We start from the raw sequence: 282,009 nt of genomic DNA on the forward strand, positions 1-282,009 counted from the left end.
TCCTAATGTGGTCCTGGGCAGCTCTAGAGGCCAGGCCCTGTGAGCACGGACTAAGGCTGGGGATTCTGAGCAGTAAGGGTCTGGCAGCATCTTATGGAAGTGCGAGCAATGGAGGAACGCTGGGAAGAGGACACACGACCCTTCAGCTCTCCGAGGGAGGTGGGCCTTGCCGAGGGAGGCGGCTGGGTTCACTGTCCCGGGAAGAGCCAGCTCAGTGCGGGCATCGTGCGAGTGCAGCCCATGTGCAGGGAGAGGGCGCGGGCACGGGTGCGAGCTCAGGGCGAGTGGGGACGCGGACCAGCGTGCCGGTGCCCCGGCGGCGAGGGCGCAGTGCGGGTGCGAGGGCGGCGGGTGCGGGGGGCGCGGGCGGCGCGTGCCGGGGCGGCGGGAGGGGCGGGCGGGCACGGCGGCGGTGACAGCGGCGCCCGCGCCTCTGCGCGCGTAGGTGTGCGGCGCGCTCCTGGCGGGGACCGAGCGAACAGATCTCGCGTGCGCTCGCCGCCTGGCGCCGCGAGCCGAGGTGTCTCCCGCGCCCGCGTCCGTGTCGCCGCCGTGCCCGCGAGCGGGAGCCGGAGCCGGAGCCGCCGCCGCCGCCGCCCGAGCGCAGCCGAGCGCACCCCGAGCCCGTCCGCCGCCGCCATGGCCACCACGGTGACCTGCACCCGCTTCACCGACGAGTACCAGCTCTACGAGGATATTGGCAAGTAAGAGCCTCGGCGCTCGCTCGCTCGCTGCCCGCAGACCCGGGAGAGCGGGGAGCCTGGGCGCCGCCGGCCACGCGCACTGCAGCCCCGCGCGCCCCCGGGCTCCTCCAGGCTCCGGGCCCAGCCGCACCGCCCCGGGCGGGCCCCGACCCCCCTCCCCACCGAGCTCCTCCGTGCCGGGCCCCGCTGCCCCTCCTCGGCGCGTGCGGCCCTGCCCAGCGCCGCGGCTCGGCCGGCACCGGGACTCCGGACGCGGCGCGGCGCGGCGCGGCGGGGGCGGCAGCAGGTGTCCCCCGAGCGTCGGGCAGACATGACGCATTTAGTGGCGGGGAGGTCGGAGAGGAGCGGCACGCGGGGGGCAGCAGCCGGACCTGAAGCTCCCGCAGAGCTCGGTCGTGGCCCCCCGGGGGTCGTTCCCGGTGCAGGCGAGCCGTCCCCAGCCCCCCACCCGAGCGACGGGCGGCGGCGGACCTGCTCCGCGCCCGCTCCTCGCGGGGCCCCATCTGCGCTGTGGGTGCCGGCGTGGGAGCCGTTTCTGCCTTACGTCCTCGGGAAATCTGGGTTCTGGAGGGTTCCCCCCTCCCAGATTCTTCTGGAAATTGGAGGGGGTGGACTAGGTCAGAGAAGCTTGGTGAGGGTGCGGAGTGAGGGGTGAGGCAAGAGCAGATTGGGCGTGTGGTTTCAGGGTCATCGAGGTAGAGGCTGTGTTCCGAGCCCCACGTCTGTGCTGGGAGGACTGGGGAGGGCTCTGAGGGCGGAGTTCAGTTCGGAGGGCCTCGTGGGGAACAGGTGCCTTGGCTCCGAGACTCAGCTCCGCCGCATAAGCAATGTGGGGGCGAAGCTTTGATTTGGAGCATACAGACACCTGGCTTTGTCCCTAGGGTCAGAGACAGCGAAGCCCTTCTTGTGCGGCCTGGGGTCCTCCCTCTGAATTAAGGTGGCCGCACCAGCAGCCTTTGGAGCTGGTGATCGAACTCCAGAGCCCGGTCCTGCCCCTCCCTCCCCCACCTCTCCTGTGTGGTGGGGGCGCTGGCGAGATTTCTTCTTACACATCCAGCAGCAAATCCTTTTTTTTTTTTTCCCTCTTCCTTTACTAAAAAAGCGTCTGAAAGCTTATGGTGGGCGAGGGACGTTGATCATTGATAATTGTGGAGTGCCCAGCTGGAGGAGTGTGGGGGCGTGTGCGTTCCCCACTTCTTCCTGCACGTGCGTGTGGAGAGGATTCGGGTCAGGCCTGTTGCGGGGGGAGGGTGCGAGGAGCCAAATGGAGTTCCTGGAGGAAGCCCGTGTTTGAAGGCAAGGCGTGGAGGCTGGATGGATCAGTAAAGCCACCTAACTGGAGGGGCCCGCACCCTCCCCCCCCCGTCCAGCGGTGTGCTCCTCCTTGAGTTCCTCATGCATACAGATATGAAAGACCTTTCCAGGAGCTGGTGATGAGGGGCATATGGAGGGTCTGTGCATAAGAGGGGACGGGTTGGAAGTCCCCAGGTAGGGATGAGGCCGCCCCCCATGTGAACTGGAGGTACAGGCTGGGGGAGGCTGGCTCTCCAGCTTGCAAACCGTGAGCTTTTATTGCCTGAGCAAGTGGCAGCACTGGTGCCAGGAAGACAGAAGCAGTGGGAAGTCTGTCCGTCTTAGGGAACCTTCTCTTTTGAGTGCAGGAGCCTGAATTCTCAGCCTGGGCTTCCTGGCCTCCCAGAAGCCCCTCGGGGCCGCTTCACTCCTCTACTTTGGTGAGCTGCCCCTGAACGGAGCAGCAGCAGGCAGGGGCCGCCAGCAGTCACTGGTTGCTGCATGGCTGCCCCCCCCACTGGGGAGAGGAGGCTGAGGGGTGACATTCGCAGTAGAGACAGGTTAGGACAGCCAGCTCTTCCTTAGGTAGGAAGAGAACGAACCCTCACCAGAAGGGAACATGCTGGGAGGCCACAGGATTGTGAGGGCGAGAACCAAAGCCCCGTGTTAAGTAAGGGGCCATTGTGACCTGGCACAAGAGAGGAGGCACCCTAGACAGGGCACTGAGCTCAGCGCGGAATACCTTTCTGAGACCACTGGGCTGCTCAGTGCCAGGCACTGGGGAAGGGAAGGGCACCCAAGGCGAAGCTGAGTGAATTCGGCAGTGGGAGTCTGCGGTGACCATGTCGGCTGGGCATTGCCAGTGCCCGCCCTGGGCACAGTCGCTCTTGCTTCCCAGCCTCAGGTGGGCCACAGCCAAGTTTATTTAAAGCCATAGCCCCTGGCACCCAGTCAGGAGAGGCTGAGTTCCCTGCTTGGCGGAATGGTTGTTCACAGCTGCTTCTGTGTGTGTGGCATAGCGCTGGCCTTTCCTCCCCCTTCTTGGCTATCTCTGGTCCAGATTTTCCCCCCAAGGCCTTGGTGGCAAGTGGGCTGGCCAAGAGGAATGGATCTCCGAGGCCTGTCCTTTCAGAGTGTTGGCATGTGCCCGTCTTTGCTCAGCCTGGTGGTACTCATGAGCGCCTGGCCGAAGGCCCTTGTACCAGAATGTAGAGCCACCTTGAGCCCAGGGTGCAGAAAGTAAGCACAGCGCAAAGCCAGGAGGCCCTCCATCCACAAGGACCAGCCTAAGTGCATTTTAAATTATTTTCTTTTTTAAATTTATTTTTATTTATTTGAGGGAGAGGTGGGGAATGGGTGTGCCAGGCCTTCAGCCACTGCATATGAACTCCAGACACATGAGCCTCCTTGTGCTTACGTGGGTCCTGAGGAATCAAACATGGGTCCTTTGGCTTTTCAGGCAAGCTCCTTAACCACTCAGCCATCCCTCCAGCCCCCATTTTACATTATTTTCTTATTAGATTTTAAAAATTCAGAAACCAAGCTAGGCATGGTGGTGCACGCCTTTAATCCCAGCACTCAGCAGGCAGAGGTAGGAGGATCGCCTTGAGTTCCAGGCCACCCTGAGACTACAGAGTTAATTCCAGGTCAGCCTGGACCGAGTGAGACCCTACCTCGGGGAAAAAAAAAAAAATCCAGAAACTTCCAGGATAATAAACCAAACATTGGTGTCTCTTCTACCCAAACTGAAAATTACTCAGTATTTTGGCCTTAAGTCCTGCCTTCAAATTATAAGAAGTAGTACAAAAGCATGTCAGGTAGCCCATTTTGCTGATTCCAGCCAGGCCTTTGCATTGTTTGCATACATGCATCCATCCACATGGATGTAAGCATCCATGCTAGTGTATGTGATTCTTTGGTGTGTTTTCTTTTAACTTCATGTGAAACTCCAGAATCTGCTTTCTCACTCAGCACTGGCTTGGCTGATGTCTGCACCCAGTGGTGTTTGTGACCGTGGCTGCCGCGCGAAGGCCCTGGTGTGAGCACTGACTCTTGTCTGCTCTGCCCCTTGTGTAAATCTCAGCTGCCTCTGGCTCCTTTTTTGCCTACCATGTGATCCAAACCATGTACATGGAACAGGGGTGACAGTTGCTTTGGGGTTTGTCCCTGGGGGCGAGCTTCCAGTAAGGCTGTGCCCTGCAGTACCCACCCCCACTGGCTGTGATCACAATGCCCCTGCACCTGATGCATCGTCATCTGGTGCCAGCAGATAGGAAATCATAACAGGTAAAAAGTGGTTGTATGTTCTGGATTTGGGCCTTTGACTTCTACTTTTAGAAAGTGGTGGCCTCTGTAAAATATGGATGATATTCCTGGACTAAAAGCAGTTTTCATGAGGTTTTAGATATAATTTCAGGGGTTCATGGACCCTTCTTATACTGGGGGAGAGGACAGTGGTAGCAAGGCCCATGCTGAGGCAGCGTCCAATGTGTACCATACATCAGCCATTCCAGTTTATTTGATTCAAACGCTCCACCAACCCTCGTTTCCTAAGCTGAGGAAGTGAGGAATGTCCCCCGACCTTAGCCTGGGGAATTCTCACCTTTCTTAGTCCACTCCTCCTCAAAAAAGGACCTTAATGTGTCCTTGCCTTCATCTGGTGGCCTCCAGTCAGCAGAGGGCAGGCTGAGTCTTGGGGTGTGTGTGTCCCCATGGGGTCTTCGCTGTCAGCTGTCGCTGCTGTGAAGCCAGCCATACCGGGAGACAGGAATCTTGTGTAGACTGTGGTGTTTCTTTTCTCCCTTCCTCTCTCTCTGGAGGGTGCCAGGCTCCTCCTGCCCCAGGGCCTTTAGCAGAGATGTCCTTCATTTTCTTGGGCCACCCCTGGCCATGTTCCCCCTTCTTCCTTCTAGTTCTCTCTTCCGCATTGCCTCACTCTCACTCTCTTGCGCTCTGGCCCTGGACAACTGACCCCAAAGCAGGGGTCGGGGATCCCTGCCTGGGACTGAGTCCATAGGGCCTGGCCGCAAGGGGTCACAACCTCCACCGGAGAGGAAGGGGCAAGGGGACCTCTGGCCTTTGCTTGCTGGCCTGGCTCCGAGGAGGCCACGATGAGCCCTGGTTTGATTCCCTAATATAGGGTAATTTTAAAACAAGTCGCACATGCTGAGGTTGCTGGCAAGATGCGCATTAAGGTGACGCTAGTTTAGTTACTATTTAATGGTATTTTTATACCATAACCTACTTTACTGAGAGCTAGGAATACATCTGCATGCTTGCTGCTGGACTCTGTTCTGGTGGCAGCAAGCACTTTGGTAGAGCTTATTACAGTAACGCAGTGGATCTGTACAGTATGCACTGTGGCCATTCCTAGTTTACAGAGAGGGCACTGAAGCCCAACCCCAGCCCCATTCCCTGGCACATGCCACACGGGGTTTCAGTCAAGGAGTTTGACTCTCGAATCGTGTCCTGTTCCCCTAGAGCAGCTGAACGCTGTCACTCTGCTGGCTGACCCTTTAGTCTCCTCTGACCCCAGGCCTATGAGGACCACACCTGTCCTCAGCCAGTGGCTTGCCACACTTTGTGGGTTGCTAAACCCAGGGCACTGCCCGCATTTCCTCTTGTGGAAACATCATTTCTGTTCATCACCTCTCCATGACAACCAACACTGACCCCATTTGAGAGTAGCAAGACTTAACATTTTTACTTTATTCATTAAACAAATTACTAGGGCAATGTAGTCTTATTATTAAAAAAATCAAGTAATGCAGAAATGAAGTGTGCTCAGTAGAATGTGACCTTTACCCTTAGATTCTGTTACTCTCCAGAGGAACCAGAACTGCTGTAGAACTATGTGTATGTGTGAGTGGCTCATGTGCAGCTCTTTGCTGATACACGTGTGTATCATGTATGGGACGTTAAAACACAGACATACTCACCATGCACGTGACCCTGCCATTCATTTGCCCCAACACTTATCCATGATGACCCTGCACATCAGGAAATCTTTCTGATGGGCTGGACTGACGCTCCCTCAGAAGAAAGATGGGTATATGCACATTAGCCATATTTTCAAATCCAAACTTTGAAATCCTCTAATGGGTGCTATAAAATGAGAAGACTCTGTATTTGAAGTCAGGGCTTCCAAGATTACTAAGAGGATGTGACTGTGGTAAAGGAAGTGCCACGTTCTCTGCAAAGAAGCAGCAGGGTCCGACCCTGCAAGTGAACTCATGGATACTTGCCAAGGTTAAGGTAATTGGTTCTGAGGGAGTCTCTGGTCTTCCTTGAAGGAACCAAAGGATATATTTTGGCTTTAAATTTTTTCTGTCTAGGACTTCCCAAGCAAAGAGGGGAGAGAGATGCAATGCCTTGTTTTTCTTTTACTTAAAAAAAAGTTCTGGGGCTGGAGGGATGACTTAGCAGTTAAGGCACTTGCCTGCAAAGCCAAAGAACCCAGGTTCAATTCTCCAGGACCCACTTAAGTCAGATATACAAGGTGGCACATGCTTCTGGAGTTCATTTGCAGTGACTGAAGGCCCTGGTGTGCCCATTCTCTCTCTCTCTCTAATAAATAAAATAAATAAATAAAGCTGGACGTAGTGGTGCACGCCTTTAATCCCAGCACTTGGAGGCAGAAGTAGGAGGATCACCATGAGTTCAAGGCCACCCTGAGACTACATAGTGAATTCCAGGCCAGCCTGAGCTAGAAGGAGGCCCTACCTCAAAAAACAAAACAACAACAACAACAAATAAATAAATGTTCTGGGTTGAGGAGATGGCTCAGCACTTAAGGACACTTGCTCACAAAACTTGCCAATCATGGTCCAGTCCCCAGCACCCATGTAAAGCCAGATGCGAAAAGTGGCATATGCATCTGGTGTTCAAATACAGCAGCAAGAAACCCCAGCACACATATATGCAAATAAATAAATATTTTAATAGAAATGGCTCTCTTTGTACCATTGACCTTCTAAAGATCAATGTTGAGCTAGAATCTAGCAAGAAGCTTAGTAGAAAAGACCAACTGAAAATCAAAATGCAATGTTTGTCCCTGGGAGAACCTCCTGGGGGTGTACCAAGCAAGGAATATGGTCTTTCTTGGAAATTTCAAATATATTTTCAAAACCATAATCCCTTTTCCCTATTACCTACAAAAAAGAACTTGGATTTGATTATTTGTAAAGCATCTTTTTTTGTTTGTTTGTTTTCAAGACAGGGTCTCATGTAGCCAAGGATTGCCTCAAGTTCATTGTGTAGCTGAGCCTGATTTTGAACTCCTGGTCTTCCTGCCTTTGCCTCCTGAGAGCTGGGATTGTAGTTGTGTACCACCGTGCCTGGCTTTGTAAAGCATCTTTTACAAGTCACCTTGTTATTGTGGAAAGATAAAAATGTATTATGCATTGACTTGGTTTTTAAAACATTATCATATGGGCCTAGTGCATATAAAGATATGTTTAATTCATACGAAAATCTGAATTTGTTTATAATAAAGACATCCTTTCATGTCAGAAGTGGTGCCGCTAGTGGCGTGAATTGGAGTGGCTTTTGTCTCCTGTGTTGGAGTCACAATGGACATGGTGCTTTATGTATGGTGATCATGACCTTAAAATAATGAAATTTTGATTCTCTGTTAAGCTGGAAAAATGATTTTGTTGAATTCTGGACAGTTTGGTGAGAGTAAGGCACTGATTTGAGATCTTTAAAAGCCTTTGTTTTGGGGTGTTATTGTTAGGTGCGCGTGTGAGTGTGGACGCACACATGTAGAGGTCAGAGGACGATTTTCCGACGTTAGACCTCATCTTGCCCCTCATTTGAGACAAGGTCTCTTGTTCACACCTGTGTTGGCCCAGCTAGTCTGTGAGCTTCTGGGATAGTATCCTGTCTCTGCTCCCAGCATGCGGAGACGACAGCCGCCTACCAGGGCTTCTGGCTTTTACTTGGGGTCTGGAGATCCAAACTCTAGTTCTCAGGTTTGAGCAGTGAGTATTTTATCCATTAAGCCATCTGTCCAACCCAATGGAGTTCACACTGTTGTGCAGGATGATCATTAGAGACCTTGTCTCCCAGCTTGGCGAGCAGCCCTTGAAGACTGGAGGGAGAGAGATGTGCTCTTCCGGGCCATGGAAGCCACGGTGCTGCGCTGCGCTGTCACGTATGTCCAGCTAGTGACTTTCTCATCGAGGAACCTCTGCATTCAAGTGCTTAGCACCATGCCTGGCATACAGTAGGTGCTCAGTAGTGGCTCAGTGATGGTTCAGTGATCACTGCTCCCCGGATGCCCAGCCTGAATGGTCTGCAGGTGTCGTCACTAGGAGAGGCACAGTCACGGGGCTGCCAGGCCTCATATGACTGCCTTGAGACCAGCCTCTCATGTTTGTAGCACCCACCCTTTTTGTAATGAAGGGCTCACATTATTTCTTGCATGTTGAGGTACAGTTTGATGTTCAAAATCCCCAGGTTTGTTATAGGTCATTTGTTAGGGATTTTTGTGGTCTACCAGGAATAGGACCTGATGAACAAGATGACTCGGGCAGTGGCTGAACGCTCTGCTTTCATTCACTGGCAGTGTTTAGGCCCAGCCCAGCCCAGTTCTTCTAATATGAGGGGGACCAGGAGGTTTAAGAAGCCCCCAATGACCTCACCTCCATCTGCATCCTGTTGGTTCCTTAGGAGCCTCACATAGTACTAACTGCATGTTTGAAATTTGCCTTAATTTTCTCCCCACTCACAATGACATGAAGCCCACCATACCAAAGTTGTCTAGCACAGCATTGTCTAGAAGAAAGGAAATGTGGCCATGAAGAGGATCCACATGTATGCTTTAAAACTTTCTAGTACTTAAAAAACAAAAAGCAAAAAAAAAACAAAGAGGGGCTAAAGAGATGACTCAGCAGTTCAAGGCACTTGCTTGCAAAGCCTGAGAGCCCAGTTTTGATTCTCCAGTACTCATGTAAAGCCAGCTGTACAAAGTGGTGCATGCATCTGGTGTGTGTTTGCAGTGTCAGAAGGCTCTGGCATGCACATACTCGCTCTCTTTGTGTCTGTCTGTCTGTCTGTCTGTCTCTCTCTCTCAAATAAAAATATAAAAAAAGAAAAGAAAAGAAGAGCTGGAGAAATGACTCAGTGGTTAAGGCTGCAAAGCCTGACAACCCAGGTTTGATTCCCTAGTACCCAAGTAAAGCCAGATTCACAATGTGTCGCATGCTTCTGGAGTTCATTTTCAGTGGCTGGAGGTCCGGACATACCCACTCTCTCTGTCTTTCTTCTACCTCCCTATGCTTGCAAATAAATAAATAGAAATATTTTTAAAAACAAAAGAAAATAATAATAAGAAAGCCAGGTATGATGGTGACTTTAATCCCAGCATTCAGGAGGCAAATGTAGGAAGATTGTTGTGAGTTTGAGGCCTGCCTAGGACTACAGAGTGAGTTCCATGTCAGCCTGGGCTAGAGTGAGACCCTACCTCGAATAAACAAAAAACAATAACTTCACACCCAACATTGGGCTGGAGAGATGGCTTAGCAGTTCAGGTGCTTGCCTATGAAGTCTCAGGACCCAGGTTCGATTCCCCAGTACCTATGTAAGCCAGATGCCCAAGGTGGAACATGCATCTGGAGTTAATTTGCAATGGTTGGAGGCCCTGGCATGCTGTATTCTCTTCTCTCTTCTCTCTCTCTCTCATTTACCTCAAATAAATAAATAAAAAGAAAATAGTAAAAATAACTTTAACAATGTATTTAACCTTATTCTGCAACATTATTTCAATATGAAATCAGTGCAAAGCTATTAAGCATTTTGCATCTCATCCCTTTTTCCCAGCATATATTTGCAACCTGCTATGTATTTTACACTTACAGTACAGATGGGCTTGGGCCGGCCATCATACGGGTTCTGGTGGTTATGTGATGGCAGTACTGTGATTGGATAACACAGGGCTAGAGATTATAGCCTGCCCCCCACTCTTTAATATATTTTTATTTTAGCTTCTTTCAGGTTGACAGTTACAGTCTGTTCCTGATTTCTTTTGCTTTTCTGCAGACTTACTCATTCATTGCAGAAGTCTGTTTGCTTGCCGCCTGCCAGGCATCTCCTGGCTTCTGGGCACCAGTGGTGAACAGAGCAGAACAGTCAAAGATACCTGCCTTGTGCTGCAGGTGGGGAGAGGCAGGAAAAGACCTAAAAGTGAAACATATCATATGCTAGGATAGTAGGCAATAAGCACATCTGGAAATCAGGCATAGAAAAGAGGAGGAAGGGTACAGATAAGAAAAGAGTGATCATGCCATTAAAAAAAAAAAAGAAGAAGAAGAAGACTCTATTTACAATGATCAGAAAGTTACTACCAACGCAATAGAAGTAAATGGGAATGTAAGGAAACAGTGGGAAGAAAAATTTGTATAATCTACGTGCAATGGACACATGCTTAACAAAACACAAACTACTGAAACTGACTCGAGAAGAAATAGAACTCAGAATAGACCTTTTAGTAGAGACTGAGTTATTTATAAATTATCCACAAGAAAAATTTCCAAAAGACCCAGAAAACTTCACTGGTAAATTCCACCAAACAGTTAAAGAAGAATGAATATCAGTTCTTCACAAACCTTCCCAAGAAACAAGAGAAGCAAATTCTTCCCAGTTCATGCTATGAAGTACTGTTACAAGGCGGATTAGAAGAAAACTACACGAGTGTCCTTTATGAGTGTAATGCAATATCCCAAGCAAAGTAATAACAAACTAATATAGCAATATTTGAAAAGGATTGCACACTATGAACAAATAGAATTTATCCCAGAAATAATAAAGGTTGATTTAATATACAGCAAAAAAATCTATGTAGTATATCATACTGATAGAATAAACAAACAATATGGTCATCCCAATATAGGCAAAAAAAAAAACCCAAACATTTTTATTAGTCAATTTTCTCATTGCTGGGACAAAATGCTTGACAGAAGCAACTTCAAGGAAGAAGTATTCATGTTGGCTCAGTTTCAGAGGACTTCAGTCCTCCATGATAGAGTGGCTCTGCGGTGGCTGTAATCCATGCTAGAACTCATGACGTCTTCACCAGACCAGGAGGCAGCGCTGTCCAGAACCATCCTTAGTGCCCCTCTTGCACCAACGAGGCTGCACCTCTTTGAGGTCCCGCTGTCTCCTCAAACAGCATCACAGGCTAAGGACCAAGCCTGTGGGAGGCATTCTGCATTCAAACCATAGCCTTATTTGACAAAATTTAATCCTCCTTCATGATTTAAAGAAGAAAAAAAAAACACTGCAAACTAGGAGTAGAAGAGAATTTCCTTACCTGGTAAGACATTTGTGAATAATCCACAATGTTGTCATATTTAACTGTGAAAAACTATATGTATTCTCTGTAGAATCAGAAACAAGGATATCTGTTCTGAAGATTTTTATTCAAACTGATATAAGAGGTTCTAGCCAGGGCTATTACGTAAGAAAACAAACAGACTGGGGAAAAATAGGTAAGACTGCCTTTGTAGCCTTGATGATCTTGTATGGACAAAATCGTAACAAGTCTACTAAACACTATTAAAACTAAAAAATTAATTCGGCAAAATTTCAGGTACAAAATTGAGACACAAAATCCACTTTTATTCAGTAGTAATATTTAATCTCAAAATAAAGTTAGAAAACTTCATTTTCAATAACATCTAAGAGAGTAAAATATTTAGTAATAAATTTTCCAAAAGAAGGGCTGGAGAGATGGCTTAGGGGTTAAGGAGCTTGCCTACAAAGCCAAAGGACCCAAGTTCAATTTCCCAGAACTCACATAAGCCAGATGCACAAGGTGGCACACATATCTGGAGTTCATTTGCAGCTGCTGAAGACCCTGGCATGCCCTCTCTCCCTCCCTCCCTTCCTCTTTCTTTCCTTCCTTCTCTCTCTCTCTCTCTCTCTCTCTCTCTTCCTTCCTTCCTTCCTTCCTTCCTTCCTTCCTTCCTTCCTTCCTTCCTTCCTTCCTTCCTTCCTTTCTTTCTTTCTTTCTTTCTTTCTTTCTTTCTTCCTCTCCCTTCCTCCTGACCTATTTTTTATTTCTCAAATAAATAAAGTAAAATAAAATATCTTAAAATTTTTTTACAAAAGAGGGGCTAAACAAGGAGTCAATAACAATGGGAGGTGGGGCCGGAAGAAGCAGAGCTCACAGGCCAGTTAGTCTTGTGTTCCTTTGCAGTCTGGCTGTTCATTGACAGTGGCAAGAGACCCTGTCTCAAAGTAGGGTGTGGTGGTTTGAATGTAACTGAATATCCCCCATAGCCTGAGGCATTTTTTAAAATTTAATTTAATTTTATTTTATTTTATTTGAGAGAAAGAAGGGCAGGGGAGAAAGAATGGACACACCAGAGCCTTCAGCTGCTACAAATGAGTTCCAGACATGTGCACCTTCTTGTGCATATGTGTGACATTGTGTCCCTGTGCATCTGGCTTATATGGGACTTGGAGATTCAAATATGAGTTCTTAGGCTTCACAGGCAAGTACCTTAGCCCCTAAGCCATCTCGCTAGCCCACCTAAGATAGTTTGAAAAATTTTTTTTTGTTCATTTTTATTATTTAGTTGAGAGCAACAGAGAGAGAAAGAGGCAGATAGAGAGAGAGAGAGAGAATGGGCACACCAGGGTCTCCAGCCACTGCAAACGAACACCAGATGCATACGCCCCCTTGTGCATCTGGCTAACGTGGGTCCTGGGGAACTGAACCTTGAACTGGGGTCGTTAGGCTTCACAGGCAAGTGCTTATCTGCTAAGCCATCTCCACCTGAGATATTTTTGATTAAGCTTTCCACTTAAGTCTCCAGCAGTTTGCTGGGGGTTGTGGGCAGATCTTAGGTGTGTTGAGAGCAGTTTAAGTTCTGGCTATTGGTGTTTGCTGGTGTTGGTTTATTTTATTTATTATTTTTTCTGTCTCTCCTGTGACTCTGTGGAAGTCAGCCAGCATCTTCCACCATTGATGACGTTTCCTTTGGCTTCTGTAAGCCTGAAGTAAACCCTTTCCTCCCAAATAAAATAAAATAAAATTTAAAAAAGAAGGGCTAACAAGATAGCTCAATGGTTGGACACTTGCCTATCATGCCCAAGGCCCTGGGTTCAATCCCAAACATACATACATACATACATACATACATACATACATACATACATACATAAATAAATGTATGTAAAAATACGTGACAAATGAAGAGGAGTTTTACAGTGAAAACTACAAACCACTGTGAAAGGATTTAAAGAAGACTCAAATAAATGGAAGAATACATGTCTCATGCTCATGGGTTACAAGACATTTTCCATCACTGCAACAGGATTCCTGGGAAAGGCAGTTTATTAGCGAGTAGACTTAATTTTGGTTCACTGTTCCAGAGGTCTCAGTCTATGGTCACTTGCCTCCGTTGTACTGCGTTGGTGCGTGGCAAGGCAGGACATCATGGTGGGAACATGTGGTGGAACAAAGAGGCTTCACCTCCTGGCAGGTGGAAGTCAGAGTGAGTAGAAGACCCTGAGGAAACATTCTGCAAGGACATGCTCAGTGATCTCCTTCCTGCTCCTAGGACTCACCTCACAACTTCCACCCCCCCACGATGCATTCAGTGTGTGTGTATGTGTGTGTGCGCGCACGTGTGTAGATGTGTGTGTACGTGTGCCCACATGTGTGGAGGCTAGAGGCTGACATCGAGTGTCTTCCTTGGTTGCGCACCTCGTAATTGCTGAGGCAGAGACTCTCTCTCGAGTCCTCAGCTTTCCCTTGGGCCAGTCTAGCTAAGAGCTTGCCTTGGGGCTTCCAAGCCCTGCGACTACTGATGTGTGCCACCACGGCCACCTTTCCGTGGATGCTTGCCATCTCCGCAGCCCCGACATTCAACTTTAACAAGTAGTTTTCTTTATTTAAGAGAGAGAGAATGGGAATGCTAGAGCCTCTTGACAGTGCAAGCAAACTCCAGGCCTGGGCCACTTTGAGGCTTTGAGTGGGTGCTGGAGAAATGAACCACAACTGGCAGGCTCTGCAAGCAAGTGTCTTTCACTGTTGAGCCATCTCTCTCCAGTCTGGGTTCAACTTTTGATTCCATCAATGTTTAATCCACTTGATGAGGTTAGAGCTTTTTGAGCCAGTCACTTTCCCAAAGCCTATCAGTTTTAACTAGGCCTTTCATAATGTGGGCCTATGGGGACCATTGCAGATTAAAACCATAACAAGCTGCCAGTATGCGTCAAATTGACCTGTAGTTTCAGTGTCACTGTAAAGAATATAGCTTCCTTCTTTTTGTAAAACCTGACAAGGTTATCCTAAAACTTACATGGAAATTTGAGGGATATGGAATGGCTAAAACAATCTTATAAAACAAACTTGGATGAGGCTGGAGAGATGGCTTAGTGATTAAAGCACTTGCCACCAAAGCCCAAGGACCCATGCTTGATTCCCCAGGACCCACATAAAGCCACATGCACAAGGTGGCACATGTGGCTGGAAGCCCTGGTGTACCCATATTCATTCACTCATTCTCTCTCCCTCTCTCTTTCTCTGTCTCTTCCTCTCTATCTCTGCCTCTTTCTCTCTCAGTAAATAAAATATTAAGGAAAAAGAAAATTGGAGGATCCTGATAACTTGATTTCAAAACTACCCAGCTATTGTAGTGAGGACAGTGTAGCATTGGCAGAAAATAAACACATAGTCCCAGTAACTAGAAATGGGAGTCTGGAATAAATCTATTTTATCTATGAAGGTGTTTTTGTTCCTTGAAATTGAACAAAAGGTCTCATATATGCTGGGCATGTACTCTCTCCTGGAGCTGGACCCTAGTCTATGGTTCACTGAAAATTTTATTTTTATTTGTGAAGCTGGGGCTCAAGCCCAGAGCCTTACATATGCTAGATAAACATTCTACCACTGAGCCACATCCCAGCTCATCACTTATTTTTGACAGCAAGAGGGCTGTGAATTCAAGGCTAGCCTGGACAACATAGCAAAACCCTATTTTAAAAAACAAGCTGGTAAGCCAGGTGTGGTGGTGCACGCCTTTAATCCCAGCACTCAGGAGGCAGAGGTAGGAGGATCACCATGAGTTCGAGGCCACCCTGAGACTACATAGTGAATTCCAAGTTAGCCTGGACTAGAGTGAAACCCTACCTCAAAAAAAAGTAAATAAATAAATAAATAATTTAAAACAAGCTGGGTATGGTGGTACACACCTTTAATCCCAGCACTCAGGAAGGAAAGGTAGGAGGATTGATGAGTTTGAGGTCACAGAGTGAATTCTGGTTCAGTCTGGCTAGCATGACGCTCACATGGATGGAAGAGGAGAAAAAAAGCCCACAAAACAAGACTATCAAACAAAGAAATCAACATAAAAAGGTACTTGGTGTCCAAATACAAAAGAATGAAGTTGAGGGGCTGAGGAGATGCCTCAGCGGTTAAAGGTGTTTGCTTGCAAAACCTGTAGGCTTGGGATTCAGTTCCCTAGTCACCAATGTAAAAACCAGAAGCAAAAGATGGTGCAAGCAATTTAGTGTTCCTTTGTAGTGGTAAGAGGCCCAGTTGTGCCCCTCCCTACCACCACATACGCATGCAAATAAATAAGTGTTTTTAAAAAAAGAATGAAGTTTAAACTTTTACACTGCATATAAAAAATATCTCAGGGCTGGAAAGATAGCTTAGTAGTTAAGGCACTTTCCCGCAAAGCCAAAGGACCCAGGCTCGATTCCTCAGTACCCACATAAAGCCAGATGCACAACCTGGCACATGCATCTGGAGTTCATTTGCAGTGGGTAAAGTCCCTGACGTGCCCTTTCTTTCTTTCTTTCTCTCTTTCTCTTTCTTCCTTTCTCTCTCTCTGTCTCTCAAGTAAATAAATAAATAAAATACGAAAAAAAATTGTAGGAGATAAAACCATAAAATGCTTAGATGGAAAGAGTCTTTGTGATCCTGACTTAGGAAATGGTTTTGTTGGGTGTAACCCCAAAATATAAACAACAGTAGAAAAAGATAGGTAAGTTGAATTTCATCATCTTAAAAACTCATACTTCAAAAGCACCATCGAGAAAGTGACAGGGCCGGGCGCGGCGGGCACACCTTGAACCCGTCCCTTAGGAGGCAGAGGTAGAGTGCACGGCCAGCCTGGCATTACAGAGTGAGCGAAAGGTCAGCGAGCTCCAGATCAGCCTGGATAGAGTGAGACCCCACCCCCCAAAAAAACAGTGAAAAAGCTATCCATAGGATGGAAGAAATGATTTGCAAATCGTGATTCCGGTATGGAATTTGTATGGGATTTTAAAATAATAAAATTACTTTAAGAACTCTTATTACCTACCAGTAAAATAAATTACTGAAGAAAAAAATAGGAGCAGGCCTAAAAATATATTTCTCCAAAGAAGATGACCAAATGGCCAACAACAGGTGGAAAGGTACTCAACACCTTACAAAGTCATTATGGAAATGCCAATCAAAACCACCTTCAGAGCTGGGCATGGTGGTGCATTCCTTTAATCCCAGAACTCAAGAGGCAGAGGCAGGAGGATCCCCCATGAGTTGGAGGCCACCCTGCGACTACATAGTGAATTCCAGGCCAGCCTGAGCTAGAGTGAGAACCTACCTCAAAAAAAAAAAAAAAAAAAAAAAACCCACCTTCAGATGCCACTTCACTCACACTTAGCTGGCTATTGTCACAGACACAGACAAGAGTGTAAGTGCTGCTGAGAGTGTGGAGGTGGAGGCGGAGGCCTCGTGTGTGCTGGCGTGGATGGGAAATGGCTCCCCTGCTCCACTGTCCACACAAAACTTATCTATGCACCCTATTAGAACCCCAAATAGAAACAACTCAAATGTCCGTTACCAGATGAATGGGTAAGGCAAATGTGTTGTATTCGTATATTGGAGTCCTTTCCAGGCATAAGGAATGAAGCGTTGATGCGCACAGCAGTGCACACCCGTAATCTCATGCATGCTAAACTCGAAGCCAGCTGAGCCACACAAGTAAGAAAGCGGGGGCTGAGGGAAGAGGATGGATGCACGTGGATCAACTTTTGAAACATACTCTGTGAAAGGAGCCAGTCGCAAAAGGCCATGTGTTGTATGGTTCCGTTACTATGAAATGTCCAGAACAGGTAAATCCTTAGGACAGAAGGGAGGGGCAGGGGCTGGTGGGAAGGGAGGATGAGAAGGGACTGCTAAGGGGCAGAGGCTTGGTTTTGGAGTAATGAAATCTGAAACCCAGACTGTGGTAACGGATGTGCACTTTTGTGAATACATTAAAAGTCATTAGATCATACATTATAAATGGATGAATTGATAGTTGAATCGTATCTCAAGGGGCCTGTGGTCTCCCTTAATCTGTAGTACCCTACCAAGGCTGAGCCAGCTCCTCTGATCCAGGTTCTACTGGGAAGCACCTTCATAAACGAGTCACAATGAAAAGCAGTCTTGTCATCAGAGCATCTGACAGGTGGTTTTGACTATGTCTCTAAACTTAGCCAGTACTTGGGCCTTAGCCTGATATGAGCTCAGACCAAGTTTAAGGCTGAGGCATGGCAGGGTCAGGTTCCCACTGGGTGAGAAGTGCCTGGGACCTGGGAGCCCCTCAGAGCAGGAGTAGGATCTGGACAAGCTCTGACCTGGACGGGGAAGTCCCATGCTGCCCCTGCCCTCTCCCCAGGGAGACAGGAGCCATGCCAGTGCATGCCCCGCCCGATGGGCTTCGCTTCCAGGACTGCTCTCCGAGGGCTCCTCTTCCAGGGACCAGCACGTCTCTTCTAGCTTAGCTTCCTCCTGTTTTGGACTTTGATTTTTCTTCTTTCATAGGTTGGCCTTTTCAGCATGTATCATCTGAGATTCTAGCCTGGATCTTTCTGTGCGACTCTGCATGAGGTGGGCCTTGGTATCCACATGGCCCCTTCAGTATCCTCTTCCCTTTTTTGGAGACGCTTGGCCCTCCTGTTGGCAGTACAACTTCCTCGGTGGGCTTCCAGGGCCCACAGTGGTTGCCCTGAAAGGTGGTTACTATATCAGGTGTCAGCCAGAACCCAGGAGCACTGGCTGTCACTTAGGACCCTGGCCAGGTGGTAGGATGGAATGAGGCCCTCCAGGGGCTGTGTGTTTGAGGCTCAGTGAGAAGGTGGGGTCATAAACTCGTAGGCTGGACATGCAGCTGGCTCAAAGGTCCCACAGCATCCCCAGAAACTAATGTGGCACATCCTGTGGCCTTCCTGCAGAGATAGGCCCCACCCTTTTTGTGCCCTGTGTCCTCTTCCCTGTTTCCCCATTCCTTTGTCATAACAGCTCCCAGAGACTGGCAGACTATCACTCTCTAAAAACTGTCAAAATCCATGGGTTTTAGTGCATTTTTATGATTCCTTTGCAAGCCTGAGTTCAGGTTCATTTTATCTTGTTTTTTTGTTTTTTTGTTTTTTTTTAATTATTGGGCTGGAGAGATGGCTTAGCAATTAAGGCATTTGCCTGCGAAGCCTAAGGACCCAGGTTTGATTCTCCAGTACCCATGTAAGCCAAATGCACAAGGTGGTGCATGTGTCTGGAGTTCGTTTGCAGTGGCTGGAGACCCTGGCATGCCCATTCTCTCCCTCCCCTTCCCCTTCTCTCTCTCAAATAAATAAAAATAGTTTAAATTAATTAATTAATTAATTTGAGAGAGAGAGGAAGAGGCAGATAGGGAGGGAGGGGGGAGAAAGAGAGAGTGAGAGAGAGATAAAGGAAGGAAGAAAGAAAGAAGAAGAGGAAGGAAGGAAAGAAGGAAGGAGGGGTGCCTGACTGGAGAGGGTCAGCGTCACTTGCCTCTGGGTCCCGTTTCAAGGGACACAGACATGTCAGGAGACAACAGCAACCATCCCAGCTGCCCACAGCTTTTAATTTATGATTTACTATCTGGAACCATTATGGATTTTCCCCCTCAACGTTTTCTATTTGTCACCAGATTTAGTTTTCATCATATTATAGGAACTCCTTTTAGAATAAAATTTTAAGAGTTGGGGGTGTAGGTTTAGTGGTCGAGCAGTTGCTTAGCATGTGTGAGGTCCTGGGTGCCATCCCTCACACCACAAAACCAAACATAATAAAACATTTTTAAAATTTATTTATTTATTTGAGAGAGAGGGAGAGAGAGAGAGAGAGAGAGGATATGAATGGGCATGCCAGGGCCTCTAGCTGCTGCGAATGAACTCCAGACACATGCACCAACTTGTATATTTGGCTTACATGGGTATGGTGGAATCAAACCCAGGTCCTTAGGCTCTGCAGCAAGCCACTTAACTGCTGAGTCATCTCTCCAGCCCAATAAAACATGTTAAAGTTAGCATTTCGTGTACCAGTTTCTTTCATTATTTCTTAAGGATTTTCTAGACATACAGCCAGATAGCACTTTTTCTTGTGGTGACATATACATACAAGTTAGCATCTTGCTCCTTTTCTGATGTATGGTTTAGTGGCATTAACAACATTCACATTGCTGTGTGACAAGCGCTACTGTTTCCAGAGCTTTTTCAACTTTCTCCACTTCTGTTCCCATAAACACCAACTCCCTGTTCCTCTTCCCGAGCCCTGGCAAGCCCCATTCTACCTGCCTCCGTCTCTGGCTCCTCTAAGTCCTTGTGGCATGTGTAGGAACACCCCTCGTGAATACATAGAATTATAAGTAGACACATTTCTTTTTATTTATTTGTTTGTTTGTTTATTTACTTGAGAGTGACAGACAGAGAGAGAAAGAGGCATACAGAGAAGAATGGGCGCGCCAGGGTGAAACCTCTTAGCCACTGTGAGTAATGTAGCTTTGGGTGTGGATGTACAAAGCCTTCCAACTTTTGCGTGTGCGCGGTCTGTGTGTGTGTGTGTGTGTGTGTGTGTGTGTGTGGTGTATGCCTGTGCGTGTGTCCTTGTGGTGCCCCATGAGCTTGCCTGTGGCAAGGCGCACTCACCTGTGGGGACCGGTGTGGGATGCCAGGTCAAGTGTCCTGCTCCATCGCTTTCCCACCTGTCCTTGCTGAGCCAGAGTCTCTTGCTAATCCGGGAGTTTGCCATCCCCTCCCCCCCACTGCATACACGCTCCAGTGGTTTCTAGGTCTCTGCTCTCCCGGGGGACTGAGGGTCCAGGCACAGGTAGCCACACACAGCTGTTTGTGTGGGCTTCGGAGGTTCAAACTCAGGCCTCCGGCTTGAGCAGAAGCGCCCTTAACCACTGAGCCATCTCTCTAGCCCTGCAAAGGCATGTTTAAAGGACACATGTTCCCTTCTGCTGGGCATGAGTTATCAGACAGTGATCAGCGTGGCCTGAGCCTGAGGCTTCGCTGCCCCACTTGTACCGAGTGAGGGTTCCCGTGACTTCCTGGCCCCTCCGGTCTCTGCTGCGTCTACGGCCCTTGACCCTGGCATTCGAGTCCTGCTCTGCAGCTTCCCTGCAGGATGGCCGGCGCTGCAAGTGACCTAAGGACAGTTCTGGTCTTGTTGTTACTTCTGCATTCCTTGAGAATAAAACAAGAGGGGGGGGGAATCTTGTCATCAGTGAGGGGACAGAGACCCAGTTTCATACATTCACCCGTAATAGCCTGAGGAGTCCCCTAAATAATTTAGAGACTTCAACTCAGGCAAACCCAGGATTTGTGGCTTCAGTGCAGAAAAGAATTTCAGGACAAGCCAGTGTGAAACAGAGTTGGAGATTTTATTAAATGTATTTTATATAGATTTTAGTAACTTTAAAAAAAATTTTATTTGAGGAGAGAGACAGAAAGAGAGAGAACTGGTGAACCAGGCCCTCGAACCACTGCAAACAATCTCCAGATACATGCGCTACCTTGTGCATCTCCCTTACGTGGGTGCTGGGTCCTTGGGCTTCACAGGCAAGCACTGTAACTGCTAAACCATAGCTCCAGCCCCGATATTTTATAGAGATTTTAAATAGAGTAATAAGTTATATAAGTTAAATATGAGGGTTACACATATAAGAGAAAGAGAGGTGCTCAGACAGAAAGTAAGCCATTCCCTGGAGAGTGGGTGTGGGCTTCTCTAGAGGACGGCTGAGGGAAGGTTAGGCATCCTCAGGCATGGGCGTGGGCTTCCACAAGGGAGAGTTGTAATTAAGTGTCTTAGCATTAGCCATTTTGGTGGATCTCAAGTTATGTCTTAAAAAGCTGCAAAGAAAGCCTCCTTTTCCTTCTTCTCTATCTCTCCCTTTTGATAAGTGAGGTTATAGGGTGGCTCCAGAGGGGCCTTGGGTGGATTTATAATCTGATAAAGCAAAACCAGGAGCCACCAGGGTTACCCAGGGGTTTAGAACACGTCTTGTAGTATAAGTGGGGGTTCTGGTAAGATTCCTGGGACATTGAAGGCTTACAGCTGGGAAGGGAGGCCTGAAGCAAATGCAATTGATTGTACTGGATGCTTTTTTTTTTCAAGGCAGGGTCTCACTCTAGCCCAGGCTGACCTGAAATTCACTATGTAGTCTCAAGGTGGCCTTGAACTCACAGCAATCCTCCTACCTGTGCCTCCTGGGTGCTGGGATTAAAGGCGTGCGCCACCATGCCCGGCTGGACTGGATTCTTGAATCCCAGCTGGTGAGATGTGACAACCAGACTTCTGGGTGAGGGGTCCTTTCCTTCTCACGTCCCTGTAATGTTCCATATCTGTGGATCCTGTCTCAATCCGATTGTTCTGAAGTATAACAGACCTAAAACTTGAATTGATACATGCTTTGCAAGGGAAGGGAACTAGAGGACACAAACATCCGAAATTGTGCCGCCTGGGAGCCTGCATACCAGGGGGCTAGCCACTGCCCAGGCTATGTCCAGAGTTCTTTGAGACATCCTCTCCAGCCTGAGCATGTCACATCTCCTCCCACTTGTCCTCCACGAGCCAACATGCCCTTGGCTGTCACTCTGTTCAAAGGTAATTTCAGACCCTCTGGGGTTTGATTCAAGTCTTGTCCCCGTATAGTGACTTCCCACTATCCCTTCCTGGGCAGAGTGACCACTGGCCTCTGCCAGGCAGGCTGTGGCACGCTGCCTTTAAAGGTGGTGGTATGGCTGGTGTCAGTGCCCGTCTGTGGGAAGTGCTGTGGCCGCTGCTTCTGTCCACTCACTGTTTGGGTCAGTTTCTTCCAGACTGACATGCTTGGATGCTTTCACACCCCGCAGATGTCAGGATGACACAGAGTGCTATTCTAGGCGACCCCTTCCTGCTGGCAAGCTGCAAGGCCACAGAGGGGAGACTGAAGTTGCTGTGCTGGCATTCTTTTGTAAGAAATATTTTTTATTGACAACCTCCATAATTATAGACAATAAACCATGGTTATTTCCCCCCCCACTTTCCCCTTTAAAACTCCACTCTCCATCATATCCCCTCCCCCTCTCAATGAGTCCCTCTTTTATTTCGATGTCATGATCTTTTCCTCCTATTATGATGGTCCTGTGTAGGTAGTGTCAGGCACTGTGAGGTCATGGATATCCAGGCCATTTTGTGTCTGGAGGAGCACATTGTAAGGAGTCCTACCCTTCCTTTGGCTCTTACATTCTTTCCACCACCTTGTCTGCAATGGACCCTGAGCCTTGGAAGGTGTGATAGAGATGTTTCAGTGCTGAGCACTCCTCTGTCACTTCTTTTCTGCACCACGGTGCCTTCTGAGTCATATCAAGGTTACTGCCATCTTAAAAGAGAAGCTTCTCTAACCAAAAGTGAGAGTAGCTTTAATATATGGACATGAACATTAAGAGAAGTGTTTACTGGGTAGTTTGATGAGCACAGTATATACATTTAGCCAGACAGCAGCAGATGTTACACCCCTAGGGCTCATGACTACCCCTGTTGTAGGTTTTTAGTATCTGGCATGTATTCCCTCCTGTGGATCAGGCCTGCAAGAAGTATTTTATTTGAGAGAGAGAAATAGAGAGATGGGGAGACAGGAAGGCATGCCAAGGGCTTCTGCTGCTGCAAACTACAGATACACGAGCCACTCTTGCACCTGGCTCTACCTGGGTACTAGAGGACTGGACCTGGGCCATTCGGCTTTGCAAGTAAGTGCCTTGAACCCCTGAACCACTTCTTCGGCCCGTGCTGGCACTCTTGTCCTGCGCCCTACCTGTGCTTTGGCTCTGGGGTCGCACACTGCTCTGAGGGCTCTCTTCACCCTGTGGTGGACGTAGGGTTTAGACATCTAGAGCAAGCCCCAAGGGGCAGCGTGGCTTTCCACCCCTGCCGGGGCGTGGAGCTCAGGTTCTGGGCTGACCTAAGAGCACCGCGGTCTCGATCCAAGAGCCCAGCCTCAGCGGGACAGCCTGCTCCGAGGACCCATCCTGGACACAGTGAGATGAGCCCCCTCCTCCTCCTGTATTTATTTACTTATTTTTTAATTCTCAAGAATTCTTGTTTCTTTTTTATTTTATTTATTTTATTTTATTTTGGTTTTTTGAGGTAGGGTCTCACTCTAGCCCAGGCTGACCTGGAATTAACTCTGTAGTCTCAGGGTGGCCTTGAACTCACGGTGATCTACCTCTGCCTCCCAAGTGCTGGGGTTAAAGGCGTGTGCCACCACGCCTGGCTTCCTCTTTTATTTTTTATTTTATTTTATTTTTTGTTTGTTTTTCAAGGTAGGGTCTCACTCTGGTCCAGGCCGACTTGGAATTCACTATGTAGTCTCAGAGTTGCCTCGAACTTACGGTGATCCTCCTACCTCTGCCTCCCGAGTGTTGGGATTAAAGGCATGCACCACCATGCCCGGCTGTCTCTTTTATTTTTTAAAATACATTTTATTTATTTATTTGAGAGAGAGAGAGAAAATGGGCATGCCAGGACCTCCAGCCAATGCAAACAAACTCCAGGTGCATGTGCACCTTGTGCATCTGTCTTACATAGGTCCTAGAGTTGAACTGGGATCCTTGGGCTTTGCAGGCAAATGCCTTAACTGCTAGGCAATCCCTCCAGCCCCCTCCTCCTCTTTTAAACCTGGCCTGGTGCCTGCTTGTTCCTCCAGGCCAGTTCCTGTCATCAAGGTGGCGCTTTGAGAAATATGGACTTGTGGTGGGCACCTGCCGCACAAGGCAGATAAAGCACCCTGGGCAGAGTGGTGCCCAATCAGAAAGGCAACAGGGGTTAGCCCAGCATGGATACATGCCTGGGTCCCTGGCTTCTAGGAGGAGCGTTGAGGACTGGCAGTGGGCTCCGTGTGTCCGACTGGTGCTGTGCCAGGGCTGTTCAGTAGGTCTCATATAATCTTGGTGTCAGTGGTCACCTCTGATTCCTGGGCAAGAGCAGGACTGGACCTTGTAACACAAGCTACATCTGGCTGTCTTTCATGGCCCTTTCTCCACAGTCTCTCTTCCATTTTCATCCTCCCAGATAGAATGTGGGGCTTTTGTTATGCCCCTAGACATTACTTTGGACCCAGCCCAGAGAGGGCAGCAGGAGGGTCCTGTAGATGGGCACTAGGGAAGATACCCAAGTATGTGGAGAATGTGGAGAAAGGCCAGCAGGCCATGCAGGAGGGGCAGGTGGTGAGGACTGGAGCTGTGAGGGGACGGAGACCTGGGCCACCACACATGGGAGTGGTGGAGGATTCAGCCCTCCTGTGCCTGGCCTGGTGGTACCTTTGGGTCCATTGGCTCCCTCTGCCTGGCAGCATGTCCTCTTGGAGACGGCTGGCCCCTGACATTTCTCAGGTAAGAGTCGTGATGGCACCTGCCCTGTGCCAGTGAAAGGCCAGTATTTCTTGACAAGCATAGCCTCTTGGACATCTGGACTTGAGACACAGACTGTCTTCACAGTGCCCATCTTCATGTGATGGGGACAGGAAAATGTGCCCACCTCCATTTTGCCAAAGCACTTTCCATGTCAGTGAGGCCGTGGCAGGTGCACATGGTATTGGAACTGCAGGTGGCAAAGAGGTGGCTTCCCCACATATGAAAAAGCACCTACAGGTTAATAAGAAAATGATCAGAACTCTTAATAGGTACATGGATAAGGCTGGCAGTTCACACGAGAGAAGCAAAGCTTTTGGCTTGTAAACCCAAGAACACAAATTGAACAGGAGTCAGCTTCCACTGTCTTCTGAGTTCCTCGTGTGGCCTGTGTGCTAATGAGGCCTGTGCCCTGGCACAAGCCCAGTTCTGTTGTGGGTGAGAACCGAAGCCCTGGGCTGCAGGCCCACAAGAGCTTTGTCTGGGGGACTGGTCAGCCTTCAATATGCCTAAGGGCCTCTTGATGTGGGCAGCAGAGGAATGTCAAAGATGTGGCTGAGCCTGAGGGGCCATCCCTAAGTGCCAAAAGGCCAGAGAGTGCCAACAATATGGGAGTTCCAACAGTGAACCCCTACCAGTCCTCCTCACCCTGCCCTTACCTTCCTTCCCCTGCCTGTTCCCTCATCCCCTGACCACACCTTCCTCCCGCACCCTTCTTCCCCGACTGATCCCCTTCTCCCCTGCCTACACACTCCTTCCCCTACCTCCTGGGAGGAGGATGCAGGCAGGGTGAGAGGGTGAAACAGGAGTACACATGGTGGGTGGTATAGTCAGGACGTTACCTGGGTGTTGACAGCGTAAGGAATACTTTGTGACACCATGCCTTCAAGGCTGTGGCTCTGCAGGCTCCGCAACATCTAATGCTGTGTGAGTGTTCTGTCACTCTCAAGTGTGTTTCCTGCACGGCCAGGGTATGAGTGCTTTCCTACAGCTGGTGATTCTCTGCCTTTGGCCTCTAAAATCCTTCCCTGTCTTAAATAAGTAAAGAAATGTTTTTGTTTCCTTTATCATGTTATGTTGAGGCAGGGTCTTGTTACTGTAGCTCAGGCTGGCCTAGACCTCACAGTTCTCCTGTATCCTCCTTTGAGTGTTGGGAGTGTAGGATTATACCACCGTGCCCAGCCAAGAATTCTTCAAAATATTTTTTAAAGTCAATGAATTTCATTTCAGAGCAGCTATGTTTACAGGAAAATTGGATAGAAAGCTATCTGGGGAGACAGCTCTGTCAGTTAAGTGCTTCCCTTACAAGCATGAGGCCCTGAGTTTGATCTCAGTACCCATGTTTATAAAAAGGCAGGGCATAGTAGCCTACACTTGTATCCCAACACTGGGTAAGAAGACAGGTAGATCCCCTAGCTCAAAAAAAAAAAAGGACATCATTCCTAAGAAATGACACCTGAGTTTGTCCTCTGATGTACACAACCACATGAATGTATGTATGTGTACACACAACACACACACACACACACACACACACACACACACACACACATATGAAAGCCAAGGTCCCATCTATCCCTTCTCTACCCCTGTATTAGTTACTTTTCTTTGTTTTTATTTTTATTTCTTTTTAGGCAAAGTCTCACTGTAGCTCAGGCTAACTTGGAACTCACTCTGCAGCCCTAGGCTGGCCTCTAACTCATAGCAGTCCTCCTACCTCAGCTTTTCAAGTGCTGGAATTAAAGGTATGCTTCACTGTTCCCAGCTGTTAGTTACTTTTTTTGTTGCTCTAACAAAAAAACCACTAAAGAGAAGGATATACTTTGGCTGTCAATTTAAGAAGGCATACAGCTTATCATCGCTGGGAATTCATGGCGGCAGAATTGTGAGGCTGGTCACATTGCATCTGTAATCAGGAAGCAGAAAGTGATAGGAAGTGAGTTGGGTTATAAAACCTGAAGTTCTTCCTCTGGTGACCTACATCCTCTAGTGAGGCTGCACCTGTTACAGGTTCCACAACCTTCCTGTGATAGTTTGATCAGGTGTCCCTTATAAACTTGGGTGTTCTAAATGCTAGTCTCCCCCACTGATGGCAATTGGAAACTAAAGCCTCCTGAAGGTAATGTGTTGTTGGTGTTCGGGGTGGGCTTATGGGTGTTATATCCAGTTACTCCATGCCAATGTTTGACACACTCTCCTGTTGAGGTTGTCCACCTTATGTCATCCAGGGGGTGATGTCCACCCTCTTCTCATGCCATCATTTCCTCCGATCATCATGGAGCTTCCCCTTGAGTCTGTAAGCCAAAATAAACCCTTTTTTCCCAAAAGCTGCTCTTGGACAGGTGATTTCTGCCAGCAATGCAAACCTGACTGCAACAGTAGAGTTAGAACCAAGAGTGGGGATTGCTGCTAGACGCCTGACTATGTAGCTTTAGCCTTTTGGAGCTGATTTTCAAGAGGAATGTGGAAAGATTTGAAACATTGGCTTAAGAGATGCCTTGCAGTGCTGGAAGTACAGTTTGATGGACTATTCTGGTCAGAGTTGAAAGACCTGAATGCAGTAAGAACTATGGACTGTGAGGTTTGGCTTGTGAAGGTGCGAAAGAGCTTTTCCTGGGCTGGGCTAGAAACAGTTTGTGTGAGAGGCTTGCTGTTATGCCCGTGTCCTGAGAATTTGTGCAGGGATGCATTGCATAGAAATGGACTGGTGTGAGCAGAGCGCTATGGCACAGAAAGAAATCTTGAGGCCCAAACTGCTGCCTGTTCAGCTGCAATTGAGAGATTACAACCATTGAGATTGGGCCAGCTGACCTGCATTGGGATAGCAGATTTTGAAAAAGGGCCTGTATGCTGAAGAAGTGACCTGTTCTTCAAAGTCTGCTTTATACCCCCTGGATAAACAAATTGGCACCCTACCTGGTATTATGTAGTATAGGAAATGCAAGAAAGAGAAAGTCATTGAATTTGCAGTGCAGTCTTGGAAATGGCCATGAGCAGTGTGCAGCAGGTTTGCTGGATGCCTGCATGGAAACCCAATGGAGCCATGGGTTGCAGTGGAGACCCAGTGGAGATGCCAGGACCATGAGATGGCTGCTAAGGAAAGCTGACAGCCCCAGAGTAAGTTTTCCAGGACTGTGAATAGTCTAGCTGGAGGAGCAGATTGGAACTCCAGAGACCTGTTGCTGGTTAGAATTATCAGACTTGGAGATTTGTCACTGACTAGAGTTGTTGGACTTGGGAGCTACAGAGTTTGATGTTTGCCCTATTTAAATCTTATATTGGTTGAATATTTCTTTGCTGTGGCCAATGCTATCTTTTGCAGTATGAGTGTTTATTCTGCGCCATTATGGGATTTGGGGGGGATATTTTTGGTGTCATGACTCAGTTAAAAGATCTTGGCCGGGCGTGGTGGCGCACGCCTTTAATCCCAGCACTCAGGAGGCAGAGGTAGGAGGATCACTGTGAGTTCAAGACCACCCTGAGACTCCATAGTGAATTCCAGGTCAGCCTGGGCCAGAGTGAGACTCTACCTCACAAAACAAAAGACCAAAACACAAAACAAAAGATCTTGGATTATGGGGATGTTTGAACATCATTAAGATTGATTAAAAACTATGGGACTTTTAAAGTTAAACTGAATGGCATTATTTTTTTAAATTTTATTCATTCATTTATTTGACAGAGAGAGAATGGGGCCTCCAGCCTCTGCAAACAAACTCCAGATGCGTGCGCCCCCTTATGCATCTGGCTAACGTGGGTCCTGGGGAATCAAGCCTGGGTCCTTTGGCTTTTCAGGCAAGCTCCTTAACAGCTAAGCCATCCCTCTAGCCCCTGCATTGTATTTTATATCATGTATGGATATTAGTTTATGGGGGCCAGTGGCAGAATGTGGTGGTTTGATTCAGGTGTCCGTCCCCTATAAAGCAGGTGTCCCCAGCTGATGGCAATTGGAAACTAAAGCTTCCTGAAGGCAGTGTGTTGTTGGGGGCACACTTATGGCTGTTATAGCCAGTTTCCCCATGCCAGTGTTTAGCATACTCTCCTGTTGCAGTTGTCCACCTTATGTTGGCCAGGGGGTGATATCTACCCTCTGCTCATGTTTTCCCCTGCCATCATGGAGCTTCCCCCTTGAGTCTGTAAGCCAAAATAAACCCTTTTTTCCCAAAAGCTGCTCTTGGTCAGGTGATTTCTACCAGCAATGTGAACCTGACTGCAACACTTCCAAAACAGTACTACCAGCTGGGAACCAAGTGGTCCAACAGATGAGTGTACGGGGGACATTTCACATTCAAACCACAGGGATAGATAAAGAGTGGTTGACTCAGCCAGCGCAATGTTAGCTACAAACAAATGACCTTTCACACAATGGAACGGTATCAAGGGACAAAAGAATTTAAGTAAAAGAATTCTACCAGAAAGACTTCCCACTCTATAGGTGTGGCTCTATGACATTCTGGGAAAGAATACAGAGACAGGAAAAAGACCAGAGGTTGCCAAGGGTTAAGTGGATGGAAGGATGAGTAAGCAGAGCTCAGAGGGTACTCAGGGCAGTGGAAATCCTCTGTACTATACTACAGTGGTGGATATGCATCCTTACATATTTGTCCAAACCTGAGGAATGTACACCACCAGGTGAATCCTCATGTAAACCATATTCTCTGGAGAGCCTGGATTTTATCTCCAGCACCACAAAATAACAAGAGTGTCTCAGTGTTAGTCTGTCAGCTGGTAGGATAACTAGAGAATCTTTGCACCCTTTTCTAGAATGTCATAGCATTGGAACCACCAGTGTGTAGTCTTTCAGATGGAATTATTTCACTTAGTGCCTTCTTAAGACTCCCCAGTGTTTTTCTGTGGCTTGAAAGCTTACTCTTTAAATATTTATTTATTCATTTGCAAAGAGAGAGAGAATGGGCACACCAGAGACTGATGCAAATGAACTCCAGATGCATCTGCCACTTTTGTGCATCTGGTTTTACATGGGTGCTGGGGAATCGAACCCAGGTTGTTAAGTTTTGCAGGCAAGTGCCTTAACCACTAAGCAATCTCTCCAGCCCCTGAAAGTTTTTCTTTTTATTATTTTATTTATTTATTTTTTTATTTTATTTTTTGGTCTTTCAAGGTAGGGTCTCACTCTGGTCCAGGCTGACCTGGAATTAACTGTGTAGTCACAGGGTGGCCTCGAACTCACAGGATTCTCCTACCTCTGCCTCCCGAGTGCTGGGATTAAAGGTGTGTGCCACCACTCCTGGCGAAAGTTTATTTATTTATCTTTTTGGCTAACATTCTATTGTCTAGATGAACTAGCATTTATTTATTTATTTCGAGGTAAGGTCTGATGTTGCTTTAGCTCAGGCTGACCTAGAATTCACTATGAAGTCGTAGGCTGGCCTTGAACTCACAACGATCCATCTAATCTTTGCCTCCCAAGTGCTGGGATTTAAGACGTGCACCACCATTTATTTATTCCCCTATGGAAGGATGTCTTGGTTGCTTCCAAATTTTTGCAACTCTGACTAAAGCTGCTGTAAATATTTGTGTTCAGGATTTTATGTGTACATAAGTTTTCAACTTATTTGAGCAGATACCAAGGAGTGTAACTGCTGGATCACATGGTACTTCAGCTTTGTAGGAAACCACCAAACTGTCTTCCAGAGTGGCCAGCTATTTTGCATGTCCTGAGAATTCCTGTTTCTCTACAGGCTCATAGCACCAGGTGTTATCAAGGTCCTGGACTTTGGCCATTCTAATAGGGATATAGTATTATCTCTTTGCTGTTTTGCCTTAAAGTTCCCTCATGACCAATGTTAAACATCTTTTCATACACTCATTAGCCATCTGCAAGATCTTCTTTGGTAAGGTATCTGTTCAGATCATTTGCCCATTTGAAGTTGAGGTCTTTTTACATTGTTGAGGTTTTTTTAAAAAGGTTTTGTTTATTTTTATTTATTTATTTGACAGTGACACAGAGAAAAAGAGACAGAGGCAGAGAGAATGGGCATGCCGGGGCCTCCAGCCACTGCAAACGAACTCCAGACGCATGTGTCCCCTTGTGCATCTGGCTAATGTGGGTCCTGGGGAACTGAGCCTCCAACTGGGGTCCTTAGGCTTCACAGGCAAGCGCTTAACCACTAAGCCATCTCTCCAGCCTCATTGTTGAGTTTTAAGGGTTCTTTGTAAAATTTGGAAATCAGTCCTTTATCTAATACATGTTTTGCAAATATCTCTCAGTTGTTAGTGGTTTGACTTCATTCTTTCTTCTTTTTATTTTTATTATTTATTTATTTATTTGAGAGCAACAGAGAGAAAGAGGGAGAGAGCGAGAGAGAGAATGGGCACGCCAGGGCCTCCAGCCACTGCAAATGAGCTTCAGATGAATGTGCCACCTTGTTCATCTGGCTAATGTAGGTCCTGGGGAATCGAGCCTCGAACTGGGGTCCTTAGGCTTCACAGGCAAGCACTTAACCGCTGAGTCATCTCTCCAGACTTTGACTTCATTCTTTAAACAGTATCTTTCATAGAACAAAACTTCTGAGTGTCAAGTCAACTTTCAGTGGCTTTTGGTGTTGTAACTAAGAGTCACCATCAACCCAGTGTCGCCTAGATTGTCTTTTATGTCATATTTTGGAATTTTATTGTTTTGAACTTTATGTTTAGAGCTACAATTAAGTTTACTTTTGAAATATTTGTAAGAAATATGTTTAGGTTCTTTGTCTTTCATCTGGATGTGCAGTTGTTCCAAGACCATGGTCGACAAGACTACACTTTCTTTATCTAGTCTGCAGAGATCTGTGACTTTTTCCTTTTCCTTTAATATTGTGCTGTTTATTCTGTAGTTTTTGCTTTCCCATATTAACTCTTTTTTTTTTTATGAGAGAGAGAATTGGTGCACCAGGGCTCCTAGCCACTGCATTCAAACTCCAGAGGCATATGCCACCTTGTGTGCATGAGTGACCTTTTGTGCCTGGCTTACATGGGTTCTAGGGAGTTGAACCTGGGTCCTTAGGCTTTGCAGATAAGTAAGCCATCTCTACAGCACTCCCATATTAATGAGAGATAATTGGTCTGTATCCACAAAATAACTTAATGGGCTTGTGTTTAATCTGTAGGTGAGGAGGTCATGTGTGCACAAAGTGGAAGGTCATTCTGCCCATGAGCATGTCCCGTCTCCTCGGTGGTTTGGCTCCTCTCTGACTTCTTTCATCAGAGTGTTGTAGGTTTTCTTATATAGATATTATACATATTTTTAAAAACCTTTTTGTATTTTATTTACTTATTTGAGGGAGAGAGAGAGGCTGATAGAGAGAATGGGTGTGCCAGGGCCTCTAGCAACTGCAAACAAACTCCAGACACATGCACCTTGTGCCTCTGGCTCACATGGGTTCTGAGGATTCAAACCTGAGTCCTTAGGCTTCGCAGGCAAGTGCCTTAACCGCTGAGCCATCTCTCCAGCCCTATTATACATATTTTGTCAGATTTGTGCCTACTTGTTTTACTTTTTGTTGAACTGACATAAATGCTATTATATTTTAAGTTTCTGATTGCTGGCATATATGGAAGCAGTTGAGCTTTAAATATTAACCCAACCTTGCCATATATCTTATTAGTTACAGGAGGCATCTGTTGTTGGTTTGAGGGGGAGTTTTCCACAGAGATGCATCATTTTCAAACAAAGACAGTTTTTTTTTTTTTTCCTTCCCTCTTGGTGTATATATTTTTCTCTTCGTTTCTTTCTTTCTTGTTGTTGTTTTTTTTTTTTTTTTCTAGGTAGGATCTCACTTGTAGCTCAGGCTGACCTAGAATTCACAATGTAGTCTCAGGCTGACCTCAAACTCACAGAGATCCTCCTACCTCTGTCTCCCAAGTGCTGGGATTAAAGACGTGTGCCACCACGCCCAGCAAATGTGTAGCCCAGGCTGGCCTCGAACTCCTGATCCTCCTGCCTCCACCTCTTCAGCAATATCCTACAGCGTGCACACCACAACCGGCATTTCCTTCTTTTCTTTGTCATACTGCGTCAACTAGGGCTTTCAGTATGCTGAATCCCGGGGGTGAAAGGCATTGTTCTTGATTTTGGTCATGGTGGAAAGGTTTCTAGTTTTCACTATTAAGTATGATGTAAACTGTAGGTCTTTGTAGGTTTAAAAAAAAAAAAAAAACTCTCCAGGCATGGTGGCGCACACCTTTAATCCCAGCACTCGGGAGGCAGAGGTAAGAGAATCACCATGAGTTGGAGGCCACCCTGAGACTACGTAGTGAATTCTAGGTCAGCCTGGGCTAGAGTGAGACCCTACCTCGAAAAAACAAAAAACAAACAAACAAACAAAAAAATACCCCTCAAGACCAGAATGCTCAGCACTGCAATATCTCTATTATACCTTCCAAAGCTCAGGGTCTAATGTGGAAGAGGTGGTGGAAAGAATGTAAGAGCCAAAGGAAGGGTAGGACTCCTTACAACATGCTCACCCCCAGACACAAAATGGCCTGGACATCCATGACCTCACAGTGCCTTACACTACCTACAGAAGACCATCGTAAGAGGAGGAAAAGATCATGACATCAAAATAAAGAGAGACTGATGGAGATGGGGAGGGGATATGATGGAGAATGGAATTTCAAAGGGGAAAGTGGGGGGGGAGGGAGGGTCTTACAATGGATATTTTTTATAATCATAGAAGTTATTAATAAAAAATTGAAAAAAAAACCCACTTCAAATTGAGGAAGTTTTACTATATTCTCAGTTTTTGTTTGTGTGTGTGGGGGTGTTTAGTATGTGTGGTGTATACATGTGCACGTGCTGATGTGGTGGCCCTTGGGCTTGCCTGCGGCGCCCGGGGGGGGGGGGCTCCCCTGTGGCTGGGAGAAGGATGTGGGTGTCCTGCTCTGCCACTCATCTGTCTGTTTTTCCTTGCAACACGGTTACTGGTTCCGGAGCTGGCTGTTTGTGAGCACCAGAGATGATCCCATCTCTGCTCACCCCACGACTGGGGACAGATACGTGTGGCTTTGCCGGGCTGTTTACGTGAGTCGTGGAGGTTCAAACTTGGGGGGGTCTCAGACCCTCTCAGGTTCTCTTGCACTTAACCTCTGAGCCTTCTCTCCACCTGGTGTGTACGAGTATTGGGCTTTGTTGAATGCTTTCTCTGCATCAATTTGATGTTCTTTTTTAATTTGTTCATGTCATTATTATATTAATTTACAACATAAATCAGCCTTGCATACCTGGAATAAATTCCATTTGGCCATAGTATATAACTTTATGTACATTGTTGGATTAAATTTGGAAATATTTTTGTAAGGACTTTTGCATATGGATTTATAAAAGATATTGATTTACAGATTTCTTTCTTTTTTTTCCACATGGGACACTGAGGTTGTGGCTAGGCAAGTGCTCTACCAACTGAGCCACATCCCCAGCCTCCTGTGTGCACTTTACATTTATATATTTTTATTTACTTATTTGCACCCAGGGCCTCCAGTTGCTGCAAATGACCTCCACACACATGCTCCACTTTGTACATCTGGCTTTACATGCATACTGGGGAATAGAACCTAGGTTATTAAGCTTTGCAGGCAAGTTGCCTTAACCTGAGCCATCTCTCCAGTCCCCTTCCCAGATTTCATTGTTATAATGCCTTTGTTTTGATATTATGGTGATATTGATCATACAGAAAGCATTAGGAAATATCCCCCTTGCTTCTGTTCTCTGGAAGAGAACTTAGAGAAATGGTAAAACTTCTTTCTTAAATGTTCACAAATGAACCCATCTGGGCCTGGTGCTTTCTGTTTTGGAAGGTTATTAATTATTCTTTGAGAGATCCAGACATAGTCAGATCATGTATTTCTTTCTGTATGTATTTTGGTCATTGTTTTGTTTTATTTTGTTCTTTGAGACATGGCCTTACTATGGAGCTTTGATCCAAAGCATTTTTAAAAAAATTTTTGATGGGGAGGTAATATGATGGAGAATGGAATTTCAAAGGGGAAAGTGGGGAGGGAGGGAGGGAGGGAATTACCATGGGATATTTTTTATAATCATGGAAAATGCTAATAAAAATTTTAAAAATTTTTTTGTTGATTTTTTAATTTATTTATTTGAGAGTGACAGACAGAGAGAGAAAGAGGCAGATAGCTAGAGAGAGAATGGGCATGCCAGGGCCTCCAGCCACTGCAAATGAACTCCAGACATGTGCCACCTTATGTACCTGGCTTATATGGGTCCTGGGGAATTGAGCCTCGAGCCAGGGTCCTTAGGCTTCACAGGCAAGTGCTTAACCTCTAAGCCATCTCTCCAGCCCCGATTCAAAGCATTTTTAAAATTTCAGTGTGACATTTGGGCAGGAGAGATGTTTCATCAGTTGAAAGCACTTGTTTGCAAAGCCTGCTGGCCTGGGTTCGATTCCCTAGTACCCACGTTAAGCCAGACGCACAAAGTGGCACATGCATACAGAGTTCACGTGGATCCACAAGAGGCCGTGGCTTGCCCATATACACATTCCTCTTCTCTTCTCTCCTCTCCTCTCCCCTCCCCTCCCCTAAATAAATAAGTACATAAATAAATAAATAAATAGTGACATTGTATTTGGGGGTTTTTAAATTGTGATTGATTCTAGTTTAATTCTGTTGCAGCCCAAGAGCATACTTTGATTTCTTTTAAGTTTATGGTGTGCCTGTGGCCCAAAATGTGGTCAGTCCTGGTGAATGTTCCTCGTGAGCTTGAGAGGGGTATGGATGGATTCTGCTTTGCTAGTTACTATCCAGATGTCTATTATGTCCAGTTGATTGATGGTGCTGTTAAGTCCTCTCCATCCTTCCTGATTTTCTGAATGCTGGATCTATACATTTCTGATACAAGGTGTTGATATTTCCAAGTTTGATGGTGGATCCATTTACTTCTCCTGGTTCCATCAGCTTTGGCCTCGTGTGTTTTGATGCTTTGCAGTTGTGTGTTCACGGTGAGGATTGCCCTATCTTCTTGGAAAATTAGCCCCATCACTGTCATCCCTCATAGTTTCCTTTGTTCTCAAATCTGTTCTGCCTGAAGCTAATTCAGCTACCCTAGCTTTATTTTAATGAGTGTTATGTATTTACGAGTGTTAATGCGTCTTTCCCCATCTACTTTTTAAATTGTGACAAAATGTACATAACATAATTTTTTTATTTTTAAATTTATTTTGTGTGTGCTTATGTGTGTGTGTGTGTGTGTGTATGTACATCTACGTGTGTATGTGTATCTACACGCATGTAGAGGTCAGACAACAACTTTGAGGCGTCTGTGCTCCACCTTCGAGACAGAGTTTCTTGCTGCTGCAAATGAACTATCAGAGTGCAAAGAAACATCAGATTATCTGTTCTCAATCCCAAGGTTAATATTCACCAGCTCCACTCCCTTTGAGATCACAGATGTATGCACCACTTTGCATCCAGCTTTATGAGGGTGCTGGTGCATTGAACGCAGGCAAGTGGCTTTACAAGCAAGCACCTTTAACCACTGAGCCATCGCTCTAGTCCTATTGTTTTAACCATTAAAAAAGCAACCAAGGGGCTGGAAAGATGGCTTAGTAGTTAAGTGCTTGCCTGTGAAGCCTGAGGACCCCGGTTCGAGGCTCGATTCTCCAGGGCCCACATAAGCCAGATGCACAAGAGGGCACATGTATCTGGAGTTCGTTTGCAGTGGCTAGAGGCCCTGGTACACCCACTCTCTCTCTATATATATATCTGTCTCTTTCTCTCTCTCTGTCTGTCACTCTCAAATAAATAAACAACAAACAAAAAAAACTTTTAAAGCAATCAAATCAGGCATGGTAGATCGCTGTGAGTATGAGGCCACGCTGAGACTACACAGTGAATTCCAGGTTAGCCTGGGCTAGAGAGTGAGACCCTACCTTGAAAAACAAAAACAAACAAACAAAAAAGAAATCCAATGGCTCAGTGGTTAAGATGCTTGCCTGTAAAGCCTAGTGACCTGGGTTTGATTCCCTGTTACCCATGTAAAGCCAGATGCTTAAGGTGGTGCATGCATCAGAGTTCATTTAGAGTGGCTAGAGACCCTGGCGTGCCCATTCTCTCTGTCTCCCTCTTTGCAAATAAATAAATAAATAAATATTTCTCTCTCTCTCTCTCTCTCTATCTCTTATGTGAGAGCAAAGAGAGAATTGGCATGCTGGGGCCTCCAGCCACTGAAGTCAAACTCCAAGCACATGAGCCACCTTGTGTGCTTGCATCACCTTGTGTGTCTGGCTTATGTAGGAGCTGGAGGATTGAACATGGGTCCTTAAGCTTCGCAGTGCCTTAACCACTAAGCAATCTCTCCAGCCTCTCTCTCTCTCTCTCTCTCTCTATCTATCTATATATATAAAATTAACTCTGTCATCTCAGGGTGGCCTTGAACTCATGGTGATCCTCCTACCTCAGCCTCCTGAGGGCTGGAATTAAAGGTGTGCACCACCACGCCCAGCTTAATAAAATTTTTTAAGATTTTATTTTTATTTATTTATTAGAGACTGAGAGAGGTAGAGAGAGAGAGAGGGAGGGAGAGAATGGGCGCACCAGGGCCTCTAGCTACTGCAAAGGAATTCCAGACTCATGCGCCACCATGTGCATCTGGCTTACGTGGGACCTGGAGAATCAAACTAGGGTCCTTAGGCTTTGCAGACATGTGCCTTAACCGCTAAGCCATCTCTCCAGCCCCCAATAAATATTTTTTAAAAAGCAATCAAGCTAACATTTGAGTGCTTATACTATGTTACACACCATTTTTTTACTTTTACAAAAGCTCTAAGCAGTACTATTTTTATTTCCATTTATAGATTTTTTTAAAGTCCTCAGAATTACATAATCAGGAAGAGCCAGAACCAAGAAATGGAGCAAGAATTGTCAGGCTGGCCTGGGGATGTAGCTCAGTATCAGAGCAGTTGCCTCGCATGCATAAGGCCATGGCTTCTATCACAGTACAGAAAAATAAATGATAAAAATCATCAAGTGCAAGTTATTGGCTCTACAAATGATTGTTTTCTCTAATTTACATAACAATTCACTTAATTATATTACCATATGGCTAACCAAAATTCTTCTGCATGTTTTTTTGTTGTTGTTTGTTTGTTTTGTTTTGTTTTGTTTTGTGTGGTTTTTTTCGAGGTGGGGTCTCACTCTGGCCCAGGCTGACCTGGAATTAACTGTGTAGTCTCAGGGTGGCCTTGAACTCACGACAATCCTCCTACCTCTGCCTCTCAAGTGCTGGGATTAAAGGCGTGCGCCACCACGCCCGGCTCTACTCTTCTGCATGTTTTAGTGTGTATCTATATATTATGAAATTTGCCATTCTAACTTGCAGAATTCAGTGGCATTAAGTGCACTTTCTTACACTGTTGTCCTGTCGTTACTGCTGTCAAGTAACTTCTCCCACAATTTAAATCCTATACCTATTTGACACTAACTCCCCATTTTCAACTTCTTCAGACCCTAGTAACTGCTATTTTACTTCCACTCTAAGAATTTACCTCTCTTAGGAACCTCATGTGAGAGGAATCATATAGTATATTATTTGTCCTCTGTGACTAGCTTATTATGCTTAGTGTTTTAGCTTTAAAGTTTATCAGTATTGAAGCATGTTTCAGGATCTCCTTCCTTTCCAAGGCTGAATACCGTTTCCTTGTATGTCTATGTCATGACTGTTTCTCCATTCTTCTGCCAGTGGACATGTACATTGTCATGTACATTGCCTCTACCTCTAAGGTATTTTAAAGAATGTGGCTCTGAATATTGGTATGAAGATATCTGCTTCATGACAGAGTGATGGCTCACATCTTTAGTCCACAGCACTTGGGAGGTTGAGGTAGGAGGATCACCATGAGTTTGAGGCTAGCCCAGGCTATAGAGCGAATTCTAGAATTCCTGGGCTGGAGTGAGACTCTGCTTAAAAAAAAAAAGCAAGAAAAAAAAAAATACCTGCTTTAATCCCTGCTTTCAATTCTTAGGCTCCACCTAGGAGTGGAACTGCTGGATCATATGGTAACCCTATGTTTAACTTCTTGAGGAACTGCCAGACTGTTTTTCACACCATTTTACATTTTCACCAGCAATGCACAGGGTTCCAATTCCTCTACCTCTGTGCTAACACTTGTGTTTTTTTTTTTTTACAGGAGTTCAGCTTTTTGTTGAGCATGTGACAAAATAGACTTAGTCAAAGAGACCAAATTCCATGTCATCACTCCTCAGATTCCGCTTTCTTCTCAGCGAAGGCAGCAGTGGGAGGGGGCACGGCCTCCCACAGGTGCAGTGCCAGCTGCTGGAGCACGCCCACCAACCCCTACAGTGCCAATGAGGCTGCCACTGTTGACATTGGCCAGGGCCTTTGCAAACAAGCCAGGTCAAAAAGGTTCAACACTCACACCAGCTGCTTTAATGAGGGCATTCATCTTGTCCTCCCTGATGGTCAGGCACGTCCCCGTCCACGGGATGAAGGCAGGGTAGACGCAGGAGAGCTCAGAGGTGGAGGCCATGGTGCAGATGGCTGCTGCTAATCAGCAGGTGAAGAGAGGGCTTCGCCCCAGTATGCCTTTCCAGCTTTCTTAGAGGAACCGAGCCCCTTGGCGGCAGCTGGAGAAAAGTTAAAAATTTTTTTTTTTTTTTTTACAGTAATAGCAGTGATCCTGTTGGATGGGAAGTGATACAGCATCGTAGTTTTCATTTGATTTCCCTCGTGGCTAAGTTATGTTCAATGTCTTTGTCATGTGCTTATTTGGTCATTTATATATCTTCTTTGGAGAAGTGTCTATTCAAGTTCTTTGCTTATTTTTATGATGGGAATTTTGGGTTGACTCAAAGAAGTCTACATTTATCTCTTATCAGATATATAAATCGCAAGCATTTTCTGGCATTCTGTGGGTGTCTTTTCACTGTCTTGGTGGCGTGTGTGCTGCTACTGACTGCACTCAGCACTTCATGCGTGCTAGATAAGTGCTTTACCACTGAGCTGCATATCCATTCCTGATATGGTCCTCTATGCACAACTTTTTTAAAACTTATTTTATTAGAGAGAGAATTGGCACACCAGGGCCTCAGCCATTGCAATCGAACTCCAGGCGCTTGCTCCACCTAGTGGGCATGTGCGACCTTGCACTTGCCTCGCCTTTGTGCATCTGGCTTACATGGGATCTGGAGAGAGATCAAACATGAGTCCTTAGGCTTTTCAGACAAGTGCTCTAACTGTTAAGCCATCTCTCCAGCCCACAAAAGTTTTATATTCTGCTAAAGTCCTATTTTTTTTTTCCAAGGTAGGGCTCACTGTAGCCCAGGCTGACCTGGAATTTACTCTCTATTCTCAGGGTGGCCTTGAACTCCTGGTGATCCTTCTACTTCTGCCTCCCAAGTGCTGGGATTAAAGGCGTGCACCACCATGCCTGGCTTTAAAGTCCTATTTTTTGTTGCTTACTCTTTAGGTGTCATATCTAAGAAATTACTGCTCAGTCTAATGTCATGAAGATTTTCACTTATATTCTATGTTTCATAATCTTATCTCTAAAATGTAGGACTTTGGTCCATTTTGAAGTAATTTTTTATTTTTTTTATTTTTTGAGAGAGAGAAAGAGAGAGAGAGAAAGAACGGGCACACATTGTGACATTGCACACTTGCATCACTGTGCCTCTGTTTATGTGGGATCTGGAGATTTGAACATGAGTTCTTAGGATTCACAAGCAAGCGCCTTAACCACTAAGCCAGCTCCCCAGTCCCATGTTGAGTTAATTTTTATTTACAGTTTAAAATAAGGTCCCAACTTCATTCTTTTAATATGGTTATTCTGTTTCCCATGCCATTTGTTGAAAAGGCTGTCTTTTCTACTTTGACTGGTTTTGGCACCCTTGTTGAACATTTTTACATCCTTATTGAAAACTGATTGACTTTATTTTATCCTCTTGGTTTCTTTATCAGTGCTGTGCTATTTTTGATACCTTGGTTTTATAGTAAATTATGAAATTGGGAAGCATAAGTCTTCTAACCTTATTCTTTATTCAAGATTCTTTTTGGCTGTTTGGTGTCCCTTGAAACTTTATATGAATTTAAGGATAGGTTTTTATTATTTTTGGAGAGAGAACTGTTGGAATTGTGATTGAGATGGTACTGAATCAGTAACATCCTTTAAACTGTAGCTGTGTTTTTAATCTTAATCTATTTATGTCTTAATGTTTAAAGTGGGGTTCTTGTAGACAACATGTAGTTGGGTATTGATTTATTCCAATCCTTTTAGTAGGTATAGTTAGATACAATTGATCTTGATGTAGTTGGATTATTAGCTATCATATTTGTTGCTATTTGTTTTTCTTTTTGTTTTTGTTTTTGTTTATCAAGGTAAGGTCTTGCTTTAGCCCAGGCTGACCTGGAATTTACTATGTAGTCTCAGGATGGTCTTGAACTCATGGCACTCCTCCTGCCTCTGCCTCCTGAGTGCTGGGATTAAAGATGTGTGCCACCACACTGGCCCTTTGTTACTATTTTCTAATTGCTTTCTTTTTATGTTTCTTTATGCTGTTTTTTCTACCTTCTGTGGCTTCTTTGAAAAGTTTTTTCAAATTTTTATTAACAACTTCCATGATTATAAAAAATAGCCCATGGCAATATTCTCCTTCCCCTAACATTCCCCTTTGAAACTCCATTCTCCTAATGATTCCGTTTTCCTCTTTTTGTCTCTCTTTCTCCTCTCCTAACATACCAATAAAGCTCTCCTTCATGCTTCTTGCAATTGTCTGAATGCTTATAATATGCATTTACAACTGGTCTAAGCCCACTCTAACGCTATACTGCTTCACAGGTGTGAGGAAGAACAAGCATTCTTAAGCCCATCCTCCTAGCCTTCGTGATGTTACTGACTCTCACCCATTTGCTATAATTGCCAAATGCATTGTTGTAGCTATTATTTTGAATAAACTGTTATCCTTTAGATTAATTAATAAGAAGAAACAATTTTTTTAACTTTGGAAATGACAATTTGCATACATATAGACAATAAACCATGATCAAAATCCCCTCCACCACCCTTTTTCCCTTCCCCAATCCTCCTTCCTCTGAATGCCTTCTTCTTTACAACTAGTCTCTAGTCTGTCTTGATGTAGAAAAAATATTTCATATCACCTTTACTTATTCCTTCTCTAACTTTCCCTGTGTAGATCCAAGTTTCTGAACTGTGCCATTTTTTTTTCTTTAAGAACTTATTAATGTTTCTTGAAAGGCAAGTTTACTGGTGACCAGTTCCCTCGGTTTTTGTTTGAGTACACTTTATTTCTCCTTTACTTTTTAAAAATTATTTATTTGAGAAGGAGCGAGAGAGAGGCAGAAAAAGAGAGAGAATGGGTGTGCCAGGTCCTCTAGCCACTGCAAATGAACTCCAGATGCATGCTCCACCTTGTGCATCTGGCTTACATGTGTACTGGGGAATCAAACCTGGGTCTTTAGGCTTAGCAGGCAAACACTTTAACCTCTAAGCTATCTCTCCAGCCCCTGTCCTTTACTTTTAGAATAAGTCTCAATACAGAATTCTAGGTTGGTGGTTCTTTCTCTCCATACTTTATGTATTTTATTTTGTTCTGTTCTTGTTTGCATGATTTCTTGTGTGTGTGTGTATGTGCCTACATGTGTTCATGTGTGTGCCTGCATGTGTAGGCCAGAAGACAGTCTCTGGTGTTATCCTCAGGAATGCCATCCACCTCCTTTGGGACAAGGGCCTTATAGGGCTGGGGTAGCTGGATGATGAGCTCTGGGGACCCCTCTGCTTCCACCTCCCCAGTTCTGGGATTAGAGGTACACATCACTATGCCCAACATTTTGTTTGTTTTATTTTTATTTATTTGACACTGACAGACAGAAAGAGAAAGAGGCAGAGAGAGAGAGAGAATGGGCTCACCAGGGCCTCCAGCCACTGCAAACGAACTCCAGACGTGTGCGCCCCCTTGTGCATCTGACTTACGTGGGTCCTGGGGAATTGAGCTTCAAACCAGGGTCCTTAGGCTTCACAGGCAAGGGCTTAACCGCTAAGCCATCTCTCCAGCCCTGCCCAACATTTTCTATGTACTGAAGATTAAATTCAGACCCTTATGCTGTGAGGCAAGTACTTCACTAGTGGAGCTATCTCCTCTGCCTGTGTTTGCATAGTTTCTCAGAAGCCCAATGTATGTCTTATCTTTTCTCTACACAAGTCAGTTTTGTTGTTGTTATTGTTTGGCTTGCTTGGTGGTTTTTTGTTTAAATTTTTCTTATTTAATATTTTATTTATTTATTTGAGTGAGAGAGGGGGAGAGAAAAAGGCAGAGATAGCAAGAGAGAGAATGGGCACTTCAGGGCCTTCAGCCACAGAAAATGAACTCCAGACACATGTGCCCCCATGTGCATCTGGCTTAGGTGGGTTCTGGAGAATTGAACCTGGGTTCTTAGGCTTCGCAGGCCAAGTGCCTTAACTGCTAAGCCATCTCTCCAGCCCTTTTTTTTTTTTTTTTAATGTTGATTGCTTTCAAGATCTTTTCCTCTTTCTCTTTCTGTAGTTGGAGCATGACAGCTTAGGTTAGCTTTGTGGGAATTAGTATTGCTTAGTATTTTTTCTAGCTTCTTGATTTGTGTGATTTGATTTGGTGTCTGTCTTTAATTTTGAAAAATTCTTGGTTCTTATTGAAATATTTTCTTCTTTTTCTCCTTCTGGATATATATATTTGTGATTTACCATAGGGTATTTTTTTGTCCTTTTCATTCTCTTTTTCTCTTTGCATTTCAGTGTTACAAGTTACCACTGATGTTTCTTCCAATTCATTTGTTCTTTCTTCAGCCATGGCATTCTTGCTAGTGTTTTTGACTTCCAACATTTCCTTTTAATTCTTTCTCAGAATTTCCTCCTCCCTGTCTACATTGCCCACCTGTTCCTGCACGTATCCCACTTTTCCCATCACGTGTCTTAACATGTTGATCACAGTTGTCTCAGATGCCTGGTCTTTGCTGGACTGGGGTCAGTGTGCTCTGTATCTTCTTTTCCTGTGCGTGATTTAAAGTTTTTTTGTGGAAAGAGGGACATTGTGTCCTGGCTACAACTCTGCTAAAGAGGCCTTTAGTGACGTGACAGTAGCTCAGAAGGGAAAGAACGTCCTTTGTCATCCTGTGGTCAGGTCTCAGTGTTCGTGCTGTGATCATCACAATTGAGTATCTCTCCCTTCCCCCTCATATGCAGAACAAGCAAGTTAGAAGGGGCCAGGATTTGATATCCTTCCTCCCCCCGCCACCATATGTTTGGGCTGTGGTTAACCAGCATCTTCTAAAGCAGGCTTTGTTAAGGACAGAGGTGGAAAGATGGCTTAGTGATTAAGGTGTTTCCCTGCATAGCCTAAGGACCCAGGTTCAATTCTCCAGGACCCACGTAAACCAGATGCACACGGGGGTGCATGTGTCTGGAGTTTGTTTGCAATGGCTAGAAGCCCTGGCATTTCTATTCTCTCTCTCTCTCTCTCTGTGCCTCCTCTCTCTCAGAATAAATAAAATATTTAATAAAAAAAGAACAGAAAGAGCCAGGTGTGGTGGCACACACCTTTAATCTCAGCACCCGGGAGGCAGAGCTAGGAGGATCACCGTGAGTTCAAGGCCACCCTGAGACTACATGGTTAATTTCAGGTCAGCCTGGGCCAAAGTGAAACCCTACCTCAAAAAACAAAAACAAAACCAAAAAAAAATATATATATATACTCTGGTGTACTTCAAAGTGATTGTTTTTCCCCCTCCCTGTGCCTCAAGCACTGGGAATTTTCCTGCAGTCTTCACTGTGAGAACCTGGCAGGGCGCCTGGGAGTAAAACTCACCTAAGAGTGCTTGTATGCTCTCAGAGCTGAAGCGCCTGGAGACTCCGCTCAGACCTATCCACATGGCTTCCAGCACACCGTCAGCTAGTTCCGACCCTAGCACCGGTGCTCTGCTTCCTTGTGGTTCTCGATGTCTACTGCCCTTGTCTGTCCAGCCGGGGGGCAGGACAGCGATTTGCCTGTGACCTCAGTTCTCTCATGGACCTAAGGAGTGTAGCTAGTCTTCAGCATGTTCAGCTGTTCGTCTGTGAGAATAGGCATGACAACTTCCAAGCTTCTCTTGCTGGACCTGAAAGTGATTTAAGCTTTGCTTTCCATATTTAGTTATTTTTACAAATCTGGGGGTTGGGAAGATGGCTCAGTGGCTAATGTGGTTAAAGTGGCAAAGTCTGCCAGCCCAGGTTCAATTCCCTGGCTACCCAAACACTAGTCACACACACACACACACACACACACACACACACACACACACACAGGCATTCCATATGTCTGGTGTTCTCTTGCAATGGTAAGAGAACCTGGTACACCCATACATACATGCATGTAAATAAATACATCTACTCAGGACTTATATTTTAGCATGATTTGAGGTCATCTCTTATTCTAATACATTAAGCCTGTGAGACATGTGTTATTAAGCCATTTTATAGATAGCTTCTAAGTTGCAAGTCCAGAGTTCACCCACATTCTCCTGACTCAAAGCCACTCTTCTTCCCACTGTCTCCTCAGTGTCTCTCACTCCAGACTTATACCATGTGCCCAGAAGTTGCCAGAAGCCTCCTGTGTGGGCCTGTAGAATTAGAAGAGTGCAAATCACATTCCTTAGAGAGGGGCTTGACTGTGCAGGATGCTGGAAATGAAGAGGGTGGAACAGCAGTCCTGGAGCACGAGGAGCCCTCAGGGACCTGTTAGACCTCCCCTGGCCAAGCTATCCATCTGGATCCATTGACCTTGCTACTTTGAGCCCAGGGTGACCAAATGGTTTAGGTGTGGCATGAGGATTTTGACCTGTGAGGTTGATCTCTTAACACAGAGTCATGGGCAAAGGGGATTGTCAGCACAGGAGAGAAAACCTTGCCATGACAGCTCCTGGACTGATGAATTGACTGACAAGGTTTCTGTGTGTTTACATGTGAGTGTTTACATGTGAGGCAACAGACTTGGTCACAGGAAGCCCCCCTTGCCATGGCTTTCCACTGCTCCTTGTCTCTCTGTCCGTGGAGAGAAGTAGGGACACTGGAAATATCTCCACCTGAGTTGGGCCCACAGTGGTTCGAAAGACCACAACTGTGGTTCTGGAGTGGGGCCAGGGATCTCCGCAGCTATGGGTGTATTCTATGGTCACGTGCTCATCCATAAGCAGCGTCTTCTGTGGGCTTCTGCAGGTCACACGGGCTTCCAAAAGGGGGTCAGTGTTGAGTCCCAAGAATGCCCAGTCCTCTAGACCCTTTAACTTTTTTATTTATTTGACAAGAGAGAGAGAAAATATGGATGCACCAGGACCTTCTACTGCTGCAAATAAACTACAGATGGATATGCCACTTTGTGCATTTTGGCTTTACATGGGTACTAAGGCATCAAACCCAGGCCATCAGGCTTTATGAACAAGCTCTCCAGCCCCTGAACCCTTTTCTTGAATGAAAATTTCTGTGGTCAAATAAGAAGGGTCCCTTTTGATTCCTGGACGTACACTATAGATGACTGTGATAAAGGCCCTGAGAAATTTTACAGTAAAAAAACAAAAATGAAGGAAAGAAATGCTGCTTCACTCCTGGCTTTGCCCACACCTCCCCCACGACCCATTCTGAACGTAATGTCTGTCAGCATCCGATGGAGGAGACATTTGAGTGTCACAACTTGGAGAACATTTGCCCATTATGCACACTGCCAGATTCCACAAGGCAGAACTGGAAGTCAGCATGTGTGATGGCTGAATTATGTCTCCACAAATGCATATATTGGAGTTGTTATCCTCAGAATGTGACCTTATTTAAAAATAGGGACCTTGCAGATGTCACTCGTCAGGTTAGGATGAGGTCATACTGGAGATATGACCGGCACCATCAGAGAAAGGGAGAGATTGGCTACACAGATACACCACGTGATCACATGGACAGAAATCGGGATGATGTCTCCATGTGCCAAGGACCAGACGCCCCAGTGCAGCGTGGGAGAGGGCTCCGGGGAGCCTGAAAAGGCCAGGGCTGGGGCTGCTGGCGGGGCATGGCTTCCACCGCTCTTGTTGTCAGTTGTCATGAAATCACCCAGCACTTGTGCCTTTGGAAATGAACTCTACAGAGATAACTGCACGGCAACTCAGTTATTCATGAGATGGCAAATTGGAACCATCCCCTCAGCTGCCAGTGACGAAGCACTGGGCTGTCACATGGGGCACGCTCTCCACTAGGACCCGCTCTTGTCAGAGTATGCGGCAGTATTAGTTGTGAAAGGCAAAAACCCAAGTAGGATCTCGCAGATAAAACAGTGCTTGGGAGTTGGTGTGTGCTCAGACCGAACTCCACGTTGCTCAGATGCTTGTCCCCAGCAGGGCCACCTGAAGCCCAGTGTTTCAAACCCAGGATGCCTAGGTGCTGGGAAGGGCTGGACAGCCAGCCTGTGAGCTAAGCTTGCCCTCTGGCCATCTGGGGGTGGTGATGGGCAGTACCCACCTCTTCGAGGGATGTTGCTCCTGCCCAGTGCTTCATGCACTCACCCAAAATGCTGCACTACCGGTTCCAACCCCAGGGCCTGGACGGCCACAAAGACGGTGACTCCAGGATATGCCCAGGGCATCTGCAGGGCAAAGCAGTACGCAGTGGTCACAACACGCTGTCTGAGCCTTGTGGAATGCTGGGGAGGGGGGGAGCAGAAAAATAGAGAAGTCACTTATGTGCTTAACAAAGCCCCCCCTGTGGTGCAGGGTTTTACCCCTGCACAGGTGGTGTCAGTGCTACGGAGAGGAAGGGACAGTGACTGAAGTGTGTTCAGTGACTGTCCACTCTGTGGCCAACATTGGAATCACAATATGTCAAAAACAGTCCGTGCGAATGGGGTTGGGTTCTGATTTTGTATTGTGAGAAGCAGAAAAATGCACAAAAGGAAAACCTCCCAGTAACATCACACTGAAAATATAAGCTGCTTTTTCTACCAGATTGCACAGATCAGTATTAAATGATGTCCCAGCTTCTCAGAAAGCTAAGGTGGAAGGATCACTTGAACCCATTGGGTCAAGGTCAGCCTGACAACGCAGAGACCCCCCGCCCATCTCAGACGGATAGATAAGCAGACAAGCAAATCAAATGCCTTCTTCTGCTTTGTTCCCAAGTGCTCATAAGCAAAGGTAATAAAGTTTTTGGATTTTCGAGGGTTTTTTTTTTTTTTTTTTTCAAGGCATGGTCTCACTCTAGCCCAGGCCAACCTGGAACTCACTCGCTAGCCCCTGGCTGGCCTCGAATTTATGGCAGTCCTCCTGCCTTAGCCTCCCAAGTGCTGGGATTAAAGGTATGTCCCACTATGCCTAGCTTAAAGGGTTTTATTTTTCTTTTTATTTTCTTATTTATGAGACAGAAAGAGAATGGGCATGCCGGAGCCTCTAGCCACTGCAAACAAACGCCAGATGCATGCACCACCTTGTGTGCATGTGCAGCCTTGCACACTTGCATCCACTTTGTGCGTCTGTCTTACGTGGGATGTGGAGAGTAGAACATGGGTCCTTAGACTTTGCAGGCAAGTGGGCCTTTGTTTTTTATTTTTAAACTTTTTGCTGTTTTTAAAGTCTGCACATAAATAGCAACTTAAGATTCTAACTAAATAAATATGCAGGCTCTCTGTGTAGTCATGACCTATACCTGCTGGTCTGTCCTCGGCCCTAGCCTATTCAGTTCAGCCCATTTGAAGCTAACCAGGCCAGGAGATTGGACATAATGGACTGGGTGGTTTTCAAAATAGCAAGAACTAAAACTGTCACTTGCCTAGCCTATTCTAAAAGGATCTGCTGGATCTTCTGAGGAAGGTCTGCTGGGAACATTCTGCTTGGGAGTCTGCTTAGGAATCTGTTCAGGGACCTAGGGGACTGGGCTGGGGGATCGGCTGGGGAAGGAAATCTGGTGGTCGCTGACCCATGTCAGGGTTCTGACTGTAATCAGGTTCACAAGGGCCAGCTGGAGCGCTCTTTTACCTAAGGCTTCTGGGCGTCACTCACCTACAAAATGTAGGAACCTATGGAATTGCCAGTGGTCTTTTAATGAACGCATCCGGTCCCTGACATGGTCCTGATCAGCTGTTGTGATTGGCTTCTGGGAGCATGTGACATGCACTGCATTTCGTTGTCAAGCAACCAAAGGTGTCCATGGAAGGGGACCAAAGTCCTGGTGGTAGGTTTAGTTCTGAAAATAGCTGCTGGAGCCTGAACGAGCTGGCAGAGGCCTGGGACAGAGGCAGGAAAGCCCAGAGGGGCAGGAGGAAGTGGTATGGTGTGAACACAGGGCAGAGGGAGAAACAGGGAAAATTTCCACCAGGGAGACAGAATTCAAATGTTGAGTGGGCAACCAAGAACATCCATTTGACTCAACTGTCCTGAGCACTGTCTTGCAGGATTCCACAGCCTGTTGTATGTGGGTGGGGGGCGTGGGCCTCCTTCCCTGTCTGCGCCACCCGGGGAGCAGAATCACGCAGTTAGCACTCTCTGGGTGCGGGGCAGTCCCTCGTAGTGGCATCTACATGGATCGCCTCATGTCACTGGAACACGGTCTAGGAAAGGTGGCACCTCACTGACTGATGTTCCCAGGGGGCTTCATCAGTACAGGGTCTCCTTACCAACGCCTCGTCCATCCTCTTAAGAACTGGAAGCCACACCCCACCCTTTCTTTGTCACAGTGGAATCTGGGCAGGTGAGGGGCTGTGACTAGCTGTCTGTATCCTGTGCTGCCTGCCTTCACCTGGGGAAGGCGTGAGTGATGAGGCAGGAGTGAGGGCAGCCAGCCTGGACTGAGAGAGGACCACGGCATGGCTAACACGGCCCAGCAGAAGGCAGAGAGGTCTATAACATGCTGTGGTGTGAACCGAGGGCAGCGGCCGAGGGGGCTCTGAGGAGGTCCACAGGAGTCACAAACACCAGTGGACAGCAGGTTCCTGGAGGTGGCTAGCCTGGGGGCTGTTTGATCCAGGGCCTCTTGGAAAACTCAGAGCCCCATGCCGCCTGCGAGGGACAGCAAGCCTGGGGACAGCAGCTGGGATAGGCCATCTGCCATAAGCCTAAAGGATCCGAGGGGCCTTGAGATGGTACAGGCAGATGGGGTTCCTGTAGACGTGTGCGCCTATGACTGCTCCTCTACATCCAACCTGACAGCCCCTACCAGGGCCATCCTCTGTTCTATGAGGCCCACGCATGGTAAGGAGACTGTACCCTGGAAATGGAGCAGGTGGCAGCGCACAGAGGCTCACTGGGAAGGGCCCCCAGTTCCAGGACGCTAACGCACAGAACTAATCCTTCCCCTTCTCTCAGAGGACCTCTTTTCCTGGTACTGTTGATCCTGTTGTAAGTGAGTCGGTGTTCTAAGCCTTCAGCAAGGCAAAGACTCAAAGGGTATTTTCTTGTTTTAATTAGCTTCATTTGATTTTAAGAGCCCCATAACGTGCTTGGTGCCTGGGGGCCTCATGATCTGAACACATTATTCAAATCACTTTCTACTAAGTTCTGAGGCAGGCGGCCCATGCCAAGCATCTTGCAGGTGACCTTGATAGTCAGTTGAGATTCACGGGAGTCTCTAGCAGAAATATTGACTTGGACCCTTCAATGCCAGCCCCTTCTGGACCTTGCTTCCACCACTTCTGCTCCTGATGCCAAGAGCAAGTATTCAAGCTAGGTACTTAGAGCATAGCCACTGTCTTGTGCCGCCCACCCATGCTTCTGGATAAGCCGAGGGAGCCTCCAGCCTATTCACCCGCCCCTCCTACCTGGCTCTGCTTGGTGAGTCTGACCATCTCCGTGTGGCCTCAGCCTCGGTGGGTTGCCTTTTCTGCTAGGCCATTTTAGCAGCATCTGCCTTCATGGGGGCTCAGGGAGCCCCCTCCTGGGGAGTCACTCTAGGCACTGCTCTTGCTAGTTCACTGTCACAGCTGTGCTCTCTGGCTTTTTCACCTTGAATTTTCGTGGCCACTCTTGTCACATACTGCTGGGCTGGATAAGCATGGAGGTCCAACCTCACACAGCGAACCTGTGCTGCTTTCAGCCTCCTCCCATGTCACAGGCTGCATGCTAAGCCTCGCACCTGTATTCAGGGTGCGCAGGAGGAAGACCTGCCATAGAGAGTGGCAGTGGAGAGGTCAGATGCAAAGTAATCATAACAGAGCCTGGCTTGGTGGCACAGACCTGTGATCCTCGCTACTCAAGAGGCAAAAGTAGGAAGATTGCAAGTTCAAGGCTTGCCGGTGCTTCATAGCGAGCTCCTCTCTCAAAAAAAAAAAAGCAGGGCTGGGGAGATGGCTGAGCGGGTAAGGCGCTTGCCTGCAAAGCCTGAGGATACGCTTTTCCAGGTCCCACGTAGCCAGACGCCCTGTGACGCAAGCTCGCAATGTGGCACATGCGCGCAAGGGAGCGCACACGTCTGGCCCTGGTATGCCCATTCTGTCTCAAAAATAAATAAGTAAATACAAATAAATAAAAAGTGAAAGGAGAAATAGAGGTGTTTCTTAGCGGTAGAGCGCATGCCTAGCATACATGGAGCCCTTGGTTCAATCCCAGGAGCTGAGAAAACAGAGCAAGGAGGAAATTGGCGCAGGACTCACGTAAAGGGCAGTGCTCCGCGAAGACTGAGTTGTTTGAATTGGGTCCTACAAGGTGCATAGAAATCGGCCTGAGGCGTTAGGAGCAGGCTCACAGCAGAGACCAGGATCTTTATTTGTGTTGTTTATCAATAATGATAAATTCTGGTGGGGGAGGACACTGGCCTCCCTGTTCTTGGAGATGTCCAGGGTATCAGGGCCCCCACCCCCCAGCATGGCCAGTACCGGTCATGCCAAATGTGTTTGTACCACTTCCTGGGAAAGTTCCTCTGATGGTGGCACCTGGTCAGTGGCAGAGCCACTGGGGAAGGACACAGTGCAGACGGTTCTGCAGTTCCATTGCCTGTCGTGCGCTGGAGGGTGGCTGTGATTGGGAGAAGCTCTTTCCAAGGGGCAGAGGATGGAAGAGGAGCTGAGGCACTAGGCACGGGCCATGGGAGCTGTCCTGGGGTGACCACCTAGAGCACCTTCTGCCATGTAGGCATCTGGGTTGCTGGAATAGGGGTCCTGTCTTTTTACCATCAGCCCTTCCCACTAAGGACCTGTTGGCTGCCCGGCCCTGCCCCCCACTCCTTCCCCCAGCCATGCATCTGCTTTTCTCTGGTAGCTGCGTGCTCCCGCGCAGCACACCATTCCTCACAGCTGGCTAGCCCACACCTTAGCTGACAGTGCAGGAGAAGCTCTAGAACCTTCTGTAGAGCCTGAGGATGGAAAGCCACTCAAGCAGTCCATGGACCATCTGCCTGCTGAGGGCCCTTGGTTTTGTGTGTGGACACCTTGTGCAGGGTTAGGCTACTCACTTGTTTTTCTGGGTCTGGTCAGTGGCTGGGCACCAGCTCCACTGATGGTGGCAGGGAGGGAGCACACAGGTCTCTCCCCTGCTTTGCAGATGGGCTCTCCAACTAGAGCACAGTGCCCGGCTTCTCCATGTGTCAAGATACATGGTTCAGCTGTGAACAACACTGAGGGGCGTCCCTCACACAGGGTTGGGATTCTGCCACAGGAGAGTGCAGACTTCTTGCTTCTCTCATGATCTGGCCTGGAGCTCGTAGGGAATGCTCACCAGGCCAGCTGCAGTCGCCGGGACCCTCTGAGCTCAGGTAGCAGAAGGGAAGGTGAGGACGAGCAGCAGATAAGGTTGGTTGGGGCAAAGGGCCTTCCAGTGGCCCCCTGAGGTCCTTATGCTCCATTATCCGGGTGCAGACCCAGGCCCAGAACGACAGTCCACTTGTGCAGCCAGAACCCAGGACAGGCAAGGATGAACCCAGACCGGACACTGTGCTGTTGTCTTTCCCTTTACCATTGTCTTTTCGCCGTGTGAAAAACAATCACCAGGCTTAGCGATGTAGCTCGGTGGCAGGGTGCTTGCCTGTGTGCACAGGCTAGCACAGTCAAAAGCAAAACACGAAAAGAAAAACAAAAATAATCCTTTCTTTACATCTTTCTTATAAAGGAACATGTTGAGAATGTAACTGATGCATGTAAGTGAAAAACATCAAATGGAACGAGAGGTTTCCAAAAGAGCTGGTGCCACTCCCTCCCCTCGCTGCCCCAAGCCGCCCTGACACCGTGCACATGTTGACTTTAAATGCGAAGATAATTAAAAGAAGCAGAAAGCTGGGTGTGGTGGGTGGTGGTACGTGCCTTTAGGATCCGTATATAGGAGCCTGAGATAGGAGTTCGAGGCCAGCCTGGGGCTACAGAATAAGTTTGTCTTCAGCCTGGGCTAGAGTGAGACTCTACCTCAAAAAGAAAGAAAGAGTGAGAGAGAGAGAAAGGAAGGAAGGAAGGAAGGAAGGAAGGAAGGAAGGAAGGAAGGAAGGAAGGAAAAATTTAAACAGCTATGTCATGATGGCACACATCTGTGACACCAGTTCTAGCACATGGGAGCCTGAGGCAGCAGGATGGCAAGTTGGGGACAAGCCTGGGTACAATCCTCGCTGGCCCCTCCCTTCAACGTGAAGTTACAGCTGCCTGAGCAGAGTCACTGATCATAACAAGTTGAGTCAGTAAGGACACATGCAGTGACATGAAGTGCAATTGTTTGTTTTTCTGAGAAAGCAGATGGCACATTAAAAAATTATTTATTTTTCAAGCAGAGAGAGATACTGACAAGAGCTACAGACAGAGCAGGCACACCAGGGCCTTCAGACACTGCAAAGAACACCAGATGCACGTGACACTTTGTGCATCTGGCTTTATGTGGGTACTAGGGGATTGCACCCAAGTTGTTAGGCTTTGCAGGCAAACACCTTAACCACTGAGCCATCTCTCCAGCTCCAAATGGCACATTTTTACAAAGATTTATTTCAGTGGGTTATGCCAACAAGAAATAATCATTGTGCTGGAGAGATGGCTCAGTGGTTAAGGTGCTTGCCTGCGAAGCCTCAGGACCTATGTTCTACTCTCCAGATCCCACAGGAGCCAGGTGCACAAAGGGGAGGCAAGTGCAAGGTCGCACATGCCCACTAGGTGGAGCAAGCATCTGGCGTTTGATTGCAGTGGCTGAGGCTGTGGTGTGCCAATTCTCTCTTCCATCTGTCTGTCTTGAAAGAAAGAAAGAGAGAGAAAGGGATAAAGAGAAAGAAACAAAGATAGAGTCATGCTCACTATATGAGATGCCTCTCTTGCCCAAGGCCTTGTGTATGGACACCCTTGTGTGTTTCTCACTGTTCGAACCACAGAGGTGCAAACGTGGTCCTCTAAGTCAGAGTTCTTTGGGGGTGCAGAGAGAGGCAAGAACAGTCATACCAAGGGGTGCCCAGCATGTGCCAGCTTCTTCCTCCTGGGCTCCAGGTCTTGATGGCCACTGTCACTTTAACCCATCTTCACAGGCTCCAGTTCTTTGTTGCAGCGACTAGGGTTGTTGGTATATAAATGTCACTTTGGCCTCCTGCTGCTGGCCTTAGGCAGCTGTTCTGACACAGACACAATGAGAACTCCCGCCTCCACTTCTATAGTTAATGAAATGACGTCTCACCCTTCCAGACAAACCTTCTGTCAGGTTCTGCGCCGGGCCGCACCAAATCTCAGCGCATGTGGCCTCTCGCCTTGCTCTGGGGAGAACGTGTAGAGTACCACAGTTCGGCGTAGAGCACGTCTATCAATTCCTGTGCTTTTTGTTGCGACAGAATGCCTGCCAAAGCAACTTAAGGAAGAAAGCATTTGTCTTGGCTCCAAGTTTAAGCACAGTCCGTCATGGTTGAGAAAGGCATGGTGGCAAGAGCTTCAGTTGGTCATGTTGCATCCATAGTTAGGAAGCAGAGAGGAATGAATGCTGGTGCCCAGTTAGCTTTCTCCTTTTTTTATTTTATTTGAGAGAGTCATAGAGAGAGACAGAGGGAGAAAGAGAGAATGGACACACCAGGGCCTCCAGCCACTGCAAACGAACTCCAGACACGTGCACCACCTTGTGCATCTGGCTTACATGGGTCCTGGGGAATCGAACCAGCGTCCTTTAGCTTTGCAGGCAAATGCCTTAACTGCTAAGCCATCCCTCAAGCCCCAGCTTTCTCCTTTATATATGGTGCAAGACTCCAGCCATGGAATGGTACTGTCCACTTTTAGGGTAGGTCTTCCCACATCATTTAACCTAATCTAGAAAATCCCTTACAGACATGCCCGGAAATATTGCTTCTGTAGTGATTCTAAATCTTGTCAAGTTGACAACCCAGAGTAACCATGACAGCAGCTAAGGGTGCACACTGGAAGGCTCCTGGGGTGACTGTCAGCCCAGCTGACCCACCAGGTTGCAGGGCTTGAGGTCACATAAGGCCTCTTCCCAATGGTGGGGCTGATCCTTGGGGACCCCAAGAAGGTTGGCCTGGCTCTTGTCCTGCTAGTGTCCAGTGGGATGGCCAGGAGCCGTGTGGGAGGGGCCCAGGCTTTCTTCAGTCATTGGCCATGTGCCTGTGGTCTGGCCAGTGGCTGGATTCTGAGTGTTTGTGGGACATTAATTGGCTTTCTTTCTCCCTGTTTCTGTCTCTTATCCTGCTTCCTCTCCAGGGGGGCTTTCTCTGTGGTCCGACGCTGTGTCAAGCTCTGCACCGGCCATGAGTATGCAGCCAAGATCATCAACACCAAGAAGCTGTCAGCCAGAGGTAGGGTTGTGGTGTCCCGCCTGGCCATGGTGGGGCTGGACAGGGGGTCTTTGAAGCTGGCTCATCCTGGCCCAGCCAGCAGCTCCACAGTATTGGAACAGGCTGTGGATTGGGGAGTGGAGGCTGTGGTGAAGAGGTCAGGGGTGCTGAGGACTCCCAAGAACCCTTGCTGAGTAGGTCAGGGGGCCTTGCCCTCAGACTTAACATGACTTTTACTCTCTGGTTTGAGTGTTCCTGGGGCTTCCATTTAGTCTCCCCTTCCCAAGTCTGTTGGGTCTCTGCCCCAGAGCTGAAGGAAATGTACTCATAGTGGCAAAGCACTGGGGTGCTATGTAATGTCTCCCCAAGAATTGTGACCAAAGAGAAGCCATAGGTGGGTAATAGCAGGATTGCTATAGGCATTGCCCTGCCCCATGCTAGAATCCTGGCCTCTGCTTCATTGGGTATGTTCTGAACAGTTTCTCGAGTCTGCTGAGCAGGAGAAAGTGCAGTGCCTGCCCTGGGGAGGTCTGTGCAGACTTGCAGTATGTGTGGAAGTGTCTTGCATGGTACTGGTCGGCCAGGTCACCTGAGCAGGCACATTCGGGACCTTCTAAGGACAGGGCATATCTCATCAGGCCTGCTGACTAGACACAAAGCCAGAAATCAGTTTTTAGCAAGTACCATGAGGAAGGGGCACAGAGTGAGTGGGATGGACACAGTGTCTTCATAAGGGTGAAGTCCACCACTGGGGTGGAATAAGGGACTGATGGGTGGGGAATGGGTGGCTACTAAAGCAGGATGGCATCGACGGCATCACCTGTCTCCTTCTACTCCATCCTCCCTCCCAGCCACACATCCAGAGCCGTTGCCAGCAGTCCTAATGAGCTTCCGGAGACAAATCTGAGCTAAGTGGGGCCAAGGAGCCCTGATCCCTCTAATTCTTCTGGGAGATGCTTTGGGGCTGAGCAGAGATAGGGCTTCATTCATTTGGCAACTTGACTTTATCTGGCAACCGTGGTTCATGTATGTGAGCCTACTCCTCTGAAATCCGTTCACCTCTGTGCAGGTATACTTGGACTCCAGCTATGTGCCAGACCCTCAGAACCCTGACACGCATTTCCCCTTTGGGGAACACTCTCTGGTCCCAAGCTGTAGGATCCTCGATGCTCTGGTGTTCCTGTCACAACTGTTGTTTTCCTCTCCATCACTGAGTAGTACCCAGGGCCAGTCAGTCCCCACCAAACCCAAAAGGACCAGAAATGGTGACATCCTGGTGGCACAAGTTCCTTCCCAGCCTCTAGATGGGGAGCTGCCTTTGATAATGGAAGCCTGAATGTCCCCTCTCCTAAAATTCTTCATGGCTAGATGAGGGCCACCTGCTGTCAGTGGTCCCTGCCTTGGTCCTGGGACATGATTCAGGATCTAGGGCTGTGAGCTTGGTTTTTCTCTGTGAAGGCATAGCCCTCAATGGTCGGGGTGAACCTGTGGTCAATGTGAGGCCAGTCCTCAAGCTTGCATCTCCAGGCAGCACCCTTGAGGCCTGGACACAGTGCTGGTGACAGGGCACCAAGGATCTGTGTAACATCAAGCACTTTAGATCATGTGTGCACCTGTGTGCGTGTGTGCACACTTGCTCTTGTATGTCTGTGCGTGCATGTGGGGGGGGGGCCTGTGTTCTTGTCTGTCTTCACATGGCTACATAGGTGTTTTCCCTCATCCAGCTTCCAGAGTGGAATAGTCTGGACCTTGGGCAGCTAGGCTGTGAGCACCCAGGCTGAGCAAGGACTGAGCAGACCTGCTACTTTCTAGTGTTTTATTTTGTCTTGAGACAGTCTTGCTATGTAGTCCTGGCTGGCCTGGAACTCACTATTTAGAGCAGGCTGGCTCCATGAACTCACCTGCTTCCCAAGTGCTGAGATTATAGGCATGAGCTCCCTGGCCTATCTACTCCGTACATCCCCAGTAGCCTAGAGTGAGAAGGGACAGGCTCCAAGGGGTAGCCTGGCCTGTGGAGCAGTGGGCAAAGGGCACACTCTGAGGGTCGGCTTTGATGGCATCTGAATGATGTCTCCATGTGTTGTTGTAAGTGGGACCAGTGCTAGCTGAGTACAGGAACAGTTGTCACCTGGAGCAGAGATCAGGAGCCATTGGCCGCCAAGAGGCCTGGCCCGGGTCCTGGGCTCTGTGGCTATGGTGCTGTGGAATGGGCTTTTGCATCTGGGATGCAGGATAGGAAGCAGGCTGTGCTGTCTGCTGACCCATTGCCTTGGAGAAATATAGATCAGTGTGGATGGACCATAGCTGACCAGGGGCTACCGCTGGGCTGCGCCCCTTGAGGCCACAGTTGAGGGCCTTACAGCCTGCTGTCCTCCCGGTCCCGCGGAGCCCCACGGCTGCCATGTTGCAGATCAGGTCTTTCCCATGAACAGTGCTCTGTCATTTTCTCTTTAATGAATTTCTTCCAAGTAGAGAGAAGGGGAGAGAGAGGAAAGGAGGGAGGGAGAGAAAAAAAAGAAAGGAAGAAAGCAAGCAAGCAGTCTGGGCATGGTGGCACACTTTCAATCCCAGCACTTGGGAGGCAGAGGTAGGAGGATTGCCATGAATTTGAGGCCACCCTGAGACTACAGAGTGATTTCCAGGTCAGTCTGGGCTAAAGTGAAATTCTACCTTGAAAAACAACCAAAAACAAAAACAAAGAGAGAAAGAAAGAAAGGATGAATGAATGCCAGGGCCTCCCACCACTGAAAACAAACTCCAGAAGTATGTGTCATGTGTACATCTAACTTTATATGGTACTGGGGATTTGAACCCAGGCGATTAGGCCTTGCAATCAGGTTTCCTAACTGCTGAGCCATCTCTCCAGCCCTGGTGTATTCTTTTCTATGGGCTGTGGATGACAGGTCCAGCCTGGCCTGGGAGGATGGGAGGCAGGATAGGAACCATCTACTTATACCAGTAGCTTTAAAGGAAGGACAAACTGCTAGCTACACCAAGGCCTCTGTCTTTGTATAAGGGGTTTGCCCAGCAGGTAGCTGTGGTGGTGAGGGTGTCTACTGCCATGACGTCCTGATGATGTGCCACACTTGAATGACTGCGGGGCTCCTAATTTGGGGTCCTGTGTGAAAGATATGTCCTGGGTGGACACCAGATGATCAGAGTGGTGACGTCTCATGTACCCTTCACCCAGCTGTGTCTCAGAACCCACATGGGCAGCCCTCGTCCTCACTCCCCTCATCAATTGTTGGGGTACACTTTCCCTCTGTCCCCCAAGCCCATGTGTGTGTTGCTTCAGCTCCATCTCCACTTCTGGGTTAAGAAAGCTGAGTGTCCAGTGGCCTCCCTAGACCCCAGGTCTGGTGCTGCTCAGTGCATCCTTGGGTCTAGAACTGAGGCCTTCAGGGCACCAGGTCTTGTTCCCTTACCATAGCCATGCTACTGGTGATGTCATTTGAGTTAACTTTCACAGAGAGCTTGCTGTGTGTGTGTTGTACTTACTTATTTATTTATTGACAGAGAAAGAGGGATAGAGAGAGAGAGAGAATGGGCATGCCAGGGCCTCCAGCCATTGCAAACGAACTCCAGACACATGCGCCCCTTGTGCATCTGGCTAACATGGATCCAGAAATCGAACCTGGGTCCTTTGGCTTTGCAGGCAAACGCCTTAACTGCTAAGCCATCCCTCCAGCCCCTGTGTGAGTTTTTAAAACTTTATCTTTTTCTTGACAACTTTCATAATTATAGACAATAACCCATGGTAATTCCCTCCCTCCCCCCACTTGCCCCTTTGCAACTTCCCCCCTCCCCCTCTCAATCAGTCTTTCTATTATTTTGATGTCATCACCTTTCCTCCTATTATGAGGGTCTTGTGTAGGTAGTGGCAAGCACAGAGAGCTTGCTGTGTGCATTTTGCCACACCCTTTGCTCCCTGACATCCAATGGTCATTACTGGTAGGCACACATGTTTGAAACATCTTTGGGAATCCTGAAAGCAGGAGACACATGTGCCTCAGGCAGGCAGGAGCCTCCAGGGAACCCTCTGTGGCCAGGCCCATCTCCCGGATGTTGTCACCATCCCACAATTTCTCCATCCTTTACCATATTGGTGTTGTCCAACCTTAGTCCAGCACTGCCAATGACCCTGCCTTGTGGGTTCCGTCTCACCGCTGTATGCTGTTCTGTTGAACAAAGGCTGCTCCTCTCCCAACTCTGTACTAGCTCCTGACCACACTGTCAGTCCCACCGGAGCCCTGCACAGTGAAACCTGCAAGTGAATTATATCTGGCAAACATGTTGCTTGCCAATCAATTTAATTGTCTAAAATCTCATCCAAAAGTATTGGCTTAGTCAACCAGAATCCATAATGCCTGGTGTCTCCTCCTGCCTCTGCATCTGCCTCTGAGAACAACAGCCACCCTCAACCCTCCTTGACCCTCACAAGCCGTGTCCACGCAGACCTTGGACTTGTCCCAAGGAAGTGCAGATACAAGGCTAGCGCCCTGCCTGGGATGTTGGATGTCCGCAGGCTATTGTGACCTCCAACATTTACTGGACACCTTGTCTGCAGATGGAGCCACCTGCGCCTTCCCTGCTTCCCAGGACACCACCCTTATGCCAGGGCCCAGCACTGCTCCAGGTCACCTCATCCCTGCCAGTTCTTCCTACCCTCCTTACACATTCGGTTATACCAGGGGGCTTGTGTGAGAGACCCATGTGCCCAGACAGACTCTCATTGATCCAGATTTGTACTGGACACATTTTGCATGCTGGGTAGAAGTTGGGGATGGGGTCCTGGGAAGTTGGAGCAGGCATCCCAGAAGCTGCATTGGCTGGGTCTTGTCGAATAAGTAGGAGTGTGTCAGACTCAGACAGAAAACCATCTGGCTGTTTTTCCATGGAATTTGGCAGCTCCTCAGAATCAATCAATGCTCCCCCCCCCCCCACCTATATCCTTAAAATGCTCCACACACTGGGAGGCATGAGGGGAGTGGAAAGCTGAACCCTCAGGCACGGTCTACTCTTTCCCCTCCCCTCTCCCGGCCCCATGTGCACACAGCTGACCTGCCCGTGTTTCTCCATGCCCAGAATGCCCAGGACTCTATGCCTAGCTGCAGTTCCCACTGGGTGCAAACTGAGCTGGATGGTGGGAGGCAGGACGGTAGCCAGACTGGACTGGAATCCCACATAGCTGCAGGTCATCCTCCCCACTGCCTTCTTCCCACAGGGCCCCCTCCAGCCAGGGACGTTCTGCCGTGGGCTGTGTCAGGAGCGCAGGCTGAGCGTGGTGACCTGGCTGCTTTGTCTCCCACCTAAGGTCCCCTGCTGCCCTGGCCTGGCCTTTCCTTGGGCATTTTTCCCCCATTAAACTTAAAAAAAAACAATTATTTAGCTATTTATTTATTTCTTAAGAGAAAGAGGGAGAGAGAGAATAGGCATGCCAGGGCCTCTAGCCATTGCAAATAAACTGCAGACTCACGCACCACCTTCTGCATCTGGCTTTATGTGGGTACTGGGGAATCGAACCCAGATTCTTAGGCATTGCAGGCAAGTGCCTCAACCGTTGAGCCATTTCTCCGGCCCCCTGTTAAACATTTTACTGTAGAAATTTCAAATATAGAAACAAAGACATGGAGAGAGATGGCTTAGCATTTAAGGCGCTTATCTGCACAGCCAAAGTACCCAAGTTTGATTCCACAGTACCAATGTAAGCCAGATGCACAAGGTGGCATATGCATCTGAAGTTCATTTGCAATGGCTGGAGGCCCTGACATGCCCATTCTCTCTCTCTCTCTGTCTGTCTCTCTCTCTCTCTCAGATAAATTAAAAAAAATTTTAAAGAAACAAAGACAGAATGAACCTCAACTGTTTTCAGCTCGGCTGGGTTGTCCATGTGTACCCCGGGCTGCTCACCGTGCTGTGTGAAGGTCTTCACGCATCCGAGCAGGCGAGGATCGTGAACACAGGGCTGCGCAGGCATTGCCACCCTTGAAACACAGCGGTGCTCTCCCACGTCGTCAAAACAGTGTTATTTCTGTTTCCACCAAAAGTCCTGTTTCACAGAATTGCAGCAGGACTACCTAGTTGGGTCATCTGTCCTCTGCATTTAACCCCACTCCAGGTGGTGGCCCGAGCGGCTGCCTTGTCACATCTGGTGGCCCCAATCAGGCACATTGCCATGGAACATGGCGCAGCCCCAGAATCTTGGCTACAGGGAGCCCTGCAAGGTAGCTGCTGATTCCCAGGCCCTGGCTCCCGTTGGGGTCAAATACCCCAGAGCTGGTCTTGCCCAGACTGCTGTGGGCTTTGGCTCCATTTCCTTCTGCACCCCCAGGCTGCCTCACAAGGGGCTGGAGGTGACAGTGCTGGCCTCAGCCACTACACTAAGGGAAGCGCATTTTGAAGCTTCCTTCTGGGCCTTTGTTGAACCCAGGCCTGCGTTTATCACCACCGTGGGTGGTCGGAAGCTCTCTGCTCAGTGTCCTTTGCAGCCCCAGCTGCCTGCCCTTAGGGACCAGAGTCTCCTTAATCTCCTCTGGGACCCTTGAGGGGGGGAGGGAGAGGTGATCAGGGCTTCAAGGGTGCCTGCCTGGTGCCAGCCCGGTTGTATGACCTCACAGGTTTCTTAACCTCTCTGCATTTCAGTTGCTCCAGATTAAAATGGGGATGAAGCTGTCTAACTCAAAGGGATGTGACAGCTGCCTGAGTGTGGCTGTGCCCCACAGCCACCCCACTACTGCCCCCTTTCCTAGCCAGACAAATAATGGCACTGTGTTTCTGAGGACGCTGTGCTTTGTGGTGTCATGTGCACACTCCAAGGTCCCTTCAGGTCTCCAGGCCCCAGGGCAGCAGGCTCACCTAGTGGCCTCCCCAGCTCCCAGCTTTGAGCAGGGACTGTGCCTTCCTCCTCATGTCTAACTAGCCCCAGTCTCTGCCTGCCTGGCTCAGATGCCTCTTTCATCAATGCCGAGTTTGGGTGTCTCTGAAATGTCCTTGTCCACATTATTCTTGGAAGTGTGGGGTATGGAGAGAGGGACCCAGAAAACAATCTGGGGGAGGGAGTTAGAGAAGCCTGCCCACCACTTTCATTTGCACACCTTGTTTGATCTCAGTACGAGAGTGGGGACCTGACTCTTTCTTAGGAGTCACCAAGAATGTGTGGGCCAGGCGTGGTAGTGCAGCTGGGGGAGAAGGATCGCTGTGAGTTCGAGGCCAGCCTGAGACTCCATAGTGAGTTCCAGGTCAGCCTGGGCCAGAGTGAGACCCTACCAAGAAAAAAAAAATGTGTGGAGTGCTGTGTCCCCACGTCTGCTGCACCCGGAGCATCCCTGTCATGGGGGAGATGGGGACACAGCCTTGGGTCCCTCAAGCTGGCTGCAGGGAGAAAGAAGCTGGCACTGGTCACCCAATAAGTGACAGTCCTCAGATTCACACTCCCTGTGCCAAAGGCTGCAGCACTCAGATTTCAAAATGTGATACTTAATTAAATAGAGGATTGTAAGACATTCAGGCTGCGAATGTACTGAATAATTAGCGATTATTAAACTACTGTTAACAAAAGCAGTTGGGGAAATGAATTGACTAGGGGTAAAGAGATCATTGGGCACATGAGTCTTAGAAACATTCTTGTTGCCAGGAGTGGTGGCGCACGCCTTTAATCCCAGCACTAGGGAGGCAGAGGCAGGAGGATCGCCATGAGTTCAAGGTCACCCTGAGACTACATAGTGAATTCCAGGTCAGCCTGGGCTAGAGTGAGACCCTACCTCAAAAAACCAAAAGAAAGGAAAGGAAAGGAAAGGAAGGGAAAGGAAGGGAAAGGGGAAGGAAAGGGGAAGGAAAGGAAAGGAAAGGAAAGGAAAGGAAAGGAAAGGAAAGGAAAGGAAAGGAAAGGAAAGGAAAGGAAAGGAAAGGAAAGGAAAAAGATCTTGTTATTATCCCCCCCCACACCCCGCGCCGTCACTTTAAATGGCTGCTGGGGTGGTTGTTTTGCTTTGTCTTTGTGCAACACCCAGTGCACTGGCTACTGGTTGCTCATGGGGGAGAGACTGTGTGGGTGGGGACCCTGCCCTGGACCACCCTCTCAGCTCTGCAACAGGGCCTTGTATGCTCCTTCATCATGTTTCCCACTGATGTGCAGAGACCCTCCCCACGCCCTGAAGACAGCCCGGCTGTCTCTGTACAGAGGAGGCTGAGTGTCACCAGAGTTCAGTCCTGCAGCACCAGGGGTTAGCGAAGACTAGGGGTGAGGGCCTCTAAGGGTTCACCCCGATGGAAAAGACCTTGAGCTCACAAGTGGGGGGTGTCACAAGTGAGGCACGTGTGGGGGGCCCACATACCCCAGGTGAGTCTCTAATCACCGGTAAGCCTGCTTTTACAGGTGAGCTCATTTCACAAGTTCACTCACAGGGATACAGCTTCCAGGCCCGGCTTGCGCCTTCCACCCTCGGGCCCATGCCCAGCTGGCCCCCGCTGCTGCCCTGGCACCTGGCCTCTCCCAGTCTCTCTGGACTGTCTTCTGCCTTGAGGGTGGGCACGCCCTGCTCAAAGCTGAGAGGAGGAGCCGGGCAGACGCCCCGGGCCAGGGGCTGCGCCTGACCCTCGGGATGGGAAAGGCTGCAGGGAGGCCACCTCCGCAGAGACCTTCCCTGGGGTGCAGCGCCGGCGCTGGCGCCGGGGGCTCTCGCCGTGGCTGCATCCTCGTGGCCTCGCCACCCCACAGCCCAGAATGACCCCTACCCAGGGGATAAGTGCGGTCGCAGAATCGGCGTAACTGGGTTAATAGAGACGCGGCGGGCGCCGCAGTGCAGGGCGCCTGAGCATGCGCGGGAGGCGATGCCCACCCCTGGGTACTTCCCCTCCTCCCTCCCGGTTGCTGGCCAGGGACGCGACCCTCCCGGGTCCTCCTCAGGTCTCGTCTCCTCCCAGCTACTCCTTTCCTCTCTCCCTTCCCCTTCTCACCGCCCCCACCCCTGCGGCTTCCAACAGGCATGAATACTGGGAAGCTAGGCTGGAAAGGACTTCCTATTAGCTTATGAAGGAGAGGTGGGGGGGGGGGCGGAGTGTGTGTGTGTGTGTGTGTGTGTATGTGTGAGAGAGAGAGAGGGGGGGGGGTGATCCTGGGGTAACGGCTTGGTTCTGTTGCCTGGACATGATTTATGAAGTGTGGTGGCAAGTGTGGAAGGCATTGGAAGAGGGGGCCCAGCCCGGGCTGGACTCAGCGTCCTAGGAACCAGGCACCAGCGTCTGCGAAGGAGTTAGGCTGTGATGGCCAGATTTAGCAGTTACATCTGCGTTTCTGATAAACAACGAAAACAATGTAGTACAACTATGTCCCATATGGTAGACTTATACTGAAAATTATTTTAAAGTTTAGCCTGAAATTCAGATTTACCTGGGCATCCTGTGTTTTATCTGGCAGCATGAAACAAAGCTGTAGAGCATAGGGTTCTCTCCTCTTACAATCAGTTACAGTCAGTTCATCAGCTCGCTTGGCGAAGTCTAGGGTTTCTGAAATGTGAGCCTCAGAAGGGCTGAAGTGGGGAGACAGGCCATGGCAAGGAGCTGGTTCACCTAAGAAGTGGCAACAGGCTGGGGAGCTCCCAGGCCCTCTGGTCCCAAGATGAGGCTGCTACTGGGCAGTCCCAAGGGCTGTGTTGGTACCTGGCTGGTGTCCAGCACTAATTTTTAGACCCCTTTTGGCCCCTGGAGAGCAAATGCACCATGCATTGTATGCAGTGCCCACAACTGGAGTTGTGGAGGGTTGGGGGAAGGGGGTAGTCCTGAGCCAAGGCCCTTGTTGTCAGGAAGGCCCATCCATGAGCTGAGTCCTCCCAGAGACATTTTGCCCCTGGATTCCTGAGCAGGATGCTCACCTTCTTGCAGGGCTGAGGTTGGGAGTTGGAGCCTCATCAGCTGGTGGGCATTCGGAGAGGCCTGGAAGACAGCTTGCAGGAAGGGAATTGCTCAGGGCTGTGTTCTGAGCCCTCCGGCTTCAGCGTCCTCCTCTGTAAAATGGGTAGGAAGTTAGCCCCAGTGCGTTCTGGTTTTTCCAGTGATGACACTGCCCAAACCTGGAAGGGTCCTGCCCACCACCACCCATCCACCAGAGAAGGTGAGCGTAGGGTCTGAGGGGTGCACAAGCAAGGATGTGGACCCCTGCTTGAGGCTTTCGTTCTCAGGGTGGTTACAAGTCACCTCTTCTTGGTTTGACCTTAGGCCTGCCCAGTGGGGGTTGGGCTGCTCAAGGCTGTGCTGTGTATACAACAGATATTTTATTTTATTTTATTTTTAGAGAGAGAGAGAGAATTGGCATGCCAGGGCCTCAGCCACTGCAATCAAACTCCAGACTTTGTACCATCTAGTGGGCATGTATGACCTTGCGCTGGCCTCACCTTTGTGCATCCGGCTTACATGGAATCTGGAGAATCGAACATGGGTCCTTAGGCTTTGCAAGCAAGCACTTCAACCACTAAACCATCTCTCCAGCCCCAGGATTTTTATAAATGGGTTGGAAGGTGTAGCAGACAGTTTCAGGTTCACTAAGATGAACTTCCAGACCAGGCCCAGTTTTGGAAGGAAGGGATTTTTGAAGCTTACAGATCCAGGGGAAGTTCCATAATGGCAGAAGAAGCTGACCTGCTTTCACAGGACCAAACACAGAGAGACAAACCACAAGCCAAAAGCCACACTACATGGCACACTCCAGGAACTCCAGGTGGAAGTAGGCACTTTGCATATTTTAGGAATGGAATTTTAAACCCACCACCACACCTTAGGGCTGGACCCTAAGATCTACCCAGTGGCACCTCCTCCAGCCAGTTGGCTGCAGATCCAAACTACAAGCTAATAAAACACTAAATCTACTGGGGGTCATCTATTCACACTATCCCAGAAGGGCTGGAGAAAAGCATTGTGAAGAGACAGCTTGAGGAACAAGCTGGTGGGGCAGTGATGAGGAAGGAAGGGGGAGGAGTACTGAGGAGCAAGGCCAGGGGAGGGATGAGCAGTGCTGGTTGAGTGATCTGGAGAGCCAGGACTACCCATCTGGGGGCCAGCTCCAGAGAAACCCTGAAGACAAGGGGACTCTGGGCGGGTGGATGCCAGGTGCTCTTGGGTCATGATGCTTCCATGTCTGTGTCACCTGCGTCCCCACTTCTGGTGTGGACTGGTCAGTGCCGCTTGCTAATGTTCTCTGATCAAATGTTGAAGAACCAATAGGTCCAGGCATCCCTTATGCAGAGACAAGGGTCCCCAGGGGGAAGTGCTGACACAATGGCAGATCTAGAAAGGTCAGGGTCACTTTTCTTCTCCATGCCCCCATAGGAGACAGGGTCAGGCTGGCTGCGTGTTGGCCTCAGCTGGCTCAAGCTGCCTGTGCTGTATGGCTGTCATGGGACCCAGGCTGAAGTCTCTCAGGGTAGTTTCAGGAGGCTGGCATAGGACTAGAGATCAGAACAGTGGTGAAGGGTATGGGGAATCTGAGGGAGTTAGGCTATAGCCACAAGGCAGTTACAGGGTCTCTTCTGCTATTTTTTCCCCTATATTCCCTAATCATGTAGCAATGCTTTCTAGCCTCATAAGCACAGACTTGGTTGGGTGCCAGACATCTACTATGGGATGCATGGTAAGATGTGGGCAACTGTCTTGGTCCCTGGAAAGGCCAAGAAAGACATGGGCACAGTAGGAGACAGAGGTGGTGGTCAGGCACAAGGCCACCACGGTCAGGAGCCCTGGACGAGAGTACTGCCCAGAGGGAGGCCCTGTGGCTTTGCGACAGTATACCTGACTATAGGGCCATGGGGGCAGGTGATACGGCTCAGTGATTAAAGGCACTTGTTCTGCAAGCCTGCCAACCAGAGTTTGGATCCCAAAAGTGCAGCATGTGTCTGCAATTCCAGTGCAGCTATGGCAGTAAGAGGAGAAGTCAGGACAATCCTGGAGTTCATGACCTTTCCAGCGGCAAAATAACACGAGAGAGCCTGTCTCAAACTAGGTGGAGGGAAAAGACCAACACCCCAAGGTTGTCCTCTGACCTTCACACACGTGATGTGACACGTACACACACTCACACACTCAAAGTAGAGCCACAAAGACAGGCTGTAACATGGTAGAGCGCTTGGCTTTTTAAAAAATCTACTTGAGAAAGTGAAGAAGGCAGAAAAAGAAGAGACAAAGGGAGAGAGAGAATGGGTGCACCAGGGCCTCCAGCCCTGCAAATGAACTCCAGACACATGTGCCACCTTGCGAATCTGGCTGTGCGTGGGTCCTGAGGAATCACACTGGGCCCTTTGGCTTTGCAAACAAGTGCCTTAACCTCTGAGCCCTCTCTCCAGCCCCCCCACACACACTCTTTTTTTTGGTGCATCAGGGTTTACATGGGTACTGGGGAATTGAACTCAGATCATTAGGCTTTGCAGGCAAGCACCATAACTGCTGATCCATCACTCCAGCCCCAAGTGCTTGGCTGACATGCAGAAGGCCCAGCCTTGCAAAACCTGGGCTTTGTGGCCCCTAGCACTCAGAAGATGGCGGTAGGAGGATCAGAAGTTAAAAAGTCAAAAGTCATCCTTAGATATATAACAAGTTTGAGGCCTACATGGGCTACATAAGACCCTGTCTAAAAAGTGTATGTGTTTGAGGGGAGATGGCTCAGGAGTTAAAGGCATTTCTTGCTTACAAAGCCTGTCAGCCCAGGTTTGATTCCCCAATACCCATGTAGAGCCAGATGTACAAAGTGGCACATGTATCTGTAGTTCACTTGCAGCAGCAAGAGGCCCCTGTGTGCCCATTCTCTCAGGGGTGGGGTCACAAGGAGTGATTCTTGCACTCTGAAGTTCTATGTCCCCATAAGCGCAGGGTTATAATGCTTATACGCACAAGGCCACAGCTGTATTGAAGGTATGCCTGTTGTCAAGGTCCCTTAACACAGCATCTGTGGAAAGGCAGGCTGGCATAGGACCCTCCCCCAGGTGTAGATTGATGCCCCAGGGCTAAGAGAGGACATAGCCATTGCAACACCATGCCCTTTTGTAGGAAGGATAATTGTTCCCGCTTGACAGCTGACAAAACCGAGGCCTCCTCCTAGCCGAGGCCCCTTTGCTTGCAGTTGCCTCCTGGTTAGTGGTCCCATGGAATGCAGGAATGAGCAGGAGCTGGCCTGACACCACGGGGAGAATAGCTGTCTTCCACAGTGGCCGAGTCAGGAGGGACATGTGACTGGCCGCGCAAGGCCTTCCTGGTTTCCCGGGATATGACAGCAGCCCACAATATTGGCCTCGATTTGGATCTCACCCCACGACCTTGTTCCAGACGCCTGCTCGGCAGTGAGGGAGCACGAATGCTAAGCCACATCTCTGCCTCAAAGTCAAGCTGCAGCCACGTGCTAAAGATGGCCCTCATTCTGAAGAGGACACCAGCAGTGGGGCATCAGCTGCAGGGACAAGTGACCTCATGGAGGGAAGCCAGTGGAGCCTCTGCCATGCTCCGCAACCACATACCCAGACCCCGGAACGCCAGGTCATCTCTGCATGATTGGCAAATAGTTCGGAGGCCCTCAGCTCTGGTGTGGGTGGCATTCTGTGTAAAGAACAGGGTGCACCATATGCCTGTTGTCGGGGTCCCTTAGGAGACCCGTTCCTTCTTTGTGCTGGTGGAGTGGCAGGCAGCCACAGGACGCGCACACGGCCGCCTCTGCCTCGTGGCGGCTGCTGGCTGATGCTGTTGGGTTAATTGCTGGTTGCCTCGTTGCTTCTTCAAACAAAACATGCACAGAAAGCCGCAGCAAGAGAGCTGCCTCTTTTTGCTTTTTAATCTCCTCTGCCGGCTATCCTTCGGCTTCAGGCTCCTGCACAGGCCCGACTGGCCGATCTGGGGGCTGAGCAGAAGGGGCATTGGCCTTCTTCACATCACCCCACCTTTGCCCGCGGACTCACCTGGCACCTTTGGAGAAGCCCCACAGGGGAGAATGCAGGGAGTCTGTCAGGCCAGGGGTGTGCAGGGCTCTCAGGAGTGAGTTTCCTTCCAGGAGGAATAGCCAGTCTCTGTCTGTGGTTGTGGCCGGCTTCAGCCTCTGAATTGGCTACACCCCCACCTCACCCCCACCCCACCCCCACCCCCGGAGGGACAGGGAGGTTCCATTGTGTGGCCTAAACAGACCAAGGCTCAAGCTGGTTTTACTTCATGTGAACCAACCCAAGGGCTCTGAGGATAGGCACCACCATAAGCCCCAGCCTGGCTTTTGAAGAATGAAGCTACTCCCTCCCAGCTAGCCACTGTCCTTAAACAAATCCAAGGTCAGAAACTTCAGAAGCTGTACGAGGGACACTAGACTGGCTGGCATCAGCCCTGGAGCTCAGTTTGCTTCTGCCGCCTTGCTGGCACCCGGCACAGGGTCTGCAGGATGCTGGTGGGACTGAGGCCAGCAGAGCACCAGGGCTAGGCCTGGATGCCCACAGTCTGTGACCGGGCAACTCGCTGCCACAGAACATTGCCCACTGAGTTCCCTTAGGAGTTGAAACTACAGTGCTTCAAGACAGATTGGGACTCGGGGGTTAAGGGTGTTCATAGTAGACAGTGCTTAAGTTACACCTGGCTGTTGTGTGATGTGGACAACCTGAGCCTTCTGAGAAGATAGGCAGCTGTTAGGCTGTCCAATGTGCATGTGGCTAAGGGATGAGGTGAGCAGGTCCCTATATGACAGTGCTAGCCACCTTGGGACAGCTTCTGGCATGTGCTGAAGACTCGGAGCAGGACTCTGATGCCACTGTCTTCTGAAGCATTGGGTGGATGCAGGTTCAGATCTGTGGTGGGGATGAAAGTGGAAGTCAGGTAGATGGGAGATTCCTTCTCTGCTGTGGTCTTTTTTTTTTTTGACAGGGGCAGCTGTGATAGCTGTAGCACTGTGCTACCCCTTTGATGGGAGAGAAAACAGGTCCCTGGAGCCATACTCCAGTGGGACTTAAAAACAGCTGCAGTCCCCTGGTCACTCAGCCACGGCCTCAGTGGTGAGTTTAATCTCACTGCAGCTCATTGAACAGGGCCTGGATCCTGTGACGTGGCTCTAGTTGTCAGGACACTTCTTGCCATCTCTTGCCCAGTGTCCTCATGACTCTGAGGAAGAACCCGGGAGAGCTGACATCTGCCCAGCTCATTGTTGGCTTGGGGCTTACCCTTGTGGTGGCTGCCTTAGCCTGTAAGTAGGAAGCCCTGTCAACTGTGGCCAGTCCCTTGCCGGCCTCCCGCACCCAGTCTAAAGAAATGGGAGCAAGGTTTCGCCTCCGCTGATGGGCCCATGCCCCAGGGCCTTCTCAGCCCGGCTGCACAGCCTCAAGGGTCTCCCCCAGCGCCTGAGCCCTCCGGGTCCTGGCTCTGCAGGAATCACTGATGGCCTCGCTGGGAGGGTCACGTGTCCCAAGCCACACATGTAGAGTTCACACCTGTGCAGCTACAAGTTGGCTCCGGTTCTCACAATTTCAGAGGCCCAGAACCACGCATGAGGACAAGCAGGAGACAGTCCCTTCTGTGCAAATGTGCCTCATGTCTCCGGGCTCTGCCCCTCCTCCATCCCACCCAGGGTCCTCCTATGACAGCCTGCAGCTGTTAGGGCTAGGTGCCACCCACGCCCCTCCTGTCCCCCTGCTGGCTGGCTCCTCTCACTCGCCACCCCCACCCCCCCTGCTGTGAGTCACCCTTGCCTCAGAGCAGGTTGGAGACACAAGGGTGGAGAATGGTGTCAGCAGGCCTGGAGTGGGCAGGGAAACTCCACCAGGTCTGCCTCCATATGCTCTGTTATCTCTAGAGAGAGGAAGAGGAAATGATGGGGAGTCACTTGCACAGATTGACCACAATGTCACCTCAGTTTGTCCTTTGGAGCCTGTTGCAGTGGCCTCCGGTGTGTCAGTCCTGGAGCCACAGCCCAGTGTGTCTTGGGGACGTTAACGGCAGGCAGCGCCTTCTGTCCTTACTGCTCAGCCTGCCACCGCAGCCGCTCAGGGCATTTCTGGAATTAAACAGGTTATCATCACCTGTGACCGGCGCGGAACAGATGGTGCCTGTCATGTGGCAGGTGTTCCAGAAAGACAAGTCACATGTTGTGTGCCCGTTTCCTAGCTGCCAGCACTTTGGGGCAGGCCTTCTCCCTGTCACCTCTAAGACAGTGGACATCAGCCGTGTCACCTACACAGCGACAGCCTAGAGGAGTCCCACTCCCCTATGACACCTGGGGTCCTCACACCAGTGTCTCAGAGCCCATGGGCTGGAAACGGCTGTGCTTGAGGACCTGCTGTTTCTGTGGCTAAAAGATGACTTGAGTCATGCCATGTCCAGGCAGGCAAAACCCAGAGTGCCATCCTTTTTTTCAAAAAAAAAAAAGTTTTATGTATTTATTTGCAAGCAGAGAGAGACATAGAAAGAAGAGGGACAGACACAGAGAGAATGGGCGTGCCAGGGCCTGTAGCCACTGCAAATGAACTCCAGACACATGTGCCCCTTGTGCAACTGGCTTACGTGGGTCCTGGGGAATGGAACCTGGGTCCTTTGGCTTCGTAGGCAAGTGCATTAACTACTAAGCCATCTCTCCAGCTCCAATTCTATCCTTCCCCAGGACACCACAAGTGGTTGAAATTGGTCCAGCTTCTTCAGGTGGGTGATCTAGACTGTCTGGGACCCCACTGTGTTTCCCATGAGGGTGTGGGGTGAGGGATGCGGGAACCTTGTCACTGGGCTTCGAAGTGCTCTCCTATGCCAACATGCAGGCGCTTCCCCTTCCTCTGTAGCATGAGCCTAGTGTGCCCAAGGTGGCCTTCCCAGAAGAAAACAGGGATTCTTCAGGGTGTAGAGGCCACAGCCACCAGGCAGCCATCACCGGCCAGCCTGCAGAGGCATGGCCAAGGCTTTGCCACAGAGCCCCTGAGCGTGCAGAGAAGGCCTCGGCTTTGAGGCCCAGCTGGGTCACCGGCCTGGCTGCTCCTGGGAGCATGTTCTGCGGAGCCGCTGGTCACCCTGCCATGAGTCACTCAGCGTGGGTGTGCTGGCTCGGCGGGGACCACTTTCCATCCCTGGTCCCTTGGTGGCCTAGAGCCTTGCTGGGCCCCGCACAGACTGCTGACCTCAGGGACAGCCGAGGAACAGGTCTGGCAGAGCAGATGGCCTGGCAGAGAAGGCTCACACACTGAGATCATGGCACAATCACATAGAGAAGCTTCCGGGCCCCTCAGCATTCCCCAAGAGTGAAATCTCAGGACACTACACTATCATTAGAATTCAGGCAGGCAGGCGGATAATTGCAGGCTCTGGTTTAGTAAAAAATTTTTGAGTAAAATTGTTTTTGGTATTTTTTTTGTTTTGTTATTTTTTGATAAGTGCTTTTATGGGAGTAGAGATGAATGCTGTATTCTATCTGTAGGATGTTTCTCTAGTAGGAGGAATAAATAGTGCATCTTTTGCCTGAGTTCTGAGTTTCTCTAGCCAGCCCCCTGAGTTAGCAGGGAGGGAGGAAGGGAGGGAGAGAGAGAGAGAGACAGAGAGAGAGAGAACGAACAGCAAAGTAAATGCACCAGTTACATTCTGGCTTAAAGGTAGCCCGCACATGCCTGTTCTTGTTCAGGGTACAGATTCTGTCATATCTGAGCTCCTAGAAGGCGGTGGGACTTGGGAGCTTCCTCTCCAAGCTTCTCTCAGAGAGGAAGACACTCAAGGCTGCTTCTAACCTGAGTCTTGGGGTGCCTCGGTTCCCACTGCAGCATGGGCTTGGGTGCACAGTAGCCGGGCGTGGTGGCGCACGCCTTTAATCCCAGCACTCGGGAGGCAGAGATAGGAGGATCGCCATGAGTTCAAGGCCACCCTGAGACTACAGAGTTAATTCCAGGTCAGCCTGAGCCAGAGTGAGACCCTACCTCGAAAAACCAAAAAAAAAAAAAAAAAAAAAAAAAGAGGGGCACAGTATTGCTGGGTGATGTGCAGAGGAAGGAGTGGGGAGAGCCGGGCTCTGGTGACACCGTGAGGGGTGCTGACTCTCCCCTCCACAGGGCGGAGCGGCTTGAGGGCCTGTCCCCGGGGGAGGAAGGGAAGCCTCTGGGGCTGTTCTAGAGGCATGCCTGTCTGCAGGCACTGCGGCCCCAGAGAAAGGACACACATGTTTGCACATGTGGCCTGTATCCCTAGACCATGTCACTCCTACCTCAGACAACCAGAGAAGACTCAGCCAGCCCTTCCTTTCTGTAGGTAGACCACTTACCCAATACCAGGGCCAGAGTCCTGCAGACTGGCTTGAACACCACCTAAGCATTCTTTTTTTTTTTTTATTTGAAGTAGGGTCTCACTGTAGCTCAGGCTGACCTGAAGTTCAGTCTCAGGGTGGCCTTGAACTCAGAGACCTTGAACGGTGCTGGGATTAAAGGCGTGTGCCACCACACCCAGCCTTGATTTATTTATTTAAGTATTTTATTTTTACTTATTTATTTACTTATTTGACAGAGAGAGAATGGGCATGTCAGAGCTTCCAGCCTCTGTAGATGAACTCCAGATGTGTGCACCACCTTGTGCATCTGGCTAACGTGGGTCCTGGGGAATCGAACCTTGGTCCTTTGGCTTTGCAGGCAAATGCCTTAACCGCTAAGCTATCCCTCCAGCCCCTAAGCATTCTTTCTTAATGGGTGCCTACACTCTTCCTGTGCATCCCTTGTGTGGAGGAAGGCACTCCTCTGTGTCCTGGATTGGCATATTAAGTATGGGCTCTCTTTCCTGAGAGGGGCTCAGCCCTGGACAGGAGTGGGGGTTCCAGATATTGGTTCCCAATCCCCTCCCAGCCTTTGGCAGGGAGACAGCTATTGCCCTCAGTGCCAAAAAATACCCTCTCTCCACACAAACCTGGCTGTGACCCCTGGCATCACTCTCTTGGGTGAGCTCATGTATTGGCAATGTAGGGTGAAAGCTTTGTCTCCTCGTTGCACTGTATTCCATTGTATGGCTATAGCCACGCGGAGCTCTCCCTTCTGCCACAAGCAGGCTTTTGGTTTTTGCTATTACAATCTCCATCCATTTTTAAATCCTCCTGACACCTCTGTTTGAAGTATAAATCTTCTGACTAATGAGTTGCTGCATCCTTTGGGGGCTTTGAGGAAGGATCACCCAAGGGGCACTAGACTCTGGGAAGTAGGGTTCCAGTTGTCTGATGGCCCGTAATCTCAGCGCTAGACCTTGTGCCTAATGGGGAGGGAGGAGCAGGGGGATCGAGGCACATTCTCACTGCCACCTACTTGTTTTTCTACAGACCCCATCCCTGCGTGGAGGAACAAATTCGGCTTCAGTAGAAAGCTCCATTGAGTATGGAATTAGGACAAATTAGTGAAGGATTAAATCAGTGTCCCACTAATAGCACTTTCTGTTCTTTGCACCATGTGGGGAAACTTTTAGCCCAGAGTAGATGTACTTGCTACCTTCCATGGGTATCTCTGCCCCAGGAGCCAGTTGCTTGGGTTCCTGGGCACCCATACCCTGCCTTTCCCCTCAGCAGGCAGAGCTAGCTAGGTGAGTGTCCCAGAGGTCAGAACCCAAGGCTGTGGAGTTCCTGTCAGTCCTCAGCAGATTATCCTGGCTCTTGTAGGCCAGCTTCTGTACACAGTCATGGGCCTATCCTGATGTGGACATGGTGTCCCCCAACTGCTGGGCACAGGGTGAAGCCTTGTCCTTTTCCATTGCCAGATCACCAGAAGCTGGAGAGAGAGGCTCGGATCTGCCGCCTGCTGAAGCATTCCAACATTGGTGAGTGCCCCGGGGGGCGGGGCAGATGGTTTTGAGAATGCTCACTGGGGCATTTAGAACTTGGGGCCAGTGGCCTGTCCAAGCCTTGCTGGCCAGTCACACGGGAACAGTTTCTGGCAGGGGCTGCTGGCTCTGCCAGGAGGAAGCAAGTGACTATCAAGTGAGCTGCCTGTCAGCCCAGCCTACCTGTGTCTGGAGGAGCCAAGACACGATATTCATGGGGTCCTGATGGCTGCAGGCTGTTTTGTTGGATTTTGGACCACAGAAAGCACAAATGTTCTGCCTGCCAGTTCCCTTCCTGGAGCCCGGATGAGGCCTGTGCACAGGTGGTAAGCATGGTTCTGTGAGCTACACAGACCCAGGTTGTGCTGACCCCAAGAAGTTGGCCCAGATCTCCCCAGGTCATTTGGTCCTTCCATGATGCAGCAAGATCCCTGTTGTACATTTTTACCATCTGAGGCCACCTGAGGAGTCTGGGAGTTCAGGCTTTATTCACCCTGAGGAGCAGCTGGAGACACCTTGGGGGTGGCAGCCACTCTGCAGATGAAGGGGTCAGACTGGCCTTGAAGGCATCAGGATTTATTAGTGGGTTCCTGAAACCTTCCCCACCCACGAAGATTCACTTTTGCCAGTATAGGGACCATAAATATGTGTTTAAAGGGGATTCCTAGGAACTGTGAGGCTCAGACAGTCTGGGGTCCTGTGGAGTCCACATCTCTCCCAGGCCAGGGACCCAGATGGAGAAGTAGGGCTGTCTTTGGCATGTAGGAGACCCTGCTGTGCCCTCCAGGGCACTAGGAGTCTTCATCCATCCACTGGCCCAGACAGAGCTACTTGGGAAAGACATGTCCCCCAGTTCAGGGGTTCCGGTGGGACTCAGCCCGTCAGCTTATGGATCCCAGTCTCTCCAGTATCAGAGTCTTACCTTCCTGACATGCATGTGCTGGGCTTGCCCTAGAGAGCTCACTCAGGCAGCCTGGGTAGGTCCAGGAACCTGGATCTTACCTCAGTCACCTCACCGCTAGGCACTGCTTTTCTTCCTGCGGATCCTGGAAGATACCACTCCCCCACCCAACTCCACCCAGACCCCTCTGTGACCCCTCAAAAATCCTTTCTTGTCTTTCCCTGCCCCTGCATCTGCTCAGCACCTCGTAAGAGCTGTCACGCATTCTGAGTGCATTTACAGGAACCCCTTATTTCTTGGGGAAGACCTGGATGTTCCTTGGGTTGCTGTTTTGGGAAGATCTTGAGTAAGAGGTCTTCCTGACCTGGCCAGGTGCCTGGGATGTGCTGGGTGGGTTCCAGCAGTGGCCTGATTCCAGTGCTCTGAAGGAGCTGGGGAGAAGTCCCCACCAGAGCTCCTTGCAGCAGCTACCAGCCAGCTTGGGATCCAAGATCAGAATATTCCAAGACAGACCACGGCCATGGGACTCCCACAGAACCATCTATGTAGATCCAGGGCCTCTCTGTAGGGGAGATGAGAGGAGCTCCTTCCTCACAGGTCTCTCTCTAGCCTTCCCTCCCTCAAGGCCACATCTCTAAACAGAAATCTGCCCACCCTGAGAACAAGTGCTGGGGAGAAGAGCGGCCCTGGGAGGGACAATATTCCCTTTCAGTTGTAGGTCAGGAAGCGGTGTGTTCCAGACTGGGGAGGAGAAGAGCTTTGGTTCCACCCCCCCCCCCGGCAATGGAGGTGCTCCTGTCTTCCTTCTAGAACCCTTACATGGCAAGTGCCGTAAACTCTAACGTCCTCTCTTTTCTGAATCAGCCTGCTTGGTGTGTAGAGGGTAGAGGCCTGGACTGGGGCCAAACCACGTACTCTGAGCAGCTGTAAATGCCTCCTACTTCACAGAGTGGTTTCATGAACGTGTTGGCTATCTGGGCTGTAGAACAAATGAGCCCAAAGCCTTCACCAACCAACCTGGGTTCTCTCATCTTCTGTGTGCCTGGGGCAGCTTAGCTGGGTGGCAGGCCTCCCCGTAACTTGTGGGACCCCATGCACAGTGCAGATGTGTGCCCTTTGTCCTAAAGTTATTTGGAGTTTGGAACTATCCAGGTTGCTCCCCAAATGTAGGCCCGATGTGCTGCCATTTCCTGGGGCTCCCCTGCAGGGTGGACTCAGCCAGGTGTGTGCCTGCTGAGGTTCAGGATTTGTTTCCAAGGTGACCCCTCACATGACCTTAGTATCTCCCCATGAGCATCTGCACAGGCCATCTGAGCTTTGTCATGACGTGGCAGTTATGACTGAGGGAGAGAGAGTCAGTTTCCCATCCCTTTGACAAAAGACCTGAGATGCCAGGCATGCTGACGCACACCTTTAATCCCCGCACTCGGGAGGCAGAGGTAGGAGGATCGCCATGTGTTTGAGGCTATCCTGAGACTACATAGTGAATTCCAGGTCAGCCTGGGCCAGAGTGAGACCCTACCTTGAAAAATTAAAAATAAATAAATAAATAAAAGATCTGACATAATCAACTTCTAAGGAGGAGAGATTTATTTAGCTCATGGTTTCAGAGATGTTAGCCTGTGACCCTTTGGTCAGGTTGCTATGGTTCTGTTGTGGGAGGGAGAGAACAGTGGAGGCCTGTTCAGCCTATGCGTGGCAGCTGGGAAGTGAGAAGAGCAAGAGAACATGTCCCAACTGACCTAACTTCCTTCCACCAGGCCGTACCTCTTAAAGGTTCCACTACTTCCCAGTGGCTTCACAGGCTGAATGCAAGACTTCAACAAACCTATAAGGACAAAACAGAGACAGAGAAATTAATTAATTTTAATTAATAATATTATTCATATTATTACATTCATCATTTTAACCATATGTTACTGTAAAGTTCTGTGACTTGAAATATATTTGTAATGCTCTGTACCCACCTTCGTGATGTTCAAACCTACTCCATGTTCCTCAGTAAAAACTGTCTGCATTAAACAATAACTCCCTATTCCTCTCCCCCAGCCCCTGGAACCACCATCCTGCCTGTCTCTATGTATCGGGCCACTCTAGAAACCTCCTAGAAGTGAATGCCCAGCATTTGCTCTTTTGTGACTGGTTTATTTCAGTTCACGCGATGTCCTCTAGGTTCATTGATGTTGCCAGGGTCATCCACGTTACCAGAATTTCTTCCTTTCCAAGGCTGAATAATATTCCATTGCATGTGGCTCCACATTTTGCTAACCATCCATCTGTTGATGGACACTGGGGCTGTTTCCACCTCTTGGCCACTGTGAATAGTGCTGCTGCAATGGGGTGCACAGGTCTGTGAACCCCTGGACAGTCCTCCAGGTATGCACCTAGGAGCAGGCCCGCTGGGCCTCAGGCGAGTTCCGGTTAACCCTCGGAGGAACCGTGCGCCTTTCTGTGACCTAGTCTACATGGTGTGACCACTGCATAAGATTCCATTTGTGTGAAGTCCATAGGCAGGGCAACAACCATCTCCCTTAGAGGAAACGTATCAGAGGGTGTGGCGTGTGTTTTGCAGCCAACGTGATGAACACCAGAAGTCACAGACCCTACCCACTAAGCTGTCTCCTGGTGAGTGGGGTTCATGACCTGACCCGGCACCAGCTGCAAGGCATCTAGATAGGGGGTGCAGTCTCTCTCAGAGCGATGATCCACAGAACAGCCTGGGTGTGGCCTGGCCTTGGCAGTGCCTTCAGCAGGAAGGAGTGGGGCTGATTAGGCCATTTGCAAGATTAGGGGCTGGGCTCTGCCCAGGTCCTCTTCCCTGGAAGTAACCCAGTCTGTCCAGGATAGGCAGAGCTCCCACCATGCCCCCCAGAGAGACCCCCAGTGTGGTCCACAGTCCTCCACGTGGTGTGTCCCCATGTTGGGCTGGGGAGGCTGCCGTCAGGGTTGTCTGGAAGGAAAAGGTGAACTAGACAGAAGGACTCAGATGATCCGGAGCTCCTTGGGTCCTGTGTCCCTACAGTCCCCATGAGGATTCAGGAACAGGGCTTCTGGGCTGAGTGGTGACAGTCAAGTTAGCATTTGTGGAGCACTTGTCCCTGAGCAGAAGGCTCCACCTGGGCGTCAGCACCAGCCTCGGGAAGATTCCAGAATTCACTGTTCCATTCCTAAGTACATGCTCTGTACCAGGCAGTGTATTAGGAGAACAGGCTCAACCAGGCCATCACCTTTCTGGATTGGAAGAACTGCCCTGCCTCGTCCCAAACCTCCTCCACTGCCCCAGGAACAGAGACCAGGCAGAGCCTGACAGAGTCTCAGCAGCTACTGTGAGTGGGCAGGGTGCCCATTGGGAGTCTAGAGCTCTCTGTACAGGCCAAGGGCCCTCATCATGCCCTGTCTTCCCTCTGCACATTGGCCCACTCTTACCTGGACCTGGGTTGGAAAGCAGGTTCTTAGCACAGTTTCAGGACTAAAGAGCAAGGCAGAGGGCACCCAAAGGATACGGTTGACTGAGGAGGGTCAAGGAGAACGGTGAAGAGGGCTGATTCCAGCACTTTTGATAGCCCACCATGGACATCAATCGCTTGCCTGGTCCTGAGGCCAGGGCCAGGGCCTCTGTGAGTCATGGGCATCACATGGGTCCAGGAAGGGGTCCACTTGGGAAGAGCAAAAAGAACTTTAAGCCCCATTACCTCTGGGTCCCCCAAGCTCCTTTGTCCCTAGAAAGCTGTCGCTCTACCTAGGCCTTGGCATCTGAGCCCCAAAGCCCCTGCCCAGCAGGAGTGCTGGGGCGCAGGAAAGGGAGGTGGCCATGTCCCAGAGCTCCTCTCCCTTGCGATGCTGACATGGGTAGATTAGTCCTGATGGAGATTTGCCACCAGCATGACCCAGGCTTTCTAGACTGGCCTTGCAGGAAACTACCAAGACCTGCATCCATCACCACCTCTGTATGCCAACAGAGTGTCATTAGCTTACTGTTTTAAATAGATTTTGTCACAATTCACTTTTTTCCTTAGGCTTGTCTGCGAATTCACGGGTCTGATGTGCTAGTTAGGCTTTCTTGTAAGCCATTAAAATAAGCACCTAACTATTTTTGAAATGTTAAAAATGTATTTTAGAAAAAGCATCTGCACATACACCACTTTACACCACACACAGGTCCCCCTGGGGCTCCTTCTCATGGAAGAACCTGCCTCCTATCAAGAAGGCAAAACCCTTGGGCTGGAGGGATGGCTCAGCAGTTAAGGCCTTTGCCTACAAAGCCTAAGAACCCAGGTTCGATTACCTAGGACCCACATAAGCCAGACGCACAAGGTGGCACATGTGTCTGGAGCTTGTTTGCAGTTGCTAGAGCTCTCTCTCTCTCTCTCTCTCTCTCTCTCTCTCCCCCTCTCAAATAAATAAAAATAAAGAAAAAATAGAAGGCAAAACCCATCTGACCAAGTCTATCAGCCTCTGGGGAGACAGGTGGCTAAGAGTGGGTACCCCCCAACACACAACAGACCGTTCCCGCAGCACCCAGGGGCAGGGAGGCAGCTTTTAGGACCACTTGGGCTTCTTCTGGAGTCCTGCCTTCAGGGCTTGGTGGAAAAAAGCCTCCCCTCCACCATGGCCCCTTAGGCTCTTCTTTGCTCAGAATGACATGTCCCCCTGAATAGAGGCAGCTCAGGGGGGCCATCTTGCTGGGCTCCAACTAGGAAGGAGTCAAAAGAGTGAGTTTTAGGCTTAATGCCAGATACTTACTTAGTTCATAGGAGGGTCCTGAAAGTAGGTTGTCAGTAGGTACCAGGGACCCATCTTATCTTAGGGAGACATAGGCCGGCCTGGGTGGAGTGAGGATCCAGGTGGGAATGAGGGTTGGGGGAGTCCAGGCAACCAGTTGAGACAGATGTGTCTTTGACGAGGGGCTCTTTTGAGCCCAGAGACCTGACAAAGACGTGGTCCCTGGAAGGATGGAGCTGGGAAAAAGCTGTGCTGCTCAGTATGGAGCCCAGAAATTGAGCAAGAAATGGGTCGGGGGGAAGAGCTGGGTTTGATGTGACTCCTGGTGGTCCATCTCTATGGGCTCCAGCAAGCAACCCAGCCCCTTGCAGAAGAGTCTAGAAAGAATGTACAAGGAAAAGGATGGGAGGAGTGCTTTGGAACCCTGCCTTGCGGACACACAGCGACCTCCCAGCGGCCGCACAAGACCTGCATGGGATTGCTTAAGATTGACCCCATCAATGTGTTATCATGTTGGGAAAAAAACAAAACAAAAACCCAGGGCTGTGGAGATGGCTTTGCAGCTAAGGCATTTGTGTGCAAAGCCAAAGGATCCCAGTTCGACTCTCCAGGACCCACGTAAGCCAGATGCATAAGGGGTGCAGGCATCTGGAGTTCGTTTGCAGTGAATTAAGGCCCTGGAGCACCCATTCTCCCCTCCCCCTTCTTCTCCTTCCCCCCCCCCTCTCAAATACATAAATAAATATATTTAAAATCCACATCAAACTAGAAGAGGGACTCATTGGGAAAAAGAGAGGTTCAGGGGTAGGGTGGGGAGGAGGGCAAAGGAGGGTGGTGGGAGAGGAGAATGATCAGGCCACACTGTGTATATGTAAGGAGATTGTCAATAACCTTTTCACGAAAAGGTAATGATTTTTAAAAAGAAAGTATCCTAGGTCCCTGAGTGTCCCCAATCCCCTGGGATGCCCGCTGATGGTGAGGACAGCGACAAGCAAGTGAGCGCCTGGAGCCTCCTGTGGGGGTCCGTCACCCGTCACAGGACCCCATGGGCAAGGGCTGCTTTGTCTCAGCGCACAGAGCAGCAGGCTGGGGCTCGGGGCAGGGGACCCTCCCCTAGGTCTCACAGCCGATGTAGTGGCCAGGGAGGGTGGACTCTGTGGAGGGACTGGGGCCTGGCCTGCCCTCAAGGGTGTCCTTGAGGTGAGGTGCCCATTGGTCTGAGGTGCTAGGAGCCCAGGGATCTGTAGGACCAATCAGAGTTTCTGGGCATGACAATGCTATCAGGATGGCCCCCTGGGAGGACCAGAGCCAGGAGAGAGGGCTCTACAACTAGTTCTAAACTAGGACAATGCAGAAGGGCACCAGGAAGGGGAATGGTGTGGGCTGTTTCTGCCTGAGATCTTGGAGCCCTGAGGAGCCAGGGAGAAAGTGGCAGCTCTTCACCCTCCGGAGCCATGGCCCAGTCGTGGGCGGTAGGAGATGGCAAGAACTCGGAGGTCCAGGGCACCGGGGCCAGTGCCGACCCAGTGCAGTCACTGGAGCCACACTGGTTCCCGACTGTGCAGCCTGCTGACCCTGCCAGGGCTCCGTCAGCCTCTCTGTGCTTCTGCTCCTCTCCTGCAGCCCAGCAGGTTGGTTTCTGGACTGAGGGGACACACACGAAGTTCTCAGAGCAGCCCTGGCATGCAGTGGGCAGAACCCACATGTGGGAGAGCAAGGGCCCCAAGCAAGTCAATCCTAGAGAAAGCCTCACTGCCTGGTTCTGGGCGCATCTCCAGCTGGGGAAAGACAGTCCTTAGGGTGCTTGCCTTGCTGTGGGGCCACACTGCTGCTCCCTTACTCCTCTTTGTGTCCATGTGTCTTTCCCACCCCCACCTACTCCTGCCCTGCCCTGCCCAGGCTGACGCTGGGTAAGGGAACATCAGGTCTGGTGCGCAGGAAACAAGGGCTATGGGGCAAAGGAGAGTGTTGATTTTCCCACCCCACTGGCCCAAAGGCTCCGGGTCCGAACTCAGGCTCTGAGCCTTTGGACGATGCCGCCGCCGGCAGCCCTGCTGGGCGCTGGGATGGCTTTGACCCTCTCCCATGAGATGCGCCTCCCAGGATGCTGTCAGGGGCTGATCAGTGAGCCTCTCTCCTGCCCTTCCCTCTGGCAGCAGGAGCCGGGTACTGGGCAGAGTTCCATGGTGCACCCCCAGGGACGGGTAGCCTGAAGCACAGCCTGCTGTCAGCCCCGTCTCCCGGAGGCCTAGCCTAGAGGTGACCCCGAGCCTTCGACTTCAGGGAGGCGCAACCTCCCCGGTGTCAGCATTGCTGGCGCTGCTGGGCACCTGGATGGGGGAGAGGTGGAAAGAAGAGGGTGTCCTGGGCTACGTCCAGCTTCTCATGGCTTCTCTGTCCCTGCAGTACGTCTCCATGACAGCATATCCGAGGAGGGCTTCCACTACCTGGTCTTCGATCTGTAAGTGTCAGAGCCAAGGACCTTTGTCCTCTCCGACTCCCTCCCAGCATGGGGCCAGCATGGGGTCTGCATCCTTACGAGCCCAGGACCAATCCTGACTAGACCTCTGCAGTGGGTCTCCGTGTCCCTAGACTCTCCTCCTCCTTGGCTTTGCACAGGTTTTTTTTTTTTTTGAGTCCCATGAGCCCCTAGTCTAACATCCTGAGCCCCTCCCCCCCTTGCAGAAGGCTGGTGGGCAGGAGACAGGAGGAGGACCCTGGAGAGCAGTCAGTGGCTCACCCACCTTCCTCCTCTCCAAGTCCTTACCACACTGGACTAAAGCCTGTCTAACTGGCCTAAGTGTATTTATGAGTGTGGGTGGCAACATGCCTGTGTGTGCAAAAGGGGGGGATACTTGGACATACGTGTAAGAGAATATGTGCAATTATGGTTTGTGTAGGTTCCATGGGTGTACATGTATATCTGTTTGCATGAGTGTGAAGGTGTGATTGGCAGTACATGCATGTGCATGTATACATGTATGTGAGTGTGTTTGCATGAGTGTGTGCGTGTGTGTGTGTGTGTGTGTGTGCAGTAGCTGAGGGAGAAGGCGTTTGGGGCCAACGCACCACCTCTCACTTCCTGCCGGATTTAGAAGCGATGATCTCATCTCTCTTACTCTTAACAGCTCCCGCTAAGCGGCACTATATTTAGCTGTCTGTGAATCAAGGCTGCTTCGGGACCCTGGGCTGGGTGGGAGCTCAGGGCCTTGGCCTGCCCCTGTGACCTCCAGGCCCCATAGCCAGGGAAGCTTGGTTCTGGTGCTGTTGCCATGGTTATGTCATGCCTTCCACTGCCCTTGAGCAACAGGCTGAGCGGTGAAATGAAGCACACTTCTAGGGCTGCCTCTTGGGGCTCATGGCAGATGCTCAGAATGTGGGTGGGCAGGCCAAAAAAGCCCCCGGCTACATGGGGTCCTGGGATGGAGAGCCTGGGCCATCCCTGTATGGGGCTTGGTTACCTCCCAAATACTCCCTTGTGCCCCACAAGACCGTGCTCTGAATTGTCATCCAGATAACCAGGGCTACTGAGGGGCCAACGCAATACTCGGAAACATCTGCCCCATGTCCTGAGGATGGGGCAGCTCATCATGGCTCCCGTGTGCCCCGGAACCACTTCTACCAGCCTGTCTTCCTAGCAGATGTCCCTGGGCTGAGGATGGCCCTGTCAGATAGTTGCAAATGTTTCAGGTGCTGAGAAGGAAGAGAGAGAGGTGGGTGGGTGTGCACACATGCACACATGTATGTGCATGCTCAGAGACTAGAACATCCTTCTCCCAAACCTCTGTGGCCCCAGGGCACAAGTTCTGGGCTACTTTGGGATCACTCCAGAATGTCCAGAGACCTTGGTGGCTGGTAACTCTGCAAGTTCTGGGGAGATGACTGGGCCCACCGGGCCTGGGCATGGTTGGTCTTCTATACACGCTCAGAGAAAGGGACTCCAGTGTGGGCCTAAAAATTACTGTGTGTTCTCCATGGCCTAACACAGTTAAAGATGCTTGCTTGCAAAGCCTGCTGGTCTGGATTCAATTCCCCAGTAGCCAGATGCACAAAGTGGCACTTGTGTCTGGAGTTTGTTTGCAGCCTAAAGGCCATGGAATGGCATGCCTATATTCATTCATATTCTCCATCTATCTATCTATCTACCCACCTACCTATCTATCTATCCTGTCTGTCTGTCTGTCTCTATCTCTATCTCTATATCTCTCACACACAAGTAAATACATTAAAAACATTTTTAGGGCTGGAGAGATAGGTCAGTGGTTAAGCACTTGCCTATGAAGCCTAAGGACCCTGGTTTGAGGCTCGATTCCCCAGGACCCACATTGGCCAGATGCACAAGGGGCGCACGTGTCTGGAGTTCGTTTTACAGTGGCTAGAGACCCTGATGTGCCCATTCTCCCTCTCTCTCTATCTTCCCCTCCCTCTCTTTCTTTCTCTCTCTCTCTCTGTCACTCTCAAATAAATAAATTAATTAATTAAAAAAAGAAAAAAATTTAAAGAAATGGTGACAGGGCTGGAGAGATGCCTTAGTGGTTAAGGCACTTGCCTGCAAAGCCATGGACCTAGGTTCAATTCCCCCAGGGCCCTTGTAAGCCAGATACACAAGGTGGCGAATGTGTCTGGAGTTCATTTGCAGTGACTAAAAGCCCTGGAGTACTCATTCTCTCCCTTCCTCTCTCTCTCTTCCTCTCCATCTCTCAAATAAACACAATAAAATAAAGGGAAAAGAGAGAGAATAAAAAGAAATGGTGACAGATCTAGGCTTCATATCTCCAGACTACACCCTCCTCTGGCTCAAACCCCTATGCTGCCCACTCTAGGAAATCACTTAGATGTGTGAAACTCGATTCTTTTTCTCATGGAATGGTTGCGAGAACAGAAGTATCAAATATCATCAGGTGTGTGAGCAAGTAAGCCCTCGGTAAGTTGTGGTTCTAGGTGATACACTAGGGTGGAGGTGGTCATAGTGGTAGTGGTGCTGGTGTTGATGGTGAGAATGGAATGACTGTAATGGACATGGCGATGGTGATGGCGTCCGTGAGGTGAGAAGGAGGTGATGATAGTGGTGGCAATGGCGAGGCTGGTGGTGGTGATGGAGGAGCTGGTGGTGGCGATGACGATGATGATGAGCTAGTGGCAGTGCTAACAAGCGATGGTGGCAGTGAGGGGTGGAGCCAGTGATGGGGTAGCAGGATGACAAGGATCTCCAGAGTCCATGACCATGTGCTTTCTCCACAGAGTCACTGGTGGGGAGCTCTTTGAAGACATCGTGGCAAGAGAGTACTACAGCGAGGCTGATGCCAGGTGGGCGAGCTTCATACCACCCTGCCCCTCTCTCCCCATCTCTGGTCCACTCCTCACTCGGCCCCACTCTTCCCCCTTCTGTTACCCGTATCTGTGCTGTGTGTTTATAACCTTTCTATAGCCATAAGAGGACCGCTGATTAGATCCTTCAGCAGCCCGGCTGTGGACTCTCTGAGCAGAGAGAAGGTGCAAGGGGTCCCGTGTCTCTTTAGCCAGCGTATAGGCATGGGCCTGAGAGGGGAACAGCTGGGCTCGCTGTACTATGAAAGGTGCTCTTCTTGGGGTGGCTGCCAGGGAAGGAGCAGTCACTAGAAGGTGGCCCCTTTTCATTCTCTTGGGCTTCTCGGTCTACAGCTCATGACAAGGTCCCCTGGCTTGGCCTCAGAGAGATGAGCAGCTTTCACTGCTTTTCTCAAAAAGATAAGTCCTACCTGCTTGGGCACCAGACTATTCTGCTGCAACTGCTGGAAAAGGCACTGCTGACTCTCCTCTGATGGGCACATGGCAGTGGAAGAGGCCAGGGAGACCTAAAACCTCACCATGGGACTGAGGGGCCACCTTTCCTCCCAGCGTGCTGGTCAGAGGGCTCAACCACAGATCCCAGGGATGGTAGCTGGATGGAGGGACGGACGCTTGGGCAGCCTTCCCCTTGGGACCAGCATTTCCCAGGCAGTGAAGAAGGGATGATGGCTCAGGGGTGCTGGGGAACAGACTGAGGGATGTGTGCTGTCTGCTGGGGTGATGACAGTCCTGCCTCTGGAAGACTTGCTGTGCCCACATCAGATGTTCCATGACTGCATCTCCTCTAAGGGACAGCTGGGGGTGGTCACTCCCTGTGTGCGGGCTCTCCCACTCTCACTTGGCCACAGAGATGTGCATTTTAAAGTTTTTTTTGTTTATTTTTATTTATTTATTTGAGAGCGAAAGACAGAGAGAGAAAGAAGCAGAGAGAGAGAGAGAATGGGCGCACCAGGGCCTCCAGCCACTGCAAACGAACTCCAGACGCGTGCGCCCCCTTGTGCATCTGGCTAACGTGGGTCCTGGGGAATCGAGCCTCGAACTGGGGTCCTTAGGCTTCACAGGCAAGCACTTAACCACTAAGCTATCTCTCTAGCCCCGAGGTGTGCATTTTAAAAAGGCTACAGTGGTCCTTTCCAGGCAGAGGAGTTCTGGATGGCTTTAAAATTTTTATCTTGTCTGTTTTGAAGTTCTAATGAATATGTATTACATTTCTCACTAAGAAAAATGAATGTTATTGTTTACAGTAGCTTTATGTGGCTTGATTCAGCTCTAGCAGACCATCTCATCCTTCACGCAGGCCTTGAGTCTCTGTGGGAAGCTGTGAGCATCTTGGCTCATCCTGGCCACTCAGGCAGCAGAGGGAGGCCAGGCCACAGTGGACAAATTGGGACAGACTCCTCTTAGCCCCAGATCCAAGAAGGGTAGGGATACAGAAGTCTTCCTCAGGCTGCTTCAGGAAGGACTTTGTGGAGTAGAGGAAGATAAAATTGTTCTTTACATTTTACATACAACAAATGTGGAAGGGAACCCCTCATCCTGCTCTGAAGTTCTGAGTGGGAAATGTCACTGAGCTGGGCTGTCTATTGGGCAGGGGGGCCTGAGGGTCCTGTGGCCCTTCCAGACACTGGATCCGTACCTCGCACACAGGAGGGGAAACACTCCAGACTGCTGGCAGCTTGATGGTTGGATCTTCGTGCGTCTGCCTCAGGCTGTGGTGCCTGATTGAGAGTCTAACTTGGGGATCCGGTGTGTGACCCATGGGGTATCTGACCCTCCTTCCCTCCTTATTGATGTCTTCCAGTCTTTTGACCCCACCACCACCACCACCACATGCCTATAGATTCCTCCTGTTTCTGTGCTCTGTGGTGGTCTATATAGCGCCTATTGTCCCCCAACCCAGGGACTACTTATACCATTGAGGCCAGAAAGAGGGAGCTGCCCATTCTGGCCTGAGGGGTCATGATGTGTGCTGCCTTCACATCAGGCTGGTGTCCTTCCAGAGCGTCTAGCCTTCGTCTATTTCTACAGACCATGGAGCCCCCTGGTGGCCATGAGAGGTCTGGCCTGTACCTTCCTGGATGCCCAGCCTTCCTGCCCTCGGGAATGGGGGAAACGTGGATAGATGACCTGGCCCAAGACCACTTGGCCTCAAGTGGGCTCAAGAAGTGAGAGGCTAGGACTTCCCAGATCCCAGAAACCATTAGAAAATGAGAATGGGAGAAGAGCTATGTGCCCTAGCAGACCCCTTCAATGGCAGGAACCCCCACCCCTCCCTGGGGGACTCCTATGTAGAGATGTTTGGAGTCCCCCAGCCCAAAAGAGATGGAGCGCCATCCCCTCAATCCCCTTGTTTCCTCTCATGCTGACGGTGTGTTCAGTAGCCTGCTAATGAGGAGTCCTGAGAAGGAGGAGCGTTGTGGAGGAGGAAGCAGGCCTCAAGCACTGCTCAGGCAACCTTAATGCCTGCGGGGAAGTTCTTTCATAGCCTCGGCTTTCTCTCTTTCTCAATGAACCCATGCCCTGAACCAAGGAGGGGAAACACACAGCTGGGACCCAGGCTGCTGGTAGCCTGGTGGTTGGATCTTTGTGCTTCTACCTCAGGTAGTGGTGCCTAATCGAGAGTCTGTCTTGGGGACCCCTGTGTGTGGCTACCCCACAGCCATTGACTTACTCTGGGATGGAAACCCAAATTAACTAGAGCCAAAATTGTGCTAATGCCAAGACAAAGAGGACCGGATGCCAGGGGAGAGTAGACCAAGACCACAGGCTGGACCCCGCAGAGGCATGCTCCTGATGCTCACAGATCTGGCCCAGAAGGAACCTGCCGTATGGGCGTTCTGCTTTTATCTAAGAAGCCTGGAAGTTTCTCTTTGAATGAAGCAGGAGTTTTATTTTAAAGTTTATGGGGAAACTGATGAGTATGTCTTTTGAAAAACAAGGAAAACATAGGGGTTTTGTTGTTGTTTTTTTTTTAAATAATTTTCTTCTGATGGAGGTAGGAGGAGAGAGAGAGAATTGATGTGCCAGGGCCTCCAGCCACTGAAATTGAACTCCAGACACGTGTGCCACCTTGTGTGCATGTACGACCTTGCGTGCTTGCGTCACCTTGTGCATCTGGCTTATGTGAGACCTGGAGAGTTGAACATGGGTCCTTAGGCTTTGCGGGCAAGTGCCTTAACTGCTAAGCCATCTCTCCAGCCCTTTTGTTTTTGAGTTAGGGTCTCACTGTAGCTCAAGCTGACCTGGAATTCACTATGTAGTCTCAGGCTGGCTGAGAATTCACAGCATTCCTCCTACCTCTGCCTCCCAGGTGCTGGGATTAAAGGCCTGCACCACCACACCCACCTGTTTTTGTTTTTGTTTTTTATTAGAACTCAGGCACAGTGTTATTTACCTATAGTCCAAACTCAGGAGATGGAATCCGGAAAGTCAGTGGAGCCCAGCGTTAGAGACTACCTGGCCAACATAGTAAAACACTGTTTCACAAACAAAAACAAAAGGGGCTGAGAGATGGCTCTGTAGTTAAAAGTGCTTGCTCAGCAAACCTGCTGACCAGTGTTCGGAACCCCTGCCGCCCAAGTAAAGCCTGACACAAAGCAGTGTCCCCACCCTCCATGGCAATGGGAGGCAGAGTCAGGAGAAACATGAAACTCACAGTGCAGGTGGTTTCTGGCCTTCCCAGAGGCAAAATAAGAACAACAGAGACCCCCATCTCAAACCAGCCCCCTAAAAGTTGTCCTCTGTCCTCCACATGCACATTATGACACATGCACACCACAAACCCACACACACATACATGCATATGTATTTATGTGTGACACATACAATATTTTTTTTTAAAGCCCAAAAAGGGCTGGAGAGATAGCTGAGCAGTTAAGACACTTGCTTGCAAAGCCCAGCAACTCTGGTTCGATTCCCCAGTACCCACATAAAGCGAGATACACAAGGTGGCACATGCATCTGGGAGTTCATTTGCATTGGCTGGAAGCCCTGGAACACCCATTATCTCTGCCTCCCTTCTCTTAATCTCTCTCTGCTTACAAATAAATCCACAAAGCCTTAGAAAGCAATAAGGCTCTTGAAAGTTTCAAAGGAGACCTAGGGCAATGCTGTCTGGCCCCAGGGTGCCACACCCCAGGCTGAGAATTATGTACATAAAGCTGACTTCCACACTGCTCCAAACAAAAAGAAAAGCATGTCTGGGGTGAAGGCATGCTGGTAGTGGAGGGTCAGGGCAGAGCAATACAAGGAAAGGGCCTGGAGGGTGGAAGCTGCCCTGAGTGTGCTCTCGGATGGATAGGTGGCCAGTCTGCCTCCAGGCCATTGTCATCACTCTTGCTGGCACAGCCAGGTACCATGTTCTCCTGGGAAGCCCTGGCTTGCTTGACCAACTCATGTGTGGGCACTGATGGCCCTCTAAAGTATGTAAGGAACCTCCAGCTTCATGATAGGTTGACCAGGCAAGAGAGGGGAGAAATCTTGATTCTAGCAGTATGAGCGAGTACCTTTGGCTACCAAAAGAGGTATCTGGCACTGTTCTGGGGCTCCTCACCACCAGGCAGGAAGCTAGGGAGGACAGAATAGGACACCACGCTGTGATGCCGTAGCCTGAGTATGTAGTCGTGGAGAACACAGCCTCAGAGCCTCGCCCAGAGCCACGCCTGGAACTTGACATGATTTCTCAAAAACATAGAGCTGGAGAAAGCCCGCTGAGGAGGGTAACCACCCCAACCGGCGCTCGGCATGCTGTGTTGGGTACGGGGACCACTGCTGTTGGTGTCTAGGGAGATGCCATTTCCTGGTGACCACAGGCTCCACTTAAATTGCTCCACAGAGAGAGTGTCTCAGGCAAAGGGGAGGCTGGCCAAACTGGGCCACTTACATAGCTGTAAACCCACAGTCTGTCCTCTCTCAGGACAAAACAGGACCCAGAGTGACCCTCAGGCTCTGGACGGCCATTCTGCATAGGCTGAGGGGCCAGTTAGCCTTTAGGAGGGTCATAAGGAGCCCCCGTATATACCCTGTATGGCCTGGGGAGGTCACCTGATCCCATTCTTACCCCCTCAACTCAGCTTCTAGCCTGTTGGGCCTGTGGAGAAGCTGAGCTCTACCCAGTTGAGTGAAGCTTGCTGGGCCCAGGCTTAGAGGCCTTGCCATGGACACAGGTGACTTCTAGCCTGCCTGAGACTGAGCACCACCCCAAATGACAGGTGCTGGGCTCACTTGGGGACCAGAAAGAGTGCATGGATAAAAAGATGGTACCAGGTAGAGTAAGTGGTGGTTCCTCACTGTCGATATGACGACAGCAGGAGAGGGGCCAGGTGTATCAAAACCCCTAGAGCAGATGGGCGCGCCTGCACACCTTTGTACCTGTGTCCCCATCGGCTGTCCCTTCCCTGCTTTTGCTCCCCTGCCCTCACTGCCCATGGCCCTTACTGCAGCCCATAACTCAGGGTCAGTTTGGCCAACTTAAGTGTGGGAAAGGTGAACTGGGAACCAGAATACTTCCCCCTGAAAGTCACTTCTGTGATCTGGCCTGACCTTCTGAGCAGACCTCGGTCCAGAAGGGAGGGCAGAACTAAAACCAGGGTAGCTGGTGTTGGTGCTAAGGAAGGAGCCCTGGAGGCCCGCCCTGGCCAGTACCTCCCGGGCCCTTGGCTCCCGACCTTCAGCTCCGGGGGCTGAAAGCTGGCGGCGCACAGCACTGCAGCCTTCGCCGTGCGTCCCTCCCCCTCCCCAGCCGCCCTGGGCCACCTGCACTAACTTGCCTGCTGTTTGCCATAGTCACTGCATCCAGCAGATCCTGGAGGCTGTTCTCCATTGTCACCAAATGGGGGTCGTCCACAGAGACCTCAAGGTGAGTTCTCAGCTCTGTGCCCCGTATCTGTTGTCTATACGTACGTGCTATGTAAAAGGAGGGGTGGGGTGTGGAAGAGGTGTGCATTCCATGCGTGTGCATGAAGGAGTGTGAGCGCACATGTGTGTGTATGTGTATATGCATTACATCGAAGCTTGTGTGTGTGGGTGGGTGTGTGCATGGTTGCGTATGCATGCACATATTTGTGTGTAGATGTGGGTTTGCGTGTGTGTGCATATATGTCTGTACACATCCTGCCCCATGCTTTGAGAGCTAAGGAAAGCAGCCTTCAGTAATTAGCTTATCAATAGGGGCACACTCAGGATGTCACTTTCCAGGCTTCCCCCAGGACGCACCATTAGTAGGAGGGGACACTGGTGGCCCAGGATAGGGTGGAGAAACCTGACTGTGCCCGTCTCAGCCAACTCCTCTCAGCTCTCTTCCCAATTCCCTGCTGCCCAGGACTGGGCTCTGTCTCTGGGTTCTGTTCAAAAGGAAATTTATAGCCGTGTGTGGTGTTGCGTGCCTTTAATCTCAGCACTTGGCAGGCACAGGCTCAAGGCCACCCTGAGAATAAATAGTGAATTCCAGGTCAGCCTGGGCTAGAGTGAGACCCTACCTCAAAAAAATAAATACATAAAAGTGAAATTTATACTAGGCATGGTTACTCATGCCCATCATCCCAACACTTGGGAGGATGAAGCAGGAGGATCTGGAGTTCAAAGCCAAACCTCAACATGTTTGAGATCAGCTGGGGCTAATGAGACTTGTCTTTAAAAAAAAAAGTAAAAGAACGAAAAAGAAAGAAAGAAAAGAAAAGAAAAAGAAGGCTGGAGAGATGGCTTAGTAGTTAAGGTGCTTGCCTGCAAAGCCCAAGAATGCTTGTTCAAATCTCCAGGTCCCATGTATAGCCAGCCAGAGGCAAAAGTAATGCAAGTGTGCAATGTCGCACATGCACACAAGGGGGCACGTGTGTCTGGAGTTCATTCACAGCGGCTGAAAGGCCCTGGCACACCCATGCTGTCCCTCCCTCTCTCCCTCTCCCTCTCCCTCTCCCTCTCCCTCTCCCTCTCCCTCTCTCTCTCTCACTCTCCCTCTCTCTCTCTCTCTCTGCCTCGTTTTCCCCTCTCTGTCTTTCTCTCAAAAATGAATGAATGAATGAATGAATGAGCAAAAAAAGAAGAGAAAGTAGCTACAGACTTTGAGAGGCCACTCTCTCAATACTTCCCTCTCTCTGTTCTTCCCACTGTCCCTCCTTCAGCCCCGCCTTCTGCAAGGACTGGTTCAACAGTTGCTGCTCTTTGGGGACAGAATGGGCCCCAGACGTAGCACAGCCGGGTTTAAGACCTGCTCCCCGAGTCTTTGTGACGAATGAGCTGGAGGGATGGGATCCATGGCCTTTTTAGACAAGGGGTGAGAGAGGTTGTTCTAGGGAGGGTGCTACACCCAGCAGACCTGGGGTCCCATCCGTCTACCCCTTCATACGTGCCTGCCTCCTTAAGGGTACTGTTCTGCCCAGCCAAACTCAGGGCTCCTGGGAGGAGACCACGTATCACTGTTTTTGTTGTTGCTGCTGCTGTTGAGATTTTTTAAATATTTTATTTTACTTGAGAGAGAAATACAGAAATAGGCAGGTAGAGAGAGAGAGAGAGAGAGGGAGGGAGACAGAATGGGTGCGCCAGGGCCTCCAGCCACTGCAAACGAGCTCCAGATGCGTGCGCTCCCTTGTGCATCTGGCTAACGTGGGTCCTGGGGAGGCAAACCTGGGTCCTTTGGCTTTGCAGGCAAATGCCTTAAGGCTAAGCCATCCCACCAGCCCCGTGTCACTGGTTTTAAGAGAGGACAAGGACATTCTGTTCCAGGATGTGTCAAAGTGGAGGTGTGTGCATCCTCATATTCCCAATACTGAGACAAACAGGATCTTCCTATTGAGATAGCAGAATGTCCCTTCTGGGAGAGAAATCCCACTGTCGGCACTGATGCAGCCCCACAGGTAAGAGCATGGTGGGATGCTGCCAGTCTGCCAAGGCAAGGCAGGAGAGTGCACCAGACAGCCACTGCTTCTTGGTTGTGGTTGAGCCAGAGTGTGGCCCAGCCCCTGCCCCCTCCATGGGCCCTGGCCCTCTGGCCTGACACTTTCCAGAGCCCCCTCCACGCAGTCGTTCCCCTTGGGAAGGGGTAAGGACTGGAGAATATGACCAGAAGCACGCCAGGGGCATCCCCTGCTTATCTTCCTTCAGGTTTTCAGGTGGGAGCAGGGAGCCTGGGGCCTCTGCCCTGCTGCCCTTGGCAAAAGAACGACTGGCAGGACCAAGGGTGACACCCTCACCTGTCACTAGAGAGAAGAGCTCTGGTGGACCAGCAGCTGTGCTGCATACTCTGTGCCCACAGCTGGAACCTTCGTGAAGCTCTTATCTGCCCTTGGGGCCTGAGCACTCAGCTCAGGAGCATGCATGTTTGTTGTGTAGGCTGGGCACAGTTCAGTTCCAGGGGCCGTCTTTGCACCACGTAAAATCTCAGACCGATGATGAGAGCTAAATGCAGTGCGTGTGGCCTGGCCTCGGGGTGCCTGCGGGGAATGAAGCAGGGCCTCCACAGACAGAGAGAGAGAGTAAGGACTTGGGAGCCCCCTGGTGGTTAGGAACTAGCAGGCCAGACATCCCACGCTGAACTTTGAGCTCTCAGGGAGCTGGACTGCCTGGAGGGTCAGGCTAGAGCCCTATCGGTACTGGAGACTGGCTGGGAAGGGCAGAAGAAGTAGCAGTCAAGGGACTCCACAGAGCCTCCGGTCGTGTGTCCCCGGTCTGGAGAGAGCAGTCTCTCCTTGGCTGCTTCTGTGAGACAGGGCACAAATGTCCCGCCAGCAGATGGAGCAGGGCTCCCCAAGGGGACTTGCAAGGCCGCGAATGCAGACCAGCTGGCTTCCTTTCCACCCGGTGTGGAGGTGCTGACTAGAACTGGATAGAACTTGGATAGGACAGGCTCTGCTTGGGCAGGTGGATGTCCTGGGATGCCCCAGACATTGTGACCCCTCAGTATTCCTCCATGTCATGTGAAGGTCACTGTCCAAGCAGGAAGTGCCCAAGCTTCTTAACATATACTCCTCACCATGTCAGAAATACAGGAGAGAGGGCTGGAGAGCTGCTGGCTCCACAGTTAAGGTGCTTGCCTGTGACGCCTAAGGACCCGGGTTCTATTCCCCAGGACCCACATAAGCCAGATGCACAAGGTGGCGCATGCGTCTGGAGTTCATTTGCAGTGTCTGGAAGCCCTAATATGCCCATCCTCTCCCTCCCCACTCTCTCTCTCTCTCTCTCTCTCTCTGTCTGTCTGTCTGTCTTTCTCCCCCACCTCTCAAGTAAATAAGAAATACAGGAGAGGGCCAGAGCAGTCTCTCCATCAATGGGGGGTTCTCAGGGCTGCGGGAGCCCCTAAAGCCTTGCATGACCTACTCCAGGGCAGTGGGGGTTGTCAAGGTTGCTTCTGTTATGTAGGAGGCAGAATATCCAAGCTCGAGCTGAGAGCCTACTTCACTCTGAAAGTGCCTGTTGTCCCCAGAGGGGAAGTTGGGTTATAGGATACGGTCCTCAGCCATGCTCAAGGGTGACATGGCGGGGAGCAGATGTGTGTCCCTGACTGAAGACTCCTGCCATCTCTATTTTGTTTACCACCTCCCCCCTCCCTGTACCTGCCCGGGATGGAAACTGTCACTCTGGTGGCCATCTCCCCTAGCCTGAGAACCTGCTTCTGGCCAGCAAGTGCAAAGGGGCTGCAGTGAAGCTGGCAGACTTCGGCCTGGCCATCGAGGTGCAAGGGGACCAGCAGGCATGGTTTGGTGAGTGCCTGTGGGGGGTGGACGGGAGGTACTGGTAGCGCTTCACGGCCCTTCATTGTCCATTCTCCTGTGATAGGCTTTGCTGGCACGCCGGGCTACCTGTCCCCTGAGGTTCTTCGGAAGGAGGCATACGGCAAGCCTGTGGACATCTGGGCATGTGGTGAGATCTGTATGTGGGATGGCTGGGTTGCAGGGTGTGTGTGGACAGGGTTTCTGGGCTTGCCCCTAGTCTCCTGGAGCACGCAGGTAGGTGCCTGGTCTATCCTGCCCTGGGCCAGGTCCCTGTGGTCAAACCTGAGTTTGGGCCACCCTTCCCAGAATCTTACAACCACACTAGAATTAGCAACAAGTGTCCCAGGCCATCACTGTGTCCACCTGTGCTCAGAAGAGGTCTAGGCCTGGAGCAGAGGGACCACCAGAACGCAGGGGCTGGGGGCTATGAGAGCTCGTGGCAAGGTGGTTCCGGCCTTCGTTGGTCCCCTGTCAGAGGCGGGGTACAGCAGGGGGCTGGCGGAACTCCCTAGTGAAGGGGATTGGAGGCGGAGTAAGAGGAGTGGCTGTTTTGCCAGTCCTGCTGCTGTAGGGGGCGGGGGGGCGGGGGGGGCGGGGGGGAGGGGCGCTGGGGATCCTGGTGCCCTCCAGGGCTGTCTTGCTCACGGCTCTGTCTGCAGGGGTGATCCTGTACATTCTGCTGGTGGGCTACCCACCCTTCTGGGATGAAGACCAGCACAAGTTGTACCAGCAGATCAAGGCTGGGGCCTATGATGTGAGTGGGTGCTGGGGTCGGGGTGGGCCCTCCGGGGCCCGTGCCTGAGTCCTTCCCTCCCCACGAATGGCCCTTCCCGGGGAGCAGCCTCAGCCTGTGCACTGCCTCCTCCTATAGTTCCCATCTCCCGAGTGGGACACCGTGACACCCGAAGCCAAAAACCTCATCAACCAGATGTTGACCATCAACCCTGCCAAGCGCATCACGGCCCATGAGGCCCTGAAGCACCCATGGGTCTGCGTAAGTCATCCTTGCCACTCTCCTGGGCACCAGCTGGTGGGTGTAGCCAGGACCCCCCAAGGTGGCCCCAGGTGCCTTCTGATCCTTGCATCCAACCAGTAGTCCCCTAGTCTGTGAAAGACAAAGCTTGAAATCACAGGTGGGTCGGGGGTCAGCAAGTGGGACAGGCGACCTCTCATGGCCATGGTGGCTAGCAGCAGTCAGCATGAGGGATTCTGGAAGGCCACCGGCCCCACTCTCTTGAACCTCTTTCCTGAGCCTCTGAGGTCCCCCTTGAGGACAAGGCGGATGATCCTAAATCTCCTTACCGCCCTGTGGCTTCTCTTCCCACAGCAACGCTCCACTGTGGCCTCTATGATGCACAGGCAGGAGACTGTGGAGTGTCTGAAGAAGTTCAACGCCAGGAGGAAGCTCAAGGTGGGGCACCGCCCAGCCCCTGTCTTTGCGTCCTCGTGGGCCCCATGCTAGGAGTTGGGGTGTCAGCAGCCTGGGAGAAAAAGAGGCAACAGAAGAAAGCCTCCAAACCTGTGCTCGTTGGCAAGTCCAGACCAGATGATTCCAGGTCGTGCAACAGCGCAGAGTCTTGGGGCCCAAGTATGGGCTTGGCCTCAGGCACAGAACGGGTTCCTTCAGCAGCCCTGGCAGGGGCATCCTGGGGAACGCCTGCAGGCTGGAAACCCAGCCATAGAGCAAGTTTGGTAAAGAGAGCAGAACTGAAGGCTGCTACTGGTGGGCAGGAGAGGCCATGGCGGGAGCTAGGCAGGACTGACCGTTGCCTGGTCAAGGCCAGGCTTGGGCCTGAGGACCGTTACCTGACTGGGTTGCCCCAGAGCCCTGAAGATAGCCCCAGCCGCCTTGGAGCCGTTAGGGAAAGGAAGAATGGAGGGGCCAGAAGAGGTGCCAGGGGGCCAGACAGTCCTTGCTGTACCTGGCTTGGGAATCGTTATGCTATAGCTGGTTGGCAGAAGAATCCTGCTGTACCTGTCTTGGTGTAGCTACGAAGCTTCCAGAACCTTTGTCTTTCTGGAAGGGTGAGCTTGTGAGCTGGGGAGCATGTGTCTTCTGACTGGAAGCCAGCAGGAGATACTAACGTGGTCGGCCCTGTGCTTTTCCTCAGGGGGCCATCCTCACCACCATGCTGGCCACGCGGAATTTCTCAGGTGAGACATTCTTCTCCAGGGAAGACGCAGTGCTGCGGTGCGGCACTCGGCCCGGCAGGTTGCAAGCACAGGAAGCCCTTCCTTCCTCCCCTCCTTTCCTTCCTCCCTCCCTTCCTTCCTTTCCTTTCCTTTCCTTCGTCCCTCCCTCCCTCCCTCCCTCCTTCCCTCCCTCCCTTCCTCCCTTCCTCCCTTCCTTTCCTCCCTCCCTTCCTCCCTCCCTTCCTTCCTTCCTTCCTCCCTTCCTCTCTCCCTCCCTCCCTCCTTTCCTCCCTTCCTTCCTTCCCCACCAGCTCCTCAGCTCCTTCCCTCCAGGCTGGCGGGGCCAAACCCTCTGCCCCCAGCTTCCAGACCCATTGCCCAGCAAGCCTCCTGGTACCCTTCTTGGGTGGCCAGCAGGGTCTGCCATGCCCTGCTCCGTCTCCTCTGTGTTGGGTCTGTGTCCCTCACCCAACACCCTAGTGTCTATGCTGCCTACTGCCCAGCCTGCCACGTGTGTCTGTCCAGGTGTCTCTCGGGCAGCCCTGTGGCCTCCGTGTCCTCAGCGCTCTGAGCTCCGTTGTGTACAGGAAGTGACCGAGGGAGGCGGGTGGTCTGCGCACTGGGCGGCCTTCCTTCTGAATTCTGCACAAGCTAGCTACCTGCTCCGATTGCTCAGGGGAGGTGGTGGGAAAATGAAGTCTTGAGGGTCTGTTACAGATCTCTGGGGTTCGTCTTGGGGAATGGCGTTGGTCCCAGTGCCCAGACAGCTATGTCTGTGGCTTCTTTATCGTCTGACACTGAGTGCGTGAGCGTCCGTCCGTCCGTGGCTGTCTCTCATCTGTCTGTATCTAGCACCACCCCCTTCCTGTTACTTTGCTGTGATGCTGTACTGCCGGGAATGGGCACACATGGTCACACCAACACTAATAGGACTGTCCTGTCTACTGTGTGCCCCGCGTGCCCCATCGGGCATGAGAAGCCCCAATGGGGTGTTCTAAGGAGAAAGGAGGCAAACGCTTTTCAGTGTCACTCGGCCCAATCTTGTCTCACTCTCCCGAGGAAGGGATTCTGGAGCCATCTGCCACCTAAACTTTAACTCTAATGTTCTTCTGCTTCCTTTGTCTCTTCTCTTTCCTCACCTCGCCCCCCACCCCGTCTTGTGTCTGCCCTTCCCCCCCTCGTCTCTAACCTGGTGCTAACAGTGGGCAGACAGACCACCGCTCCGGCCACAATGTCCACCGCGGCCTCCGGCACCACCATGGGGCTGGTGGAACAAGGTAGATGTGTCTTGCCCAGTGTCCATCCGCTCCCGCCCATCCCTGTTGTTGGCATGCAGCCCCCCTGCTGCACGCAGCCACTGGCCAGGCCCCCAGAGCCTCCCCAGAAGCTGGCAGGCCTCCTGGGAGCTCTGCTCCTGCTATTGTCACGTCCCAACAGAACCGACCCGGGCAGGGAGACAGGCCCTCACCTCCCCTTCCCATCTCCTCACCTATAAGAGGAAGAGCTGTGCCAAGCCCCAGAAACATTTGGCTGAGACCCCATCCCCAGAGCTGGCCTCTGGGGTCTTGGAGTCTGCAGACTCCATTCAAAGTGACTGACTTCACAGAAAGCCCCCTGGGCCTGCTTCTGGAGGGCTTGAATCCCAGAAAGTGAGCCTTGGGAGTAGGCTAGGGAGGTAGGGATGCTGTCTCAAGGGAGCTGTGGGGTCCACAGTCGGTGCCTTCCTTGGGGCAGTTGGAGCTGGTGGTCTGTGCTGCTGAAATCCCCAGGGTAAAAGTCAGGGTGGCCTCAGTGTCAGACTCTGAAGGGCTCTTCCTGCAGACCCTTCTCACCATGCCCTAAATCCCCTGAAGGGAAGAGGTGGCTCTGACAGCCTGGTCCTTCTATAGTGGGGGCCCAGATCCCCCGAGGGCTTGACTCTGGGACCTCCCTTATGAGCTCCACAGCCAGCGTCCAACCCAAATGCCCGTGTAAGTTTAGAGCAGCCCCAAGCACATAGGGCCAACCCAGGTCTTCTCCAAGCTAAGCTTCGTTTTCCCCCAGGAGCCTCAAAAGTTGGCCAAGGACAGGTCACACAGGATAGGTTCCACAGTGTGAGGCCCGGTCCTTCTCACACACCTGCTGGCTCCACCTCACAAACTCCATGGCCACAATGAGGCCTTCATAGCCAGAGGGCCCTCCTGTTAGGTGGTGCCCAAACTGTCTCAAGTGTAGTCTCTTCTCCCCACAAGAGCCCCATGGATGGCCCCCAAGTCCATACTTTTATAGCAGTTTTTGAAGCCTTTGCAAGAAAGAAGGGCTGGGGTCAGACAAAAAGATGAAACTAATGGCTTCCAGGGAGAGCCTGCTACCCCGGGGACCGTGGTGTAAGACAGGTCACCTCGGAACCATGTTCTGCCTCGGGCTCCTGCTGCAATGCTGCCTGCCTGCAAGTGAGCAAAGGCAATTGTGCATGAGGCCACCTGCATGTGTGGCTCCTCCCAGACACTGAGGGCCACTCTGTCCTGGAGGGAGGTCAGTGCATGTTGACGGAGCCCAGCATGGCTGTCCAGGCTGACCAGCTAGTAGGTGAGGCAGGGCTGAGGGTCTCACCCCCCCCCCTTAGGTTGGCCCAGCCCAACCACACTTCAAGGACATGTGTTAGGGGTCTTCCCTCTCTGTTCCTCTGTTCAGATACCCTGGTGGAGCAGATAAGACCCTTGGCTAGCAGAGAGACCCTTGCTGAAGGAGTAAGAAGCAGTTTGGCTTCCACGGGTCCCTTCTGCATTGAGCCGATATGAGTACTAAGGAACACCACAAATGTTGGGCTCGCTGTGGCTCAGTCTGAGCCTACTAAGATTGGACAATGCCCTCCCGGGTTGGGAGCACAGGACTCCCAAGTTCAAAGCCTAGGTGACTAGAATATCATGGCTGCTTGGCCCACCTTTGGCTTCAGCTAAACTACTAAGTGCTTTTAACTTGCGACACCACAAGGAAGGCTTTGAACCTCAGTGTGGGCAGTGTGCTCGGGCCCCTGGCCGCTGGAACTGTCGTTAGTCCAGAGCCAATATGAGTGTTGGGGAAAGAGGCAGCTCAAGGAAGTAGATGGGCAGGGCCCATGTGCCCAGGGAGACTGGGCCATACGCCACATGGGGCACCTGGTGCACACACAGGGGCTACTGCGACAAGAGTTCACAGGAAGGCTGCTGAAACATTACTGCTATGGGCTTCCCAGGCCTGTCCACATTCTTCGAGGAGCATATCTACCCCACAAACAAAGGCTCTCGTCTCACTTCCCATCAATAACTATTAACATCTCCAGTAGCAACTGCTTGGAATTGTGTTTTGTGGGCTTGGAGACCTAAATGGAGCCTTTTTGAGACCAAGGACAGTCCTGGGGCATTTGTGGTCCTAACTGGGTGCTTCTTTTCCTGTAAGGACATCTGAGGGGGATACCACGACTCCACAGCCGAGTCTCAGATCAATAACACCCTATGTTGGTTCCAGCTCAGAATCCAGCTGGAAACACGCTGAGGTGGCCCAGGCTTCAGTATAAGGCTTCAGTGTAGGAGTGCCATCGGGCACGCTTTCTGCAAATTGCCTGTTGAAATGGCTGCTTCTTTGTCACCTGTGTCCCTAGAGGGGATAGGTGTGCTCCTCCCTTGTTACTGAGAAAGCTGTGACAAGTATCCTCAAATCAGGACTGAATATCTCCTTTCTTGGACCCCAGAGGGGAGCCCACCCCCCAGCAGCGTCTGCCACAGGTCCCCAGCAAAGAGAATGTCTCCAAGCTCTGGCCTTAGGAATGCAGAGCCTGGCCCTTGCCAGCGAAGTCTTGGCTGTGGTGTAGGGAAGGAGTCTCTGGGGATGAGCTATGTGGAGGAGACATGGGGTGAAGACAGACAGGAGACAGGCTGTCCGGTCAGCCCTGGCCTTTCTCTGGGGTGGGTTGCAGGGAGATGGAGTCTAGCCACAGTCAGGGAGGTGTGACACAGTCTACACGAGGGTGGCCGGAAGTTGGCATTTCCAGTCCTGAGAACTCCCCTAGCCAGGCTGCTCTGGGACAGAGGACTCGGGAACCTTCGGAACTGGAAAGGGTCACATACAAAGGACATGTTTCAGGTTAACTCCAAAGGGACATCCTTAGCAGATCTTGGAAGAACCCCTGGGCTTACAACAGAACTTTTGAGAGAAGTAACAGATGCCAGGGTGAAGGAGTCTCTAACAACCCAGGTGCCCACCGCAGTGGTGCCCTTGGGGTCCCAAGGCAGTGGTGTGCAGCTTCTGGCAGCCATGCCGCATGCCCCCACATATGGATCCTGGGTGAAGCCGGGCCGTGGTTATCTGGGCAGGGAGGGAGGGAGGGAGCAGTGGGGCCCAGGTTTGTTCTCTGAAAAGAAACGGTTCCTTTGGAGTAACAAGCACCAGACTCCCCTGTGAGCTGTGGGCAGGCGCAGAATCCTTTGGGATCCAAAAAACTTTCATGGCCCAGGAATTTGCGTTTCTGACAAGGGCGACGGGCGTGGCTGCTGCCTGGCAGGAGACCCTGTTTGAGCGCAGGTCTCCACCAGGCCTGCCGTGGGCAGCGTGGGTTCCCCTCTGGCAGGCAGGAGCACCTGAGGTCAGGTACGGCCCACAAGTGTCTTAACTATGAGGTGGGTGGACAGGGGTCCTGGGGGCAAGGGGCTGCACGCCTCCCATGCTCCTTGCGCTGTGCCAGCCCTGGCTGCCCCTTCCCTCGGCCCTTCTTGAGGAGCTCTGGGCCATGACAGGCTGGCTTGCTGTCCTGTGTGGTACCTGCCTAAACCAACACAAATCTTGTTTTCTTTCTCTTCCTCTCTCTTCCTTCCTCACTCCCTCTTCTCATCTTTCCTTTTCTGTAAGGTAAGCTGACTTTCTCTCTCTGTCTCTTTTTTTTTTTTTTTTGGTTCTGTAATTAAAATTCTAACCTCTGCTGTGGAGAGTTTAAGCACTGGGGGTGAAGGATGGGGTAAAAGCAGACCCACCTTGATCTCCAAAGGGAGTGTTGGAACCATGTGGGGCATCTGTTGAGTTTGGGTGTCTGCCAGGGTGTTTGGGCAAAGAGGCTGGTGATGGCCCGTCATGGCCACTAAGAGGTCCCATGGTTGGGACTTCTGGGACAGTTCAAGAGGAGGACAGGAAGGCCAAGCGGTTTAGCCCTGGCACTGAAAACAGCCATGTGCTTGGAGAAGTCCCTCTGTGTGGCAGCCAGCTGTGGCCCACTGCCTTAGCAGGAACATGGAAAACTTTGGAGGAGGGCAGGACCAGGATGGGCATGACGTTTTGTCCCCATTCAGCTGTCCACAACCCCGATCTGGTGCTGTCCCGGGAGCAGGGAGTGGGGGAGGTCAGCATCCTGCCTTCCTTTCGGAGCTAGGGACACAGAGTTGGGAGGCTCCTATGTGCCCTGTGGAAGCCCCCAGAGTCCTGGAAGATGCTGGGGGCAGTGCCACCCTGAAATGAGGCCACCTGGGGCACCTGGCTCAGCCCCCCCTTACCCCCCAGGTTTCGCTGCTGTTCAGGGCCAGGCAAGGTGCCAAGGGCACACCTTCCGGTAGTCCTAAGGAAAGGGGAGAGGTAGGGGAGGTAGGCTTCAGGGGCGCCAGGCTCTCCATGCTCACAACGCCTCCTTCCTTCCCAATGCAGCAGCCAAGAGTTTACTCAACAAGAAGGCAGATGGAGTCAAGGTGAGGCATCGGCTTGGCCCTGGAGGTGGGGAGACAGAGCCAGCAGCTGCAGTCCTGCCCCTAAAGCCGACTCCTGCTGGAGAGGCCTAGATGCGCCTCGTTTATGTGGGAGGGAAAAGGGCGCCCTTTCTCTCCCTAATAGCTTTCTTCCCTCTCTCCACAGCCCCAGACAAACAGCACCAAAAACAGCTCGGCCATCACCAGCCCCAAAGGATCACTCCCTCCTGCTGCCCTGGTACTGAGCTCCTCAGCCCCTGCCCCTGGCACACACTGCTGTCAGAGAGGCCCCGTGAGGTGGGGCCTGCCCGTCTCTGGCAGCTCACTGCCACCAGTCCTACGTGGAGATGGAGTAACATGGACTAGGGTTCGGATCCCCAGAGGACAGGCTACTGGCAGGGAGCCCCAGAATCAAGCAAGCATAGGGCTGCTTGGGGAGCCCCTCCTTGAGGCCCTGAGATGCTGGTTAGGTAGAAGACAAGGGGGTGCTGCTGTGGATCCCCATGCTCCTTAAGGACCCAGCCCAGCCTAGAGAGGCCCAGGTTGAGCTCTGCGGGGGTTGCAGCCTGGAATGCTGCATTGACGCCTGTGGGGGGCAGAGCCACGGTGAGAAGGTGGGGAGTAGGCCGGGGGCGGAGGGTGCTTGCCCATATGTGACTTTTCACCAGCGTGAGTATACCCTGCTGGTCTGTGGGTGACAGAGAGGGAGCCTGGGGGCTCCTACTGAGGTTTACGAGTGCCAATGATGCCCCTACGGTTTCTCTCTTTGCTCAAGAGAGCTCCAGCTCTCTTGCCCGCGGAGAGGCTTCTGTCCAGCTGAACCTCACCACAGGTGTTCTCATGGACATGGAGCTGTGGACTGGGGACACCAGCCTCCTGTTGGGGCATCATGTGTCCATGCTGTTCTGGGGAGTCTTAAGAGTTTACTGGACCAGAGGATGTAGAGTTCGCTGGAAGCGTGTTTGGAGTTTGCCATGGACCCGAGATAGGGCTTCTGGGAAGACAGCCACAAGAAGGCTGGCTTTTCCCAGTGGACCCCTGAGCTCCCCAGGGAGCTCAGGAGTAGAGAGTCATTCTGGTGGGCTGAGCTCAGAGCAATGGGGCTGTGGCCGGAGGGTATCAGGTGTCAGCCCACCCAGTGCCTGGGGCTGCTCATGCACCTGCCTCACAGCCAGCCCCCCCTTGGACCCTGTACATCCCATGTGCCACCCCCACCCCCATGACATCTCCAAATCTCTGCTCCCCCATGCCGAGTCAGAAGGTCCAGGAGAACTCAGCGAGTCCACACTCCTGCACATTCTCCCAGTCCACGACAAACTCTGTTTCCCAGCCTCTGACCAGCTGTTGGTTCCACAATATTGGGCCAGCCCCAGCCCACTGCACACCCACTCCGGGCCATTGCTGACCACCTGCTGCCTCCATTCCTACTGGGCCATCTCGCTGGCCACCTGCCGCCTCCATCCCTGTCCCCTCTGCTCTGCGCTCTCTCTGGGCGGACCTTGTTGCTGCCCGCTCCTCTGCTTCCCTGTCTTCTGCTTCCTTCTTTCTCACTCTCCCTCTCTTTCCTTCCTCTGTCTGCTGCCTTCTGTAGGAGCCTCAAACCACCGTAATCCATAACCCAGTGGACGGGATTAAGGTACTGCCACGGCCTCGCTCCTCACCCTTTCCTTGGGCAGGAGGCGCGGGCTCAGGAGGAGGGTGTGGATGATGACCCGGGGAAAGCATTTGTGCCCAGAGAAGAGGGCAAGTGTGGAATGATCTGTCCCCCAAAGGACAGAGCCTATCAGCCCACCTGCCTGGGCCACGGCAGTGCACACTGACCCTGTAGAAGAGAGCTTACACAGCCGCACACATTATCATGTGGCCAGCTCTCAGGGGATTCCAAGGGACGCACCCTCCACAGGCCCTGGGGCCGTCCGCCTCTCAAGAATCTTGACCTCCTCCTTCTTGGCGTGGTCCCCCCTGGTGAAGCCCCCTCAGCTCCTCTCTGCTCTGCCATCTGCTCCATCACATTGGCATCATCACCTGGGCCAGGGAGGGGCTGGCTCTCTGTGGGGTGGGAGGGATGGGCAGGTGGAGCCATTTCCAGTGTAACAGCAGTGTTCAGCCTGCAGGTCAGATCATACCCAGGCCTGAGCTCCCTAACAATCCCCCAATGTGCCACCACAGGGACCCCTGCTTTGTGCAGCCAGCACCCACACCCTGGCTATTCTCCACAGCAGGAAACAGGGAGCTGTAGGCAACCGCAGTGCTAGGCACCAAAGGTCCGGCCTCCCCCTGCCTAAGTGATGAGTATCCTTTGGGCCTTGTGTGTTGGGTCAGGTCATGTTCCCTGTGCGACCCATAGACATCCTTCTGGTCTGAAAGCCCTGGCCCTACATCCGAAGGCCCCTAGTTCCAGTCCAGGACCAAGTCCAGTCAGTGTCTGTGTCAGGAGGTGGTCCCATGAAGAACTAAGAGATGGGCCTTTGGCTAGGGACATGGGTGCTCTTTTCCTCAAAGGGAAGCCACCACATAAGGGTGACAGAGGCTGGGCCTGACTGAAAGTCTGGGCCTAGGAGGAGAAGTGACCTGGGTGGCAGGGGCTCACCTCTCCTGAGGAAAAGGATAACTCACCTTGTCTGCCCGCTGCCCAGGCTTTGGGGCCTTGTAGGTCACCTGGAGTCAGTCAAATCAAGTTCTGTGTGGTTTTAGGTCTTGGAATTTTATTTTTAAAAATATTTTTTTTTATTTATTTGAGAGGGACAGAGACTGAGTGAGAAAGTGCATGCAGATAAAGAGAAAGAGATTGAGTGTATCAGGGTCTCTAACCACTGCAAATAAACTCCAGATGTGTGCACCACCATGTGCATCTGGCTTACTTGAGTACTGGGGAATCGAACCTGGGTCTTTAGGCTTCACAGGCAAGTGCCTTAACTGCTAAGCCCAAGGTGTTGGGATTTTAAAAGAACTGTTCCTCTCACTAGAGTCAGTAGGGTTGCCCAAACTGTCTTGGGAAAGACAGAGTTGAGGCCCTTGCAGTTGGTGGTGTGGTAGCCTATGGGAACCCGAATGAGCCCTGGAGTGGGAGGCCATCCTGAGAACCACACAGAGTCACTGCTGCCTGAGGAGTTCTGTCTTGGGAAGCTGTATCCCCTAAACCTGCTCAGGAGCAGCCAGGACGGGGTTCCACCTGAAGCCCAGGCTGACCCCACCGCTGGCTGTGTCCTGCCTGTCCTTGGCCACCCTCACCTATTTCTCCTCTCTCCTCAGGAGTCTTCCGACAGTACCAACACAACCATAGAGGATGAAGATGCCAAAGGTAACTTCAAGGGGGCCTGGCCTGGCTGTGCAGGGTAGCTGTGGGTGGTGGCCTTCCACAGAGTCCTGGACCCTGTAGCCCGGGCCATAGTACAGCAGCTCAGGGGCTTGGTGTGTGGGCCTGTCCTGCACAGGCTAAAGTCTGTCTAAGACAGCGTGGCTCTCAGACATAGTGCACACGTGAGGAAAACACAGCCTGGCTTTGAGGCCAGCTCTCTACACTGGGAGCCAGGAGCTCAGTTTCCACAGGGGACCAAATATGTGGGAAGACTTTGCTCAAGATCTTGCTCTTTTCTTAAAGTTCTTTAAGCTTTTGGTTCCATCCAGCTTGCACTTGATGAGTGGCCAGGCAGCTGAACGGTGCCTCGTGTTTCCTTTACTGACTCAGGAGCCCCTCCTGAGGTGGGCTTCTGTGCCACCTCCATACTGAGTCCTGCCAGTGACCTTGCATGTTTCTCCAAATGACCCCAGGGCACCCAGCACCAGTGAGTGGCACCCCAACCTCTCCCTAGGATAGGATCTGATGATCTCTGGGCTGCCTGAGATACATCCCCATGCACCTAGGCCCTAAGCTGCCCTTGGGAAGGTCCCAGGGGTCATGGAGAGGTCACCCATCTGTTCATCCTGAGCTGTAAGAGTATTCCTGAGCACCCGTACCACCACCACTACTCCAGAGTGGAGATTATCATGGGGCACTGGACCTTGGACATGGGAAAGTGGACGCCTGTGTGATGCCCATTGACTAATTCAGGCCCCAGACTCAGTAGCCAGATACTGATGCTACCCAAACCTCCCTGTTCAAGGTTCTGTCATTGGCCTGCCAAGTTGGACACTGAGCCAAAAGGGTGGTAGTTGGGCCTCAGGCTTGCAGGGGGACAGGAGAGGCCAGGTCAGAGGCAGCAGGTGAGTTTGGAAGTGAAGGCAGGAATGGAGGTGGGATAGGTCCCAGGAATCAAGAAGAAGAGCTAGGCCCTTGGACCCCTCTTATCTCAGCCGTGTTGTATGAGAGAGAAGCCCATGCCAGGTCATAACCAGTACAGAGCTAGGGCAGTCCCACAGCCACTGTGCCCTGTGATGACTACAGCTCCTACTTCCTGGCCTGGCCTTTCCAGGTCCTGGCAGGGGTCCACCAAATGAACCCTCCTAACCCCCATAGTTGCCCTCAAGTGGTGACTATCTAACCTCTGTCTCCTGTGGCCCTGAACAGTGGGCTGGGGGTCTAAAGCGATAACCTCCTTACTCTATATCTAGTTCCTCGTGGTCCTCCTTCTGCTTTTTCTCCTGAGTGCCCACCACCACCCACTTGCCTCTGTTCCGCCCTAGCCCCCAGAGTCCCTGATGTCCTGAGCTTGGTGAGGAGGGGCTCAGGAGTCCCAGAAGTCGAGGGGCCCTTGCCCTGCCCATCTCCGGTTCCCATTAACCCCTTGCCAACCCCGTGTAAGTACCCTGGGCCCTACTGCTGTGTGGGTCACCCTTGAAGGACCTGGGAACCCTTTCTGAGGTGACGCTCAAGAACCAAGGGCTGGCTGAGCTTGGACTGCCGGCTCCAGCCCGGTCCTTCTACAGCACCCAAGACCACCCCTGCCAGCGAGCAGCACTCCTGGGTGAGCCCTGGCTAGAGGCCCTGCTGACCCAAGGCGACACTCACTGCCCAGGCCCACCTTCTTGCCCACAGCCACTGGACAGTCCGTGAAGGATTGGGCCTTGACTCCTAGGCCTCCAGAGCCCACCCAAGCCTCTCTGTGCCCCACTTCTGGGGGCTGCTGAGACTAACCCTGGATGGGAGGACTAGTCCCAGGTGCCCTCGGGGTGAGAACAGGGGCCCCCCACTTCTTCCCTTTTGTGAGCTCTACCATCTCCTTGTGTCTGTCTCGTGTTCACATCTTGTCTGTTCCACCCCAGCCCCCAGGATCTCTGACATCCTGAACTCGGTGAGAAGGGGCTCTGGAACCCCAGAAGCCGAGGGCTCCCTATCAGCGGGGCCCCCACCCTGCTTGTCTCCGGGTCTCCTAGGCCCTCTGCCCACCCCGTGTAAGTAGTGGCCCCCAGGCCTGCTGCCTGTGCTGCCAAGGGCTCGCTGCGAATGGCCAGCACCCAGCTTCTCGCACCTGCCGCGCACGGCCCAGCTCCCCCTGAGCCAGGACAGGACGCCCCTCGGGTGTCTAGCCTGGCTGGCCCTCCTGACATGCACTAACACAGCAGGGCAGCTCCCTGGCTTCTCCCTCCAGGGCCCAACCTAACTGCCTCCCCGCACGGCGCTCACCTCGCTGCCAGCTCAGGCCCACATGTGGATAATCCGTCCAGTCCTTCTGAGAACCCTCAGTCCATCTCTGCCAGGAGTTTTCCAGTCTCACTGAGGTCACACCCAGCCTACTTCGCCCTGGTCACAGTGCCCAGGAGTTTGCTCTCAGACTGCCCTCGGGTTCCTAATGTACCCAGCCCTGGGCACTACTCCTTGGAGTAGGAAGAGATGAAAGAAGTTGCTAGAAGGGGAATCTCAGCTAAGGCCTCATGGGCAAAGAAACATCAGGAGAAGAGAGTTCTGGTTTGCCACTGGCCTGGGCTGTCCATGTGGACCAAAACCATGCTTCTTCCCGAACGTCCCTCCACCCCCATCATCCACTCATTGATCCGCCCTGTTGGGCACTTTCTGAGGCCCGTTACCGGCATCCGTGTCCGCTGGCTTCCTTTAGGCCACGCTGCCCCTCCTTGGAGAGTGCCCTGTACCTGTGGCTGCTTCAGGCTCAGTCCCTGAACCAAGACATTGGAGTTCCCGTGCCTCCTTCCACACCCACTTTGTCTCCCACACCCTGTTCCATCCTCTCCAGTCCCTTATCTCCTCCATGTCTCCCCTTTGTGCTCCCACATCTCCCTCTGGCCCCCTAACTCTCTGGCTTGGCTCTCAGCCCATAGGTGTCTCTCCTGCATGTCCCCCTACCCACGTTCATGTATGTCTGTTCTACCCCAGCCCCCAGGATCTCTGATATCCTCAACTCAGTGAGGCGGGGCTCAGGGACCCCAGAAGCTGAGGGACCCCCACCCTGCCCATCTCCGACTCTCCCTGGCCCCCTGCCCACCCCATGTAAGTAGCTCTTTAAGTGGCTCTGCCAACTCCATAAGGGGGCAGCCCCCCCCCAACACCACAGTACAGCCAGGTCTGGCACTGGGAATGACCAGCTTGTGGGGATATTTGGGGCACAGCATCTTTCTGCTGGGTCATGAGGAGTCACTTCAAGCACGTGAAGAAGACATTGGGTTTCAGTAATGCAGATAATGGTCATGACGTGTTTGTGTGTGTGTGTGTGTACACATATACACACACAGATGGTAAGTGTGTGTGGATGAGTGCATGTAGGTGTGTGTCCAAAAGGATAGGTTGGTTGCTCACTGGGATCACTTGCTACCCTGTGGCTGCAGCAGTCTCACGGGAGAAGAGGGCGGGCAGGACCCCTGCAGTGTAGGCGGTAGAGCATACACCCTTGGGACAGGGCTGTTTGAGTGAAGGTGGACCTTCCTGGCCAGCGTGGCAGGAAAAGAAACTCACTACTGGGATCCTGAGAGTTCTGGAATTCTAGCTGTCAGGCTAGACACTGGGGAGCACACTTGTGGGGCAGCCAGGGGCAAGGGCGGGTGGGGGAGAGAGGCACAGGCTGGCAGATCCTTAGCCTGTCTGCCGACTGCCCGCCAGTATCGCTTACAGGGATGGATGACATCCCGGGCTGCAGCCACCGCTGCCCCCGCCCCCGCCCCGGGGAGACGCAGGGCTGGGGGTGGGGCTGAAATGCTTTCAGAGAAGAGGCTGCCGGGCCAGGGCCTTGGCATGGCAGGGCAGTGGCTGGGTGAGTAGCCGTGATAGGTGGGCTTTGGGTGGTCTGCTCCCCTCACTTCTGCATGTGAGGCCTGGGGGTAGGGGAGGGCACTGCAGGTGGTCAGGGAAATGGGGAGGGAGTAACAGCCCATGAAGGTCACTGTCCACAGTCAGCAAACTCAAAAGGGTACCCGATCCACACTATGTGGTCCTGGTGGCATGGGGCAGACTTTGGAAGGCACCATTCCCCCACCCAACCCTGAGCATTGTGTGGTCAGCTGGAGGGCTCAAAGGTGTGGTTCTGAGACAAGTGATTGGGTTCTTGCTGGTGATGGGGTAGGGGCAGGACTGGGAAGGACGGTAGCTAGCACTCCTGAAAAGGCCTGGAGGGGATGCCCACAGATGAGCACAAGGCAGAGCTCCTGGGAGTGTCAGCCTGTCCTACTTGGAGTCCCCTCCTCTGGTCTCAAGGGTCTCACTTCTCTTGTTGGGGAGCCAGTCTGGACTATGACCCATCCTAGGTCTGTACCGGGTGGGTATTCTAAGAGCAGACCTATGGGAAGCACTAAGTGAAGTGACTTGATCACCTTAGGGAACATAGCACAATTGCGCATCTGTCTTGAGCTTGGCTGGGGAGGGGCCACGGCCAGAGGGGAGTTATGAGTAGGATTGGGTGAAAGCGTCTGGCCCTCCCAGGAGATGCTATGCAGAGAGGAGAAAGACACTCAGTAAAAAACAGAGACATCAGGTGGTAACCATGAGTCCCCCTTTCCTTGGAAAGTGCCCACCCGTTGGGTTACTGTGTGATACAACAGGCTCTCCCCAGCCCCTTCAGACCCAGGCCCCTCCCCGCCCATGTTCACTGTATCCCAGGCTTCTTTCCTTAATCTGGGATTACACAGGATCCAGGCTGATTCTGGCTGATCCCAGGACAGATGCCCGTCTTCTGCAGCCACTGCTGGCCGTGAGATTGGGGGCTCCAGTCCAGGTGGGGTGCAAACCAGTACTGGTCACACCTGGATGCTTGCAACCTTCCTGGACTGCCTGACTTCCCCTCAGTACAGCTGTAGACAGAATGAGTACCGGTCCAGACCCTGCCAACCACTTTGAATTTTCCCCTAGCCTTGCATGATGTGGGGGCAGCTTATCTTCAGCCTTGGGCTTCCCCACCTGGGTCATTTTTGCGTGTGGACTTTCTGATCCCTCCTTCATGAGAATTCTTACTGGTATCTGGGCAGCAGCCTTTCTGCAGGCTAGAAGGGATCAAGCACCCCCCTCCCCAAGCAGGCAGCCTCAGCTTCCCTCACAGTCAAGAGGGCAGGTGGCTCTCCCAAATGATGCTGTTTCCCAAACTACAGCATAGTCATCCTCTCTGATTGGTGCTGTGATCACAGATCTCAGCTTCTGTTTACTTAACATTTTCTTCATGCTACTCTCACTTTTAATTACAGTTTTTTGAAAACATTACTTCTTTAATTGGAAGATTAGTTTCATTAACCACAGTGTAAGGTGACTGTAGTGTCACACAATTCCAGACACTTCTGCCATGCACCAAGGGGCTTCAGTGGAAGAAAGGGGCAGCTTAGTTTGTGACAAAGGGTTAGCAAGCACTAGAAGGTACTTGGGACGCATGGAGGCCAGAGGGGACAGCCTGCCTTAGGGACATGGGAAGAAACTGGCTACAAGTACAGAGATGACCAGGCCTGAATTTCAAGATGCCACTGGAAAGAAAAATGTGAGGGGGAAATTGAGGTGCCAGGGGTGTGGTAGACCCTCAGCGTTTTGCATCAGGGAAGAGTGGGCACTGCTTTGGGGACTGAGGTTTCAGGTGCTGCCTGAGAGGTTCAAAAGGTAAGGATAGGAATGGCCATCGCATGTCTGCAGCAGAGCCCTGGTCTCTCCCTGAACTTGGCCTATAGATATGGGGCCGAGAGCAGGAGAGGAGGGGAAAGAGCTGTGGAGCTCAAATTCCACTCCACCATCTTCAGGATCGGCCTTGCCAGGGGAGGGAATGGATAACATAGGGGCACTGCCCTGTGAGCAAACAGTGACATGATCTAGAATCAAGGGTAGGCAAGAAACTGAAACAGGATGGCAGCAGGAACATCTGGAGCACTGCGGGGTGTGGGAGAAGTAGTGGGGGCAGAGGATGCATGGTGCCATCCCAGGAAAAAAAGAGGGGGGGTGCCTTGTCAAGTTAGGGGCAGTCTATAAGTATACACACACGCGCATACAAACACATGCCCACACAGCATGCATATACACAACATGGGGACACCTATATGCACTATGTGCTTGTGTTCACACTCAGATGCACACTTACACCATGTTATGACCTTTGTGTGCATGCTGTCCTGCACAGGTACATGTGTGTGTGCACACACAAGCACATGCAGATGTAATCTTAACAACAGTGCACTTGAGACCTCTGAGTTCCACACAGAGACTTCTGCTGTCGCCATCCAGGTGCTGCAGGACCCTAAGTGAGAACCGCTCATGTGTTCATGGGCAGACAGACACAAATGTCCTCATATCAGCACACACCCAGGCTCCTTACAGCAGGCAGCCTCTCTCTGTGAATTCGATCCTCCTGCGAGGATCGCACCTGCAAGAAGGCACCTGGTCAAGTGAGCATCCAGAATGCCCATCAATGCTTGAAACTGTGCCCAGGGCCACAGCATTGTCTCTGCTTCTGTTCTTTAAATTCTGTATCATTATTTAAAGAAAAAAAAAAAAAGCCCATCTCAAAGGCCAGTGCTGAGGAGAAACATTAGGTCCAGGGCTTATAGGAGAGTCAGTGTGGGTTCTGCAGAGACAGCACATGGCCCGAGCAAGTGGAAGGGGGAAGCTGAGAGGAATAGTGAAGAGACCTAGGCCATCTGACCTTCAGTCTTTGCTCAAAAGCCACCCTGGCCCCCTTCCAGGGAACCCTGAAGCCTCTGACCACATCTACTGGTGAAAGAAATTTGAACGGAGAAGGCACATGTAGAAGATAGGACAGGAGGGCAGGTTGGGTGGAGAAGCTGCTGGGAAGCCCAGTGGTTGGGATTAGGGCCAGGTTAGGGTTAAGGGCAGGTTAGGGTTAAGGCCTTGGTGCTTTTTGTTTTGTTTTGTTTTGTTTTTTGAGGTAGGGTTTCACTCTGGCGCAGGCTGACCCAGAATCTACTCTATAGTCTCAGGGTGGCCTTGAACTCATGGCAATCCTCCTACCTCTGCCTTCCAGAGTACTGGGATTCAAGGCGTGTGCCACCACACCCTGCTCCTTTCTGCATTTTCCAGGAATTTTGTAATGTGGAGTTTTCTGTCATTTAAAATGGAACAAGGTGTTGTACTTAGTAATGAGGAAGCCGTTGGTGATACAGAAGGAAGCAGTGTCATTAGGACAGTTTGGGCACAGATTCCAAGGCCTGGACATTCTTTCTAGAGAGGGGAGAGAAGGCAAGGTGGCAGCTTCCTTGTGGGCGCCACTTGCAGCTCTAGCTCTTCCTACATGCCTCACCCGGACTCTGTTGGGAGGTGTCCACGAATAGGATGAGCCAATGCCCGGTGGTCACCCCGTTTCTCCTTCCTGCAGCCCGGAAACAGGAGATCATCAAGACCACAGAGCAGCTCATTGAGGCTGTCAACAATGGCGACTTTGAGGCCTATGCGTGAGTCTCCCGGGGGCCGGGGTGGGGGGCTGTGGATGACTAGGATGGAGGATGGGGCCCCTCCTCACTTGGGTTTGCCCCCCAGGAAAATCTGTGACCCAGGCTTGACCTCATTTGAGCCTGAAGCTTTGGGCAACTTGGTCGAAGGGATGGATTTCCACAGATTCTACTTCGAGAACCGTGAGTTAGGAAGCTAGGGTGGGCACGAAGGGCGGCACCATGGGAAGAGCCCCTTAGACTCTCAGTCAGGGGCAAGGCTGGGGCCAGCCATGGATTCCAGTAGCTCCCAGTAGGGAGCCATGGTGGGAGGCTGGGCTTGGAGGCATCTATGGAGGGCACAGCCCTGCACCAGGCATTCTCAGTACAGAGTCCCACCTGTCCACAGTGCTGGCCAAGAACAGTAAGCCGATTCACACGACCATCCTGAACCCGCACGTGCACGTCATTGGTGAGGACGCAGCCTGCATTGCCTACATCCGCCTCACGCAGTACATTGATGGGCAGGGCCGGCCACGCACTAGCCAGTCCGAAGAGACCCGCGTGTGGCACCGCCGCGATGGAAAGTGGCAGAATGTACACTTCCACTGCTCTGGCGCGCCGGTGGCCCCGCTGCAGTGAGGTGAGTGCTGTGGGGATAACGGCCAGCAAATGTATGGGGCACCTTTAGGTGTCGGGGCTGAGAGCCAAGCTCCGGCACAGACTAGAGTTTGGTGGGTCAGGGTGGGTGCTGAGGTCCACTTATAAGTCGTAGCATCCAAGGCATGGGCTGCTTAAGTGACGGGCTCAAGAACCAAAGCCCAGACAGCATTTGGGGCACTGTGACATCTCCTAGCAGGCCCCTTCCTGGACATTAATTTGCCTGCTCCCTCTGGGGGCCCTTTGAAGATAGCAAAGCCTCGGGTCTTCTGGGTGGGGGTGGCGTGATGAAGGTGACCCGCCCCTGTTTCAGAGCTGCGACTGGTTTCACCGGACAGAGTTGGTGTTTGGAGCCCAGCCGCCCTTGGGCGCACGGCCTGCCTGTCGCATGTTTGTGTCTGCCTCGTCCCCTCCCCTGGTGCCTGTGTCTGCAGAAAAACAAGACCAGATGTGATTTGTTTTTAAAATAAGATGATGACAGCGACAACCACACACACAAAACAATTGACATCGGATGAAATGGAAAAAAAAAAAAAACACCTAAAGAAAGGAAAAAGCTGTAAAAATCTGGCATTTGTGGGGCTGCTCCCCACCCAAGCTCCACGTGTCCATTGCGCTCCCGGCTTTAGGGGACCCTCAGGGTGTGAACGTGCGCGTGCGTGCTGACTGGTGTCTGTAGGTATTGTTCCCACGCGTGGGCCCCTGTGTGTGCTCAGCGACCTTCACGGAGTCAGGTGTCTCGGGGAGGGCTGGGGGCTGCCTCCTTTCCTGCTGGTTGTGCCTGAGAGCTGCTGTCCCTGCTTCCTCCGCCTTTCCCTCATCCCATGAGCGACTGGGTGGGGGCCCCCCTAGCCAAGGACCCACCATCCAGCATGGACGGCCTTCGCCTCCTGGAATGTGCAGAAGCCTGCCCTCAAGGCCACCCGAGAAGCCCCCCAGGGCCTGGGCTCACAGCTCCGGTTCTCTGGGGAGTAAGGCATGGAGGGGCACAACTTGTCTCTAGGCCACATGCTTGGCAAGAGTTGGCTAAGAAGACATGCTGGCTGCAATTCCTACTCATCTAGCCATGGAGAGGGGACTTGGCCAGAGACTGGCCTTCTTGCTTGGGGCACTTGTCCCTTCCCTGCCAGCCAACAGCAGAACAATAGTGGTCCTTTGCCTTGGCAGCTCTACTTTGTGCAGTTGGGAGCAGATCCTACCAAGGACCGTGGGGCCTCAAGTCCTCCACAGATGCTGGGGACGGGACAGACTGCTAGGGTGTTTGCTGGCTAAGTTTGGAGGCTGGGGGCTCAGAACTTGATACAGCAAGTAGCACAGAGGGGACAGAAGATAGGTGCTAGGGTCCTGGGCTGATCGGGGCCCATGCAAGTGTTTGCTAAAGTAGCAGTGCTTTCGTAACTTGGGCCTGGAGCAGAAGCCAGCCAGTGGCATCTGAAAGTCCAAGTGGTTGGGGCTGTAGTGTGTGAGGCCAGGGATGCAGCCTAGAGAAAGGGCAGGCTGGGGACAGACACACGAGTGTGGGGCCTGGACACCAGCGGGAGGGGAGCGACCATCAGGAGTGTGTTGTGTCCAGGGTCCAGTGGTGCTCCCGGGTGCCGGCTGCCTGGGCTCACTATGTGTGGCCTTGGCCCTTGGTGATAGTGGACACCACAGTGAGACTGGGGGCATTGTGAGGGCAGCTGGGCTGGAGAGGCAGGTATGAAGCCAGATTGGGTGCAGGTGGTCAGGAGCCTTGATTGCAAAGGTCCAGGGGCCTTCACCCCAATACTGCCCATTTTCAATTCACATCATTTTCAACCAGGACTGTCTATCTTCCCCCACAAATCAGGCAAAGGGAGGGGCGTGGAGTGGGAAACAGGACACAGGATCCTAAACTTTAAGGGAACTGTCCACCCACGGACACGGAGAGTGGATGCCACCTTTCATCCACACTGTGCCCAGGACAGCTGTCCCCATCCATGGACACAGGGTAAACATCTGCCAGGCTCCATGCAAGTGGCTGCAGGCCATGGAACAGTGGCAGGGTTTGCCACGGACATCATGAGGCCCTGTGGCCAGCTACTCTGGCGTCCTGGGGTCTCCTCCCTTCCACTCCCACTCACCTTGTTACTTCCACAGAGCTGCCTGTCTGGGATAATTTGAGGATTTTTTTTCCCCTGAGGGATAATTCTTTTGCATGACCCTCTCTAAAGAGCAGGCCACTCCTGCTCTGCTAGCTAGGTGGCACTGGCCGCTGGCCAGTGCTGCAGGATATTACTTCCTGCAGCGCTGGCAACCCTCCCTCTTCTCTCTTTTTGCTGAGTTTCATTGTCTTTTCTTTCTGAGCCTTGTAGGTGTACAAAAATTATTATTTTGTTCTGTCTCGGGAAACTGCAAATAAAAAAAAAACAGGATGAACTGCTTCAAGTACAGCTGGCTGCTTTATGCTGGGACCCCTCCCACCCCACTCCGGGGCTCAGAACTGGCTCAGGGCCCTCCCTCCCCTGATGGTGAGGGTGGAGGAACATGGGGTTCCAAGATGCTCTGGGGTGGCTCTGACTTCATCAATCACCTCAGAGACCAGTAGAGCTCCCTGCACCAGGGAGCCCCCAAACCAGTATCCTGTTGAGTTTCTCCCTTCATGACTTATTTGATACATGGTGCCTATTTGGAGAAATAAGAGCACGTTTCCAGGGCCCCACCCAGTTCTGCTCTCATGGGTTAAACAGAAGGCACTCAGGCCACACTGATAGTAATTAGGCAGCTGACATAAAGTCAAGAGGCTTCATACAGCGGCTCAGCCAAAGATCTTAGCTGAAGGCAAAGGGACTCCAAGAGCAGGGGTGGAGAAGGTAAGCAGTCATTGAGGGCTCAGGATCTGCATGGTCAGGTGTGGGGTCTGTGGGCTTTGTCCTGGGTGCAAAGTAGAAAACTCTACATTCCAAGCACAGGGCAAAACTTTCACTGTATCTTGTGGTAAGCCTGCCCATCCTGCCTCAAGATTTGTTCAAAGTCTGCTATGACATGTCAGAGAATCCCAAGGGATCCAAGACTGACCAAACTCCCCAGCTGCCTCCTACATCTGGTTACACTTTCACTCTATAAGCAAGCTCCTGAGGTCAGCTTCCTGGTCCCCATGGGCTACACCTGGCCAGGTGCTCTTGGGTATATAGGCAGTGTAAATTTAGGCCAGTGACCACAAGTGCAGTGCTGACAAGCACAGGTATCTAGGATTCCACTCGCCTATCAGTTGTAATCCGAGGAGCCTTTCCAGGCCAGACCAGGCCTCCCTCAGAGTGGCTGCATGCTACGGATCCTGAGCCTCCAACATACATTATTCCTGAGGCCTTTCTGTAGATGCCAGCAGGGCAGCACTGATGGGATTTTAGGGATATTTACTCAGGGCTAATCACCCTATATGGGGCCGAGGCACTTCATCACTCCCAAAGCAGCACTTTGGGCAAAGCTCCTTGGACATCTGTCACCCCAAGAAGGCTTAGGTTACGCTGAGCTCTGCCAGGTGTACAGATCAGAAAAGGCCAGCACAGTGGCTCCATGGCTGCTTGTCCAGACAGGCAGAGGGGTTTCTGGTCACAAGGACCACAATTACAGGCTGAGAGGAAGATCTGCTGAGACCTGATGGGTTGCAGAGGCCTCTGGCCACTAATGACCAGTTAAGACCACTCCCTAAACTGAAGGGCAGACTAGACTGCAGTTTCCCATCTCCATGCGTAGAAGTTAGCTGTTGCTTCTTGCAGGGTTTCCCCAGCACCTGCCAGTTTCTACCAGTGCATGGCAGGAAGCCAGGTGATGTCAGATAGCCTGCACTGAATATGAAACTGGACAGAGCCTCCTTCCCCAGGGCTCTCCCATGTGCTAAATTCTGAGCTCAGGGCTCCTACTCCAAGGCTCTCAGCTGGTTAGAAACAAAAGGTAATATGCTTCTGAACACATCTTATGGTTGACAGGTGTGCAGTGCCTGGCCTCTTTCTAGAGGCTAGACTGGAAGTAGATTTTCTAAAAATGTATTTTATTTGAGAGAGGAAAAAAAAAAGCTGGGGGGAGAGAGAGAATGGATGTGCCAGGGCCTCCAGCCACTGCAAATGAATTCCAGATGCATACGCCACCATGAACATGTGGTTTACATGGGTCTTGGGGAATCGAATCAGGGTCCTTTGGCTTTGCAGGCAAACGCCTTAACTGCTAAGCCATCCGTCCAGCCCAGGAGTAAAGATTTCTAAGGGTTGGGGAGATAGCTCAGTCAGTACAATGCTTGCCTTGCAAGTATGAGAACCTGAGTTCAACCCCCAGCACCCATGGAAATGACATAATCCCAATGCTGAGGAGGTGGAGGTAGGCAGATTCCTAAGCCTGAGATCAGCCAGTCTAGACTAGCTGCTGAAATCCAAGCCAGTGAGAGGCCTATTTCAACTTAAAAAAGTGGAGAAAGTGACTGAGGAACAACTCCCAATTTCTTCTCTGGCCTCCACACACACATGTACACATGTGCATGTGTAGACATACACATAAACGCATAGATTCCCCTAAAGCTCAAAGCAAGCACAGGACCCACTAAAATTTCAAAAGACAGCTTTATCCATATAGGAGTCTCTCAAACAGAACATAGAGAAGTTAGGTGCAGTTATTAAAATACACTCTTGCCAAATGATTTAATATTAGAATACAACAGGGAGCGAGGACATGAAGGGCAAACCATTGGTCCATCACAGGCCCAAGTCAGACCCACCTACTCCTGCCCATGTGGGGCATCCACATGTAGGTGAAGGTCCCCTCCTTCCCACAAACTTACACTTCTTTCTCCTTCTCTATTCTTCCCCACATCCTCCAGAGCAGGCAGAGGCACCATCCCAGGTCCACACTACTCTATCTCACCTACCAGCAAACAGGCTATCTGTGCCTTCCATGGCCTGGGGTGAGGGTGAATGTGACAGTAGGAAAATGACACAGAGGGAGGCAAGAGCACTTTGGCTGGCAGTGCCCAGAGAAATAGGGTAATGGCAGATATACCAACCAGGAGGTGGGATCTCAGAACTCATGACAGCCCCCATCCTGCCCACTCTGAAGTTCTCAGGGGAGTACAGCAAGCTCAGAGCAGGGATCATCAGGATGATTCAATTCTGGCTCAAAACTGGTAGATGACACCATTCCAACAGGGGCTTCTAGAGGGACAGGACCTTATGAGTGCACTTTGAGCACAGAAAGACACGAAGAGGCGATTTGGGACCTAGTGTATGTATATTGGGCTCACCCCTAGGCTGTTCTGGCATCTGCTTAGACTAATCCCTTAGCCTCAACCAACCTACAGCTGTCTCTGACCAGGAAGGGGCTTTGTGGTCCAGTGCTGGAAAGACACATCACAGGTGAGGGCTGCAAGTCTTCAGGATGTTACAACCTCTCCTGGTGCCCAAAAGAATGACTTTTCAGACATGCAGGCTCATGGTGGTTGTCAAGAAAGTCTTGCAGTCAAGAGAGACAAATAAAAATCAGCTTTGAGATATAATAGCACCCACTAATTTGATCTCAGTGTTCAAAGTCCAACTGCAAGTCACAGTGGGTGTGCTTCCACACTGGGCATGTCTGCTGTTCTTCCGAAGACGACACTCCAGCTGACCATTCCACTACTTGGAGGACAGCTCCCTTTCCTGGGCTGAACCTGGTCAAGCTACAACCCATTCATCCACCCACCTCAGCTCATTCCAAGTTCCCACAGGCCACCTTTGTGTCACTAGGTGGAAGTGCTTAGAATGGCTCCTACCCTTGGCACACGCCAATCCTTGCAAACAGGCAAGCTCGACAGGTTCAAACTTTGTGAATCCCAGTGACCACTGCCATTCACAGGCCTGGCTCTGACAACCATGGTAAGCTTCCCCCAACCCTACAGTACAAGGAAAAGGTATTCCCAAATGTTCAAACTCTGCCTACCCGAGCCCTATCACCTGGGACGCCTCCCCCCACCCACTCACTGGAAGTTAATATCATTAATGCACAAATGAAATCCAAAGACACCAAGGATCAAGAAAGAACAGGCTCTGAATTCCCTCCTGCGGAGCTTTCTAGGGTTAGCTGAGAATGAGCCCTCCAGCACCTACAGGAGCCACTCAGAGTTTATGGTTTCATTTTCCCAACAATACACCTTCGAGGGCTTCAAATTTGTTCCAGAAATCACAACCACACTCCCCACCCTTCATCCATCCCTCTTGGGAACTTCAAAATAAAAATGGCCAGTCTGCCTGGCAACAGGTCCTCTTCTAGGGCGTCTTTTCTCCTCCAGGGGCTGCAGTTCTGATGTGACGTGACGATCCAGCGCCGGCCTCTATGGGCTGCGTCACATGACTGCACAGCATGAATTTTGTTTTCGGGCCTTGAAAGAAAAAAGGGGATTGAAGGAGATGGGGAGAAGAGTCCCTAATCATACAGGGTGTGACAAATGGAGATCTACTGAAGCAGTTAGAAAAAAAGAAACTAGAACCAACCAGAATAGAGGGAGGCAAGCAGGGGAACAGTCTTCAGATGACATGAGTATCCTCCATAGCTAGTCTGGGATCCTTATTTTTCACATCCTACCAGTACTATTAGTAATGTGGGTAAGGTTCCTGCTGATAGGCCAGGTAGAATCAAACCAACAATGTAAATTGAACTGGCTAAATCTTGTTTTTCAACAATGGTATCTGACAACCTTGGTAGTGTTTTCTTCTGGAGGATGGTCTTTCGGAAAACAGATCTGGTCCCTACTCATACCTGTAGTGACCACTATTATACTATCTCCCTTGCTTTCTGGTCCTCAGGCCCCTTAGCTACCTCTTTCAATATGCAAGTGAGAGTAAGTGAACACATGCAGGCTCCTTTCTACTACTGTCCACCTGGGAGATAAAAATGAATACTGTCTAGACGAACAGGTAGCCAGCAGGAGCCACCCTGCCAAAGATAGGGAAATGCACGAGAGGACAAATAACTTTCTTAGTGAAATTCTGGCAGCTGAAGGACATGTGCCTAACTGATCCGCCAACAAAAAAATGAAGGGAAAACCCCTGGAGTCAATGTGGGGAGAGGTGCTGGCTCTGAAACCAGCCAGGCACAGCTTTGGGAACAGTGGGAACACAGGAGAGCATGCCTAAGTGGGGAGCACTTACCTTAAACTCCCATATCCCAAAGAGTGGAACCCTTTAACCATGCTGGTTAAATTAAAAGGAATTATCCCTAATGGAGAATGCTAGAGAAACAAGCTATGATGGCTCTATAGAAGGGATGCCCACGATGGCCAAGCAGCAGCTACTCACAGTTTTATAGAAGGCTTTCGACTGGGTTCCCAGTACTTCTGATTTGGACACCAAGTCATCGAGCTTCTCACCTCGCTCTAACAAAGACTCCATGGTGTTGTGCTAAACAAGACAGAACAGAACTCTTTGCTGTGCTCAGTAAGTGAGTGACTGTTGACAATAGCCCCTTGTGAAAGCTCGGGAAGAACCTCCTCTGGGCCCCAGTCCAACATAGGCAACATTACTGGGATGTGGTCCTGTAAGTTACTCCCAGTTAGTTGGTGGGACAGGACCTGGTAGTCTTTCCAGGGAACCCAGTTCTCACATTTCATGTAGTATTTTCCCCAACACAAGTTCAGAGAAACACTGCTCTAAGAAAGCTTGCACATATGCATATTTGTACCTATACTGGCATGCACATGCAGACCGCACGTATGGAGAAGTGAGAGGCTTCTGTGGGAGATGAAACCAAAGCTGGGTACTATACACCTGTCCTGAGATGTGTAGTGGCTATCTCATATTCACATCCACCAGGATCCTCTGAATGTGACCTTATTTGGAAGTCATGTCATTAGTTAAGTTGACATCATGCCAGATTAGGGTGGGCCCTAAGTCAGTAACCAGAACCCACATAAAAAAAATACAAACACATACAGAAGAGAAGGCCATGTGATGGTGGAAGAGAAACTGGAGTGACACGGCTATAGAACAAGGACTCCCAAGGACTGCCGGCAGCTAGCAGAAACTGAGAGGGCCTGGTACAGACTCTCTTCCAGCCCGCAGAAGGAAGCAACCTTGCCCACACCTCACTCTCAAATGTCTAGCCTCCAGAACTGAGAAAGAATACAGTTCTGCTGCTGAGTCATCCAGTTGCAGCCACAGAAACTAGCAGCGGGAAGGCTGTGTCATCTGACCCAGGAGTCAAGAGTGCTTCTAAACACTCGAGCAAGTGCAAAGACACGCTTCAAGTGCAAATACAACAATTTCACAGACCCAGTCTCAGTATGCAAAACCCTTTGCTAGTGATTTTTATACCAATAACATGGTGAAAAGATAATGTCTGGATATTCTAGATTAAAACATTAAATTTCAACAACTTTTGTCATTTTAAGCTATGGCTTCTTCAAAATTCACAATTACACATGACTCATACATACTGTATGTTATATTAATAGTAACAACTCCATGACAGAATACACCCTGTGTCCCTCAGGGGCTATCTCCTGTTATCACTACAAATCCTGCACAGAGAAAATAAGAGTATTAGCCACCTACTGAAGGTGTGCAGAGATGGAGGCCCTCAGAAGAACCAGCAGCCTTGCTGCTAGGGGCATAATGTAGCAGCAGCTCTTTTCCCTCCCTGATGGCCACTACGAGAAAGCCGTACACCCATGTGAAATGGTACCAGCTGAAGCATTAGCAAAAGCGCCTTCGTCCCATATGTAACCGAGCAACACAGCCAGCCGCGAAAAGTTAAGTGGAAGGCCGGCAGCAGAACTGGAAAGAAGCGCAGTGGCAGCAGGCTTGCCTAGCATGCCTGGCTCATCACTGGTTCCCAGCCTGGTCCTCTCCAAATGGTGGCTCAGTTAACCAAGAAGGGGTAAAGAAAGGAGAGTATGATGAAGGTGGAGTGGCCATCACCATTTCCTAGAGCACACTGTAGTTACTACTGACATAAGGATTGTGTGCATGTTTAGCCAGTGGCATATCCGTCGGTCTCTTGGTTCTCAGATTTGCTTGCACTTCCCTGCTTACCAGAATGATTTTGGTCTCATCTAGTTCAGCTTGCACTTTACTCATGGGATCAGCATCTCGGGGGTTCTAGAAAAGGGCCAAAATAAAAACAAAATAAAAACTCAAACCAAGGAAGCTGTATCAACTTTCATAATAAAAAGACACAGCCTTTAAAAACAATAGAGAAACAAAAAGTTTGTCTAGAGCTGGAATTTACTAATGACAGTAATTCTCTGCACTTTTCTAATAGACAGCTCGAAAGAGCACTGTCAACAGAAAAGACGGCAACAGTTTTGTGCTGTCATGGTGGCTGGCCTTTTCAGGATATACAGATTCCAGCAGCATAGTCTTTATAGGAAGTTTCTTTAAGCCCACCTGGTATCTACTAAGGTAACCATCCAAAGCTGTGTACTGAATTGTAGCTGGGGATCCTACTGGCCAGTCTATCCTGTCAACCTGTTTGGAGAATTCTTCTAGTACCTGCAAGACAAAGAAGTCTCAGAAAGTCATCTGTGCTCACCAGAACCTTCAGTGACATGGCTTCATCCTAAACACTCATCCCACGTGTGGCTCCCAGCTCTCCAGAGAATGGCAAAAGATCCTCTTTTGAAATGCTTCTTGTGATGAGAACATCCCATAAATAGTATAGGGATCATAAGTGAAGTATGTTCATCCTGATGCAAGCCTCACCTGAAGCAGGTGGTCACATTGTACGCTAGCTCTCTTATATTCAAAATAATTAATTCTTCAAGAAAGTGAACTAGGTGACTTAAGCAACTACGAGATTTCATGCGCTGAGAAGTGTTTTAGTGCTATGGGGGACAGGAGGAGGCCTCTGTCTTCAAGTGTATAATGAGCACTACAAAAGAAATGAAAGAATTCCCAGTTGTATCATGGAGCAACTGCCCTAATCAGGGATGTGAGGGGCAGTGACTAAGAGAGCAAGGACCTTCAGAAGCAGCTCAGGAAAGAGGATGGCAGCTGTCAGGATACAAGGCTTTGCTGGCCCCATTCCAGAGGAGAGACCCTGAGCCCAGCAATCTGGTCACATGAGGGGCATGGGCAGCACCAGGGAAAAAACACGGGCAGGGATATCAAATCGTCTTCTGGTTTGGAAGAAGGTGATGGCAGAAAATGTAGCTTTTAGACTGTTATAGGGATTAAGGAGTCAATGAGAATAATCAGGCAAAATTCACTTGAGAGGGAAAGCGCCTTTATTCACGTGCGGAACACTGCTGGCTAATGCCAAAAACTGTCAGAGGCCCTGAACTCAGACTGTCCTGGACTCATATCCCTTTTACAACCCTTTCTCTGAACTCTCTTGTGCTTAAAGAGGGAGAGATTTACATCCATGAGTGTAGGGTTCTGTCAAATAAGATGACGTACAGGTGGCTGCCCCCTGAGATAAGGCAGTTTATATATTGTCTAAAGGGGTCAGGCTCAGAGTCACAGAATTCTTGTTAGCTATCATCAGAGGAATCTCCCTGCTGCAGTTTTAGAGGAGGAAAGTGCAGCATCTATTGTGACACTGAAAGTCCAAGGTACATTTATATTTCTTATAGACACATTGATTATATCCCATGTAAACTAATATAAGCTAGAAACATTAATTATGTGGTATTCCTTCAATAAGACCAATCAGCCTGATCCTTGGGTACTGCCCACCATGTTTCACAATTGTCACTGTAGTTCAGCAAAATCATACACCACACACTCACCTTCTCCAGTAAGGTAAAGGCCACTCGGGATGGGTATTCACTGTCCGCAATGACCACACCTGCAAGACTATCATTCCGGACATAGACGTGGCACAGATACTCTAAGGAGACCAAAATAAATAAATAAATAAATTTTTAAAAAAATCACACATGTGGTCAGCGGCACAAGGGCTTCAGAATATTTTTAATCCACCAAATCAGCCCATGCACATGATTCTAGCTCCTGCTTTCTGAGTCAAATGAAGCCACTGTGAAGACTGAAACCTCAACTGCTTTGGACAGGGTTTGTGAAGAGGCTTTGTAACACAGTCCCATCGGCCATACCCAGGAGCTCAGCCCAACACATACAAGTAGCCTCTGCTTTCTAGTCTTTTAAAAAAATATTATTAAGCTGAGTGTGGTGGTGCACACCTTTAATCCCAGCACTCAGGAGGCAGAGGTAGGAGGATCACCATGAGTTCAAGACTACCCTGAAACTACTTAGTGAATTCCAGGTCATCTAGCTTTATGTAGGTACTGGGGAATCAAACCCAGGCCATCAGGCTTTGCAAACAAGTACCTTTAACTATCTCTGGCCCCTCTTAAATGTTTTCAGCATAGCCAAAAGACTAGAAATCACTTTTGTATTATGTCAATGCCACTCACTCTGCTCTAGCCTTTGGTGGCTGACTAGGGGGAAATGTCTATGGAAAATTTAGCCACTGCTCGTTGAAGTCCACAGTGTTATTGCACTAAAGCTGTCAAATAATCAAATGGTACAGTTTGTGGAAGGGCCTCTGAAAAATAGTCATCATTCATAAGATTGTTGATTTTTATCGTTTTGAAGGGATTCAGAGATGTGATAGCCAACTATGTCCTGAAAGTAAGAGAATTATAAGGATTATAGCTTATGAGTAAGAACCTTCTTGGCTTTAAGGTTCTGACCTAGAAGATTTCAATGATAAACAACAGAAAAACAAAAAAAGAAGGTAAAGATTATAAGCCCTGAAATCAGGAAAGGACAGAGATCAGTAAGAACAGAAAGAAGGGGGATGGGAAATAATCAAATAATCATCTGAATTTGCAAACATTCCCAAAGAAGCACAGTTCAAACACAGGATCACAGTACACACACTCCACAGAAGAGAGGCATGCCATGGCATGAAGGACAGCCTAAGAAACAAAACTGCAAAGGGCAGACAGTCTGAAGGAGAACTGAGAGAACATGAATATATTCATGATTCCATTTAACTTCTGTGTTGTTCACAGAAAAAGAAACCCTCATGCAGTATAGTCAATACTGCCTATGGCACAACTGATACTTATATTATCAATTCTGTAACTCCACAAGAAATCATTACACATGTGAGGTGGTCTGTTTCTATTAAATTCATCTAATTCCTAATCTGTCTGTGTAAATTTTTTTTATATGTGCTGCTGGAGTGAGCACATGTCTGTGCAATTGAAAAGCTTAAAATAAATGCCTAAAAACTGACAGGGAAAAATGAGCTTTCAGATTCCCAGTCCAAAAAAAAATATCATAATCATAACAAATCTAAGGAACACAGACTATCCTTATAATCTCAAGAGTACTGGCTGGAGATCCTGTTTAGAAGCATCTGCAACTCTGGGAGAGGGAAAGTAAAGAGTGAATGAGAAGTTTGCTTATGGATCCAGGAGATTCACACCCTATCATTTCTCAGCCTTTTAGCAACCATCAAGTATAGAGTTATACCCTAAGCTTAAGTGAGTCCAAATTTTGGAAGAGTTTAAATGAAAACAAAATGGGAGGATGGGGAGCTGTGCATAGTCTGTGTGGCGTGGTGTGATGCACATGTATGTGCTGATATGGAGGCCAGAGGAGAATACTGAGTGTCCCTCTTCATCATTCATCCACTTGGATTTCCCTGAGAAGACGTTTCTTACTGATTCCAGAGCTTAGCTTTTTTAACAAGCCCCAGCAATCTCCAGTGTCTGTTCCCCCGAGAACTAGAATTACAGATAGGTGTGGCCATGCCAGTTGTTTATGTGGGTGCTGGGAAATAAAATTCAAGTGGTCTCAGGAACCTCATGCTTGCATGGGAAGCCCAACTAACTGTTGAGCCATCTCTCAAGCCTCCCTGGAAGCAATTTTACACAGCAAGCTTGAACTTTAGCACTGGGTATAGAATTCTGCAGAAATAGGAAGAGGAGGCAAGAATTAAGAACAAAGTAGCAAAGGGACAGGGCCTGGTAGCTCTCCCCATGGCACTGAGAGCACTGTGTGCTGCCTAAGGTGTGGCAGCTGGTCAGCATACTCAGAAGGTAGCAGGTCCTCCTACCTTGTTCTTTGACAGAAGCTCTGCTGCCTTTCGCCGAGCGCTCCACGATCAGTTGACTCGTGAAGGTCATGAATTCCTGAACGCTAAGAAAGAATGTATTTATTATCATGTTTGTCACCTTGTCCCCAACAAAAAGTAAAGTGACCTTGGAGGTTTTAAATTAAGGAGACTGCCTCTTGGTTTCATTTCATTGCCTCCCAACCTTCTTAACAATCAACACTGCCTATAATGAACACAAATATTATGTTTCACCATTCAAATTACATCTGTGTGCTGAGCCACCAAAAGAACCTACTTTGAAACTTCTGAGGAATTTTTTTAAGCCTAAAATTAATTTAACATCTTGAACAAAGCATGACTTGGAACCCAGTGGAAAAGTAGGAGGCAGATCCTCTTCTCAAGGCTTTACTAAAGGAGCAGGATAAATACATACTGGTCTAGGCAGGCAAAAACACACCAGTTAAATGTTTTGGCAACAGGACACATCCTGGCAATGCCACATACATCCAAGCAAGTGCTAGCTTAAGTCTGCTGGGGTGCTGAGGAAAGAACAGAAGGAAATGGCCTAGCAAAGACAAGTGAGAAACAGCTCTACAAATGCTAAGAAAAAGGTTTGCCATGATTCCACATGAGAGATCCATCAGAATGAAGAAATTACAGGAGATGGTCCAGCAACAGGTGCTAAGAAGGAACCTTTAACTAGAGATGCACTAGAAAGGGCTGTCACAGCCATCAGAATAGGGTTCTTAACTGGGAGTCCAAGCCATATAATCTTTAAAGACCCAACTGGGATTTCAAGACTTGCTAGGAGTCAAGCAAATTATTGTGATGTGCCTCATTGGTGAAATCAAGACCAGCATGACAGTTAAATGAGCAAGTATGTATAAAGCACTGGCACAATGCCTGGCACACAGTATTACTACTGCTACCTATTATCATGAGGGGATAGTACGATCAAATTAATCAGAGAAAAAGCCAGGCGGCGGGTGGCGCATGCCTTTAATCCCAGCATTCGGGAGGCAGAGGTAGGAGAATTGCCATGAATTCAAGGTCAGCCTGAGACTACATAGTGAATTCCAGGTCAGCCTGAGCTAGAGTAAGCCCCTAACTCGAAAAACAAACAAACAAACAAAAAAATCAGAGAAAATAATAAATAACCTTTAAAAAATTAAATCCTCAAGCAAGGAAGCCTTTGCAATACAACTATGAAGACAGCCCCAGAGTAGGACTATATTTTGGCAAAGGAAAAACTGCATTAATTGGGAGAGCTTGCCTACAAGGACCAAAAAAGCTGACAAACTATTCAAAGGTTATATATTGAGGGCCTAATAATCATAGGGGCATGAAGGATAGAAGTGAGGTCTCCCCAAAACATGAGCACAGCTGGAACATGTGTTGTTTTAAGAGACACTAGTAAAGATGTCCCTTTGTGTTGTCACTGCTAATTATCTGAGATTAGTATACCCAAAGAAGCAAGGTGTAAGGGCTACAGCAAAATATCTCTTAGTATAAACAGGGTGGGGGAGGAGAAAGAACCAGAGCCAATTTGGCACTAAAAAATCATCAGAGAAAAGCCACAACACAACAAAAACAAGAGACCAAAATTAAAGCTAAGTATTAAGAACAACTCTGAGAAGGAGCCCAAAAAAACAATACAATTCCACTTCTCAGTATATACACCATGGACAATTATAAGCTGTCTTTTTTATTTGTTTCATTTCTTTGCAAGCAGAGAGAAAGAGAGAAGAGAGACAGAGAATGGACATGCCAGAGACTCTAGCCACTGCAAACAAACTCCAGATGCAAGTGGCACTGTGCAACTGGCTTTACATGGGTACTGGGGAATTGAACCCAAGTCACTAGGCTTTGCAGACAAATGCCTTAACCCCAGAGCCATCTCTCCAGCCTGTAAGCTGAGTCTTGAAGAGAAATGTGAAAACATATTCATAGCAGCATTATTCTTAAGAGCTACAATGTGGAAGCAACACAAGTGTCCATCAGCAGATGGATGGGTAAAGAAAATTTACTGTAGGGCTGGAGAAATGGCTTAGCAGTTAAGGCACATGCCTGCAAAGCCTAAGGACATAGGTTTGACTCCCCAGAACCCATGTAAGCCAGATGCACATGGTAGTGCATGCATCTGGAATTCGTTTGCAGTGGCTAGAGGCCCCAGCATGCCCATTCTCTTTCTCTCAAATAAATAAATAAATAAGTCTTAAAAAAAAGAAAAAGAAAATATACTAATCCAGGGGTGGTGGCGCACGCCTTTAATCCCAGCACTCAGGAGGCAGAGGAAGGAGGATCGCCATGAGTTTGAAGCCACCCTGAGACGCCATAGTGAATTCCAGGTCAGCCTGGGCCAGAGTGAGACCCTACCTCGAAAAACCAAAAAAAAAAAAAAAAAAAAAAAGTATACTGTATACATGCAACTAAATATTATGTAGCCTTTAAAAAAAAAAAAAGAAAAGAAAAGTTGGGGCTGGGAGATAACTTGTTGCTTAAGCATGGGGGTCTCTCCAGCTGGAGACTGCCAAATGTGACACTCCAGAACTCACATAAAAATCTGGGTGTGACCACTCACATCTGTGGTCCCAGTCCACAGGAGTGGGGATGGAGGTCCAACAACTGCTGAGGCTCGCTGATAGACAGCAGTTCTGGGCTGAGGGAGACCCTCTCTCAAGGAAAGCAATACACGGATGAGCAGTAAGAGGACTACACCATTCTCCTCTGGCCTATGCATGCATGCACATCTGTGCACACATATGCATATACCACACATATATTCTACACAGACACAAACACACAAAAGGAGGGAAACTGATACATGCAACATCATAGATGAACCTTGAGGACATTATGCTAAGTGATGTAAAAGTGACACAAAAAGACAAATACTAGTTGACTTCCCTTGAAGACCTCATGGTCTTTAGTCAAAATCATGGTGACAAAACGTGGATCAGCTGTTATTAAGCGAGGAGGGAATGGAAAATTAGTGTTCAACGATTCAGTTTTACAAGAAAAGAATTGTGGAGACGGGCAATGATGAGGACTATACGATATGGATGCATTTAATAGCAGTGAACTGTTTGAAAATGGTTAGGTTGACATTTTGTGGTGTGTATTTTGCCACAACAAAAATTTAAATACAACAAAAATACAAAGAACCTAAAAGGGAAAGAAAGTTTCAACAAAATAAATCGTTTTAAATTCAACCAGCAAGCCATTGGCGAAGTACTCTAATGAAGAACAAACAGTTGCACTGAAACAATGAAAACAATCCAGAAGGCAGTTTCCACCAGACTGACACAAGATGTCCACAGATACTGGCCCTGTAGGGTCCATCTCTTTTCGTGCCTGAGTCACTCTACTCCCGCCCACAAATGGACTGTGTGTGTGTGGTGCATCTAACACATACCTTCCTGCAATTAAAGAACCCCAGAAACATGTAAAAGCGTGCAAGCCTTACAGACCCAATGCTTCCTTCCTTATCTTGAACAGAACCTTTTTCATCACTAGTGCTCAACTACTAAAAAGCACACCGCATAGACTTCTCCCAGCTGGCTGTCTAGAACCTCTCGAGGCCTCTGACTTCACGCATAAAAATGTACACCAGCATTTCTCAAATGGAACTGCTGGAACGTCCCATGAGAAGACACAAAGATGGCTCTCAAGACACAGTACATAGACTTCCCTGGTCAAAAAAAAAAAGAAAGAAAAATTCACTGGGTGCGAGATCCAATATATACATCTCTGGGTCTCAACCTATTAGTTCAGAACAGGTGGGACTGGACCTTGGGAATGTGCAGGGTTTCAGAGAAATGTGAAGAACAAAGAGTTCGGGGCCCTGCTGCGGACTGCTAGGCAGTTCTTCAGGGTCGGCGGGCTCGGCGAGGGGGAGGCCGAGGCAGGGTCGCCCGTCTCCCGGCTCCTCCGCTCCCTGGGCGCCCGGGCCGCTCACCTGGACCTCTGGAAGAAGCTGAAGGAAGACACGTCGTAGGCGGCCTTGAGCAGCACCGCCTTGGGCTCGCTTTTGTACAGGACGCTCAGGCTGTACAGCTTCATGGCGCCGGCAGGGTCCACTCAGCGCGAGCGGCTCCGCCCCACCTCAGAACCGCCACGGCCCCGCCGCCGCCGCCGCTGACGGGGCCGCATCGGCCTCTTCCTCCTAGCGCCGGGAGCACTTCCGGTTCCGGCCAGGCGCCGCCGCGGAGCGTGCGTGCGTGCGTGCGTGCGTGCGTGCGTGCGTGGATGGGGGCGCCCGCTTCCGGATGCGAGGCCGGAGTGGCCGGAAATACGAAGCGGTGAGGGCGCGCGGGCACCGCCCCCTCGGAAGTGGCCCTCGGGCTGTCCAGTGAGTGCCCGGGGCCGCGCGGGAGGGCTCGGGGCTCGCCTGTCTCTTTTGCCGCCCGTGGCGCCTAGCAGAGGCCCAGAGCGACTCCTAGCCTGCCAGTTCTCTGCAAACCCTGCAGCAGAGTTTGCACCCCTCGGCCCTCTTCCCTCGGGTATTTCAAGTGCATAGGTGTACAGGGCTTTTCCACATGCCCTCCTCTGTAGTGTTAAACATCGGGACGGTCACTGGCTCGGGCTAGGCCACACAAGGACCCCACAAGTGGACACACTTGTCCGACCAGCTCGGTGGCCTGACGCTGTCACTCCAGTCCCATCCGGTCTGCCGCTGACACACTCACCCTCCAGGGGGCAGGTGAGAGCCGGTCCTGAAGATCTCCAGCCTTGCCCTTCACCACCCAGAGTTGTACAAAAGGAACTGGGTTCGACTCCCCAGTACCCACGTAAAGCCAGATGCACAAAGTGGCGCATCTGTCTGGAGTTTGTTTGCAGTGGCTGGAGGTCCTGGGCACACCCATGTTTCTCTTTCTCCCCTTCCCCCTGCATCTTTCTCTCTCTCAAATGAAGTATTTTAAATGATTCCACTTGACATATCACAGTAACTGTCCAGATGTCTCCTTGTACACCAGATGTTTTCCATGTATTACCCTATTTAACCTTTACAAAACCAGATGTTCCAGATGTTACCATCTTACACACACGGAAACAGATTTGGGTTAAGAAAGAGGCAGAGCTGGGGTTCAAATGTGAACATTGAAATGCTTAGCAAACTCCTAGGCAGCTCACTTCTGTTTCTGACAAGTTCTCCAACTCCTGTCTGACTGTTCTCAGCCTCCACTGGCCCCAGGATGCCTCTTCTGGTCATATAGTGTGGCAAACTTCTTAAGATTGTCCATGTTATTGCGAAGCAAAGCCTATCTTCCACTCCACTGTCACCCAACTTGAATGCAGTCCCTGCATTTCCACAATACAGAAGTTAGTGTGCCCCCCCATCCCACCTCCCCCAGCCAAGCTGTTAAACTGGAAAAATACTCTTTCTGTAGGCATTGCAGATATTGAGCAAATAGCAACAATGATTATTTGTACTGTCCATCTCTAATAACAAAAATTTTAGAGACTATGGTAAATTGAAGGTGTCTTACAGACTGTTGGAAGTAAAGGTAGGACAGTACAACTGTTTGGTTAAACGAAAATGTTATGCCAATAAAATTGCACTCGAAACATTCATATTTATGCCCATAGATTAGCGCTGCTCTCACCTATGGTCAGAGGAGTTTCTTTTTGTAGGTGACTACCAGGTAGACTCTAAGCTTGTAGAAGAGCTGAGAAATGACTCAGTGCTGAGATGGCTACACCACCCTCTCGTAGGCTCGAAATAGTGTAGAGAGGAGGGCCAAAGTGTGAGAGGATGGGCAGGAGTGCTTTGGGTTGCTGTCTTCTGGACATGGCATGGCCATTGCACACATAGAAATTGTCATTACCTGCACAAGACACACAATATCAGCCCGCCAACACTCCATCATGGAGGTAGAGGGCAAGAAAGATGTCAAAGAGGAAGAGGGACTGGTTGAAATCAGCGGAAGGGAAATGGAGAAAGGGTGACAAGAGAAGGTAATAAGAGGTGATTGTGATCAAAATGCATTAAACATATGTATGAAAACTGTAAATTAAAAAGGTAAGCAGTTAAGACGCTTGCCTAAGAAGCCTAAGGACCCATGTTTGACTCTTCAGCTGCCAAGTAAGCCAGAGGCACAAGATGACACAGGAGCACCAAGTCGCACATGCCCACAAGGTGGCGCATGAGTCTGGAGCTCAATTACAGTGGCTGGAGGCCCTGGTATGCCAATTCTCTCTCTCAGTCTCTCTCTCATAAAAGGCCAGCCTGTTGAGCTTGCCTCAATAAAGAGAGAGAGAGAGAGAGAGATAGTTCAAGCTGGCCATGGTGGCACACACCTTTAATCCTAACACTCGGGAAGCAGAGGTAGGAGGATCACTGTGAGTTGGAGACCACCCTGAGCCTACACAGTGAATTCCAGGTCAGCCTGGGCTACAGCGAGACCCTATCTCCAAAAACCAAAAACAAGGGAGAGTTCATATGTACATACATGTGTATATTCATGTATTTATACATATGTCTATATATACATATACACATTGTGTCAAAGATAAAGCAAATGCAGTAAAGAATATTTAAGGAATCCAGATGAAGGGTATCCAAAAATTACTGTTCTTCTAATGGTTCTGTAAATTATGGAGAAAGAAAAGATTGTCGCGATCAGGCACTGAGGTGATGACTTCGGCATGCATAGTTGTGGAGTGACATGCAGTCTTGAGTCCAGGCTCCTGCCTGAGTGACGGGATCTAGAAGAAAAGCCCCACTAAAGACAGAACTGAAGCAATAACATCCATGACCAAATGCCTGTGCCCTGTAAGTCTGCCCAGTGAGCAAACAAACACCCACCTACCTCTGTGACTTTGCCCAGATCACAGAGGTACTTGTTCCAGCTTCACAGCAGAAACCCCAGAGCACTTCCTAGAGGAACATCTCTGTGGTCAGACTTCCTTGAGACTAGGTACCAAGCGTCAGGTTCACAGACTTTTATTTATTTGTTTGTTTATTTGCAAGCAGATAGAGAGAAGAGAGACAGAGAGAGAAGAAATGGGCCCACTAGGGCCACCAGCCACTGCAAATGAACTCCAGATGCATGCACCACCTTATTTGTGCATATGGCTTATGTGGGAACTGGGAATGGAACCTGGGTCCTTAGGCTTTACAGGCAAGTGCCTTAACCACTAAGCCATCTCTCCAGCCCCTAAATAATTTTTTTAATTAAAAAAGATTGGAAGGAGATGTGTAAGAACACTTTTACAATTCTGAGGGTGGAAAAGGCTTATCTTAACATGAAGACCTAGAGTTCAGAAAATGTTGGAATTCATAAAAAGTAGTTGCTTCTCTATGATGAAAAACACTATTCATCAAGTTATAAATTTAGCAACAGCCTCTAAGATACAACATATTTTGTAAACAAAAGATTGTTAGAACTTATAAATAAGAGATAAAAATAGTTTCCAGAACTTGATAAGTAGAAAACATTCAATAGCAATATAGTCATTCAATAAATAATCCTTAAAAGAAGAAATATAGGAGGTTAGCCAGTTGGGATAGGACAGAAGAGGGAATAAAATATGAATATGACCAAATAGATGATGTATTTGAATGCAGATGTCATTTTAAAACCCTTCACTTTGTACTCTAACTTTATGCTAATAACTTTATTTATTTATTTGAGAGAGAGAGAAAGAGATGGGGGTGGAGAGAAAGAGAGAGGGAGGAAGGAAGGGAGGGAGGGAGAGACTAGGCAAGCCAGGGCCTCCAGCAGCTGCAAACAAACTCCAGATGCATGTGCCACCTTGTGCATCTGGCTTATGTGTGTCCTGGAGAATTGTACCTGGGTCCTTTGGCTTTGCAGGCAAATGCCTTAGCCTCTAAGCCATCCCTCCAGCCCTATGCTAATAACTTTAAAAGAAGAAATGCATCACTAAACATATGAAAGTATAGTCATTACTTGGCAACTCAAACAGTGAGAAGACAGATTAATAAAAAAAATAAAGATTTATTATCTCAGAGGTTGGCTAGGGTGTAGTCATACTTCTAATGTCAGCAAAAGTACTAATAAATTGGTGAAGCCCCTTATGCAGGCATTGTGGCTGCCAAAATGTAAGATATGTGCATTTGAACAAGAAATTCAGTTTCTACAAACCATCTGAAGAAAAACATTTAAAGCCGGGCGTGGTGGCACATGCCTTTAATCCCAGCACTCAGGAGGCAGAGGTAGGATTGCTGTGAGTTCAAGGCCACCCTAAGACTACCTAGTGAATTCGAGGTCATCCTGGACTGAGTGAAACCCTACCTTGAAAAACAAAAACAACAACAAATAAAAAAGCATTTGCACATATTTACTCAGGTGAAATGCTGAGGTCTTCTTGCCATGACTGCTCACTTCCTCTACTGAGCTGCAGGCTCAGAGCTTGGTACCACCCCATACAATACAGTAACCACGAGCCACATGGAGTGCTTAAAAGTGGCCAACCCTAACTGAGAAGTGCCTAAGTGTGAAGTACACTGTCTCTTGTTTTGGACTGTTGACTGAACCTAGCCAGCACCCAAGGTTGCTCTAGCTCCCTTGTTCTAGTTCCCCTGACCAAATCTTCCTGCTAAACAGGCCTATTTGTGCAAGCTTCCCAAATCTCTCCCGCTTGGGTTTCGAGGATGAGAGCAGACCCTGGACTGAGGCTTCCTGAGCAGGCCGGAGGAGCACACAGTCCCTCTGGCCTCTGCTCGGGCATCGTGGACCCCAGCTGGGTTTGTGCAGGTCAGGCCCACTATTACAGCTCCCGTATCAGGCCAGGAGGGAGCAGAAGTAACAGGAAGCTTTCTGGCAATCCCTGGTGCACATGGCAATTCTGGCAGCCAAAACACCTTCTCTTCCTTGCCTCTGGTTCCAAATGTGGAGGTCTCTGCCCCTTAGTGACTGGGGGAGACCCCAACGCACTGATCTGGGAGCTACGCCGGTGGTAATGTCTTACTAGGCTGGCAGGCACTGTGGTGACAAGGTGACAGTGATCACCATGGTGATGGATATAGAGGCCTTTGGCCATCAGTTCCAGTTTTCTGCATGGTAGGTCTAATGACAGAAAGGTCACCATGGCAACACAGGCCCTCTCAGGAGCACAGAGGCCCTGGCAGGAGAGTCTCCTACCTCTACAACTGGCTGGAGCAGGAAGCAGTGACTGACCGGAGCCCAGAGAAGCAGCCTGGGGCTTGAGGGACACAGTCAACTGTTGCCTCATTACTCAAAAGCCATCCCCAAGCGAGTGGAGAGAGAGAGAGAGAGAGAGAGAGAGAGAGAGAGAGAAAGACCTTTTCCGCTGCGTCTGTCTGGAGGACACCAAGCCCTCACAGCTCAGCATAGCTACAGAGAAAGTCAACGCCCAGGACACTGTCCTGGAGCCGCCATGGCTCTTTCTGGAGAACGCTGGGCCTGATGAGGCCTGGGTGGGGAAGGATCTAGAAGACAACAATGAAAAGGAGAAAACTGTGACTGAATCTCAAAGTGGCCTGAGGTGGACTACATTCTCTGTGGCCCCGTGCTGGTCGTGACCTGTGTGGGGAGAAGCCGGGGCCATTTCTCTTCTGGAAGTTTGGAGGTGGACACTGAGTGGTCCCAGCTCACCTGGGCTGGCTGCTGCGCAGATGTTGGATGACAGAGTCAGGATGGAGGCTGCCAAGGAGAAGGTATCTCTCTCTCATGAAGCATTCTGGACGTGCTTGTGCGCATGTCCGCAGAGCTCAGTGGTTCCGTTTGGCGCCTATAAGGGGGTTTGCACCTGAGATTCTGATCTCTATGCACGGGCTTTTAAAGAAAGATGTGGCTTGGAGGAAGTTTGGGGGAAACATGGGACAGAAAGGTCCCTGCTTCTTAGACTGGCCTTGCAACCTGGAAGTCAAGTTGCTTCGAGGTCTGGGAAGAGGGAACAAAAGCCCAGTTGGGGGTAGGGTAGGTGCCCAGGGTATTGGTAGAGAGAACCTACAGATTGATTTGGAGGTAGTACTTAACAGGCATCCTAAAAAGTCAAAGGCTCCTGTTTTCCCTCCTCTGTCTCCTCCTCTTTACTCACAGGAAGCGCTTCACAGGGAGCCTGAGGGCTGCAGCTCCATGGTGAAGAGCACAACACAGTCACTTTCTCCAACCACAGAGAGTTCCAGATGTCCTCTTAGCCAGTCCTGGACTGAGCAGTGAGTCAGGAGAGAGATGAGGACAGAGGGCTTTCACCTTAAAACATGGGGAGAATACACCCATCTCTCCTGTCCTGGGGACCTAACAGAATAGGGCGAGACCAGGCTAGTGGCAGGAATCAGTCACTTTGGACGTATTTTCCTCTGGCTAACTCCTTTCTGTGTGAAATGATGATGTCAGCATAAACACTCCCTGGCCTGCTTCTGGCAGAGGTGATGATGTTAGGAGAAAAACAACTAGCCAGCCAGCCCAAGTCAGAGGGCCCACAGCGTACAAGCAGTTCCTGGCCAGGGCCCCAAGTCCCACAATGGACCTGTCAGTGGTGCTTTGGTTTGGATAAGAGATCCAGAATAAGGGATACTTCACGTCACTTGGGAAGAAGGAAGTTGGTCTCTTTAATTAACACCCGGTAGCTGCAGGCAGGGAGAGGTGAATGTATGGTCTGAAGAGCCGATGCTTTTCCCAACATGGAAAAGAAACTATGATGTGTACATTGCTTTTCCCAACATGGAAAAGAAACTATGATGTGTACATGTGTGTGCATGCGCTTCTGGGTATGGTGAACTATTTCAATAAAGGCCTTAGCAGAGCTGTCCCTGAACCCCTGTGTTCACAGCAGCATGTGGCATGAGCAGCCTTTTAGACTGGGTGCCATCCTTAGAATCCAGGGCTGCCCACACGTTTTCTATTTCTGCCCACATAAGGAGGGAGTAATGGTTCTGGCCAGGTCATCTGTGAATCTCAGAGTCCCACAGGGTTAAGGCACAAACTTTAAGTGAGTACCAAACATGTCAGTGGTTAAAATAAACCCTATTTTTAATCTAAAGAATCAAAATTGCAGTCACAACTTTAGGATGATCAACTATAAAATGCCAAATGAAAACAGGATGAGTGTTACTAATTCCAGTGCCTGGTAACAGGGTCCAGGAGTCAGTATCCCCTCCCCTCCCCTGACCCTGGTTGGATGAGAACTTAACCCCTCATCTTAAGGGAACCTAGGTGAGTTTTAGGATTGTTTTAAGCATCTAACTCCCCCTTGAGCTTCCCAGGCTTATCAGCTCCAGCCCTGTGTCCCTTGTGAGGTGTCTGTCCCCTTGGGACAGGGGGCAGTATCTTCCTCACACTTTGAAGTTGTTCCCAGAGCTTCAGATGTGGCTGCATCTAGGTGGGATTACAGGAGAAAGTAGTTCATTTACCTGAAAAAATCACTCTAAAATGGGCCCGTTTTACTTTTTCTGTTTCTCTGGCTGTTTTACCTTTTCTGGTTCTCTGACTATGAGCAGCCATCCATCTTGCTTCATGGACCTACTGACAAGACCCCTCCTCACAGTCCCTTCCTACTAATGGTAGCATGAGCTCCATCCCCCAACAGGAGATGAAACTTAGCCCTGGACATCCTCCTCAAGAATTTTCCAGTCTATACTTTCCCCTCCCTTTCACTGCAACCCTCTCACTGGTCTGGAAAACAATGAAATGATCCACACTGTTCACAGATCACCTGGGAGGTAGAGGGTGAGGGATCCACAGCAGGTGTGGAAAGAACCTACAGATTGATTTGGAGGTAGTACATAACAGGCACCCTAAAGTCCAAGGCTCCTGTCCCCCTTCTCTGTCTCCTCCTCTTTACTCACAGGAAGCGCTTCACAGGGAGCCTGAGGGCTGCAGCTCCATGGTGAAGAGCACAACACAGTCACTTTCTCCAACCACAGAAAGTTCCAGATGTCCTCTTAGCCAGTCCTGGACTGAGCAGTGAGTCAGGAGAGAGATGAGGACAGAGGGCTTTCACCTTAAAACATGGGGAGAATACACCCATCTCTCCTGTCCTGGGGACCTAACAGAATAGGGCGAGTCCAGGCTAGTGGCTGGCATGGAGCATTTGGTGAGTACTTTTTAGGAAGGAAGTTTAGGAGATGACATTCCAGGTATATTGGCCAGCTCAGGCTGCATATTGCAGACTGAGTATTTATAGACAACAGAAATGCAGTGGCTTTGTTGCTCTGAATCTGTCTCTCTCTGTGTCTCTCTCTCTCTGTCTCTCTCTCTCTCTGTCTCTCTCTCTCTCTTTCTCTCTCTCTCTCTCATCCTTTCCCCTCTTTCTTCTCTCTCCCTCCCTCTTCATACCCCTCCTTCTCACCTTCTCCCTCTCCTCTCACATTTCTGTTTCAAGAGCCTTAGCCAAACTGATTTTTTTCAGGACCCGAATCTAGCAGCCCTGGGAATACAATCCAAACAGGATGATAAGGCTGTTGGGAGCAAGCTGACAGCACATCAGCATTGCTTCTCAGCTGCCCGCAGGTTATTTGGCTCCCTTCCTGGCACCCACTTGACGCATGGACCTTATCCCCTGGAAGGAAGATTGCTTTTTCTCATATTCATCTTGATGCTTTTCTGCATGCTTTTAGCTTCTACTTCCCTCCTCGTAGAATTGTCATGTTGAGCCTCCTTGAAAGTTGCTGTCTGTGTCCCAGCTTCCTTCCCTGAAAGCTCCTGAGGTGTCTCTGAGCTTGTGTGTCTACATATGTCTAGTTGTATATAGGAATCCCATGACTTGGTCAAGTCAGGCAAAGGTGAGGATGGCAATAGCCAGTGTAGCAAGATGCTGCTGACGGGGCTGCTGCCAGATAGTCTGAGGTGAATGTCCTAGTTTTAGTCCAGACCCATCAACTTCACAATTTCTCTTTCTTTTTTTAAGAGGACATTTCTCTCTCTTTTTTTTTTTTTAATTGAGAGGGAGAGACAGATAGATAGAGGCACAGAGAGAAAGACAGAGAGAATGGGCATGCCAGGGCCTCCAGTTTTGCAAACGAACTCTAGATGCATGCGCCACCTTGTGCATATGGCTTACATGGGTACTGGGGAATCAAACCTGGGTCCTCTGGCTTTCTAAGCCTCCAGCCCAACAATTTCTCTTTCTATTTCTGCCATGTATTCAGACCACTAGTTTCCCAAAGCCCCTAACACTGCTTGCTATATCCCAGGTCCTGCTAGGTGGATCTTCCTTGATCCCCAGAACATATCTGTACCCCCCCCCCCACTTTTCACATGCATCTGTCCCTAAGGGAGGTAAATTAGTGGGAGTCTGGGAGCTGCCACTTGGCCTCTTAGGCACTGTGGCTTGTCACTAATTAGAACAATGATGTCTGTCTCCATCAGCTGCTAAGAAGAGGAGGGAGACATGCTTAGCAGAATGGTCAGCTGTAGGACAGAGGAAGTAGCCTCTACTAGAGGGAGAGGTAGACACATTGGAGGTATTTGTGGCCTTTTTCACAGCTCAGTTTATTGGTTCTAACCACTCTAAGAAGAGAAACATCTCTCCTGGATCGGTGATGAAACTGACTAATGTCGTGTCTGAGGTCTCACAGATAGAAAACTACAGCCTGGGGCTGAAGTCAGACCTCTAGATTTTGAAGCCATGTGAATGGCTCTGTGGTCCCCGCATGTAGTCACTGCCGTTGACTCTGGGCTAGCTGAGTGGATGTTGTGCGGAGACCACCAAGTGGCAAGTCTGACATGAGGCTCTTGCAAGGTACTGAGGCCAAGTGAGAAAGGTACTACCTGGCCTACATGATCCAGAAGTAATTTCTAAAATATTTTTATTGCCAGGCATGGTGGCACATGCCTTTAATCCCAGCACTTGGGAGGCAGAGGTAGGAGGATCGCTGTGAGTTCAAGTCCACCCTGAGACTCCATAGTGAATTCCAGGTCAACCTGGGCTAGAGTGAGACCCTACCTCGAAAAACCAAAAAAAAAAATTGTTGTATTGATTTATTTGAAAGAGAGACAGGGAGAGAGAGAGAGAATGGGCATGCCAGGACCTCTAGCCACTGCAAAAGAACTCCAGGCACATGCACCACCTTGTGCATCTGGCTTACATGGGTATTGGGAAATTGAACCTGGGTCCTTAGGCTTCACAGGCAAGCACCTTAGCTGCTAATCCATCTCTGCCCCAAAAGCATGTTTTTAAAAAATGTTTCCATTTATTTATTTGAGAGAAAGAGGCAGGTAGATTGAGAGAGAGAGAGAGAGAATGGGTGTGCCAGGACTTCTAGCCACTGCAAATGAACTCCAGACACATGCACAACCTTGTGCAACTGACTTTATGTGGGTATTGGGGAAACGAACCTGGGTCCTTGGGCTTCACAAGCAAGTACCTTAACTACCCAAAAGTATTTTTATTTACAAAGGAATTTGATGAGTATGAAAGTTATTCAGTGAAAATCTACATGCCCTAACCTGTGTAATGGGAGTCGCTAATGGCCACCATAACAGACTGTTAAAGCTTAGGTGCTTTAAAACACACTCTGTTTCATTATAGTACAGGGGTCCAAAATGGATCTCATGAGGCTAAAGTAAAGGCTTCAGCAGAACTGATTCCTTCTAGGAACCCAACCAAGAGCAAGCTTCTGCAGATCAGCCAAATCCCTCAGCTCACGGCCCCTTCCTACATCCTCAAGGTCATGACCCCTTCCTACATCCTCAAGGCCATGGTCCCTTCCTACATCTTTGAGTGTACCATTTGTAGCTCTCATACATCAGTTTCCATCATCACGTATTCCCTGACTCTCCTGCCTCCCTCTTTCATCTTGTAAGGACCCCTGTGATGATATTGGCCCACCCAGATAATCTAGAATAATCTTCTCATCTCAAGTCACTAACTAAATCACATCTGTGAAGTCTGTCTTGCTCAATAAGGTGATATATTCACAGGTCCCAAGTTTTGTGATATCTGTAAGGAGCTACAGCTCTACTACATATACTGTCTTATCTCACGCTTGGGATCCCTCCTCAGCCATGAGCACTTCCTTCACTATCTCCCTCCAATCCAACTGACGCTACACTAGCTCACTGGGGTGAGAACTTTTTTTTTTTTCAAGGTAGGGTCCCACTCTCTAGCCCAGGCTGACCTGGAATTCATTATGTATTCTCAGGGTGGCCTCAAATTTATGGCAATCCACTTACCTCTGCCTCCCAAGTGCTGGGATTAAAGGCATGCACCACCACCCCTGGCTTTAAAAAAAAAAAAAAAAAAAAAAAAGATTTATTTGTTTGTTTGAGAGAGAAAGAGAGAGAGAGGCACAGCAAGAAAAAGAGAGAGAGAATGGACACACCAGGGCCTCTACCCACTGCAAACAAACTCCAGATACATGTACCACCTAATGCATCTGGCTTTATGTGGGCACTGGAAAACCAAACCTGGGTCTTTTGGTTTTGCAGGCAAGTGCCTTAACCACTAAACCATCTCTCCAGCTCTGAGAACATTTTCTTTTAAGCAATTGATAGAGCAACCCCTTCCCCACCTATCTGCAGTTTTATTTTCTGTGAATTCATCTGCATGTGGTCAATTGCAATTCTAAAAATTAAATGGAAAAATCCAGAAATAAGCAATAAGTTTTAAATTGTGTATTGTTCTGTGAACTATGATTAAATGTCTCACCATCCCTTTCTGTCTTGCTTGAGGGGCAAATCATTCATTTTCCAATATACCCATGGTACATACACTACCTGTTCACTAGTTTAGTAGATGTATTCATTATTGATTGATTGTCAAATATTGCAAGCTTGTGTCCAAGTGACATTTGTGCAGTAGTATTGGTTCTAGAACCCACTTTGAATGCTCATCTCTTTTATGGAAAACAAAGTCATATTTGTATTTGATGTGTGTGTGTGTGTGTGTGTGTGTGTGTGTGTGTGTGTGTCCGTCCCCTCCTGTATACCTTAAATCATCTCTGGATTATTTATCTATTACAATATCAATGACATGCAAAGTGTTGTTGCACCTGTTATTTAATGAATCATGACAAGCAAAAATCTGTTCATCTTTGGTACAGACACATTTTTCCTATTTTTTAAATCCATTTGGTTGAAGTTACTGATGCAAAACCTATGGATACAAAAGCCAACTGTTTCCAAAATGTTCCAGCTCCCCATAGGCCCCATAGAGTCTTGGTAGTTGACTGCTGTTATATGCCAAGACTATCAGTATTTCTTCTACCACCTATTCTTCCCACCATTAGTGAGAGGTCCACATGTTGTCAGTGAAAAAAAGCCCCATTTCTACATCCATCAGTCACTGGGAGCAACTGGGGAGAGGCTGGGACTGCTATATTTGGCGAAAGAAAGAAAGAAAGAAAGGAAGAAAGAAAGAAAGAAAGAAAGAAAGAAAGAAAGAAAGAAAGAAAGAAAAAAAGAAAAAAAGAAAGAAAGAAAGAAAGAAAAAAAGAAAGAAAGAAAGAAAGAAAGAAAGAAAGAAAGAAAGAAAGAAAAGAAAATAGGATACCCAGTTAAATTTGAATTTTAGATGAACAATAAGTCATTTTTAGTAAATGTCCTAAATAATGCAAGGGTACTCAGTTTTCTTTGCCAACTGATAGCAGCTGCTTTCTCACTGATGGGACAAAAACCTGGCCAGAAGCAGCTGATGGGAGGAAAGGGTTTATTTCAGGCGTACAGTTTAGAGAGGAAGTTTTATCATGGTGGAGAAAGCATGGCAGAGCAGAGGCTGGGTGTTACAGTTTGTCATGTCAATTGGGAGATAGCAGCACGAGTGACTTTACTGGACATCTAGTGGACTGGACTAATAAAGCTCAAGGTCATTGATGCCCCAATGACACAACTCCTCCAGCAAGGGTTTGCCTCCCAAAGGTTCTAGCAGCAGGGGATTAAATATAAAGCATAATCACAAACACTTGAGGCTATGGGAAATATTCCATGTGCAGACCACCATGCCAGCTCTGAGGAAGGCATAACCTCCTAGATATTCCTAGGTCATCTGACCTCATAAATTGGAAGAGCAAGTCCAAGGAATGAACCCAGTTGTGAGCTGTTAGTAGCCAGTTCTAAGCCTTAGGGAAATGACTATGGCATCCATGGTAGTGTTTATGAAAGAAGGAATTATTCATGCATGCAAACATGCCCACTATTAAGTTCATTAGGGGTTAAAGAGATAGATAGTTGGTGTTTTAAAAGCATTATATTATGTGCAAGTATTTAGTGGGCTGATTTATCTCGAGTGTTTTAGAGATATTTGGTTCTTGTGTGGGCATCATACTTTCTCTCATTTCATACCATAGACCACTGTAATCCTGAAGAGTAAACCTGCTATCAGTGAATGAGCTCTCCAACAGATTTTCAAATTGGCTGCAAAAGTCATGAGCAACAGAGGAGTGCTCAGCACTGAGACATCTCTCACACCCTCCAAGGCTCAGGGTCCGTTGTGGAAGAGGGGCAGAAAGAATGTAAGAGCCAAAGGAAAGGGACAACTGCTTACAGTGCAATCTCCCAGACCCAAAATGGCCTGGATATCCATGACCTTACAGGGCCTGGTACTACCTACACGAGACCCTCATAATAGGAGGCAAAGATGATGGCATCAAAATAAAAGAGAAACTGATTGAGAGGAGAAAGGATATGATGGTGGAAGGGAAGGAATTATCATGGCTTATTGTCTATAATTATGGAAGTTGTCAATTTTTTTTAAAGATCAAAAAACAAAGTCATAAAAAAAAAAAAACAAAGTCATGAGCAGTTCATCTGCCCAGGAAGTCCAAATGGGACATCCTCAGCAGAGTGAGGTTAGCTAGTTGGACGGTTAACACTGGAGTAAGTCGGCAGGTACAGCGTTTTGCTTCCCTCAACTGTTTCAGACCCAGCCCAGCCCACTCCGTCAAGGCACTGTGGAGAACTGCAGCTTTTTGGGTGGCCTTGGTGGGCCTAGAGGATCAGAAGTCAAGGGGGAAATCTTGGTTTAGGGGGCAACTGGGCAGAGAGGATTTGTCTCAAGCTAAGGAAAAGGAGGAAGTTTTAGGGTGGTTATTTTTTTTTTTAATTTATTTATTTGAGAGCGACAGACACAGAGAGAAAGACAGATAGAGGAAGAGAGAGAGAATGGGCGCACCAGGGCTTCCAGCCTCTGCAAACGAACTCCAGACGCGTGCGCCCCCTTGTGCATCTGGCTAACGTGGGACCTGGGGAACCGAGCCTCGAACCGGGATCCTTAGGCTTCACAGGCAAGCGCTTAACCGCTAAGCCATCTCTCCAGCCCTAGGGTGGTTATTTGAGCAGCTATGGGGAGTGTGAGCTTCAGTTCAGGAGGAAGTTGGTGCTTTCTTGGTTCAGCGCTCTCATGTGACGTCAGGGTGGAGTGTTGATAGTAAGGAAAGCATCCAAGGCCACCACTCAGGCCTCCTCCCTTTGCCAGCACAGTGCTGAGGTTCCCTCACCATACAAGGACTCCCCTTCCTGGTTCACACACTTTCCTGGCCTCCGCCTTCCCTGCTCATCTAGGTCACAACCTTTCATTCCCGCCTTTGACCTTGCTTCGGTCTCTTCAGAATGCCACCAGCATGCACACTTCTTTTGCCATCGCCCTAAGCCCCCTTGGTCCTCCGCCTGGCCATCAATCACCTCTCCCATTCCAGTCCCCAGACACCACTAGTCTGTTTTCCCTCTTTTTGTCTTGCCTTTATTTATTTATTTATTTATTTATTTTTCGAGGTAGGTCTCATTCTAGCCCAGGCTGACCTGGAATTCACTCTGTAGTCTCAGGGTGACCTTGAACTCATGGCGATCCTTCTTCCTCTGCCTCCCAAATGCTAGGATTAAAGGCGTGCACCACCACGCCCGGCTCTTGTCTTGCCTTTTACAGAATGTCCTGTGTGTGGTGTCCTTGAGTGCAGTCTGCTGTGTCTGGTTCTTGATTTGGCAGGAAGCTTTGCCAGCTAACTTGTGTGCCACCTTTGCCCTTCCCATGGCTGAGCAGTAGGTGTCAGCCTCTGGGCTGTTCCCAGGCTCAGCTGTCGTGAGTGAGGCAGTTGTGAGCATTCCAGAGCAAGTCTTAGTGTACTTGTGAGTTTTCACTTGCACAGGTGGGGCGGGAAGGTGGTAGAGACCGAGGCTGGCTTCTTGTAAGTATGCATGTACCCTTAGAAGAATTTGGTATTCCCCCACCCCCTACAATGTAGGAGGATTCCAGTTGCTCCACATCCTCCTTAACTTTTGGTTGTGTTCACCTTTTTAAATCATAGCCATTCTGGTGGGTATGTTTATAGTATATCAGTGTAGGTTTAATTTGAGCTTCTCTCTCTCTCCCTCTTTTTTTCTGGGGGAGGGCTTTGAGGTAGGGTCTCACTCAAGTTCAGGCTCACTTAGAACTCACTATGTAGTCTCAGGGTGGCCTTGAACTCATGGTGATCCTCCTACCCCTGTCTCCTGAGTGCTGTGATTAAAGGCGTGAACCACCACGCCTGGCTTCGTACTTCTCTTTTTTGACTAATGATGCCGTGTGTGTGTGTGTGTGTGTGTGTGTGTGTGTGTGTGTGTGTATCTGTAGTGAACATTCTTTGGTAAGCTTCCTTTTTTATTCATTTATTTGACAGAGGAAAAGAAACAAAGAGAGAGAGGGAGAGAGAGAGAGACAGAGAGAGAATGGGTGTATCAGGGCTTCCAGCCACTGCAAACGAACTCCAGATGCATGCAACACCTTGTGCATCTGGCTTAGGTAGGTCCTGGGAAATTGAACCGAGGCTTTGAAGGCTAGTGCCTTAACTGCTAAGCCATCTCTCCAACCCCTTGGTAAGCTTCTTTTTTTCCACATTGGACTGTCACCTTATTTTTAATAATATTATTTATTTATTTATTTGCACAGAGAGTGGGGAGAGAGAGAAGGGGCACACCAAGGCAGCTTCCAGCAAATGAACTCCAGATGCATACACCAGTTTGTGCATCTGGCATCTCGTTCTAGGGAATTGAACCCAGGTCATTAGACTTTGCAAGCAAGCACCTTAACTGCTGGCCCATCTCTACAGCCCTGTCAGCTTATTTAGTTGGAAAAGTTTTCTGTATGTTCTGGACATGTGACTATTGTGTGCTTGGCTTCCTGGGGGGGATTGTCTCTATATAGATCCTGAGAAGAACCCTGTGTATGGGACCACATTTGTTTCTGTGAACTGTGTTACGTCCTCTGCTTCCATGGCCTCCACCCTGACATGCTTTACCCACCACCACTGCCTCGTGCCATATAAGGTCTCGCTGACCTCCTTTCCCTTCAGCTCGCAAAGACAGGGTAGCTCTGCGATTACAAGTGGGCCCTGAAGACAGAGTTCAGGACTTGAATCTCATACTACATAAGGTCATGAAAACAAGTCATTTGATCTCTCTGTGGCATAATGTCCTCACTGGGTCAAGTGATGATATTTCATAGGGCTGCCCTGAGGGTCACACAAATAAATCCATATGAAAACTTTAGGACAAAGCACAGAACAGATTACACAGACTCTGTAACTTGTGATGGGTTTGGAACCTGACATATCCATTAGAAGTTGAAAATACCATTGAGTGGAAAATGCATTTAATTCATCAACCCCACCAACCCTCATATCTTAGCAACAAAGCTCTGCGCAGTCTCAGTTGTCCCCCTCATGATCACACGACTGCCTGGCTGTGGTACCTGCTATTGCCCGGATTCACAAAAGGACGTACAAGGAGCCCAGGAAAACATAAACATCAAAATTTGGAGAAGGATTTCCATTGAATGTGCATCCTTTCATTCCACCATGAACTTAAAAAAAAATCAGATGCCAAGTTGTTGTAAGTTGAGGACTTAATATTTGCCATTTTAATATTTTAGAATAAACCTAGGTAGGGTTTCATGAGCCTCTCTCTCTAAGCAACTGTTAACTGCCTATAAATTTACAATGCCCTTTTAAAAATATTGTTAGTTATTTATCTATTTGACAGAGAAAGAGGGAAAGAGAGAGAGAGAATGAGCAGAGAGAGAGAGAGAATGGGTGTGCCAGGGCCTCCAGCCACTGCAAACAAACTCCAGACGCGTGCGCCCCCTTGTGCATCTGGCTAACGTGAGTCCTGGGGAATTGAACCTGGGCCCTTTGGCTTTGCAGGCAAACACTTAATCACTAAGGCATCCCTTCAGCCCTGCAAAGCCCTTTTTAAAAACATTTTATTATTTATTTGAAAGAGCAAAAGGGGGGGAGAAAGAGTACAAGAGGCAGTTAGAGAAAAAAATGAGTGCACCAGGGCCTCTAGCCGCTGCAAACAAACACCAGAAGCATACACCACTTTGTGCCTCTGGCTTATGTGGGCGCTAGGGCATCGAACTGGGTCCTTAGGCTTTGCAGGCAAGCGCCTTAACCACTGAGCTATCTCTCCAGCCCTGAAAAGCCCTTTTGAGTCCCCTCCTCCATGATAACATGTTTTTAATAGTGAATGTTGATTATACACAGTAACGAGCTTCATTATGATCCTTTCATCCATATATACAATATATATTTATCATATTCACCCGTTACCTTCACTTGCTCCTCTCCCACTCCTGCTGACACCCTTCATCCTCCCAACTAATCCCATTTCTACCTCCATGCTCGTTTTCTCCCTCAGTGTGTGTGTGTGTGTCTCATTGTGCTTTATTAAGGTTTCTGACAGGGTTTAGAGTGATTATTTACAAGCGCATGGGAACAATCCTGTGCAGCTTGTACCCAGGTAATAACATCTGGTGAAAGTACAACAGCCACGTCCTGCCTTGAAGACAGTATTCCACAACATTCTACTTCCTCCTCCAGATCTTACATTCTTTCCATGCCCTCTTCTGTGATGTCCTCGAAACCTTGGAGCCGTAATTTAGATGTCCTGTTTATGTCTGAGCACTCAACACTCACTCACTCTCAACACTTTGACCAGTTATGAGTCTGCACTAACTGTTGCCTTCTTTGAAAAGCAGTTTCTCTGACCAAAGCTGGCAGTAGTACTAATCCATGAGCATAAACATAAATATTTAGGAAGCATATATTATGTCCATTTAGTAAAACAATAATCGCTTCCCCATTAAGGCCTATGACCTCACCAGTTACGGGCTTTTGCCCAGGTTTATAGTACCAGGCATGAATTCCTTCTATGGAGCGGGCCTCTCATCCAGTCAAAAAGCAGTTGTCTCCCTCATAACAGGCAGGCCTTTATTGCACCAGTGGGCCTATTTTGCCTGGCAAGCTGAGTTGGTGACGATTTCCCCCAGCAGCCTGCAGAGCATCTCTGGCACTATGAAAGCCAGCCAGCCAGTAGAGAGGAAGCTCAGTACACCTTGGTTCCTCTGTGCCCTGCAACCCAAGCATATGGTGCCTTCAGCAACAGGCTTTTATTATCTAGCTCTAGTTGCAACCAACAACAGTGGGAATACTGTGTATTTTTTAGTCCAGGTCAACCTGGACCACAGTGAGACCCTACCTCAAAAAAACCAAAAAAAAAAAAAAATTGCTTTCTAATTAGCTTATAAAGTAGCAGGTTTCAGTCTGGAGAGATGGCTTAGCAGTTAAGGTGCTTGCCTATGAAGTTTAAGGATCCAGGTTCAATTCCTCAGGTCCCACGTAAGCCAGATGCACATGGTGGCACATACATCTGGAGTTTACAGTGGCTAGAGGCCCTGCTGCACCCATTCTCTTTCTCTCTCTGAGTATGTTGAGCACTTTTTAAAAATATCTACTGGATATTTGTATTTCTTAAGAACTCTCTTTTCCATGCCTTAACTCATTTATTGATTATTTATTTTTTTGCTCTTTTACTTTCTTTTTTTTTTGGGGGGGGAGGGTTCAAGGTAGGGTCTCACTCTAGCTCAGGCTGACCTGGAACTCAGTATTTAGACTCAGGGTGGCCTTGAACTCACAGCAATTCTCCTACCTCTGCCTCCCAAGTGCTGGGATTAAAGGTGTGAGCCACCACGCCTGGCTTTTGCTATTATTTTTAACATTTATTGACAACCTCCATACATATAGGCAATATATCATGATCATAATCCCCACCCACCACCCTCTCTTTTCCCCATCCCAAATCTCCCCACAGATACTGAATCTCTTCTTTCCAACTATTCTCTCTTGTATTTTGATGTCATCATTTTTCTCTCTTATTGTGCAGGCACATTGTAGGTAAGTCTAGCAATACCACCACCACCATGGGAGATGACATTACAAAGCACTCCTCCCTTCCTCTGGTTCTTACATTCTTCCCGCCGCCTCGTCTGCAATGGCACCTGAGCCTTGGCGGGTATGATAGAGGTGACTCATTTAGTGCTGAGCACTCCACTGTCACTTCTCAGCAGCATGGTGAGTTTTATTTTTGTTCTTTTTTGAGATAGGGTCTCACTCTAGCCTAGGCTGACCTGGAATTCACCCTGTAGTCCCAGGCTGGCCTCAAACTCCTGCCAATCCTCCCACCTTTGCCTCAAGAATGCTAGCATTAAAGGCACACATCACTTTGCCTAGCACTTTTATCAGTTTTGATCTCTCCAGTGGTCACTGCCATCTGGAAAGAGGGGTTTTCCAGGCTGGAGAGATGGCTTAGTAGTTAAGCACTTGCCTGAGAAGCCTAAGGACTCTGGTTTGAGGCTCGGTTCCCCAGGACCCAGGTTAGTCAGATGCACAAGGGGGTGCACACGTCTGGAATTCATTAGCAGTGGCTAGAAGCCCTGGCGTGCCCATTCTCTCTCTCTCTCTCTCTCTCTCTCTCTCTCTCTCTCTCTCTCTGTGTGTGTGTCTCTTTCTCTCTCTGTCACACACAAATAAATAAATAAAAATGAACAAAAAAATTTTTTTAAAGGGGTTTTCCTAGCCAGGCATGGTGGCACATGCCTGTAACCCCAGCACTCAGGAGACAGTGGTAGGAGGATCACTGTGAGTTCAAGACTACCCTGAGACTACATAGTGAATTCCAGGTCAGCCTGGACTAGGGTGGAACCCTACCCCCCCCCAAAAAAAAAGTCGAGCATGGTTGTACATACCTTTAGTCCCAGCACTCGGGAGGCAGAGGCAGGAGGATTACTGTGAGTTCAAGGCCACCCTGAGACTACATAGTGAATTCTAGGTCAGCCTGGGCTAAAATGAGACCCTATCTCAAAAAAAAAAAAGAAATTTTCCTAACCAAAAGTGAGAGTAGCATTAATATGTGGGCATAAACATAAGTATTTCAAGGGCAGTTTGGTGGGCAGAATATATCCATTTAGACAGATGTTAGGTAGTAGTTCCCCTTCTTATGGCTTATGACCTCCCCAACCACAAGCTTTTAATTAGGTTTTCAGTACCAGGCATGGACTCCCTCCTGGGGAACGGGTCTCAAGTCCAATAAGACAGCAATTGATTTCCCACCTACCAGACATATCACCATTGCAACAGTTGGCACATTTGGCCTGGCTGTCCAGTTATAAAGCTTGCAGAATCCACTTTCTGTTTAAGACCGTTGATGACTTTTCTCCTTCAACAGAGTGTATAGCTTTTCCCAACAGATAGTCTACAGGAAGGAGGTTTCCAGCTCAGCTTCAGCCTGATTTCACAGTGATCTGCAGCTCAAGCATTTGACATCTTCACCAATAGGGTCTTGCCATCTGGTGGGTGGGTCTTGCCATCTAGTTCTGGTGGGCAACAAAGAGCCTTGGCAATCACCTGTAATGTTTTGGAGGCGCTGGGGGCCTTCCTGACCAACACCTCACTGGAAGGTAGCCCACCTCAGGTACTGAAATTTTCTCCCGACAATCTATAGCTTCTGGGCACACTGTAAGCCACCCCTGCACTTACTACAACTTACAAACGGATCAAGCGGTTCCACATGAGGAGCTGCATATGAGAGAAAACATGTGCCACTTGTCTTTCTGAGCCTGTGTGACCCTTATTAGTGTATAATTTCTTTCCAAGTCCGTGTATCTTCCTGAAAACTCAATCATTTCATTTTTCCTTACCACTGAGTAGAATCCCACTGTGTGTATGGACCACATCTTCATTATCCATTCATCATTTGATGGCCATCTGGCCAGATTTTAATTCCCAGTTATTGTGAATAGAACATCAACAAGTATTATAGCCCATTTTTAATTTTTTCAAATACTTATTTGTGTGTGTGAGAGAGAAAAAGTGTGTATGGGAGCAGCAGAGCCACTTGTTACTGCAAACAAACTCTAGCCACGCTGATGTGCCACATTGTGTGTCTGGATGTACATGGGTACTGGGGAATCAACCCTGGGTATTTTTTGTTGTTGCCTTTGTGAATGGGGACTGTTTCCCTAAGTTCTTCCTCTGTGTGTTTGGTATTGGTATATAGGAAGATTGGAGATTTTTATGTTAATTTTGTATCCTGCCACTTTAAAAATTTTTTGTTTTAATTTTTATTTATTTATTTGAGAGCGACAGAAAGAGAAAGAGGCAGAGAGAGAGAGAATGGGCGCACCAGGGCTTCCAGCCACTGCAAACTCCAAATGCATGCGCCCCCCCCCCCTTTGTGCATCTGGCTAACGTGGGTCCTGGGGAATCGAGCCTACAACGGGGGTCCTTAGGCTTCACAGGCAGGGCTTCACAGGGCTTAACTGCTAAGCCATCTCTCCTGCCCTCCTGCCACTTTTATAAGACTGTCCATTACTTTTAAGAGTTTTCTGACTGAGCCTTTAGGGCCACTTATATAGAGAATTATATTATCCATAAATAAGGACACTTTAACTTCCTTTTTTCTGATATAGGGTCTTGCTCTAGTCCAGGCTGACTTAGAATTACTCTCAGGCTGGCCTTGAACTCACAACACTCTTCTTACCTCAGCCTTCCTCCTTCTCTTATCTTATTGCTCTAATAAAAACTTCAAGCATTATATTGAATAAGAATGGAGAGTGCTGGAGAGATGGCTTAGCAGTTAAGGCATTTGCCTATGAAGCCTAAGGACCCAGGTTTGATTCCCCAGTACCCACATAAGCCAGATGCACAAAGTAGTGTATGTGTCTGGAGTTTGTTTGCAATGGCTAGAGGTCCTGGTATACCCATTCATTCTCTCTCTCTTTCTCTCTCTGTATCTCCCTCTCTCTGTTTCCAGTAATTTTTTTTTTTAAAGAATGGAGTTGAGCCAGGCATGGTGGCACATGCCTTTAATCCCAGCACTAGGGAGGCAGAAGTAGGAGAATCACTGTGAGTTTGAGGCCAGCCTGAGACTACATAGTGAATTCTGGGCTAGAGTGAGACCCTACCTCCTCGAAAAAAAAAAAAAAAAAAGGAGTTGTTTCTTTCTTAGTGAACCTGATATTAGCACAAGGGTGAAGGAGATCAACACTGAGGACACTCAACTCCTACCAAACCAGAAATCCAGATATATAGGGGCTCTCTTAAGAGCCCATCACTGAAGTAGACCTAAAACGAACCCAACATGGCTCAGGGACTTTTGCAGAAGAGGGGGCAAAAAGATTGTTAGAGTCATAAGTCAGACATTACGCACAGAGACGTTGCCTCTTCTCCATAACTGATGGCTACCCCCACAATGCACAACCCACAATTCCCAAGGGTATAATCGGCATCCCCAGTGAGGAGGGTCCCTTTGGAGGGGTGGGCAGGGATGAGGGTAAGGATAGTACCAACATGTGCTATTTTCATACTGAGTATGTCCGCAACTAATAAAAAATTTTTTTTTGAAAATAATGGAGGGAGTGGACACCTTTCTTTCATTCTTGATTTTAGTGACAATGATTTGGGTTTCTCCCCATATGTATAATGTTGGCTATAGGTTGTTCTGTAAAGCCTTTATTATGTTAAAATAAATTGCTTCTAGCCTCAGTTTCTTTAGGACTTTTATTATGAAGGAATGTTGGATTTTTGTCAAAAACCTTTTTGCATCTAGTGAGATGACCATGGCACTTCTGTTCTTGAATCTGTTTATGTTGTGTGTTACATTCGCTGATTTGCACACATTGAGCCATTCCATCATGGTGAATGATCTTTTTAATGTGTTCTTTAAAATCAGTTTACAAGTATTTTATTTAAAAATTTTGCATCTATATTCATCACAGATTGATCTATATATTCTTTTGTGTTGTGTCTTTATATGGTTTGGGTATGGCTTCATAAAAAAAATTTACAGTGCTGGAGAAATGGCTTAGCAGTTAAGGCAGTTGCCTGTGAAGCCTAAGGGCCCAAGTTTAGCTCTCCAGATCCCATGTAAGCCAGACACACAATGTGATGCAAGCACACAAGGTTGCACATGCGTACAAGGTGGCGTAAGTGTTTGGAGTTCTATTACAGTGGTTGGATGCCTTGGTGCCATTTCTCTCTCTCTCACTCTCTCTCTCTCTCTCTTTCTCACTCTCACTCTCTAGCATATATTGAAAAAGTCCAGTCTGTTGGACTTCCTCAAACTTTTTAAAAAGAATTTCATAATGTGTCTTTAATTCCTATGTATGGAATGATTTGAGAAACATTGGTATTAGTTCTTTGGTAGAATCCACTACAAATACATCTGAGCATGGACTTTAAAAAAATTTTAATTGGAGCTGGGCATGGTGGCACACTCCTTTAATCCCAGCACTCAGGAGGCAAAGGTAGTAGGATTGCCATGAGTATCAGGCCAGCCTAGCAGTACATAATGAATTCCAGGTCAGCCTGAGCTAGAGTGAGACACCTACCTTGGAAAAAAAAAAAAAATTAGTTTCTCCTTTAGAATTCCTTATTCCCCAAATGGTTCTATTTTCCCTTGCTTTACTTTAGATTGCTAGCCCATGCTAGACAATTGTCTCAAACTTAAAAATAGAAAAAAAAATTAATTGGGCTGGAGAGATTGCTCAGTGGTTAAGCCACTTGCCTGCAAAACCTAACAACCCTGGTTCAATTCCTCAGTGCCCAGGTAAAGCCAGGTGCACAAAGTGGTGCATGCATCTGGAGATCATTTGCAATGGCTAGAGGCCCTGATGTGCCCATTCTTTCTTTCTTCTATCTCTCTCTTTCTGCTTACAAATAAATAAATAAATAAAATTTTAAAACTTTTTATTGATGATTTTCATACATGTATATGTTTTGTTTGTTTATTTGTATTTATTTATTTGAGAGTGACAGAGAGAAGGAGGCAGAAAGAGAGAAAGAATGGGTGCGCCAGGACTTCCAGCCACTGCAAACAAACTCCAGACGTATGCACCCCCTTTGCATCTGGCTAATGTGGGTCCTGGGAAATTGAGCCTCGAACCGGGGTCCTTAGGCTTCACAGGCAAGCACTTAACTGCTAAGCCATCTCTCCAGCTCCATACATGTATATTTTTATCATAATCCCTTCCCATTACCTTCCCTTGTCCCCCCCCATGCCACTGAACCTCTTCCTTTCTTAAAGTTTTTATTTCATTTTGTTTTATTTTAGAGAGAGAGAGAATTGACATGCCAGGGCCTCAGCCACTGCAATCAAACTCAAGACGCTTGTGCCACCGGTGGGCATGTGTGACCTTGCACTTGCCTAACCTTCGTGCATCTGGTTTATGTGGGATCTGAAAAGAGATCCAACATGGGTCCTTAGGCTTTGCAGGCAAGTGCCTTAACTGCTGAACCATCTCTCCAGCCCCAAACCCCTTCTTTCCAACTTCCTCTTTTTTCATGTCTTTTTTTTCTCCTCTGCCATCCATGATAGAATGTTGATGGGCCAAATATTATGAAGGTCTTATACAAGTTACAACAGCCACTGTGAGGTTACAAGTGCAATGGGCACTTCAAAGCCAGAAGGCAATATTCCAAAGCTCTCTTCCCCATCCTCTGGCTCCAATGTTCTTTCCACTCCTCACTTTTGCAATGTGCCCTGAGCCATGCAAGGCATGATAGAATGTCTCATTTTGCACTGAGCACTCAACAGTCACTTAATCTGAGCACTTTGAGGACGTTCGATTGTCCCCAGCAGTCATCACCATCTGCATTTTTCACTCTCCTCTGACCAAGAACACTGATCTATGAGCATAAACAAAAACATCTAACAACACATATTGATTTAGTCAAGTTGCTAGTAGCTTCCCTGCTAAAACTGATGATCTTCCCAGCCATTAATTTTTTACTAGGTTTTCAGTACCAGGAATATATTCTCTCCCTTGGCGTTGCCTCAAATCTAGTGAGAGAGCAGCTGGCTACGCTCATAAGTCATGCCACTGTGGTAACACTGGGCACATCTTGCCTGAGTGGCTGGTTGTATAGCTTACAGGGTTCACTGATGGGCAAGATGACTGATGAGTTTTCTCCGATGCAGGGACCCCTGCCACTGGCCACTGGGATTTTCCTACAACAACCTATGCTTCTGGGAACATCATGATCTACCCACACAAAGTACTTCTGTTTAAACTTTTTAAAATATATGTGTGTGTGTTTGAGATGGAGGGATGGCTTAGCACTTAAGACGCTTACCTGCAAAGCCTAAGGACTAGATTCAATTCCCCAGTACCCACATAAAAGCCAAGTGCACAAAGTGGCACATGCATCTGGAATTCATTTGCAGTAGCTGGAGTTTCCTGCCATGCCCATTCTCTTCTCTTCTTTTCTCTTCTCTTCCCTTCTCTTCTCTTCTCTTCTCTCTCTCCCTCTCTCTCCCCTTGCAAAAAGAATAAATTTTAAAAATATATTATTTATTTATGAGAGAGAGAGAGAGAAGGAAAGACAGGGAGAGGCAGATAGAGAGGGAGAGAATGGGCACACCAGGGCTTCTAGCCACTGCAAATGAACCCCAGATGCATGCACCACCTTGTGCATCTGGCTTTATGTGAGTACTGGGGAATTGAACCTGGTTCCTTTGGGTTTGCCAGCAAGCACCTTAACTGATAAGCCATCTATCCAGTTCCACAAACTCTTTTTTAAATATTTTAAATTAAAGGCCAGGCATGGTGAGGCACGCCTTTAATCCCTGCACTTGGCAGAGGTAGGAGGATCACTATGAGTTTGAGGCCACCCTGAGATCACATAGTGAATTCCAGATCAGCCTGGGCTAAAGTGAGACCCTACCTCAAAAAATATATATATGATTTTTAATTAGCTAACAAAGAAGTAAGTTTCCATATGTCTTTCTCATACATCATTACTTTTGCTTAACTATATCACCACTCCTTCATTGTCTCCATCCTTCTCCCTACCCCCACTTGAAGCTTTCTTCAGGGATGGAGGAATGGCTCAGCAGTTAAGGTACTTGCCCACAAAGCTTAAGGACCCAGGTTCAATTACCCAGTACCTACATAAAGCCAGATGCACTATGTGGTGCATGCATCTGGAGTTCATTTGCAGTGGCTAGAGGCCTTGGCATGCCCATTTTCTCTATATAGCTACACCTCTCTCTCTCTTAAATAAATAACTTTAAAAAAATAAAGATATCTGGGTGTGGTGGTGCACACTTTAAATTCTAGCACTCAGGAGGCAGAGGTAGGAGGATTGCCATGAGTTCAAGGCCAACCTAAGAATATAGAGTGAATTCCAGGTCAGCCTGGGCTAGAGTGAGATCTTATCTCAACCCCCCCCCAAAAAAAGTAAAAAAATAAAAATAAAACTTTCAGCTGGGTGTGGTGGCATGAGTTCAAGGCCACCCTGACACTAATTCCAGGTCAGCCTGGGCTAGAGTGAGACCCTACCTTGAAAAAAAAATTTTTTTCAGATCTGGAGATATGCTTAGCAGGTAAGGCACTTGCCTGAGAAGCCTGAGGATCCAGGTTCAAAATTCCCCAGTACCTATATAAAACAGATGCATAGGGTGACACATGCGTCTGAAGTTTCTTTACAGGGGCTAGAGACCCTGGTGCACCCTTTTGCTCTATTTCTCTCTATTCTTCTCTCTCTCTCTCTTTCAAGGTAGAGTCTTTCTCTCTAGCCCAGGATAACCTGGAATTCACTATGTAGTCTCAGGGTGGCCATGAATTCACAGAAATCCACCTACCTCTGCCTCCTGAGTACTGGGATTAAAGACATGTGCCACCATGCCTGGCTCTATTCTCTCTATATATCTGCCTCTGTCGCTCTCCCTCCAATAAATAAATAAATAAAATAATTTTAAAAATTTGGCTTAGTGGTTGAGGCACTTGCCTACAAAGCCTAAGGACACAGGTTCAGTTCCCCAGTACCCACATAAGCCTGCCGCACAAGGTGACACTTGCATCTGGAGTTCATGTGTAGTTGCTGGAGGCTTTGGTGTGCCCATTCTCTCTTCCTATATGCTTCTCTCTCTTTCTCAAGTAAATAACTAAATTAAAAAAAAAAAAACAAACTTGGGCTGGAGGGATGGCTTAGCAGTTAAGGCATTTGTCTGCAAAGTCAAAGGACCCAGGTTCGATTCTCTAAGATCCACGTAAACCAGACGCACAAGGGGTGCACATGTTTGGAGTTCCTTTGCAGTGGCTGGAGTCCTGGTATGCCTATTTTCTCTCTCTCTCTCTCTCTCCCTCCCTCTCCTTCTCCCTCTTTCTCTTTGTCGAATAAATAAATAAATATATTTTTAAAAAAAAACCTTTCTTACCTCCAGTATTCTATTCCTTTATTTTCATATCTACTGTCCCATCCCCATAAGCCCTCACCACTTTGCCCCTTTCAGGGCCCCTTTCTACATTCCTGGCTTCTACTGACTTTTACTCCAACTTACGTACAAATCTAAAAATTCAAAACTACAATCTGCACATGAGACAGAGCATGTGACAGCTGTCATTCTAGATCTGGGATACCTCTTAGTGTAGCATTTCCCAGATCCATTCATTTTCCTTTTCTTTTTTTAATTATATTTTACTTATTTATTTGTGAAAGAAAGACAGAGAGAGAAAGAATGGGCATGCCAGGGCCTCCAGCCACTGCAAACGAACTCCAAACACATGCGCCCCCTTGTGCATCTGGCTTATGTGGGTCCTGGGGAATTGAACCTGGGTCCTTAGGCTTTGCGGGCAAACACCTTAACCATTAAGCCATCTCTCCAGCCCCGTTTCATTTTTCTTTACAGGTGATTAAAACATCATTGTGTATATGTGTCTCGTCTTTATTATCCATTCAATATAATGGGCATTCAGGACTGACATCTAGGTTGATTCCATTTCCTGGCTATTGTGAACAGAGCAGCAATAAGCCTGAATGAGCAGGTGTCTCTTTAGTAAAGTATACAGTCCTTAGGAGTGGTATAGCAAGGTCTATTTTGTGCTAGTACAATGCTGTTTTTTTTTTTTTATTACTATGGCTCTGTAGTATAACTTGCAATTAAGAATAGTGATACTTAACAGCAGTCTTTTTTGCTAAAGATAGTTTTGGCTATTCAGGGTTTTTTGTGCTTCCATTTGAATTTTAAGCTTAATTTTTCTCTTTCTATGAAGAATGGTTTTGGTATGTTGATTGGAAATACACTGAATGCTTATACTGCTTTTCGTAAAATGGCCATTTCCAAGATACAGTAATTCTTCCACTCCACAAGCATGTGGGATCTTTCCATCTTCTGGAGTCTTCCTCAGTTTCTTTCTTCAGTGTTTTAAAATTTTCATGGTAGATGTATTTCAATTCCTTGGCAAGGGCTATTCCAAGATAATTTTTTAAAAATATTTTATTTTTATTTAGTTATTTGACAGAGAAAGACGGAAAGAGAATGGGTGTGCCAGGGCCTCCAGCCACTGTAAACAAACTCCAGACGCATGTGCCCCCTTGTGCATCTGGCTAACGTGGGTCATGGTGAATCAAGCCTGGGTCCTTTGGCCTTGCAGGCAAACGCCTTAATAGCTAAGCCATCCCTCTATCCCCATGATAATTAATTTTTGTCGATATTGTAAATGGAACTATTTTCTTGATTTTTTTTCTCAGTATGTTGGTCATCAGTTTATAAGATGGCTATTGATTTTTGTATGTTGATTTTGTGTTGGGCCATTTTGCTGAAAGTGGCTAAGCTCTAGGAGGTTTCTGGTGGAATCTTTGAGGGTTTCACATTTAGAATCATACTACTTGCAAATAAGGATAATTTGACTTCTGTCTTTCCAATTTGTATCCCTTTTACTTCTCTCATCTTCTTGTTTGAGCTAAGACTTCAAGAACAATGTTAAGTAGCAACAGGGAGAGTGGATGCCCTTGTCTTCTCCAGGTCTTTGTAGGAATACTTCAAATTTTTCTCCATTTAGTATGATGCTGGCTTTAAGTTTGATGTCTATAGTCTTTATGTTAAGCTACGTCTCTCCAATGGTTTTATCTTGAAAAGATGTTGGATTTTGCTGATGGTCTATTCTTCATCTATATTGAGTGGTTTCTGTTTTAGAGTCCATTTATCATCTATATATTGTGGTTTTTGTTTTTGAGTCCATTTATGTGATGAATTATATTGATTTACATATGTTGAACCATCCTTGCATATCTGTAATAAAGGCTATTTGATCAAGGTGGGTGATATTTTTGATATGTTCTTGAATCTGGTTTATAAATATTTTATTAAGAAGTTTTATGTCTATGTTTATCAGGGATATTGGTCTATAGTTTTCTGTTGTGTCCCTATCTGGATTTACTATTACTGTAATACTGGCTTCATAGAAGGAGTTAGGGAGCATTCCCTCTTTTCCTATTTTATGGAATAATTTGAGAACCAGTGGTTTCAGTTCCTCTATACAGTTCTAATAGACTTCTGCAGTGAACCCAACTGGGCCTGGACTTTTTTTTTTAATTGAGAAAGCGTCTCTTTAAAAATTTTTATTTATAAGGCAGGTGTGGTGGTGCATGCCTTTAATCTTAGCACTCGGGAGGCAGAGGTAGGTGGATCACCGTGAGTTTGAGGCCACCCTGAGACTACATAGTGAATTCCAGGTCAGCCTGGGCTAGAGTGAGACCCTACCTCAAAAAAAACCAAAAAAATATATTTATTTATTTATTTAAGAAAGAGAGAGGCAGAGTGACAGAGAGAGAATGGGCAAGCCAGGGATTCCAGCCACTGCATACTAACTCCAGACACATGTGCCACCTGTGTGTCTGCCTTTACATGGCTACTAGAGAATCGAACCTGGGTCCTTAGCTTTGTCAGCAAGTGCCTTAACCGCTAAGCCATCTCTCCAGCCCTGTAAGCCATCTCCCCAGTCTGGGAAAGTTTTAATTACTGCCTCAATCTCATTGTTTGTTTATTCTTCTCTTCAGTGTGAAATATTCCATTCATCATCCTCTGTAGGGCTGGCTTAGTGTTCATAAGTTGCATAAGCTTGTTTTTATCATGGAACATTTTTCTTTCTTCTTCTATTACAAGAGGTATCTTTTTTAAAAAAAGAGTTATCTTTGCTGCATATAGTAACTTGTGTTGGCAGCTGTGGTCTTTCAGTTCTTGAAAAACATCATCTCCTTTTGGATTTTTGTATTTCCATTGAAAAATTGTCTGTTATCCTGACAGATCTGCCTTTGTGTGTGACAAGTTTTCCTCTGCAGCTTTCAGTAGCTTTTCTTTGTTCTGTGTATTTAGTGTTTTCTACTAATGTATGACATGAGGAATTTATCCTCTGGTCCTGTCTATTTGGTGTTCTGTGTGCCTCCTTACCTGGATTGCCCTCTCTTTCCCTGGATTTTGGATTTTTTTCTATAAGTTTGTTAAAAATATTTTCTATGTCATTGGCCTGAAGTTCTTCTCTCTTGTATGCCCATAATTCAGACCTTTGATCTTTGCAAGTGCCACATACTTCTCTCATGTCCCATTCTTACATTTCTTTTGAACTTCTCACTGATTTGACTGACGGATTCAGTTCCTCTTCTTTGTCCTCAAGGTCTGATCTTCTGTCTCCCACCTGATCCATTTTATTGCTGAGGCTCTCACAAAGCTTTTCATTTGACTTGCTATATTTTCATTTCCATCTTATTTCCATTTGATTTTTCTCCAGAATTTCTATTTCTTTTTAAAAATATTTTATTTATAGGGGCTGGAGAGATGGCTTATCTATTAAGGCACTTGCCTGCGAAGCCAAAGGACTCAGTTCGATTACCCAGGACTCACGTAAGCCAGATGCACATGGTGACGCTTGTGTCTGGAGTTCTTTTGCAGTGACTGGAGACTCTGGCATGCCTAATATCTCTCTCTCTCTCATAAATATAAATAAATAAAATATATTTTTAAAAATATTTTATTTAGAGACAGGTGTGGTGGTGCATGCCATTAATCCCAGCACTCGGGAGGCAGAGTTAGGAGGATCACTGTGAGAGTTCAAGGCCACCCTGAGACTACATAGTGAATTCCAGGTGAGCCTGGGCTAGATCAAGACCCTACCTCAAAAAAAAAACCCAAAAATATATTAGTTATTTGCAAGAAGAGAGAGTGTGAGAGAAGAGAGAGAGAGAAGCTGGGCATGGTAGCATAGGCCTTTAATCCCAGCACTTGGACAGAAGAGGTAGGAGGATCTCCCTAAATTTGAGGCCACCCTGAGACTACATAGTGAATTCCAAGTCAGCCTAGGCTAGAGAGAGAGCGAGACGCTACCTCAAATAACCAGAGATAGAGAGAGAATGGGTATGCTGCAAATGAAATCCAGATGCATGAGCCACTGTACATCTGGCTTTACATGGATACTGGGGAATCAAACCTAGGTCCTTTGGCTTTGCAAACAAGCGCCCTCACTGCTGAGCCACCTCTCTAGACCAGGATTTCTATCTCTTTATTGAGTCCCATTTTCATATCCTGGTTAGTAAAGCCACATGCACAAAATGGAACATGCATCTGGAGTTTGTTTGTAGCAGTATGAAGCTCTGGTGCACCCATGTTCTCTCTCTCTCTCTCATACACACTCCCACTCTCTGTCTTCTCAAATTAATAAGTAAATAAATAAAAATACTTAAACTTTCATATCCTGGTTAGACTTCCTCATTTCATCCAGCTGATTGTGTCTTATTTGGACTCATTCAGAATTTCATTCATGCATTTATCCATGTCATCTTTGAGTTCTTTGTACATATTTATAATCATTATTCTGAGTGCTTTGTTTGGAGCATGATCTAGATAGCTTTCATAGGGGTACTCTGCTAAAGGATTAATAGTTTTGGGGTGACACATATTAGCTTGTTTTCTGTGTTATGTTAGAACTTACCCATCTGGAAATAGTATATTGGTCAGGCCTTTCTATCACACCTGTTTGTTTGTTTATTTATTTAGGCAAACCCAACAGACTGACCATTTTTTATGCAAGAGAGGGAGAGAGAAAGAAAAAGAGAGAGAATTGGTGCTCCAGGGCCCCCAACCACTGTTATGGAACTCCAGACCCATGTGCTACCTTGTGTGTGTGTTTAACCTTGTATGCTTGCATTACCTTGTGCATCTGGCTTATGTGAGACCTGGGGAGTTGAACATGGGTCCTTAGGCTCCGCAGGAAAGTGCCTTAATCACTATCACTCTCCAGCCCTGTTTTTGTTGTTGTTGTTGTTTGTTTGCTTGCTTGCTTCGTTTTTTTTTTTTTTTTTTTTTTTTTTTTTTTTTTTAGTTTTTCGAGGTAGGGTCCCACTCTAGCTCAGGATGACCTGGAATTCACTATGTAGTCTGAGGGTGGCCTCAAACTCACAGTGATCCTCCTACCTCTGCCTCCCAAGTGCTGGTGTTTTACTTTTTATGTTTTTAAAGATTTTGTTCATTTTTATTTGTTTGTTTGAAAGTGACAGAGAGAGAGAGAAAGAGGCAGAGAGAGAGAGAGAATGGATGCGCCAGGGCCTCCAGCCACTGCAAACGATCTCCAGATGCATGCACCCCCTTGTGCATCTGGCTAACGTGGGTCCTGGGGAATCAAGCCTTGAACCAGGGTCCTTAGGCTTCACAGGCAAGCGCTTAACCACTGAGCCATCTCTCCAGCCCTGATGTTTTATTTTTTAATTTAATTTGTTTATCTTCACATATGCACACCTGTTTTAAATGAGGGCTTGGCATGGTGCTTATTGTTTCTCTGTGTTCACTGGTCTTTGCTCTGGTCCGTGGTACCTAAAGTTCTGTCTTGTAAGTATTTGGTAAGATTGCAACTGTGCACAAACTTACTTTTGAGTCTCCAGAAAAATGAGAGCTCATTGGTGACCCCTGTGTGTTGAAGGGAATCAACATGTTGAGCCTCAGCACAAGCCCTAGTCCCAACAGTTAGTCATGTTCATCCAGGTGATGCGTTTTCTTGAGTGCAGGAGCTTGAATGCTGGACCCAATCACAATGCCACTTATGTGCACCCAAGTAGGTTGAAGGGAAGAGGACTTTGAACAGATCTGGCCTAGATCACAATGGCAGGGTAGAATGTTCATGGTCAGTGTGGAGTAGAGGGGAGAGAATTCAAGCAGATCCCCAACCTGTCAATGGCTGGTGGCATGAGTGCAGTCTGTCCCAAACCTATCACAATATGTACCACACCAGGCAGAGGTTTGGCCAGGTGGATTGGTAGATGGGCTGAAGGGAGAGAATATGTGCTATTCTCTAACCTGTCCTCACAATGGTAGGTGCTACACTAAATGGAGAAGAAAAGATACTAGGGTCTGTCTTTAAACATGACTTGGTTCTTTTGTGTTGATGTTTTAAGATAGATAGATAGATAGATAGATAGATAGATAGATAGATAGATATAGATATAGATATTGCTATTAGCTATTTTTATTTATTTATTTGAGAGCGACAGACAGAAAGAAAGAGAGGCAGATAGAGAGAGAAAGAGAGAATGGGTGCTCCAGGGCCTGCCTCCAGCCACTGCAAAAGTACTCCAGATGCATGCACCACCTTGTGCATCTGGCTAACGTGGGTCCTAGAAAATCGAGCCTCAAACTGGGGTCCTTAGGCTTCACAGGCAAGTGCTTAACCGCTAAGCCATCTCTCCAGCCCTCAATATATTTTTATCTTCTAGTGTGTGGTGTGTGTTACTGGGAAGTAGGAAGAGTTGAACCTAGGGCCTTGTGTATGATATGCAAGCACTGTGCCACTGAGCTATATCCTCAGCTTAATATATGTTCTTTATCCTGAATGCTTAGAGGCTTAATTATATGATGAAAGATGAGGTTGCTTTCAGGCCTTTTATATTTAGTATTCTAAATAGCATCTCTTGCCTAATTTGGGGGCAATTCCTGCTATGATTTTGTTGAAAATGTTTTCTATGCCTTTAGAATGAAATTCTTCTCCTTCTATGCCCATGAGGATTATTTATTATGTTTGGTCTTTTTGTAGTGTCTTAAATGTCTTGCAAGTACTGCTTGTGCCTTCCTGTTATCTTTGTCCTAGGTGGAACATACCAGTTCCTCTACCTTGTTTTCAAGCACGGGTATTCTGCCCTTTCCTTAGTTCTTTCTGTTTGTGAGGATTCCCATGGAGCTTTGGATCTGACTCATTACGTCTTTTCAGTTAGGTTTTTCTTCAGTGTTTCTGTTTATCAAATATTCTCTTCAGATCATTTATCAATTTCAACTGTCTGTGCTTTCAGGATTCACTGAGGAGTTATTTTCTTTGTTTTTAAAGTATGTTTATTAATTTGCCAGCAGAGAGAGGAGAGAGAGAGAGAATATAGGCACACCAGGGCCTCTAGCCACTGCAAATGAACTCCAAATGCATGTGTCACTTGGTGCATCTGGCTTTACATGGGTACTGGGGAATTGAACCGGAATAATTAGGCTTTGCAGGCAAGTGCCTTAACCTCTGAGCCATCTCTCCAGCCCCTCTTTGGGTTTTTTGTACATACCTATAATCATTCTTTTGAGTTGTGTAGGATTTCATTTAGTTTATTCTCACCATGGTGACACATACCTGTAATGCCAGCACTAGGGAGGCAGAGGTAGGAGGATCACTATGAGTTCAAGACCACCCTAACACTACATAGTGAATTTCAGATCAACCTGGGCTAGAGCTAGAGTGAAACCCTACCTTGAAAAACATAATAATAATAATCATCATCATCATCACAATTTACTTTCACTAGAGGCCATTACTGTGGGATCAGTAACTTGGGGAGGAATTATATTACCTTGGCTTTTTTTAATGTTTCTTACATTATTGTATTGGGCTTCATATATATGGGCTATTTTATTGCTTGGATTTTTTTTTAAATCAGCTATATTCTTTCAGTTGAAGTATTTGCCATGCTCAAGTGGGGCTAGATTATAGTAGAGTTGAGGTACATAGCTTAGAAGTTAGGTCCTCAGTCAGGATTTCAGGGCCTAATGCTACCTTTATATTACTACCAGAGTAGAATATTAATTATGAAAATAATCACAGCTGCTGGATATGCCCACTTGCAAACGTCTAGCCAACTAAGAACAATAATCCCTTGAACTCCAATAGCTGTAGGAGAATAAATGAACAAGGACGGTGTGGTATACACTAGGATTCAAGTTACTGATATCAGAAGCAAGAGGGAGGTAAGATGGGCAAGGATATAGATTAGAACTAGAACATCTTTAAAAAAAAAAAAACAGGGCTGGAGAGATGGCTTAGCGGTTAAGTGCTTGCCTGTGAAGCCTAAGGACCCCGGTTCGAGGCTCAGTTCCCCAGGTCCCACGTTAGCCAGATGCACAAGGGGGCGCACGCATCTGGAGTTCGTTTGCAGAGGCTGGAAGCCCTGGCGCGCCCATTCTCTCTCTCTCTCCCTCTATCTGTCTTTCTCTCTGTGTCTGTTGCTCTCAAATAAATAAATAAATAAATAAAACACACTCTGGGACTGGAGAGATGGCTTAGTGATTAAGGCATTTGTCTGCAAAGCCAAAGGATCCTGATTCAATTCTCCAGGACCCATGTAAGCCAACTGCACAAAGGGATGCATGCATCTGGAGTTCATTTGCGGGGGCTGGAAGCCCTGGTGTGCCCATTCTCTTTCTCTCTCTCTCTCTCTCTCTCTCTCTCTCTCTCTCTCTCTCTCTCAAATAAATAAATAAATAAAATATATTTTTTAAAAATCACACTGTTTGTCACATACCCCAACTCTACACATTACTATAGGGATAGTTCTCATCTGAGTTTGTTGCTGCTCTATCCTCAATACCTAGGAAATGGAACCAGACTAGATGCCCATCAGCCAATGAGTAGATAATGAAGATGTGGTACATTTACCCAATAGGGTTTCATTCTGCTCTAAAGAAAAATGAAATTATGAGATTTGCAAGGAGATGAATAGATCTGGATAACTAAGTGAGGGAACCCAGACTCAGAAAGTCAGACACTTCGTATTTTCTCTCATGTGTGGATCCTAGCTTCAAAGGTTCAGATTTGGCCAGGCGTGGTGGAGGACGCCTTTAATCCCGGCACTCGGGAGGCAGAGGTAGGAGGATCACTGTGAGTTCAAGGCCACCCTGAGAATAGAGTGAATTCTAGGTCAGCATGGACTAGAGTGAAACCCTACCTCGGAAAAAAGAAAAAGAAAAAAAGGGACTCAGATTTATATGTCAGTTGGAGTAAAAGCCAGTAGCAGAGGCCAGGAAGCTATGAAGGGCTCACAAGGGAGGAAGGAGAGGGGAGGGCTTTAAGGAGAGATATAGTACATGTGTAATTAGAAGGGAAGAATACTGGGTGAAATTGTCTAAGTGCAGTTGGGGAGGGGATAGAGGAGAAGAAGGGATGGTAGGAAGGTTAATCAAAATTAAAGAGGTTATGGGGCTGGAGAGATGGCTTAGTGGTTAAGCACTTGCCTGTGAAGCCTATGGACCCTGGTTCGAGGCTCCGTTCCCCAGGACCCATGTTAGCCAGATGCACAAGAGGGCGCATGCATCTGGAGTTTGTTTGCAGTGGCTGGAGGCCTGGGTGCGCCCATTCTCTCTCTCTCTCTCTCTTTCTCCCGCTTTCTCTGTCTGTTGCTCTCAAATAAATAAATAAAAATGAACAAAAAATATTTTAAAAAATTAAAGAGGTTATGAATAAGTCACATGGAAACCTACTTCTCTGTTAGCTAAACAATATATGTTTAGAGAGAAAGGGAGAATTTGGGCAGAAGCACCTGTAGGATATCTTCCAGCAAGTTGTTCCTCCAGACCCCTGATGTCCCCCAAACATGCAAGTTATTGCCAAGGCTCTGGGTTGCCCACCAGAACTAGATGGTAAGACCCTATTGCTGAAGACCTCACATGTTTGGGCTGCAGATCACTGAAAAATCAAGCTGGAGCTGAGCTGGAAGCCTCCTCCCTATTGGCTAGCTGTTGGAAAGACTTATGCAGCCCTTTGGGGGAGAACAGTCATCAGCTGTCTTAATCAACAGTGGACCCTGAAAAATTTATAGCTGGACAGCCAGGCCAAATATACCAGCTAGTGCAATGGTGGATATCTGTTACAGCTATTCTGTGATTGGATTTGAGGCCTATCCTCGGGCTGGAATGAAGTGACCTTCTTCATTGCTGTGATGAAATACCTGATATGGACTGGAGAGATTGCCCAGTGGTTAAGGCACTTGCCTGCAAAGCCTAAGGACCCAGGTTCAGTTCACCAGTACCCACATAAAGCCAGATGCACAAACTGGCACATGCATTTGGAGCTTGTTTGCAGCAGCTAGAGGGCCTGTCATGCCCAGTCTCTTTCTTTCTCTTGCTCTGTCTCTCATTCGCTCTCTATCTTCCTCCCTCTCTCTTTCCCTCTCTCCCTCTCTTCTTGCAAATAAGTAAAATTTGTTAAAAATACCTGACAAGGGCTGGAGAGGTGGCTTAGCGGTTAAGCGCTTGCCTGTGAAGCCTAAGGACCCGGGTTCGAGGCTTGATTCCCCAGGACCCACGTTAGCCAGATGCACAAAGGGGCGCATACGCCTGGAGTTCATTTGCAGTGGCTGGAGACCCTGGTGTGCCCATTCCCTCTCCCTCCCTCCCTCTCTCTCTCTCTCTCTCTCTCTCTCTCTCTCTCTCTCTCTGCCTCTTTCTCTCTGTCGCTCTCAAATAAATAAATAAAAATAAACAAAAAAAATTTAAAAATACCTGACAAAAGCTACCTAAGAAAGTAAGTGTTTACTTTGGCCCACAGTTCAAGTGTACAGTCCGTCACGGCAATGAAGTTGCAGAAGCAGGCGCCTGAGGCAGCGGGTCACATTGCATCGTAGTCAGGAAGCAAGGAGAGATATGATAGCCAGCACTCAGCTTGTCTTCTCCTTTTTATTCAGTACTGGACCCCAGTCCATGAAATAGTGCTGCCTGCATTGAGAGTGGATCTTCCTGCATCAACTAACTTAACCTAAAAACTTTCTTACAGATGTGCCTAGGGATTTTTTTTTCTCCTAAGAATTTTAGAACCTGCCAAGTTGATAATATTAACAATCACAAACCTACCACCATCAATTTGCTATTTAAATGTGTTATTTCTAAGCCATAGCCTTCCACTTCTTGTTCCCATAGGCTTTTAGCCATCTCATCGTACTATAATGCATTCTGTCCAGCTTCAGAGCCTCCACAGTATTGAACAGTTCTAACACTGTTCATAAGTGCAGAGTATCTTCTGAGACTTGGGCAATCTCTTAACTATGAGCATCTATAGTTACTTACTTCAAACATACAATGTAAATAATATAATAATAATATACACAATGTAAATAATACAATATATATAATACAGAATAAATATTTCCATTCTAAAAGGGAAGAATGAGGGCATAACAAGAAAAGGTCAGACAAAAGCAAAAACAAAACCTAACAAGGAAAATACTAAATCCTACAGTTCCAGGTTGAGTGTCTAGGGCTCATGATGAAATTATTTGCGCTCCAAATGTCTTTGGTAACCCCTTACCTCCAGCTCTGCTGCCTGTGCCACACATAGCATCCACCTTGGGTCAGCCTGGGCTACAGTGAGACCCTATCTCAAAAAAAAAAAAAAAACAAGGATGTAGGAGCCGGATGGGGGAACTGCTTTGGAATGTTGCATCACAGCCACACAGTGGCCGTTGCATTTGTAATCTCACAGTGGCTGTTGTTACCTGCACGGTATTGCGCTCATCAACATGTCATCATAAATGATGAAGGAATGCAAAAACAAAGTAAAGAAAAACATCAAGCAGCTGGAGAGGTAGCTTAGCAGTTAAGGCATTTGCCTGCAAAGCCAAAGGATCCCAGTTCAACTCTCCAGGACCCACATAAGCCAGATGCACAAGGGGGTGCACACTTCTGGAGTTAATTTGCAGTGGCTGGAGGCCCTGGTGCACTCATTCTCTCTCTCTCTCTCATAAATAAATAAAATATATTTTAAAAAAGAAAAACATCAAAATGGTATGGGGACTGATGGAGGGAGAGAAATATTAACTGGAAGGGATATATGGCAGTGGGGGCAAAGGGGAATGACAGGGGGGACTATAATCAAAATATATCATATCTATCTATCTATCTATCTATCTATCTATCTATCTATCTGTATGTATGTATGTATGTATCTATCTATCTATCTATCTATATGTATGTTCAATCAAAAAGGTTTTTTAAAGATTCCTTCTTTCTCTTTTTGACAATTTGACTACAATCTGTCTCAACACAGATCATCTGAGTTTTATCCAGCTTGGAGTTCATTGCATTTCTCAGGTATATGTATATTTGTATTTTTCATCTAACTTGACAAACTATTTCACTATTATTTCTTAGAATATTTTCTCTGCCCCTTGTTATCCCTCTTCTACACCTGCAGTTATGCTGGTGTTTGGTGATGTCTCACGGGTCCCCTGGGATCTGTTCATTTCCCTTTACTTTCTTTATCTGTTCTGCACAGCTCCTGATCTTCATGTGCATTCATTCTTTCTTACACCTGCTAGAATAGTCCATGAACCCTCCAGGGACATTTCATGTCAGTTATTGTACTTCTAAGATATTTGGTTCCTTTTTTGTACTTGCAATATTTTTTAATATATTTTATTTATTTGAGAGAGAGAAAGACACAAACAGAGAGAGAATGAATGGGCATACTAGAGCCTCCAGCCACTGCAAATGAACTCCAGATGCATGAGCCATCTTGTGCATCTGACTTACATGGGTACTGGAGAATCAAATCTGGGTCCTTAGGCTTAACAGAAAAGTAGCTAAGCCATCTCTCCAGCCCTACTTTCAATACTTTTATTATCATTCTCTATCTGCTCATACATTACTCTCCTGATAGCCTCTGTTTCTTTGTCTATGTTTTCCTTTAACTTATTAATCATATTAAAAACAGTTGAGTTAATATCTAATCACTAGTTTCAATGTCTGAACTTCCTTACTGATAAGTTCTATTGAATTCTTTTTTCCTATGACTAGAGAATAGTTCTCCTTGTACATTTTGTAATATTCTGTTGAAAGCTGGGCCTTTGGAATAGTATAACGTGAGACAGCTGAGGAATGCTGGATGATAGCTGGCTTGCCTTTGCACCTGTTTACAACAAGCACTTCTCCTTCACCACACGCTCCCATGGCTTCTGTACGAGTTCAATCAGGAGCTGGACCTGATGGCACATACCTTTAATCCCAACACTCAGGAGACAGAGGTAGGAAGATTGCCTTGAGTTCAAAGCCACCCTGAGACTCCATAGTGAACTCCAGGTCAGCCTGGACTAAAGTGAGACCCTACCTCAAAAACCCAAAATAAATAAATAAGATTTCAATCAGGTTCCAGAGCTCTGAAATCTTACAGCTTTCCCCCACTAACTTAATGGTTGTTTGGGTGGATGGAAGAACCCCTTGAGGTTTCTACTTTGCCATTGTCCATTCTATTGCCTCCACTCACTGTCTTTTCAGACAAACACTTCATCGATCTAGTATAGGGATAGCTCCAGTGAGGCTGTGCTGCAGGATCTGCCCCTCTACAACCAAAGTGGTCAGCAGGTACCAGGTGAGGGTTTTGCATTACAGCTGCCAGAGATCAACAGTCCTGGATAGCCTGTGTCCTCAACTCTGACCCAGGGGTTTAAACGGGCCTTAGAGCCAGTAAATAAGCAAATCATACTTTAGACTCCAACTAGGGACTCCATGCCCCTGCATTATATAGGTTTTGTCCCACCTCATTGCTCCCCATGACTCATTCCCCACCCACACTCTGCCATGACCCCCCCCTTGCATGGCGCTGGCTTCTCAGTTTTGCCTCTGACAGCAGCCACAGAACTCAAGCCCCATCTGCAGTGAGAGGCAAATGGTGGAGCAGAGCAGACCCAGGTTCAATTCCCCAGGACCCTTGTAAGCCAGATGCCCACTGCAGCACATGCATCTGGGGTTTGTTTGCAGTGGCTGGAGGCCCTGACATGCCCATTGTCTCTCTCTATATATATTATATATTTGCTTATTTCTCCCTCTCTCTCTCTCTCTCTCTCTCTCTCTCTCTCAAATAAATAAAAATTTTAAAATATTTTTTCAATATAAAACTCTTTAGCATGGCAACAGCTCTGTATCAGTTACTTCCTTATCACCAAAGCACAATGCCAGACCAGAAGCAACCTAAGGAAAGAAAGGGTTTAGTTCTCGCTCACAGTTTCAAGGGGAAGTTCGTTATGGTGGAGAGAGGATGCAGGACCAAGAAGCTGGCCAGGAGGAAGTAGAAAGATGAAGGCTACATGCTCAGCTCGCTTCTCCTTTCTATAGTCCAGGAACCCAACCCATGGGACAGTGCCAGCCACAGGTAGGTGCATCCTCCCACCTCAGCTAATCTAATCTACAAAATTCCTCACAAGGGCTGAGGAGATGGCTCAGCAGTTAAAGGTGCCCACTTGAAAATCCTTCACAAACATGATCAGAGTTTGGTTTCCATGGTGATTCTAAATCCTATCAAGTTAACAACCAGCTATTAACCATCACAAGCTCTAAGGTTATTTCCAAAGCCCAGTGTGTGCTTGGCCCTGTAACGTTCCCCACCTAGTTAAGATTAAAGTCTTACTCGGCATGGTGGCACACAACTGTAATTACAGTATATGGGAGGTAGAGGCAGGAGAATCATGACTTTAAGGTCATTTTAAGCTACATAGCCATCTTGCTGTGTAGGGGGAGATAGGGCGGGGGGAGGAAAAGTGGGAGGAGAAGGAGGAAGAGGGGGATAAAGTCTTAATCCTGGAATCAGAATAACATGGGGTGAATCCCACCAAGTCCTTTACAGCTGGTGTAGCTGACCAATCCCTTCGTTCCCATGGGCCTCGGCCCTCCACATAGCACACAGACCAGTTGTAATTTGTGTTCAGAGTGTGGCATAGGTTCATACAAGGGGAAACTACTGACCACAAACTGGCTGTGGTTATTTATCCTGGCATGCTTCTCTGTCTCTCAGCCTATCTCTCTCTCCCTTGTTCTCTGCCCATGACACACTGACCACAAACCACTGTCTTCTGCCTGACACCCTCCCAGTCACCAGCCCCATAGCCAACCCCTTTATGCAAAGGCCCAGCCAATTTCTAGTTCACTCTGTGGTAAGCAAACACTTGCAACACTTGATGACCCCCCCAGACCCTGTTGCATCAGTGTGCTTATACCTGGTGCCCAGCTGGTGCAGGGTAGTCAGGGAACACACTAATAGGAGAGTGGCTAGCATTGTGGGCTAGCAACCTTGGCAAGCAAGCACCTTTAACCACTGAACCATCCACAGCATGCATGTGCGTGTGTGCATGCGTGCATGTACGTGCATGTGTAAATAAGTTAAAAATAAGTTTAGCCGGGCATGGTGGCACACGCCTTTTATCCCAGCACTTGAGAGGCAGAGGTAGGAGGATCGCCGAGAGTTCAAGGCCACCCTGAGACTACATAGTGAATTCCAGGTCAGCCTGAGCCAGAGTGAGGCCCTACCTCAAAAAACCAAAATAAATAAATTAATTTAAAAAAAAAAGATCCAAGCTGGGTTATTCCTTGAGATAAATGAAAAAGAAAACCAAGTCATGCTTGTGAGTCTACATCTTGAACAAGAAAGTACAAGGAGCCGGGCGTAGTGGTGCACGCCTTTAATCCCAGCACTCAGGAGGCAGAGGTAGGAGGATCACATTGAGTTCGAGGCCACCCTGAGACTACAGAGTGAATTCCAGGTCAGCCTGAGATAGAGTGAGACCCTACCTCAAAAAAGAAGGAAAGAAAGAAAGAAAGTACAGGGAAAGCAACCAGGATGCAGAAGGGCCCTTCTATCTACTCGTCCTGCTTTCTTCCCGTCAGTCATGCATGAAGATGTCCTAGCCCATTGTTGCACGGCTCAGGGTTTTTATAAGTTCTATGCAGATACTATGTCTAACCGATCTCTTCAGACAGCCAGTGAAATATTGAAGACTCTAAGGATGGCTGGCTATGCGTCATGAGAGATTGTCCCCAAGTCATCTTTTCCTCTTTTTTTATTTTTTCAGGGTTGGGTCTCGCTCTAGCCCAGGCTAACCTGGAATTCACTATGTGGTCTCAGGGTGGCCTCAAACTCACACCAGTCTTCCTACCTCTGCCTGCTGAGTGCTGGGATCAAAGGCGTGCACCACCATTCCTGGCACCTTTTACTCTTGATCCATCTTCTCTGGACAGGCTTTCCAAGCAGAACTCTGTGTGTAGGAAGGACTTCCTGATACACTGCCTTTGCTCCAACACAATGTTCACCAACTAGCATCACTGCCCCACTCACTGAGGCAGGACAGGCAGGGTGAGGACACAGGAGGGCTAGAATGAGTTGCCAGACTCTGGTCCCCAAAGCTTAGTGTGGGGGAATGGGAGTGCTGGGTCCCTTGCTGCTCTCACAGGTACCAGTGCATAAGAAGGGATTCCCCCCAGAAAGGTGCTTGTTGCTTTGAAGAAGCAGTCCATCAGAGTCAGGAAACAGGCTGGCTGTTTGACCCCCAGTAAACCGCTCCTTGGCCTCGCTGGTTCAGAAGGCCAGTCACTCCAAACTCGGGCACGAGCCCCGCCCCCACAGCAAAAGGGGCTCAGGGCTAAGAGTGACCTGTCACATGAGGTCTGGTGAGGCCATCTTGGCTCTATTTTGGGAACGGGATCAATCATGTTAAGGGGTGGCCACATTGGTCAATTGATGTAGCGCTTGGCATTCTGTCAAAGCAGCCTATGTACCCTGACCCAAGTGCCAAATGCAACTAATTTTAGCAGGGCTTGAAGGTGCCAGCAAGTACAGAGTATATTGGTCACTGACAGGCAAGCCCAAGAAGGGGAATGGGGGGACCTCTACACCTCATAGATGAGCCCAAAGCGAATCCTGTTCCTGAAGTTCATCACCCTAAAACCTAGTGACCTCCTTTACTTTACTGCTTCTTGTTCTGGTCCAAGGCAATTTAAGGAGTTTCTGTAATCAACAGTTGAAAAGTCCAGACTTAAATTGATATCTTTCACTTAGGGGAACATACCAGGGCATGGAGGACCTGAGCCTACCCTGCTTGTGTGTGCCCTGCATAGTCAAGTTGCATTCTTTCCACAACAGCCTTAGACCTCTTTTTAAATTTTTTTTATTTATGTTTTTAAGAGAGAGAATGAGATAGATAGGAGAGAGAGAATGGGCACACCGAGGCCTCCAGAAACTGCAAACGAACTCCAGATGCATGTGCTACCTTGTACATCTGGCTTATGTGGGTCCTGGGGAATCGAACCTGGGTCCTTTGGCTTTGCAGGCAAGTGCCTTAACCACTAAGCCATCCCTCCAGCTCAGCAGCCTTAGACTTCTTACCAGCAACTGCTTCTTCCTACTCAAGCACCATGCCAGAACCCTGGATCGTATGCTGTGCACAACCAACCTCTCCGCAGATGAAAATCCACGGGATCCTCATTGCTCCATGAGAAAGTCCTGGGCCTCGCTGGTATATGTCAGGTCCTCACTACCCCTACCTGTTTTCTCTCCTGCTCCTCAAGGGAGCCCAGTGATGCCTTTCTTCACAAGTCCAAGAGGTGGAGCGTAGATAGACACTTCCTTACCTTCTCAACAGCAATACCAGCCCTGTCCCCATAGCCTCTGTCAACCCTGACCCCACGTGGCTCTCTTCTCTCATTCTGGCCTTGGCTCTGACCCCAGAGTATTTCAGCAACTGCTCACCCTGCCCATTGGTACAGACATCCAGGGATGCCGACGTTGGGCAACTCTCTGCCAGGCAGCCCTCACCTGCCACAGGTGGCCTCAGCAGCAAGAGCATCTCCACTTCCATAACGACTTCCCACTTGTCCTCTGAGAGATATGGCAATGGATGCCACAGGGAGCTCAGCTCAGTCAGCTTTGATTCTGGTAAGAGCCACTCAAAACACAGGGACCTTGAACTGGGAGGGCAGCCCCAGGCCAGCACCCATCAGATTGGGGAGAGGGGATGATGAATAGGTACTGGGCCCCTTGAAGGATGGGTGAAGTCCTGTAGGTCCTGGATAGGGCCTCTCTTCCTACCACCCCCTCGTCATGGGAGCCACCACTGTCCCCTCATGAGGAGTCCTGGAGAACGTGCTCCTGGACTGATGGCGCTTGACTAGAGGTTTTTCCTAGTGCTGTTCAGCTCCCAGGGTTTCTTCATGGCAGTTCTGGAAGGTTCTCTCCTCCCCAAGAGGATGTGCATGACTGACCCAGAGTCACTCCTTCCTGTATATACAGCTACCACAAAGTCTGGGAGATGAGAAATCAGCCCAAGACTAGACACAGGGCCATCAGACTGGTCCTGGAGTCTGGGGGCTCCAACATTTGTCCCTTCTTCCTTGGCTAGGTTCTCTGGGCTCCATAATTCCCCAGGATCACCCCTCACATGATGGGTGGGGACTGGCAACACTTGTTGTCTTGCATTCTACTGTGTTCTAGAGTGGGATCTTAAAGCCTGCTCACTGTGTCCTGTGCAGCCCCTGCACCCCTCCCACTTTTCTGTCAAACCTGGACATCCCAGAGACCTCATCCAGGCTGGTGACCTTTACGGACTCTCCAAGGTTCCCTTGAACTTGGCTTCATGTGGCCAGCTCTACATACTTGAGACACAAGTCCCCTGGGCAGATGGGTAGCATGCCCAGACCAGGTCCGGCCTTCCCTGACTGCCCAGTGTGACCTCTGCTGCAGCTGCTCAGGCTGAGCCACGGTGTCCACCCCGTGATGCCTTCCTTCCTCTCCCCATACCTCCAGCTAACAGCAAGGGTAGTTCTTCTCTGGACCTCACCACCGTTCTGCCCTGTTCCTCCATCAGATTGTGGAGAAAGTATGATGCCCCACTTTCCTCCTGAAACACCCTCACCTGGAAGTCTCTCATGTCCACTCGTACACAGAGTTGTTGGGGCCACTCCCTTCTCTCTTCAGTGCAGATCTATTAGACCACTTCCTAGGAAATATCAGCTTCCCCCTCAACCCATCCTGGTCCCTGATTCCTATCTTCCCCATGAAACCCATAATGAGCACTGGCCTCAGACCGCTGCTATTCTTGGGACAGATGCTCCTCAGACAGACAGACATCGAGCATGCAATTGGTTCTTTTCTTTTCTTTTTCTTTTCTTTTTTTTTTTTTTTTTTTTTGGTTTTTCAAGGTAAGGTTTCACTCTAGTTCAGGCTGACCTGGAATTCACTCTGTAGTCTCAGGGTGGCCTTGAACCTCTCAGTGATCCTCCTACTTCTGCCTCCCCAGTGCTGGGATTAAAGGCATGCACCACCATGCCCGGTTTGGTTCCTTTCTAACATCCCACATATTCCACACAGCACACTGCTGTGGTACTTGCTGGAGAGACTGCTCGGTGTCCTGAGGGAATAGGGGCGTCCTTGAGCAGAAAAGCCCTCTGTTTGCTTGCGGTCATGGACCTTCATCAAGGTCAACAAGAGAAGCCTGGGAGCTGGCAAGGGTGGAACAGGCTCTGTGTGTTCTCCTCAAGGGAAAGGACAACTGGGGGGGGGTGGCATCTTGGGGCTCTTCAGACAGCACTCATATTTCCTAACCCGGTCAGGAAAGTACTGGAAGCTTACAACAGACTCTGAGAGACACTTCATGTGTCCTACTGGATACCCACTGAAGGTGGGTCCTGAAATCAGGCAGGAGGAAGCCCCGTGGGTGGGTACAGGCTCGGAGCCCAGGCCTGTGCTCACAGCTCACTTCTGCACTCCAAGCTCTGTGGGCTGGAGGAAGGGTTTGCATGGTGTGTATTCAGTGTCTCATTTGTGAGGAGTGAGCATGAGAAAAACATGTCTTGGGGTAACTCAGGAATGGCAGGGGAGGCGAGGGTGGGTATGCCCACTGTGGTTCTCCATGGAAACATGCATGTACTCATGGAATCATGTCCACTCCCACCCCATGTTCTCAGCTCTGAGGCTTAGGAGGCCACTCCTGGTCCCACTGCCTCTTGGTTGCACATTGACCTGGTGCTAGGAGTATTGGTATCTTCAAGCCTAGTGCACTCTGGGAAAGGATAACACTCATCTTTGGAAGATACTCTCCATAACCAGAAATGAGCCTCCATGTAGCTGAGCCTCAGAACCTTCTAGCATCACCAGGAATAGGGAAGGGACATGAGTATGAATGTGTGAAGGGGTCGCTTGTGGTGTGGAAATTTCTTCAGTACCTGTCTGTACTGGCCAAGGCTCAGCCTGATGGCCATATGACCTTATAACTTGGGCCAGTTCCACCACTGGAGGACAGACTCCTCTACTCCCTATAGCCTCAGTAAGAATGCAGACTTGGGCTGGGGGGATGGCTTAGCAGTTAAGGTGTTTGCTTGCAAAGGCAAAAGACCTAGGTTTGATTCCCCAATACCCACATAAAGAGAGATGCACAAGGTGGTGCGTGCACTTGGAGTTTGTTTGCAGTGGCTAGAGGCCCTAGTATGTCCATCCTCTCTCTCTCTCTCTCTCATAAATAAAAAAATAAAATTCTCTGAAATAGTTATTTTAAAAGAAACTTTATTAATCCCAGCACTTGGGAAGCAGAGGCAGGAGGATTGCTGTGAGCTTGAGGCCACCCTGAGACTACATAGTGAATTCCAGATCAGCCTGGACTAGATTAAAACCCTACCTCGAAAAACAAAACAAGCAAACAAAATACACAGAGAGAGAGACTGGACTGAAGAGATGGCTTAGTACTTAGGGTGCTTGCCTGTGAAGCGTAAGGACCTAGATTTCATTCCCCAGGACCCACGTAAGCCAGACACACAAGGTGGTGCATGTGTCTAGAGTTTGTTTGCAGAGGCTGGAGGCCCTGGTATGCCCGTTCTCTCCCCCCCCCCCTCTGTCTCTCTCTCTTATTTTTTTCCTGTAAAGGGACTCTAATTATAAATAGATTTTAAATGTCAGCAGTGTACAGGACAAATCAGAGCCACAGGCTGGATGCAACTCGATTTCTAAGGATGAGGCTGGGCTCTGCTAAAGACCCCATCTCCCTTCCTCAGTGCTACAAAACCCTACCTTCTTCTCTGAGAAGGCTGTGAAAGGTGGCCTGGTGGTAGTAGGTGTCTCACATTGACCCAAGGTCCTTGCTGGTGAACACAGTCTTGGGACAAGAGGGGACGATTCTTCTCTCATAGCAGAGAATGTCCCCACTATCTGTGAAGTGCTTGCAGGAGTCTATCTGCAGAACACTTTCCTGAAAGTTGCTAGATCAAAATTAAATTTTGGTAGAAACTGCACATGGTCCTCCGAATAGGTGGTATCCACTTGACTTCATGGGATGCCCAGATCCCCAGAGCACGCTGCCTGGTCTAGGCCTTCCTCCAGCCTATAGCATGACTCCCACTTGCTCTTCCACCTGGATACCAAGGTGAGGACTCCAGACGCTCCCACACCCTGAAGGCCCTGCCTGCCTCTGACAGCTGTGAAGATAGCAACGTCAGCCATCTACCACGTACTCACTAGGACCCTGCGAAGGCTGCCCAGGTTCTCCTAGGCTGTGAGGCAGGAATGCACTCACTCGGAGCCCTTGCCAGCCAGATAGTAGAGCCACGGGCTACCTCCCTGGGCCTGTACTCCCCAGGCAGTGTCTTTTCAGAGATCTGCTGAAGCGTTTGCTCCAGGCCTCCAGTCACTAGGAGATGGCAGGAGAGCAAAGCAGGGCAAGGGCCTGACAGGAGGGCCCTTGTGAGATCAGCATGGCTTCTGTCAGAGACCATAAATGTCTGATAATTAGTCCTTTTGAACAAGTACAGCTCAGAAGAGAGGTCCAGCAAGCTACTACTGCTAGTTCCTAACAACATTCTACATTTGTTAAGTGTGGAGAACCAAGACAGAGAAAGCAGAAGATGGTGCTCTGGTGACGTCCTGTGTTGCTGAAGGTAGCCTAGATAGTTTCCCTGAGTGCTAAGGGTGTTTCTAGATCCGCCCTGGAAGGAATGGTCACCGCTGAGCCCACACCTCGTGTCCAGAGCAGCTGAAAGGTGTCTGCTCAACCAGCACTGGTGTTGGCGCTATGCCTTGTGTCAGAGTCCTTGTTAAAGCCCTGGATTTAAATTTTAAGTATAGGTCCTCTTTTTGAAAATGTGGTTCTTAATTAATGCGTTGTACCCATTAGGAATGCCTTGGGTTGGAGGAAACCAAGAGTCTGACTACCTGTGCCTTAAGAGACCATGATTTGCTCTATGACTAGCACCTAGCTAGCAGGTGGAGTGGGTGGGTCTGGTGTCCATCCCTTTCCCTGCCTTCCAGCCTTGTCTCTTCATGCCCACAGAATGGCTCTTGCGACGCCAGTCATTCTTACACTGCGGTGTTCACAAAGTAAGGGGCGCTCAAGTCCCTCCTCCTGCCAAAACCAGGCTTCCCTGAACTTGCTGCTGATCGGAACTGGGTCACATGGTCAATCACCAACAAAAGGGGGGTGGAATTGCTCTGCTTAGCTCAGCCCAGTCAGGGCTTAGTGTGCTGCTCAGCTCTCCTCAGCAAAATCTAGGCTCCAAAAACTGAGGAAGAACGCTTGCTTATAAAGCCCACCAATCTGGGTTCAATTCCCAAGCCACCCATGTAAACTGGGCACAAAAAATAAAAGTGTCTGGTATTCATTTGGAATGGCAAGAGGCCCTGGTGTGCCCATACACATGCACACTTGCAAATAAATCAATACAAATTTTAAAATTTTTAAACGAAACTGAAGAACGAGTCTGGAGAGATGGGTCAGAAGTTAAAGCATTTGCCCACAAAGCCGAACAACCCAGATTGACTCCCCAGTACTCATGTAAAGCCAGATACACAGAGTGGTGCAGGTATCTGGAGTTAATTTGCAGTGGCTAGAGTCCCTGAACCACCCACTCTTTCTCTGTCTCTCTCAATCTGTTTCTCTATGCTTGAAGATAAATAAATAAAAATATTTTTAAAAAACTGAAGGAGGATGGAGAGATGGCTTAGCAGTTAAGGCTCTTGCTTGTAAAGCCAAAGGACCCAGGTTCGATCCCCCAGGACCCACGTAAGCCAGATGCATAAGGGGGTGCATGCATCTGAAGTTTGTTTGCAGTGGCTGGAGGCCCTGGTTCATCCATTCTCTGTCTCTCTGCCTGCCTATTTCTCTATTTCTCTCCCTCTCTCTCTCGAATAAATAAATAAAATGATTTTTTTTTTAATTTTAAAAACTGAAGAAGGGACATAGAGCTATTTTGCCTCCTGGCTATGACTCAGAGTTTCTCCAACCCCCCCCCCCAGCTTATATGTAAGACAAAAAGACTGCAAGTTCTTATAAAGAATCGATGCTGCTCTTGTCAGAGTACCTTTCCTTTTTGGGATTTTGTTTATTTGTTTGTTTTGTTTTGTTTTTTTCGAGGTAGGGTCTCACTCTAACCCAGGCTGACCTGCAATTCACTATGTAGTCTCAGGGTGGCCTTGGACTCATGGTGATCCTCCTACCTCTGCCCTGAGTGCTGGATTTAAGGCATGCGCCACCACGCCCAGCTCTCCTTTTCATTTTCGGTTCAAAATAAAAACGATAATAATAACAAGGCCTTTTCTCCGTGAACATGCTCAAAGGGAACGTGCGGTTAGGGACTCACAGAAAGATCTGCAGCCTCGCTTGCAGCCTGTCCTTGTACCCCATGCGCTGGGGGCGTGGCCGCACCTTGGCCACCCACACTCGTGGGCCCGGTGGAGTCAGAGCTGTGCTGCTCATGCACAGACCTCCCATGTCACTAGTGAAAGCTTTTTCCCTCTCTGCTCAGGGCCTGCACACAGCGGATGCCACGCCCGGCTAGCCAGACCCCTGATGGGCACTGTGTGGCATTACTACTAGATTGGCCCTGGCTACTCCTGTGCACACTGGTGCCTCTGGCTCGTCCATTTCCTAGATTCCTAGAATGACCAGCTCTTTACAGGTCCTGACACCTGCCCATTCCCCTTCAGACTCCAGCCTTGTCTCACCAGATCTCCGCTTGCAGCGCTCTTCCTCCCCTCACGAGGTGCTTCAAGGCATTGATTCACAATGCTAAGGGCGCAAAAGCCGCTCTGCACCCTACTGCTCAAGCCTCTGGCGTACCCAGGCTAATTGTTAAGAGGCTGGCCTTGGAATATTTCAAAGTGAACTGTGATAAAAAGTCAGCTGTGGGTCATCTTGACTGTGGGGTCAGGAGATGGCAGGGCACACCCTTGGTGACCCTTGGCGACAGCGTAACCAGCTGCTTCCCTTCCCCCCCTGTGCAGGTGGAGCAGATCCTGGCAGAGTTCCAGCTGCAGGAGGAGGACCTAAAGAAAGTCATGAGGCGGATGCAGAAGGAGATGGACCGTGGCTTGAGGCTGGAGACCCACAAGGAGGCCAGCGTGAAGATGTTGCCCACCTACGTGCGTTCCACCCCAGAAGGCTCAGGTACCTCAGGGCTCAACTGTCCCCAGACAGGACCCTCTGAGAAAATAATGGTGTCCAAATCTCACTGGGCTACTTCGTGCCCAGCTGCCCCCCTGGGGTGCTCAGCCCCAGCCTGAAGCTGTCAAGCCTTGGGAAATGAAGCCTCAGGCTTCATTTTTTGTTCCTCTTGTTTTGTTTTTGTGTGGCCTTTGTCTCACCATGAGAGACTTCTTTGTTTATTTATTTGAGAGCAACAGACAGAAAAAGAAAGAGGCAGATAGAGAGAGAGAGAGTGGGCATGCCAGGGCCTCCAGCCACTGCCAATGAACTCCAGACACGTGCACCCCCTTGTGCATCTGGCTAACATGGGTCCTGGGGAATCAAGCCTCAAACTGGGGTCCTTACGGTTCACAGGCAAGTGCTTAACCGCTAAGCCATCTCTCCAGCCCTAATCGTGAGAGACTTCTATCTGTGGTCACTTGGATGACATCAGCCTTGACCAGAGTCAGAACCGTTACCTTAGGTGGTCCATGGCTGTCTGGGCTATGGTGGACTCCATGTAAGATAGGGGTTTCCCACTGACATGTCCCCAGTTCACCTTGGATCCTCCCTCAGCTTGCTTTTCTGTGCCCTCTACCCAGTGTCTGGGCTGGCATCCTTTCGTCCAGCTACCCTGGAAACAGCATATCTGCCCTCTCAGATGTGCCGAGAGGCTGAGCATATCTCCCTTTGCCTGCAGAAGTTGGTGACTTCCTCTCCTTGGACCTGGGTGGCACCAACTTCAGGGTGATGCTGGTCAAGGTAGGAGAAGAGGAGGCAGGACAGTGGAGCGTGAAAACCAAACACCAGATGTACTCGATCCCGGAGGATGCCATGACAGGCACCGCGGAGATGGTGAGCGGGCTGGGGCTGGCATGGCTGCGGCGGTGACTGTGGGATGGAGTCAACGTCATCCAGCTCCTGGGACTTGGCCACTCCCAATGGGAGGGCCCCAAGGTGACTGTGGGCTCCTTAGCCTCAGAGGCCAAGGAAGGCAACTTTAGAGGGCTTAGTGGCCAGCCTTTAGGCTAACATGTTCCAAGCCCCACAGTCACAGTCAGCCCAGGACAGGAAGGGGTCAGGGCCAGGAGAAAGCCCAGTGTCTGTACAGTTTCCCAGAGTAAAGACCCAGGTGTAAGGACTAGGCAGCCAAAACCCAGGCTGGACCAGCCTCCTGCAGCTCACAGAACCCACTTCTCACGACGGGTATCTGCCAAGTGGGATGGCAGCAACTAATATGTCTACCCGGGCAGCAAGGCCTCCCAGCCAGGAGAAAGACTCAGGCTGAGGGACTGCAAAGTAAGATCAGCCCTGAGCAAAGACAGAGCCCCTAGCCACGGCGGACAGATGGCAAGGTTACCAAAGGGGTCACAGCCATCCAGCCCTCACTGCACCTCCAGCTTTGGGCCGGGCATGTCATGAGGCAGTGGGACGGTATGGGCAACACCCTGGTTCAGTTGCAATGCCCCAGTCTGTGAACAGGCCCACTGGAAGGGATGGAGACTAGTTTGCAGCAGGGATCAGGTAGCCAGGACACCAGAAATAGTAAAAGAGACAGAAATTGTAGTCATGGCCAGGGATGTATCTCCACCTAGAGCTTCACAGGCCAGACAGCCATCCCTGAAGACAAGCCTCACTGGGTCTGGCAAGGAGAACAGACCCAAGAGGCACCGCTGAGTTCTAGATCAGTCTGTCATGTATAGTCTTGCCCTGAGGGCTGTGATCCGCAGGGTTCTCCATTTGAGGAGGTATGGAAGTCCTGGAAAACAGCAAAAGGAAAAGTTCAGAGAGGCCCGGCATCCAGTGGTAGGCCCTAGGGTCTGATGTCTTAGCGTCCCCAAGGAATGCCTTGGCATAGTTTCTACGGAGGGCTACTGCTGGCTTGGCGCTGGCTCACTGCCGCTTTGGTGTAACTCCCAGCTCTTCGACTACATTTCTGAGTGCATCTCTGACTTCTTGGACAAGCATCAGATGAAGCACAAGAAACTACCCCTGGGCTTCACCTTTTCCTTTCCTGTGAGGCATGAAGACATCGACAAGGTGGGCTGGGTGGAAGGGAGGGTGGATGAGTGGATGGAGCCAGCGGAACTCTGTCCATTCTGCCTGCAGAAGCAGCCCTGCTGAAATTCAGAAGGGAGACTCTATGACTCCAAGTCATTGCCCCTGCCATGGTCCATCTGTGAAGCTTTGGAAAATAAGCATAACATCAGCTGATTCTTACTACATGGCAAAGTCTCTCCCAACCCCAAGAGGCTCATGCAATGATCACCCCACGACAGATAGGAAACAGGGTACGAAATTGCTCACAGTGAGAGATGGCAGCTGGCTACCCGAGTGGGGTTCCACCTCAGCACAGAGCCCAAGCACACCTCACTGACTGCCTCTCTCTGAGTCAGAGGGAGAAATGTGTAAGAATGTATGTCATTGGCAAGTTCACAAGTTAGCCTACTGGTCACATAACACACACACACACTCACCCTCAGCACTATTAAAAAAAAAAAAAGTGGGGGCTGGAGAGATGTCTTAGCGGTTAAGGCACTTGCTTACAAAGCCAGAGGACCTTAGTTAGATTCCCTGGGACCTACGTAAGCCAGATGCACAAGGTGGCCCATGCGTCTGGAGCTCATTTGCAGTGGCTGAAGGCCGTGGCGTGCCCATTGTCCCTCTCTCTGTCTCTGTCTCTTTCCCTTTGCCTCTCTCAAGTAAATAAATAAATAAATAAAAATTAAAAAAAAAAAAGAAAGAAAAGAGGGCTGGAAAGATTGCTCAGTGGTTAAGACACTTGCCTGCGGAGACTAAGGACCTAGGTTTGATTCTCCAGGTCCCATGTAAGCCAGATGCACAAGGTGGCACATGTGTCTGCAGGTTGTTTGCAGTGGTTAGAGTCCCTGGCGCGCTCATTTTCCCTCCTTCTCAATCTCTCTCTCAATCTCTCTCATAAATAAATTAGAATTTTTTTTAATTTTTAAAACAAGAAAAGAAAAAAAGAAATGTTCATGTGTCCTAAATTGAATATGTAATATTTCTGAGAATTATCCCCAATACCTTTCAAAAGTATATGGCTGCTAACAGCTCTGTCTCCTTAAGTGTAAAGTATGTGTGGTCCTGAAAAACGGATGGTTCAAGGTTATAACTCCCTACCCAGAGCAGCAGCCACATGACCTTCCTACCCCCACAGGGCATCCTTCTCAACTGGACCAAGGGCTTCAAGGCCTCTGGAGCAGAAGGGAACAACATCGTGGGACTTCTGCGAGATGCCATCAAAAGGAGAGGGGTGAGAACACTTTTATCTGCTCTGAGGGGCTTCTCTGGGCCCCCACATGCACACCATAGGGCCCTCTCCTCAGCTCCGTCACCGTGGCCTCTGTACTTCTTGGCAGGACTTTGAGATGGATGTGGTGGCAATGGTTAATGACACAGTGGCCACAATGATCTCCTGCTACTATGAAGACCGCCAGTGTGAGGTCGGCATGATTGTGGGTAAGGGTTGCTCTCCCTGTACCCCCTTCCACGCACAGGTGCCTACAGGGTAATGTCAAGGCACTAACTGGTGCTCGTTGGTGCAGGCCCAGTGCTTAAGCCACAGGGCCTTGGAGTGTGAAGGTGCAGGAACGGCATGCTTAGTGGGAAGGATGTCAACAATTGCAACAAGGCATCAGACAGTCCTCCAGCTGTTCACCTACTCTGTCCATCTGGATATAATTAAACCACTTTATCCAGTACATGGACCACACTGACAAATTTACCCAAGTGGAAGAGAATAAGCAGAAATGATGTCATCTTTCCTGGTAAGGTCTGTTGGTGGGTCTGCCCCAGCTCCACTCCACCTCAGGGACCCAGCCTGAATCCCTGACCTGTCAAAGTAGAAATCCACATCAAAGGGAAGGAAATTCCAAGAGAAGGAGTCACAGCCCTTGCCCAGCCTCTCAACTGGGACCAAAGCTCCCCACCAAGACCTCCCCTAGACTTTCTTGAAAGTTCCTATGGACCTTATAAGGAGTGGGCTTTTCAATCAGATCAGTTACTGGAAATATATATAGTGTAGGGGTATTTTTCTGGATTCTTTGAGCCCTGGTTACCCAGAAAAATCTGTATTAAAGTTCAGTGTCGGACTGGAAAGATGGCTTAGCGGTAAAGCACTTGCCTGTGAAGCCTAAGGACCCTCATTTGAGGCTTGATTCCCCAGAACCTACGTTAGCCAGATGCAAAAGGGGGCTCACGTGTCTGGAGTTCATCTGCAGTGGCTGGAATTCCTGGCACACCCATTCTCTCTCTCTGTCTGTCTCTCTCTGTCTGTGGCTCTCAAATAAATAAATAAGAATCAACAAACAAAAAATAAATTCAGGGCTGGAGAGATGGCTTAGCGGTTAAGCGCTTGCCTGTGAAGCCTAAGAACCCCGGTTCGAGGCTTGGTTCCCCAGGTCCCACGTTAGCCAGATGCTCAAGGGGGCGCACGCGTCTGGAGTTCGTTTGCAGAGGCTGGAAGCCCTGGCGCGCCATTCTCTCTCTCCCCCTCTATCTGTCTTTCTCTCTGTGTCTGTCACTCTCAAATAAATAAATAAATAATTTTTTAAAAATGTTTAAAAAAATAAATTCAAAGCCGGGCATGGTGGCACACACCTTTAATCCCAGCACTCGGGAGGCAGAGGTAGGAGGATCGCCGTGAGTTCAAAGCCACCCTGAGGAAAAAAAAAAAAAAGTTCAGTGTCTGTCACAGTCAACTCTCAAATGTTCTCTCTCAGGTTTGCATGCTCCTATCTGTCATTGTATCTGTCTCCCAAATAATGTGTTTTGTAAATAATCATTTTAGACATAGATTCTAAGCTCTGGCCTGACCTTGTGTTATCTCTCTTCTGTTTACTATTTCTTTTACTTTCATTCTCACTGCCCTTACCTTTCTGGTGGAAAATTAAGTCCAACATCCAGATGTGAGCCCCAGGCTATTCCTGCCTACATAATCTCCGGCCCCTCCTCACAGCTACTTGGAGCTCCTCCTAGACTCTCACCAGGCCAAGCAGTGGCTGCTCCAAGTATGCACAACCCTCCCAAGGGCACCTTTTGGAGGCCCATGACTCCCATCTGCCCACAAATACTCTTGTTAACTGATCAATATTTTTTTGTTTTGTTTTTGAGATAGGGTCTCACTCTAGCCCAGGCTGACCTGGAATTCACTATGTAGTCTCAGGGTGACCTCAGACTCACAGCTACCCTCCTACCTCTGCCTCCCAATTGCTAGGACTAAAGACACGTGTGCCCAGCACCACCATGCCCAGCAACTGATCAGTTTTTAAATAATGTCTATAATAATTCACAAGATCAAAATATTAGGAGAATTCACATCAAAGTCTAGATTTCTGGAGGGGTCTCACACACACACACACACACATCTGGGAGACTGGGCATCATTGGCCCTATGATTCCCACTGAGTGGCTCTGATGACAAGCTCAGCAGCTGTGGTCCCTGCTAGCTTGAGCATGAGGTCCATGAGGTCTCACTGTCCATAACACTCTGCCATTCCCACAGGAACATAGTAATTTAGGAACATAGAACTCCTCCTCTATAGGACACATCACAAACAGCAGCCAGTTTTGCTTGAGGTAGCCTCTGGACCATTCCAAGAGCCCCATGATGCCTTACTCAATTTGAGCTGCCCCCCAAAAGGACATAGCAAAGAGGAACTTAAATATGTGCCTGGAAAGTGCCAGAAAATAAAGATGGGCTATAGAGCAGAAAACCCACAATACCTCATGTCCACTTCCAGTGGCCAGAGCACATCCTGCTTCTCCCCACATCCACGCAGGCCACCGGAGGGAAAGGTGGTACTTTCCCTTTTAGAGAAGAGTGTGGCTCCCCAAGACTGGCCCACCCATGCCCTGTCACACAGCCACCCGGGCCTCCCCAGGCCCTCCCCTCGTTCTTGTAGCTTAATACACCCTCACCCCTATAGGCACGGGCTGCAATGCCTGCTACATGGAGGAGATGCAGAACGTGGAGCTGGTGGAAGGGGATGAGGGACGGATGTGCGTCAACACTGAGTGGGGCGCCTTCGGCGATTCAGGCGAGCTGGATGAGTTCCTGCTGGAGTATGACCGCATGGTAGACGAGAGCTCCGCGAACCCCGGTCAGCAACTGTAAGGATGCTCTCCCCCCAGCCCAGCTCCGGGCTGCTCTTGCTCCGCACAGGGCAGTAGATGGGAGCCAGGCCACCACCGACAATGGCTTGTTTATTAACAGCTCCAGAGAAAAGCAAGCTGATCTCTGTGACCTGGCTCTTTCTTCCTTGAGCTCAGTCATGATCTGCCCCCTATAAAAGGAGGCGTGGTGGTATAGTTGTGGTTAGCATAAGGCCCCACTTCTCTGCTTCAGACTGGTAGACTACTGCCCAGAGAAGTCTCTGAGGAGGTCCTCAGAAAGTATGTGTCCTTGTTTTACAGAATGAATATTATTAGCATTTTTGTGGGTTGTGGCAGGCTAGCAGAACACATCTTGTGAACAAATCACACAAAGCCTGCAATTTTTTGTGACTCGTCGACAATTTTTTTAAAAAGATTTTTTATTTGTTTATTTATTTATTTATTTAAGAGAGAAAGAGGCAGGCACAGAGAGAGAATGGGTGTGCCAGGGCCTCCAGCCACTGCAAACAAACTCCAGACGTATGCACCACCTTTTGCATCTGGATTACATGGGTTCTTGGGACTCGAACCTGGGTCCTAAGGCTTTGCAGGCAAGCGCCTTAACTGCAAAGTCATTTCTCCAGCCCTGACTCGTCATTTTTGTAGCCACCTACTTTGTATGATTGCTATGCCAGTCACTTCATGAACCCCCAAGGCCTCTATTAAGTCATTAGTATCAATTATAAAGATGAAAATACGGAGGCTCAAAGGTTAAGCAATAATATGTCAGGCTAAAGTGTGTACCTCAGGCTGGACACTAACTCTATGAGCCTAGTGTGCCGAGCTGAGAACAGCAGACCCTCACATGGGAAGACTCAAGTCACAGGCTGTGTGCATAAATGCTAGGCCTGCCACAAGTAAGGTTTCAGAGAACTGAGAGCATAAGGTCCCCAACCCTCTCCTCCTTTTCTGCACCCTCGACTGACTTGAAAATGTGCCTGAAGTTGCTAAGGCCTTGGTTTATGAATGAATGGGAGACACGGAAAAGAGAAAACCGAACAAGCAGTTGGAGGCGGGGGGGGGGGGGGGGGGGGGGGGGGGGGGGGGAGAGGAATTGCAGTGCCCCACGTGGCCACCTCCTCGCTGGAATGGAGGCGGCGGGGACTTCCCCTGCTGGCCATCTGCAGTAACCAGCCGCCCCGGTGCCCCAGGTACGAGAAGCTCATAGGCGGGAAGTACATGGGCGAGCTGGTACGGCTCGTGCTGCTCAAGCTGGTGGATGAGAACCTGCTGTTCCACGGGGAGGCCTCGGAGCAGCTGCGCACGAGAGGGGCCTTCGAGACGCGCTTTGTGTCGCAGGTGGAGAGGTGCGCGGGGACAGGGGCGGTGTCCCCAAGGAATGGGGCAGGGTTGTAGGAGAGCTGGGCGCTGGGGCTCGTGCACACGTTCCCTTGCGGCTCCTCACTAGCCAGAGACACCACGTCACTTGATATAGTAGGCCTTGGGGGCGGGGGTTGGGCTGGGCAAGGTAGGTGGTCCCCTCTTGTCCAGGGAAGGGCCCAGGCTCGGCCCCTCAGCGACGGCTCTCCCCCCCTCCCCCGCCCCCACGTCGTGCCCTACAGTGACTCCGGCGACCGCAAGCAGATCCACAATATCCTGAGCACACTGGGGCTCCGGCCCTCGGCCGCCGACTGCGACATCGTGCGCCGCGCCTGCGAGAGCGTGTCCACGCGCGCCGCGCACATGTGCTCCGCGGGGCTGGCCGGGGTCATCAACCGCATGCGCGAGAGCCGCAGCGAGGACGTGATGCGCATCACGGTGGGCGTGGACGGCTCCGTGTACAAGCTGCACCCCAGGTGAGCTCCCCACCTCCTCGCCCCCTTCCTACTAAAGGGATACCCAAAGGACAAGGCCCCCAGCTTCAGGAATTCGTGCCCCCGTTGCGTTTGGATGCCTGGGACACTCGGACCTCCACCTTGCAATGTCGTGGCCAGGTGGCAAGGGTGACGTGTGGACGGTGGGAGGACGCACGGACAGAAAGCATGTTTTCTCCCGTTCAGCTTTAAGGAGCGGTTCCACGCCAGTGTGCGCAGGCTGACGCCCAGCTGCGAGATCACCTTCATCGAGTCGGAGGAGGGCAGCGGCAGGGGCGCGGCCTTGGTCTCCGCTGTCGCCTGCAAGAAGGCCTGCATGCTCGGCCAGTGAGAGCCAGGCCACAGGCTCCATGGGGACTTGGTGCCTCGCAGGTGCTTCCAGCCCTCCAGGGCAGGAGGCCTTCTATCCCACTGCCACCACTGGAACACAGGGAGAGGCCCCTGCAAGCTGGGAAGGCCTCTTCTCTCTAGTCAGTCAGTGGAACAGCCCCAAAGCCCCACACTGGGGCAGGGAGCTGCAAGGAGCAGGAGTAGAGATGCCAAAGTCTTTCTACTGAGAAAGGAGGCGTTCACTCAGGACTAGCATGACCACACTTCCTGCCTTTCTCGATTGTGAGCCTGGCCTGACCCGGCCCACCTCCTAAGGGGAGTGCCCTCTGGACGTTGCTGTGGCCTGGCACCCCTGGGAATTCATCCTGCATGGGTAGCTGGCAGCTCTGGCAGCTTGACCAGACCACACCTGTGCCCCCCTCCACCCTCCCAGAGGTTGGGCTGCTGCTTGCTCGAGCCTGGTGGTGTTCTTGGCTGAGGCTGAGGAGACATTGGGAGAAGGCCCAGCCGCACGGAGAGGATGCTCAAGGCCACAGTGCCTCGAAGAGACCCTTTCCTTCCCATACTCCCGCCCTTTAGTGGCATGTGGTCCTGGGATGAACCCCTCCAGCAGATGCCAGAAGACAGACCCTCCAAGCCCCTCCCCAAAGGGTCCAAGAGAGGGGAAGAGGTCCACATTGTGCCGTGTGAAACCTCTCACTCAGGCAAGATGAAGTCTTCAGCTCTCATGTCCTCGGTCCAGGAAGAAGTCCCAAACAGTGCTCAGCCCTTCCAAGGGGCTGCGCAGGCCCTCCCTCATCCCCATGCAGCTTCCCACATTCCACACCACAACTCTCTATGCCCACCTGGGACTGAGCGGAGATTTTTAATTAAATATTTGAAAAGACTTAAATATGGCCTGTCCGTTTGTTGACCTCTTTACATGGGGAATATGGGAACAACATAAGCCGCGACATCATCATGTGCATCTGGATGCTTCCCTACGCCTGGCTGGATCTTGGAATTTGTTGTCTCCTGCAGACACTATGCCCCAAGGAGTGTGAAGAGTGACAGGATAGGCTGTACAAAAGGGGGACAGGGTGCTGTGAGGGAAATCCAAGGCACTGCACAACACTGCTAGGCCCAGGACGCTGACTGCTCCTGGGGTGTGTGCAGGGTGCAGGGAAGGAGCGCTGAGCCAGGCTTTGCTCCAGTGAGGGATTCTGGGCGGTTTCTGCTGTAGGTTGGTCTCAGTGGGGTCCTGTCTCCTCCAACCATGTAGGTGGTGTCAGTGAACGGGAGGGGGTGAGGGTTACCAGATGGCATACAATTTATAAGGTCCCCCCAGAGGCTTCTAAAGATGAAATAACCAACTATAAGACCTAGTGCCATTTTCATGCAGCATCAACACAGTAAAATATAAATATGTTTGTATGGGTTTTTTGTTTATTTTTATTATTTTTATTAATTTATTTGAGAGGGACAGATAGAGAGAAAGAGGCAGATAGAGAGAGAATGGGTGTGCCAGGGCCTCCAAGCCACTGCAAACGAGCTCCAGATGCATGCGCTCCCTTGTGCATCTGGCTAACGTGGGCCCTAGGGAATCAAGCCTCGAACCGGGGTCCTTTGGCTTCACAGGCAAGTGCTTACCCACTAAGCCATCTCTCCAGCCTATGTTTGTATGGTTTTAATGCACATTCGTTTGTCAGGGAAACCATCCCGTAAGTCAGGAGCAACTTGTGCTTTGTTTCATTCAGAACATAACCCGAGGTTGTGATTTTGGAAGGTCACAGCTTCCTTGAAGTCCTCTCAATTTCTGGTTATTCGCAGGTGAAATTGCTTCTGGTCATCTTCGTTTTCTTTAGTTTAACTTCTTCACTGTTAACTGACACAGATGTTTGCTGACTTCATTCATCAGGATTAACATGCTCATCTTTGAGCATTTACACCTTGGAACAGATTTTAATACAAATGGCTTTCAAGTTCTGTTTCATGTAACAATTTAAGACACTGTATTAATTTTTTTAAAGCCTCTAGGTAGGTTATGCACCAGGATTGAAACAAAAGTGATGAGTTTCATTTCCAGATGGTAAAGAAGATGAGTAAACACTTACACAAAAGGGACCCTCGAAGCTGGATGTAGTGGTTCAGATCTATAATCTCAGTACTCAGGAGGCAGAGCCAAGAGGATATATAGTTCAAGGCCAGTCTGGGCTACATAGTGAGCTCCAGACCAGCCTTGACTACATACCCAGACCCTGTCTCAAAAACAAAAGCGGGGGGGGGGGGGGCTGGAGAGATGGCTTAGCGGTTAAGTGCTTGCCTGTGAAGCCTAAGGACCCCGGTTCGAGGCCCAGTTCCCCAGGACCCACATTAGCCAGATGCACAAGGGGGCGCACGCGTCTGGAGTTCGTTTGCAGAGGCTGGAAGCCCTGACGCACCCATTCTCTCTCTCCCTCTATCTGTCTTTCTCTGTGTCTGTCGCTCTCAAATAAATTAATTAATTAATTAAAAAAGGGGGGGCTGGAGAGATGGCTTAGTGGTTAAGCACTTGCCTGTGAAGCCTAAGGACCCCGGTTCGAGGCTCGATTCCCCAGGACCCACGTTAGCCAGATGCACAAGGGGGCACATGCATCTGGAGTTCGTTTGTAGTGGCTGGAGGCCCTGGCGTGCCCATTCTCTCTGCCTCTTTCTCTGTCACTTTCAAATAAATAAATAAACATAATAAAAGGGGGGGCGCTGGAAGGATGGCTTGGAGGTTAAGGCACTTGCCTGCAAATCCAAAAGAGCCAGGTTCAATTCCCCAAGACCCACAAACCAGATGCACAAGGTGGTGCATGGTCTGGAGTTCATTTGCAGCAGCTGGAGGCCCTTGCTTTCTCTTTCCCTCTCTCTCTCTCTCAAATAATTTTTTTAAAGGGGGGAGTGGGACTTGGATGAGAGTGCCTGCACTCTCCCAGTCCACCACTGACAGACACAGGCCTCGCACTGATGTACTGGGGTGAGGATGGTCATCAAGCCCAGCCTGTGACCAACTCCTGCTGACCCTAAGCAGTCCACCCTCCCTAATTTCTCTACCAGACTAGGGTCCTCAAGAAGTTGATGGGGTTACTGCTGTGGAACTTGAGTCCCTCAATCCACACACAGTCCAGCTCCACCAGCGGGCCCTGTGACCCACTTTCAAAGGGGACCTAGGGGGAGTTCTGTGCTCAAAACCCTTCATGCAAAACAGCATTATATAAATGAGAGATTAATGGGGCTGGAAAGATGGCTTAGCCTAAGGATCCCGGTTTGAGGCCCAGTTCCCCAGGACCCACGTTAGCCAGATGCACAAGGGGGCGCTTGCGTCTGGAGTTTATTTGCAATGGTTGGAGGCCCTGGCACGCCCATTCTGTGTGTGTGTCTGCCTGTCTGTCACTCTCAAATAAATAAAAAATTTTTTAAAAGATGAATGGATGGAGGAAGGGGATATGATGGAGAGTGGAGTTGTAAAGAGGAAAGTGGAGGAGGGGAGGGAATTATCATGGTTTATTGTCTGTAAGTATAGAAGTTGTCAATAAAAAAAAAATTTAAAAAGGAAAACAAAACAGCATTACACAGGCCTGCCATGTGCCAGGCTCTCTGGTCTACAGATGTTCATCAGGCTGGGTGCCCAGAAGGAAGCTACAAACAAGTCAGCCACCAGACAAACAGGTTTGATGGTCCGCAAATGTGGCAGGTAGGCATGGCTTAGCTGGCCACCAAAGCAGTAGAAAAGACACAGAGGCGGTGAGAGCAGTGTCAGGTCTTTCACACTTTTCCCAAATTACCCCAAAGTCAAGTCAAGGGTTCCATGGGGCTCCCAGCCAGCTCAGTTTCCTTCTGTCCTTTAGTCGGTCAGGCAACAGGCCAGGACCCAGGATCTTCACCCTAACTTCTAGGAATGTAAGGGGTTCAAGCCAGATACCACCCTCAGAAACACTCACTATCTCTTAAGTCCAGGGAGCCAGGATGGGATTGGCCAGGATCTGGCCTGGACCCACGGGAGACGCAGACAGATGAGGGGTGACAGGGACCCTTCCTCAACACCTAGAATAATCAGATCTTTGAGCCACGCTGGCCTGGGGAGTCACAAAGCCTGGCCACAAATATGGATGGACTCTGGGATTTTAGCTACAGAGAGATAAAGGTCACTATGAATGTGACTGGAAGCTGCTTAGGGCCCTGGTCCTCCCCCAACCCCTGCAGGGGCTGCCAAGTTTGGCTCAGTCCGCTGCGCGTCTCCTTATTTGGGCCTCCGGGTGATAAGGCTGGGGCATAAAGGGGGACTGGAAGTAAGACCCCGCAGCCAGGCCACTGCATAGGATGGTGAGTGCCCAGTGGAGGAAAAGAGGCCAGCCACCTCCAACAGGTGTCAGCCTCTGGGCTGGGAAGGGACAGAACCAGGGACTTCTGTGCCTGTGTTGGGCCCAAGGAAGTGATTTCTAGGAGTGGAGAGAGAGCCCTCACCTGGCTCTCCTGGGGGCAGTGTTCTGAGGCTGCCCATGTTGGGGCGGGGGTACTTATAGGGACTGTGGAGAGAACCCTTTCCTTGGAATTGCAGGCCAGCAGGAAGACTGGTACCCGGGGCAAGGCAGTAGCCACCAAGCAGGCCCAACGTGGCTCTTCCAATGTCTTCTCCATGTTTGAACAAGCCCAGATCCAGGAGTTCAAGGAGGTGAGTGTGCAGCCCCAGCAGCCTCCCACTGTGTGGTCAGTGGTTAGGGTTACCACCCAGAGCCCGCTCGTGCACACCACCTTTCCTGGGGAAGGGGAAGGGTAGCTCCTGCCTGAAGGCTTCCTCCCAACCGCCCCACATAGGCCTTTAGCTGCATTGACCAGAACCGTGACGGCATCATCTGCAAGTCAGACCTGAGGGAGACCTATTCCCAGCTCGGTGAGTACACCCAACTCCCAGTTGCCCACCCTGCTCTGCCCTGGGACCTGTTCAAAGAGAGGACAGTTTTCTCGTGCCTTTCACTCTTCGCTGTGTGCAGGCACATCTCTCCCAGCTCCCTAGCCGGAGCTGCCCCATCCTGTCCACCCACTGGCTGGGAAGCGGGAGAGAACTGCCTGGCCTCTCTCTGAGGCACCCAGGATCCCTGAATTAACATCACATACAGGGAAGGTGAGCGTGCCAGAGGAAGAGCTGGATGCCATGCTACAGGAGGGGAAGGGCCCCATCAACTTCACCGTCTTCCTCACGCTCTTCGGGGAGAAGCTCAATGGTGAGCCCAAGGCAGGTCTGGGCCTCCTCCGCCAGGCTGGGAGTCTGACCCCGATTGAATGTCCCACCCCGTGTCACCTCAGGCTCCACAGGGGACTCACCTGAAATCCACTTGAACCTTGTCTGGACCCTGCCTGGCTGTGGCCCATACAGAAGATGGATGTGAAGTCCAGCCCAGTGCATTCTGGGCTGACTTGGGGTCAGGAACATCCACTTTCAAATCCGGGTTTTCCAGCCAGGCCTACCCACCTGGGGAAGATGGCCACTGTCTGACCCCTGAGGAGCATGCAGTAGCGTGGGGTGCTCTCTACCCCAGTGGGACATAGAGAGCTCCCGTGTAAGCCAGGTTATTCCTGAATGGGGCCTAGAGGCTAGGCGTTTGAGAGTTCACTCGATTGTCTCCGCCCCCAGGGACGGACCCTGAGGAAGCCATCCTGAGTGCCTTCCGCATGTTTGACCCCAGTGGCCAAGGGGTAGTGAACAAGGATGAGTAAGTGTGACCCCTCTCACTGCCCAGAGAGGGCACCTTGGAAGGCAGAGAGGGGGTGAGGTCAAGCGTGTGCATCGGTTCACCTACTTTGGGGTGTGGTACCCCGCCCCTGGGCTGTGGGCCCTCTCCTTCCCAGCTAAGGTGTTCCTCATCCCCCAGGTTCAAGCAGCTCCTCCTGACCCAGGCAGACAAGTTCTCTCCAGCCGAGGTGAGGCTCTCTGGTCCTGCCAACGCCTGTCCCTGGTGCCCCAGCACCATGGAGAAACCTCATGACTCACTGCCCCCCTCCCCCGGGACTCAAAGCAGGCTGCGAGAGTGACAATACCTTCCCAGAAGAGGGGGTGTCTCTATTGAGATCTGGAGAGGAAGACATACACTCAGAGGGAGGTGGGCTCATCTTTGAGGCCAGGTTAAGTCCCTTGACCTCTGCCCCTATTTGGGCTCACTTGGATGTGCTCAGTATTAGCAAACAGCCTAGCGTTTGAGGTTGAAAATGCTGAGGTGGCCCAAAGCACTACCTCCTGGGGCGGAGTAAAGGATCTTAGGGTGTCATCAGACCATGTCTTGGGGGGTGTGCCTCCTGCAGGTGGAGCAGCTGTTCGCCCTGACACCCATGGACCTGGCAGGCAACATCGACTACAAATCCCTGTGCTACATCATCACCCATGGGGACGAGAAAGAGGAGTAGGGGTGACCTGGGGGCACCTCAATAAACTCTGTTGCTGAATAAAAATTGAGGTCTTTGGCTTTCTTGTTACAGATGGGATGGGAATGGCCAAGGGAGGCATATGGGCCCCTGTGCAGGCCTTACTGTGAAAATGACCACCACACACAAACCTATCTTGATTCACTCCGTGCTGCCAAATAATAGGGGTTCATACTACCCTGCCCATGAAGACACAAAGGCCAGAGAGGTGGACATCTTGCCCACAGCCCAAATCCAGGAGAGGGAAAAGGGTTCCTACCCATCTCCATGAGGCTGAGGGTCAGGCCACAGTGAACACCCTCAGCTCTTGGGAACCTGGCAAAGAAGATGCCAGTTGCTGGACACTCAGCGAACTCAGCCCACTCCCAGGGGCCCCCAGCCACATACCAGCCCTTCACCCACTGTGTGCTGACAAGGTGGGTCTTGTGTGAGGGGCCCAGTGGGACTCATCTGAAAACACAGCTAGGGCTGGGCAGGGTGGCACACACATGCCTTTAATCCCAGCACTTGGCAGACAGAAGTAGGAGGATCGCCATGAATTCCAGGCCACCCTGAGACAACATAGTGAATTCCAGGTCTGCCTGGGCTAGAGCAAGACCTACTTCAAAAAAAAAAAAAAAAAAAAAAAACAGCTAGAACTGGAGGTGCGGGTCAGTGGAGGAGTATTTATCCTCTAACATGCTCTAAGCCTGGAATTCTATTCCCACTCTCCCCCACCATACACACAGAGAAAAGAAAACACAAGCAACTTCATCCTGGAAGTATAGGTGAGAGAAATGACATGATGGGACATGGGTCAGGAGGAAGGGTCGGAGTACCTGCTCTAAGAGTTCAGAGGAAGCCGGGCGTGCTGGCACACGCCTTTAATCCCAGCACTCAGGAGGCAGAGGTAGGAGCAGTGCCATGAGTTCAAGGCCTCCCTGAGACTACACAGTGAATTCCAGGTCAGTCCAGAAAGTTTTATCTTCTGCAGATAAGCTTGTGTCTGCCTGAATAAACCTGAGCCTTGATCAGAACTTGTCTTGGCTCCATTCCTTGTGTTCTTGTCTCAGATTCATTCCCACTCCCTCCTTTGAGGACTGTTTTGACTTTCGTGCTGTAGGCCGGCACAATTAGGACTGGAGAAATGGCTTAGGGGTTAAGGCATTTGCCTGAGAAACCTAAAGACCCAGGTTTGATTCCCGGAACCCACATAAGCTAGATGCACAAGGTGGCGCATACATCTAGAATTCATTTGCAGTGGCTGGAGACTCTGGTGCACCCATTCTCTATCTATCTATCTATCTATCTATCTATCTATCTATCTATCTATCCCTATCTCTATTTCTGTCTATCTCTCAACATAAGTAAATAAAAAAATATTTAAAAATTATATTGCTGAAGACTCCACATACTTGGGCTGCAAGGCCACTGAGAAATCCTGCAGGAACTGAGTTGATAACCTCCTCCATGTAGACCAGCTGACAGAAAGCCTGAAGAAGCCATTCTGCATGCAGTTCAATGGGAGAAAGAGAAATCACCAGTGAAGATACTCAACAGTGGACCCTGCAAGCCTTATATTTGGCCAGCCAGGACAAATGAGCCAACAGGTGAAAGAGTGGCACATCTGTCATGGTGGAAACCAACTGCCCTCTAATTGGACTGGAGGCCCACTTCATGGGAGGGAATACATTCCTGATACTGAAAACATAAAACAGGGGTAGTCATGAGCCCTAGGGGTGTAACGTCTGCTGCTGTCTGGCTAAATGTATATGCTATGCTTATCAAACTGCCCAGTAAGCACTTCTCTTAATGTTCATACCCTTATATTAATGCTAATCTCACTTTTGGCAGAGAATCTTCTCTTTTCAGATGGCAGTGACCTTGGGACGACTCAGAAGGTATCATGGTGCTGGAAAGAAGTGACAGCAGTGCTCAGTACTGCAATATCTCTATCACACCTTCCAAAGCTCAGGGTCTAATGCGGAAGAGGTGGTGGAAAGAATGTAAGAGCCAAAGGAAGGGTAGGACTCCTTACAACGTGCTCCCTCCAGACTCAAAATGGCCTGGATATCCATGACCTCACAGTGCCTGACACTACCTACACAAGGCCATCATAAGAGGAGGAAAAGATCATGACATCAAAATAAAAGAGAGACTGATTGAGATGGGGAGGGGATATGATGGAGAATGGAGTTTCACAGGGGAAAATGGGGGAAGGGGGAGTGTTACCATGGGATATTTTTTTATAATCATGGAAGTTGTTAATAAAAATTTGAAAAAAAATTAAATGCCAAGATTTCTGCAAGACAAAAATTAAATTCACCCATTTTTTTTCCCTTTATGATGTGACTACCAAAACCTTCAAAATTACCTATGTGGGTCACATTTCTAGCTGTGACTTCAAGTGGACAGTGCTGGGTTTACACTGCTACATCCTAGAGGCTCTTTGAAGCAGACAGGATCTTCAAAGTGACAGATGCAACCCTGACAGCTTTCCAGCAAGAGCCTCAAGGACAGCCAGTCCCATTTGGGCAAAGTGTTCTGACCCCGCCAGAAAAAGAAAAAAAAGAAAAAAAAGAGAGAGAGAGGAGACCATAGGTCTTCCTTGCAGAGGAAACCCAGGGCCCTCCGCATGCACAGCGGTCTCACGGGACCTAACAGAGGACATTGGAGGGACTGTGTAAAAGGTGCCCATGGTTGAGGAAAGCCCTAGAGGAGGACCAGGCTGCTTCTGTCATCCACCTGTTAAGGAGGGGTGACGCCCCTGCCTGCTATGAGCCCACATAGTGCTGAGCTGGCTCCCACCCATCATTGCCACGTAGCCGCTTCGAGTGGAAAACCAACACGAGAAACAGCAGAGTCTCGGGTGCTCACACCTCCAAGCTGCGTATGGCTCGGGCCAGGCCTCTGGCATACTCGCACCACCCACCTCCTGGACCGTGCTTATTCCTGAGGCTTTCTGAAGAGTTACAGGGACCAGACAGCTGCCAGACGGAAGAGTTCCCCACCCCTGTTTCTCACACACTCACCACACATCCCATGCACCACGACACATAGCATGCACACACATCACGCACCATACTACATAATACACATGCGCACATACCCCCCCATACTCAGGAGTTGTTCCTGAATGCAGCCTCATCAGAAGGCTTGCATGCAAACCCACCCCCTCCTATTCTTCTGCCTTCTAGAAGCCTTCACTGCTCAAAAGACATCCCACTGCAATCCAAAGAGCTCATTCCACAGGCCCCAGGGCTCGGGGACCTCTGGGACCTCACACCCGGAGTCCTGCATAGGAGTCCCCAAGCCCCTTACCCTTACTGTTACAATGTCAGAGCCTCCCCATCTCCCTTGGAGGGACTCCAGTCAGCTCCTGCCTGCATGCCTCTCACAGAGCACCCCAGCCCCTCCCCCTGCAGGCCCTGGATGCAAAGGCCTGTGGGAGCCTCTTTTCTCTACAGTGGCAAATGCTTGCCCAGGCTCTTAGGCTGTGCAGTGCGACAGGAAGGGCCCAGCTATGTGGCACATGTGTCTTCCCCCCATCTTTGAGGGCAGCCAGAGGGAAAATACAAATTAATAAGAAAAAAATTAATCTCATAGAAATTTTATATGAAACTGTGGTCCCCTGAGGGTAGAGAGGAGGGTGAAAGGGAGGATGGCTGCTAAGTTATAATTGATAAGAGAAATAATTCTAGTGTGCCATAGCTTGGTAAGGTGACTACAGATAAAGATAATGTATTTTAAACCAGGTGTGGTGGTACACACCTTTAATCCTACCACTTGGAAGCAGAGGTAGGAGAATCGCTAAAAGTTTGAGGCCATCCTGAGACTACATAGTGAATTCCAGGTCAGCCTGAGCTAGAATGAGACCCTACCTCAAACTCCCCCCCCCCCAAAAGAAACACACAACTACTATGTGTCAATTAAAAATAAAATAAACGTTAATTTCCCAGGGCACAAAAAGAAACAGACATCTCTCTGTCTTTTCTTGGAGCATTTCCTTTAGAAAATTGTAGATTCTTTCTTGGCCTCTCTTTATATAAATCTATTTAAAAGTTAAATAAGTCTCTTTCTAGTTTTACAACTCAAGAATGTTTCCCTAGCCTGGCATGGTGGCGCACACCTTTAATCCCAGCACTCGGGAGGCAGAGGTAAAAGGATCACTGTGAGTTTGAGTCCACCCTGAAGCTACATAGTGAATTCCAGGTCCGCCTGAGCTAGAGTGAGACCCTACCTCGGAACCCAATTCGAAATGTCATCGCCATGGGAGACAGCATCCTTATCTCCCAGTTCCCCTGAGAGGGAGAGGACCCAGGCGCCTAGTGGCACTTACAAATGTGCTTCCAATCTTAAAAATAGAAGTTTATTTTTTCCTTTGGGTAAAGGCAATTAGCAAACCCAGATGGCCTAAACCCGAAGGGAACTCAGGGTACACTGAGTGTGACCAGTGTTACTGCAAGACCCTTAGTTAAAGGATGGCTGTCCTGTCTCTTAAGGTGGACAGAAAGGGCCGCACCTGGCTTTATGCGGAGCAGAGCAGGCTGGCTGCGTTCTTTCACTGGATTGCCAGAGACAGACTAATGCCGCAGTGTGTTTAATGCTTATGCAGTAAACTGTGTTTTTCCCATCTTTTTTGGGGGGGGTTGAGGTAGGGTTTCTCTTTAGCCCAGGCTGACCTGGAATTCACTCTGTAGTCTCAGGGTGGCCTCGAACTCACAGCAATCCTCCTACCTCTGCCTTTCAAGTGCTGGAACTAAGGGCATGTGCCACCACGTCCAGCTGCCCATCTACTTTTATGGAAAAGCTTTCTAGATTGGCAGGAGATTTTTAAAAATACTTTTCTGTTTATTTATTTATTTAGTTGAGAGAGAGAAGAGGCATATACATATATATATGTATATATATATATATATATGTATATATATGTGTGTGTATGCATATATATACACACACACACACACACACACACACACACACATATATATATATATGAGAGAGAGAGAGAGAGAGAGAATGGATGCTCCAGGGCCTCTAGCCACTGCAAATGAACTGCAGACACATGCCTCACCTGGTACATTTGACTAACATGGGTCCTGGGGAATCAAACCTGGGTCCTTTGGCTTTACAGGCAAGCACCTTAACCACTAAGCCATCTCTCCAGGCCAAGATTTTGTTTTTAATCATCTTGCAAATGTAGTCTGAAGCTGCATCCTTCCAAAATCTCCACAAGCCAGAAGGCATGGGGCAAAGGCCTCTTGTGGGCAGCGCCAGCCAGGCCTGCTGGGGAGCAAAGTTGCATCAAAAAGGCCCCAGTGGCTGGAGGGCGGGGTCTTCTTGCATGCTCTGATCTTGTCACACAGTCTCTTCCCTCAGCTTGGGCCCCACTGTCCTCTCTGTTGCACATTCTTTCTTTAGTTACCACTGATAAGGTTAAAGCCGGGCTCTTAGATTCCTGCCCTAGCATGAGGAGTATGTGACCCCACATGCTTCCCCAGCAGACTAGGCTGCTCAGAGCCTCGCGCTGTGAGGGCCTGATAGACGCCTGCCTGCTGTTCACAGCCCACCACCCTCCCCCATCCAGAACCTCCTGGCAGGCCGGGGCCCCACTTCCACTCACTCCTCAGGCTCTGATTCGCCGCACAGAAGAGCAAAGGGTGCAGGGAAGATGGGTACACAGGAGGAATAGGTCCGTATCTGCCTCTTCCCTGGCACTGGACCTCCTGCAGCCTTCTAGAATGATGGCTGGGGGTGTCAAGCTGCAGACAGAAGCACAGCTGGAGGTCTATGGCCAGGGTAAAGGAGCAGGTCATATACATGTGACCTTGAACTCTCTGGAGCTTGCTTCCCTTGTCGATCAAGGAGGCTAAACTGTGCACTAATAGCACCTCATAGTCATGGCACGTTCCTCTGCCTGGACACGCATCAGAGCTCATGTTCTGCCAACGTCATATGCTCATTCCACACCTCTGTCCTCTCTCCCTCCACAGCAACTGAGTCAGTCTCTCGCTCTGGCCCAGGCTGACCAGGATTTCACTATGTAGTCTCAGGATGGCCTCGAACTCACAGCAATCCTCCCACCTCTGCCTCCCGTGTGCCGGAATTAAAGGCGTGCACCACCACGCCCAACTCCTAATGAAGTTTTTATAGCTACTGAACAAAAGAAAGTCACAGCTGGTGTGGTGGTGCAAGCCTTTAGTCTCTGCACTCAAAAGGGGAGGCTGGGAGTGGAGTATTGCCATGAATTTGAGGCCAGCCTGGGGCTATAGATTGAGTTCCAACTCAGCCTAGGGTACAGTGAGACCCTACCTTGAAACAAAAAAAGAAGAAACAAAGAAAGTTAAGTAAGTAGGTAAGAAAGAGCCGGATGTAGTGGCACATGCCTTTAATCCCAGCACTCGGAGGCAGAGGTGGGAGGATTGCTGTGAGTTTGAAGTCACCATGAGAATACAGAGTGAATTCCAGGTCAGCCTGGGCTAGAGTGAGATTCTACCTCGAAAAAAAAAAAGAAAGAAAGAAAGAAAGGAAAGAAAAAGAAAGAAATTCATAAATCAAAGGCACTTTAAAACTCATAACACATTGTAAGAAACATCATGTAGGTGGATTACAGCAAAACAAGGAAGTCTCTGTGTTGAGAGAGGGCTGTGCCCTGCCAAGTTACTTAGGGAATCGATTTTACAGATTAATATATATATAATTTATTTACTTATTTGCAAGCAGAGACTTACAAACAGAGACAGAGAATATGGGTATGCCAGGGCCTCCAGCCATTGCAAACAAACTCCAGATGTATGTGCCACTTTGTACATCTGGCTTACATGGCCATTGCAATGACCACAGTGTGTATGAAGGAACTCCCCACTGCCGTGCCCCGCCCCCCATGTTGACATGACCTATTCAATTGCCATCTGCCTGTTCCTGCCATCTAGAACTGTTGTCCATCTGTCTGTTCATCTGGACACAGTCCTGTCCTTCACTTCACCTTGCTTCTGCAGTCAGTGCTGACCTGGAGCCTGACTCCACAGCCAGCCGCAGCTTCTTTTGCCACAAGGTTCTGTTTGGTCTAATGAAGTCAAGCGGTAGCACTGGCAGACTTCTAAGAAAGATGAACCCAAACTTGAGACTTTATTTTGACCACTGGTTGTAAGAAAAGCAATGTCTCCTGTCCCCCACTCCCATATCACTTGCTGGATGTTCACTAGCGCCACAGGCACCTAGCTCTCTCCGGTCAGCCACTCAGGCCAGCCCCAAGAGGAAGACTTAGAACGTCAAGGTCAGAGAGCTCAGCCTGGGCCTAAGGCGGTGCAGCCAGAGGGGCCAGAGCAGCTCCAGCCAGGTCATCTAGGTTTGCCCTTGGGAGACCCTCCCTACCCTGTAGCAAACCCCTGGTCTCTACTGCTATGGCCACATGACAAGAGATCTTTGCTCCTCTTCTCCTCTCAAAGAAAAACTTATTCAAGTTGAGAGTGATGGTGCATGCCTGTAATCCCAGCATGAGGGAGATTGAGGTAGGAGGATCACCATGAATTCAACGCAGGTGTGTGCCACTCAACAAGACTCTCTCAAACAGAACAAGGAAGGAAGGAAGGAAGGAAGGAAGGGCCTATTCAATTGCTATCTGTCTGTTCCTGCCTGGAGTCAGGGTGGCATCCACCCAGGACGCACCGACTTAACATGGCTTCCTGTGTTCAGTGCAAGAATACCAAGTATTTTTGGCGCTTCTGTCATGGCGCAGGGCAGGCACTCTGCAAATGTTTCAGAACATGACTGTCCAGACCTACAGAGGCTAAGGAGCCTTTATGAACATGATGGGGGGGATGGTCCATCAAGTTTGCCATCTGTAGGAATTTATGCCCAGTTTCCTCTCTGAGTACCAACATATGCCTCCCACAAAGACTGTCAGCACGGGTCCCGCCCCTGCAAGCAGAGGTGATGCACACAGGAAGGAACCCCTGTGCTGCACCCCTTCTTCACTGGGCATGCACACTGGGAGCAGGGGAGCAACATGCCGTGCGTGTGTGTGTGTGTGTGTGTGTGTGTGTCTGTCTGTCTCCACATGTGAAGCAGGGAGAGCCCCTCTCTCTAGACTCTTCTCCACTGCCCACATGTCTATGGCTCCAAACTCTAAGCTCACTGCCCTTTGCCTCCCGGACATTGTCTCTGCCACCCCCGGTATCTGCCGCTAATCTCAGCTCTACCCCTTCTGTCTGAAGAGTCCCCCGGGATGCACTGCTGACATGCGAAGCCACACAGCTCCAAAATAGAACCTTTATCTCCTCTCTTTTCCCCTTGCCATCAATGCCACCTCCACCCCCCTTTTCCCAAAGCCCCCTCAACTCTTGGCTTCCTCTGTACCTCTACCCCTCCCAGATCGCAGAGAAAAGAAGAGACTTCCAGACAGCCAGGAGAAACACCCTGACGGTCCAACGGGCGCTCTGATCAGAAACACCCGGGCTGTTGCCCACTGCTATTAATATTCTTATGCCTGGATGTCAGGAATCTGTCACAGCTGCCCAGGGAAAAACTAAAGAGACTGAATTAGTAATCAAAGGACTATACAAAAAGGAAAGGTACAGCTGAGCGTGGTGGTGCACGCCTTTAATCCCAGCACTCGGGAGGCAGAGGTAGGAGGATTGTCATGAGTTCGAGGCCACCCTGAGACTACATAGTGAATTCCAGGTCAGCCTGGGCTAGAGTGAGACCCTATCTTGAAAAAAATAAATAAAAAACTATTGAAAATCAAGCTGGCTATGGTGACACATGCCTTTAATCCCAGCACTCAGGAGGCAGAGGTAGGAGGATCACTGTGAGTACAAGGCCAAACTGAGACTACATAGTGAGTTCCAGGTCAGCCTGGGCTAGAAAGAGACCCTACCTTGAAAAACAAAAAAACAAAAAAAAAAGAAGAAGAAGACAAAAACTATTGAACAAAAAAAAGCAAGCTTTAAAAAAAAATTAAATTTAAATTAAAAAAAAAAACTAGCCAGTTAGCAGTTAAGGCATTTGCCTGTGAAGCCAAAGGACCCAGGTTCGATTCCCCAGGGACCATGTAAGCCAGGTATACAAGGTGGCACATGCATCTGAAGTTCATTTGCAGTGGCTGAAGGCCCTGGCGTGGCCATTTTCTATATATATATATCAAACAAATAAAATTAAAAGTTTAAAAAAAAAAAACTAGCCAGGTGTGATAGCATACACTTTTAATCCCAGCACTTGGGAGACAGAGGTATGAGTATTGCCGTGAGTTCGAAGCCACCCTGAGACTACATAGTGAATTCCAGGTCAGCCTGGGCTAGAGTGAAACCCTACCTTGAAAAACTAAAACAAAAACAAAAACAACACAATGATTTCAGCTGATCGCCTTTGCTCCTGAAGGTGCGGCCTCAGCCAAGAGTTTCCATGTTCCAGACTTCTCGCTCGCACAGCCTTAGTCAACTTTCATGACCTTGCAACCATTTCACCTAGGCCAAGAGGGGGATCCTTCCCTTGGCAGCCTAAGGAAGGCACTGCTGTGACCGGTTCTGAAGCAGGAAGGCTAAGGCGGGCAAGACAAACGTCCGCAGGGTCCTGTGATCGAGGCTGTAATGTGAAGTTTTCTCAGGGAGAAAGCTACTAACGCCTGCTCCGCATGGGCAGGGTACCCCTGAAAAACCAAAAGTTCACCAAAGTTCAACCTGGTAAACCAGTGAGTTTGCCAGGATTCCTTACAGAGCACAGGCAACGGGTTACTTACAGGAGCATGGAGACCCCTAAGCAACTGTGAGACTGAAAGACTTCGTCCTACCATAGATGATCACTAGGATCTGTGTCCCCTGATCTTCCACCCTCTCTATAGTCTATTTCCCTTGAGACCACAAGGCCACATGCATCAGTGCATACAGCTGGCACAGAGGGCACCTGAGAGCTAAATAAGAGTCTGATGACTTTTTTTGTTTATTTTTATTTACTTATTTATTTGACAGCAACAGAGAGAGAAAGAGACAGATAGAGAGAGAGACAGAGAGAGAGAGAGAGAATGGGCGCGCCAGGGCCTCCAGCCACTGCAAACGAACTCCAGATGCGTGCACCCCCTTGTGCATCTGGCTAACGTGGGTCCTGGGGAATTGAGCCTTGAACCGGGGTCCTTAGGCTTCATAGGCAAGCGCTTAACCGCTAAGCCATCTCTCCAGCCCCTGATGACTTTTTGTACCTTTTTGTACCCCTCCTGAGGGGAAATGTCAACAGGCCCATGTGGAGACCCTCTCACACATGATCATAGGCTGCTGATGATAGATGTGAATTGTTGCTTCTCTTGGAGGACAGCATCACACAACAGATAAATGCAAACCTTTATGTTCATGAGAAGTGGGCTAGGGCTGGTCCAAACACCCTTCCTCTAAGCTGGCGGCTCAGGTTCACTTAGTAAGTTGACTGAGAGACACGCTTGGGCGACCTGCTGTGGTTTCGTAACATTAGAGCCAACGAAAGTATTGTTATTTTTTAAATTTATTTATTAGAGACAGAGAGAAGGACAGAGAAAGAGAGAATGTGCACATCAGGGCCTCTAGCCACTGCAAACGAACTCCAGATGCATGTGCCACCCCATGTATCTGGCTTATGTGGGTCCTGGAGAATCAAACCTAGGTCCTTAGGATTCGCAGGCAAGCACCTTAACAGCTAAGCCATCTCTCCAGTCAAAAAGGGATTGTTTTTTAAATATAATATTTATTTATTAAAGACAGAGAATGGGTGTGCCAGGGCCTCTAGCCACTGCAAACAAACTCCAGATCCATGGGTCACCATGTGCATCTGGCTTACATGAGTACTGGGGAATTGAACCTGGGTCCTTAGGCTTTGCAGGCAAGTGCCTTAACAGCTTAGCCATCTCTCCAGCCCTAATAAAAGGATTCTGAGTAGTCATTCCTTGGCTACTTTTAATAGTACAGGCAAGCTAGTAAAAAAAGAAAGAAAAAAAAAAAAGCAGAGACAGCAAAGCAATGGCTGATGGGGCGCCAGGAACAGCCAAGTAGTCAAGCTGACCTCTGAAAAGGGAAGGCTGCTGGCTGCTTAACATCTGAATAGCTCAAGAGAGTAGCCAGGGCAGGGACAAGGAAACAGTAGAAGAAAGGGAGGACAGACAGCTGAGGCTAAAGAAGGACAGAAGACATGAAAGAGCCAGAGAAGAGGAACTACAGGCCCTGGTTCTGGAAATTTTTGAGAGAGTTGTCACATTTTCAGAGCCAAGGGTCTCAGACACCCTAGGCCTAAGAGCTGTAATACTGGCCTGTCATCAAGGGCTCAGGAATTCCAATACTTAGATTTGCCTGGAAGCCTCAGCATCAGCTGCAGCCAAGGACTGAGGAATCCCAATTTCCTAGGCTTATGCAAGATCTGTTAATATAGAGCTAAACGATCCCACTACCTGAAGCGTGCACAAGAACTCCAACACTAGAGGGCGCCACTTATGCTTCACATGCCTACTGCAGCAGATGACTGCGGTGGTAAAGCTCAGCTTCCCTCTTGCCAGAGCTCCGCTCACATATTGCTTCCTGCCAGCTGCTGCGGCAAGATGTGATGCCCAGCCTCTAAACTTCCGTTATTTCCCTACCATGCTGAAACTTCCCCTCAAGACCAAGCCAGGCATGGCCGCGCACGCCTTTAATCCCAGCACTCGAGAGGCAGAGGTAAGAGGAGTGCTGAGTTCAAGGCCACCCTGAGACTAGCAAGTGAATTCCAGGCCAGCCTGGGCTAGACCGAGACCCTACCTCAGAGAAAAAGAAAAAATAAAAAAGACCATAAGCCAAAATAAACCCTTTCCAGCTGTTTTTGTGGGTGTTCTTCACAGCGTACAACGGGAAAACTGATAGCAGAGGAATGGGGTTATTGCTGTTAGAAACCTGGCCATGTGGCTTTTGATCTTTTGGAACTGATTTGTGGGAGGAATATGGAAGAATTTGAAACTTTGGACTAAGAAACGCCTTGCAGTGGTGTAAAAAGAGCTTGATGGTCCATTGTGGCGAGAATTGAAAAATCTAAATGCAGAAAGAACCCTGGACTGTGGAGGTTTGGCTTATGAGGGAGAAAAGCTTACTCTGTGTCATTATGTGCTGATGGTAGCTAACTTGTATTTTGATTTTACAGGCTCACAGTTAAAAGATTGTCTCAAATGAGACTGACTTTTAAGCAGTGTTGGGATTGATTTAAAAAAAAACATGGTTGGGGGGCTAGAGAGATGGCTTAGCGGTTAAGCACTTTGCCTGTGAAGCCTAAGGACCCCAGTTCGAGGCTCCATTCCCCAGGACCCACGTTAGCCAGATGCACAAAGTGGCGCACACGTCTGGAGTTCGTTTGCAGTGTCTGGAGGCCCTGGTGTGCCCATTCTCTCTCTCTCTCTGCCTCTTTCTCTCTGTGTCTGTCGCTCTTAAATAAATAAATAAAATTTTAAAACATGGGGACAAGGGACTGGAGGGATGGCTTAGTGGTTGAGACACTTACCTGCAAAGCCAAAGAACCTAGGTTCAATTCCCCCATACCCACTTAAAGCCATATGCACAAGGTGGCTCATGCATCTGGAGTTTATTTGCAGTTGCTAGAGGCCCTGGCATGACCATTCTCTCTCTCTGCCTCTCAAGTAAATAAATAAGTAAATATTTTATAAACTTGAAAAAAAAAACACAATGGGGACTTTTAAAGTTGGACTGGATGCATTTTACATCATGACATGGTCATGAGTTTATGAGGGTGCCACCCTCACAAAATACCAGGGGCAGAATGTGGTAGTTTGAATCAGATGTCCCCTATAAGCTCATGTGTTTCAATTATTTATTTGAGAGAGACAGAAAGAGGCAGGCAGAGAGAGAGAGAGAGAGAGAGAGAGAGGGTATGGGTATGGGAGAAAGGGGAAGTTTCAGAGGGCTTCCTGCCACTGCAAACAAACTCCAGATGCATGCACCACTTTGTGCATCTAGCTTTATGTGGGTCCTGGGGAATCGAACCCAGATCAACAGGCTTTGCACTTTTTTTTGCACTTTGTACTACAGAGCTGTTTCTCCAGCCCAACATGTGTTTTAAATGCTTGATTCCCCAGCTGGAGGCAATTTGGGAGGTGAAGCCTTGCTGGAGGTATTGCTGGAGACCTGCTTGGGGATGTTACAGACCAGCTTCCCCATTGCCAGAGCTCAGCTCAACCTTATTGCTAAAAACAAACAAACAAACAAAATTCTGGGCTGGAGAGCTGGCATAGCAGCTAAGGCAGTTTCCTGCAAAGCCAAAGGACCCAGGTTCTGTTCCCCAGGACCCAAATAAGCCAGATGCACAAGGTGGCACATGCATCCGGAGTTTGTTCGCAGCGGTTGGATGCCCTGGTGCACACACTCTCTCACGCGCGCTCTCTCTTGCCCTCTCTGCCTTTTTTTCCCTCTCAAATAAATAAATAATAAAAATTAAAATATTAGGGCTGGAGAAATGGCTTAGCAGTTAAGATGCTTCCCCACAAAGCCAAAGGACCCAAGTTCCATTCCCCAGTACCCGCATAAGCCAGATGCACAAGGGGCACATGTGTCTGAAGTTCCTTTGCAGCAGCTGGAGGTCCTGGCACACCCATTCTCTCTCTCTCATTCTCTCTGCCTCTTTCTCTCAAATAACAAACAAATTTCTAAAATAATAAAATAGTTTTTTAAAAGATTCTCCATGTTGAATCTGTAGCATTTTTTGTTTGTTTGTTTTGTTTTGCTTTGTTTTACAAGATAGGGTCTTGCTCTAGCCCACGCTGACTTGGAATTCACTGTGTAGTAGTCCCTATAGCATTTTCTTTCTTTTTTTATTTTTTTTTGGTTTTTCAGTTTTTTATGGTAGGGTCTCACTCTAGCCCTGGCTGACCTGTAATTCACTATGTAGTCTCAGGGTGGCCTCGAACTCACAGCAATCCTCCTACCTCTGCCTCCCGAGTGCTGGGATTAAAGGCATGCACCACCACACCCAGCTAACCTCTAGCAATTTTTAATTGCAGCATAAGTTCTCCAGCCCAAGCACTGACACGAGCTGTGGGCTTCTGCTCGGGTAAGCTGTGGGCTTCTGTATTGCCTGTCTGGCCCTAGTTTTCCAGACAGTGGTTTACCCCGAGACCTCAGTGCTTTGATGATCTAACAAAAACTGCTCATTTGCAGATTGTTCCGCTTTTTTCTTGACTGTGAACATGGAGTGGTCACTTCTGCTCTCTTTATATGCCTGACCAGAAAACATGTTAAAGCTGTTATTTAAAAAAGAAAAATGCTGAGCTGGAGAGATGACTCAGCGGTTAAGGCAGTTGCCTGCACAAGCCAAAGGACCCAGGTTCGATTTCCCAGGACCCATATAAACCAGATGCACAAGATGGCACATGCATCTGATATTCATTTGTGGTGGCTAGAGGCCCTAGTGTGCCCATTCTCTCTCTTTATTTCTCTCTTTCTCTCTCTGTTAAGTAAGTAAATAAAAATAAAATTTTTTTTAAAAATCTGTGACTGCTGAGCCATCAGAGCCTAGTGAAACACCTGGGGCAGGGCAGCTGCCCAGTAAATCTTTGCAGCAGGGAGGAAAGCAGAGCACAGCCAGCAAGCAGCATGCCTGAGAAAAAGAGGGGCAGAGAGAAAGGGAGAGAGAATGGGCGTGCCAGGGCCTCCAGCTGCTGCAAATAAACTCCAGATGCAGGTGCTACCTTGTGCATCTGGCTTACATGTATCCTGGGAAATTGAACCTGGGTCCTTTGGCTTTGCAGAAGCTGTTCTTGGTTGGGTCATTTCTACCAGCAATATGAACCGGACTGCAACAGTAAAGTGGTACTGAGGAGTGGGATTGCTGCTAGACACCTGACTGTGTGGCTTTGGCCTTTTGGAGCTGATTTTCAAGAGGACTGTGGGAGGATTTGAAACCTTGGTCTAAGAGATGCCTTGCACTGCTGTAAGTACAGCTTGATGGACTACTCTGGTCTAAGCTGCAAGACCTGAATGCAATAAGAACTATGGACTGGGGCTGGAGAGATGGCTTAGCGTTTAAGCACTTGCCTGTGAAGCCTAAGGACCCCAGTTCGAGGCTCGGTTCCCCAGGTCCCACGTTAGCCAGATGCACAAGGGGGCGCACGCGTCTGGAGTTCGTTTGCAGAGGCTGGAAGCCCTGGCGCGCCCATTCTCTCTCCCTCTATCTGTCTTTCTCTCTGTCTGTCGCTCTCAAATAAATAAATAAAAATTAAAAAAAGAAAGAACTATGGACTGGGAGGTTTGGCTTATGAGGGTGAGAAAGAGCTTTGCTTGGACTGGGCTAGCAGTCAGTGTGAGAAGCTTGCTCTTGTGCCCATGTCCTGAGAAGTTGTGCAGGGTTCCTTTGCATAGAAATGAACTGGTGTGAGCAGAGGAATATGGCATAGAAAGAAAAATCTTTGGGTGAACTGCTGCCCATTCAGCTGCAACTGAGAGATTACAACCTTTGAGACTGGGCTAGCTGACATGTGCTGGGGCAAAAGAAAGAATGTCGACTCTTTTGAAGGGGCCTGAGTGCTCAAGGAGTGTCCTGTTCTTCAAAGTTTGCTTTATTCCCCCCTGGATTAACAAATTGGCACCCTACCTGGTATCGTGGAGTATAAGAAATGCTGGAAAGAGGGTCATTGAGTTTGCAACACTGTCTTGTGTTTTGGAAATGGCCATGGGCAGTATGAAGCAGGTTTGCTGGTTGCCTGCATGGAGACCCCATGGGGCCATGAGGATGAACCGTGGATTGCAGTGGAGACCCAGTAGAGATGCTGGGACCACAAGATGGCTGCCAAGGAGAGCTGCCATCCCCAATGAAGTTTTCCAGGACTGTGAGTAGCCTAGCTGGAGGGGCAGAATTGGAATGCCAGAGACTTGTTGCTGGTTAGAATTATCGGACTTGAAGATTTGCCACTGGCTAGAGTTGCTAGACTTGAAGCTATAGAGTTTGATGTTTGTCCCGGTTGTTTTAAATCTTGTATTGGTTGAACATTTCTTTGCTATGCCTAATGCTATCTTTTGCAGTGTGAATATTTATTCTGTTCCATTATGGGGTTTTTTTTGAGGTTATTTTTTGGTATTATGGTTCAGTTAAAAAGACCTTGGACTGTGGGAATGTATGAACATCATTGTGATTGATAAAAACTATGGGGACTTTTAAAGTCAGACTGAATGCATTGTATTTTACATCATGTATGGATATCAGTTTATGGGGGCCAGGGGCAGAATGTGGTGGTTTGATTCAGGTGTCCCCCATAAACTTAGGTGTTCTGAATGCTAGGTTCCCAGCTGATAGAGATTTGGGAATTAACGCCTCCTGGAGGGAGTGTATTGTTGGGGGCGGGCTTATGGGTATTATAGCCAGTGTCCCCTTGCCAGTGTTTGGCACACTCTCCTGTTGCTGTGGTCCACCTTATGTTGGCCAGGGGGTGATGTCCACCCTCTGCTCATGCCATCGTTTTCTCCTGCCATCGTGGAGCTTTTGGCCTGTAAGCCAAAGTAAACCTCTTTTTTCCTCAAAAAAAAAAAAAAAAAAAATCTGTGCCAGGCATGGTGGCACATACCTTTAATCCCAGCAATTGGGAGGCAGAGGCAGGAGGATGCAGTGAGTTCGAGGCCATCCTGAGACTACATAGTGAATTCCAGGTCAGCCTGGACTAGAGCGAGACTCTACCTTGAAAATCAAAACAAAGAAATCTGTGCTGGGATGACGTGCTTGCTGAATAAGCATATGGACCTGAGTTTGAATCCCAGTCCCCACGTGAAATGCTGGGCACGGTGGCCATGCCTGTCACCCCAGCGTGTCAGAGGCGGAGGTGGGGAGTTCCTGGGGCTGACCCGGTGTCCCTAGTCTAGCCAGCTGACTTGGTGAATTCTACATTCTGCAAGAGGCCCTGTCTCAACGAACAAGGCAAAAATCAACTGAGGAAGATCAGCCTGTGGTCTCCGTGTGCATGTGCAAAGGTGCATGCACACCTACACACATCCAACCCTGAATACATGCCATGCACACATACACACAAAAAATACTTTTAAAAATGAAACAAAAAATGGAAAATCTTCAGGTTAGTTTTTCCTGTAAAAAGTATGTGAGGGTTGGAGAAATGGCCTAAGGACCCATGGCTGACTCCACAGGTCCCACGTAAGCCAGATACACAAGGTGATGCAAGCGCGCAAGGTCACACGTGCACACAAGGTGCCACCGGCATCTGGAGTTCACGTGCAGCAGCTGGATGCCCCCCATAAAAAAAAATTACAAGGCCAGGTATGGTGGCACACGCCTTTAATCCCAGCACTAGGGAAGCAGAGGTAGGAGGATCGCTGTAAATTCAAGGCCACCCTGAGACTAAATAGTGAATTCCAGGTCAGCCTGGGTTAGAGTGAGACCCCACCTTGAAAAACCAAAACAAGAAAGGAAGGAAGGAAGGAAGAAGGGAGGGAGGGAGGGAGGGAGGGAGGGAGGGAGGGAAGGAAGGAAGGAAGGAAGGAAGGAAGGAAGGAAGGAAGGAAGGAAGGAAGGAAGAAAAAGAAAAAATTACCAAAAATGTATGTGAGAACTTGGTGCGTAGCTCAGTGTAGGACACATGTCCTAATATGCAGAGGTAGGATCGCTGTCAGTTCAAGGCCACCCTGAGGCTACCTAGTGAATTCCAGGTCAGCCTGGGCTAGAGTGAGACTCTACATCAAAAAAACAAAAATAATAATAATAAAGAGGATAGACAGCACTTCTTAGGAACAATACCTGAGGTTGTCTTCTGGCCTCCAAACACATGCCCACACGTGCATACACACCCACACGGACAGGTGCATCCACATGTACATACACATGCATACCACACACAGACATATGATGCATGATTGGGGAGTTGGGAAGGGGGTTTCTTTCTTTTTTTTTTTTTTTTTTGCTTTTTTTGTTTGTTTTTGTTTTTTGGTTTTTCAAGGTAAGGTTTCACTCTAGCCCAGCCCAACCCAGAATTCACTAGGTAGTTGCAGGCTGGCCTCAAACTCATGGTGATCCTCCTACCTCTGCCTCCTGAAAAAAAAAAAATAACAAAAATGGATTCTTAGGGGTGGAAAGATGGCTTAGAAGTTAAGGCGTTTGCCTGCAAAGTCAAAGGACCCAGGTTCGATTCTCCAATATCCATGTAAGCCAGATACAAAAGGTGGCTCATGCATCTGGAGCTCCTTACATGCTACTTAAGAGGAAGCCCTGATTGGTTTGCAGATTCAAGGGGCTGATCCAAAGGCTAGCCCACCCAGGTAGTGTGCTAGGACGTGGAGGCAGCAGGAGGCGCTGCAGCCATGGTGGATGAAACTGGGTCATCAGAATGAACTCCATCCCTGCCAGGTGGGGCGCTATCTTTTGGTTCATTCTTTGGGTTCCTGTCCCTACATATTACTGCTTAAAAGAAGCTAGCTTTTGGAGAGATGGCTTAGCAGTTAAGGTGCTTGCCTGGGAATCCTAAGGACTCAAGTTCCATTCCCCAGCACCCACATAAAACAGATGGACAAGGTGGTGCATGCACCTGGAGTTCATTTGCAGTGGCTGGAGACCCTGGCATGCCCATTCTCTCTCTCTCTCTCTCTCTCTGTCTCTTTCTCCAATAAATAAATAAAATAATACCGCACAGGCATGGTGGCACATGCCTTTAATCCCAGCACTCAGGAGGCAGAGGTAGGAGGACTGCCTGAGTTTGAGGCCAGCCTGAGACTATATAGTGAATTCCAGGTCAGCCTGAGCTAAAGTGAGACCCTACCTCAAAACACCAAAAAAAAGTAAAAAAAGAAGACAGCTTTCTCCTGAGCCTCCTTCAATAACATATATAAAAAACTAAAATATTTGTTCAAGTATTTAAATATTAATGTAATATATTCTAATATTACTTTCTTAGATTCAGCATATTTCTATTTAGTGGAAATTACATTAAATTAGCCATATTTTCTTTTTTAAAGTTTTTTTTCTTTTCATTTGTTTCAAGGTAGGGTCTCACTAGCTCAGGCTAACCTGGATCTCACTCTGTAGTCCCAGGCTGGCCTCAAACTCACAGTGATCCTCCTACCTCTGCCTCCCAAGTGCTGGGACGATATTTTCTTCTAAATATTTTATTTATTTATTTGAGAGAGTATGGGCATGTCAGGGCTGCAAATAAACTACATGCCATTCTGTGCATCTGGCTTTATGTAGGTACTGTGAAACCAAAACCAGGCCAGCAGGCTTTGCAAGCAAGCATCTTTAACCACTGTACCATCTCCCCAGTCTTCAAATTAGCCATATTTTCTTTTGGGGGGGGAGTGTTTGTTTTATTTTTCAAGATAAGGTCTCGCTAGCTTTCTAGCCCAGGCTGACCTGGAATTCACTACATAGTCTCAGGGGTAGCCTTAAAATCACAGCAATCCTCCTACAGCTGCCTCCAAAGTGCTGGGATTAAAGGCATGTGCCACCATGGCAGGCTCATATTTTCTTATTGTTGTCTGAATAGCTTTGGTAAATTCCCTGAGGAGAGCCTACCCCTCCCAAGGCAAGCCAATTCTTAGAGTTAACAAAGGGCTCATTCAGTCATCCAAGAGTGTACCACTCCATAAGCGAACCAACAATCCCTCTGATTCCCTTGTTACCAGAAAACTGGAAATTACTTTGGTTCTTGGGCTCACTGGCCTACATTTAGGGACTCCTTGTCTAAAGTAATGGGTCGGGCACATGCCTTTAATCCCAGCACTCAGGAGGTAGAAGTAAGAGGGTTGCCATGAGTTCGAGGCCACACTAAGACTACATAGTAAATTCCAGGTCAACCTGGGCTAGAGTGAAACCCTACCTTGAAAAAACAAACAAAAGAATCAAATGGGGGCTGGAGAGATGGCTTAGCAGTTAAGTCAGTTGCCTGCAAAGCCTAAGGAGCCAGGTTCCACTCTCCAGGTCCCACCTAAGCCTGGCCCACAAGGTGACTCAAGCATACAAGGACACACACACGCCGAAGGTGGCACATGTGTTTGGAGTTCGATTGCAATGGCTGGAGGTACTGGAGTGCCAATGCGCTCTCTCTCCTTAAAAAAAAAAAAAAAAAAAAGGAAACCGGAAGAAATGTTAAGAAAACATTTCATGGGCTGAAGAAATGGCTTAGCAGTTAAGGTGCTTGCCTACAAAGCCAAAGGATCTAGGTTTGATTCCCCAGGACCCACATAAGCCAGATGCACAAGGGGGCGCATGAGTCTGGAGTTCCTTTGCAGTGGCTGGAGGTCCTGAAGCACTCATTCTCTCCCTCTTTGCCTCTCTCAAATAAATATTAAAAAGTTCTTTAAAAGTGCATTCTGGAGCTGGAGGGATGGCTTAGCGTTTACGGCGCTTGCCTGCAAAGCCAAAGGATCCAGGTTTAGTTCCCCAGGACTCACATAAGCCAGAGGCACAAGGGGGCGCATGAGTCTGGCACTCATTTGCCGGGGCAGGCTTTGGCCTGCCTCTTTCTCTCCTCTCTCTCAAATAAATAAAGAAAAGGAAAAAGAAAAATTTTTTGTGCATGTGTGGGGTGACGGTGGGTGTCCCACTCCATTGCTCCTCCTCCCTTTTTTCTTCTTTTGTTCATTTTTATTTATTTATTTGAGAGCAACAGAGAGAGAAAGAGGCAGAGAGAGAGAGGATGGGTGTGCCAGGGCTTCCAGCTACTGCAAATGAACTCCAGATGCTTGCGTCCCCTTGTGCATTTGGCTAACATGGGTCCTGGGGAATCGAGCCTTGAACCGGGGTCCTTAGGCTTCACAGGCAAGCGCCTTAACCGCTAAGCCATCTCTCCAACCCATCCTCCTCCCATTCTTATTTGGGCTAGAATCTCTTCATGTTATTGGACTTTTGCTGTTTTTCACGAACCCAGGCAATTCCCTGGTCCCTGCTTCCCTTTGCTGGTCTGGGCTTACAGGCATAGGTGACGCATAGGTGACCTCTCCTAGTAGTTTATATCTGGAGGTTTCAACTTGGTCAGCTTCAGGCTGCCCAAGGCTTCATGCTTGTGCAGGAAGCACACTTAACTGCTGAGCCATCTCTCCAGCCCTCTTTCCTTTCTTTCTTCCTTCCTTTCCTTTTTTTTAAAAAAAATTTTGTTTATTTATTTAGTTATTTATTTATTTGAGAGCAACAGAGAGAGAAAGACAATGGGTGTGTCAGGGCCTCCAGCCACTGCAAACAAACTCCAGATACATGTGTCACTTTGTGCACCTGGCTTACGTGGGTCCTAGAGAATCAAGCCTCAAACTGGGGTCCTTAGACTTCACAGGCAAGTGCTTAACTGCTAAACCATCTCTCCAGCCCATTTTCTTTTTATTCTTTTAAGGCAGGATCACTCTAACCCAAGCTCGCCTAGAACTCACTATGTAGCCCAAGCTGATCTTGAACTCAGGATGATTCTCCTACTTCAGCCTCCTGAGTGCTGGAATTATAGGTGTGAGCCACCCTGGTTAAAGAAACTTAATAAAACCAGGGGGAGGGAGGGCATTACCATGGGATACTTTTTATAATCATGGAAAATGTTAATAAAAATTGAGAAAAAAATAAAATAAGACCAGAGTTCAGGAAAATAATACTATGCTTTGCAAAAAAGACTAATGGGTAAACTGCTTTTTATTTTGTTTTGTTTTGAAAGCAGTTGTGTAGAATCTGTCCCTTGAGACTTTCATTAAAGTGGACATAAAAATTGAATTGTGGGGCTGATAAGAGTGCTTTGCAGTTAAGGCACTTACCTGCGAAGCCTAAGGACTCAGGTTCAATTCCCCAGGACCCACGAAAGCCAGATGCACAAGATGGCGTATGCATCTGGAGTTCAACTGTAGCAGCTGATGGTCCTGGTGCTCCCATTCTCTCTTTCTCACATTGCAAATATTTTTAAAGGGGAAAGGGAATTATCATGGTTTATTGTCTATAATTATGGAAGTTGTCAATAATTTTTTAAAAGAAAAAATATATTAAAATTGCATCCTGCCCAGGATGACATAAGCCTGAAGTATGAAAACTCAGGCCAAGTGAGGAAGAAAAATTTAACCATCTTGTATGACTGTTGGTTTAACTTTACTGTCAGCTAAAAGCTGTTCTGTATGGAGCAAAATTCAAAAATCAGACAGATAGCTAACCACATTTATTACGTTTATCGTTCAGCTTTTGTTAGCTCTGGGCCAGGACAGCATTGCTTGTTCTGTTTACTAATTCAATTTCCGCTTTAGCTTTCTGTGTCATGAGGTGACAGTCTCCTCCACACGCCCCCACTGGCATGAGGTGCAGCCTAACCATAGGCCCAACGGAATGAAGGCCAAGCTGTTGTCCTAGTTCATTACTTGCTGAAATGGTAGCATTTGAAGGTTTTAAATCGTTTGGTAATCTGCCTCCTTTTCCCAATTCCCTAACTCCTTGTTTATCCTAACACGTTTTCTAACTCACACACCAAGGCTGCATTTCCCCTGTCCTAACTCAACCCAAGGCCAGTGTGTCAGTCAGCTTTAGATTACTGTGACAAAATACTCGACAAAATAAGTTTAAAGAGAAAGAGCTTAGTCAGATACAGTAATACACATATTTAGTACTACCTAATTGAGTAGGCTGAGACAGAAGGATTGCTTGAACCCGAGAATTTGGGGCTATCCTAGGCAACATTGTGAGACCCTGCAAGGTGTGGGGAGAAAGTGAGAAGTGTATTTTGGATCATGGTTTCCGAAGTGAGTCCATGTTTAGTTGGCTTCACTGCTTTTAGGCCAGTGACAAGGCAACACACCCCAGCAGGAATACATGAGAGAGCAAAACAGCTCACACATATGGCTAGGAAGAGAAAAAGAGAAACAGATGAAGGGACCAAGGGCATAAATCCACTATTCCACCTTTAAAGAATTCCACTACCTCCAATACTACCTTTCTGCAGACCAAGCTTTTTCCTATTATTTTATTTATTTATTTATTTATTTTAAATATATTTTATTTATTTTTTTGAGAGAAAGATGGAGAGAGAGAGAGAGAGCACGCCAGGGCCTCCAGCCACTGCAAACGAACCCCAGAGGCATGTGCCCCCTTGTGCATCTGGCTCATGTGGGTCCTGGCGAATTGAACCGGGATCCTTTGGCTTTGCAGGCAAACACCTTAACCGCTAAGCCATCTCTCCAGCCCAATATTTTATTTATTTATTTGAGAGGCAGAGAGAGGCAAAGAGAGAGAGAAGGAATATAGGCATGCCAGGGCCTCTAGCCACTGCAAACGAACTCCAGACAAATATGCCACTTTGTACATCTGGCTTACATGGGTACTGGGGAATAAAAATATATTTTTTAAAAGACCACAAAATTTTTCATCAGAAACTTTGGAAGCTGTCAGCAGACAAACTAAGAGCTTAAGAAAAAGAGAGAGAACCAGGCATGGTAATGCCTACAATCGCAGCTCTCCAGAGGCAGAGGCAGGGACAGAACTTGAGCTAACAAATCAAGACCAGCCACAACATAGCAGGCCTCTGTCTCATAAGGGTTTGGGGGAGGACAACGGAGGTGTAGCTTAGTTGGCAGGATGCTAACCTAGCATGCACGAAGCCCTGGGTTCAAACTCCAACACCACAAAAACCAAGTATGGTAGTACATACCAGATGTTTCAGAGGTTAAAGGAGCTTCCTTGCAAAGCCTGCCAGCCTGGAGTTCAATTGCACAGTACCCATGTAAAGCCAGATGCACAAAGTGGTGTATGCACCTGTGTGCCCATTCTCTCTTCTTTCCCCTCCTCTCTGTTTGCAAATAAATAGTATTTTTTGGGTTTTTAAATTTTTTTCTGATTATTTATTTGAGACAGAGAGGTCAGAGAGAGAGAGAGAGTGCCAGGGCCTCTCTCCAGAGTGGTTAAGGTGTTTGCCTGCAAAGCCAAAGGATCCCGGTTCAATTCGCCAGGACCCACATGAGCCAGATGCACAAGGGGGCACATGCCTCTGGGGTTCGTTTGCAGTGGCTGGAGGCCCTGGCGTGCTCTCTCTCTCTCTCCATCTTTCTCTCAAAAAAATAAATAAAATATATTTTAAAATAAATAAATAAAATATTAGGAAAAAAAAGCTTGGTCTGCAGAGAGGTAGTATTGGAGGTAGTGGAACTCTTTAAAGGTGGAATAGTGGATTTATGCCCTTGATCTCTTCATCTCTTTCTCTTTTTCTCTTTCTAGCCATATGTGTGTGAGCTGTTTTGCTCTCTTATGTGTTCCTGCTGGGGTGTGTTGCCTTGTTACTGGCCTAAAAGCAGTGAAGCCAACTAAACATGGACTCACTTCTGAAACCATGATCCAAAATACACTTCTCACTTTCTCCCCACACCTTGCAGGGTCTCACAATGTTGCCTAGGATAGCCCCAAATTCTCGGGTTCAAGCAATCCTTCTGTCTCAGCCTACTCAATTAGGTAGTACTAAATGTGTGTATTACTGTATCTGACTCTAACCCAGGCTGACCTGGAATTCACTATGTAGTCTTAGGGTGGACTCAAACTCACAATGATCTCCTACCTCTGCCTCCTGAGTGCTGGGATTAAAGGCATGCACCACCATGACTAGCTCCAGTGCAACATTTTTCTTTTATTTATTTATTTATTCAAGAGCAACAGACAGACAGAGAGAAAAAGAGGCAGAGAGAGAGAGAATGGGTGTGCCAGGGCCTCCAGCCACTGCAAATGAACTCCAGATGCATGTGCCCCCTCATGTATCTGGCTTATGTGGGTCCTGGGGAATCAAGCCTCAAACTGGGGTCCTTAGGCTTCACAGGCAAACGTTTAACCACTAAGCCATCTCTCCAGCCCCTGGTGCAAGAGGATCAGGATTAGCGAGTTGGTGGCCAGGTTGGACTGCATGAGACCCTGTCTCGAATGATGGATGAGTTAAATAAATAAAGTAGAAACAAAGACATTCTCATATAAACAAAATTTGATGGAGTTCATTACCACAAGGATTTCTTGCAAGAAATGCTAAAGGAAAGCCTGCAGGTTGAAATGAAAGCTTCTAGAGAGCAAGTCAAAACTACATAAATAAGGGTTTGAGAGATGGCTTAGTGGTTAAGATACTTGCCTGTGAAACATAAGTACCCAGGTTCAATTCTCCAGTACCCATGTAAGCCAGATAGTCCACTTTCAGAGAAGGGAGGAATCCCACATGGTCATCTCTATTTATGCAGGAAAGAAAAAAGTACTTGACAAATTCAACACTTGTCATGGTTAAGAAAACCAAACAGGGCAGGGAAAGGTGGCACCTCCCTTTAATCCCAACACTTGGGAGGCAGAGAGAGTGGGATCAAGGCCAGCCTGAGACTACCTAATCAATTTCAGGTCACCCTGAGCTAGAGTGAGACCCTACCTCGAAAAAACAAAAACAGAAAAAAAGCATTCTTTAATGGGCTGGAGAGATGGCTTAACGGTTAAGGCACTTGCTGGCAAACCCAAAGGACCCAGGTTCTATTTCCCAGCACCCATGTAAAGCCAGATACACAAGGTGGAGTATGTGTCTGGAGTTCATTTACAGTTGTTAGAGGCCCTGGCATGCCCATTCTCTCTCTCTCTCTCTCTCTCTCTCTCTGCCTCTTTTTCTCTCTTTCTTAAGATAAAATCTTGAAAAAAATTTTTTTAAAAAACACAAAACAAAAGCTGGGCATGGTGGCACACACCATTAATCCCAGCACTAGAGAGGCAGAGGTAGGAGGAGCCCTGTAAATTGGTCACCCCTGAGACTACACAATGAATTCCAGGTGAGCCTGGACTAGAACAAGACACTACCTGGAAACACCAAAAAAAGGTGGGGGGGAAGGGTGCTGAAGAGATGGCTTAGCGGTTAAGGCACTTACTGCACAGCCAAAAGACACAGGTTCAATTCCCCAGGACCTATGTAAGCCAGCTGCACAAGGAGGCACACCCATCTTAAGTTCATTTGCAGTGGCTGGAAGCCCTGGCACGCCCATTCTTGCTCTACCTGCCTACTTCTCTCTTTCAAATAAATAAATAAAAATTGCCGGGTGCATGTCTTTAATCCCAGCACTCGGGAAGCAGTGATGCGGATCACCTAAAGTTCGAGGCCACCCTGAGACTACATAGTGAATTCTAGGTTAGCCTGAGCTAGAGTGAGACCCTACCTCAAAAAACCCAAAGAAAAAATAAAATAAAATTAATCAGTCATGTACAATGTTACCAGTTAGGGCTTAGCACAGGACAAGGTCAACCGACAAGCTGCCTGTGTGTGGAGTTTGCTTCAAGTTTCTTCTGTAATATGCAAGAAACAGTAGCTTGCAGAGCTTGAGAAGTGGATGAATTAGTGTGTCAAGAACTGATCAGAGGGCTAGAGAGATGGCTTGGCGGTTAAGCGCTTGCCTGTGAAGCCTAAGGATCCCGGTTCGAGGCTCGGTTCCCCAGGACCCACATTAGCCAGATGCACAAGGGGGCGTACGCGTCTGGAGTTCGTTCGCAGAGGCTGGAAGCCCTGGCGCGCCCATTCTCTCTCTCTCCATCTGTCTTTCTCTCTGTGGCTGTCGCTCTCAAATAAATAAATAAATAAAAAAATTTTTTAAAAAGTGCTTTATAAAAAATAAAAAAAAAAGTGTGGTAAGGTGGTCTTTGACTCAGCATCCTCCTCTGCAGTCTCTGGTTTCCTCGTAGATAGCACCATTCAGATGGGTAGAATTTCTTTTATTGTTTATTTATTTGAGAGCGAGAGCGGAAGATAGAATGGGCACGCCAGGGCCTCTAAAACCACAAACGAACTTCAGATGCATGAGCCACCGTGTCCAGCTGGCTTACGTGGGTACAAGGGGATTGAACCCGCGTCCTTAAGTTTCCCAGGCAAGTGCCTTAACCTCGAAGCCATCACTCCAACCTGCGCTTAGACTTCCTAACCCGACAGAGAGGTCCTTCTCCGGGAGGCGTCCCACTGCAACCTGTGCGGGAGCCTCACCGTGGCCTTCCGTAGCGGGCTGCCCCTCAGGGACAGCGGGAACGCACGCGCCGGGCCAGACCTCACCCCACCACGCCCGCCGCGTCTGAGAACCTCCGGAGCAAATGGCACGCACGCATGCGCACAGGCAGCCAGCGTCCCGCCCAGCGTCGCCCAGGCAGCCAGGGGCGGGGCGGGCGGAGATGATTGGCGGGATGCGGCGTGAGCAAAGCCGGGGCGGGGCGGGGATTGGCTGGGTGAAGCGGGGGCGGGGCGAGCGCGCGGAGCTTGGCGGGATGCGGCGTGCGGCGCGTAAGTGTGGTGCTTCCCGGTCGTGTGTGCGTGGGGTTGCGGGTCCCGCTTGGGGGGTCCGGGGCCGTGGGCTTGAGTCTCGGAGGACGCTCCGCACTGCCGCTGCCTGCACCCGAGCCTGGGGGGGCTGGTCGCGGGCGGGGCCCACGCCTGCCCCGTTTCTCGGGCGGTTGGGGGCACCGGTTGGGCCTCTTGCCGCCGTGGTGCATGTTTGGCCTAAAAGTGAGTTCATATTCTCGTAGAGCCTGCGTCCTAAACCACAGCGTGAACCAGCTACGAGGTTTTTGAACTGTGCCAAAAAAATAAAAAGCGAAAACTGTGCTCTCAACTAATATATTCAAAGTGCTGTACTTTCAACCGTACAGAATACATTGAGATAGTCTTTGTACTAGTCAAGGAAAAATGTTGTGCATCCTTCAAGTACATCTCAGTTGGACTCCTTATGCGACAGTGAGGTAGGGCCTCTGGGAAGAAAACAAGATCCTCTGCCCTCCTGGAGTAGAAGGGGAGTTGGAGGAGGCAGACAAACTGAAATGCTCCGTTAAAGAAGGCATAAACAGCAGTTGAAAAAATAGATGTACCAGGGGTGGGTTGCAGTTGTAAAGACAGGTGTGCGGAGAAGAGGAAATGTGATTAAATACTTGAAGGGAAAGAGCCAGTGTATCTTGGAGGCATATGATAGAGGAGTTAGAAGAGATGGGTGAAGAGGGGAGGAGGAGCTTTCACAATGGGGCAGAATTCATAGGCCAGGGTAAGAACGTGGTTTTATTTAGTGAAACAGGAATCTTTGGATCAATTATGTTATTTTGATTACTTATATTAGGGCAGACTGCTTTCTTAGTGTTTGGCTCTATTTATTCCCAGAGGTGAGGCAGTTACCAGGGAGCTGGGTGGAGGCAGATGAAGAATTCCATGTTGGAGTGTGCTACATTTGAGATTCTGGTAGCTGTCTGGGTAGAAATTATGGAGCAAATGATGGATGCCCTAGCTTGGAGTTTAGAGAGCACTCCAGGTAGTAGAGATACTGCTGATTAAGGTTACAGGATGACATCTGTATGCAGACACAGTAGTTCCAATGGGACACCATGTCTTTTTCTGCTTTGTTTGCTAGTGCCTTTTGGGTATAGTGTGAGCAATTTGGTTGAGATGCCAGGAGAGCTTCTGCCTTGAATTTGGTCAGGGATGGTATTAATGCCTTTGTGTCATTACAGTGATCTTTTGTGGCCTGGGCACAGTGGTCTAGACAAAGCATTCCAGGAGTGCCACCATGTTTACCGAGCAAGCAGCCCAGAGGGCCCACACACTGCTGTCTCCTCCATCAACCAACAATGCCACCTTCGCCCGGGTGCCTGTGGCAGCTTATACCAACTCCTCACAGCCTTTTCGACTAGGAGAGCGCAGCTTTAGCCGGCAGTATGCCCACATCTATGCCACCCGCCTCATCCAGATGAGACCCTTCCTGGTGAGCCGTGTTCAGCAGCATTGGGGTGAGTTTGAGATGTGCTGCCTCCACCAGCCCAAAACCTAGAACCAGAACTGTTCTCTGACCAGCAGAATTCCCACTTACCATGGACAATTAACCTTGAGTCCCACAGTTTCTTTGTGATAATTAATTAAGTAACCTGTGGATATAAAGTTAGGTTTAGTTCAGAAGCTGATCCAAGCTAAGGGCAAAGTTATAGCAGTGGTAGTGACTTACTTCTTCAGGGGGAGGAATGTCTTTCCTGTGGCTATGTTGTAACTAGAGATCCCCTCATGTGGCCATCCCGATACCAAAGGCCAAGCTTGCTGGAGACACACATGCAGCCTCATGTGGCTCCTAATCACAAATGTGCTTCTCCTAAACTCCTATATTTGGTGGCCCTGAATCTTTCCTGTGTGCTTGCTGCTTCCCTCCCTCCTTCCCTCTGTCTTCCTCCTCCCTGGTAAAGTAACATGGGCAGTTAAGAAACATGGGCAACGCAGCCCTTTTTGCTTCTCCCCATTTCTTTAGATTGTGCTGGATGGTGAAGCAGGATACCCCATCTGCCCCCTTTCACTTTTGGCTAATGCTATTTAAGCTCATTCTTTTAAAAAAAAAATTTTTTTTGTTTATTTTTATTTATTTGAGAGTGACAGGCAGAGAGAAAGAGGCAGAGAGAGAGAATAGACGCACCAGGGCTTCCAGCCACTGCAAATGAACTCCAGACACATGCTCCCCCTTGTACATCTAGCTAATGTGGGTCCTGGGGAATTGAGCCTCGAACCAGGATTCTTAGGCTTCACTGGCAAGCGCTTAGCCACTAAACCATCTCTCCAGCCCTATTTAAGCTCATTCTTAAGAGTCACATGAGTGGTTTTCTAGGCAGGTTTCAAAGCTGTCTCCTCTTTGTTTTGAAATCCCACAGTTTGTAGGCAGAACCCTGCCTGTTTATTGTCACCAGCATTTCTCAGCCCTGGCTGTACATCGGAACCACTGAGCGCCTAAAGCTTTTGCCCACAGGCCCACTGTACCCTGTACCACCTGATCCACTCTAGTTGCCTAGCTAAACCAGCAAATTTATGGAGGCTGTTTTCTGGGATTTTTTGTTTTACTTTTGGAGGTAGGGTCTCACTTTAGCCCAGGCTGACCTGAAATTCACTATGTAGTCTCAGGATGGCCTTGAACTCACAATGATCCTCCTACCTCTGCTTCCTGAGTGCTGGGATTAACGTTGTGCACCTCCATACCTGGCCCTGTTTTCTCTTTTTCTCTCAGGCAGGAGTACAGTTTATCTCCTCACCACCATTTAACAAAAGGCTTCTTCCCCTCAGCTCCCAGAAACCTTTTCCTGACTTTTAAGCCCTTAAGGACACCCTCCTTGGGCCCATGTCACTCAGGTCATGTCAGCACCGCTTTTTAGGGCTTTACAACTGCACCGATCACCACAGCTGCTGGCAGAGCTCCTTGGGGTTGGACAGCGGCCGGTTGACTGCTCACCCAGCATGGTCAGGAATGAGACAGCTCGCCATGGAGGTGGGAGGATTGGGAGTCGGCCAGTCACAGTTCTTAGTATTACCCGTAATACCCTATGAGGCTTCTCTGTGATCTGGGCTTCCTCACCAAGAGTAGTCTGCCTGACAGCATTGACCTCTGTCCACTCACCTGCCACCTGCATGGATGAGCCCTTCCTGCCATGGGCTGCTTCTTTTGACCAGCACACCTTCCTCATCTTCTCAGTGTGTCTCCATTAAAGCAGTGTTACCTTTGGGAAGCTGCCTGTGGCCACCTGGACCTGTCAGGAGCTTCTCTGTGTTTTCTTTCTTTTTTTTTTTCTTTTTTTTGTTTGAAAGCTCAGGCTGTCCTGCAATTTTCACTATGTAGTCTCAGGATGGCCTCGAACTCACAGCAATCCTCCTACCACTGCCTCCCAGAGTGCTGGGATTAAAGGTGTGCACCACCACACATGGCTTCTGTGTTTTCTTTTGCATATGTGTGCAGAGGCCAGAGGACCATCTTGGATGTTCTTCAGGCACCATCCACCTATGGTGGGGGAGGTTGGTATTTTTTGAGACAGGGTCTTGCTGTAGCCCAAGTTGACCTGGAATTTACTGTGTAGTCCAAGCTGGCCTCAAACTCACAGCACTCCTCTTACCTCAGCCTCCCAGCTATATGTATTATCTGTTCCTGGAAAGGGCTCAGTGAGGGCAAGGGTCTACCTTTGTGGCCAGTTTCCATGTTGGTGCCAGTGCTTGCCTAAGAAAAGGGTGCCCTGTTCTTGGTCTCAACCCATTGTTCAAGGGCACACACTTGGATCACAGTGTGTGACCTTGGACATGACACTGGACCTCTTTGGTGCCTCCATGGAAACGTAGTATCAGCTGTTGGTTGGTTCTTAGTATTGGCTGAGTTCTGGGCGCAGTGCTTGGGTGTACGACCCCGTTGTGGTCAAAGCATGCCGACTCCGTTTTGTGTTGCTGCAGTGCATGGCCCGAGGCTGGTACTGCAGGAGTGTACAGTCCTTCAGAGTCAAGGCTGTGGTGCTGGCTTCAGCTCTGCTGAAGGACCTCAATGAAAACCACATGGTGGATGGCAGGATCATGTGAGAGAGAGAGAGAGAGAGAGAGAGAGAGAGAGAGAGAGATGACCTCAGCAAACAGGAAGCCAGGGAACACTCAGAACAATCCAGAGAGCCCATGAAAGCTACCTAAATCCTGAGAACAGCTCATCAGGGACAAAAGTACTTTCCACCAAGCCCCACCTCTTAAAGGTCCCAGTGCCTCTCTGTCACTAGAGACCAAGCCTCTCCAAAACACAAATGAACCTTTGGGGAGCAGACCACACCAAACTATAGCAGAGCCGCAGGTGGCTCAGAATGTTGTTTCTGGCGGCTGTCTAGTGTTTCTGTGTGTTGCTGCTGCCCTTGTTTCTTGTGTTGGATTCTCTGCTCCCCGGGGCGGAGCTCTGAGGAATGTTCTTGGCTTCCACAGCATGAGTGACTCTGGCTGTGGTGGCAAGGGGCTGGCCTGGCTCCCACATCATCCTGCCTCCTCAGCGGTTGGTTCCTAGCTTGGGTCTGTTCTGAGGACTCCCTGGGCCTTCCAGAACTTGCATCCCTTCCTCCTGCCCACCCTGATGCACCACACCTTTCCTGCTGGTCATATAGAATTTTCCTGTGTGTTCTGATTTGGCCCAAGGATTCTAGAGGTTCTGTATGAACTGGGCTGCCCACTGCTGGACTCCACAGGAAATGGACTGGATTGAGATGGAGGAATATAAAGTCTGAATTTTTTGTTTGTTTGTTTGTTTTTCAAAGTAGGATCTTGCTATAGCCCAGTCTAACCTGGAATTCATTATGTAGTCTCAGAGTGGCCTCAAATTCAACAACAATGATCCTCCTACCTCAGCTTCCCAGAGGGCTGGGATTAAAGGTATGCACCACCACGCCCAGCCCTGACGTCTGGATTTAGGGTGTGTGTCTGGGCAGGACCTGGTACAGGAGAATGCAAAGCCCTAATGGACAATACGTAGTCAGGGCAGAGCTGTTGAGTTTCTAATGACTCTGCTGGAGAAGTAAGTGTGTGGTGGCTGCTATCAGGAAGTGCTATAAACAGGTGAATTAGGACAACAGATATTTATTCCTATGGTTCTGGAGGCCAGAAGTCCAAAGTGCCAGCACTGCTAGCTCCTGGAGGCTCTAGGGTAGGATCCTGGCTCCCTCTGGCTTCCAGCAGCTCCAGGTGTTTCTGGGCTTGTGGCTGCACCTCTCTCGTCCATGGCCTGTCTTCTGCATGTTCGGCCCTCCTTGTATCTTAGAGCACTCAGCATCCAGGGTCCAGCCCTACCCAAAGTCTCTTATCTCCTGTGGTCTACCCTGCTTCACATGCGTGCTGAGGTCCAGGGATGGATCCTGAACTTGACATGCTCCCTCCTGGCAAACACCAGGGCAGAAGCCCTCTTGTGAGACCCAGTGAGTGCTCTGCTGTGAAGGGCTGGGCAGGGCCCTCCTTAGGTGTCCTTGTGGTGGGCTGGCCGTCCTGAGTTGTGACCTCACACACAGGCAGTGGAGTCAGAGTGAAGAAGCTATGTGAGCTGCAACCTGGAGAACAGTGCTGTGTGGTGGGCACATTGTTCAAGTCCATGCCGCTCCAGCCTTCCATCCTGCGTGAGATCAGTGAGGAGGTGAGCCCGACGTGGCAGATTCTGCTATGCACCCTCACAATCACAGGGGCTTAGGGCTGGGCCTCACATTTGACCATGGGAAGATAAGGGAGTGGGTCTAGACAAAGGGGAGCTAGAGCACCATCTCCTGAAAGGCTGTGGTGACCTTGGCCCCAAGACTACTTCCCATCTCTGTCTTCCAGCATAACCTGATCCCTCAGCCTCCTCGGAGTAAGTACATCCACCCTGATGATGAGCTGGTCTTGGAAGATGAATTGCAGCGTATCAAACTGAAAGGCACCATCGATGTGTCAAAGTTGGTGACAGGTGGGAGCCCACAGGATGTGGTTGGGGCAATGGAGTGGGGAAGCCCATGAGGAGCTCTCAGGATGGCTTGTGGGTGAAGGGCTGGCACACCAGAGTCTGCGGAAGTAAGTATGTGTTCACACGCTGGGATGCTGTCCACAGATGAGGGAAATTGATTGGTCTCCCTGCCTCAGAGGCAGTGACCTCAGGATGTAGGCATTGGTCCCGTAGTCCTATGAGAATTCACTCACGGGAGTGGTCAAGGGGATGTTCATTCAGGAGACAAGAAAACCTTTCTGCCCTCTGGTCTACCTTGCCTCTCCTCAGGAATAGTCCTGGCAGTTTTAGGCTGTGTGGGAGATGACGGCAAGTTTCAGGTGGAGGACCACTGCTTTGCTGACCTGGCTCCACAGAAGCCTGCACCTGCCCTTGACACAGACAGGTGAGGAGCCCCACTTGGGGACCCTAGCGCTTGTGCAGGGAGGGGCTCCCTGCTTCCTCAGCACCCTACAAGAACCACCCCATTTTCTCTGCAGGTTTGTGCTGCTGGTGTCTGGGCTGGGCCTGGGTGGAGGTGGTGGTGAGAGCCTGCTGGGCACCCAGCTGCTGGTGGACGTGGTGACAGGGCAGCTCGGGGATGAAGGGGAGCAAAGCAGCGCTGCCCAGGTGTCCCGGGTCGTCCTTGCAGGCAACCTCCTCAGCCGCAGCACCCAGAGCAGAGATTCCATCAGCAAGGTACAGAGCCAGCCCGCTAGCAGCCTGTTGCTGGGATGGGTCTGTCGATCCAGGACTGTGTTCACTCCCTGAGCGTGTGGGGGTCAGGCCAGAGCGCAAGGCCTGTGCTACCACTCTGGTCTACCTGCTGCTGGCCTTCCCAGAGCCAAAGATCTGGATGGGTTCTGTGTGTTCCTGAGTGTCCCCTGCTGAGGGCCTGACTGCATCCTGGGCTTCTTCTCCCAGGCCAAGTACCTCACTAAGAAAACCCAGGCAGCCAGTGTGGAGGCGGTCAAAATGTTGGATGAGATCCTCCTGCAGCTGAGCGTGAGTGGCTCAGGGGCTGGTAGGGTAATGGGAACTCATCTGCCTCTGGGTGGGGAAGGGGAAATAGGGTGGTCACAGCAAGAGGTAGGGCTTCTTTGGGGCTAGTGAGCTCTCCCTGCCCTGTTCCCTTTAGGCCTCGGTGCCCGTGGACGTGATGCCAGGTGAATTCGATCCGACCAACTATACGCTCCCCCAGCAACCCCTGCACCCCTGCATGTTCCCGCTGGCCACGGCCTACTCAACACTGCAGCTGGTCACCAACCCATACCAAGCCACCATTGATGGAGTCAGGTAGCCAGCATGGAACGAGATGTGGGGAGAGACTCATGTCTGGGAGGAGCAGGGCTTTAAAAGGTCCTCCTGTCATCTGTCTCCCCTGACAAGCTAGCATGGTGCTGACCTGAGGGTGCCCAGGTGGGATCTGGGCTTTTGTGGGTAGACAGTGATGTCCATCTGCCCACCCCCACCCCAAGGCCAGGAGTAGCAGAGCTCTGCTTTGTAGATTCTTAGGAACGTCAGGACAAAACGTGAGCGACATCTTCCGATACAGCAGCATGGACGACTATTTGGAGATCCTAGAGTGGACCCTGCGGGTCCGTCACATCAGCCCCACTGCTCCTGACACCCTAGGTAACTAACTGTTCAGTCACAGTGCGTGACACAGCGACCAGGGTGGGTTCCTAGTATAGTCTTGTCTTTGCCTGTACCTATTTAAACAGAAGGTTGTTTGGGACACCACTCTAGGATGTTAATTCTTTCTATGTTCAGTGCCTGCTCATGGCTGGAATTCCTAGGAATGTGCTAGAAGTTTGTGCTGAGCATGACAGTTACCAGCAACCACCCAAGAGAAACATGCCCTCACCCCTGAGCCATGTGATCACAACCACAGGGCAGTTTTGTCATGCTGTTGCTATCCAGTGGGAGGAGGCTGCTTCCATAGTGCTGTGCACGTGGCCCCAGTGTGGGACTCGGCCCTGTGCTGCACCGCTCAGAAATAGGCCCTTCTGCAGGCTGTTACCCCTTCTACAAAACGGATCCATTCATCTTTCCGGAGTGCCCTCACGTCTACTTCTGCGGTAACACTCCCAGCTTTGGCTCCAAGATCATCCGGGGTAAGTTTTGTCGTTTTATCCTTTGGGAGCCCACAGCCTGAACTGTCAGGAGCAGTTGGCCCTTGGGATAGATGGCCTGTGATGTGTCCAGTGGCCATTGTGTTATCGTGGGCGGCCTTGCGGGATGGAATCCGAGATGCTTTGAGCCATGTGCTGCTTTTGTCACCATCCCACTATGGCTCCTATTTCTGGGACCTCCTTATGAGGCAGGCCTCACCCAGAACCTAAACCCTGTGACTGCTTTGTAGGTCCAGAAGACCAGACAGTGCTATTGGTGGCCGTTCCTGACTTCAGCGTCACACAGACCGCTTGCCTGGTAAACCTACGCAGCCTGGCCTGCCAGCCCGTCAGTTTTGCAGGCTTTGGAGCAGAGGACGACACCCTGGGGTGGGACCCCTGAATGTGAGCCTTATAAATAAATAAAGCGTGAATGTTTACAATTCTGAGCCTTGAGTGCCTGGACTCATGTGCGATGGGACTCACAGGGAGCCCATGCAGCCCGTCAGCCTCCCCTCCCTGAGCTGGTCAGAACAGCAGCCATCATTGCCATGAGCTTGTTTATTGGTGTGACCTTGGCTTTCTTGCCCGCTCCCGCCCAGAGCTGGGCGCTGGAACTGAAGTATCTGGTTCTGGAGTTGCGGCGGCCTCCTGCTGCCCACCAGGCCTCTGCCAGTGCAGGCTTGCAAAGTGCTGCTGCAACTTGAGCTGGGACGGGGCTTCGGGGCCCTGATCTCAGAAATCCCCAAAGTTTACTGTGTAGGTCTCCACTGTTGTGAATGGAAATGTGGGGCTGGTGGCCATCTCCTCTTCCTCCTCCCCCTCGTCTTCCTCTTCCTCCAGCTCAAACTCAGTCCCAAGCTCTGTCACCACCTCTGTGTAGGTCTCAGTTTCTGACCCTTCCCAGCCCACAGTGGACGTGGGCAGAAGGCCCTCAGGCCCCCAGGTAACACCTGGCAAGGGGGCCGAGGTGGTAGTAGGGGTAGGGGTAGGAGGGCTCGTGGCAGGGCTCGTGGTGTTGAGGCGCTGCCGCCTCAGCTGTTCTCGAAGGCGGAGCCGGTACTGCAGGCGCCGCCGCTGCATGCGCCGCTGCTGGGGGGTCATGGGGCGTGAGGGGTCGACGCGGGGGATGGGCCGGTTCCCATTCATAGCCAAGATCTCACGAATGCGTTTCCAGTTGGAGCGAGCCAGGATGAAGTTGCACTGGGTGGCCCCAATGTCATAGTCCACATTGCAGGTCTTGGCGCTTGAGGTGTAGCCCTCTGCTTGGGCTGTCACCCGGTACTCACCTGGGTTCAAGATGCGCCAGTAATCACCTCTACTTGCTGCACAAAGAAGACAAGACTGGCTGTCCCAGGACTGCTCCAGCGCCCACCTTCTCTCATCCTCCAGGCCCGCCCTTCCCTCTGCCCCAGGCCTAACATCTCCCACTTTGCCAAGGCCATGCTCAGAGCCTCTGTTGCTGCTAAGGCGAGTCAAGATGTGCACGCAGGAGCCATGTGTGATGGCATGTGCCTGTAATCTCAGTACTTAGGAAACTGAGGCAAGAGAAATGTAAGCCAGCCTGGGCTATGTAGTAACATCTCAAAAAAAATATATATATATGTACATATACATATATATACACATATGCATGCAAAATACCTGTCTTCACACCATGGTTAATGCCATTCACAGAAATGGTGGCATTGGCAATGGGGACGCCTTGCTCATCTGTCACCACACCCTTGATGCCACGGTGTACCTGCAGGAGGGAGGGAAGCCGTGTGGGCCACGTGAACGTGCTGTATCCAGGGCCCTCCAGCGTCACCCTCGGCAGCGGGCGGCCCTACCTGCTCCATGAAGGTGAGCAGCGCTTCCTTGTTGTTCTCCCACTCGCGAGGCAGCTCGCTCTCGTGGGGGAACTTGTCGCAGCCCAGGTAGATGGAGAGCTCCAGGCAGTTGGTATGCAGGTAACTGAAGTCATTGATTGCTAGGCAGACAGAGACCCACAGTCACCACTTCCCCTTGGCCACACGTGCCCCTCGGCCCCTCCCAAGCTTACTCACTCCCCGACCGGGGATTCCACTTGGCGCCATTGACGATGCCCATGCCACTGGTGTAGTCCTGGGCCTGGCACCCTCCCTGGTAGGGCTCAGTCATGGTGAGGTGGGTCGAGGCGTAAGAAATGGCCAGCCAGCGGAAAATCGCGTGGTCTGGGGTCTCCTGGGCCTCGGACGTCTCCTCGTCGTCCTCTCCGCGGGCAGCAGCCATGGCTGCAGCCAGCAGCTGCTCCTGGCTAGGTGTCCGCGCCATGTCGTAAGGGTAGGACACGAGCCGCTCGCCACCATTCAGGTTTGCTCCCAGCACAAACGGGTTCTTTTCCATCCAGGCAATGATGGCCCGGACCTCTGTGGACACCTAAGGGTGGCCAGTGTGGGAGGTTGTGTCCCTCTCCATCGGGAGCCCCACACCAGTGCCATACTGCCCTCACCCCGTCCCTGCCCCTCTGACTCTTCCCTCTGCCCCCAAGGGTCTCAGTGCCCGCAACTTCGTTGCCTGCCAGCTCCCTCCCAGCCAGCCCAGAACGACAGGACTTGCTCCTCACCGTGGCCTCTGGGGACAGGTACCGGTCAGGGATGGGCAAGTTATTGTTGGGAACCCGGTAGGGGACCCATTTCCTCTCCTCAGCTGCCCAGAGCACAGAGTTGAGATCCGGAAAGTCCTCAAAGATGTCAAAGCCCTCCTCAGTCCACAGCCCCAACGCCCAATTCCCGAACTCTGAACCCTGTGGAGAGTCAGCAAGTGACTACAGGGGAGTCCATCCACACCCCCCCGTCTCCACCCACCCCTGGCCAGCTCCATCCCGCAACCCACCATTTGTGCCGCCACCTCATAGCCGTCAGGATTCAGCGAGGGCACCAAGTGGATGCGCGTGTCCTGCACCAGGCTGCGCACTCGAGGGTTCCCGTCCCGGTACTCGCGGCAAAGGTACTGCATGAGCAGCAGCAGCAGCTCCCGGCCCAGGACTTCATTGCCGTGGATCCCCGCTGTGTAACGGAACTCGGGCTCCCCTGCGAGGGCAGAAGCCACAGCAAACATTCAGCCTGGCGAGGCCCAGGCATCTGAGAAGGTTCCTCATCCCACCTTGTCCCTGAAGGGCTCAGGGGAGGCTGAGGTTACTGGTACTTGGTAAGGCAAGCCTCAATCGCCAGAAGATTCCAGAAGCAGGTAGAAAGTGGTAAGCTCTGCATGCCCAGCTGGGGGTGGGAGAGGCATGGATAGGATGATGCCCTCACCCAGCTCATGCTCCCCAGGGTTGTCTGAGATCTCCATGGCATAGATCTTTAGCCCTCGTGAGCTCTTGCCCAGGCTGTATGTGCGGGTGATGGTGGGGCATTCCTCGTTCACCGCCTTCATCAGCTGGCAGAGACAAGACACGACATCATAGACCAGGTCTCTCCCACTATCCTGGTCCATTCTATGGGACAGGGCAGGAGTCTCCAGCCCCTCTCAGGTACTCCCAGGTACCAGCTCCCTCCCCTAAGGCAAAGGATGGCCTCCAGGAGAGCCCAAGAACTGTAAGGATAGCATTAAGCATCAGCTTCCCTGACCACCCCCCCCATCCCAACACACACCCAAAGTCCATCCCAGCATGGGACTCAGGCTTCTCACCTGACGCATGTCCTTGTAGCTGTGATGCCGGAAGTCCAGGTCGTCAGTGGCTACCACCTCGTTCTGTGCATAGTAGCTGTGGACAGCTGCCGAGAAACAGACGTGCAGGGCCTGAGCCAGCTGCCCACTGACCCCACGTCCATGTCATACACAGCCATCCCAAAGCCCGGCCTGTCCCTCTGTACTCACGGGTGACAGGGCAGCCCAGCACCTCCAGGCGCATGCACAGGCTACCATTCCAAGTGAGTGGGAAGATGCGGATGAAGCGAGCCACTACGGGCTCAGGAAGCTCACTCAGTACAGGCGTGTCCTTGTCCACGTTCCCGTGGAAGGTCTGGGGAGAGGCAGGCCTCAGTGCAGCACGCCACCCCCCCAAAAAAAGCTCAGTGTGGCCCAGGCAAGAGAGTAGCACCCACCATTTCCTCATAGCCGTTGGTGTACATCACCCACGTCTGGCTGTCGTTGCTGAAGCCCACGAAGAAGGTGGTCACAAAGTCGTCACTGTGGAGCAGATGTGGTCAGCGCAAGGCTGCTCCTGTCTGAGGTCCCACATTTCCTGGGCCAGCATAGCTTGACCATCATGAATGAGTCAGGTCCCGTGCCTGGCCGTGGGTGGTGGTTATAGAGCTTGCATGCCCATCTGAACATGGGGTCTGACTAGCCATGGCTGGCTGTACAGGGTCGGCCCCTCGTGGATTCTTTTTTAATTTTTAACTTATTTATTTGCAAGCAGAGAGAGAATGGCACACCAGGACCTGTAGCCACTGCAAACGAACCCCAGACACACACCTGTGTCCCTGGTGCATCTGATCTATGCGGGTCCTGGGAAATCGAACCTGGGTCCTTAGGCTTCGCAGGCAAACGCCTTAACCACTTAGCCATCTCTCCAGCCCTCCCCCCGCATGGATCTTCCTGTTGCGGTTGAGGGCTGACTAGAATGTACGCAATGTCTCAGAGCTGTACTGAAGTCCTGCCCACGGCCTAGGAACCCATCTACATACTGGACAGTAGAGTCGCGGCCCTGGGTGATGATGCCTGTGAATCGGGTTGTCCTTCTGGTATCCACCTCAATCCACTGGGTCTGCGACTCGTCCTCGGCGCACCACGCCCCATCGTAGTAGTCGTCCTCATTGGCACCGGCCTGTCAGACAGGAGGCTGAGCAGGGGCAGGAGCGCCTGTGTCTACTGGGGTTCGGACTGTCTCCTCACCCACCTGCATGTTGAGCCGGCCCCGCTGTGGTCCAAGGCCATGGCGCAGCATGGAAGAGGCACGGATCTGGTTGTCCTCAATACGATGGGACTCCATCCCAATGGGTGGGCACTCTAAGGATGCACACACTGAGCTAGTGGCTCTCGGGCTCAACCCTCCATCAATCCAGAGTCAACAGGCTCACAGACCATGCCCCTCATGTGGGGGCGCCAGTCAGAGGCTGCTGTGCAGCCTGTGGCTCCGCAGACTCCACCCATCTCAAGAGGACTCAGACCCAGGTCAGGAGCTGTTCTGCCAGCCTACCTCCCCTGCCTGGGTCTTGAATGCGCTGTCTGGGGATGATGAGATGGTGCATAAGTCTCACCATAAATCCTACCACGGAGGTGGGGGGGGGGCAGAGGGACTTTGCCCAGATGAGGCCCCAGAAGGATTCCCGGGAAGGCAGCCAGAGATGCTCCCCACCCAAAGCCCTGGGTCAATCCCCACTACCACCCCTACCCCAGCTGCTAGAGGGCAAGAAACTCTGCCCCTTGAAGCAGGCCAGAGAACAGGCGCAGCCGAGCAAGGCTGCCCTCGGCTCACAGACCACTCCCTTCTGTGCCGCAAGAATCCAAGAGCAAGGACTTCCAGGGGGCCAGAACTCATCAGGAATGTCATGGTCTCATGTGTGATCTTGGGTGGGTCACTGTGCCTGCTTAACCACCACCTCCCCCCACCACATACACACCCATCCCAGCCCCACTCACTGACTTTCTCCACTGGAGCCCACTCCTCCACATCCTCGCCGGGATGGGGCCCTGCTGCAAACAAAGGGAGGGACTAAAGCCAGGGGCCTGAGGCGGCAAGAGGCCAGGTGCTGTCCCATGGGAACCAGCCACACACCTTTGTTGTCCTTGCCCCTCTCCACAGCCCACTTGTCTTCCGTCTCCTCCTTGAGGCTACTTCCTTCCTTTTTGGGTTTCTCTGGAGGGTACAACGTAGGAGAGGCCAGTTAGCATAGCCCTGTACTTTAAGAGGTGGGGGGGTCAGGCTGACAAGTAGCTGATTAGTTGGATCTAGCGGGATGTGGGGGTCAGGATGAGCTGGGGGCATGTTGGTGGTCAGGCTGAGTTGGGGGACACACTGGGGATGCGGCTGAGCTGGGGAACATAGGAGGTGACAGGTCTGGTAGAGCGGTCACACTCACTCAGCTCTTCCTTTTCTTCATCCACTTCCAGTCCAACATCTGGCTTGGGGGGCGGAGGATGGGGGAAGTAATAGTCCACTATAGGAGAAAAAGCCTGGTTAGGGTGACCCTTATCCTGCGACGGGCCTTGGCTCCAGACTTCACAGGAGCCCATGTGGCATGCCTGAGCAGGAGGGAGGCAGGGAGCTGGGGGATCGGCCAAGGAGAGGAGAGAGAGAGACCCTTGGGGTGGGGAGCCAGGTGGGAGAGGCAAGACTCTGCCAAGGTCACTAGCAAACTCGCCCACCTTACGAGGTCTGGCCTGAGGAAAGGAAGACACTGATGATAGAGAATAGTGCCAAGGCAGGTGGCATATCTGGCTGGGATCTGGCACCTGATGCCAGAAGGGGGCAGGCCTTGAGATCTAAGCCTGAGGCCAGGGTTGGAGGCACCAGTGGACACCTAGGGGCAGGAAGATGGCAAAGGCCTGTGCACGCCTGCTGCCCAGAAGGGAGAGGATCTGAGAGCTCCACCAGGACCTGAGGTAGAGCAGGAACCACAGAAAGGCAACGCCCTCTGGTGAGACCAGTGGCAATGTGCTGCCAGGATGGGGAAGGCCAGGCTCACGTGGGGTGAGGGGGCTAAAAGCAAGACCCAGGGACACCCCTGGTGAGGGCAAGAGCTTGGAAAGTGGGCAGGGAAGGCCCAGTGCCCCACCCACACTCGGGGCCCCAGATCTTCCGTTCTTGGGCTCCAGGGTCCTGGACACTCACTGCCGTCATAGTTGGGGATCACGTAGCCATCCCCATAGTCGGGAGGCAGCAGGGGCTTCAGAGGCGGCTCTGTGGAGGTGAGGAGATGGGAGTGGGCCGGCGGACTTCCCCTGACCCCGAGACCTGCCCTCCTGCCTCCCGTCCTACCGATCTCCTCCTTGCGGTCCTCCTTCTCCTCGGCCTTCTCTTCGGGGCGCTCTGGCCAGAGCCGCTTCCTGCTAGGTGGTGGCCTGGGCTGCTTCTGGCGCCGGATGTACTCAACTGAGGGGAAGGAGGGCTGTAAGCCGCCAAGCTCGGGAAGGAGTCACGGGGCCCAAGCCGGAGTCTGAGGCCCACGAGGAACAGCGGCCACTCACAGTCCTCGTAATCCTCCCGCTCTATCTGGTCATTGTAGTCCAGCGTGGGCATCTCGGTCTCCTCCTCTGGCTCTGGGGAGAAGATACCAGTGGCCGCCTGACAACCCCACCCAGGCGCGCTCTAGGGAACACCCCAGTCCAGCAGGACAGGGCGGCTAGTTACACTGAGGCCAAGATGACAGCCACTCACCAGGTCGGTGCTCCTGGGCTCTCGTCTGGGTTTCTCCTTGACCTTGCCAGTTATTTGAGAAGGCTCCCTCTGCAACACAGAAGCCCCACAGACCTTGTGGAAACCCTCCTAAGGCCTCAGTTTGTTCCAAGATGGCATGAACACCTTCTGGCGTCCCCTGGGGCCAGAGAGGTACACCCCCTTCTGGAGAGCCCTGCCATAAAGCTGCTGCTGGCAAAAGGAAGGAAGGGGCAAGGCATGGAGGACCCCCACCCCATAAGCTGCCAAGCTCACTCCCTGCCCATGAGGCTGCAGCACTGAGAGAACTTACTGGTCAAACTGTCAAGATCATGACAAAGTACAAGATCCAGAGCCCACCCTACCCAAGGTCCTGCCCTCACTCTTCCATGTCCCCAGAATTAAGAGCCCCAAAGGATCGTGGCACAAACCTCCCTCCTGGGGCAGCTCCTCCGGGCCAGGGTTAGATGGCAGTAGCACTTGCCACTCCAGGTTTTCTAGCGGGGGCAGAGTTGTGAGTCTTTTTCCTGCCAGGGGTTTCTTGGTAGCTTTGAGAGGCTTCTCCTTGGGCTTCTTAGTGGCCTTTGGTGGCTTCTCCTTGGGCTTCTTGGTGGCCTTAGGTGGCTTTTCCTTGGGCTTCTTGGTGGCCTTTGGTGGCTTCTCTTTTCCCTTCTTGGGTGGCCTGGTGGGCCCCTCTAGGGGCTGTTTAGTCCCCTTGAGGCCTTTCTCCTTCTTCCCTTTCTTCCCTTTGTTTTTGGCTTTTTCTGGAGGTACTGTCCAAGATGGAGATGCACGTCAAATGATCAGAGAATACTCTGTCTTTCGCAGCCCCTAAGAATGCCCACCACCTGGGTGTAGGGAGTTCTGATGACAGTCCTCAGACCAGGAAAATGAAGTCAAACACTTGCCCAAGTGGCAGGGCAGGATTTGAATCCAGACCCCATCTACACGTCCAGGGCTAGCAACAGCATCACCTACCACCCTGGAGGCTGAGCATGAGACATCCTCCACCTGCCAAAACCGCCAAGGGAGCCTCCCAGTCCACTTCGTCCCACGTGCACTGCAAGGGCTACCTCTGCAGGCCGTCACGCACATTAAAGAGCATGAGTCTGGGCCTTCCTAGAACCTCCTTCTAGAAACAAGCGACACCTAGTTCTGTGTGAGGATGAAGCTCAGTTTTTTGTTCTAATTTTATTTATTTATTTGCAAGCAGAGAGAGAGCTAGAAAAGAGACAGAGAGAATGGGCACTGCCACTGCAAACTAATGCCAGACACATGTGCCCCTTGTGCATCTGGCTTTATGTGGGTACTGGGGAATTGAACCTGGATCCTTTAGCTTCACAGGCAAACACCTTAACCTCTAAGCCATCTCTTCAGCCCTGAAGCTCAGTTTGATTCCCCAGTATGAGAAGAGAAGATGGATAGAAAATAAAGAGAAGGACAGAGATCTTGAAGTCCAAAAATATGTAAGGAGTCTGGGGTGGATTGAAAGGCAGAACCTAAAACTTGTAGCCGCGGGCTCGTCTCAGTGAGTCTGGGAGAAGGAGCCACCCTCCCAACACCCTAAGCAGGAGTTGCAAATGCCACGGAGAATCTAATGGTGGATAGGGGACACAAACATAGTTGGCTGAAACACAAAAGTTACAAAAACACCCAGGGCTGCTTCTGCAACATCAGCGAGCCTAGATCGGTGGAGGCAGGATTACAAGGGAGGTGAGGAGTGGAGGAGAGCTAGGGCAGTGGGCTGGAGGGAGGGAACTGCTGACCTCAGGAATGATGAATGGTGCCTTAAAGTCTCCTGGGAGAGAGATCACAAGATCCTTTGCCACTCTCCAGCGGGCCATGAAAAACAGCTAAGATTTATTGACAAACAATTTCGTAATAGGGCCTTGGTGAGACATCACCTCTCCAAATTCTAAAGCTACCCATGGCCCACTACCACCTGGAAGTGTGCAGGACAGAGATCTCCTGCAGACTTCTCCCATGCCTGTATGCTCCTGTGCCAGGAAGGGGACCGCTCTCCAGTTCCCCGACCCCCGCCAGGCTCCAGGGCTTGCTTGCTACAGAGTGCAGACCAGTTTGAAAGCAGAGTGGTGACTGCACAATCTTCTGAGAGCCAAACCAAGACCCTCTGGGGATGAGCAACTAGTACGACTGGATCTTCACCCACCACCACCAAAAGCCGCATGCCCCCCCCCCCATGTTGGACTTGCCTCCCTATCTTCAGGCTTCTGGCCAGCATGGCCCTGGCACAGCATGGTGCCCCGCAGGGTGGTTACTTTGGACAGCCATTCCTCATTTGGGGGCGGCCTGGAGAGCAGTCAGGCCCTCGGAAGGGAACCTCTCCATGCCCACCTAAGGCGTCAAATTCCCAGGTTCTCACCTTCTGCTGCCACCCCGGGCTTGCCCCCGGCCTGGGATTTGCGGGCGCGCTGGGTGGGCTCAGGGGACGGCGCCACCTCCACCTCCCGGGACCGGGGTTCCAGCTCCTCCAGGAAGCCTTCGAGGAACTCCTCGATCTCGTCGTCTGTCAGCACCGTCTGTGGGCTCCCCTCGGGGCACAGGCTCAGCAGCAGCAGCAGGAGGAGGCTGCAGAGCCGGGGCGCGGTGCGCAGCGCCGCCATGGCCCGGGGGCTGCGGGAGGATGTGCGCGGCGGGGGCGGCGCTGCGCCCGCGGACCGGAGAGGGGCTCCGGGAAGGGGCGCGAAGGGTGGGCAGGGCAGGGCGTGGGGAAGAGACACGGGGAGCGGGTGGGAGACGGACGGGATCGTGGGGGAGCTGAGCGAGGGAATCCGGAAGAGGTTCTGGCGGGAGAGCGGCGGGCGGACGACCACCGGGGCCGGCGGGGCGCAGGGACACCGGGGCGCTCCGGACCCGCGTGGCGGGATCGCGTGCCGACCGTCCTCCGGAGTGCCTGCGGCGGCCGGGACCGGACGGGGGCGTCGGGTTTCCGGAGCCCGCTCCCCACCCGGGGAGGAGGAGGAGGAGGAGCTGGGCTTGGACGGTGGGGCCGCGGGGGAGGGGGCGGAACGGCGTGGACTCTGTGCCCTCGGCCCTTGGCAAAGCGGGGACAGCAAGTGGATGGAAGGTCGGGGACAAGGACCGGGAGGAGGGCGAGGACCGTGGACCGTACGGGGACACGGGTCTGAGGGGCCTACGCCCTGCCCGTTGTGCACTCGGCAAACTGAGCTGCGGAGCTCTAGGAAGGGGGTGGGGGGCATAAAAGGGACTTAAGGTCTGGCCACCCACTCCTTGCCCTTTCTGGAGCCCAGACTGGCATGGTCTTCAAACTGTCACCTGCTGCACCCCAGACTCACCTTTGTTTTAACAGTCGTCAGCCTGCATGTCCAGTAATGTGTGGAAGCAAGCCTTGAGCAAGGGAGGGAAAGACAGCATTGTGGGATTTCACTTTCTGGAGGGAGCCTGTCCAAAACTGGCCTCACTGCAGTCCCACTTTGGGGTGGGCCGTCACCCCCAGGTCCCAACATGAACAAATAGCCATTTCCTTCCTGTCCCTTACCACACAAAACCGATTAAAAACCAAAACAAACAAAAAATTTAAAATAGCCTTAGCTATTGCACAGGCCCAGAGAGTGCAAATAAGGAGAGTCAGAACTCCCCAGAAAAAGTTCCAGAGGGGACTGGAGAGATGGATTAGCGGTTAAGCGCTCGCCTGTGAAGCCTATGGACCCCGGTTCGAGGCTTGGTTCCCCAGGTCCCATGTTAGCCAGATGCACAAGGGGGAGCACGCGTCTGGAGTTCGTTTGCAGAGGCTGGAAGCCCTGGCGCGCCCATTCTCTCTCTCTCCCTCTATCTGTCTTTCTCTCTGTGTCTGTCACTCTCAAATAAATAAAAAAACGCCGCCTCCGGATTGTTCGCGCAGTGCTCGGCTCCTCGCTTACCCGCTCTGCATCATGTCGGGCAGCCTCCTGAAGACGCTGCGCAGCGACTCCTACGTAGAGCTCAGTCAGTACCGGGACCAACACTTCCGGGGTGACAATGAAGAACAAGAGAAACTACTGAAGAAAAGCTGCACATTGTATGTCGGAAATCTTTCCTTTTATACAACTGAAGAACAAATTTACGAACTTTTCAGCAAAAGTGGTGACATAAAGAAGATTATTGTGGGTCTGGATAAAATGAAGAAAACTGCATGTGGATTCTGTTTTGTGGAATACTATTCAAGAGCAGATGCAGAAAACGCCATGCGGTACATAAATGGAACACGTCTGGATGACCGGGTCATTCGCACAGACTGGGATGCAGGCTTCAAGGAGGGCAGGCAGTACGGACGTGGGCGGTCTGGGGGCCAGGTTCGAGATGAGTATCGGGAGGACTATGATGCTGGAAGAGGTGGCTATGGAAAACTGGCACCAAACCACCCAGGCTGACCTGGAACTCACTCAGTGGCCCTATGCTGGCTTTGAACTCAGCAATCCTACCTCAACCTCCAGAGTTCATGGATTAAAGGAGTGCACCACCACATCTGGCTGTTTCTTACATTCTTCCATAAAACATGTAAAACATGACTCACATCTCCAAAGGCTTTCACACCAGAGACAGTGGTTCTTATTTGAGATGTATCTTCTGTAACATTGCAGTAAAGATAAACCAACTTACTTTGTCAAGTCCTTTTGGCCTGTGTGCGGAGGCCAGAGGATGCCAGTTGTCCACCATTGCTTTTCCATGTTACTGTGTATTCTTGTGCTGTCACTGCCCCCCAGAGCACACAGTTTGAGGTGTGTGTGGCTATGCACATTCAACAGAATAGATACAAGTTTATAAAGGCATTTAGTTTATTTCTCAAAAAAATATTTTGCTAGAAAAGTTGAGTACTGCAATTTTACATGATCATAATATTTAATAAATTATCTTTCTGACCAAAAAAAAAAAAAAAAAGTTCCAGAGGTTACAAATTCACATGTGTGTCTAGTGCTTGCCGTAAGCTTCTAGAAGGGCAAATGTGGGTGGCCCCTAGAGTCATCACAGCTAAGGTCAGTGCTCCTAGAACATCTACCCCTGATAAGAGAAGGAATCCAAGGAAAGAGGGCATGTCTAAGGTAGGCGTGGGAGTCTGAGGATGAAGGCAGAGTAGACTTTGCTGGAAGAGAACGTGGAAACAGGAAAGGTAGCACCTACGCTTTGATCCCAGCCTTCTAAGCCTTTAAGTTGCTGGAGTCTTCTGGGCTCACATCCACCATGTTCCCTGGAAAAGGGAAGAGTCTGGCTGGAGAGATGGCTCAGTGGTTAAGCACTTGCCTGTGAAGCCTCTAAAGACCCCAGTTCCAGGCTCCATTCCCCAGGACCCACGTTAGCCAAATGCACAAGAGTTCCTTTGCAGTGGCTGGAGGCCCTGGCATGCCCATTCCCTCCCTCCCTCCCTCCCTCCCTCCCTCTCTCTCTCTTTCTCTGTCTGTCACTTTCAAATAAGTAAACAAACATAAAATTTTAAAAAATAAATGGGAAGAGCCTCCAAGACATTTCCTTTGGTTTCTCCATGGCTCTCCTTAAGGCAAGGACACTCTGGGGTGTTTTTTTGTTTTGTTTGGTTTTGGTTTGGTTTTGGTTTTTCGAGGTAGGGTCTCACTCTGTCCAGGCTGACCTGGACTTAACTTTGTAGTCTCAGGGTGGCCTTGAACTCACGGCGATCCTCCTACCTCTGCCTCCCGAGTGCTGGGATTAAAAGCGTGCGCCACCAAGCCCAGGGATACAAGGACACTCTGTCAAGATCTGGTTCCTGGGGTCTATCCAGCAAGTAGCCTCAGTGCGGCTAGAGCACATGTTCAACCCTCACACCCCCACCTGCTCAGGGCCCCCCATTAGAGCATCTCCTCCACCAGCCAAGCCTCTGGTGACCCTGGGCAGCAAGGGTGAAGCAAATCTCACCCACTGCCACCACCTCCTCCTCTGAATCATCATGCTCCAAGCCGGTTCTGGGAATTTGTTCTGCTGCCCGCCCCACCCCCCAACCGTCTGGTCCAGTGTGTCACGCTAGAAGCCCCAGGCTTGGTGAGAGACCACGGGATGTTACTTCTGTGGGGACAGCTCACAGATGGACTGGATTTGGGCTCCACAATCTGCCAGGGAAATTGAAGCCATTTTTAAAAAACTGAAGAAAAATAAATAAAAGTATAGAGAGCCCTCTCCTCAGCCACAGTGAATCGCCAACAGGAATGTGAGCCAAAGCCCTTGTGGGGAGCTGGGCCCCGGAGGTCTGTGTGGCTGTGGACCTCTACCCTGGGAGTATAGGCAGGTGGACAGGGTCACAGCCGTCCTTTTGTCCTGGGCCAAGGGCTGTCTTCCCCTGGGGCGGGAGTAAAACCACAGGGCTTATGAGGGGACCAGTCCCTTCTACTGAAGAGTATAGCATCTAAGTGAGGCTCCCCAAGGGCACAGTCAAGGCCACTGGGAAAGTGAGAGTCTGGTGGCTTCAGGGTCCCATGTGTCCATGACCAAGCATTCTCGTGAGCTGCATCGTGAGTTCGGCTAGACATCCTGGCAACTCCTTCTTCCTCCGACCTGCCATGTGGATGGGGCAGAGTCTGTCCAGAGACCCGGCAGCAGGGGCTTTTGTGCAAAGGCTGGCCCAAACTGCAGCCACCACAGATGTGTGGCCTGCCCCCGGCAGGCCAAGGCTGGAAGTCAGCAACTGGAATCCTAGGCATAAGGGCCTAGGTGAGGACCCTGAGCTGCTGGGGGAAAGGAGAGGGAGATGCCAGCTGAGTAGACTCTGCCCTCAAGCCCCTCTGAGCAGCTCAATACTGGTTCGTAAGACCCTGACACAAAGCCTAGTAAGTGTGTTGTTTCTCCATTTCTGAGTGAGGGAGCTGAGGCTCACGGAGAGGTTACCTGCTTAGGTAATCGTGTAAGGGACAGAGAAGGTCGAGACTGAACGAAACTCTCCTTCCACACCGGAGACTATCAGCTCTGATCATTTGGCCACAGGGCCCCTGGCAGTGCCAGCAAGGAGAATGGGCTAGCCTCCCTTCCACAACCCATGCACCAGCTCCTGGCCACCAAATGGTGGTGATGGGTCCTTCTTGAACCTGATCAGATACCAAGACTCGTCTGTCAGCAGACCCAGTGCACCTGAGCTCTAGTGGCGATCTGGAGAATGTGGGGTAGGCAGGAAGATGCCAGGGTAGCAGGTAGACTGACCTGAGCCTGAAGCTTAGAGGGCTCCCTGTGGCCACAGCTGAGACATGGCAGGTCATGCCTCGGTGAAGTCATGGGTTCTGGTGGCACAATGAGCCCTTTCTATTCAAACTTGCTCCACAGCCCAATGGTCAGCATCGGTGTGTACATCTGGGGCTGAGTGTCTGACAAGGAGGTCCAGACCAGCATGCCCCTGTCACTTCTGGACCCTGGGTCTTCCCAGAAACCAAAGGAATAGGGACTGGGTCTTGTTCCTTCCCTGGGGAAGGCCCCCTAGACACAACTCCTTCTCTAGATGTCACCATAGGGTCAGCCACTCAAGTCCACAAGGAGGGATGGTTTCCTGAGCTGTGAAGACCTGTGTCTAGCCATCCTCACAACTGGCAGAACAATTCCCTTGGTTTCCAGAAACTTGAAAACCACATGTGATTTTTCCACAGTCAGGCTCCTCAGGCCTGGCTGCTGAGTGAGCACAGTTCGTGCTGAATTCCTTCCATTCACCGCAGGGCAGACAGCAGGCCCAGCTGTGGGAAGACTCACTGCAATGAGGGTCACCACAGCAAGACAGGAGCAGGCTTCCAGCACTGATGAGTAATTCTGCAGCTCACAGATCTGGGCAGAGGGTGTGTGACAACTTAGTGTAACAATCAGCCCAGTGTTGAGCCATAGAGGAGGCATCCTTCAACATGGGATCCAGTGGCAAGAAAGTTTGACCCCTACCTCTCGCCTTCATCAAAATTAACTCCAGAGTTGAGATACTTGTGCTAGAAAATAAACCAAAAATATAAAAGAAAAAATAGGGGCCAGGTGTGGTGCCACATGCCTTTAATCCCCCCTCTCTCGAGATGCAGAGGTAGGAAGATCGCTGTGAGTTCGAGACTACCCTGAGACTACATAGCGAATTCCAGGTCAGCCTGTGCTAGAGTGAAACACTACCTCAGAAAAATAAAACAAACAAACAAAATTAATTAAATAGTTAATACTGAAATAAAGAAAGGATAGAGGTCTGTATATATATATTTATATATGCTTCATGGGGGAAATCTTCTACAGGATAGAGAATTTGATTCGCTTAAAATTTTTGCCCTCTGTGTAACAAAATACACCGAGGTTGCAATTTCAAAGCAAACAAGACATTGGAAAGAGATCTGTACTTCTTAGGTCAGAGAGTGAACATTCTTAGCTTCCCATAGCTTTAGAAACCAGCTGTGCACACCAGAGCCTCCAGCTGCTGCAAACAAACTCCAGATGCACATGCCATCTTGTGTATCTGGATTATGTGGGTCCTGGGGAATTGAACCAGGGACCTTTGGCGTTGCAGGCAAGCGCCTTAACCACTAAGCCACTTCCCCAGCCCCTAGATAAATAATTTTTTAAAAGGGGTAATGATGTCTGCCTGGACACTCTACTGTGTAATGACCACACTACAAAGATGGATGTTTTCTTTCTTTCTTTCTTTCTTTCTTTCTTTCTTTCTTTCTTTCTTTCTTTCTTTCTTTCTTTCGTTTTTGGTTTTTTGAGGTAGGGTTTCACCCTAGTCTAAACTGACCTGGAAAATTCACTCTGAATTCTCAGGCTGGCCTCGAACTCATGGCAATCCTCCTATCTCTGCCTCCCGAGTGCTGGGATTAAAGGCATGCACCACCACACCTGGCTGGATGTTTTCTCTTTAAAAAATATTTAATTTAAACCGGGTGTGGTGGCGTAAGCCTTTAATTCCAGTACTCAGGAGGCAGAGATAGGAGGATTGCTGTGAGTTCAAGGCCATCCTGAGACTCCATAGTGAATTCCAGGTCAGCCTGGGCTAGAGTGAGACCCTACCTTGAAAAACAAAAACAACAACAAAAAAATTATTTATTTAGTTGAGAGAGAAAGAGGAAGAGAGAGATAGAGACGGGGGGAGGAAGGGAGAGCATAGGCACACCAGGGCCTCCAACCACTGCAAATGAACTCCAGACATGTGCATCTGGCTTTTCTGTGGGTACTGGGGAATGGAACCTGGTTCCTTTGGCTTTGACAAGTGCCTTAGCCACTAAACCATCTCCAGCCCAAGATGGATGTTTTCTGGGTAGGAACACCAATGGTGACTCTACCAGGAGACTCTTGCTTCATGGGTCACAGCTTCCCAGCTGACTTGCTTAGGCTGTCTTAGACTTACTGCTAAAAGCAGGCACAAATATAAAGTGATAGCTGTGAAACTGGGAAATGATCTAGAATACCTGAAGAAAATCCACGGCAAAGTCTGGAAGCAGAAAATATCTGGTCCTCTGTTCAATACCAAACAGTATACAATGGAACTAAAGCAGCTCTCTCTCTCTCTCTCTCTCTCTCTCTCTCTCTCTCTCTCTCTCTCTCTCTCTCTCTCTCCAGATGTGGGAGCATTATGCAGCTGGCAACAAACCTGATCACATGGGAAAATGATGAGTCAGGGCTGGAGAGATGGCTTAGCGGTTAAGGTGCTTACCTGCAAAGCCAAATGACCTAAGTTCAATTCACCAGGACCCATGTAAGCCAGATGCACAAGGTGGCACACACATCTGGAGTTAGTTTACAGTGGCTGAAGGCCCTGGCACACCCATTCTCTCCTGCCCTCCATCTATCAGTCTCTCTCTCTCTCTCCCTCTTTCTCTCAAATAAATAAAATTTAAAAAGAAAACCTTAAAATAAATAAAACTAAAAAAGGGATAAAGAAACCATGGTGGCACATGCCTGTAACCCCAGTATTAAAAAAAAAAAAAAGGTGGGCATGGTGGTGCACACCTTTAATTCCAGCACTCGGGAGGCAGAGGTAGGAGGATGGCCGTGAGTTCGAGGCCACCCTGAGATTATATAGTGAATTCCAGGTCAGCCTCGGCTAGAGTGAGACCCTACCTCAAAAAGAAGAAGAAGAAGAGGAGGAGGAGGGGGAGGAGGAGGAGAAGGGGGAGGAGGAAGAGGAGGGCTGGAGAGATGAAGCTTGCCTATAAAGCCTAAGGACCCCGGTTCGAGGCTCGAGTCCCTAGAACCCCAGGTAACCCAGATGCACAAGGTGATACATGCATCTGGAGTTTGGTTGCAGTGGCCTGGAGGCCCTGGAGTGCCCATTCTCTCTCTTTTTCTCTGCCTCTTTCTCTGTCTGTCTGTAGCTCTCAAATAAATAAAGAAAAAGAAAAAGAAGAGCCAGGCATGTTGGTACACACCTTTAATCCCAGGACTCAGGAGGCAGAGGTTGGAGGATCGCCATGAGTTCGAGGGCACTCTGAGACTACATAGTGAATTCTAGGTCAGCCTCAGTTAGAGTGAAACCCTACCTCGAAAGACAAAAAAGAAGGAGGAGGAGAAGGGAAAAATGATGAGTCATCACAAGATCTGGGAAGGACCTGCGTCAGCCTGAGTAAAGATTGCGCAGAACAATGACCCCAGACCTGAACCTTCTGGGGGAGCGGGCACTAGATTACACACTTCTTGTCTGTTACAGTATCATGTTGCAGATGCGTAGTAGATAATGATGATAGACTAGCACAGCCATGCATGATAGGGAGAGGCATAAGAGATTCCATTCTGAGATTTCTGAGATTGGGGTGGAGGCAGGATAGGGTCTCAGGAGTGCCATTTGGCCTCTCTTCTTCCTTTTCCTTTTACGGCCGGAGGTTTAACCCAGAGCCTTACACATGCTAGGCAGGTACTTTACCACTAAGCTACATTCCCAGCCCTTCCATTGGCCCCTTGTTGCAGTTATTTTTTAATTTTTTTACTTTTAGAGGGAGAGAGAATTGGTGTGCCAGAGCCTCAGCCCCTGCAATTGAACTCCAGATGCTTGCACCACCTAGTGGGCAAGTCCAATGGTGCAATTGCCTCACCTTTGTGCATCTGGCTTACGTGGGATCTGGAGAATTGAACATGGGTCCTCAGGCTTCCTAGGCAAGTGTCTTAACTTTTAAGCAATCTCTCCAGCCCTGCAGTTACTTTTGCATTGCTGAAATGAAGCACCCAACCAAATGCAGCTCATGGTAAGAAAGGTTTTATTATTAATATTATTTATTGGTAAGGAGAGAGAGAAAGAATGGGTGCACTAGGGCCTCTAGCCACTGCAAATGAACTCTAGATGCACTGGTGCCAGGGACTCAAATTCAGTCATTAGTCTTTGCAGGCAAGTGCCTTAACCTCTGAGCCAGCTCTCCATCCCAGAAAAGGTTTTTATTTTGGCTTTGAGTCTCAAGGGGAAGCTTCATGATGGCAGGGGACAACATGGCATAATCAGAGATTAGACATCACTCTGCTACAGCAGGTGACAAACAGCAGCAGGAGAGTGAGCCACACTAATACTGGCAAGCTAGGGGCTAATAAAAACTCAAGATCCACCACCCCCAGCGACACACACCTCCTCCAGCTAGGCTCCACCTCCCAAATTGCCACCAGCTGGGGAACAAGCATTCAGAACACATGAATTTAAAGGGGACATCTGACTCAACTCACCACACCTCTCTTGTCTTCACCTTGCCTCCTCCCCCCAGAAACCTGTTGCACCCCTGCTACAGAGACACCCTCTCTGCACCACCCCCACTCTTGATCTCCATCTCCAGCCTTGATCTTACTCTGACTTCCTCCAGGTCCAGCTGCCCACTCTCCTTGGCACTACAGGATCTGCGCAGGTACTTGCCAGGTCTGCTGACTCCCGGGAGCCTGGGATCTGGGTGCCCCTCTTGCCCATTCACCACTGCTGATGCTCCTGCTTACCTCAGGCCTCTCCTCGAATCCTCGTGCATCAGTCACAGTCCATCCCAGAGGCTTGGGGATCCCCCTGTGGTCCTGAAGGAGGAAGTGTCAATCTCCAGTGTCCCTGAAGACTCGGCAACCCTGTTTTCCCATATTTTCCCCCTCGGGCCCTGAAATGGGCATGAATCCCCAAAGAGAGGCACCACCCTGGTGGCTGAGCAATGCCCAGTCCACCACAGCTGACCCTTACTCCTAAAGGCCTGGACCCTTGCCTGCTTTGGTGAATCACTCACTCACAGCCCTGTAAGGCAAGCCCCTTTCCACAGGGTGAGGTGAGGCTTGGCTTGGTCACCCACCACAGGAGGACCATGGGTTTCTCTCCAGCAGCTGCAGCCCACTGGCAGGGACACAGACCTGATGCTGGGAAGCAGCACAGACTTCCTGGAGGACAGACTGCATGAGAGAGCGGGAGAGGCTGGAGGACGTGGCCGGTGTCCAGAAAGAGTGACACGTGGGGGGAGGGCAGATGTGAGCGAGCGGCCTGAGCTCGGGGCTGCTTTAGGCAGATGAGTGGGCGGGGCACAAGTCGCTGTTGAGTCCTGCGCAGAGGACCTGCGCGACATAAGGGTGGGCATTGAGCCACAGGAATTGGCCCAAGAGGGCTGGAGAGATTGCTCAGTGGTTAAGGCCCTTGCCTGCAAAGCCAAAGGACCTCAGTTTGATTCCCCAGGACCCACGTAAGCCAGATGCACTAGGGGGCACATGCGTCTGGAGTTAGTTTGCAGTGGCTGGAAACCTTGGCATGCCTATTCTCTTTCTCTCTCTCTGTTTCTCTCTCTGTGTCTCTCATTTTGCCCCTTTCCCTCTCTCAAATAAATAAATAAAAATAAAATTTAAATTAAAAAAAAAAGAATTGGTCAACGAGTTGACAGAAGCTGGGACACGGCCAGCAACACTGGAAACCAGTGTAGGACCCTGAGGGAGCAGGGCAGGGAAAAGATACCCCCCCACACCAACACAGTGTGTCTCCAAGACAGCTGCCCACACTCCAGAGGCCTGATGAGAGGGGAGAGGCAGGCTCCTGGCAGAGAGGGGAGACCGCGAGCCCACCCCAAACAGCCATGATGGAAGAGCAGGACGTGAAGCAGGGGTGGCCGCATTGCCCAAGTCCTCCTTTGAGATGCCATTTCACAAAATGAGCTTGGGTATGAAAGAACTACAGGATACCTGGTGCCCACCCTGTGTGACTTCGGGTGCCTGGTGCCAGGCCGGACACTGGGTAGTTCCGTTGATCGACCTTTAGGACAGGAACCATGCTAGCTGTGCTACATCAGGGAAAGTTCCTGGCTGTGGGCAGGGACAGGGACTAGCGACCATAAGTGGCCAGTGCCATCCTCCACCCTGAACTGCAGGTTCCAGGCAGCGTGTCCCTGCCTTGGCCACTGCCTTGCTCAGCTGCTCCCTCAGCCAGCAAAAGCCCAGACTCAACATCCCCTCCTAGCAGAAGCCCCTCCATGGCCATGCTGGGCAGCGCTGGCTACGGCTCTGTCAAAGACTTGTCCTTTTCAAATGTCTTTTCTCAGGCTGGAGAGACGGCTCAGCAGTTAAGGTGCTTCCCTGCAAAGCCTAAGGACCCAGGTTTGACTCCCCAGAACCCACATAAGCCAGACGCACATGCACATGTCTGGAGTCTGATTGCAGTGGCTGAAGGAGCTGGCTTGGCAACTTTCACACTTTCTCTCTCACACACACACACACACACAAAATTAAAAGAAAAGTCTTCTCTCTCACAAGTACTATTTTCTCATTGTAGAAAAATTAGCAAACACAGAAGGCCAAAGAACAAAATAACTATGATACATTTTATCAAATTCCATGTTGTCCCACCTGCCAGAAAGAACAAGTATAATCTTCCAGAGGTTTTTTTTTTAATTATTATTCATTTATTTGAGAGAGAGAGAGAGAGAGAGAAACAGAGAGAATTGGTGCATCAGGGCCTCTAGCTGCTGCTGCAAAAAAAAAAAAAAAAAAAACCCAGACACATGCACCACCTTGTGCATCTGGTTTACGTGGATCCTGGGGAATCCAACCTGAGTCCTTTGGCTTTGTAGGCAAGCACCTTAACCTCTAAGCCATCCCTCTAGCCTTTCAGAGGATTTTGAACGTGTTCAGACCTTGAGACACCTAAGAGGTCCAAACAAACAGGCTGCTTCACACCCCAATCCCACTGTCCATCAGCTGTGGGCTTCCGTCAGGAGGCTGGCCCACTCTGTGTGTCCGTCTCCTCTCTGGGGCCACTGATGTCATCCCCACAGACAGGAGTCCCAGGGTATTAAAGAGCTGACACATGTGAAGTGCTTAGAGCAATCTGGCAGAGAGGCCTGGCAAGGCTGATCTCATTATGCAGTGTGCACAACCTCAGAAACATTCTACTATGGAAACTTCTGTCATCTGCAAAAGCAGACGGCCTGGCCCGACACCAGTCCCTGAGGTTCAGTGCATGCCCACCTGCTCCCTCTGCTCTCCAACCTGTCTTCCTCCTCAAGGCACCATGATTTCACCAATAAATGTTTCAATGGGGCTGGAGAGATGGCTTAGCAATTAAGGTACAGTTAAGGCGCTTGCCTGCAAAAGCTAACAATCTGAATTTGATTCCCCAGGACCCACATAAAGCCAGATGCACAAAATGGTGCATGCTTCTGGAGATCATTTGTAGTGGCCAAAGGCCTTGGCGTGCCTATTCTCTCTATCTACCTCTTTCTCTCTCTCTAATAAATAATTTTTTTTTTTTAAAAAAAAAAGGACTGAGCTGGGCATGGTGGCACACACCTTTAATCCTAGCACTCGGGAGGCAGAGGTAGGAGGATCGTTGTGAGTTTGAGGCCAACCTGAAAATACAGAGTGAGTTCCAAGTCAGTCTGGACTTGAGTGAAACACTACCTCAAAAGACAAAAAGAAGGAGGAGGAGGACTGGAGGGATGGCTTAGCAGTTAAGGCATTTGCTTGCAAAGTCAAAGGACCCAGGTTCAGTTCCCCAGGACCCACGTAAACTGGATGCACAAGGTGGCACATGTATCTGGAGTTCTTTGCAGTGGCTGGAGGCCCTGGCATGCTCTCTCTCTCTCAAATAAATAAATAAAAAGAAGAGGAGGAGAAGGTGCTCTCTCTAATCTCTTATTGCTCTTGTGTGTGTGTGTGTGTGTGTGTGTGTGCATGTGTGTTCACATGTGAGTGTGGACATGTGTGTACCATGACGTATGTGAGGATCAGAGGACAAGTTCAGGTATCAGTCTTTGCTTTTCACCTTTTTCGAAGCAGGCTCTCTCCTTGTTCATCACTGTATTTGCTGGGCTAAGTGCCCATGAGCTTCGGGGTGATTCTCCTGTCTCTGCCCCCCTTCACCATATGCCTGCTGGGGTTCCAGACGCTAGTGCGCCAGCCTCCAGCTTTACGTGGTGTGGGGGTTTGAACGCATGTCCTCCAATTGATTGAGTTTTATTCAAGCTTGTAACTTGACTGGAGGAGGTGTTACTGGGGGGTGGATCTGAATTCCAGTCCAAGATACACAAAGAGCCTCAGTTCAGCCGGGGTTCCTGGAGTGTGCTTGCTTGGGTGTTGTTTTTTGGCTTTTGTCTCTCTTGGCATGGGCCCGCCAGTTTCTTTGGCCTTTATGGAACTTCTCCAGGGTCTGTAAGCTTCAAATAAATGTCATTCCTCCCATAAACTGTGCCTGGTTTGGAAGTTCATCGGAGCAGCATGTGCAGCGTGGGCTCCCGGGGTCACACTTGTGCAGCCAGCGCATGATCCATTAAGCCACCTCCCGGACCCCCAACGCTATTAGCATTCTTGATAATCTTAACCCACTTCCACACTATCCAGCACTCACTCAGAGTACACACTTCCCTAACTGCTCTAAACATCTTTTTTGTGTGTGTGCATGTGTGTAGTGTGTGGCATAGGCACGTGTGTGGTGTGGGCATGTGTAGGCACCAGTGCAGCCCCCTGGGCACAGGCCTGTGCAACCAGAGAAAAACAATGGAGGGGTGTCCCTCTCCACCACTATTTGTGAGCCCTAGCAATTCTGTCTCAGCTTCCCCACAGGACTGGGGTTACGGATTTGCAGAGCCACATCCAGCTGCTTACGTGGGTTCTGGAGATTCGAATCCAAGCAGTCACAGGCCCTCATGCTTGAACAGGAAGCACATTTAACCACTGAGCCATCTCTCCAGCCTCTACTAAAAAAATACCTGCAGTCGGTCCCTAACTTACAATGGTCTGGCTTACCATTTTTCAGCCTTACAATGGTGTGAAAATGGTCCGTATTCAAAAGAAGTTATGCTTTGAATTTTTATCTTTTTCCAGGCTAATAATATGCGGTGTGATCTCTTATGCTGGGGCAAGGGCAGCAAGCCACAGCTCCCAGATGACCACTGACTAGATCAGGAGAAACAACCTACACTTTACAGTGTGCTACTCAGCTGGGGTGCGCTGAAGGTTAAGTGTATCACGTGAATTTTCCGCTTAAGACATGTCCCAGTGGCCATGGGCTTAGTCATGCATAACCCATCATAAGTCAATGAACCTCTGTAGGGCCAATTGCATCCAAAAGTATAACAAGTCATTAGTATAGTACTTGGCCAACTCCAAGTCCTCCATCCCTCTAGCAGTTTACTTCCCGCCCCTATCTGTCTGTGGCCCAGTTTTTCGTTTGTTTGTTTGTTTGTTTTTGTTTTGTTTTTCAAGGTAGGCTATTGCTCTAGCACAGGCTGACAGGAATTCATTATGTAGTCTCAGGGTGCCCTTGAATGCATGGCAATCCACTCTAAAAGAAAAAAAAAATTAGGGGCTGGAAAATGGCTTAGTGGTTAAATGCTTGCCCGTGAAGCCTAAGGACCCTGGTTCAAGGCTCGATTCCCCAGGACCCACGTTAGCCAGATGCACAAGGGGGTGCACATGTCTGTAGTTTGTTTGAGGTGGCTGGAGGCCCTGGCGTGCCCATTCTCTCTCTCTCTCTCTCTCTCCCTCCCTCTTTCTTTCTCTGTCTGTCTCTCTCAAATAAATAAATAAACGTGTAAATAAATAAATATTTTAGGGGCTGAAAAGATATTTTAGCAGATAAGGTGTTGGTCTGCAAAGACAAATGATCCCGGTTTGACTCTCCAGGACCCACATAAGCCAGATGCACAAGGTGGTGCATGTGTCTGGAGTTCGTTTGCAGTGGTTGGAGGCCCTGGTGCATCCATTCTCTCTCTCTCCCTCCCTCCCTCTCTCTCTCGCTCTCTCTCAAATAAATAAATAAACTTTTAAAAAAAAGAAGAAGGGCTGGAGAGATGGCTTAGCGGTTAAGCGCTTGCCTGTGAAGCCTAAGGACCCCGGTTCGAGGCTCGGTTCCCCAGGTCCCACGTTAGCCAGATGCACAAGGGGGTGCACGCATCTGGAGTTCGTTTGCAGTGGCTGGAAGCCCTGGCGCACCCATCCTCTCTGTCTCCCTCTATCTGTCTTTCTCCCTGTGTCTGTCACTCTCAAATAAATAAATAAAAATGAACAAAAAACATATATAAAAAAAAAAAGAAGAAGAAAAAGATAGATTCCTTTGCTACCTTTCTCTGGCCAAATTCCTGGGTAGAAGGGAGATACTTTGAACTCCCTCCCAGTCTTCTAGGGGTCCCTCCCTGGGCCTCCAAACCCCCACTCTGCTCTTACATGGAATGTATGCAGAAGCAGACACTCAGACCTTCCTTAAAAGGTAACAAACCACTTCCCAAAATAAAACTCTTGATCATTGTTACATAACCAGCCAGGCTCTGGCAAGCCACAGCCCTGACATTAGTATATCAGCTGTCCAAAATTCAAATCCAAGCTAGGTATGGTGGCACACACTTGAACTCCTAGCACTCAAAAAGAAGGCTGAGGCAGGGGGATTGGGGTCGTTAGGCCAGCCTGAGCTACCTAGTGAGACTTGTCTCAAAAAAATAAAATAACACAATAAAATAAAAACACATGAAATTTAAGACTCTGTCAGGTCCATACAAGGCAGGGAAGGTGGCAAAGCTGTACCCATGGCAGCAGATTGAAAAATGACCTCCCCTGACTAAATTCATGCCCACTCAGAACCTTAGCATGTGACCTTACTTGGAATAAGAGGCTTTATAGATATAATTATAATAAGAACCTTGAGGGCTGGAAAGATGGTTTAGCAGTTAAGGCTCTTGCCTGTGAAGCCAAAGGACCTCGGTGTGATTCCCCGGGAGCACATAAGTGCATGTAAGTCAGAAGCACAAGGTGGCACATGCATCTGGAACTCATTTGCAATGGCTGGAGGCCTGGGACGCCCATTCTGTCTATCTGCCTCCTTCTTCCTTCCCTCTCCCTCTCTCAAATAAATAAATGAGGGAATGTTAAAAAAGAATACGAATCTTGAGATGCCATCCTCCTGAATTCCAGGGGCCTCAATCCAATGATCAGTATCTTTATTTGGAAGGAGGATGACACAGAGTCAGGGTGGCAGAGGCTTGTGCGATGCAGGCAGAAGCTGTAGGCATAATGGGAGTCCCCCACTGAGGGAGGAATCAGGTCTTTAGACTTCAGGGAATGTGGCCCCACTAACATCTGGATTTTCATTCCTGGCCTTGGGAACTTGGAGAGAATAAGTTTCTGTGGGTCCCAGCTGCTCAGCCTGTGACAGTTTGCCATAGGACAACCAGTTACCCAAATCACTGCAATGTGTCAGAGAGCTCAGAGAAGCAGCAGGGCAGCACTCTTCGGATGAACAGTCCTCAGGGGCTCAGGTCCAATCAACAGTTTGGCCGCAAGCTTCTTACGTGCCACTGGTCTGCAGGGAAGAGGGGACAGCGACGGAAGGGACACACTCCAGAGTAGAGCCTAGTCTGTACAAAGTAAGGCCTCACGTACAGATGGCCCCAAAGGGGGCTTTCAAAGGTTATAAACAGGGGAGTCTCCCCCAGGGTCCTCTCAAACTAGAGGCTGCAACACAAAGTCTCCAGATGAGATTCATCTTGAGAAGACATAAGCTCACACATGGGCAAAAGTCACCCAAAACATGAGCATGAGAGCCGGAGGAAAAGCAGGCTGGAGGCTTCCCATCCACAAGATGAGACTCGTTTTCTCACCTTTCCTTCCAGGTAATATGTGCAGTTTGTAGAAATTTTAGAAAAATAAGCAACATAGGAAATGTGTCACTTACAATCACATTTTTTTTTTTTAGTGCATAATGTTGGCAAACATTTTCTTGGCCATATTACCACTCTATTTTCCATATATAAAGCATTTTTTATTTTAAAAATATTTTCGGGGTCTGGAGAAATGGCTTAGCAGTTAAGGCACTTGCCTGCAAAACCACAGGACCCAGGTTCAATTCCCCAGGACCCACATAAGCCAAATGCTCAAGGTGACACATGCACCTGGAGTTTTTTTGCAGCAGCTGGAGGCTCTGACGCACCCATTCTCTCTTTCTATCTCTCTCCTCTCTCTCTCTCTCTCTCTCTCAAATAAACTTTTTGAAAAACGTATTTTGGGGCTTGAGAGATGACTTAGTGGTTAAGGTGCTTGCCTACAAAGCCTAAGGACCCAGGTTTGATTTCCCAGAACCCACGAAAGACAAATGCACAAGGTGATACATGTGTCTGGAGTTTCTTTGCAGTGACTAGAGGCTCTGAAACATCCATTCTCTCTCTCTCATATATATATACACATACATACATACCTGCCTCTCTATTTCTCAAATAAATAAATAATATTTTTATTTATTTATTTGCAAGGAGAGAGAGAGAGAAAAGAGAAACAGAGAGAATGGGCTTCCAACTATTGCAAACAAACTCCAGAGGCATGCACCACTGTGCACCTGGCTTTACATAGGTACCGGAGAATCAGATTTGGTTCATTAGTCTTTGTAGGCAAGCACCTTAGCCACTGAGCCATCTCTCCAGCCCCGCATATATAGAAACCTTTCTATAAACATGGCCTCGTGTTAGACGTATCACTCTCTGCTTTCATAAGGAATAGTATCAGGAAATGTTTCCTGGGTATCCTTTTCCACCAGTGTATATGGCTGAACACCTGTTTTGAAAAGTCAAGTTTAACGAGGTATATGTGTCAGGTGTAAAATTCACATTTTTTTTTTCTTTCCTTTTTTTTTTTTTTTTTTTGGTTGTTTTTCTTTTTTTGAGGTAGGGTCTCACTCTAGCCCAGGCTGACCTGAATTCACTATGAAGTCTCAGAGTGGCCTTGAATTCACGGCAATCCTCCTACCTCTGCCTCCCTAGTGCTGGGATTAAAGGCCTGTGCTACCGTGTCTGTCCTCAAGTTCATATTTTTTAGTGCAGAATTACAAGTCTGATAAACGCATTCCTAGAGCCTCTGACGCAATCAAGGAGCATTCCATCACCCTCAAATTTTTTCCTGGCCATTTGCTTTCTTCTCCCAGCCCCAGTTAATCTGGTCTGTTTTCTGTCCCATAATCTTTTTTTAACATGTCTACATTTTCTTGTCAATGTAATCAGAACCCACGATAAGTGGCTCTTTCCACTTACTGAAAGGCTCTCTATACCCATCTAGGCTATTGTACCAACTGTCTCTTTCATCTCAAAGCCCCTTTTAATCCTTGGTATGGTATGTGGGGCAGGGGATGCAACTCACTACCGCCCTGTGGCAGGCTCCCTCCCTCCCTTGACTTCACCACTTTCCCATGTGCCTGTGTGGGGAGATCAAGCCAACTGAGGATGGAAACCTGAAATTCTCATATATGAACCTGAAGTCTCCATTCAGTGGGGTCTTTGCCACTCCAGGGCTGGAGAGATGGCTCTGCAGTCAACACACTCACCTGCAAAGCCAAAGGACCCAGGTTTGACTCCTCAGAACCCATATAAGCCAGATGCATAAGGTAGCACAGGCGTCTGTAATTCGTTTGTAGTGGCTGGAGGCCTTGGGTGTGCCCATTCTCTCTATCTGCCTCTTTCTCTCAAATAAGTAAATAAATAAAGCTGGGCATGGTGGCACATGCCTTTAATCCCAGGCAGAGGTAGGAAATCACCCTGAGCTCAAGACCACCCTGAAACCACATAGTGACTTCTAGGTCAGCCTGAACTAGAGTGAAACCCTACCTTGAAAAACCAAAAAAAAAAAAAAGAAAGAAAGAAAGAAAAAGAGAAGAAACTCCATCCAGGCATGTTCTGGCCTGTCCCAAGTAGCTGTACCTCCTATTGCAAACCCTGTTTCCTGGGCTGGAGAGATGGCTTAGCACTTAAGGCGCATACCTGCAAAGCCTAAGGACCCAGGTTTGATTCTTCAGGTACCACATAAGCCAGATGCACATCGTGGCACATGCATCTGGAGTTCGTTTGCAGTGGCTAGAGGCCCTGGCATGCCCATTCTCACTCTCTACTTCTCTCTGTCTCTAATAAATAAAAATAAATAATTAAAAAAAGGAAAACAAACCCCTGTTTCCAAAGCCATTTCCAATCCCAGAGCATTGCCCTCTCTGAGCCAGTCCCCATTCCTGCAGAGGGCACACCCTTGCTTCCACCCAGAAGTTGTTTTTTTTTTTTTTTTAAGCATATTTTTATTTATTTATTTATGAAAGAGAAAGAGTGAGAGTGAGAGAATGGGCACGCCAGGGCCTCAGCCACTGCAAATAAACTACAGACACATGTGCCACCATGTATATCTGGCTAATGTTGAACCTGGATCCTTAGACTTCGCAGGCAAGTGCCTTAACCACTAAGCCATCTCTCCAGCCTCCCCTCCCCCACCCCAGGAGTTTTAGACCTAACTATTCTACTCATTCTCCGAGATAATACTTGAACACATACACACAGCAGACTCAGAACTCACAACCCACAGGTAGAGCTCAAAGATCATTTCATCGGCAGAAGATCCTGTCCCCATCCCCCACAGCAGGCCACCTCTCCCGGAGGTACATACAGAGCACAGCAGGCCAGTTCCTTTCTCGAATCATGTCTTCATCCCATCTACATCACGTCTGGTCAGTTTTCATGATGACTCAGGCCCATGTGATTCAAGCAGGTCCTTTGCAGCAACCGCTCTGAGCATGTGGCTCCTTTCTTCCTTTCCTTCTTTCTTGGCAGGGCTTCATGCACTCCAGCCCAGGCTAACCTGGAACTCAGTCTGTAGCTCACGCTGGCCTGGAACTCATAGTGATAGTCCTACCTCAGCCTCCCAAGAGCTGGGACTCAAGGTGTGTAAGCACCACACCCCGCTGATGTGGCGGATTTCTAAGCCAGTTTGGTCCAGCTTCACTTGCAAGGAATTAATTGCACAGATATCTGTACACAGTTGCCCAGACTTTGAGTATTTATGTCTGATGTGTTACTAAAAGATTCTTCTTGGCCCGGCATGGTGGTACATACCTTTATTGTCAGTAGGACGATTGTGGTGAGTTCCAAGCTACCCTGAGACTACATAGTGAATTCCAAGTCAGCCTGAGCTACAGTGAGACCCTACCTCAAAAAACAAAACAAAACAACAACAACAAAAAAAACCCCACAATCTTCTGGGGCTGCAGAGATGACTCACTGGTTAAAGCATTTGCCTGCAAAGCCTAATGACTCGGATTCAATTTACTAGCACCCATGTAAAGCCAGATGCACAAAATGGCATATGCATCTGGAGTTCATTTGTAGTGGCTAGATGCCCTGGAACACCCATTTTCTGCCTTTTTTTCTGTCTCTCTCTGCTTGCAAATAAGTTTTTTTTTAAAAAAAAAAAGATTCTTCTGGGCTAGAAGGATGGCTTAGTGGTTAAGGCGTTTGCCTGAAAAGCCAAAGGACCCAGGTTTGATTCCCCAGGACCCAGGTTAGTCAGATGCACAAGGGGGTGCACTGTCTGGAGTTCCTTTGCAGTGGTTGGAGGCCCTGGCATACCCACCCTCCCTTTCTCTCTCTCTTTCTCTGTCAAATAAATACATAAAAATAAAATACAAAAGATTCTGTTGCAGCCAAGGAACCCTGGTTGCAATACAGACCATTAAGAGGCAAGGAACCGGTTTTAGAGTACAGGAAGCTGGAGGGACCTGCTCTGCACACATTCAGGTAAAGCTGACAGGCTCTGACCCTGCTGTTAAGAGGGAGGTGAGGGAGCAAGGAGCCACAACCAGGCATCCTGGCTGCACTGTGAAGGTTCTGAGGTCCCAGTAGCCTTAAGGCCTGAATTGGTAGGTGGGTGTTTGGGAGGCTGGAAGACGAGTAAGGCCAAGGAATAGCGGGCTGAGCCACTGTCTCTTCCTGTCACCTCTGTGCCCACACCACAGCTGGGCACAGAGAGATTGTGAAAGAGGAAAAACTACCAGTGCGGGGTTGTTGGTCAGGCTTCTTTAGAGGAATAGAACCAACAGGATGCATATAGATTGTGTAGTGGTTTGATTCAGGTGTCCCCCATAAACTTGGGTGTTCTGAAGGCCAGATTCTCAGCTAATGGAGATTTGGAAATTAACGCCTCCTGGAGTGAGTGTATTGTTGGGGACGGGCTTATGGTTGTTATAACCAGTTTCCCCTTGCCAGTGTTTGCTAATTGGCCAGGGCATGATATCCACCCTCTGCTTATGCCATCATTTCCCCCTGCCATCATGGAGTTTCCCCTCAAGCCTATAAGCCAAAATAAACCTTTTTCCCAGAAGCTGCTCTTGGTTGGGTTATTTCTACCAGCAATGTGAACCTGACTGCAACATGCCTTTGGAGTGAAATTCTTCACCTTCTACTATGCCCTGAATTCTTGGGTTTGATCTTTTCATACTGTCCTGAATATCTTGAAATTCCCATTTATACTTTCCTATTAGTTTGTCTTTCTCTTTGTTTGGCTGTATTAGATCTTCCACCTGGTCTTCTACTTTAGATATTCTGTCCTCTCCTCCATCCATTCTACTGGAGAGATTTTCTACAGAGTTTTTTTAATTTCATTAACTGTGTTCTTCATTGCTAGTAATTCTGGCTGGGTTTTCTTTATTATTTCTATTTCCTTATTTATGTCTTATATTGACCTCTTTATTCATTAAATTGGTTTCCTGTGTCTTCTTTGATTCCTTTGATTTCCTCTTTCATTCCTTTGATTTCCTCTTTGACTTCTTTGAGCATATTTATAATCATTCTTTTGAAATTTTTTTCAGGCATTTCCTCTAACTCATTCTCACTGGAGGTCATTTCTGATGCATTAGTACTTTTTGGTGGATTTATATTGTCTTGATTTTTGGTGTTTTTTGTGTTATAATGTATATATTTTTGCATCTTGGATTACAACCTTTGAGATTGGGCCAGCTGACCTGCACTGGGGCAACAGGAAGAATGTAGACTCTTTTGAAGGGGCCTGTGTGCTCAAGGAGTGTCCTTTCTTCAAAATTGGCTTTATTCCCCACTCTGGATTAACAAATTGGCACCCTACCTGGTATTGTGGAGTATGAGAAGTGCAAGAAAGAGAGGGTCATTGGGTTTGCAATGCAGTCTTGTGTTTTGGAAATGTCCATGGGCAGTGTGAAGCAGGTTTGCTGGATGCCTGCATGGAGACCACATGGGGCCATGAGGATGAATTGTGGATTGCAGTGGAGACCCAGTGGAGATGCCAGGACCACAAGATGGCTGCTAAAGAATGCTGCCAGCCCTGACAAAGTTTTCCAGGACTGTGAGTAGCCTAGCTGGAGGGGCGGAACTGGAATGCCAGAGACTTGTTGCTGGTTAGAATTATCAGACTTGGAGATTTGTCACTGGCAAGAGATATTGGACTTAAAGTTACAGAGTTTGATGTTTGCCCTGGTTGTTTTAACTCTTGTACTGGTTGAATATTTCTTTGCTATGTCCAATGTCAAAGGACGCAGGTTCAACTCCCTAGGATCCACGTAAGGCAGATTCACAAGGAGGCGCACACATCTGGAGTTCCCTTGCGATGGCTGGAGGCCCTGGAGTGCACATTCTCTCCTTCCCTCCCTCCCTCCCTCTCTCCCTCCCTCCCTCCCTCCCTGCTTATGTCTGTATCTCTCTCTCTCTCTCTCTGTCTCTGAAATAAATGAATAAAAATAAAATATTTAGAGCCAGGCATGGTGGCGCACACCTTTAATCCCAGCACTCGGGAGGCAGAGGTAGGTGGATCACCGTGAGTTGGAGGCCACCCTGAGACTACATAGTGAACTCCACGTCAGCCTGGACTAGAGTGAGACCCTACCTTGAAAAACTAAAAAGTAAATAAATAAATAAATAAATATTAAAAAACAAGGGGGGTGGGGAGAGAATTAAGGAGGGAAAGGATAGGAGAGAAGAAGGGAAGCATGGAAAGACAGATTCCATTCTAATTCCACCTTTTCCACCTATTCTGCTTGAGCAGGGATCCACTCCTGATACAGATTTCAAATGCACATGGCCAAATAAGAGTGAGGACAGCAGACCCAGCACTGGCAAGATGGCACTCAGCCTTGAGAGCTTTTTTTTTTTTTTTAATATTTTTGTTCATTTTTTATTTAATTTGAGAGCAACAGACACAGAGAGAAAAGGAGAGAGAGAGAGAGAGAGAGAGAGAGAATGGGCGCGCCAGGGCCTCCAGCTACTGCAAACGAACTCCAGACGTGTGCGCCCCCTTGTGCATCTGGCTAACGTGGGACCTGGGGAACCGAGCCTCGAACCGGGGTCCTTAGGCTTCACAAGCAAGCACTTAACCGCTAAACCATCTCTCCAGTCCCGCCTTGAGAGCTTTGATTTCAGGGACGTGCCACCGTGCCCAGCCACATTTTATTTTATTTTATATTAAATAACCATGTTTATTGAGGCTTCCCTCAATAAAACCAAGTGAAGGAAAACAAGATACACCCACGTGGTCTGAGAGCCCATGTGGTGGGCCTGGAAGAAACATGAAAAGGGAGTTGGAGAGGAAGGAAAGGAAAGTACAAAGAGCTCCTGCCATGTGGAGGGCACATGAGTACAGAGCCCATGTGGAACAGGGGTCAGGAAGTTTCTCCCCTTGTCTCTGCCCAGCTGCGCTGAGCTAGGCTGAGATGAAGGGGAGACTCACCAGGACCTGGAGGTTCAGGAATGGCAGTCAAGCCCAGCCACATTTTACATTTGTATGTGGTCCAGGTTTTCTTTTCTCCAGTATTTCCAAATTTATTGTGTTATTTAGATCACCAGGTGTAGTGGTGTAGGACTATAATCCCAGCACTTGGTAGCTGGAGGTAGGAAGATAACGAGTTCAAAGACAGCCTGTGCTTCATAGTAAATTGAAGGCCAGCCTGAGCTATGTGAAACCTTGTCTCAAAAGAAAACAAGGGGGCTCGAGGGATAGCTTAGCTGTGCAGGCGTTTGCCTGCAAAGCCAAAAGACCCTGGTTTGATTCTCCAGGACCCACATTAGCTAGATGCACAACGGGCGCAAGTGTCTGGAGTTCATCTGCAGTGGCTGGAGGCCCTGGTGTGCCCATTCTTTCTCTCCCCCCTCCCCACCCCCATTTGGGAGGCAGAAGTAGGAGGATCACTGTGAGTTTGAGACCAGCCTGAGAGTAATTCCAGGTCAGCATGGGCTAGAGCAAGAACCTACCTTGAAAAATCACAAAAAATTCTGGCAAATACCTTTAATCCCAGCACACAGGAGGCAGAGGTAGGAGGATCGCTGTAAGATCGAGGCCAGCCTGGGACTACACAGTAAGTTCTAGTTCAGCCTGGGCTATGTTTTTTTTTTTTTTTTTTTTTTGAGACAAGGATTGTTGCCTAAACTGGCCTTGAACAGATGATCCTACCTCAGCCTTGAAGGGTTAGTTTAGAGGCATGGGGCCGCCATGGGCCAGCTCCATTTTAAATTTGAATGTGGTCCAGTTCGTCATTCTTTTCCTCCAGTATTTCCAAGTTTATTGTGTAACTTATATCACAAAAACATTTTTGCCAGTACACTTTTGGTTTCTTTTTCAGATTTAAATATTTAATCCATCTGGAATTTATTTACTATTAAGCAATGAGTGAGGTCTCCAATTTTTATTTTTCCAAATGGATGGCCAGTGTCGCAACACTACTGGGTTAAAAAAAAAAAAAAAAAAAAAAAAAAAAAACAGCACCTTTCCGGGCTGGTTTGAAGCTATTGCTACACAAGCTTGCACCAGATCCCCGCTTCCCCCACAGCGCTCAGCCTTCCCGCCCCGAGCTCCACGAAGCTAGTCGGGACTTTCCGGATAACTAATTTAAATAGAAGACGAGTCTTCGGGCTCATTTGCATAGAGGCGGGGCTTCCGGCGTGTAGCTGACCCCAGCCCTACAGGGCGCGCGCCCGTTGGAGCCGCATTTGCATAGGGCGGGCCCTCACTGCACGGTAAAGCTCCGCTCCCCGACTCCGCGAGCTTCCGTCCGCTTGTCCGCTCCCTCCGGTCGCCGGCCGCTCGTCTTCCGCATCCCTCCCTCCTTCCTTCCTGGAGCCTGCCGCCTCCCGAGTCCGCGCGCGGATGCTCTCCAAACGGCGGCGGCGTGCGCGGGCCGGGACCCCGCGCGCCCCCGCGGCTTCCCCGGAGCCGCGCGCGCTCTTCCCCGGCGTGGCCGTCTACCTGGCTGAGCCGCGCATGGGCCGCAGCCGCCGCGCCTTCCTCTCCCGCCTGGCGCTGGCCAAAGGCTTCCGAGTCCTGGACGCCTACAGGTGTGCGGCTCGCGTCCTGGCCACGGGAGAGGGCCTCGTGTTGCTGGGATCCGAGGGCCTCGCCGGGTGCCGGGTGCCGGGTCTACGGCCAAACAGTGCGGCCCCCGGGCGCACAGGCCACTTGTGGCCCAGGTCGGAAATAGGCCGCAGCTGTGGGCTGAAGCACTTGTGGCTCTGGGTTCCAAGTTAATTTAACACTTCTCCAGCCCCCTTTTCCTCTTCTGTAAAGGGGGCTGTTAGACCGCATAGCTTAGAAGCAAGCCAGAGGCCTAAAGAGCCCTACAAGATCAGGAGTAGTAAGGAGCAGCTAACCACCCTCCTACCTTGTTAGCCAAACAGTGCTCAGGAGGCCCTGAGCCTGCAGAATTCAGAGCTGGCAGTCATGCAGGGAGGAAACCTGTGGAAACCCAGGTGAGAGAGTAGATTGAGGTTAAAGATAGGTAAGTGGACTTATGCTAACAAAGGGACTTAGGGCCAATGTTCCTGCAGCGTTATTCATTTCATAATTAAACATTCCCAAAGACTATGCACCAGACTCAAAGAGGTCGGAGACAGAGTTTTAATTGCTTTTTAGAGAAGAAAGTTCAGAGACTTGACTCTCCCACAGTCCTGCACCAAATGTTTTCCCACTGGGTTTCAGAGAAAACAGGCGGACTCAGGTTTCTTCACTTTAATCCCAGCCTTGAAGCTGGGTGTGGTGGCGCATGCCTGTAATCCCAACACTCAGGAGAGTATTGAGTTCTAGGCCATCCAGGCTCCATAGTGAGTTCAAGACCAGCCTGGACTATATAGCGAGAACTTGTCTCAAAACAAAACAGTAACCAGCACTAAGATTAGGACTGTCAGGTCTATGGTCCCTAAGGAGTCCTCTTTCTCTGAGGTGGAAAAGGAAGCAGAGGGTTTGGCTTGTGAGCCTAGCTGGAGCAGAGAACCTCAGTTCTGAGCGTGGCAGATTTGTTCACCAGGAGGGTTGGGGAAGGCTTTTCTAGAAAAGGCGACACTTTAAGAATGAGGAGCAGTCAGCATGCAGAGGGCCCCGTGAGATCAAAGGCTTGGGAGTGAGTATGGAACCCGACAGGAAGGGGTTCGCCATCCTCTCTCACCCAGCTGGGAGGTGACGCACGTGGTGATGGAGCAGACCTCAGCCACGGAGGCCATCTGCTGGCAGAAGCGCATGGCTGCGGCTCTCCCGGAGTGTCCCGGCCCCCGCCCTGCTCTGCTGGACATTAGCTGGTTTACAGAGAGCATGGCAGCTGGACATCCTGTCCCTGTGGAGGTCCGGCACCGCCTGGAGGTGAGCTACTACTGCAGCTCTAACTTAGTTGGGACAAATGACAGCAATGCCTCTAAAGGAGGTTAGCCATGAGGGCTCTTCCAGGACCACAGGAGGAGGTCCTGAGGAACCAGTAAGAGGGGCTGCAGCAGGGGCTTGGGGGCTTTGACATCCCATCTTCTGCTCTTAGCCACTTTGGGTCCACTTAGTTTAACCATCAAGTGTTTCTTCCTAACTGGATTTTTGGCCTGACCTGTGAGTTGGCAGGCGCCCATTCTCAGAATGCTCTGGAGCAAGGCTGCCAGTGCTAGGAGGCAGGCTCCCTCACCTTGGAGACATCAATCCCCAGCCCACTTGATTGTGAAGAGTTGAGAGGTGGCACGTGCAACAAAGCCATGGCAGGAAAAGTCCTGCGCAAGGTTGCCGATGGCGCTGCTGCACCGGCTCTTCAGGCGGGTCCTCTACTGGTTCTGTAGGGCAGTGTCTTCTGCCCTCACCTGGCACAGTTTGGTGCCCTCTGAGCTTGCTTCCTTTCTCCCGTGAGCCCTAGGAAGGCCAGGGTGAGTGAGAGGAGAGGCAAGGGTCTGAGTTTCGCCTAGCTCCTGCAGGGCACAAGGTGGGAGGGCAGAACCCCTAAGCCCCTGTCGCAGCCTCTCATGACGAGGGTGTTGCCTTTCCACAGGTGGCTGAGCCCACAGAGAGGCCCCCAAGCCCAGCATGGATGCCAGCCTATGCCTGCCAACGTCCCACCCCTCTCACACACCACAATGCTAGCTTCTCGGTGAGCTGGATTGTGAACAGGTTCCAGACGTAAAGGCTTGGGGACATGGGGGTTGCTGGATGAAAACTGATGGGTTGAGTCAAGGTGCCTTTCCTACCCTGTCCCTTGCAGGAGGCCCTGGAGACACTGGCAGAGGCAGCAGTCTTTGAGGGCAGCGAGGGCCGCAGCCTCTCCTTCCGCAGAGCGGCTTCAGTACTCAAGGCCCTGCCCTGCGCTGTCACATCCCTGAGTCAGCTGCAGGGGCTGCCCCATTTTGGAGAACATTCCTCCAGAGTTGTCCAGGTAAGTGCTAGCCACCCCGAGCGCGGTGAGCGACTGGTACGGGATGCCCTGGGTCCCGGTGGGAGAGCAGGAGCTTTGGTGGTTCACAGCCCAGTGTGGAAGGATGGGGGTGCAGGATGAGTTTTGCTGCTGCGAGGCTACAGGAAGTCATACTCGACAGAGTTCTGGTGTAGGAATGCTCACCTATGCCAGACTGGATGAGGGGACTCAATAAAGGGAGCCATATGTTGATATTGCTGTCATTGTCATCAGCCCCAGACTGCCAGGAGGGCATCCTCTGTATAATTTTGAGGACCCAGCATGTTTTATTGAAGAACCCATAGTAGCAAAACATGCTTTTAGATAAAGTTGTACACATTTTAAAAAAATGTTTTATTGGGCTGGAGAGATGGCTTTGTGGTTAAGCGCTTGCCTGTGAAGCCTAAGGACCCCGGTTCAAGGCTCGATTCCCCAGGACCCACGTTAGCCAGATGCACAAGGGAGCACACGCGTCTGGAGTTCGTTTGCAGTGGCTGGAGCCCCTGGCGTGCCCATTCTCTCTCTCTCTGTCATTTTCAAATAAATAAAAATAATTTTAAAAACTTATTCAAAATGTTTTATTTATTTAAGAGAGAAAGGGGGAAAGAGAGAGAATGAGCACACCAGGGGCCTCTAGCCACTGCAAACAGACTGCAGAAGCGTGTGCCCCCTTGTGTATCTGGCTCTGTGGGTCTGGGGAGTTGAACCTGGGTCCTTAGGCTTTGCAGGCAAATGCCTTAACTGCTAAGTTATCTCTCCAGCCCCAAGTCATACACATTTTAAGAAGCAAACACTTGTCTCTTGACACTTGTTAGTCATTTGAGAGATGACCCACATTACTGGTCCTCAGCTGGTCTAGTGTCAGTCCTGAGGGGTCTGGAGGCACCAGCCTTGGCCACATCAGCTGGATCCCCAGGTACAATCTCCATTACCAAGTCCTCTGACTCATCACACTGCAGAGCTTCTGTCTGGGGTGTGGAAGGACCATCTTATCCTTGGGCTAGGAGCTTTGCTTTGTTTCCTGTCCCAGGAGCTGCTCGAGCATGGAGCCTGTGAGGAGGTGGAACGAATACGTTACTCAGAGAGGCACCGGACCATGAAGGTGTGCAGGTGGGGCTGGGCAAACAGCGCGGTCCACAGCATGTGCAGGCGAACGGCTGGGGCTGAGGCTGGGGTGGCTGTCACAGTCCTGAGGTCGGAGAAGGTCTCACCAAGGAAATAGCAGCTAAGCTGGTATCTGATGTGCACAAGCCTGCTAAGTAGAGGCATGCAGGAAGAGCCGGTTTTGAGCACAAGGAATTTTCTGTATCACTTAGCCTAGTCTGTTTTTATTGCTTTGTTTATTTATTTTTTGAAGCAAATCCTACAGACTGCCTTTTTTTTTTTTAATGAGAGTGAGAATTGGCACACCAATGAAGAAACAGAGAGTGATTGATAGCTGCTGTCCTGCCAGCTCTCCTTTTTTTTTTTCAAATATTATATTCTGTACTTCTCTATTTTTTATTTTTATTTTTTTAAATTTTATTTATTTATTTATTTGAGAGCGACAGACACAGAGAGAAAGACAGATAGAGAAAGAGGCAGGCTTTGGGTCTGGCCTTTTTTTTTTTTTTTTTTTAATTATTTTTACTTATTTGACAGTGACAGAGAAAGAGGGAGACAGAGAGAGAGAATGTGTGTGCCAGGGCCTCCAGCCACTGCAAACAAACTCCAGACGTGTGTGCCCCCTTGTGCATCTGGCTAACGTGGGTCCTGGGGAGTCAAGCCTCGAGCCAGGGTCCTCAGGCTTCACAGGCAAGCGCTTAACCATTAAGCCATCTCTCCAGCCCACGCAGGCTTTGCAATCAAGTGCCTTTAACACCTAAGCCAACTCTCCAGCCCCACTAAGTGTTTTTGCCCTTTGCTGAAGGGAGCTAAAGAAATAAGTCCCAGCTGCAGTAGCTGGGAGGCACAGGTTCTCCCAGTGAATTAATTCCTGCTGAGCAGACGTGTTAGGATGGTTCCTTTGGTTCTGATGGAAATGAAAGCTTGACCTGTGAGTTTAGGGGAGACCTTTTATAGATGGGTTAGGAGGTAGCTTATCAAGATCTTTTGGGACTGGAGAGGTGGCTTGGTGGTTAAGGTGCTTGCCTGAGAAACCAAGGAACTCATGTTCGAATCTCCAGGTCCCACATAAACCAGACACATAGTTGATGCAAGCATGCAATGTTGCACATGTGCACAAGGGGGCACACATGTCTGGAGTTTGATCGCAGCGGCTGAAGGCCCTGATGTGCCCATTCTCTCTCTCAAATTAAAAAAAAAAAATCTTTGGCAGCTGAGCAGCAAAGTCCCCAACATGATGTTTCTCTTAGAGCTGTTCCCAGGTTATGTGGGTTCACTTCCCTGTGAGTGGGCTGGGAAGGTTTGAGTCACCCTGTGGCATTGGGCATGAGGGTAATGCCCCCAGGCGCATCTTCCTATAGGGTTTTACTCCCGACTTCTTTGTTCTTTCTTCCACATAGCTCTTCACGCAGATCTTTGGGGTTGGGGTGAAGACTGCCAACCGGTGGTACCAGGAGGGGCTGCGAACCCTGGATGAGCTTCGAGAGCAGTCCCAGAGGCTGACACAGCAGCAGAAAGCAGGTGCAGACTCCCAGAGGCATCTGGATTTGGAAGCTCTGCACACCAACACCTTTAGCTCTGGCTGGGACATGCAGATTCCTTGAGTGCTAGGGAGCAAGTGGTAGAGGGCCTTGGTAATAGACAACTGGGACCCCCCAGGCTCCCCCCTGCAGACAAGATCTCCTGTGGCTCTTTCCCAGTTAACACCTGTAGTCCACAGCACTGCCTTGCCAGAGCACCTGGGCTTCATGTTGCTGCTGTCTGATTTGGATCTGGGTGTTGGATAGTCTTGGTCTCTGTTCCCTTGGAGGCTTCTCTCTGTCCTGCAGCCTTGTGCTAGAGAACAGGGCTCCTTGGGGAAGGCAGGCCAAGAGAACCAGGAGTGCTGTGTTGCCCGTAGGGATCCAGCACTACCACGACCTTAGTACCCCAGTTGGGCGAACTGAGGCTGAGGCTCTGCAGAAGTTGGTGGAAGAAGCTGTGGGACAGGCCCTGCCTGGAGCCACTGTCACACTGACTGGCGGCTTCCGGAGGTAAGAAAGTTCAACCACTCGTTGAAAGGGGAGGAATAAGGCCCAGGGCTGGTGGAGTGCAAGCTTTGACCCTTTGCTGGGACCAGAGAGTCAAACTGTCCCTCTCAGGGGTAAGTTGCAAGGCCATGATGTGGACTTCCTCATCACACACCCCAAGGAGGGCCAAGAGGTGGGACTGCTGTCCAGAGTGATGAACCGCCTGCAGAGCCAGGTAAGGACCTCCTGTGCCCCTGCCCAGAGTAACCACCAACCAGCCTCGGACCTTGCCAGCCCCATGGTGGTACCTGGCCACCCTTGCCTCCCCCTTCGCAGGGCCTTATTCTGTACCACCAGCACCACCCCAGCCACTTAGGGGACCCCACCTACCAGCAGAGCCACACCATGGATGCCTTTGAGAGGAGTTTCTGCATTTTCCGCTTGCCGCAGCCCGCTGAGGCTGCCATGGGGGAGGCCTTGGATTCCTGCCCAGCCTGGAAAGCTGTGAGGATAGATCTGGTAGTTGCCCCCAACAGTCAGTTCCCTTTTGCTCTTCTTGGCTGGACTGGCTCCCAGGTAGGTCACGTGCTCCTGAGGCCTCTGGGAGCTGGGGTGGAACAACCCTGCTGAAAGCAACTGCTTCCTCCCCAGCTTTTTGAACGGGAGCTACGCAGGTTCAGCCGGCAGGAGAAGGGGCTGTGGCTGAATAGTCATGGGCTGTTTGACCCAGAACAGGTAAGCTGCCAAGAATGGGCTTGGGAAAAATAGCCCCCACTTCCTGATCCACAATCTGAAATGGCTCCAGAATCTCCACCCTGGAACCCATAGGGTCCAAATGTGGGTGTGAGCTCCAAAAAGAAGGCATCTTGTCTTAGCACTGGGCTTGGGCTCCGCTGCAGCCCTGGACAGGGTCGTGAGGCTCCATCCCGTCGATACACACTAGGTGGTAGCATGACATGCCCCCAGCTACACTGCACATGGTAGCATGACATGGTCTCTAGCTGCTGAAGTCCCTAGTTTTATTTTTTTATTATTTTTACTTATTTGTTAGAGACTGGGGAGGGGGGGGAGAGAATGTGCACACCAGGGTCTGTAGCCACTGCAAATGAACTCCAGATGCATGTGCCACCATGTGCATCTGGCTTATGTAGGACCTGGAGGCTCTAACCTGGGCCCTTAGGCTTCGCAGGCAAGTGCCTTAACGACTAAGCCATCTCTCCAGTCTGTGCTGGTTTCTTACAGAAGACGTTTTTCCACGTGACTTCTGAGGAAGACATTTTCAGACACCTGGGCCTCAAATACCTACCTCCAGAGCAGAGAAATGCCTGATCCTGCCTGCCTGCCTCCACCCTTGCCCAAAGGAAGTGAGAGGCTGCCTGATGCTCAGCCAGGCATCTTTGTTGGCAGAAGGTGTGCCACCATCCCACGTCCTCACCTCAGCACATGGAGGAATTCTCACCTGCCGGGACATTGGCAAAGTGGAACCAACCTTATCACTGTGTGAACCTAGGTCAGTTTTCAACCGTCTCATGCCTCAAAGTCAGGCGAGGAGCAGTACACAAACCATGGAGCTATAAAAGAGCCTGGAGTCCTGGATCTGGTTGTCCCGTTTTGAGCTTTTGCTATGTTTGCTCCAATGCGCCCCACTCACACGTACCAGAAGGGAACGACAGGGTCCCCACTGTGGGCAGGAGCTGGGAGGCAGAAGAGCGAGTTCTGGCTGTGAGGAGCCACGCAGCATCGGGAAACCTGGCCCAGGGCTGTGCTGCAGAATTTGGACAGGAAGGTAACCTGGGTCAAGACAACTTCCAATGCCAGAGGTTCTACTGCCCACAGCCAGGCTTCCTGCTCCTCTCCCCCCGCACCCCCCCACTGCTGTAAGTCCTGTTATCATTGGCCTTCTTTTTTTTAATCATATAAATATTTATAAGTTTATTATATAAATTTATAAATGTAGATTTGTTATATAAATTCTGTGGTGCTGAACTAATACCATCTCTGGAAGGGATTCTGTTATTCTCTTTTTTTCCCCTCAATTTTTATTAACCTCTTCCATGATTATAAAAAATATCCCATGGTAATACCCTCCCTCCCCCCACTTTCCCCTTTGAAATTCCATTCTCCATCATATCCCCTCCCCATCTCAGTCAGTCTCTTTTATTTTGATGTCATGATCTTTTCCTCCTCTTTTTTTGTTTTGGTTTTTCGAGATAGGGTCTCAATCTAGCCCAGCATAATGGAATTCATTATGGAGTCTCAGGGTGGCCTCAAACTCACAGTGATCCTCCTACCTCTGCCTCCTGATTGCTGGGATTAAAGGCGTGCACCACTACGCCCGGCTTCTTTTCCTCCTCTTATGATGGTCTTGTGCAGGTAGTGTCAGGCACTGTGAGGTCATGGATATCCAGGCCATTTTATGTCTGGAGGGAGCATGTTATAAGGAGTCCTACTCTTCCTTTGGCTGTTACATTCTTTCTGCCACCTCTTCTGCATTAGACCGAGCCTTGGAAGGTGAGATCGAGATATTACTCAGTACTGCAGTCACTTCTTTCCAGCAACATGATACCTTTTTTTTTTTTAAATTTTTATTTATTTATTTATTTGAGAGCAACAGACACAGAGAGAAAGACAGATAGAGGGAGAGAGAGAGAATGGGCGTGCCAGGGCTTCCAGCCTCTGCAAACGAACTCCAGATGCGTGCGCCCCCCTGTGCATCTGGCTAACGTGGGACCTGGGGAAGTGAGCCTCGAACCGGGGTCCTTAGGCTTCACAGGCAAGTGCTTAACCGCTAAGACATCTCTCCAGCCCCGATACCTTCTTTTTAAAAATATTTTTTCTCAATTTTTATTAACATTTTCCATGATTATAAAAAATATCCCATGGTAATACCCTCCCTTCCCCAACTTTCCCCTTTGAAATTCCATTCTCCATCATATCCCCTCCCCATCTCAATCAGTCTCTCTTTTATTTTGATGTCATGATCTTTTCCTCCTCTCATGATGGTCTTGTATAGGTAGTGTCAGGCACTATGAGGTCATGGATATCCAGGCCATTTTATGTCTGGAGGGAGCACGTTATAAGGAGTCCTACTCTTCCTTTGGCTGTTACATTCTTTCTGCCACCTCTTCTGCATTAGACTGAGCCTTGGAAGGTGAGATCGAGATATTACTCAGTACTGCAGTCACTTCTTTCCTGCACTATAATACCTTCTGAGTCATCCCAAGGTCACTTCCATCTGAAAAGAGAAGATTCTCTACCCAAAGTGAGAGTAGCATTAATATAAGGGTATAAATATTAAGAGAAGTGCTTACTGGGCAGTTTGATAAGCATAGTATATACATTTTTCCAGACATCAGCAGATGTTACACCCCTAGGGCTCCATAATACCTTCTGAGTCATCCCAGGGTCACTGTGATCTGAAAAGAGAAGATTCTCTACCAAAAATGAGGATAGCATTAATATAAGGATATGAATATTAAGAGAAGTGGTAACTGGGCAGTTTGATAAGCATAGTATATACGTTTATCCAGACATCAGCAGACGTTAACCCCCTAAGGCTCATGACTACCCCCATTTTTAGTTTTCAGTATGGGGATGTATTCCCTCCCATGGAGCGGGCCTCCAGTCCAATTAGAGGGTTTCTGCCATGATAGATGTGTCACTATTGCACCCATCATCAACCTTCTTAAAGGCAGCTCTCACCCTGCCACTCCTCACTCACCCGGAAGCAGTTCCAAACCTCAGTGCTCTCGCAGTCTCTGGAGCATTTCTACCACCCCCCAGCAGTCTCAATTGTACTGGCTCCAATTCCAGCCTTTCTACTTTGCCCCCCCAAACCAAATCTTCTCCCCATCTCACTATTTCTATACCCCATGTGGCCAACTTGCTCACCTTGCCAGAGGCAGAAGCACCAGTGGGCTGGTCACACTGGCGTCCTCTGCATTCCCATAGCCTTGGTGCATTCTGGCCTCAGGGTCCCTGCTTCTCTTTCCAGCTCGGGCCCACTCTTCCTAGCTCCTTCAGGATTTGACAGGTCAGGCCTTCCCAGAGCACTCACCACATTAAAAAGTGTTTTTTTTTATTTATTTATTTATTTATTTTGGTTTTTCCAAGATAGGGTTTCACTGTATCCCAGGCTGACCTGGAATTCACTGTATAGTTTGAGGATGGCCTTGAACTCACAGCAATCCTCCTACCTCTGCCTCCCAAGTGCTGAGATTAAAGGCGTGTGCCACCACGCCTGGCTTTAAAAAGTATTTTTAAAATTAATGTGGAATAAAATATAAGAGTGGAATGTTAATAGCTTTCAGTTTAGTTCTGTAATGTCAAGAATTTAAGAATTAGGGGCTGGGGAGATGGCTCACCAGTTAAAGGTGCTTGCTTGCAAAGCTTGCTAACCTGGGTTTCATTCCCAGGCCACTCACATAAAGCTAGATAAGAATTCATTTGCAGCAGCAGGAGATCCTGGTGTATACACACACATACAAATAAATAAAATTTTGGAAAAATACTTATTTGCAAGCAAAAAGAGATTGAGGGAGGGAGAGAATGGACACACCAGGGCCTCCAGCTGCTACAAATGAACTCCACATGCATGTGGCACTTTGTGCATCTAGCTTTGTGTGGGTACTGGCGAATTGAACCAAAGACTTTGCAAGCAAGTGCCTTAAACACTAAGCAATCTCTCCATCCTAAAAAAGTTTTTTTAAGAGTTAAAAATGGATTGGTTAAAAAGCAACGAGCCTGGACCAGAGTGAGAACCTACCTTGAAAAACCCAAAAGAAAGCAACGTGCAGGGCTGAAGAGATGGTTAAAAGTACTTTCTTACAAAGGCTAACAGCCTGGGTTCTATTCCCCCAGTACCCACATAAAGCCAGAGGCACAAAGTGGCACATGCATCTGGAATTCGTTTGCAGAGGTTGGAGCCTCTGGCATGCCCATTCTCTGTATATCTTCTATCTGTTTTTGCTTGCAAATAAATAAAAATACTTATAGCTAGAGAGATAGTTTAGCCATTGAGGCATTTGCCTGTGAAGCCTAAGGACCTAGATTCGATTCCCTAGACCCCATGTGAGCCAGATGCAGATGGTAGCACATGTGTCTGGAGTTAGTTTGCAGTGGCTAGAGGCCCTGGTGTGCTAATTCTCTCCCTCTTTCTCTCATAAATAAGCATATAAAAAAATAAAAACAATGTGTAATAAAGTGGACCTTTTTTTTTGTTTTGTTTTTTTGAGGTAGGGTCTTGCTCTGGCCCAGGCTGACCTGGCATTCCCTATGTAGTCTCGGTTGCCTCAAACTCACAGCGATCCTCCTACCTCTGCCTCCCAAGTGCTGGGATTAAAGGCGTGAACCACCATGCTCGGCTCTAAAGTGGACCTTTTAATGGTATAGTTTTAAGTTTTATTTTCTGGGTTTTTTTTTTTTGGTTTTTTTTTTTTGAGGTAGGGTCTTGCTGTAGCCCAGGCTGACATGGGATTAGTCTCAGGCTGTCCTAGAACTCACAGTGATCCTCCTACCTCAGCCTCCCAAATACTGGAACTATCCTAGGCTGACCTGAAATTACTATGTTGTCTCAGGGTGTTGTGGAACTCATGGTGATCCTCCTATCTGCTGGGATTAAAGGTGTACACCACCACACCTAGCAGTTTTAAGAGTTGTAACTTTGGGGCTGGAGAGATGGCTTAATGGTTAAGGGGCTTGCCTGCAAAGCCTAAGGATCCAGGCTCAATTTTCCAGGTCCCACACAAGCCGGATATACAAGATGGTACATGTATCTGGAGTTGGTTTGCAGTGGCTAGAGGCCCTGGCACACCCATTCTCTCTCTCTCTCTCTGTCTCTAATAAATAAATAAAAATAAATGTGTAGTTTTCAAAATTTTTAAGGCTGGTCATGGTGGTTCGTGCCTTTTAATCCCAGCACTGGGGAGGCAGGTAAAAAGATTACTGTGAGTTTGAGGCCACCCTGAGACTACATAGTAAATTCCAGGTCAGCCTGAGCTAAAGCAAAACCCTACCTCAAAAAAAAAAATAACAAAAGCAAAAAAGGAAACAGAAAAGTTTTAAAATGACACTCTGGCAGGGCTTGGTGGCACACGCCTTTAATCTCAGCATTTGGGAGGCTGAGGTAGGAGGATCACCAAGAGTTCCAGGCCACCCTGAGACTACATAGTGAATTCCAGGTCAGCCTGGGCTAGAGTGGAAACCTGCCTCAAAATAAAAAGGCTGGAGGGATGGCTTAGCAATTAATAACACTTGCCTGCAAAGCCAAAGGACCAAGGATTTTGTTTGTTTGTTTGTTTGTTTTTGAGGTAGGGTCTCACTCTGGTCCAGGCTGACCTGGAATTAACTCTGTAGTCTCAGGGTGGCCTAAACTCATGGCGATCCTCCTACCTCTGCCTCCTGAGTGCTGGGATTAAAGGCGTGTGCCACCACGCCTGGCAAGGATTTTTTTTTTTTTTTTTGAGGTAGAGTCTCACTCTAGCTCAGGCTGACCTGGATTTCACTATGTAGTCTCAGGGTGGCCTCGAACTCATGGTGATTCTCCTACCTCTGCCTCCCGAGTGTTGGGATTAAAGGCATGTGCCACCACGCCTGGCCCAAGGTTTGATTCCCCAGAACCCACGTTAACCACATGCACAAGGGGACGCACACATCTGGAGTTCGTTTGCAGTGGCTGGAGAACCTGGCGTGCCCATCCTCCCTCTCTCTCCCTCTTTCTTTGTCAAATAAAAATTATATATATATATAAAAGACACTGCCACTATCAGGAAAACAAAACAGCAGGTCTGTCTCCATGAACATTGCCTTTTTTTTTTTTTTTTCTTCAAGGTAGGGTCTCTAGCCCAGGCTGACCTGGAACTCTAGTTCCAGGTTTATCTCAAATATTTTATCCTGTTTTGGTCACAGGCTCCCCTGCCTCAGTTCAATCATTTGCTTCTTTGTCCCTATGGTTATGTCATAGATATGGGACCAAATTATTTGTAACCTATTATGGCCTCACCTTTATAATGCTTTTCAAATTCATAGGAGCTGTTGCATGTGTCAATTCTTTTTTCCTTTCATTGTTATAAGCAGGGAGTGCTCCGTGATGCCCATTCCGCTTTTGAAGTTAGGCTGTTTCCTCAGTGTAAGTCTGGGTTTGAGAATAGAGGACTCAGATGAAATGTTTCTTGGGGGTCACAAGGTTTTCGAGAATAGTGAGAGCCAAAACAAACAAACCAAAAAGAAGAAAGAAAAAAATAGAGTCAAAGATAAGGAAGGAAACTTCAGAATGTCCAGCGAGGGAAAGGCTGCTGGATAAGATGGGGGTGGGGAGGTCTTGTACATGGCAAGGGAGTGGCTTGTATGTGTGGGACTTAGGGAACCTGACACCTGTGATCCAAGCCTACATGACTGGTTATCTGGAATAGCTGCTAAATTCCTCCCAGGGAAATTGAGGCTTGCTATGTGGTGCCACCCAGGGCCCAGGCCTGGACTTTGACCCGGAGGAGGACGCCTAACCCTAACCTTCACCCTGGGGAGGTGGGGCTTAGTCAAGTTCCATCACAGGGAAGAATAGGAAGTCAGACCTGGGCACGTTGCAGATGCCGGTCATAGCTGTGCAAAGGGGGAAAACGCAGCTTACCTAAAATCTCACATTAGGTTTCATGATGGTGACTAGAGCTTCTGTAGTTGGTGTGTATATGTTTTCATGTACACAATAAATTTTCCTTTTCTTTGGATAAATATCAAGGTGTGTAATTATTGGGTCATGTGGTATGTACATATTAAGTTTATAAGAAAGAGCCAAACTCCATCAGTTATCTTCTCATCGCTGGGACCAAGTAAATGACAAAAATTGGTTTGGAGAAGGAAGGGCTTATAATAGCTCACAGTTGCAAAGGGTAGTGTCCGTTGTGGCAGGGTAAGCATGGCAGAGCCAGCCTCGCATCACCGTACCAGCAGAGGGGCGGGAGTGATGAATGCCAGCTCTCTCCTTTTCACACAGTCCCGGGTCGCAGCCCATGGAATGACACCACCCTCCCACCGCCATTCATCTAATCAAGATAGTCACTCAGAGGCATGACCAGAGATTTGTTTCCATGGTGGTTTTATTTACTTATTTGGTTATTTATTTGTTTTTTTGAGGTAGGACTTCACTCTAGCTCAAACTGACCTGGAATTCACTAATGCAGTCTCAAGGTGGCCTCAAACTCATGGTGATCCACCTACCTCCGCCTTCCAAGTGCTGGGATTAAAGGCATGTCCTGACTCCATGGTGATTTTAAATCCTGACAACCACAGATTAATATCACACTGTTTT

The 282,009-nt window shown here is 49.3% G+C and overlaps 8 protein-coding genes across 23 annotated transcripts; 6 read left to right on the forward strand and 2 right to left on the reverse strand.

Moving 5' to 3' along the window:
* Positions 1–592: 592 nt before the first annotated feature.
* Camk2b (calcium/calmodulin dependent protein kinase II beta) lies at positions 593–117,384 on the forward strand. 10 transcript variants are annotated; one of them, XM_045135678.1, is made up of 21 exons: positions 593–704; positions 55,290–55,384; positions 75,059–75,118; positions 83,151–83,205; positions 85,986–86,051; positions 91,857–91,929; positions 95,662–95,764; positions 95,841–95,924; positions 96,436–96,530; positions 96,648–96,770; positions 97,104–97,187; positions 97,888–97,930; positions 99,112–99,186; positions 103,556–103,596; positions 103,760–103,831; positions 105,185–105,229; positions 106,846–106,894; positions 114,276–114,351; positions 114,437–114,531; positions 114,737–114,970; positions 115,301–117,384. In XM_045135678.1, the coding sequence occupies exons 1-20, from the start codon at positions 640–642 to the stop codon at positions 114,967–114,969; spliced, it is 1,632 nt and encodes a 543-aa protein (XP_044991613.1). In that variant the 5' UTR covers positions 593–639; the 3' UTR covers position 114,970; positions 115,301–117,384. The 10 variants fall into 10 exon arrangements, with proteins under 10 accessions (XP_044991613.1, XP_044991619.1, XP_044991614.1 ...); XM_045135684.1 differs by having other exon boundaries at positions 114,515–114,531; XM_045135679.1 differs by having other exon boundaries at positions 103,559–103,596.
* Positions 117,385–119,539: 2,155 nt separating this feature from the next.
* On the reverse strand, positions 119,540–132,144 carry Ykt6 (YKT6 v-SNARE homolog). Its single transcript, XM_004652904.2, has 7 exons — positions 131,954–132,144; positions 127,996–128,078; positions 125,696–125,796; positions 124,353–124,457; positions 123,999–124,064; positions 122,265–122,366; positions 119,540–121,348 (listed from the first exon to the last, which is right to left on the reverse strand). Exons 1-7 carry the CDS (start codon positions 132,055–132,057, stop codon positions 121,313–121,315), a joined length of 597 nt encoding a protein of 198 aa, XP_004652961.1. The 5' UTR covers positions 132,058–132,144; the 3' UTR covers positions 119,540–121,312.
* Positions 132,145–137,317: 5,173 nt separating this feature from the next.
* On the forward strand, positions 137,318–192,649 carry Gck (glucokinase). Its single transcript, XM_012947581.2, has 10 exons — positions 137,318–137,638; positions 183,259–183,421; positions 184,140–184,294; positions 185,360–185,479; positions 186,618–186,713; positions 186,820–186,919; positions 189,388–189,571; positions 190,765–190,920; positions 191,176–191,409; positions 191,614–192,649. The coding sequence occupies exons 1-10, from the start codon at positions 137,597–137,599 to the stop codon at positions 191,756–191,758; spliced, it is 1,395 nt and encodes a 464-aa protein (XP_012803035.1). The 5' UTR covers positions 137,318–137,596; the 3' UTR covers positions 191,759–192,649.
* A 3,732-nt stretch (positions 192,650–196,381) lies between these two features.
* Myl7 (myosin light chain 7) lies at positions 196,382–198,159 on the forward strand. The gene is made up of 6 exons (XM_004652902.2): positions 196,382–196,432; positions 196,576–196,651; positions 196,878–196,982; positions 197,393–197,471; positions 197,631–197,679; positions 198,058–198,159. The coding sequence occupies exons 1-6, from the start codon at positions 196,397–196,399 to the stop codon at positions 198,157–198,159; spliced, it is 447 nt and encodes a 148-aa protein (XP_004652959.1). The 5' UTR covers positions 196,382–196,396.
* A 27,144-nt stretch (positions 198,160–225,303) lies between these two features.
* Positions 225,304–233,871, forward strand: Pold2 (DNA polymerase delta 2, accessory subunit). Of its 4 annotated transcripts, none has more exons than XM_045136142.1 (11): positions 225,304–225,346; positions 226,558–226,833; positions 230,866–230,987; positions 231,170–231,293; positions 231,600–231,714; positions 231,809–232,007; positions 232,233–232,313; positions 232,447–232,604; positions 232,816–232,943; positions 233,324–233,425; positions 233,674–233,871. In XM_045136142.1, the coding sequence occupies exons 2-11, from the start codon at positions 226,614–226,616 to the stop codon at positions 233,823–233,825; spliced, it is 1,401 nt and encodes a 466-aa protein (XP_044992077.1). In that variant the 5' UTR covers positions 225,304–225,346; positions 226,558–226,613; the 3' UTR covers positions 233,826–233,871. The 4 variants fall into 4 exon arrangements, with proteins under 4 accessions (XP_044992077.1, XP_004652754.1, XP_044992079.1 ...); XM_004652697.3 differs by lacking the exon at positions 225,304–225,346 and adding an exon at positions 225,439–225,568; XM_045136143.1 differs by lacking the exon at positions 225,304–225,346 and adding an exon at positions 225,667–225,801.
* A 97-nt stretch (positions 233,872–233,968) lies between these two features.
* On the reverse strand, positions 233,969–243,660 carry Aebp1 (AE binding protein 1). 2 transcript variants are annotated; one of them, XM_004652901.2, is made up of 21 exons: positions 243,151–243,660; positions 241,199–241,540; positions 240,771–240,839; positions 240,581–240,652; positions 240,372–240,485; positions 240,225–240,293; positions 239,473–239,550; positions 239,169–239,249; positions 239,033–239,083; positions 238,290–238,399; positions 238,078–238,217; positions 237,493–237,577; positions 237,266–237,410; positions 237,077–237,162; positions 236,701–236,824; positions 236,279–236,475; positions 236,010–236,189; positions 235,471–235,822; positions 235,255–235,394; positions 235,067–235,166; positions 233,969–234,747 (listed from the first exon to the last, which is right to left on the reverse strand). In XM_004652901.2, the coding sequence occupies exons 1-21, from the start codon at positions 243,389–243,391 to the stop codon at positions 234,158–234,160; spliced, it is 3,366 nt and encodes a 1,121-aa protein (XP_004652958.1). In that variant the 5' UTR covers positions 243,392–243,660; the 3' UTR covers positions 233,969–234,157. The 2 variants fall into 2 exon arrangements, with proteins under 2 accessions (XP_004652958.1, XP_012803042.1); XM_012947588.2 differs by having other exon boundaries at positions 239,033–239,086.
* A 971-nt stretch (positions 243,661–244,631) lies between these two features.
* On the forward strand, positions 244,632–245,250 carry LOC123455323 (nuclear cap-binding protein subunit 2-like). The gene has a single exon (XM_045136044.1). The coding sequence runs from the start codon at positions 244,682–244,684 to the stop codon at positions 245,156–245,158; it is 477 nt and encodes a 158-aa protein (XP_044991979.1). The 5' UTR covers positions 244,632–244,681; the 3' UTR covers positions 245,159–245,250.
* Positions 245,251–268,052: 22,802 nt separating this feature from the next.
* Positions 268,053–275,600, forward strand: Polm (DNA polymerase mu). 3 transcript variants are annotated; one of them, XM_004652900.2, is made up of 11 exons: positions 268,053–268,240; positions 269,348–269,534; positions 270,196–270,294; positions 270,406–270,576; positions 271,625–271,696; positions 273,099–273,219; positions 273,599–273,731; positions 273,840–273,942; positions 274,044–274,283; positions 274,359–274,442; positions 274,950–275,600. In XM_004652900.2, exons 1-11 carry the CDS (start codon positions 268,053–268,055, stop codon positions 275,034–275,036), a joined length of 1,485 nt encoding a protein of 494 aa, XP_004652957.2. In that variant the 3' UTR covers positions 275,037–275,600. The 3 variants fall into 3 exon arrangements, with proteins under 3 accessions (XP_004652957.2, XP_044991808.1, XP_044991809.1); XM_045135873.1 differs by having other exon boundaries at positions 274,065–274,283; XM_045135874.1 differs by lacking the exon at positions 274,044–274,283.
* The last annotated feature ends 6,409 nt before the right edge of the window (positions 275,601–282,009 follow it).

Source organism: Jaculus jaculus, chromosome 16, assembly GCF_020740685.1.
Source record: "Jaculus jaculus isolate mJacJac1 chromosome 16, mJacJac1.mat.Y.cur, whole genome shotgun sequence".
Classification (NCBI taxonomy): domain Eukaryota; kingdom Metazoa; phylum Chordata; class Mammalia; order Rodentia; family Dipodidae; genus Jaculus; species Jaculus jaculus.

Coding starts and splice junctions, on each gene's coding strand:
- Gck (XM_012947581.2), top strand. CDS start 137,597: ATGTTGGATGACAGAGTCAGGATGGAGGCTGCCAAGGAGAAG. Junction 183,422..184,139: donor TTCCACCCCAGAAGGCTCAG/GTACCTCAGGGC, acceptor CTTTGCCTGCAG/AAGTTGGTGACTTCCTCTCC. Junction 184,295..185,359: donor TGACAGGCACCGCGGAGATG/GTGAGCGGGCTG, acceptor TGTAACTCCCAG/CTCTTCGACTACATTTCTGA.
- Pold2 (XM_045136142.1), top strand. CDS start 226,614: ATGTTTACCGAGCAAGCAGCCCAGAGGGCCCACACACTGCTGTCTCCT. Junction 231,294..231,599: donor TGTGTCAAAGTTGGTGACAG/GTGGGAGCCCAC, acceptor GCCTCTCCTCAG/GAATAGTCCTGGCAGTTTTA. Junction 232,944..233,323: donor CACTGCTCCTGACACCCTAG/GTAACTAACTGT, acceptor GCCCTTCTGCAG/GCTGTTACCCCTTCTACAAA.
- Aebp1 (XM_012947588.2), bottom strand. CDS start 243,391: ATGGCGGCGCTGCGCACCGCGCCCCGGCTCTGCAGCCTCCTCCTGCTG. Junction 237,163..237,265: donor GCTGGGCTGCCCTGTCACCC/GTGAGTACAGAG, acceptor GTTTCTCGGCAG/CTGTCCACAGCTACTATGCA. Junction 236,476..236,700: donor CCCTGGGGAGCATGAGCTGG/GTGAGGGCATCA, acceptor CTGCCCTCGCAG/GGGAGCCCGAGTTCCGTTAC.
- Myl7 (XM_004652902.2), top strand. CDS start 196,397: ATGTTTGAACAAGCCCAGATCCAGGAGTTCAAGGAG. Junction 196,433..196,575: donor AGATCCAGGAGTTCAAGGAG/GTGAGTGTGCAG, acceptor CGCCCCACATAG/GCCTTTAGCTGCATTGACCA. Junction 197,472..197,630: donor GGGGTAGTGAACAAGGATGA/GTAAGTGTGACC, acceptor CTCATCCCCCAG/GTTCAAGCAGCTCCTCCTGA.
- Ykt6 (XM_004652904.2), bottom strand. CDS start 132,057: ATGAAGCTGTACAGCCTGAGCGTCCTGTACAAAAGCGAGCCCAAGGCG. Junction 124,458..125,695: donor CCTTTACCTTACTGGAGAAG/GTGAGTGTGTGG, acceptor TTTGTCTTGCAG/GTACTAGAAGAATTCTCCAA. Junction 121,349..122,264: donor CGAAAGCCTTCTATAAAACT/GTGAGTAGCTGC, acceptor TTTTCTTTCAAG/GCCCGAAAACAAAATTCATG.
- Polm (XM_004652900.2), top strand. CDS start 268,053: ATGCTCTCCAAACGGCGGCGGCGTGCGCGGGCCGGGACCCCGCGCGCC. Junction 268,241..269,347: donor CGAGTCCTGGACGCCTACAG/GTGTGCGGCTCG, acceptor TCTCTCACCCAG/CTGGGAGGTGACGCACGTGG. Junction 271,697..273,098: donor AGAGGCACCGGACCATGAAG/GTGTGCAGGTGG, acceptor TCTTCCACATAG/CTCTTCACGCAGATCTTTGG.
- Camk2b (XM_045135678.1), top strand. CDS start 640: ATGGCCACCACGGTGACCTGCACCCGCTTCACCGACGAGTACCAGCTC. Junction 91,930..95,661: donor TCGTCCACAGAGACCTCAAG/GTGAGTTCTCAG, acceptor CATCTCCCCTAG/CCTGAGAACCTGCTTCTGGC. Junction 106,895..114,275: donor AGAGGATGAAGATGCCAAAG/GTAACTTCAAGG, acceptor TCCTTCCTGCAG/CCCGGAAACAGGAGATCATC.
- LOC123455323 (XM_045136044.1), top strand. CDS start 244,682: ATGTCGGGCAGCCTCCTGAAGACGCTGCGCAGCGACTCCTACGTAGAG.